Source organism: Cavia porcellus, unplaced genomic scaffold, assembly GCF_034190915.1.
Source record: "Cavia porcellus strain 051 isolate PalLab524CR breed Dunkin Hartley unplaced genomic scaffold, mCavPor4.1 scaffold_30, whole genome shotgun sequence".
Taxonomy (NCBI): domain Eukaryota; kingdom Metazoa; phylum Chordata; class Mammalia; order Rodentia; family Caviidae; genus Cavia; species Cavia porcellus.
The window spans coordinates 47,896,866-48,185,223 of record NW_026947513.1 but is presented as its reverse complement, the minus strand read 5'-3'; the positions used below and the strand labels follow the sequence as shown (position 1 = coordinate 48,185,223).

The following is a 288,358-nucleotide window of genomic DNA, read 5'->3' as shown; positions in this document are numbered from 1 at the left end:
TCTGATAGGTTTTCCTTTATAAGTGATCTGTCTTTTTCTCTCTGGCAGCTTTTAATAATCTATTCTTGTGTTGGATTTCTGGGATGGTGATTATTATATGTCTGGGTGTAGTTTTATTTTGGTTATGACTATTTGGAGTTCTATATGCTTCACTGATCCTGATGTCGGTTTCTGATCTCATGCTTGGGAAATTTTCAGCTATTACTTCTCTAAATATCCTCTTGACATCCTTTATGTTGTCTCCTTCTTTTTCATTAATCCCTATCATTCTTATGTTATTCTTCTTTGCATCATCTTGCAGTTGTTGAATTGTTGTTTCCTGATTCCTTGTTATTTTTAAAAGATCTTTCCTTTCCTGTTAACTAGCTGCAAACCTGTCTTCAAGGTCTGAAATTCTATCTTCACTTTCATTAAGGCAGTTTTTACAACTTTCAGTGGAGGTTTTTATTTCCTGTATATCTCTGTGCATCTGCATTATGTATTCTGTTTGTTTCTTATATTGCTCATCTAGGGATTCTATCTTTTTGTTTAGTTCCTCCAATTTTTTATCTGTGTTTTCTTTAGATATATTCAGAATCTCTTTCATTTCTTTTATCATTTCTTCTTTTACCTGGGAGATTATTTCGAGTTTGAATTTCTTTAAAGCTTCCTGGAGTTGCTTGTCAATTTCAGTAGCTATTGTGTCTGATATATGAGGTGGATGGGATATATTTTCTTCTAAATACATTCCTCCTAGTGTTTCTTGAGATGGGCTGGAGGTTTGAAGTTGTAATTTGGCCTTTCTTTTTGTCATTTTCCTATATTTCTGTGTTTCAAGTGTTATTTGAAAGCTTCCTCAGGATCTGTTGGGAATCCCCTTCTATGTTTGCAGCTACTGAGACTCTGGCACCATGCTACCCCAAGCCACTGGGCCTGCAGAACCAATGGCCCTCCTCTGCCTGCTCAGAACTCCGCAGTTCCAGACAAGCTGGGCCTCAGGGACACTGTGCGCCCACCTGCCCGTTTGAAGCTCCACAGCTTTCCAATCACAGCCGGGATGTGGCGGAAGATGTAGAGGCCTCAAACCCGCCTCTCCACTTCCCTGCACCTGGAAGCCTGGAGGGACCCAAACAGTCTGGGCTCTGGGCAGAGTGCGCTGAGCACTCACCACAGGCTGCAGAACCCGCAATGCTCCACTGCCCACGGAGACATCCACAGTCCTCCAGACACACAGGGAGGCCGATGCAGGCACCCCAGATCCACCCAGCCCCTCCTCTGCACACTGATGGCTAGGTGTGGGAGGCCCAAACAGGCTGGGCTCCAGGAGATAGCGTGGGGCCGCCCAACCATTGGAAGCTCAGAAGTTCTCCAAGTGCAGCAGGGATGGGGAGGCAGATGTAGAGGCCTCAAACCCACTTCTCCACTTCACTGCACCTGGAAGCCTGGAGGGTCCCCAACAGTCTGGGATTTGGTCAGAGTATGCTGAGCACTCACCATAGGCCGTGGTGCCTCCGGAACCTGCGATCCCTCCTTGCTTGCTGAGATATCCACAGTCCTCCAGACACATGGGGAGGCTGATGCAGGCACCCCAGATCCACCCAGCCCCTCCTCTGCACACCGATGGCTAGGCGCAGCAGTCCCAAACAGGTTGAGCTCTGGGGATAGCGTGGGCCTGCCTACCCATTGGAAGCTCAGCAGTTCTCCAAGTGCAGCTGGAATGAGGAAAAATATGGAACGCTTCGCGAATTTGTGTGTCATTCTTGTGCAGGGGCCATGCTAATCTTCTCTGTATCATTCCAATTTTAGTATATGTGCTGCCAAAGCGAGCACTCTCTAACAACTCTTAATATTCTGTTGTTTTGTTGGTTTTCTGGGATGGTGATTATTATATGTCTGGGTGTAACTTTATTTTGGCTATGGCTATTTGAAGTTATATATATATATGTTTCACTAATCCTAATTTCAGTTTCCTTTTTCATGTTTGAGAAAAATTCTGTTCTTCTGTAAATAGCCTCTTGATACCATTTGTGTTGTCACACTTTTTCATTTATCCCTATCAATATTATGTTGTTTTTCTTTGCATCATCTTGCAGCTGTTGAATTGTTATTTCTTGATTCCTTGTTATTTTTAAAGGATCATTCCTTTCCTGTTCACTAGCTGCAATCTTGTCTTTAAGGTCTGAAATTCTATCTTCACTTTCACTGAGGCAGTTTTGACAACTTTCAATGGGATTTCTGATTTCCTGTATATCTCTTTGAATCTGCTTCATGTATTCTGTTTGTTTCTCATATTGTTCATCCAGCAATTCTATCTTTTTGCATTGTTCCTCTAATTTTTTAACTGTGTCTTCTTTAGATGTGTTCAGCATTTCTTTCATTACTTTTATCATTTCTTCTTTTACCTGGTAGATTATTTCTAATTTGAATTCCTTTATAGCTTCCCATAGTTGCTTCTTTATTTCAGTTGCTATTATTTAAGGCATTTCAAGTGTATGACTTTTATTTTCTTCTATATACATGGCTCCTAGGCTTTCTTGGGATAAGCTGGAGGTTTAAGATTCCATTTTGCTCTTTTATCTTGTCATTTTCCTATATTTCCATGTTTCAAGTGATGTTCCAAAGCTTTTCCTTCACCTCCTATACCCTCAGACCCTGAGACTGAGTGGAGGTTGCTAAGCATGGTCCAGTCAGGCTTGCAGGACCTCCTGTGCCACCTCTGGTGTTCCAGGAAGCTGGGCAGTCTCCTAACCACTGTGGGTGGTAGACCCAAGTTCTCCCCAGGCTAGCACCGAGGATGCACTGGAACTCACCTCGCATGCCCTCAGTTCCCCTAATTGAATTAAGGTAGCTGCACATGGTCTAGTCAAGCCAGTGAAACATCTGGAGCCTAGTTCAGTGTGGCTGGAAGCAGGGCGGCTGCTTAACCACTGGGAGCAATGATCTTACACTCTCCTGGGCCCACACCAGGGCACTGGAACTCTGAGGTCTTGTTTTTTAGTTCTTCATGTAGTCTAAATCCTCTGTCCAAGGAATAATTGGAAAATTTTTTCCAATTCTGTAAGTTGTCTCTATACTCTGTCAGTTGTTTTTTTGCTGTGCAGAGGCTTTTTATTTGATATGATCCAATCTGTTCATTTTTAGTGGTCTGTCTTGGGGTTCTGTTCAGAACATCCTTGCTTCTGCCTATGTCTTCAAGAATTATACTTATTTTAAGCCAGGTCCAGTGCCTCATACTTATAATCCCAGCATTCAGAAGACTGAGGTAGGAGGATCATTGCAAATTTCAAAACAGCCTGAGCTATACAGTGAGGCCCTATCTCAAAAAGACAAAAAAATTAAAAACATTTTTCAAAAAGATGGGCCACCAGCAGAAGAAACAAGAAGCCAGCTCTTTCCTGTGAGCCAGCTAGCATGCAGACAAGAAAAGTTGAACACCACTCTTCCTACCCTAGCTTCTCTCCCAGTAAGCAACTAGCTGATCCAGAGAAACACAGGCTGAGATGATAGTTACTGAAGTTAAAAAAAAAATCTAGGGGACAATTTGGCTCTCCTTGAACACAGAACACTTGCTTCAACTAAACTAAACCCTGTCTCTATGTACTGATAAGTACAGAGCTGGCTATAGTATTTCCTTCTCCCTTCAATTGGCTCTAAGCAATACAAATAAGGCTAGCTAAGGTACTGATATATAATCTTTAAAGCCAGCTGAGAGTTTGCTATTTCTGTGCATTATATTCCCCATAAATAGCTGAGCACAGCTATCTGGATCTGCCAGATAGCTCCAAAAATGTCAACTGGCTTCAAACCACAAGATAAGAGGTGTGACTTCCCAGGGCACAAAAATTTACATATCAAAAACTGAAGCAACAGCCTCCTAAATCATCCAAATCCTCCTCAATCAAGTAATGCAGATTGGTCTTTCTGTACAACCTTCTCCCTGCAAATTGCAGAAATGGTTGCACTCTACCTGGCTAGTTCAACTCATGTAATTCCCACCATCCTCACTGTCACTCCTCCTTGGGTAACTCCCCTCATCATGATATAACAAATGCCGGGCGATGCCTGAGATCAATGGCCTTTTTCTGTGAATCCTCACCTGGACCAGCCTCAGGCCTCTTGACTGCTCATAACTATTTATACATATTTATACCTCTTAGTGTCTTTATTCTCACCATGAGTTGCACTGGAGCTATAAATTAAAATTAACTCACTGGTATTTTGATAACATTATCGTGAAATTACAAATACAACTTTCCAGACTGCAAGGAGCACAAAAAAAGAGATTACAATATTGTAAGGAATTATAGCATTCAATATTAATATTACACCAAAAATAGCTTAATACTTGGAGTATTTAGGGTTTGACCAAAGTCAGTAGTCTGAGCATCTATTTAGAAGATAACAATATGCAATATAGCAACTATAGGAGATCTCCATTGGAAGGTGACAGCCATTGTTAATTGCCTATTATTTTGTTTTAAAGTCCTGTATCATTTCATCATTTTGTCTTGCTTGGCAGTTAATTAGTCACAGAGGAAATTAAAGAAGAAATTAAAAAATATCTACAAGCAAATGGAAACACAAATACAACTTACCAGAACATGTGGGAAGCAATGAAAGCAGTCCTCAGAGGGCAGTGAATTCCCACATCAGGAAAACAGAATGAACACAAATCAATAACCTGATGTTACACCTCAAGCATCTAGAAAAAAAAGAGAAAATCAGGTCCACAGCCAGAAGAGGGGAGGAAATTATAAAGATCAGAGCAGAAATTAATGCAACACAGACTAAGAAAGCAATACAAAGAATTAACAAATCAAAGAGTTGGTTCTTTGAAAGAATTAATAAAACTGACAAACACTAACCAATTTTGTTTTTAAAAAGGAAAGCAAAAACTCAAATTCAAGCAATAAGGGGTGAAAAATAGAAAATCAATACAGACCCTGTGGAAATACAGAAGATCATCAGTTCCTGCTTCAAAAAGCTTTGCTCTCATAGGTTTGATAACACAGAAGAAATGGACAGATCTTTAGAAACAATGAATTACTAAAGCTGGATCAAGAAGATTTGAAATGGCTGAATAACTCAATTTCAATCAATAAAATTTTAAATGTAATTAAAACCTTACCAACAAAGAAAAGCCCAGGTCCTGATGGATTCACAGCTGAATTCTATAAGAAATTCAAGGAATAGTTAATTCCAATACTCCTCAAAATCTTAAAAAGCAACTAAAAGGGAAGCAATTATTCCAAAATCATTCCTGGAGCAAGTATTAGCCTAATATCAAAACCAGAGAAAGACTCAACCAAAAAGGGAACTACAGGTCAATCGCCCTAATGAGCATAGATGAAAAAATTCTCAATAAAACACTGGCAAACAGAATGCAGCAAATCATCAAGAAGATCATACAATACAACCAAGTGGGATTCATAATCAGGAATGCAAGGATGGTTCAACCTATGCAAATCAATAAATGTAATACACCATACCAATAGAGACAAAGATAAGAATCACCTGATCATTTCTATAATTGCAGAAAAAGCTTTTGATAAGGTCTAACACTCATACATTATAAGAACCTACAGAAAATAGGAATATATAATCATTAACCTCAATCTAATAAAAGCAGTCTCACTCCAGAAAGAATGTCCAGGATCAAGAAAACCACCAATAATAAATTCTTGAGAGGCTGTGGGGGAAAAGGAATTCTTCTACCCTGGTGGTAGAGTGTAGAGTGGTGACCACAGTGGAGGTCAGTCTGGAGGTTCCTCAGAAAGGTGGGATTGGAAGTCCCATTTGACCCAAATATTCCACCTCTGAACATATTCCCAGAAGAAATGAAAACATCACACCACAGTGTATATTCACCCATATTTATAGCAGCACAGTTTACAATACCCAGATGTTGGAAATAACCTAAATATTCATCAACTGAGGAACGGATAAAAAAGATGCGGTATTTTTATACAACAGAGTATTATTCATCTATAAAGAAGGATCACATTGAGGCTTTTATAAATAAAAGGATACAACTTGAGACCATACTCTTAAGTGAAATAAATCAAACTCACATGTGGAAATACTGTATTGACTCTCTAGTGTAACAAACTGAAAAGTAAATAAGATAGAAAATCTTCAATAAATATTGCAAAAAAGTGAGAAACTGCTCAAAGGGGAAAAGGTAACTCAGGGAATAGGAGAAAAGAAAGAAGGGGAAAAGGAAATAAATTTGGATATACACTTAAGATAGCTAAGATGATTGTGCTACTAATTCTACTAGTTCTTGAATCAAAACAGTTAACAGTTAACATTCATAAAATTAGATAAATTTTGCATGTTTATATCTGGCAATCTGAATAACTCTTTTGAAGATAACTATGCAAAATAACAACCTTAGGTATGTTCCTACCATCTTGTTTTGAAAGCCTAAATTGTCATTGTTTTGGGCTCTTTGTTATCATTATTTATTTGTCTCTTTTGTTTCTTGTTTTTCTCATAATTCATTTTGTTTTGTTTTATTTTTCTGTCTAACACAGAAAGGATAGATGTACATGTATAGGCTTATACATGCCTAGAACTTGTCATAAAGAGTTGATAAGAATCAATTTTATTACATGTGATGGTATGAACAGTTACTTTGAAGAAAACAAGACATTATAGTAGTCATTGCTGATTTCCTATCATCTTGCTGTGAAGTCCAGTAATGCTTTTATTCTTTGTTTTGATTGGTTTTAGTGTGTTTTGTATTATTTAATTTTAATATATATGAAGGTATGGACAGCTATTTTGAAGAGAACAAGAGACATTATGATAGCCATTGTTGATTTTCCTATTGTCTGGTTTTGAAGGCCTGTAATGCTTTCATTCTTTTGCCTTGAATGGGTTTATACTATTTTTGTCTTGCTTTGAAATCCTGTGTTGATTGCATTGTTCTGTTCTGTTTTGTTTCTATTAATCTCTTTAACATAAAATAAAATAATCATAGACATGGGAGAGTAGATAAGCTCTTAAAATTAAGAAAGTATCAAATATTAGAAGAAACAAAATTAAAGAACTAGAACATACATTTCTATAATAACTCTGAATGTAATAGTCTTAATTTTCCAATTAAAGGACAGACAGGCAGACTAGATTTTTAAAAACCCATCTCTTTGCCACATGCAAGAAATCCACCTCATTAGCAAACACAAACTGAAAGTCAAAGGATGGAAAAAAGTATTCTATGAAAAGAAAATCCAATAGTAAGGAGTAACTATACTCATCTTTGACAAAGCAGACTTCAAGACAAAATGTGACAGATGAGACACGGGAATAATCTGTGAAGAAGACATAACACCAGTTTGTTTTATTTATTTCATAAAGTAAATGCTATTCAACATAAAGGAACACATAGCTCCCAATAAAATAATTGTGGGTGACTTCAATACTTCACTGATACGTTGGTCATTCAGATTCCCCCCAAAAAATCAACAAAGAAATATCAAAATCCACATCATAGATCAAAGAAGCTTAAAAAGTATCTATAAAATATTCCATTAAACAACTGGCAAATACATTCTTCTCAGCAGTTCAAAAAAATCACGTTGTAGCCAACAAAACAAATTTAACAAATTTAAAAATGTGCTATAATTTCTTGCATTTTGTCCATAATGAAGTGAAACTAGAAATCACAATAAGAGAAACTATTGAAGCTAGAATGTAAATTGAAACATTTAATTCTGAACAGTCAGTGGATCATTAAAAAATCAGGAGAGAAATTTAAACATTCTTAAATCAAATTAAATTGGACACACAACGTAACAGCCTTTCAGGGGTACAAAAAGGGCAATTTCGAAGAAGTTTGTTGCTATGAGTGTATACCTCAAACATCAGAGAGACCTCAAATAAATAACATCATGATACATATCAAAGTACAAGAAAAACAAGGAACAGCCTTAAAAAAAACTCAACAGAAGAAAATAAGTTCTGATGATGATGATGTCTGAAATTAATGAAAGGCTAAAAGAATAATACAAAGGATCAATGAAACAAAATTGGTTTTCACAAAATATGAACAAGAATGGCATATCTCTAGCCAAACAAACCAAAGCAAGAAGACTCAAATCAATACAACTAGAGGTGAAGGGGAGACATTACAACAGGCACTGCTGAAATCCAGCGGCTCTCTAGAAACTGTATTGAAAACCTGTATTCTAATAAATTGGAGAACCTAGAAAGACATAAATTTCTAGAGACATATTAGTACCAAAATGCAAATGAATATATAAAATGCTTAAGCAAATCATTAACAAGCAATGACATTGAAGTAGGAATAAGAAGAGCTCCCAATAAACAAAAGCCTAGGAATTAGTAGTTTCACTGATAAATTTTACCAAACCTTTAACAAAGTAACACCAATATTCCTAAGACTATCCTTGAAACAGTAAAGAAAGAAATATTTCTGACTTCATCCTAGGAGAGGGACATCATCTTAACACTGACAGCAAAAAAAAGCACGCACAAAGAGAAAGGATATACAATATCCTTGATGAATGTAAATGCAAAAAAAAACCTTTAATACAAACCAAATTCAACAACACATTAAAAAGATAATACACTGTGGTCAAGTTTGTTTTATTTTTAAGGATGTTTCACAATATGTAAATCAATAAACATAATATACCAATAAAACAGAATCAAGGAGAAAATTACATTGTTAAAGATGTCCTCCACAAGCTTTATGATAGGTGGGGCTTTTCAGAGTAACTGGATCTAGAATGTGTGATGCTGGGATCAAGGGTGTGATTTCCACATTAGACCACTGATTGGTTTGCATGGTTCTCAGTGTGGATAATGCGAAGGTCCATTTTGGGTGCAATTTGCTACGTACTCTAAGGACATGTAGCCTGGATGGAATATAAAGGACAAAGAGGAGACTGCTTTCTGCTTCTTACTTTGCTGATTTTCTGCCTTTCTGCCTTCTGCTTACCAAGAACAGTTTCTCTTCTGTGAGGCCCCTCTGCCATGTCACCCTGCCTTGAGGCCAGCTGACTATGGACTGAAACCTCTACAAGCTGCAAACCAAATAAACCTTTAGCCTTTTAACTTTGGACGCCGGGTACCTTATCTCAAGAATGAGAAAGATGGGGACTTCCGGGAGAACATGGCGGACAGATAACAGCAACTACCGGAGGCTCTCTGAAAGACTCGGCTCAGAAGCCAGGAATGGTGCGGACTAAGGAGGCATAAGCAGGTGGAGATATGCTCTGCTGACTCAGGAATGAACTGGGCTGAGAGAAACCAACTTGGAATGCAGTCCTGGTGCTAAAACAGGAACAGAAAAGCCTCGGTGTGGAGGCTGGACCCCGAGCCATTGTAAGCCGCGATTTGAGTTTCCCGCCGTGTGGCGGCTGGCTGCTTCTACAGTGGCTCGCTGCCTCTACAGTGGCTCGGCAAGGAGAGAGACGCGCACTCTGAGAACGGCAATCTGCGAATGGCAGGGAGGCGTACACTAACTGGTGGTGAGGTGAGTGAGAGAAACTGACACTCTACCACAGTTTGACTCCAGCAGAGGACTTTCTAGGCCCGAGCAGTCCTGCAGGAGCAGGGCGTGGTGGCGATTCCAGCCACACATCCCCCTCTCGGGGGGATTGGTGAAAAGTGCCTGGCCTGCGTGACGCTGCTGGCGGACCTGGTAGGCTGTCCCAACCCAGATCCCAGAGCCTGACGGTGGCCGGGAGGGGAGATGCATAGGCTGCCTGGTCCGTAACTCCCTGGTGCGCAGCGGTGAGCGGGAACACCTAACTGGTGCAATTTGATCAGGCTGTGGCTGACTGGGAGAGAAGCTGGGCCTCTTATATAAGCTTGCCTATATAAGGAACAGAGAAGAAGAGGCAGCATGGGAAGAGGCAGCAACAAGAAAGGCTCCTCGGCCCCCAATTCTGAGAAACAGGCAATAGCAGACACCACACCAATACACATAAGGCGCCATATAGAGAGCCTCATAGACCAATTCAGGAATGAAGTTATCAACGACCTGAAGCTAGAAGTATGCAGAATAGTTAGAGAAATGCTAAGTACCACCCAAGAAAAAACAGGTGGTGGAATGGAAGAACAGAAAAAAAGGGGAGAATTGTTTGATGGAGAAAACAGAGAAAGCATAGAATACGTGAAGCAGGTTCAAAGGGACTACCAAGATACTAAGAAGTCTATCGAAGACTGGCATAACAGCTTGAAAGAAACTAAGGACAGACTATCTGAACTGGAGGGCAGACTTGTAATATGGGAGAATGAAATGAAAAACTTCTTAAAAATAACAAAGAAACAAACAGCAATAATACAAAGACAAGAAGATGATAAGAGGAGCCATAACTTAAGGATTAAGAACATAAAAGAAGAAGTAGGGACACAAACAAGTGAACTACAAAAGCTACTCACAGAAATAATCCAGGAGAATTTTCCTAATTTAGCAAAAGGTAAAGATACTCAGATGTACGAGGCATACAGGACCCCAGCTACCTACAACCCTAACAGAGAAACACCCAGGCATATAATAATAAAAATTCCAGAAATTCAATACAAGAACAGAATATTAAAAGCTGTAAGAGACAAGAAACAGACCACTTACAAGGGAAGACCCATCAGAATTACAGCAGATTTCTCTGCACAAACCATCAAATCACGAAGAGCACGGGGGGAAATAATTCAAGCTTTGAAAGATAATAATCTCCAGCCAAGATTGAGATATCCTGCACAACTGTCCCTGGAAATTGATGGAAAAACAAGGTGCTTCCAGGATAAAGAGGAACTGCGGGAATTTGCAACCACCAATTCAACTCTACAGAGAGTATTGCAGGATATTCTAAAAAAAGAAAAATACAAAGAATCCAGAAATAATGGCAGAGAGGCCACAACGAATGGAGCAGAGAACAAAATGAAGAAGACAAACTGACAGCTACTGACAGAAAAAGAGCTCAACAGAAATGAGGCAGAGAAGATTGGATGATAGGAACAGCTATTTTGGAGAAAACAACGTCATAATATATAATGCTGATTTAATATCATCTTGCTTAGAAGTCCCATCAAGCTTTTGTCCTTCTGTCTCCATAGGTCTTAACATGTTGTATCTTATTGGATTTTATTATGTACGATAGTATAAGCAAAAACCTTTTAAAGACAAGGAGATTATACAGAAACCATTGTTCATTTTCTGTTAGTCGATTCTAAATACTCTGTAATGCTGTCATTCTCTTGAATGGTTTTACATTGTTTTGATATACTTAATGCTACAGTATACGAAGTTGTACTCAAGGATTTCAAAGAAAGAGACAATATGGTAACTACTTTTAGGTTAGGATTATCTGGTGGTGAAACATTATTCTGCTTAAATGGTTATGTTTTGATCTGCGCTGTTTCGTTGTTATGCCCTCTTTTATCTCAATCTCCACTCCATTATTTACTTTTGTATCTTTATCCTTTTAATTAAAGGAAAAAAATAGCAGGATATATTATAGTAACCCACTTTGACTTTTCATTACCTTGATTTAAAGCCCTGTATTACTCTCACCATCTTGTTTTTAACTGATGTTCCCCTATTCTGTTTTGCTGGATAGTATCAGGTTCGAAAGTTTAGGCATCAGCTGTGAAGACAATGAGATTCATTATGACACCCATTCTTGTTGACTTTTATCTACTTTTGAAGACCTACAATGTCTCCAATGTTTTGGTTTTGTCGGTTTTATTCTTTACTGTTTTGTTCAATTGTATTATAACTAACGATATAGGCAATTCTATTAGAGATAGCGGGAGGCATTATGGTAACCATTGTTGATCACCTTGTATTATGTTTTTACATTATCTATTATGTCCACCCTTTTGACTTGACCGATTCTGTTCTGTTATGTCACATTTGGTTTTACTCTCTTCCAAAAAAGTAATAAGAACCGTGGGAGCAATGAAACCCAAAATGTGTAATAGTCATGGTACAAAAGAGAGGAAAAGAAAGTGCTCCAAACTATATAACTGCATGTATATTTAAGTGTATAAGATAGAAAATGATATCACAGAGTTTTATTGGATCAATGAACAGAACTGTTTGCAGTATCATTGATGGAATGTCCACTTTACAAGCTTTAATTTTGTGACTTGAACAATTATTTCTAAGATGACAATATGTAATCCATTAACTAGTGATTTCCTACTGTTCATTTTTTTCTGTAAATCTGTATAACTTGTACCCTTTCCCTGCTTTTTTTTATTCTTTTCTCCTTAAATAAAATTTAAAAAAATAACTTAAAAAAAAAAAAGAATGAGAAAGATGACTAAGACACACATGATCATCTCAATTGATGAAGAAAAATCTCTCAACAAAATTCAGCATCTCTTCATGATAAGAAACCCTACAGAAATCAGATATCCAAGGATCACACCTCAATGTAATAAATACTATGTGTGACAAACTCATAACTAACATCATTCTCAATGGAGAAAATCTAAAAACATTTTTTTAAGTCAGAAATGGTATAAGAATATCCTTTTATCATTTCTGTTCAATATAGTACTAATTGCTAGAGCAATTGGGCAAGAGAAAGAAATAAAAAGAATTGAAACAGGAATAGAGGAAGTCAAATTAACCTTATTTGCAAAGAATATGATCCTATGCTTAGCAAACCTTAAAAGCTCTACCCCCAAAATCGGAGTGGACAAATTCAGCAGACTTGCAGCATACAAAATCAGTAGCTTTTCTACACAGCAATAATGAACTTGCCAAGAAAGAAATTAGATAAACAACTCCAACCACAATAGCTTTTAAAAATAAAATGCATACAAACTACCTAACCAAGGAGGTGAAAATTCCTTACGATGAAAATTAAACAGCTCTGAAGAGATTTAAGAAGACACTGGAGGACAGAAAGACCACCTCATGTTCATGGATTGGCTGAATTAATAATGTCAAAATATTCGTATTGCCAAAAGTGATCTACAGATGCACTACAATTCCCATCAAAATTTCAATGACATTCCTCACAGAACTAGAAAAACTAATGCTAAAATTAATATGGAAACACAATTGTGCCAAAAATAAAACTAAAGCAATTCTAAGCAAAAGGAAAAGGCTGGAGGAATCACAATGCCCAATTTCAAATTATACTACAAAACCATAGCAATAAGATGAATGTGGTGGCACCCATCTGAATCCCAGCACTTGGGAGGCTGAGTCAGGAGGATTGTTGTGAGTTCAAGGGCATTCTGGGTTACATAGTGAGTTCAAAGCCATCTTGAACTACAAACTGAGACCCTGTCTCAAGAAACAAGAGGTAATAACAAAAGAAACAAGCAAAAAGTCATAATGACAACCAGAATTGTACTGGCACAAAATTAGCAAATAGTTCATTCAACAAATCCACACAAACCCAGCCATCGCATTCTTTTCAAAGGAGCCAAAAATAAGAGTAAGACAGCCTCATGAACAAATGGTGCTAGAAAAACTGAGTATCAACCTACAGAAGACGGAAACTAGATTCCTAGTTCTCACCCTTAACACAAATCACTTAAAAATAGATCAAAAACCTACACATACAATCTGAAACTTTTGAAAGAAAAATATGGCTCACTTAAAGTCATAGGTGCAAAGAGTTCCTGAATAGGGCTCCAGTGGCACAGGAGATAGATCAAGAATCAGTGAACAGGACTGCATCACATTAGAGTTTTTTGCACAGCAAAGGAAACAATCAACACAGAGAAAAGCCAGCCTACTGTGTGGGGGGAGTCCTCATCAACTAACCTTCCAATAGAAGGTTAACATCTAGAATATATAAAGAATTTTTTAAAAACTTAACACTCAAAAATCAGATAGCTCAATCAATAAATTAGCATATGAATTGAACAGACATTTTTCAAAGGTAGAAATTGTCAATAAACATGAAAAAAGTTTAATACTTTTAACCATTAGGAAAATGCATATCAAAACTACATTGAAGTTCAGCGTCACAGCAATCAGAATGGCCATCATCAAGAATATATAAAAATAAATGTTTTCAAGGATGTAAGCAGTTGAGGGGCTTTCTGCACTGCTGGTGTGAGTGTAAACCATTATAGCCACTGGAAATGAGTCCACATGGAAGCTCCTCAAAATGCTAAGAATAGATCCCAGAGACACAAAAATAACAACGTGGGGAAGAGAAGACAGGAGATGGACCCCTGGAACTTAGGGAGGATCTGAGGGAAGACTGGAGCCCGCAGAAACGTTGAAAGCCGAGCTCCACGCAGAACGAGGAGGGCAGCCTGCAGTTTCTGCCTGGCTCCTCCAGGCTGCAGGCTCCTGCACAAGGAAGATGGAATCCACACGGGCACTTTAGTGAAAGCAGGTGATCCCGGTGCAGTTAGCCCGGCAACCGGGTTCTCTGGGAAAGCGTTCTAGTGTTGCTGGTACCACAAAGGCAACCTGAGTGTTGTCTTCCAGAGAAACAGTGACGCTAACGTGCTCTAGCTGCCTTTGTGCGCAGCGCCCACGGCCCTGTTCCACCAGCGGGCATCTCCCTGAAAGCTCTAGAGTCGCCTGCCTAAAATAACCAGGAGGCACAAGCTGAAATGCCACGTGGTCTCTCCCATATAAAATATATTTCATATAAACAATATGAGACAAAAGATGGATAAAGGAAAAAAAGAGGTAGAAAACAAGTATTGTAACTCAGTGAGACAGTGTTTAAACAGGCATGCTCTCACTTAGTGCAATTGTTTTATATGTTCTTTGGCCTTTCTTGCAGTTTTTAATCGGTACATATGATAATTAACTTTATAAAGCCTTCAAAGATAAATAAATTTCATGTTTGAAAACTAAAAAGTGTTGGAAGGGGGGGTGAAGAAGGGAATTAAAATGTGTTATGTACATGTACCAGTTCCCAACAGTGAATGTTATAGTTCTGTACAGCAAAATGTCCTAATAAAAGTAAAAAAAAAATTCCTACTTCCCACTCTTTGATAGATACCCAAGGAAATTAAAGTCAATCTACTATAGGGTTACCTGCACACTCATGTTTTAGGTACCCATCAGCAGATGAGTGTCTGAAGAAGATGTGGTATGTATCACAATGGAGCCTTATTCAACCATAAAGAAAATGAAATTATGTCATTTTCAGGCACCTGGATGGAACCGGAGACCATCTTGTTCAGTAAAATAAACCAGACCCAGAAGGACCAGTACTGAAGGCTTTCTCTAATGTGAGGAATCTAAAAAGCTGATGTGAATGTAGCCAGAAAGCTATTATGAGTCAGTAATAGTCCAAGGGGGACTGGGTGTAAGGAAGGGTGACAGGGGGCTAGACATGGCAAAAACTATGCGTGTATGAAAATGCCATACTGAAACCCAATATTTTCTAAAATTAAGCACTAATAAAATGTATTTAAAATAAAAAGACTAAAGTTAATAAGGGTGACTACGAAGTATACTGCAGCACACTACTCAGTCACCAGCACTGTCTTTTCTCCAGCTGTTGCTGTGCTGTTTTTGTCTCCCTGCTGCGTGGTACTGGTGTGCTTTCTAGGGCCAGGCGGTTGGGTCCCGCGGAGCAGAGCCCCAGAGCCTTCATGGTGAGCGCGATCTGAAGTTGTGCGAGGTCTGCTTCGGGCCTCCGCGCCGCTCTGTAGCACCCTCCCGGGCAAGGGCGCCCTCTCCTGGCTTTGCAGCGCTCCACGGCTTCCTCCCTTGAACCACTTCCAGAGGGGACACCAAGGGAATTTTTTCCCCTCTATGAAACAAGAAGGGAGCCCAGCACCTTTTTGTTCATTGTTACCAAAACCGCAATACTTGCTACTATTGTTTTTAATAGATTTGTGGATTTTTTTTAGTTATGTGGAAAATACAACTAAAATTATACTGTAGGAGATAAACTAAGTTAAATAGAAACCTATCATTTTCTTTCTCATAGTGGTCTACATTTAACTGTAGATTCCTAGCAAGAATTTCAGGAGCTTATCTGAAAGCACATTCTTTGATGTGTGCAGAAGAGGTGGCAATCCTGTGCAAGCAGACCAGCCAGGTAAACTAGATTTTAAAGTACAGTTGTAGAAAGATATCTCCTTGTGTTCCTCGAGAAGGACTCGGCGAATTCTGCTGCTGCCTCCTCCCTGGTGCTCGTGGCCATCTTCCTGTGCTGTCTTCCACTTCACGTCACGTTTTCTCCCACGAGCATCAGGAAATGAGCTCCAGATACACAGCTGACCTGTAGTCAAAACACAGGCCCGTCTTCCATCACTGCACATCTGCAAGAGTCACTGAATACTCGCCATGACTGTGCCTGAAAATTGCTACGCCATTCCCTAAATAAGCCGATCTTTATTGAGCTCTTTCAAATTTGAAATAAAGATGATACTTTTCTAGATTTGGAAAAAGATAATCATTTTAAAATTACTGCAAAGTCACAATCATCAAGACTCTGCAGTACCGGAATAAGAATACACATATAATACTTATGAGTATAATAGAATTGAGAGTCCAGAAATAAATCCATATATATGTGGCTAACTGGTTTTCAGCAAGGGTGGCAAAATCATTCTTCACAGATACCCTCATAAATAAATAATGTTAGGAAAACTATGCATCCTCATGCGGAACACTGGTTCTAGACCCATATCTCTTACTATGTACTAGACTAAAATCAAAATGAGTCAAAGAACTAAATGTTAGAACATAAACACCCTGAACAGAACACTAGTTGCATAGGAAAGAGTAACAAGAGTCACCAAATGGGACTATATCTAATTTAAAAAGCTTCTCTACAGCAAAATAATCAACCAACAGAGTAAAAATGCAACATGCAGAATGGGAAAAATTTGCCAGTTTCAGCTGTACATGGTGGTGCACACCTATAATCCTAGTACACTGCAAGACAGGAGGATCACTGCTAACTCAAGGCCAGCCTGGACCACATAATGGGAACTTCATAGTGAAAAATTGTCTCAAAAAGACAAAAGCAAAAATGAAAACAAAATATTTGCCGGCTTTCCCTCAGAGGACTAATATCTAAAAACATAAAAAATCTAAAAATCAAACACCAAAAATAAAAAAGCAAACCAAAAATGAACAAGTGCAATGAATAGACCCTTCACAGAAGACGTACAGATGGTCAATAAAACATGAGGAAATGGTCAACATCACTGGCAATTAAAGAGAAATTCAAATTACAGCAGTGAGATTCCATCTTTCACCAGAAAGAATGACCACTACCAGAAAATCAAATAAGAACAAATGTCAGCAGTGTGTTGGGGCAGAGGCCAGGCAAGGGAAGGAGCTCCTCTACACTGTGGATGGAGTATTTACCAGTGTAGCCCCTATGGAAATCAGTATGGAGATTCCTCAAAAAAATTCAATTAGAAATTCCAGTTGACAATGCTATTCTTCTTGTAGGTACTGTTTCAAAAGAGTTAAAGACGCTATATTACAGTGATACATGAATAGCAATGCTTATGGCATCACAACTCATAGTAGTTAAATCTTGGAAGTGGCCTACTACACATCCATTAATAAAGGAATGGAGTACACTCTCTCATAAAGAAAAATAAACTTGAGTCATTTATGGGAAAATGGATGCACCTTGAGACCATAATGTTAAGTGAAATAAACTGAAAACACAAGCTTAAATGTCACATTACTCATTTTACTTGAGAAATGCCCATTATAAATAAAGTGCAAAAGAAAAGAGAGATAATAGGAAATAGGGAGACAGATGTTTCTTAAAGTGAGAGGGGATCAAGAAGGGGGAGAATGGTTTGGGAGTAAAGGGAAGGGAACAAAAGAAGACTTAAGATGTGTTACATACATGTACCAACTCCCACAAGGAGTATAATTACTATATACTGCAACCATGTTCTAATAAAAGATAAAATTGTGTGTGCTGAACGTACCCTGTGATTCACAAACTCTGTCTCTAGAATTTGTAAAGAAATTGTCGTGCGTGCACAAGGCAGAAGCAATGGTGTTTTTAGCAAAGCACAAGATAATAAACATATGAAAAGAACTCAAATGGTAAAATGTCTTTATTTGAGCAGCTGTGGCTGCCTCAATGTGCTGAATTAGTTCAAAGCTTTGGCCTTTCACGATCATTTTGACTTTGGAAAAGAGCCAGAAGTCACACAGTGCCAGGTCTGGTGAAAAGGTAGATGAGGCCAGGCATGGAAGCACAGGCCTGGACACTCGGCACTCACACTGCTTTGGAGGTGCTCCTGTTGGAATAAGAAGGTGGACACAAATGTGAATCATCAGGATACATGCAACGTAGCAGTGACTCAACTGGCTCACATATATGATGCAGAAATGGTTGTTAAAAGAATCTAAATTCCTGTGTTAATGAGAGAGACAGAGACATCACACGGGAAAAAAGATACAAGTATAGGTTAGAACTTGGAAGACACACAAGAACACGTGATGTAAAAGGGAGGACGAGCACTCCAGGAAGTACACATTTTTTTGGAAAAGGTCACCAAAATTTGTGATAACATATTGTTCTGAAAAGTGCTATTAAAGTGTTTTCCATGATTAATATTAAACAAACAAATAAAAACCCCCAGTACTTTGTGGCAGAACTGTTGCATGACAAAAACCTCCAGGAATCAATTTGAAGTTTCATTGAAACTTATCTTCAGCCTCAAACTAAAGTAAAACAAAACAGAAACATCGCTTAACAATCCAGTATTTGTACCGTCACAATTATATCACATCACTGAAAATGTTGCTCACAAATAAAATAATTATACTTTGGGTAATTGAAGATTAATAAATCACTCATAGAAAACCAATCAACAATACAGTTGTTAGTTTTCCACCTTAAACAATAAAGGACTTGAAAATGTTGCCATCTAGTGGCTGTACATTTGAAACTAATTACTGTGGTGAATCCTTCAAATATGTTTCCTAGGGAACATTCCCTGCCAGTTCTCAGTGTATACATTTTACATTCGTGCCTCCACTTGCATCCTACATGTGGGCTACGGGGCTCTGAAGTTTTGCTTTGTCATTTATTCTCAGAATGACCACAGAACAGGTGTTGAATCTCTCTGTAAAATACACATAATAAAAGTACTCTACTTCTCAGAGTCATTAGCAAGATTTATATAAAGTTCTTTAGCACAACACATAACTCACAGTATTAACCAAATAGTTATATTTCTTAATTAAGAAGGAATTATAAAATATTTGCTCAGTGCAACTGGAGTTTGAGAGACATCAGTCCTAAAGGGATGGCACATTTACTGGCAGCTTGGTTGAGCACATATTTCTTGAATTAGAGACTTGTGTTAGCTATTAAGACAGAAACCATTAATGACTGGTATTCTCTAATTTTGGTTTTTTTAATTTTATTTAAAGAAAGACTAAACAAAACAGAAAATGAGTAGAAATAGTACATACTTTCAAAGAAAAAATAAACAGAAATCATTAGTTGATGATTACAGATTGTCCTCTTACAAATAATTATCTAAGACGCTAAAGTGGAGCATATAAAGTGGGGATTCAAGCAGTGAGACAGCAACCAGATCATCTATCAACTATGGATAGATAGTTGATAGTTGATAGATCAACTATCCATCAAAACTTAGAAATATGGTTATCAGTCCTTTACACTTAAACGTACATGCAGTTATCCATACCTTCAATTGCTGAGATTGAACAAACACAAGCAGCTAATATCACTCTAAAGAAAGAATAATACTATCACTGGGTTTCACCTTATGACACTCCAGGATCAGCACTGGGTACTTTAGTGTCTCTTTTTCTTCAAAGTATTTGTTCATTTCATCCTGTGCCATAAGATCAGTTCTCATAAACTGTTCATAGGTTCTACACATGCATGAGTCTTAACATGTATTTCTATCCTTACTATATTAGAGGGAAAAACAAACCAAGACAAAACAAAACATATTCCTATAAACACAGGAAATGAAAAAGACATATAAGACCCTTGTACAAGAAGTTCTACCATAATTCCTGTGTTGTCTGTTGTTATCTTCAATAGAATTACTTACATCATCAGGTCTATACTCTCAGACTTGATACTATCAATCATATCAGTTTTGAATAAAATCTGTCGATACCAAACAGCAACCAAACAAACCAGATTTAACTAAGATCAGTCATGATAAAATAGTATAAGCACACAGGTCTCCAGATTAAGTTAATAGGAAATTAAAGATGATTACTGTGCTGTATCCTGATGTTTTGGGGATAGCTGTCTGTGCCCTCAAATCTAATGCAAGTAGACAAACTGGAACAGAATAAAATCTATCTAAGCAGAGTGGTGCAACTAATGTGGGTTTTAAATCCTAATACACTATTAACAATATCTTCTGCCATCTTTTTAAGACTCTCCCTCCCCTTTCACTTCCCCAGGGTACACTGTACATTTTTGGGTCTCACCAAGACCCTTGGTTTTAAACTGGGGGGGGGGGACAACCTGCTATTTACCTAAGTGGTTCTGAACCTTCTCTCTCCTGAGCTTGATCTCTAATTGTATTCCTTTACCTATTAAGGCCTGTCTTTCCAACCTATCCACAAATACTGGTCTAGTTGCCCCTATTACTCTCTAGTTCTCTGTCATATAGAGCATTGATTTCTCATATTTGATTTTCAGTCCATGTACTCTTTTTCATGTTAATTATATTTCCTATAAATATCACCTCAGTGGACCTTGCCTCCTGATCTACTCCACATGTGGTTCTTTTTTTAATTTAGTGTATCAAAGCCATCTATTATAAACAACCTTCTCTGCCTCATTTCTGTTATGCTCTTTTTTTGCCATCAGTTGTCTGCTTATCTTCTTCTTTTTGTTTTCTGCTCCATTTATTGATACCTCTCTGCCACTGTTCTTGGAATCCTAGTACTTTCCTCTCTCTCTAGAATGCCATGCAGTATTCTCTGTACAGTTGGCTGTGAATTTCCCAAGTTCCTCTTTGTCTTGGAAGCATCTTTTTTCTCCATTAATTTATAGATATAGTTTTGCAGGGTAGATCAATCTGGGCTGGAGGTTATTTTCTTTCAGGGCTTGGAATATTGTGCTCCAGGCTCTTCCTGACTTGATGGTTTGTGTCCAGAAGTCTGCTGTTACTCTGATGGGCCTTCCTTTATATGTGATCAGTTTCTTATCTCTAACAGCTTTTAATATTCTGTTCTTGTATTGAATTTCTGGGATCTTGATTTTTTTTTATATTTTATTTTGAAAGTAGTAAAATACAACTGTCCCCAGAGCCCAGCCTATTTGAGACCCTCGCATCGTATGGGTGCAGTGGAACAGCTGGGTGGGTCTGGGGCACCTGCATCCACCTCCCCGTGTGTCTGGAGGACTTTGGATTTCTAAGCAAGCATGTGAACATCACCAGTTCCAGAGACCCCGCAGCCTGGGATAAGTGCCCCGCGCACTCTCCCCCAAGCCCAGCCTGTTCAGGACCCTCAAGCCTTCTGGGAGCAGTGAAGTAAATAGGCAGATCAGAGGTGCCTACATCGACATCCCCATTGCGGCTGCGCTCTGAGAACTGTGGAGTTCCCAGCAAGCAGGCAGGTGTACACTGTCCCCGGAGCCCAGCCTATCTGGGACTGCCGAGTTCTATGCAGGCAGGCGAGCACCACGGGTTCCAGAGGCCCAGTGGCCTAAGATAACTGGGTGCCAGGGTCCCAGGAGCTGCAAACATAGAAGTAGATTTCCAACAGACCCTGACGAAGCTTTCAAATAACACTTGAAACACGGAAATATAGGAAAATGACAAAACGAAAGACCAAATTACAATCTCAAACCGCCAACCCATCTCGAAACCCTAGTAACGATGTACATAGAAGAAAATATATGCCATTCACCTCAAATATCGGACATAATAGCTCCCGAAAATAAACAAGCAGCTCCAGGAAGCTTTAAAGGAATTCAAACTCGAAATAACCTCCCAGGTAAATGAAGAAATGATAAAAGAAATGAAAGAGATGCTGAACATATCTAAAGAAGACACAGTTACAAAATTGGAGGAACTAGGCTCCTGTCACAGAGAGGTCTGGAAGAGAACAGCTGGGATTTGGGCAGAACCCTGTGCCACGGTGACATTAGTCAGCTGCTTCTGGCACAGAGAGAACTGGCAGGATCTGCTGGGGCTGAACCAAGCCTCTGATTGGGGCCCAATAAGCAGATACAAAATAGTCACAACTCTGTGACATCCAGAAAGTACAGCCTAATTTATGGATTGACTGGCACAGAGGATAGAGGCTAGTCTATACTGCCCCTGCTTCCCAGCCTACCCCAGATAACAGAAAATTGGGGAGGACAGCAACAACTCAAGTCAGCACGCTCCTGAAAGGCCCTATGCAATACGGAGAGGGCCAGAGACACCCAGGACACTCCAGTCTGAAAGAATCCAGAAACATGACAAGAGATAAAAAAAAAAAATCTGCAGCTGCCCAACATGAGAAAATAAGCCCAGGAGAAGTAAACACTGAAGAGAACAAGCACAGTAACCATCCAATACTGGACACAGCATCAGCCGAAATTAAAAAATACCTCCATGACCTCATAGATGAATTTAAAGCTGCACTCCTGATCCAAGTGAGGCAAAATATAAAGAGATTAATTAAAGAAATGACAAGCCCCACCCAAAAGAACACAGATGGAAGAACTGAGGGAATCAGAAAAGAAAGAGAAACTTCTGAAGAAGAATTTAAACATAACTTAGAATACATGAAACAGCTCTAAAGAGATTACCAGGAAACTAAAAACTCCATTGAACACTGGCAAAATATCCTGACAGAAACTAAAGACAGCCTTCTGAAACTTGAAGAGAGATTTATGGAATATGATTGTGAAAGAAAAAGCCTCTTAAAAATAACAAGGAACCAGATAAAAACAATTTGAAGGCTAGAAGATGACAAAAAGATACATAACTTAAGAATAAAGAATGTGAGTGAGAAAGCAGGAGCAACCAAAAATGAATACAAAGAATATTCACAGATATATTAAAATTTCCCGTATATAGCAAAAAGAAATGATATCCAGATAAAAGAGGCGTACAGAACACCAGCTACCTACAACCAAAACAGATCTACGCCTAGACATATAATAATCAAGATTCCAGAAATCCACCAAAAGAACAGAATATTAAAAGCAGCCAGAGAAAAGAAGCAGATTATCTACAACAGGAAAATTATCAAAATAACAACAGACTTATCAACACAAACTCTTAAGTCAAGAAGGGAATGGGGAGAATTATTCCAAGTCCTGAAAGAAAATAATATGTAACCAAGGCTTTTTTTTTGAATGTCATTCTAAATACTTTAATTTTGTAACCAGAAGAACAATTTCTAAGATGACAATATGTAACTTATCAACAAGAGATTTCTTGCCATTTGTTTTTCTGTAATTTTGTATTATTTCTACCCTTTTTTATCTCCATGTATTTTTTGTTTCCTTTTCTTTAAGTAAAAAAAAAATTGGAGGAACTAAACAAAATGATAGAATCCCTAGATGAGCAATATAAGAAACAAACAGAATACATAAAGCAGATGCAAAGAGATATACAGGAAATCAAAACCTCCACTGAAAGCTGTAAAAGCCACCTCAAAGAAAGTGAAGATAGAATTTCAGACCTTGAAGACAGGATTGCAGCTAGTGAACAGGAAAGGAAAGATCTTTTAAAAATAACAAGGAATCAGGAAATAACAATTCAACAACTGAAAGATGACACAAAAAAACAACATAACATTGATAAGGATTAATAAAAAAGAAGAGAAAAACATAAAGGATGTCAAGAGGATATTTAGAGAAGTAATAGCTGAAAGTTTCCCAAACATGAGATCAGAAACCAACATCAGGATCAATGAAGCATATAGAACTCCAAATAGTCATAACCAAAATAAAACTACACCCAGACATATAATAATCACCATCCCAGAAATCCAACACAAGAATAGATTATTAAAAGCTGTCAGAGAGAAAACACAGATCACATATAAAGGAAAACCTATCAAAATGACAGCAGAATTCTCAGCACAAACAATAAAGTCAAGAAGAGCATGGAGTGAAGTATTCCAGATCCTAAAGCAAAATGATTTCCAACATAGACTGATGTACCCTGCAAAACCATCATTCAAACTCGATGGTGAAATACGATACTTCCAGGACAAAGAACAACTGAAGAACTTCATGATCACCAAGCCAACCCTGCAAAGAATACTAAAAGACAGATTAGATACACTTAGGAATAAACCACTAAGCAAAGCAGACAAACAGAATGGAAAGATAAAGATGTAACAGCAACAAGATAACACGTCAACAATAAACCAACATGTAACAGTTATAACCATTAATGTAAATGGTCTCAATGCACCACATAAAAGAAACAGACTGGCAGAATGGATAAAGAAACAAAATCCAACCATATGCTTTTTACAGGAAACCCATCTAACCCAGACAGTACTCACAGACTGAAAGTCAAAGGATGGAAAACAATACTTCATGCAGCAGGAATTAAAAAAAAAAATAGGAGTAGCCATTCTGTTTGCAGACAATGTGAATTTTAAACCAACAATAATGAGAAGAGACAAAAAATGTCACTACATACTCATTAGGGGAAAACTCCAACAGGAAGAGATAACTATCTTAAATATATATGCACCAAATTCCAGAGCATCCACTTATATAAAACAAGTATTAACAGAAATGAAAAATCAAATTATCAGTAACACAATTATAACAGGAGACATTAACACACCATTGACAACAAGGGACAGATCAACCAGAGAGAAAATGAGCAAAGAAATAACACAACTGAATCACACCTGTGAACAAATGGACTTGATAGACATATACAGAATATTCCACCCAACAACATCAGAATACACCTTCTTCTCAGCAGTACATGGGTCATTCTCTAAAACAGACCATATATTAGCTCACAAAGCATATTTAAATAAATGCAAAAGAGTTGAAATCATCCCTTGCATGTTATTGGATCATAGAGCTTTGAAATTAGAAATTAATGATAAAAGATACTGCAAAAATCCCACAAACACATGGAAACTGAATAACACACTCTTGAGTAGTCAGTGGGTCACAGAGGATATTAAAGAAGAAATTAAACAATACCTACAAAAAAATGAAAATACAGATACAACTTACCAGAATCTGTGGGATGCAATGAATGCCGTCCTCAAAGGAAAATTTATTGCACTGAGTTCCTACATCAGGGAAACAGAACAAATACAAATCAATAACCTGATGTTTCACCTCAAACAGCTAGAAAAAGAAGAGCAAGTCAAGCCCAAGAAAGGAAATTAAAAAATCAGAGCAGAAATCAATGCAATAGAGACTAAGAAAACAATCCAAAGAATCAACGAATCAAAGAGTTGGTTCTTTGAAAGAATAAATAAAATTGATAAGCCTCTAGGCAACCTTATTTTTTAAAAAGGGGAAGAAAAAGCTCAAGTTCATGCAATAAGAAATGAAAAAGGTGAAATCATTACAGACTCTATAGAAAATCATCAACACCTATTTCGAAAACCTCTACTCTCAAAGATTTGATAACACAGAAGAAATAGACAGATTCTTAGAAACATATGAAGTACCAAAGCTAGATCAAGAGGATATAAAACTGCTGAATAATCCAATCTCTATTAATGAAATTGACAATATAATTATGTCCTTATCTACAAAGAAGAGCCCAGGCACAGATGGATTCACTGAAGAATTCTACAAGAAATACAAAGAAGACCTAATGCTGACACTCCTCAAACTATTCAATGAAATTGAAAGGGAAGCAATTCTTCCCAAGTCATTCCTGGAAGGAAATATTACTCTAGTACCAAAACCTGAGACAGACCCAACTAAAAAAGAGAACTATAAACCAATCTCCCTAATGAACACAGATGCAAAAATCCTTAATAAAATATTGGCAAATAGGATGCAGCAAATCATCAAGAAGATTATACACCATGACTAAGTGAGATTCATCCCAGGCATGCAGGGATGGTTCAACACACTTAAATCAATAAATGTAATCCACCATATCAATAAAGCCAAAAGTAGAGACTTCCGGGAGAACATGGCAGACAGATAGCAGCAGCTACGGAGGCTCTCTGAAACACCCAGCTTAGAATTCAGGAATGGAGCTGAGTAAGGAATCATAAGCAAGCGAAGATATGCCCCGGTGACACAAGAATGAACTGGGCTGAGAGAAACCAACTGGGAATGCAATCCTGGTGCGATAACAGGAACAGATAAAGCCTCAGCGTGGAAGCTGGAGCCCGCGCCATTGGAAGCCGCGATTAGGGTTTCCTGCCACCGCCGCTGCGTCTGCATCTGCTCGGCAGGGAGAGAGACGCATGGAAGCTCTGAGAATGGGAATCGGTGAACGGAGTTGAAAGCAGGACTGGTGGGGAGCCGTGCGTCCACCTCTGGTGAGTGAGGGAAAACTGGGACTCTTCCACAGTCCAGGAGACTCCAACAGAGGACATTCTGGGACCAGGCAGACTTGCGAGAACAGGGCACTGCAGTGACTTCAGGCATGTATCCCCCTCTCAAGCGGGATTGGTGAGCAGTGCCTAGCCCACGTGATGCTGCTGGCTGAGACCCAGTAGGCTAGCACAGCCCAGGTCCCAGCTCCTGAAGGTAGATTGACCTGGAGTGGCGGGCCCCGCATAGGCTGCCTGGTCTGCAACTTCCTGGTGTGCTGCAGTGGGTGGGAACACCTATCTGGCGCAATTCAATCAGACTGTGGCTGACAGGGAAGGAAGCTGGGCCGCCTATATATGCTTGCATATATAAGGAACAAAGAATATGAGAAGAGGCAAAAACAAGAAAGGGTCCTCGGCCCCCAATCCTGAGAAAGAGACAACAGCAGACACAGCACCAATAGACATAAAGCGCTATCTCGAGAGCCTCATAGACAAGTTCAGGAATGAAGTTATTAATGACCTGAAGCTAGACATAGGCAGAATAGTTAGAGAAATGCTAAGCACCACCCAAGAAAAAACAGATGGTGGAATGAAAGAACAGAAAATGAGGGGAGAATTGTTTAATGGAGAAAATAGAGAAAGCATAGAATACATGAAGCAGGTTCAAAGAAACTACCAGGAAACTAAAAAGTCTATCAAAAACTGGCATAACAGCTTGAAAGAAACTAAGGACAGATTATCTGAACTGGAGGGCAGACTTGTAATATGGGAGAATGAAATGAAAAACTTCATAAAAATAACAAAGAAACAAACAGCAATAATACAAAGACTAGAAGATGATAAGAGGGTCTATAACTTAAGATTAAGAACATAAAAGAAGAAGTAGAGACACAAACAAATGAACTATAAAGCTACTCACAGAAATAATCCAGGAGAATTTTCCTAATTTAGCAAAAGGTAAAGATACTCAGTTGTATGAAGCATACAGGACCCCAGCTACCTACAATCCAAACAGAGCAACACCCAGGCATATAATTGTTGGGAGCCGCAGCCCCGAGCCCGGTCGCCTCACTTGGCGGACGTGAGGCCTGTAGTAAAGAGTAAAGCCTGAGGTAGATTACCCCTCCCATCGAGCACGTTAGTTTCCTGCTTACCGCGTAAGCAACCCGCTCAACAATATAGTCTGCCTGGCAACTGATGATGTTAGCCAATCAGCTTGCCTTGCTCACTTTAACATGATTGGACACTGTATCCGTATATATACTGGTGCCACCCCTGGGGGGGAAGAAGAAGCCCGGAAGTAGAAGCCCAAAAGGAGCCGCGGGGAGCGGACCAAAGGAGGCTTCGGCTGGGAGCGATCCCAGGGCAGGCTGTACGGAGAAGAAAAATAAAAGAAAAGGTTGTCCACTGCCAGACTTTGTCGTGTGTCCTTCCTGCCGGCCGGGAGCGACATCGACATATAATAATCAAACTTCCAGAAATCCAATACAAGAACAGAATACTAAAAGCCATCAGAGACAAGAAACAGATCACTTACAAGGGAAAACCCATCAGAATTACAGCAGAATTCTCGGCACAAACCATCAAATCATGAAGAGCATGAGGGGAAATAATTCAAGCTTTGAAAGATAATAATCTCCAGCCAAGATTGATATATCCTGCACAAGGTGCTTCCAGGTAAAGAGGAACTAGGGGAATATGCAACCACCAATTCAACTCTACAGAGAATACTGCAAGATAATCTAAAAAAGAAAAATACGAAAAATCCAGAAGTAGCGGCAGAGAAGCCACAATGAATGGAGCAGAAAACAAAATGAAGGTTCCAGGAGAACATGGTGCACAGATAACAGCAAATACTGGAGGCTCTCTGAAAGGCTTGGCTCAGAAGTCAGGAATGATGCAGACTAAGGAGACATGAGCCGGTAGAGATATGCTCTGCTGACTCAGGAACGAACTGGGCTGAGAGAAGCCAACTTGGAATGCAGTCCTGGCACTAAAATAGGAACAGAAAAGACTCGGTGTGGAGGCTGGACCCCGCGCCACTGGAAACCGCGATTTGGGTTTCCCGCCGCTCTGCGACTGGCTGCCTCCACAGCGGCTCGGCAAGGACAGAGGTGCAGAAGCTCTGGGAACGGGAGTCTGCGAACAGAGTCGAAAACAGGACGGACAAGGAGGCGTACAGTGACTTGTAGCGAGGTGAGTGAGAGAAACTGACACTCTACCACAGTTTGACTCCAGCGGAGGACTTTCTGGGCTCGCGCAGTCCTGTAAGAACAGGGCGCAGTGGCGACTCCAGCCACACATTCCCCTCTCGGACGGGATTGGTGAAAAGTGCCTGGCCTGCGTGACACTGCGGGCTGGCCTAACCCAGATCCCAGAGCCTGACCTTGGCCCAGAGGGGCGACTGACTCCTGCGTAGGCTGCCTAGTCCGTAACTCCCTGGTGCTCAGTGGCGGGCAGGAACACCTAGCCAGCACAATTTGATCAGGCTGTGGCTGACAGGCAGGGAAGCTCGGCCTCCTATGTAAGCTTGCATATATATAAGGAACAGAAAATATGGGGAAGGGAAGCAACAAGAAAGGCTCCTCGGCCCCCAACTCTGAGAAACAGGCAATAGTGGACACCGCAGCAATGGACATTAAGCGCCATATAGAGAGCCTCATAGACCAATTCAGGAATGAAGTTATCAACGACCTGAAGCTAGAAGTATGCAGAATAGTTAGAGAAATGCTAAGCACCACCCAGGAAAAAACAGATGGTGGAATGGAAGAACAGAAAAAGAGGGGAGAATTGTTTGATGGAGAAAACGGAGAAAGCATAGAGTACGTGAAGCAGGTTCAAAGGGACTATCAAGAAATTAAGAAGTCTATCCAAGACTGGCATAACAGCTTGAAAGAAACTAAGGACAGACTATCTGAACTGGAGGGCAGACTTGTAATATGGGAGAATGAAATGAAAAACTTCTTAAAAATAACAAAGAAACAAACAGCAATAATACAAAGACAAGAAGATGATAAGAGGAGCCATAACTTAAGGATTAAGAACATAAAAGAAGAAGTAGGGACACAAACAAGTGAACTACAAAAGCTACTCACAGAAATAATCCAGGAGAATTTTCCTAATTTAGCAAAAGGTAAAGATACTCAGATGTACGAGGCATACAGGACCCCAGCTACCTACAACTCTAACAGAGAAACACCCAGGCATATAATAATAAAAATTCCAGAAATTCAATACAAGAACAGAATATTAAAAGCTGTAAGAGACAAGAAACAGACCACTTACAAGGGAAGACCCATCAGAATTACAGCAGATTTCTCTGCACAAACCATCAAATCACGAAGAGCGTGGGGGGAAATAATTCAAGCTTTGAAAGATAATAATCTCCAGCCAAGATTGAGATATCCTGCACAACTGTCCCTGGAAATTGATGGAAAAACAAGGTGCTTTCAGGATAAAGAGGAACTGGGGAAATTTGCAACCACCAATTCAACCCTACAGAAAGTATTGCAGGATATTCTAAAAAAAGAAAAATACAAAGAACCCAGAAATTGTGGTGGGGAGGCCACAACGAATGGAGCAGAGAACAAAATGAAGAAGACAAACTGACAGCTACTGACAGAAAAAGAGCTCAACAGAAATGAGACAGAGAAGATTGGATGATAAGAACAGCTACTTTAGAGAAAATAACATCTTAATAGGTAATACTGATTTAGTATCATCTTGTTTTGAAGTCTCATCTAGCTTTTGTTCTTCTGTCTCCAATGGTCTAAACAGGTTGTATCTTATTGGATTTTATTATGTACGATAGTATAAGCAAAAACTTTTAAAGGCAAGGAGATTATACAGAAACCATTGTTCATTTTCTGTTTGTCGATTCTAAATACTCTGTAATGCTGTCATTCTCTTAAATGGTTTTACATTGTTTTGATATACTTAATGCTACAGTATACGAAGTTGTACTCAAGGACTTCAAGGAAAGAGTCAATATGGTAACTACTTTTGGGTCGGAATTATCTGGTGGTGAAACACTATTCTGCTTAAATGGTTATGTTTTGATCTGCACTGTTTTGCTGTTATGCCCTCTTTTTTCTCAATCTCCACTCCATTATTTACTTTTTTATTTTTATCCATTTAATTAAAGGGAAAAAATGGCAGGATATAATATAGTAACCCACTTTGACTTTCTATTATCTCGATTTGAAGCCCTGTATTACTCTCACCATCTTGTTTTTGACTGATGTTCCCCTTTTCTGTTTTGCTGGATAGTATCAGGTTTGAAAGTTTAGGCATCAGCTGTGAAGATAATGAGATTCATTATAACGCCCATTCTCGTTGTCTTTTATCTACTTTTGAAGACCTACAATGTCTCCAATGTTTTGGTTTTGTCGGTTTTGTTCTTTACTGTTTTGTTCAATTGTATTATAACTAATGATATAGGCAATTCTATTAGAGATAGCGGGAGGCATTATGGTAACCATTGTTGATCACCTTGTATTATGTTTTTATATTATCGATTATGTCCACCCTTTTGACTTGACCGATTCTGTCCTGTTATGTCTCATTTGGTTTTACTCTCTTCCAAAAAAGCAATAAGAACCGTGGGAGCAATGAAACCCAAAATGTGTAATAGTCATTGTACAAAAGAGAGGAAAAGAAAGTGCTCTAAATTATATAACTGCATGTATATTTAAGTGTATAAGATAGAAAATGATATCACAGAGTTTTATTGGATCATTGAACAGAACTGTTTGCAGTATCATTGTTGGAATGTCCACTCTACAAGCTTTAATTTTGTGACTTGAACAATTATTTTTAAGATGGCAATATGTAATCCATTAACTAGTGATTTCCTACTGTTCATTTTTTCTTCTGTAAATCTGTATAACTTGTACCCTTTCACTGTTTTTTTTTCTTTTCCACTTAAATAAAAAAAAATAAATAAAACAAACAACAACAACAAAAAAAAACAAAATGAAGAAGACAAACTGACAACTAATGACAGAAAATGATCTCAACAGAAATGAGGCAGAGAAGATTGGATGATAGGAACAGCTATTTTGGACAAAATGATGTCTTAAGAGGTAATACTAATTTAATATCATCTTGTTTTGAAGTCTCACCAAGCTTTTGTTCTTCTGTCTCCATTGGTCTAAACAGGTGGTATCTTATTGGATTTTATTATATATGATAGTACAAGAAAACCTTTTATAGACAAGGAGATTATACAGAAACCGTTGTTCATTTTCTGTTAGTTGATTCTAAATACCCTGAAATACTGTCATTTTCTTAAATTGTTTTACATTGTTTTGATATATTTGATGCTACAGTGTACGAAGTTATACTCGAAGATTTCAAGGAAAGAGACAATATGGTAACTACTGTTATGTCAGGATAATCTTGTGGTGAAACACTATTTTGCTTAAATGGTTATGTTTTGATCTGTGCTGATTTGCTGTTATGCCCTCTTTTATCTCAATCTCCGCTTTTTTATTTACTTTTTTATCCTTTTAATTAAGGGAAAAGTAAATTAAAAATAGCAGGATACATTATAGTAACCCACTTTGACTTTCCATTCTCTTGATTTAAAGCCCTGTATCACTCTCACCATCTTGTTTTGACTGATGTTCCTCTATTCTGTTTTGCTTGATAGTATCAGGTTCGAAAGTTTAGGAACAGCTGTGAAGATAGTGGGATTCATTATGACACCCATTCTGGTTGACTATTATCTACTTTTGAAGACCTATAATGTCTCCAATGTTTTCGTTTTGTTGTTTACTATTTTGTTCAAATTTTATTATAACTAATGATATAGGCAATTCTATTAGAGATAGCGGGAGGCATTATGGTAACCATTGTTGATCACCTTGTATTATGCTTTCACATTATTAATTACATCCACCCTTTTGATTTGACTGACTGTTCTGTTATGTCACTTTTGGTTCTACTCTCTTCCAAAAAAGTAGTAAGAACTGTGGGAGCAACAAAACCCAAAATGTGTAATTGTCATTGTACAAAAGAGAGAAAAAGAAAGTGTTCTAAATGATATAACTGCATGTATATTTAAGTGTATAAGATAGATAATGATATTACTGAGTTTCGTTGGATCATTGAACAGAACTGTTTGTAGTCTCACTGTTGGAATGTCCACTTTATAAGCTTTAATTTTGTAACTTGAACAATTATTTCTAAGATGACAAAATGTAATCCATTAACTAGTGATTTCCTACTGTTTATTTTTTTCTGTAAATCTGTATAACTTGTACCCTTTCTCTGCTTTTTTTCTTTTTCTCCTTAAATAAAATTTTAAAAAAATAAAGCCAAAGGTAAGAATCACATGATCATTTATATATATGCAGAAAAAGCTTTCAATAAGGTCCAACATTCATTCATGATAAGAAAATCCAAAAAATTGGAATAGATGGTCTTTACCTCAATATATTAAAGGCCATCTATGACAAACCAACAGCCAATATCACACTAAATGGCCAAAAATTGAAAGCCTTTACTTTAAAATCAGGCACAAGACAAGGATGTCCTTTATTAACACTCCTATTTAGTACAGTACTGGAAGTACTAGCCAGAACAATTAGATAAGAGAGAAATATAAGGGGTGAAGATAGGAAAAGAAGAAGTTAAATTATCATTGCTTGCAGATGACATGTTACTCTACATAGAAGACCACTGAACTCCATTGAAAGACTCTCAGATATAATTAATAAATTCAGTAATGTAGCTGGATACAAAATCAATACTCAGAAATCAATAGCATTCCTATACACTAGCAACAAAATCACAGAGAGAGAAATAAGAGAAGCCACACTCTTCACACTAGCAAGCAAAAAAATGAAATATTTAGGAATTACTCTTACAAAAGAAGTGCAAGACCTATACAGGGAAAATTATAATATGCTGAAAAAAGAAATTGAAGATGATCTCAGAAAATGGAAAGATATCCCTTGCTCATGGATAGGAAGAACAAACACTGTGAAAATGGCCATTCTCCCAAAACTGTTATACAGATTCAATGCAATCCTAATACAAATACCATCAACATACCTTATAGATCTAGAGAAATAACTCCTAAATTTCATCTGGAACCAGAAGAGACCTAGAATAGCAAAGGCAATTCTAAGCAGCAAAGGCAAGGCAGGAGGCATCACAGTCCCTGACTTGAAGTTATACTACAAAGCAACAGTAGTAAAATCAACATGGTATTGGAATCAAAACAGAGCCAAAGATCAATGGAATAGATTAGAAGATGCAACCACAACTACAAACACACTCAACTACCTTATCTTTGATAAAGGAGCCAAGCAGGTTTACTGGAAGAATGACAGTCTCTTTAATAAGTGTTATTGGAAAAACTGGCTCTCCATTTGCCGAAAACTAAAACTAGACTCATGCCTATCACCACGTACTAAATTAAAATCTAAATGGATCAAAGACCTGAATATTAAAACAGAAACACTAAATCTATTGGAAGACAAATTGGATAGAAACCTTGAAGACATAGGGATAGGTAGAGAATTCATGAACAGGACTCAAACCGCACGGGAAATACTTCCCAGAATCAATAACTGGGACCACCTCTTATTAAAAAGTTTCTGCATGTCAAAAAAAATCTCTAGCATAGTGAAAAGAAAAACCACAACCTGGGAAAAGATCTTAGTGAACTCCCCCTCAGACAAGTGAATTTTGTCTAAAACATATAAAGAACTAAAAAAAACTCAGACCCCCAAAATTCAAAGATCCATTCCAAAAATGGGCATCTGAGATGAATACAAAATTCTCAGATAAAGTAATACAAATGGCAAATAAATACATGAAAAAATGTTCATCATCATTAGTCATTAGAGAAATGCAAATTAAAACCACACTGAGATTCCACCTCACTCCTGAAAGAATGGCCAGCATCAAGAAAACCACCAACAACAAATGCTGGAGAGGCTGTGGGGGAAAAGGCTGCACTGTTGGTGGGAGTGTAGACTACAACCTTTGTGGAGGTCAGTCTGGAGATTTTTCAACAAGCTGGGATTGAAAGTCCCATTTGTTCTAGCTATTTCACTTCTAGGCATATTCCCAGAAGAACTGAAAGCATCATACCACAGTGATATATGCGCACCTATGTTTATAGCAGCACAATTTGTAATCGCCAGATCTTGGAAACAACCCAAGTGTCCATCAACTGAGGAATGGATAAAAAAGTTGTGGTATTTTTATACAATGGAGTACTACTCAGCTGTAAAGAAGGATCACATCGAGGTATTTATAAATAAATGGGCGCAGCTTGAGACCATACTGATAAGTGAAATAAATCAAACTCACATGTGTGAATACCGAATAGTTTCCCTAGTGTAAGAAATGATTCAAATATATAAAAGTATGTGGTCATCATGATTCCCCATTATGTGGCCTTGAAGCCTTATAAAGTTTTCACTTATTAATTGGAATGACTTTATTCTGGGCTGATTGATATTATTGCCTGTGATGAAATGAACAGCTATTTTGAAGAAAACAAGACATCATAATAGCTAGTGCTGATTTAACATCTTCTTGTTTTGAAGCCCCACCAAACTATGGCTCTTTTGTCTCCATTGGTTTTATCATGTTGTATCTTACTGGATTTTAGTATATGTGATGTATAAACAAAAATTTTTATAGGCAAAGAGATAATATAGAATCCATTGTTCGCTTTCTGTTAGCTGGTTCTAAATACCCTACAATACTTTCATCCACTTGAATGATTTTACACTGTCTTGATATGTTTGATGCTATAGTATACGAAGTTATATTCAAATATTTCAAGCAAAAAGACACTATGGTAACTACTATTAAGTCGGGTTATTTGGTGGTGAAGCACTAGGTTGCTGAAATTGTCATTCTTTGACCTGTATTGTTATGTTGTTATATTCTCTTTTATCTCAATCTCTCCCTTTTTAAAAAAAAATATTTAGTTATTTTTTATTATTTTTTAATTAAGGGGAAAAATTAAAAAAAAACAGGATATATTATAGTAACTTTTTTGATTTCCTATTAACTTGATTTGAAGTCCTGTAATACTCCCACTACCTTGTTTTGACTGATTAGACTCTCTTCCGTTCTGTTTGATAATATCAAGTTTGAGGGTATAGGCAACTTCTTTGAAGGCAATAAGATTCACTATGATGCCCATTCTGGTTTGATTATTATCTTCTTTTGAAGTCCTGTAATGTTTACAATGTTTAGGTTTTATTGGTCTTGTTCTGTACTGTTTTGTTCAACTTTATAATACTTAATGATATAGACAATTTTTTAAGGAAACAAGAGGCATTATGGTAACCATTGTTGATAACCTTGTCCTCTGTTTTTACATCATGTGCTATGTCTATCCTTGGTTTTGACTTGTTTTGTCATATTTGGTTTTATTCTCTTCCAAAAAAAGTAATAAAAACTATGGGAGTAATAAAACCCAAAATGTGTAAATTATGTTGTAAAAAAGAGAGGAAATAAGTGCTCTAAAGGATACAACTGCAAGTGTGTTTAGGTGTGTTAAGATAGATGACCATATTAATGTTTTTGGTTGGATCATTGAACACAACTGTTTGCAGTCTCACCGTTTGAATGTCCACTTTGTATGCTTTGATCCTGTGACTTGAGCAACTATCTCTAAGATGACAATATGTAATCTATTAACTGGTGATTTCTTACTGTTTTTTTTTTGTAATTCTGTATTACTTGTACCCTTATACTGTTTTTGTTTTGTTTTGTTTTGTTTTTTCTCTTTTTCCTTTTAAATAAAATTTTAAAAAGGAAAGTAGTAAAATATAACAGAACAAGACAGAATAAAGCCAACTGAGACCGTGTAGAGAAACTGGTACAAAACTTCACAGTAGGTTACCAGGATAACAGTGATAGGTATCACAGTATATTTCATTATCTTTACAATAGGTGTTCTTTCAATCATGTATATCAAAATGAAATTAAATACAGAACATTATAGAACTTATCAAAACAGAATATTGAATAGAGCAGTATCATTAATCAGAATAAAGCAAAACAGTAATAAAAACATTTGCCTTCAAAGAGATCCCCCTTATTTGCTATGGTCAACCTCCCAAGAGATGCTCAGATTTCTGGTTCCCATTTGCAAACAGGGGGACAGGGGAAGAGGGTAAGGGGAAGTGGGATGTTTGATGACTCTAGGCTGTGCACTAGTAGGTTCACAATTGCTTAGGAGAGAGGCAAGCTGGTTGCTTGGTCTCCCAGCGTCCTAAGTTCCAATGTGGTGCAGATCTCAGGAGACACTGTGGCTCTCCCCCTGGAAGGACCGCAGTGCAGGATCTTGATTATTATATGCCTGGGTGTGGCTCTGTTTTGGTTGTAGGTGGCTGGAGTTCTGTATGCCTCATACATCTGAATATCACTTCCTTTTCCTGTGTTTGGGAAGTTTTCCTTAATTATTTCTGTGAATAGCCTTTGTAGTTCCTTTGTTTGTGCCCCTGCTTCTTCATTCACATTCTTTATTCTCAAGTTATAGATCCTCTTGTCATCTTCTAGCCTTTGTATTGCTTTGTACTGCTTGTTTCCTTGTTAGTTTTAAAAAGTTTTTCCTTTCATAATCCCACATTGCAAAACTGTCCTTCAGTTTGGGCAATCTATCCTTAGTTTCTTTCAAGCAGTTTTGCCATCTTTCCATAGAGTTTTCAATTTCCTTGTAATCTCTTTGAATCTGCTTCCTGCGTTCTATATTTTCTTTATATTCTTCATCAAATGGTTCTCTCCTTTGTTTGAGTTTCTCCATTCTTCCATCTGTGTCTTCTTGATGGGTGCTTAGCATCTCTTTTATTAATAAATCCTCTTATATCTTGCTGTAATTGGCTAAATATTTCCCTTTTGAACTTTTCTATGAGGTCCTGAAGCTATCTCTTTATGTCCATTGGTTCTGTGTCTGATATTGCATATTTGCTGTCCTCATTCTCCTTTGTATTTACCTGTCCTGGGTCAGTGTTCTCAGGGTTGGGATGTGGGGACTTTTTGTTGTTGCTTCCTCTTCCCATCTTTCTTGTTTCTTCCAGGAGGCCCCAGTTTCTTTCTTTGTTGGTTACAATTTTTCTGAAGCATGCAGCCTAGGTGACCTTCCCACTGCAGTGTGATAGTAAGTTGCAAACAGGGGCAGCATTTGCTGGCCTCTCCCCTCGAGACCAGTCAATCTGCTGAGGCATTCACTGTATTAGTGTGCACCGCCACCCCTAGGGAATTGATTTCGGATAACCTATTGGGTCTCAGCCAGGTCATGGGCCCCAGGTCAAGCTCACTCCACCAATCTCATTCAGGAAGGAAACAACTGATTGAAGTCACTGCTGCCCCTTGCTCTTGCCAGTCCTGTGCAGTCCCAGAATGCCATCTGTTGGAGCCCCTTTTTCTGTGGAATGGTTTTATTCCTATCACTCACCACAGGTCGAGGCAGGTTTCCCACTATCTCAGCTCTCCATGCGGCTCACTGACCCCCAACCTCAGTGTGACTGTGTTTCCAGTGAGTCGAAGCGGTGGGATTTCAGACTGCTAAGTAAGTTGCTGCTGCACAAGTGTGGACACTGCAGCGGAAGCACCGAACCTTTAGCTGTTCCAGCAGTAGCACCGGGACTGTATGTTTGATTGGTTCTTCTCACCTTAGTTTCATCTTGGGATGAGAGAATACATCTCCCTCTGTTTGGGGTTCCCCACGCTGTATTATGTTGAATTCTAAGTTGACTATCTCAGGGAGTCTCTGTAGCCTGCTGTTATCTATCCTCCATCTTTGCTCAAATCTCTATTCTGTAATTTTGGAAGATTCTAAACCTCCTGTGATTTGGTGCCATGCACAGACTGACTGGGGGAGAGTCAGATGCCAGTGTTGCTCCACCACTAGCAGCCCCCTCTAAGTGACCAGATGATCCAGAGAAACGATGGGCTATGGTGACAACTAGAGATAAAATAAAACTTTATGCTTGTAGTGTGTAGTGTTTCACTGACTTTGCAGGCCTAATGCTGGTAGTGTGATCATGTATTCAGAGGATAGCAATACTCAATGCATCTGTGGGGCTCTCTTTCTGAAGGCAGTGACCATTGTTAATTCCCTATTATCTTGTTTTAAAATTGTATATCATTCTCATTGCTTTGTTTGACTGGGTTTTATTCTGTTTTATCTTGTTTGTTTTGTTTTATCTGATGTCAAGGGCAGCTATTTTGAAGAGAACAGAATATATTATGGTAGCCATTTTGGATTTACTATTATCTTGTTTTGAAATCCTGTATTGCATTCATTATTTTGTTTCTATTGGTTCTATTCTGTTTCTGTTTTGTTTGATTTTACTATGTCTGAAATATGAGGAGCTATTTTGAGGACAAAAAAAGGCATTATGGTAACCATTGTTGATTTCCTATTATCTTGTTTTGAAATTCTGTGTCACACTGTTTTGTTTTGATTGGTTTTATTCTGTTTTATTTTGTTGGGTTTTATTCTCTCTAGAACAAAATTTTTAAATATTCAATCTGCTCTAAATTGTCATGATGACAAGACAGATGAAACTTGTCTTCAAAATTTATGACATTCTTTGAACTATATTATTGCTGTGACTTACTTTATTACTCACAAGTGGTCCTGAGGCTTAGCTTAACTTGGTTTCAATGAAATCAACTTTCCAATGAAACACAAATAGCATGATTTTTAAAGTGTTTGACAAACTGTTTCCTAAAACATATAATGATAAAATGTTAGATAGTATCATGACTGAAGATTTATATTTAGGCAAGCAGCAATATTTGGATTGTTAGTGGAACAAAAATCAATCCTGGAGGAGGCATGCCACAAGGCTGTCATAAATACCTTTCTTAAAGATTTTTTATCAAAAACTTGAATGAGTGAAATATGCTTCTCCTAAACTGCAGAAAATTGTGGGTGGATAAATGTTTCAGGTAGCCTTTAAAATGGCTCTGGTTATTTCTGTCTCCTGGTATTCATACCTTAATATAATTCCTTGGTCTTGTGTGAGAACTGGACCTGGGAATTTGCTTCTAATCAATATCATACAACAAAAGTGATGTGACTTTCATTTTTCACACTCTTTTTTTCTTCTTTCTTCTTGCATTGCAATATGCAGTCCAGCTGTCTTGTGACTTCACGGTGAGGAGGTGAGAGAGTTGTTGTCAGCAGCCAGTGAGGAACACATGTCTTTTGTCCCAGGCCTTGAGGAGTCGGATCCTGCCAATAACCACACAGGAAGTTCCGTAGCAGGTGCTCTCTTAGTTAAGGCTTTAGAGTGGATCCCAGCACTAGCCAATTCCTCTGCTGCAGTATGGTGAGGACCTCCAGGCAGCCAGAAAACCCAGACCCTAGACTCCTGAGCCACAGAAACTGTGAGATAATAATGTTAGCCATGTTAAGCCACCAAGTGGTTGGGTAACTTGTTAAATACACAGCAGTGGATAATTCATATTGGTTGGATAGATGTTGGCCAGGTATCAGTTATCTAGCTGTGAGCCATATTGGGTTTGAGGCTTGTCACTGTGTGCTTTGGAGAATGCTTTTTACACTTAAAAGGTGTTTTTTAATGAAATAAAAGACTACATTATAAGGACTTCTGGCATACAAAACCTAAAATATTCACTCTTGAAGCTTTTCACAGAAGTTTGCTAACCACTGTAGCAATGACAGAATCTCAAAGATAAAATCAAAATTGAAACAACTCCTTTAACTAGAATAAAAGCATAATGTTAATGAGATAAAATTTGGTGGTTATTCATTAAAGTTCAAAGTCTAAAAATTCAGCCTCAGAAATATAAGATAACAATTGTGCAAAAAGGATTGGCAAATTTTAATGGATATCAGGCTCACAAAGAACTAAAGTGTAATGTGAATATCTATAATAAAAGTTAATATTGTCCAAGTTTGTACTAATACAAACATCCAGTTCATTCAAGATTCTCACCTGAAGACTACTGTGCATTATTCAGACCATGGGCTAGAGGGAGTACTTTAACAGGAATCATTTTAAAAAGTTTAAAAACAGTTCAAAACTCTTACATATGGCTTCTTGAATCTACTTCCTTAAATAATTACAAATACTTTTAAAATACCAGTACATTTTTCATTTGTAGTAATCTCTATAATCTTAATACAACTTTTCATTTGATTTCTATTTATAATTTCTAAAATGTCTAGATTTTTCTATTTCTGTTTTCCTTACATGTATTCATGAGAGTAGGAGAAAAGGAAAGGCGATGAAGAATGTGTGTGGTGTTTGAGTATGAAATTGGGAGAAAGTTGATATACTTAATGCTTATGTTCTGAATATCTTCTCTAATTCCCTAAAATTTATAACTATCTATGACTATCTATGTTGGCCTATTCTATGCACATCTGTGCCCAAAAATATGTTCTAAAGCTTTAGGTAAAAGTCACTGAAGAATAAAATGCATCTCGAAACAAACAAAAAGCAGATAATTTTTACTAACTTGGAACCCACAAGGGAACATGTTATGAATGAGGAGCACAGAGAATAATCAAATGTATTACAATATGGCTGAGTTCAAGGTGTTTTAAAACTGACAAGAGATGCCATGTAGCAACAGGCCTAATTATTTCCATGAGTTCCTTAATTAGAGTAAAATCTGCTCTCTTCTCACTCTAAGGAGATACTTCAGCCTGTCTGAATTTTATGGGTCACAATTCCCCACCAGTTTCCACACTCTCTGAGAAATTTCTCTGCACAGTAGGAGTAACTGATAGATACAGGGACTTCTCCTGCTTCTAAACCATCCAGAGTGACACCAGAGAGAAGGAGGCTGGCATAAAACACTCTGATGCTAAAATTTGAAAGGAAGAATTATAGAAGAACTAACAAATTTCTGCTTCAAAATGACTAAAGAGTGATTATTTTCATACTCTAGAGGGAGATGCAGACTTTCACTGAGCTGACTCAGTATGGCAAAAAGACAAAAGACACTGAAGTCAGAACTGGCATGGCAACACTTCTGCTTATATTAGATCATCACTGAATACAATCAGACACTTAAGGTCAAAATTTAAATCTCAAACTTATACAGACATCTCTTGGTATCTCAGGTGGATTGGCTCTAGGATATCCCGTAGGATAACATGGGGAATCACGTCTCATTTGTAAAATGATGTAGTATTTGCATATAGTCTAAGCATACCTTCCTGTATACTTTAAATCATCTCTTGGTTACTTTTAATATGAAATACAATATGAATGTTACATAAAATAGCTGTTAGACTGCATCGTTCAGGGAATTACAACAAAGAAAATGTCTGTACATGTTCAGAACAGATGCAATGTTTTCAAACATTTTGGATCTAAGGTTGATAGAACCTGAAGGTGCAAAACCCAAATTATGGAGAACTGGCTATATTTGGGTAATGCATTTAAATTTATTTCATTTTACAAATCCAACACTGGTAGCCCTCAATAGTAAAACTGCATTTTATATTTCAGTCACCGAACATGATAAAAATTTAATTATAAGGCATATAGGTAGAAATCACCTGAGAGCTAGGCATGGTGCCACATGCCTATAATCCAAGCACTCGGGAGGCTGACGCAGGAGGACTGATGTGAGTTCAAGGCCGGTGTGGACTACATCGTGAGATCCTGTATAAAAAATAAAAACATAAAAGGAATCACCAGCATCTTAGTTAAGGATGTCATAATTATGAAAATCTCTGTAAGATATTTATCTCTAATAAATTTGAATTTGGACACCAGAAGATGCAGAAAAAAGATCAAAACCAGTAAACTAGTGCATTGCTCTATTATTAGAAAGGAAATTTAAAACATACATGGCTACCTTGTCTACTTACATATTTATTACTGAGTAATTTTTCAAAGATTAAAGTCTTCACTGTATCTAGAAGATGGTTTTTAATTCTCAGTATGTTACCACCTGTCCAAAAATTGGAAAGACATATGTCCAGAAAAATACTTTTTGGTGTAAGGTATAGAATATGCTGCTCTTCCATCATTTTGAACATGATTTTTCTCATTTGTCATGTATTAGTCATACATAGGTTCCTGAGTCAATTATAGATTAAAATCCTAACAAAATTAATATTGCTTCATATGTATTTTAAAATTTAGGTGATATTATTATTTAATATGCCCTAAAATTAATTTATATTATTACTTATTATAAACATACCAGCAGAATTGCCTTTGTTCCTCACTTAATTTTGACTAAGTAATCAAAATGGCAGTAAAGAAGAATATGATTGCACATCCATCCCTCTAACATAGGCCCTGTCTCTTTCCCTTTGTTGCCTAACTATTGTGCCCATATTCATGCATGTTTTGAAATGTTAGTTCCATAATAAAAAAAACATTAAAGTTCAACATTCTTACTTAAAATTACATGAAAGTGTTTTTATGCTTGTTGTGTGGAACTCAATATGATCATAGAAAATGTAGAAATTCAAAGATTATGTACGTGAGAGAAATTTTCCCCTGTGGGAAACATCATGACCAGGTTGTTATATCTACACGCTGCCATTAACCTCAGTAAATATTTTGCTGCTCTTCCTCACAGATTGACACACAATTTGCTTCCTGTCTCAGAATTTATTGACTTCAGGGATGTCAGTTCATTTTTGCTAGCAACCTTCAAAGAGACTGGTACATGGAGAAACTAAAACAACCATTAATTAATTAGCACTGAAAAGAAGTCTGACTGTCGAGTTTACCTCCTTGTGTGCTTTCATCTATCACATCCTCTCCTTTGAGGAAGCTACAGGAGACCCTAAAGACAAGGATCCCCTAATATAACTGTCCCTTCAAGAATTTCTAAGCAAAATATGGCCCAAATTAACACTGAATGTGCATACCTGTTTTGTCTTCAAGATTCATTTTGCAACAGAGAAGTTAATCTGTACCAACTTTTTAATATACCCCTTTGAGAAAAATATAGATTTCATTTCCACTATTCGCCATCATGCCTACAACACTGAAACCTTTGCTCACAAGTCAGTTCCTGAAAGAGATTCTGCTGTAATCAGGGTTTTCAAGGAAAACAATTTAATACAGGACACATAATTTCTAGTACTATTTTATAATAGTTACCCAAAGAGTCAAACACAAAAAGTGCAGGAAATCTGTCCATACACTAAAGACCCCAAAGAATCCAATTGAGGGCTTGGATCCCATGGCAGTGTCTTGCATGATTCCAGCTAAAGACCTTGAGCCCATGACAGTGACTCATGCAAGTCTGTTTTATGGATCTGCACTGGGAAGGACCCAAGCTCAGTGGTAAAGCTAGAAAGTCGGGGCTGGGGATTTAGCTCAGTGGCATAAGCACCTGCCTTGCAAGCAGGCGGTCATGAGTTTGATCCCCGGTACCGATAAAAAAAAAAGAAAAGAAAGCTAGAAAGTCTGTGTCAGTGGGATAAAGATCAGTGCCGTAGGCTGTGCCATTCTGCACTGGAGCTAGGAAATGATGCTTCAAATAAGAACCAGAGCTCCTCAAAAAGTACCACAGCCATCCTCAGTGACAACAAAGTCCCAAGCTCCTCTGATGATGAGAACAAACAAGTTCAGATCAGGAAATCAGCATGGCAAGCTTCTCCAGGAGATTGAACAGTCCACATTTTCCCCTCTAGAGCCAGGAAGTGGTGCAAAGGACTAGAGCTCCCCCAAAGTGAACTGCAGCCATTCTCAGTGACAAGGTCCTGAGTTCCTCCCATGATGAGCTGAGTTCATATCAGGAAAGAAGCTCAGCAAGCTCTTGCAGGAGAACTGACAACAGGAGAACCAACAACATACTCCTTCCTCTCCAGTTCCTCTGTTTTGTGTTGGCAACAACCCTTAGGTGGACCTTCCACCACCACCAGCATGCTGATTCCATTCAGCTAGTATTATAAGCTGACCACCAATTGTCAACCCACCACAGACTCAAAACACCCTGAAGGAGCTAAGGGCATTGTCTGAAACAAAGCTTTTGTGGCTGTTATATCCACTGTGACATAGATCCTGCAGCACACAGTTTCTCTATCCAGCATCGTTCACACCTTCCCACATGCGAGGTACCAAGCTTCGTGTCTAAGCACCCTGTCTGATCTTATTAACACCCACTGTCTGCCTCCTGAGAGAAGCTCACGGCCCTCCATCTCTGCTTCCGTGGTATGACAAACTGTGACCATTCGTCTACCTCTCTGTCATCATTGCTGCACTTTGATTTCTTTCCTTCAGGGTAGCACCCCCTTCCCTCCTGTCTTTCAAACATTAGTCAAGAGCTTAATACAGTAGCCAAGATTGACCCCAAAATCATTCCTTTATCTTTAGAAACTTTTTTGAGCTCTCTTTACTCTCTTGCTTTACCTGAAAGCTGGCTGGCTGTCTCTTGAGCCCTTCTTAACTGTGAGTTTACTGGGAGGTAAATGAGGAAGTTCCCCACCTGCTGTGTGCGTGTGTGTGTGTGTGTGTGTCTGTGTGTGTTTGTGACAAGATTTCAGACAGTTCAGGCTGGCCTTGAACTCACTTTGTAGCGTGGCTAGCCTCAAATTTCTAGCAATCCTCTTGCAACAGCCTCTGAGTGCTGGAATTACAGGTACCATACCTTGTAAGGAAGTTCTCTTCTGATGGATTCTGTTTTCTTAATACAATAAAGAGCAAAGGAGATAATCATCTAAAAGTGATCATGGTTTTCAAAAATTTGAGTAAAATGTTATCCTGTGTTTCTAATTTATCAGCAAGCCCTACTGACTCACATTTCAAAATTTATCTTGAATTCAACTACTTTCAGCCACTTTCCCTACTAACACAGTAATCTAAGCCAGAAATGTATCTTTCTTGGATCTACCAAGGCAGCTTCCAACTGAGCTGCTTGTATCATTGGGCCTCTTTTACATAAGCAACTAAATGATTTTTTCAAAACACAAAGCATGAACTCACTGGCTTAATACATTTCATGACATTCTGTTATCCTTGGATAAATAGAAATCCTTGCAGTGATCCTTTATGATTTGCCTTTTATTTGCTTTTAGATTCAGCTGAAAACACACTTGGTTCTGTGTCTCACTGGTGACAATTATTTTTTTAATTCCATGAAGCTATCATAATTCCTTTAAGCACAGGGACTTTGAAAAACTGTACCCTTTCTTTACCTAATTATCCTTTACATTCTAAAGAGCTCTGCCTAACCACAATTTCTCACTAATGCAATTACATTCTTTTATAGTATCAACATTATATTGTTTTGGACTTCTTTGAGACAGGGTTTCACTATGCAGTTCAGGCTGGCCTTGAACTCATTTTGTAGTCCAGGCTGGCATTGAACTCACAGCAATCCTCTGACCTCAGTGCTGGGATTGTAATTGTGTACCACCACATCTGGCTACGTTGTCTTATACTGTCATGTACTTCTTCCTTATGGCACTCAACATAGTTAAAATTTTCCGTTATATTTATAACATTACATTTATACTTGGTTAATAAGGTTATATTATTAAATTATATGTAGAAATAAGGTCCATGATGTTGTAGTCCAATATCTAATAATACATGACAGGCATTCATTAAGTATCTGCTAAATGCTTGAAAATGTAAACTAAAATACCAAAGCACACAATATAAAGTGTGAACTTTGTCAAATGCTTTTTTTTTTGCATCCATTGAGATTATCATGTGTTTTTTTTCCTTGCTTCTGTTAATACAGTATGTTATTTATTTACTTGTGTATGTTGAGCCATAGGAACTGTAGAGCCCTACAGATTTGGTCCCCTGACCCGGGGTAAATGAGGATGAAAGACAGGCACAGAATCAGTTTGGCATGCAGCAGCTAGGGGACTCTTGCCTCTAGTGGACAGAGGAACACTGAACATCTGGCTCATCCTGCTTTTCTTCACTCAAACATGAACACAAGGAATTACAGTAACACAAGCCTTATCTACCTGGTAATTTATATGTATCTGCCTTCTACTATCCAATAGTACATGCCCAGGTGAACAACCTGATCATATGTGTGTCCACTTTACTTTGTGCTCACAGAGGAGGGCAATTAGGCCTCACTTGTCCTCTAGTCTCCCATACTGAACCATCCCTGAATTCCTGAAATGAATCCTATTTGGTCAAGTGTATAATCTTCTTGATGATTTGTTGCATTCTGTTTCCCAGTATCATATTGAAGATTTTCACATCTTTGTTTGTTAAACAGATTGGCCTGTAGCTCTCTTGTTTAGTTCAGTCCTCTTTGTAAGGGTAATGCATGTTTCCAGAAATAACTTTGAAAGTACTGTTTCTATTTTTCATTAAAGAGTTTCAAGAGTATTGGCATCTGATCTTCTCTAAAGGTCTTGTAGAATTTGGCCATGACACCCAGGAAAAAACAGATGGTGGAATGGAAGAACAGAAAAAGAGGGGAGAATTGTTTGATGGAGAAAACAGAGAAAGCATAGAGTACGTGAGGCAGGTTCAAAGGGACTATCAAGAAATTAAGAAGTCTATCCAAGACTGGCATAACAGCTTGAAAGAAACTAAGGACAGACTATCTGAGCTGGAGGGCAGACTTGTAATATGGGAGAATGAAATGAAAAACTTCTTAAAAATAACAAAGAAACAAACAGCAATAATATAAAGACAAGAAGATGATAAGAGGAGCCATAACTTAAGGATTAAGAACATAAAAGAAGAAGTAGGGACACAAACAAGTGAACTACAAAAGCTACTCACAGAAATAATCCAGGAGAATTTTCCTAATTTAGCAAAAGGTAAAGATACTCAGATGTACGAGGCATACAGGACCCCAGCTACCTACAACCCTAACAGAGAAACACCCAGGCATATAATAATAAAAATTCCAGAAATTCAATACAAGAACAGAATATTAAAAGCTGTAAGAGACAAGAAACAGACCACTTACAAGGGAAGACCCATCAGAATTACAGCAGATTTCTCTGCACAAACCATCAAATCACGAAGAGCACGGGGGGAAATAATTCAAGCTTTGAAAGATAATAATCTCCAGCCAAGATTGAGATATACTGCACAACTGTCCCTGGAAATTGATGGAAAAACAAGGTGCTTTCAGGATAAAGAGGAACTGAGGGAATTTGCAACCACCAATTCAACCCTACAGAAAGTATTGCAGGATATTCTAAAAAAAGAAAAATACAAAGAACCCAGAAATAGGGGCGGGGAGGCCACAACGAATGGAGCAGAGAACAAAATGAAGAAGACAAACTGATAGCTACTGACAGAAAAAGAGCTCAACAGAAATGAGACAGAAGATTGGATGATAGGAACAGCTTTTTTTGGAGAAAATGACATCTTAATAGGTAATGCTGATTTAGTACCATCTTGTTTTGAAGTCTCATCTAGCTTTTGTTCTTCTGTCTCCAATGGTCTAAACAGGTTGTATCTTATTGGATTTTGTTATGTATGATAGTATAAGAAAAAACCTTTTAAAGACAAGGAGATTATACAGAGACCATTGTTCATTTTCTGTTAGTCGATTCTAAATACTCTATAATGCTGTCATTCTCTTAAATGGATTTACATTGTTTTGATATACTTAATGCTACAGTATATGAAGTTGTACTCAAGGACTTCAGGGAGGGAGTCAATATGGTAACTATTTTTGGGTCAGGATTAGCTGGTGGTGAAACACTATTCTGCTTAAATGGTTATGTTTTGATCTGCCCTGTTTCGCTGTTATGCCCTCCTTTTTCTCAATCTTCACTCCATTATTTACTTTTTTATTTTTATCCATTTAATTAAAGGGAAAAATATAGCAGGATATAATATAGTAACCCACTTTGACTTTCTATTATCTCGATTTGAAGCCCTGTATTACTCTCACCATCTTGTTTTTGACTGAGGTTCCCCTATTCTGTTTTGATGGATAGTATCAGGTTCGAAAGTTTAGGCATCAGCTGAGAAGATAATGAGATTCATTATAACGCCCATTCTCGTTGACTTTTATCTACTTTTGAAGACCTACAATATCTCCAATGTTTTGGTTTTGTCGGTTTTATTCTTTACTGTTTTGTTCAATTGTATTACAACTAATGATATAGGCAATTCTATTAGAAATAGCGGGAGGCATTATGGTAACCATTGTTGATCACCTTGTATTATGTTTTTATATTATCTATTATGTCCACCCTTTTGACTTGACCGATTCTGTTCTGTTATGTCACATTTGGTTTTACTCTCTTCCAAAAAAGCAACAAGAACCGTGGGAGCAATGAAACCCAAAATGTGTAATAGTCACTGTACAAAAGAGAGGAAAAGAAAGTGCTCTAAACTATATAACGGCATGTATATTTAAATGTATAAGATAGAAAATGATATCACAGAGTTTTATTGGATCATTGAACAGAACTGTTTGCAGTATCATTGTTGGAATGTCCACTCTACAAGCTTTAATTTTGTGACTTGAACAATTATTTCTAAGATGGCAATATGTAATCCATTAACTAGTGATTTCCTACTGCGCATTTTTTTATTCTGTAAATCTGTATAACTTGTACCCCTTCACTGTTTTTTTTTCTTTCTTTTCTTTTCTCCTTAAATAAAAATTAAAAAAAAATATTCTGTTGAAAATTGCTTCTGGTAAAAATCACAGATAAATAAGAGCAGATTACAGAGGCTCCCCAAGACACTCAACTTAGATGCCAAAATAGCACAGGGTGGGTAGTCATGCACAGAGGGAGATGGAGCCTCTCAACCCAGGAAGAAACTAAAGAGAAAAGAACCAGTCAAACATGCAGTCCTGGGGCTACTATCAGAACAGCTAAGATTCGGTGCTCCTGCTGAAGCGCCTGAACTCGCAAAGCAGTGACTCATCAAGCCGCCTGAATTCCCACCACTTCGACTCACTGGAACAGCAGTAACACTGAAGTGCAGTCGCACTGCAGTTGGAGGTTGGCGAGCCCAATGGAGAATGGAGCTGGCAAGGGAGCTGCATCAACTTGTGGTGAATGCCAGGAATAAAACCTTTCCATGGAAAAGGGGCACCAATGGGATGACATTTTGGAATCAGGCAGGACTGGAAACAGCAAGGAACAGCAGTGACTTCACTCAGTTGTTCCCTTCCCAGATGAGATTGGTGGGGTATGCTTAGCCTGGGTCACACCCCTGGATGGGACCCCATAAGTTGTCCCATACCAATTCCCTATGCATGGCTCACATGAAGGCAGTGAAGGCCTCAGCAGGTTGACTGACTCGGAAGGGAGGGGCCAGCATAACCCCTGTTTGCACCACCATAGCATGTTGGGGTGGGCAGGATCACCTAGCCAGCAACTTCAGAAGAATGGTAACCAACAAAAAAAGGGACTGGGACCTCCTCTATATGTGTGTGTGGAAGAAACCAAAAAAAAAAAAAAAAATGAGAGAATAGTAGAGAAGAGAAGAGAAAAGAAGAGGAGAGAAGAGAAGAAAAAGTCCCCGGCCCCCAACCCTGAGAACATTGATCCAGGAAAGGCAAATACAAAAGAGACTGCGGACAGCAAACATGCAATATTAGACATGGCATCAGTGGACATAAAGAGGTATCTTCAGGACCTCATAAATGAGTTCAAAAGTGAAATATTTAGCCAAGTAAAGCAAGATATAAGAAATAAAATAATAAAAGAAATGCTATACACATCTCAAGAAGACACAGACAAAAGAATGGAGGAGCACAAAAAAGGAAAGAAATGTTTGATGAAGAATATAAAGAAAACATACAACACATGAAGCAGGTTCACCAGGAAATTTAAAAACTCCACTGAAAGCTGACAAAACTGCTTGAAAGAAACTAAGGATAGATTATCCAAACTGGAGGAAAGGTTTGCAATGTGGGATCATGAAAGGAAAAATTTCTTCAAAATAACAAGGAAACAGGCAGTAACAATACAAAGGCTAGAAGACAACAAGAGGATCTACAAGAATAAAGAATGTGAATGAAGAAGCAGGGGTACAAAGGACCTACAAAAGCTATTCACAGAAATAATTAAGGAAAACTTCCCAAACATAGGAAAAGGAAATGATATTCAGATGTATGAGGCATACAGAACTCTAGCCACCTGCAACGAAAACAGAGCTACACCCAGGCATATAATAATCAAGATCCCAGAAATTCAATATAAGAACAGAATATTAAAAGCTGTTAGAGACAAGAAACAGATAACCTATAAAGAAAGGCCCATCAGAGTAACAGCAGATTTATCAACACAAACCATCAATTAAAGAAAAGCCTGGAGCAAAATATTCCAAGCTCTGAAAGAAAATAACCTCCAGCCCAGATTGATTTACCCTGCTAAACTGTCTCTAGAAATTAATGGAGAAACAAGATGCTTCCAAGACAAAGAGGAACTGGGGGAATTAGTGACCACCAATCCAACTCTACAGAGAATACTGCAGGGCATTCTAGAGAGATAGAAAAGCACCAGGATTCCAGGAACAGCAGCAGAGAGGCCTCAATGAATGAAGCAGAAAGTGGAATGAAGAAGAAAAGCAGACAACTGATGGCAGAAAAAGAGCACAACAGAAATGAGGCAGAGAAGGTTGGCTATAATCTCTAATATAGATGGCCTTGATACACTAAAAAAAGAAAAAGAGAGAGAGAAACTCAGGCAGAGTAGATCAGGAGGTAGGGTCCACTGAGATGCTCTTTATAGGAAATATAATTCACCTGAAAAAGGGTATATGGACCGAAAATCAAATATGAGAAAACAATGCTCTATGTGACAGGGAACAAGAGAAATAGGGGCAACTAGACCAGTATTTGTGGATAAACTGGAAAGACAGGCTTCAATAGGTAAAGGAATACAACTAGAGATCAAGTCCAGGAGGGAGAAAGTTTGGAACCATTTAGGTAAATAGCAGGCTGCTCCCCCCCAATCTAAAAACCAAGGGTATTGGTGAGACCCAAAACTGCACAGTGCACCCTGGGGGAGTGAAAAGGGAGGGAGAGTCTTAAAAAAGATGGCAGAAGATATTGTTAATAGTGTATCAGGATTTGAAACCCACATTACTCGCACTGCTCTGCTTAGATAGATTTTATTCTGTCCCAATTTGTCTACTTGCACTAGATCTGAGAGCACAGACAGCTATCCCAAAAATATCAGGATATAGTACAGTGCTCATCTTTAATTTCTTATTAACTTAATCTGAGCCCTGTATAACTTATACTGTTTTATCATGACTGATCTTAGTTAAATCTGGTTTATTTGATTGCTGTTTGATATCAACATATTTTATTCCAAACTGTTATAATTGATAGTATCAATTCTGAGAGTATAGGCAACTATACTGAAGATGACAAGATTCACTACAATACCAATTCTGGTTTGATTACTACTTGTTTTTGAAGTTTTACACTACTTACAAAGTTGTGTTTTTATTAGTATTTTTATGTACTGCTATATTTAATTATACTATGTCTGATGGACATAGACAGTTGTACTGAAGATAACAAGAGACAACACAATAACCATGGTAGAACTCCTTGTACAGCAGTTTTATGTCTTTTCCATTTCCTGTGTTTATAGGAATATGTTTTGTTTTGTCTTACTTTGTTTTGTTTCTCCCTCTAATATAGAAAGGATAGAAATACATGTTAAGACTCATGCATGCATAGAACCTATAAACAGTTTACAAGAACTGATCTTATAATGCATGATGAAATGAACAAATATGGATAACTACATGTATGTTTAAGTGTATAGGATCAATAACCATATTATTAAGTTTTTGATGGATAGTTGAACAGAACTGTTTGCAGTCTCGTTGTTTGACTCCCACTTTATATGTTTCATTTTTGTATCTTGAACATTTATTTGTAAGAGGACAATATGTAATCATCAACTAGTGATTTCTTACTATTTATTTTTTCTTTGAAAGTATGTATTATTTCTACCCATTTTCTGTTTTGTGTAGTCATTCTTTAAAAAAGAAAGTCTACCCAGCAGGATGAACCAATGCAAGAATAGAATCTCAGATACAGAAAAGAGGATTGCAGTTAGTGAACAGGAAAAGAACAATTTCTTAAAAATAGCAAGGGCCATAAGAAATCAATCCAGCAGCTAGCTGCTAGATGACACAAAGAAGAACAACATAATATTTACTGGAGTCAATGAAAAAGCAAGAGATGGCACCAGTCACATGAAAACCTGTTCATAGATGTCGTGACAGAGAAAAAGAATTTTACTACAAATAAGTAAGGCAAATAGAACTCCAGTTATCCGTGATTTAAAAAATATCTACAGCAAGACATATAATAGTCAAATCAATGAACGGAAAATCAGTGAAAAAACACAAGAGTAATAACTGTTAGGGAGAGGAAAAAAATCATCTATAAAAGAAAACCCATCAGAACCATCACAGATTTCTCAACACAAATCCTCAAGTCAAAGATAGCTTGGAATAAAGTATTTCAAGCCCTAAAAGAAAAAACCACTCCAACCCGGAAACTACCTTTCGAAATGTATGGAGAAATAAGATTCTTCCATGACAAAGAACAAATACTTAGCAAATCGTACTTACCAAATCATAACTCAAAAAAATTCTGAAGGACATTTTAGAAAGAGATAACAAGGATTACAATTCCATGAACCCAAACAGAATAAATCCACCAAGGAAAGCCGACAGGGGAAAGGAGCCATGTTCAGGAAAATAACATAATAAGGATAAATCAATACATATCAGCACATCAATATTAATGGTCTCACATCTCCAGTTGAAAGAAATATACTGGAGAATGGATCAGGAAGCAAGATCCAACAATATGCAACATACAAGAAGCACATTTAATTTAAAAAGAAATTCATAGATGGAAAGTCAGAGGATGGAAAACAATACTCCATGCAACAAGAAACTGGCAAAAAGTAAGAATAGCTATTCTATTTGCAAAGTGGATTTCAAGAAAAGACTGGTTAAGGTAGAAAGAGAATATCACTATATCCTTGCCAAAGGCAAATACAAAAGAAAGAGATAATAATCATAAATATATATGCACCAAATACCACTGCATCCAACTATATAAACCAAATATTAACAGACATGAAAAATCAAATAAGCACTAATACAATTGTAATGGGAGACCTCAATACCATACTGCCACAAATAAACAGACCAATTAGACAAAAAAATCAACAATGAAATATTAGAACTGAATCAAACTTTTGAACAAATAGGCTTAGTAAATGTCTACAGAGTGTTCCACACCACAACATGAGAATACACATTCTTTTCAGCTGAGCACAGGACATTCTCTAAAATAGACCACATACTACCTCATAGAATATGCTTAAGTAAATGCAAAGGAAATGAAATCAGGCCATACATGTTATCAGTCTACAGTCAATGAAATTGGAAATCAATGACAAAAGGAACCAAAAGGATTTCAGGAACATATGAAAACTAAATAACTCCCTCCTGAACAACAATGGGTCACAGATGAAAATAAACAAGAAATTAGACAATTTCTACAATTAAATCACAACACCAACACAACACACTGGAACTTAAGGGATGCAATGAAAGCAGTCCTATGAGAGAAATTTCTAGCAGTTAGTACCATATCAGGAAAACAGAGCAAGCTCAAACACATAACTTAATGTTGAACCAGAAGCTTATAGGAAAAAAAAAAAAAAGCAGAATCAAACATTCTGTGCCCTGCCCCTTTGGCAACTGGATGGCTTCGAGGTCAGCTGGAGTTAATAGCAACTAAGGTACATACAGAACTAAATGCTTGCATTATTTGGTTGAATCTGCTGACCTGGGGCCAGAGGTCTGAGCTTCTCTTGGGAGGATGACAGTATGCAATATTGCAAATATGGAGTGTTTTCTTCTGTCTTGTCTTTAAAGGCCAATGTTGTTTTCACTGTTTTTGCTTTGTTCTGATTAATTGTTTTGCTATATTCAATATCATTTTGACTGGTTTTATAGTGTTCTATTCTTGGTTTGATTTTGCTATACCTGATTGAATGGACAACTATTGTGAAGATAACAAGACATACTATGGTACCTATTACTGTTATCCTGGTATACTGCTCTGCAGTTCTATACCAATTTCACTGCATTGTCTTGACTGACTTTGTTCTGTCTTGTTTTGTTGTATTTTACTATGTTTAAAATTTAAAAAATTTAAAAACAGAGCTACTGTGATTTAAAAAAAGAGAATGATACTGGCATAAATAAATAAATAAATAGACCTGCACATCAGTGGAACAGATTAGAAGCTGCAGACACATCTACAAACACATTCAGCCACCTTATCTTTAGTGAAGGTGCCAATCACCCTCACTGGAAAAAAGATAGACCTCTTTAATAAATGATGCAGCAAAAAGTAGCTTTCCACATGCTGAAGATTAAAAGTAGACCCATATTTTCATTATGCGCTAAGCTAAAGTCAATATGATCTAAATATTAAACAGAAACACTAAATCTGCTGGGGTGTAGAATAGGCAGAACTTTTGAAGACATCAATGTAGGCAAAGGCTTTATGAATAAAATGCAGACTGCAAGGGAAATATTATAAAGAATAGACAGCTAGGATCTCATCTTATTAAAAAGGCTTTGCAAAAAAATTTAGAAATTAAAAAAAAAATTTTAAAAAGATTTTGCTCAGCAAGAGAAACCACCAACAGAAGAGACAATCCACAGTATGGGAAAAAGATTTGGCAGCCATTTCTCAAACAAAGGACTACTATCTAGAATATTTTAAGAACTAAAAAAACACTCCCCAAGTTTGAAGACTCAATCCAAACACGGGCATCCAAAATGAATAAACAAGGGTCTCTGTGGGAGTTGAAATGGCAAGTAAGTATGTGAAAAAACGTTCAACATCTGGTCATCCGTGAGATGCAAATGAAAACAACACTGTGATTCCATCTCACCCGAGAAAGATCGGCTAGTTTCAAAACATCAACCAGTAACAAGTGCTGGAGGGGCTGCGGTGGAAAAGGAGCTCTTCTCTACTGCTGGTGGAAGTGTATATTGGTGCAATCACTGTGAAAATCAGTGTGGAGGTTCCTCAAAAACCTAAGACTGGAAGTTCCATTCAACCTAGCTATTCCTCTTCTTGGTATCATTACCAAAAAATTAAAGGCATCATACTGCCGTGGTATATACACACTCATGTGTGTAGAGGCACAGTTTATAATAGCTAAATCTTGTAAATAGCCAAAATGCCCATCCTCTGACGAATGAATACAGAAGATGTGTTTATTATACAATGGAGTACTACCCTTCCCTAAAAAAGGATAAGATTGAGACATTTCTAGTCAAACGACTCCTTGAGGTGGCACCTTGAGGCCATATTCTTAAGTGAAATAAATTTGACACACATGTGTAAATACCACATTGTTTCTCTGGTGTAAGAAACTGAAAGTGTAAAAAAAGGACCAAAATATATAGTAGATATTTTGAAATAGGAAGAAAATTTACAAATGAGAAGGGAACTAGGGAAGGGGGAAGGGAGGAAGCAAGAAAAAGAACAAATGATGAGAAAAGAAGGAAAAAATGGAAACAAAGCTTTTGTACACAGGAAAGGGAAGAGGGGTTGAAGAGAGGGTATGGGAATGGGAAAAAGAAGAACCAAGTTATATCATGTACAAATGCAAATTTCCCGTGATGAAGATGATCACTATGTGTGCCTAAAATGTAGTAACAAACTTAATTTTAAAATGTGGTTAATAACAAACTGCAATAATTAACACTGAACTGCTTTTAAACATAGGAATGAGATCCATAGTTATCATACAAACTAAGACAAACTACATTTTGATATACAGTAAATATTTACTCCATAGGGATTTTACCTCATTCACAATAGAATGGTATTCAATAATGATAAGTAACTGTCTACACATTCATAAGACTAAATGGTTATGCTAGTGAAAACAAGGTGTGTACATGGGAGCATAAAGAAAAATTGATTTTGCAAAATTAAGTAATGTAAGACGAGAAGAAGATAAGACTGAAATAAGAGGTTCTACTAATTAGTGAAAAAATAGTCATATTAGATAACAGGAAAACAAAAAAACAAGTAGCAAAAGGATAAGGAATAGAGAATAGAGGAAAACATGTTGAAAAAGAGAGAAGGGAGAAAAGGGGGAACAAGAAAGTGGGTAATAAAACTCCAGACTCCACCAAAAGAAGAGAAATATAATAAAAACCAGAAAATGCCAACAAAAAAGGATAAATTGGGCCAAAGAAGGGATGGAGGAAGGAACCAAGGGGAAAGGAAAAGATACATGTAAACATGTCGGGGTCGCTCCCGGCCGGCAGGAAAGACACACGACAAAGTCTGGCGGTGTGCAACCTTGCCTTTATTTGTCTCCGCGTGGGCCCCCGCGAGGCCTCCTCTCTGCCACCAGCCCTTTCTCGCCGGTGGACTTTCTCTATCTCTCTCTGTGCTTCCTCCTCGTGGCGGGAGAGGCATTTACTTTTATAGGGCAACAGTAGCCAATCAGTTCAAAGCGCGCGATGCGGGCTGACTGGCTAACATCAGCTGTTGCTAGGCAGACTATCTTACAGAGCGGGTTGTTTAAGTCGCCAGCGCAATCAGGGGGCAGGAAGCAGGCGCCAACTTGGCTCACTCGATGGGAGGGGCAATCTAGCTCAGGCTCCGCTCCCACCCACAGGCCCTACGTCCGCCAAGTAAGGCGACCGGTGTCGGCCGCGGCTCCCAACATAAACACAAGACAGTTAAGACAGCGACTCAGCTGGCTTCTCTTGGTTCTTTGAGGGGACAGGTTTTTGCTAGTAATGTTCTGGACAATGTTTCATGCCTATATCTTGCACTCTGAACACCTACTTTGAATATAACAATGTAACTGATTATTGTTACTCTCCTATTAACTTGTTTTGGAAGTTTTTCTCTATTATTTATTTTTTTCTGCTTAAAAGTTTTTTTTTTTAAAGTGTAAGAAGAAAAATCAGTTTTAAAAAATTTTAAAGGGTTAGGGGAAAGATATTCTGTGCATTTCCAGAAGAGTGTTATTTCCAGAGCCTGCAAAGAGTGTTTAATTCAACAAGCCACATCCTTCTTTGCCCCTCTTAATAGCCTGTGGGTTCCTTAGGGGCTTTTGTGTTTGAGGGGTCATGGGTTGCAAACCTTTGCTTTGTGGTAACTGCCCAATCTGAGACACAGGCCCAGGAGAGGTGTGGGACACTGAATTCTGAGGCACCTGGAGTGGATTCCGGCTGGTTGACGATCAGCACTGGGTGTTCACTTCCTTCCTGATCTTCCTCGCAAGGCTATATTCCAGCATCTGTATGGTGACTCTCACTCACAGAGGCTGTTTTCTTGGCTGCTTACTACTCTGTTGTCTTCCCAGAAATCCTTGAAAAATGTCAATTTCAGCCTAAAAGTAACAATTTATAAGGTGGGTGCCAATAGAGGTGAGGTTTTGAAGAGATTAGCACCATTCAAAAGTGCTTTGTACCAGGACAAGAAGGAATGCGCCTCAAGCTCACCTCAGAAATCAGCAAGGCCCTAGCCATCAGGCGTGCTTGAGAGAGAGTGTGTGTGTGTGTGTGTGTGTGTGTGCGCGTGTGTGTGTGTGTGTGTGTGTGTGTGTGTGTGTGTGTGTCTGTGTCTGTGTCTGTGTCTGTGTCTGTGTAGAGCTGGAAGCAGGCATCTCAGCAATCCCAGAAATCTAGTCTTGCTTATTCTTACTGTTTGCCTTACTGGACTTTCATTCAGCAGGCACTTCATTGTAGGCCATCATGGTGATTACTTAGATAATGTATGTTTCTCACATATTACACCCTGATGCTGGAAGGAATTTTGCTTCTATAAAGCCACTCAGTCTAATAACCAACTAAGGGTTTTATTTTCTCGAGAGAAAACATCTCTAGCCATTTTGGGAAGGGGAGGTCATATTCTCTTTGAGAAGAAAGATACATATCACAAGACTTTGGATGCTTTACAAAACTATTTTGGTAGACAGATGAAATAGATTTTAGGTGAGCTTCCATAAATAATACTCTCAGCCATCCCTCAGGACAGGATCAGCAAGGGCGCGCTAAATGCAGACCGTAGGTAAAGCATCTGGCTTCAAAGCCACTTTACCAGGGGCTGGAGGTTTTCAGTGAAAATTCGTACTGTTTCAACCACCGTCGGAAAACTTTGTCAAGTCTCATTCTCAGTGAAACACTATACCTCTTAATATGCCTGGTAGCCTTACATTGAAAGGTGGACAGGAAGCACTGAGTAGCAGGAACGGCAGTAACGCAGGGTTTGGGTTGGGAAGGGCAGGATTCTCCAGGCCTGTGATCAGTCAGGGATGCCTTCTTTGACAGACCCGCAACCCTGCCAAGATTTGCTGTGACCCTTCCCTAGTTCCTTAGCTGTTCAGTGGCTTCTCCTGCCCTGGGACCGGATGAGTCGGGTATTTCCTTAACCACCTGGAAGGCTAGAGCCCGTGAAGTTCCCCCAAGACAAAACCTCGCATGTTAGACCGAGGTCAGACGTACAGAGGGCAGGCCTTGTTCCCCACAGAATGCTCTGCGTGTTTTTCAAGGCTCCAGCTCCCGGGGAGAAGAGAGAATTTATTTCTGATTCTCATTCTGAGAACCTGGTAGTGCCTGGGGAGATAAAACTCACAGGAAGTGTAGGGGCCAATGACAAAGTCCAGGGAGATTTTTAACTTGCTGTCTGTCTTCTCCACACAGAACCTCAGGGAATTCACCACAGGTTTCTGCTTACAGGTATTCCTGCTTCAGGTAAATTGTGGTTCTTTGTGCCTGTCTGTCTCTTCAATTTTGAGGGCAACACTTTTGCTACAAACTTACTCCTCTGGCCAACCAAAGCACAGTTGTTTGTTTGACCTTTTACTTGTAATTAGAATGGAGTGACAATTTCCAAATTCTTATGTTGCCAAGCTAGAAACTCTGCCTGCTTTTTAAAACTTATCATTGCAGGGCATGGAGGCACACACCAGTATCCCAGACCTCGGGAGAATTGCCATGAGTTCGAGGCCAGCTTGCACTACACAGTGAGTTCAAGGCCAGCCTGAATTACATATTGAGACCCTGCCTCAAATAATAAAATAAAGTAAAATAATTGCTATGTGTGAAAATATCGAAGTTTATTTGTACTTTATTTTCTAAATTGTATGATATAAAATGTTTATATAGTTGAGGTTCCAGGAGGAGATTCTGGGTAAATTTACCTCTGAGTAAATTCCCGTATGTATTTCAATGGTCTGATATACTGTTATGTGTGCATAAGGCATTCATAACCTCCACTTTTTTTACAAGCTGTTCCCTAATAGTGTAGGGTATAAACTGGTATAGGTGTTTGTGGAACACACAATAAACGGATGAATGGAATCTTCCCTTGTGACTCCCTGAATTCTTTCTGCTATCACCAGATCACTCCTCATCTTTCTAACGACCTCAATTCGTTTTGAAGAATTGTTCTAACTTTAATATTACAATCAGTTTTGGTAACTTGCTTTGAATTTGACCCGTGAAAGCTGTTCTCTTGATGGTCAATTTAGAAGTTACAAAATTCAGTAACAAATCTCATAGGAGTTTTTTTGCAATAAACCCGTTAAAGCTTTCAAACAAACAAAGACAAAACCCTTGAACTAACAAACATAAAAATGGAACACAAAACTTAACTGTGGATTGCTTATTTATTTAGTAGCCAGGACTTAATGCACATTATGTTGTAGATTATCCCGGGCAAGATTTTTATTCTGACAGCTTTCTCTGCCCATCAGAAATCTCTTAAGTTTTATCATTCCTTTATTCCCTTCTCTAATCAGCCTAGGAGTACATGCAGACAATACTGATTTTAATTTTAACCTATATAAAACATTAAGCAAAAGATAACATGAAAGTTATATTTATTATCCAAACAATACAAAATTGATTTCAAATTATTTACATACCAACTCAGTTCTGCTAAAGTGCCCAGTAATTAATTACTGCTTGTGCTAGAAGTCATCTCTGGTGCTCTCAGCCTAACTATATTTGCGTGCCTTTAACTCCAGAATAATGAAATAAGAAATAATTAATTTTACAAAACAATGAGCAAAAGTGAAGAGATTACAAAATCATGTTGTATGCGTGTCAATCATGAGTGACTCAAAAGAGAAGGGTGCTTATTTAAGGCAAACAAGTCTGGGTCACCGGAGAGGTAAAATTTAGAGGGAGACAGATGTCCTATCAACATCTATATTCAAAACCTTAGCTTAAGCCTTGAATGATCTGTTTTCTGCTTAATTTTTCCAGGCTTGTCTTGCAAACATTTTTCCCCTCACTGTCTGTCTCAGCTCTCATAGAGTAGTTTTATATCTCTTTTTAAAGAGCTTTTGTACTTGTATTCATTTTGCTAGGAATATTCCCCACTTTTTTCCCCTAACTGCTTCCTACTGTAACTCTTTGTTCAGAGAAATTGAGGTGTGATTGTTTTCCTCTGACTTTAACTCAGGAAAGGCCCACTCCCCAAAACAAAATTTCCTAGTTCAGATTTCATGGGGAGCAACCACTTCACGTACTATTCTCAAGGTAAAAGGTGCAAAGAAATACATCTTGCTAACCAATTCCTCATCTAACAGTGCCTGGTATATAGCCTGTATGCAATAAATACTAAGTAAATTAAAGAAAATTCAACCTTAGCTTGTATAAATTGATGCTATTCAACTCAGATGCCCAAATTAATACACACACACGAATAATAATTTAAAAAACAGATAAGTGAGATATAATACAGTAAGTGAATAAGGCTGGCTACAAGATAAAATTGGAATTGGCAGAAACTCATTACAAATCATACTATAGATGACACTTATGTCATGAGAAAATGCTCCAACACATTGTTTTTTAAAAAGTATTATTAACTACAGTAGTGGCATTATCATTTTAGGAAACCTGTATTTGTACTAAAATATGAACAGTGACTACATTTAGCTGATAGAATTATATGTTCTTGTGTGTGTGCTTTTCATGTTTTCTTAATGTTCTGCAATGAATATGTATCGGTTTTATATTCAGAAATAAGAATTTTTAAGAGCGAAATAATTTAGTTAGCAATGTGGAAGATAAAAATACAGGAAGGAAGTAGAACAGTAATATGGTAGAAAGAGGGCAAAAGTCAAACTAAGACAGATGATGGATATGAAAAAAGAAATTATAGAAGAAACAAGATTAGGTAAATCTACCTGTCTATCTACCTGTCTGTCTGTCAACGGTATTGGAGACTAAATCCGGGTCTTCATAATAAGCTGCATCCCCAGCCTTCTTTTTTTTTTTTTTTTTTTAGCCCTCTTTATTTTCTTTATTTTGTGAGAGAGAGTCATGCAAAACTGCCAAGCTGCCCAGGATTTGAACTTCAAGTCTCCAAGAGTTCTGGAATTATAGGTGTACACCATCATTTTTTCAGAAATTTGATAATGGTGAGTCTGTTTAGGTCAGAGATAAAGGTTAAGCTTCATCTGGTAAGTTCCGTTGACAGTTTTGAACCCTATGGACTGGAAATAAATATTATGGAATCAGCATTAAATATGGTTTATTGAAACTGACCCTAAACCAAGATTTGTTAGGGAGAATGTGCAAGATAAAAATGGGGCAAAAACCTGAATTATGATGAACTCTGAAGTTTAAGTGCCAGCTAGAAGAATGGAATGATTAGAAAGAGAAAACAATAACTGGAAATTTATCATGTAAACTAAAAGAAGTGGGTTTCAATAGGAATTGAGGACTGATGCTGGACGGAAAAGCATGTTGATTGCTTCTGATGCCTCAGTGAGTTACAGTATTTCTCTGCACTTGTGCAGGCTATATGACTTATGTGGTCAGTAAATTTGTGAAGTATGTCTGATTTAGCTTTGTTCTTCAGCCTTTTAAGGTTGTCCACAGACACCAAATTGTCATTTGATTCTCCATACTGTCTTTTTGTAGCATTTCTAGGCACTGGAGGTATAAATCTGCTTGATTTTGGAAACAGCAGACCTGCGTGGCTTGCTGCAAGTAGGTGAGGGGCAGCTACTGCAGTTTCCAGAACTTAGTTTCCCCTGTATTATACCTGTTTGAATCTCTCTTGTCACTTGCTTTCACCAGTGAAACTTTAACTGATATGGGTAAGCAACATCAGCCAGCTTGCTCTTATCACTAATAAATGAGGAATTTATTTTGGCCTCCATATCCTTTATCTTCTAAATTGTTAGGTAACACGGAAGGCAATTATGTTAGGAGAATTTCTAGTTAACTGGAAATTTCAATAACTGATGTCAAGTAACAGAAGAATAAGTAAAGGCTGAAAAATTAACATAGCAGTCAAGAACATAAACTATTATCTTCTTTAATAAGGTCTGTGTTTCTCCAAGGAAAATGTCTAAGTAGCTCCATGATGGGATGCTATAGTTTGGACATAGTTTGATTATGTCCTCCTGAAGTTTTATGTGTTAGAGACTTAACCCTTAATGTGATGGTGGGACCCTAGAGGTAGGCTAGTGGGAGGCCCTCAGATCCTTGAGAGTATTGTCCTTGGAAAAGGTTAAGCATGTATTCACAAGGTCAAGTTGTTAAAAGCACAAACCAAATGGACACCCCCGTCGTTCTTTGGCTCCCTTTAGAGAAGTTAGTCTACTTTCACATGCCCTCCTACCTTGAGCCTGTTAAACTCTCACAAGAGGCTGAAACCATCTTAGACTTTCAGTCTCCAAACCTGTGAGCTGAATAACCCTCATGTGAGACTGTTTTTATTTTTTTGTTTTTCGTAGCACGGGGTTTCAATAGGGCTTTCATATTGTGCCACATACTTAGTCCATTTTTTAGTTTTTATTTTGAGACAGGGTTTCATTAAGCTGCTCAAACTGGTGCTTGTGCTGGAATGACAGGTCTGTACCACCACACCTGGCTAAGTCTTTTGTTATAGTAATAAAAAATTTATGAATGGGGAAGAGGCAACAATACTACTGCTTCCAGCCTTATACTGTGAGATTCCCTAAGAATAGGCCTATGTCATCTCAAGCACTTTATTATCCAAGGGTCTTTTAGTTCCAAGGGAAAGAATTTTATTTTAAAATAGCTTAGATGAGGATTTGGGGAGAGACAAAGAATTAATAATCACTTAATAAATGACAGTGAATGAATCTATGATCCTGGATTTCATATATCATTTATTATGACTCTATTACTCATATCTGTCTTCTAATGTTTTTGTTAAAAGGTAAGATGGGCTTTCTCTGTGTTGTGTCAAAGATAGTTAACAGAGGCTCTAACTCCAGCAAAATTTTCATAACTAGAAAGATTGACTTGGCACATGTGTCTTTGTGGCAGGGAGAAAAAATTGCATTATTGATAGCCTTAGCAGGTAGAGGGAAGCCATTTGCTGCACAGAAAAGATGAACAAAAAGTGTCATTCACCACATTCCACTTCTTGGCCATCTAGTAACCGTAACTATTCTTTTTTCTGTATACAGGCCAAATGGGATCTTTACCCAGAGAAGGGCCTCATGGGCCTTTCTGGCTAATCCTGACTAGAAAAAGTTAGTATCACTGGTGAAAGCAAGTGACAAGAGTCAGTCAGACAGGTACAATACAGGGGAAACTAAGTTCACCTACTTGCGATAAAATGCAAAGGAGACAGGGGGTGCTTATATAAAAGAAAGCTCTTATTCTGTTCAGTGAGTCCCTGACTTATGAATGAGCTGTTCTGGTAGAACAAAGGTCAGATTTACTCATAATGTGTCAAAGTGAATCTTGTACAGTACATCTGTGAAAGTAGCAACTCAAATGTTTGTAAGTCAGGAACTTAATTATATAAAAACACACACATATCTACAAACATACACATATACACACACATATGTATTCCCATTCTAGGGGCACTATGTGAGTATACTAGTCCTCTTACTTAACAAACCCATAATTCTAAAGAAAAGATTGTGACAGACTCACATAAAAACGTGAGCACAGACAGTGGTACAGGACAATAGGGGTCCTAGGGGCTGGGATCCAGCTGTGAAGCCCAGGGCACCAGTAAGATTATGACAAATTCCGGGGGAAAGGGGAGGGCCTTTGTTCTCCTGTAAAAGCAGCTGGAGAAAAAAAAAGAAGAGAAAGGAAAAGCACCTGGGAATGAAGGGCGCATGGGTCCTCCACCTATTCTGATTTACCAGGTAGCTATCTCCTCTTCTGTCTCCCTTTCCTAACCAATAAAATGTCTTTCTTTCCTTAAACTTTCTATATTTAATGTTTTTCTGATACGGAGTTTACCAATCCCACTGAGCTGCCTACTTGCAGCGAAACAAGTGCTGGGATGTGACATGTACATAAAATTTTAATGAAAGCCCAAAACAATATGATTATCCCATGCAAAACTGAAATATTCTCTTCCCCAAGGAAATATGTGCCAAAGTATCATCTGATCTTGCACCATTTGTAAACCTAAAGTTCTGATTGGTGAGCATTTCTTTTAGCTAGGACTGAACATAGCTTTTCACAGTACAATATGATAAAGGTAATTTTATTAAAAAGTGCTATGTACTTAACAAGGAGAGTTAAGGGCACCCTAACTCACTAGTATGCAGAATCCTTGATCATTGAGTTTAATGCTCTTGAGGTTGCTCATTGGGAGCACCCCTTAAACTCGTCCTCGTGAGAAGCTTTTAAGCCATCATAAGCTTCTGTAAGATGTGGTGTTTCTGTCAAAACAATGCTCTTGAAATCACAGCTGGCTGCTAGTCACTTTTCTGTTTAATAAATGCAGTTTCTAAACCAAAAGCAGAGACATTGTGTAAATCTTGTTTTCTATCTTTTTGCAATAAGTTGGAATTCAATTTCTATCCCCAGCAAGCTAAATTTATCAACTAAGATATAAATTTAGGAACAACATAGCCATGTTATCTTTGTCTTCTTGCCTCAAGTTGCATCTTAGTGGATGGATCCTCTCAATAGGGCTAACTGGTCAAACTTTGTCATGTGGAAGAAAAGATACATGAGGTGATCAAGGAACGGGCTTTTCCCAGGATTCTAAAGGTATTTGTTCCTGTGTTTGCAACTTTCGGCATCTGTTTGTGCTAACCTTGCTCAGATAAAAAAAAATACGGGTTTCAAAGCTTATGACACACAAATTTAACTCAGCAGCGAGAACTATTGGCTGCATGCAGAAAGGGGATGCCTTAGAAATACAAATCTTTGTTTGCATTCAGATAAACCTTGAACTGAAGCTCATCCCTTTCTTGTAGGACTTCACTAATGGATACAATAAAAAATTCTAACATTTTTCTATGAAATATTTTTCTATCAATTCATCTTAAAGGTTCAATCTTAATACTGACATTGCTTAAAATCCAAAATTCAATAGTTGTTTTTGTTTGCAAGCACATAATGTTATATATGCTGAGAGTCCTAGTTAAGGCTAAAGAATCTTTATCACTGTGCATATCATCAAGATTCATCAGTTTTACATTTCAGGGTGTGAATTTGTACTGTTTTATATAGTACCAATCAGGAATAAAACCTCAAACTATCAAATTTTGAAGTTTCATGTTCTTTTAATGTGAGCCTTTTTAAGGTTTGTATTATTTTAAATTCAAGATTAGGAAATTCAAAATTTGAAGAATTACTAGACTGTTCTCTAAGAGCAGCTTTCTGATTGTAGGAGTTAAGTTTTTCAGCTTCATGGCTTTGCTGGAAGGGAATCTCATCTACCTGTCATCTAAACTTGTTGCTTACATCCTGTAAAGTATTCTTTCAAAGTGATTATTTTTCCCTCTAGTCATACCTCTGAAATTGGGATACTGATGCCCTCTCAATAGCATTTTTCATTTTGGTGGATTCATATCACTGCTTTTGTTGTGGTTTGGGGCACCCTCTACTGTGGCATGCCTCTGGAAAGCAACTGGGTTCTGTAAACCAAATTTACATGATCTCTTTAGGAGTTTTGCATCTTCTTTTAATTCCACTATAACCCAAGAAGATGCAGAGGTGCAAACAGTTATCAACACTACCTGGTCTTCTCTGCCTATAAAGATTATCTTTTCACTTCTACCTGACTGCCGTTTTTCATTTTTTTGTAAACTTGTAGGACAAAAGTAGGGTACAGGGCACAAACTACGAGTTCCTTGTTTTTGAACCTCCAAGTCTTCCTGGCAGTGCATATCCTCAACCACCTGGGTTTCCAGCTCCCAGGAAAGAGCTAGATGTTTTAATTCATGGATTTTTCTACTTTGTATTATCACTGAGACTGCTTGTTTTCATGTGATGATTAAATGCTTAAGTATATTCTACATCATGACCAAAAGCTAAAGGTAGCCTGAGTGCCTAATTTCAAAGTCAGGTGCTTCTTTCTCAATATGGTTAGCTAAAATGGTGAGACCTTTTATTAGCTTTGTTTTGTTAACCTTCCCATTCTTCAGCTAATTACTATGGTGTAATGATAAGGCATTTCCCAATTATTTTCCATTATAAACATGGATATCCCTTTCCTGCCTCCAAATTAGGCACTCTGCCACCCACTGAATCATCTCTAAGTTGACATAACACATTGTTATTGTTTTAGTAGTACTCAACTTCTGGTACCAATTTTTGTACTAGTTACGTTATTCTAGTTCCTGTATATATAACTTCTCAAATCTTAAACTTGTTTCATGAAGTGTCAAAGAATCTTTCTAATTAGAGTGGCTCTTTTCCAAGTAGTATTTGAACCACCCGTTCTTATTTCCTTTCTTGACTCTAGCATCCCTAATATTTTGAAGATAGAGGATTTCATTAAGCCTGAAGATAACATGTCACTTCTATTCATATTTTATTGGCTAGAACTCAAACACATGGAAAGTTTGGCTGTGCTCAGGATGAAGAAAGAAGTTTTACAATTGACTTGTCTCTGCTACAAGATTCTAAAAGGGGAGGGAGCTAGATAAAATATAACAGTTACTCACCAAACTATTAATAGAATTGGCATGTGCAGGCCACTGGGGGAACGGGATGCCTGACTTTTCCCATGAGTTGGCACCATTTGCAGACTATGGGGGAGAACAAGAAGCCAAGCCCTCCCTGTGAGCTGGTGCCATGTGCAGCACACTGGGAAGAGAACCAGATGCCAGCCTCTTCTGGCCTACAAGCTGGGAGTCAAGAGCCAAAGGCCTCCCCCCGTACCTCATAAGTAACCTGCTGATCCGGAAAAACACAGGTTGTGATGATAGCTAATGCTTGTAGTGTTTAGTGTTTCACTGACTTTGCAGGCCTAAAGCAGATAGTCTGACCACCTATTCAGAGGATAACAATACTCAATGTAGCATCCATGGGGATCTCCTTCTGAAGGTGCTGGCCACTGGTAATTACCTGTTATCTTGTTTTGAAGTCCTGTGTCCTTTTCACTGCTTTGCTGGGTTGGGTTTTATTCTGTATTGTCGTGTTTGATTTTGTTGTATCTAATGCATGAGCAGCTATTTCAAAGATAACAAGACATATGATGGTAGCCATTTTGGATTTACTATTATATCTTGTTTTGGAGTCCTTTATTGCATTGTTTTTTTTATTAGTTCTGTTCTGTTCTATTTTGTTTGTTTTTTACTATGTCTGAAGTTATGGGCAGCTATTTTGAAGACAAGAGGCATTATGGTAACCACTGTTGATTTTCTATTATCTTGTTTTGAAGCCCTGTATCACTTACACTCTTTTGTTTTGATTGGCTTTATTGTTTTATTTTGCTTGGTTTTATTCTCTTTAAAATAAAAACTACCAAAAAAAAAGATAAAAGAATTGGAACTCTCTCCATTTTAATACTAGTTTTGAGCTTATTCTGCCAGTCTCAACAGGATCATTATCTCACTATTTAGTGAAAGAATAAAAACTCATTTTCTTCTAAATAATAGAATTATTTTAAGGGAGCATTTTTATAATGGGATTGATACAAAACCCAGATTGCAGAGAACTGATGAATCAATGCCATTTAAACAAAAAAGATAATGAAGAATATGACTACTTTATAAAGGAGGCTTGTCTGTGAAGCAAACAGAGTAAAAGATACAGAAGGATAAGCTAAGAAACCAGGATTTGTGGAAGACTAAAGACTGAACAAATAAAGAGAAAGGAGGGACTGGAACTAGAATGTGGTTGGAGAGTTAATCTTGTACAGAACCTGGAGTTTCTCATTTTCCTGATACTGTCAAAAAGGAAAGATCAGAGGTTTCTATCATTTGGAAAATAGAAGGAATCTGTGCTATTTAGTCTGATTTCTTGAGAAGTTTGAAGTCAAATCATAATGAAATGACTCTGGAATTTAAAGATTGCAAAAATGTTTAAGTGACAATAAAGAAAAGATGCTAAAAGACATAAAAAATGGGAAGGAGTGTTAAGTTAAAATTACAGAGCCTGTATCTGTAGTGGTTAAGATTCATAATGCAGAGTTCGGTTTCACACTGAAGTCAGGAAATATTGCAGGACAGAAACAGGCAGATTGTTAGCACTCTATATGAATATTTGCCATAGCACTTATTACACCCCAAGGTCCCTGGAAACAGACCGATTTCAATGTTACGCACATGGCAGATACATGATGAATTTTGGCTCGAATGAAGTTAATGATTTAGTCATCGACAATTTTGCTGAGGTACTCCATAAAGTCCTGGCAACTGCCCACATTTCACATGGTTTGCCAATGCTATAAGAAAAATATCCGGGGACACCCAGCTAAAATTAGCAGTCTTAAAATGGCAAGTATGTCAGTTGAGACATACTTTTTATCTTGTGCTAGTATATACATCTGTCTTGAATGTTTGCTTTATACCACTACCTTCATACTAGTCTAGAAATGGATACTTCGGAGTTCAATAAGCTACACCACAGTTTCAAAACCTCTGCAAGTTCTTCAGGGATTTAAAAACGAGCTCAGCATCCCATCATGGAATTCACTCCAAGAGCATCGTGCAGAGACGAAGGTGAGCACTTACGACGCTCAATTCACAGATACTGCAGTGCTCTAAGCGTGGGACAGCTCCACAAGGGCCAACTGACTTCGAAGTGAGGCATGGATGCCGTTTTCTCTTCTGGGACTGAAGGGATCTGTTATCACCTGGATTCACCTACTTCTTCCATATGCACACGTGTAAGTCACGCTCAGCAAGTCTATGATCCAAGATTCGACCCGGGGGAAGTCTCTTTTTCTTTACACGAAGCCAGCTCTCCAGTTCCAGAGCCCAAGCTCTCGGCGTACACGGAGCGTGGGCGGAACTCGCCATGGCCGCGGACACCGCGCGGCTCACTGGCACGCCCGGTCTCCGCCCGCCGGCCCGCTCCCCTCGCGCCGCCGCTCCGGCGCCTGCTGATGGCGTCACCGCGCTTCCGCCTGCGGCTGCGTTCTAGTCACAAGCCAGGAAGGAAGCAGGGCGGACTGCGGAGCCGTGTGGGGAAGCAGCGAGGACGGAGAAGCCATCGGACGCCCCCGGCGCCCGGACTGTAGCCGCAAGTCCGTGCTCTGCCGCTGCCTGTGTCAGAAGTTGCCCGCTTGGCGCGCTGCCGCGGAGTCTCCAGCGCCCCGCCGTGCCGGCGCTCTCGCCCTCCCGCGCCGGGCTCCCCGCCCGCAGTATCGCGAGACGCCGTGAGAGCTGGCGGAGCGGCGGCCGCGGCTGTAGAGGTGACCGAGGCGGTGGCGGCGCGGGCGGTTCGGAGCGCCGAGTCGGCCCCCGAGCGGCCGGAGTCGCGGTAGAGAGCCCCGCACGCCCCCGCCCGCCCGCGCGCGCTGGATGGAGCAGGCCCCGGCTCTCGCGCCCGCGCCCGCGCCCGTGCCCGCGCCCGCGCCCGCGGCGGAAGAGAGCCCCCCGGCGGCGGTGAACGCGGGCCCCTCCGCGGGGACGGTGGAGGTCGGCGGCGGGGCTCGCGCGGCCTCGTCCCCGCGTGGGATGGTGCGCGTCTGCGATCTACTCCTCAAGAAGAAGCCGCCGCGGCAGCCGCACCACAAGGCCAAGCGCCACCGGACCTGCCGCCCCCCCAGCAGCAGCGAGAGCAGCAGCGACAGCGACCACAGCGGCGGCGGCGGCGGCGGCGGCACTAGCAGCAACAACAGCGAGGAGGAGGACGAGGAGGACGAGGAGGAGGAAGAGGAGGAGGAGGTGTCCGAGGCAAGAGCCGGCTTCCCAGGGTTGCCGAGGGTGGGCTTGCACGGGGGGACGCGGCGGGAGGACAGCAGCGCCCGGGCCCGGCCCGGCGTCCCGCACCTCTTTCTCCCCGCGCCTCGGAACGCGGGCGCGAAGTGGGAGCGACACGTGGGGCGCGGGCATCCGCGAACCCCTGTCATCCGCGGGGAGCCTCGCGCGTTAAGTCGCGGCCGGGGGCGGCGTAGCGGGCGCCTGGGGACTCTCCCGGGGTGAGTGCGGGGCCGAGCGGGAGAATTCAGTAAGTTAATTGTGTATGGGAGAGACCTGTGAGAGGCTGTACTTTTCCATACGGTTTTGTTGCAGGTTTTTTCCGTAACTATGTGGCCGCTGAGTAATCTTCACTTCCTCGATCTTTCAAGGATTTTGGATGAGCTGATCTTTACCCATGTACCTTTGTAACTAACTCTGGATGAAAAATGTATTTGACCCTTATGGGTACATGTACACATATACAGCTCCCAGTACTTCCTTAGTGAGGAGCAGTTATGCTGGGGCCTGTCGTTTTCTCAGTAAATGTGGGGCAGCAGCAGCGTCTGCTTTGGAGCAAGCCTTGGTTGTGGTGAGTTGGAATAGGAAGGCCTCTTGATTTGTCCTAGTGATCTGGTTTCATAATAATTTTATGGTTTTTCCTGGGTCTGCAGACAGGCGGCGTTGCAGTACCATATTCCTCAAAGAAGGCCTTAGAACCCCGAAGCTCTTAGAATATCCCCTACTGATTACTAGCTGAGAGTCACCTTACTCTAGGTTATCAGCTCTTTTATAACTCTCCTGTCTCCTTCCTGAAATGGAAGCATCTTAATCTGGAGGGAGAATTGTAATTTAAGACAGCAGAGGAAAACAGCTTTAAAAGTTGATTAAAACTGAGTTCTACGGAGCACAACTAAATTACGATATGTAGAAGTACTACTAACTTATTACAGCTTTCCACAAACGTAGAACTTGGTGAAAGACTAGTTTTCTGAAAATTGCATTTATTGCATCTGGGTTCTCTCCAAATAGAAATGTATCTTAAAACATTTGAAATTTTTCTATAAGAGCAGATTAATGTTTAAGATCAGTTGTAAATAGAGATGTAAGAGTTGGATGAAGTATGTGCACCAAAAAGATGCATACTGCTGCTGTTGTTTCTATTTGGTCCTTTAGAGTGTAAAGATAGTTTTATATTGGTTAATTGTTGCATTATTCTAACTGGATGTTTTAAGATAGTGTATTGCACAAGTTGCATTTTAAGCGATGAAGAGAACAATGTGATGAAATCCTTACCTGCAATTTGTGGTAGTATTTAGAATCATTCAGTTTTGTGATTTTTTTTTTCACAGAAATGAACATTTTAGAAATAATATAGCCAAACCTCATTATTTTAAAAGTGAGGACACAGCTTAGAGGAAACTGTGGCAGATAATAAGAGAAGTAGAAATCAAAATTTTCTGAAAACTAAGGTCAGTACACGTTGTTTTATTTAAAGGTGGAATCTTGTTATGTATTCCATGCTGACCTTGAACCCACTGTGGAGCCCAGACTGGTCTCAAACTGGCAGCGGTCCTCCTGCCTCAGCCTCTCAGGTGTTGAAATTTTACGTGTGTGCAACCATGCCTGATCAGATTAGTTTTTTTTTCTCCACTTTTTAGTGATAATTTGTTTTTTCATATCTTTCTTTTGATTTTTTTCAAAAACATTGGCACATAATTCCACATTAAGCCAGTCATGCAGCTGTGATGAAAAACATCAGTATTTCATTAAGATTTTATATTTTCAAACAAAATATCAAGCTGTGGTTTGAAACAAGGTCAAAATACTTGAATGCAATACTTGCTGAAGTATTTTGTGTTCGAAAGTATTTGCAAAACTAGGATAATCTATTTACAAATGAAAGATTAAGAATGAGAGTAAAGAAAAAATTATTTTAGAATTAGGTTGTTTCTTTTATTCATTTCATTTATTTTCAGCTTCTTTTTTGTTTTATAATGAATGCAAAAATGTTATGATTGTAAATGCAGATTAGTTCACAGGAGTGTACTTGTTCCCTAGATCCATCATTTTAATTGATATAGAAGTATTGGTAAACTAGATATTAAAATCTTTGAAGCAGTAGTTCTGTCCTGATTACTTTGTCTTCTGTTATAACTTGAACACAATACTTGATAAAAAAAAATCATCTCGAGTGAATAATAGGACCTAGGTAGGACCTAGAATTCATTTAGAGAACCTAAAGGACTAGGATTTCTTCTTCCTTTCCTTGACTCTCTGAATATCTGATGATTAGTTTTAAGCATCTTTAAATTTCATGCTTACAGTGTTTTTCCCTTAGTATTAGTGGGAAAGAGGGTTGAAGTTATTGGTGTTAGCTGGTAAATTCTTGTTAAGTGTTCTAAGTCTCCTCCTAGAAAAAACCAGTACTCAGTGTACTCAGTACCTATTGTGTGTGAAGCCTAAGTGATAGGAGTGTGGCTCTGGAGCATAGGTTCAGATCTTTGATCACCTTTGTAACTATTGTAAGTTAGCCTCTTTCCACTGCAGTTTCCTTATGTGTAAATGGTAATAGTAATATATCTTACTTTTTTAGCGTTGCTCTGAGTTAAGTTAAAACAGTTTTTGTGTATTTTCATTTTCATCATCATACTATGATGTAGGTGCCACCATAGTTATTTATTTTTCAGTAAATATGTGGAATTTCTAGTATGTGCTCCATATTGTGCTTATTGGGTAAGCAATGGTGAAGAAAACTTTCAAGACAGAAGTCAGGCATGTCTGTAATCTCAGCACTCAGAAGGCTGAGGTAAGAAGATTGTTGCAAGTTAGAGACCAACCTGGGCTACAAGGTGAGCTCAAGATCAGCCTAAACTGCATAGGGAGACCCAGTCTCAAAAAGGACTCCCCCCCCACAAAAAAAAAAGGCACCAGTGAGTAAACACAGGTTGGGAAAGCATGAAAGTGAGGTTAGGTGGTTAATTGTATAATCCTGTTTAAGGCTAGTCCTGCTTCAAGGGTATAGAAGTGTTGGAAGAGGGCATTCATTTTACAAGGGAGAGTTTTAAGTAACTTTTCAGGGTCAAATAGCTAATAAGTGTCAGAGTAGGATTTAACCTGTATCTATCTGTTTGATTCATAAACAGTGCTACTCACTCACTCTTGATTCATGTGCTCCATTATGCTGGGTAATACTGGGTACAGCACTACTGGTGACCTTTCAGATCTTACTCAAACAACTTCATGTAGTGTAAGAGAAGGAACTCTGAGACCAGGAAAAACCAACAAACATAAACTGGCTAGCCAAAGTTTTTCTTTCCTTTGTTTAGAAAATTTATTTAAAAAATGAAAGTCCAGTTAACTGTGTCTTTATTACCACCATCATAGTGAATAATTAACAAACTGAAAACTTTATAGTGAAATATTCCATCTGTAGGAACAATGTATTGATTGTGCTTTGCCCTTCAAGATTTTTGCTTTTCAAAATAATCCTTTATTAACCTAAGGCAGAAATTTTTTTCCTTTAACATAGGGTTTGTTAACTTGGGTTATGGATAGAATGCATTCCCTGAAATTAATACATAAGATTTTGGTGAAGGTATTTTTTTCTTCATCCAACCCTCGCGACACATGGTATATGTGCAGAAGCTTACTAAATACCCAGAGAGATCTATGAGCTCAGTTTCCTCTACCAACTTGTTATTTTGAAACATTCTTAAAAGAAAAATGGGAAATCTGGTAGCCATGTTTTTAGATCTTTGAAAGTTTGTAAACTGCTTCTAAAAAGGTAATGTAACAGAGATGATGTGTCTAAAATAGTAGGTCTAAGATTAATCAGTTCTTCCTGGTAAACCACTCCTGTGCCTGCTCTCTGTCTCCTGTGGTGTAATGCTCTTATATTATTTGTCTTAGGACTTATCTCTTCTAGTTACTTGTGAAATCGGATCTCTGAAATAACGATATTTTGTAAGTATTCCTTTGTTAGCCACTTGAAGGAAATTTTTGGAGCTTCAACCCCCACCTTACCCTTTCAGGGGATTGAATCCAGGACCTTCATATTGAGCTACATACTCAGTCTCTTTTTAGTTCAGGACCAAGTCAATAAGTTGCCCAGGCTAGACTTGAATTTGAAATCCTCCTCCCTCTGCCTCTCAGATCACAGGCATTTACTACCATACCTGGTTTAGTATCATTTTAAACCTTGGGAACCTAATTGGAGTTATGATTGTAACAGTTTTCTGTATTCCATAGCCATCAAATAGTAATCTTACTTTTTAGAATGCCTCTACCTACCTTCTGATTAGAAAAATGATTTTTAGTTATTGCGACCTTGTGTTTAATTTATAAGGTAGTTTATTTTTTTATAAATAGATTAGAAAATGTGGATATAAGAAGGATCCTTATAATTTTTCCATACTTGATCAAAGATGAGAAAGAATTTTAACTTTAAAATGTGAGATGTAGTCCCTGTGATACTGTTATGTTTTTATTAGGACCAATATCCATAATAACCTGTACTTAATTTTGTTCTTTTTTTGCGGGGAAAAATCCTCAGTGAATTGAAGATGATAGGTAGATATAAATACCCTTCTAATTCCTTAAACTTTGCCTATGAAATAGATATATGAATATACAGTTGCTATCTGGAGGGAAATAGCCTTCCTGATTTACGGTGCTTAACTTTTGTTTTCAGAAAGTATTCTTAGTCATGAAGGGAAACGTAATTGTGGAGCAGTGTAAGTATTTGATCATGATTTATAATTTGGGATTTTAATTATTGGAAAAGGAATTGTTTATTTTCTGTAAGAGTGCTCAAAATTCTGAATTAACGTGGACATAATTATTGAAAACATAACTTACGTTGCCTCTTTCGGTTGGCCACAAAACTTACAAATATTGTGTGATTCTTGTGGGCTTTGTTTTTTGTTTTTGTTTTTTGGAGACAGAGCCCCACTAGATAGTCCAGGCTGGCCTTGAACTCCCCATGTAGCGGAGGCTGGGCTTGAACTTGCAGGATTCTCCAACCTCAGCTCCTTGAAAGCAGGGATTACAGGCGTGTACTACCATCCCTGGAGATGATCTTTATCAGGGTTGATTTTAAGTTTACTTCTGAAGGAACTTGAAGATGAATTAAAGTTGGGAAGGAAAAAATGGGAAAATAAGAGTACATTAGCAATTCCTATTGTAGCCAGTATTGTTTAGTGTCTCTATAAACAATTGTGCTACATAGTAACAATTCTCTTGAGCCTTGTAAGTAGATCATAGTGAATTGTGCTGATGGAGTGGACAACATGATTAAAAATATTAGATAGATTTTTCTGAGTCAGAGGTTAAAAAAAAACGCTTTTTTCAGTAAATGCGGAAAAAAGCATGCTTTTGGGTAAAAGTTTAGTGTTGGGCAAGTTTCAGTAGGTATTAGAGATAACCAGGATCACTCTTAAGTCATGATATCCTCACAAAGCAGATCATGTGTATTTCTGATTGCTATATCACAAATATGATGACTAAAACAAGGGAAGATAAAGAGAAGAATAGTTTTAAAAATGATTTTAGAGTTAAGGATGAAATCTATCATTAAGAAGAACTGAAGATTGTAGCAGTTATATTCCTATTGCTTATTAGTGTTCAAATTGGCCAGCTTCTCAACCTGAGTTATGCCATAGAGAAAATCTGGAATAGTATTAGTGTTACTTCAGTTTGAAGATAAGTAAACTCATTTTATATTTCTTGAGATTTTGTGACTGTACAGACTAGCTATGGCATATTTATTGTCTAATCTATAGCTGTGCATCTCTAGCAGGGAACTTTGCCTTTTCCCTGAAAGAATGTTAACTTTTACCTCTGCCCTCTTGAGACTGAAATAGAAATGAAAAAAAAGAAAAAAGAATTCTCTCTTAAATTTTTATTGTGCTAAGAATTGAACTCAAGAGTTTGTACATGCTAAATCAAGAAGAAAAAGTCTTTGTGTTGTACCAATCTGTTTCCAGTTGAGTCTCTTGACGTGTCATTGTCTGTTTCTGTATTTTTTATTTGGGATTAATACTGAAAATAGCCAGATTGGAAATTGCTGTAGCTCTTAATTGAGGTAAAGTAAAGGAGTTAATTTCTTTATTTGACATTTAGTGTCTCCTATGTGTGGCTATTCTCAGTATTTCATAATCTCAACTCTCCCCCGTGAATGTGATAAAATTAGCCATAATTAAAGATCATTGTACGTGTTAAACATGTTCATATTAAGCAAATTTATACATGTCATAAATAGGAAAACATCGATGAGAACTTCACACAGTTATGGGTTTTAGTTCTGTGTGATGTTTAGAAAGTAATTATCAATATTAGTGTGTTCTTCTAACTAAGCATTTATGAAAGATTTTTGAGACCTAACAAAATCACCTAGTTGGGGTTTGAAGAAAAAGGTATTTTTTTCCTACATTCATAAAAATTACTTTTTTTTTTTTTTTTTTTTTTTGGTCTTTTTCGTTTTTGTCGGTACCAGGGATCGAACTCATGACTGCCTGCTTGCAAGGCAGGCGCTTATGCCGCTGAGCTAAATCCCCAGCATTTTGTTGAAATGCAACTAATAAAACTGACAATGATTTTAAGCATGTAAAAATGTTTTATTTGGAAATCTGTGTTTTCTGTGTAACTCAGCAATCTGTTTTCTAGAGTGTCCTTGACAACTGAATTTTACTTAGATCTCGTCCATTCTGCTTTTACCCTAAAAGATTTTGTAGTAACCAAGGAGTATCTATATAATTATACTTGGTGATGGTTGTATGTAAAGCTCTGTTGAATAGGAGAAGTAGAATTACAGATTGGTGTAGGGTGGGAAACACCTTTTATTTTTATTTTTATTTTTTGAGATACAGTCTCACTATGCAGTTTGGGCTGGCCTTGAGCTCATTTGCAGCCCAGATTGGTCTTTGAGTTCTCAGTAATCCTCCTGCCTCAGCCTCCCAAGTTCTGGGAAAACAGGTGCACACCACCATGCCCAGATCATTTTCTTTTAAGTTACAATGCAAATATATTTCATACTGTTAAACATTATTATTAGTTAGCATTATGACCATTTGTAGAAATCTATTTACTTGTGGGAAATTTGACAAAAACAAAGGAATATAAGAAATATAAAAATCACCAGTAATCTTGCTTTTCAGGATTATTATTATATTGTCTTCATTTCTTTCTTGTACGTCAAATTGTCAGGAAGAGCTCTATCACTCAGAAATTTTCCCTACTGAAAGGTTCATTGAGCATTTTTTAAATATATCAATTTAAAGTCTTTGTGTGGTAATTATTTTGCTATGAAAATGAGTAAATGCATTTATACTTATAAAAAAGAGTCTTACAATATGTACTGGGTTTGATCCAACTCCTCAGAGTTAATCCTATTAACAGCTGGATGAGTATCAGATCTTCTGTTTCTTTCCTGAGAGAAAATGAATGTGTCTGTGTGTGAGAGTACGTTAGGATTTGTCATGGTCTACTCATTATGAGTAGGACTTTTCATAGTTTCTGTCTGGTGTTAGTGGACATTTAGATTGTTTTCACTATATTGCATTACAAATATAATGGTGAATTAAACATCCTTTTACAGTTACTTTTTAGTAGAAAATATTTGTTTGGATTAAATCTTTGGAAATTAAATTTTGGGGTAAACCAGAGAGCATATATACATTAAATGCTTTTTAAGTTTTACCACGATATCAAAAGTATATAAGAATTTCGGAGGCTGGGGCGAGAGGATTGCAAGTTAAAGGTCAGCTTGGCTAATTTAATGAGACTTTGTCTCAGAGTGGAAAAAAAAAATTAAAAAGATCTGGGGATGTAACTGGCCCTGAGTTCAATCTCTGGTATTGAAGAAAAAAAAATATACAAGATATTCCTAGATAAGCTAAATTTCCTTGGTTTTAAAGTCTGTTAATAATAGTACCATGATATCATTTTTGTTTTCCTGATTATATCATACCAACATTGAGTAAATTTTTATGATTATTTTTCACTTGTGTTTTTGAGAATTTCCTTTGTTGTCTTTAACCTATCATTCTTTAGGATTCCCCCCTCCTCTTTTTTTTTTTTTTAGTTATTTGTTGGGAGTGCTTGTATTTATGGGAATTAATCCTTAATGTTTTTATTTATGGAAATTCTTTTTGAATATAAAAATATTTCTTTGGTGTTACTGCATATGCAGTCTGCCAAACAAGTAATATCAGAAAAACTTGTATGCATTTTTAATACTAAATTTATTGAGACATCATGAGGTTAATACAAGTTACCTTTGGCCTTTACAATTATGAGAGGTGCCCACAGTGGTAGCTTGTAGCTTCCAGACATTTATTAGTACCGCGAATTGCTGTTGATGGACTTTCTAGCCTCTGCTTACATTGTCTTCACAACGTGGAAAAATTACTTTAGTTGATTGTATTGTTCTTTTATGACTTGTAGAGACCTTCCTCACTCCTTTATTGAAAACATCTTAAAACACTTCCTCGGACACTTCTATACTTTGTTTTCCAAAGATGCGTGGATCTCTTTTTGTAGGTAACATTTAAGTACTATGTTCATTTCCTGCCTACTCCTTTTAATTGCAATTGACCAATCCTTGTTTCTTAAAAAATGCTCTTCTTTTATGTAATGCTATCCTGTGCTTTGTCTACCTTAGTCGCTGCCTTTTGTTGAACTTCCCACTTCTTTCTACTAGTGTTAATGTTTATCCTTCATTTAAAACATAAGTGCTTTTTTTTTTTTTTGGTTTTGTATCACATCTCATTTCTTTGGTGATTGTGTTTCGTCTTCTGTTGTTACATTATTTACATGCCAGTGACTTGAATTTGCATCTCCATTTATGATTTTGTCCTGGCAGTTATATAACTTCCTTGGTTAATTACGAGTGTGGGGGGTACTTTTGACTGTTGTCTTATATCTGTAACTTTGTTCTCTAGGTGATTCTTCCTTTTTTGTTATCATCTTCGGTTGTACCCTAAAGTACAGTAGGTTGTTGGAGTGTATGATATCCCTAAACTGTACCACTTTTGTATGGTTTACAACCTACCAGTTGGTTCAGAGGCAGGCTCCAGGCTTTCTTAAACTTTAAAATGTAAGTTTTTGTAGGTCTTTAGTTTGGTAGTAAAAGTTTTCAGAAACTGTGATTTCTATTTTATTTTTAATCAGGACTATCTGACACTTAAGTATATAGCAAACGATCTCTTTTAGTTATAAATTTCTGAAGCCTGCTGATTCTGTATTCATTTTTGTGCTAGGTGTGTTCTTTCCCTGATTTCCTGATTGTTTAAGACTTTTTGAAATACAGAGATAGTTCTGGGATATTCTATCTGTCAGGGTTTCACCAGAGAAGCAGAGCAAGTAGGTTTATACATGATGAGGAGAGAGAGATTATGAGGGCTGGCTAAACAAGTCCAAAATCTGTGAGGCAGGAGTTAGGAAGGGAAAATTGTGGGCAGAGGCCAAAGCGCTCTTAAGCTGTTGGAGCCCAGTTTTGCTAGGAAGAGCTAGATCTCTCAAGCGACCAGGTCTCTCTAGGTTAGGCTCACTGAAGATTGCCTTAGCTTGCGGTAACTGTAGGGAGGGGCTTTAATTCCATCTACAAACCCCCCTTTCAGTTATTTTGATAGCTTAACTGTGGAAGGTATTTGTATGCTACAAAATGAGTGTTTCCCTCCCTTTTTTTTTTTTTTCTTAGTTTAGCCTAACAAAGTTGACACATTAGACATCATCATGGGTGAGAAAGCAACACTCTTTAATCTGCTCTGCTATGATCTAGCAGAGAATACTTGACATCACAGAGTTATCTATGTCCTTGTGTTTAGAGCACAGACACAAATGCCTTTTCTAGCCAGAGAGGGCCGAGTCACTGTACTCTTCCAAGTTGGAATTTGCTGTTGAGAGAGCTTCTGTTAAGAGTGCTTTTGTGTCTGTCTCAGCTTGCAAACTGCCTAATTTGTAGCTTGTTTTATTTTCCTGGTTGATTTTTATAAATTGCCAGTAGAGGTGACAGAAGTGTAACTTACTGACAGAGCACTTTCCTGACACATAAAAGCTCCTGTGTTCAATTTCCGGCCATGCAAAAAGTAAATAATACATCACCAGTATTCTGAGTTTCTTCAGTTACTTTTCTCAGATTTGTAAACTTGGTGCACATGTGATGTGCTATCCTTATTTTTGTAGGAATGAACTTTATTATAAAATTCTAGAGAAGTGGTCTTTTAGAAGAGGAAAGAGTAGATATTAGGGCATAATTAATGTCTTACATTATTCTGGGACATTACACTGTCCTTATGGCTAGCAAAGAAAAGTCCACTTTCTGTTTTGAAATAATCTTATTGGCCTCACTTGGGTCATATGTCTACTGAACTTCATCCCTGGTCTTTTTTATTTTTTGAGACATTACCTCACTAAATTGCCCAGGCTGGGTTTGAATTTGCCTTTTGGCTTGCTGGAATTATAGGACTGTGCCACAACCTGAAACTATGTATTGATTCTTAAATCAGCCACTGCTAAGGAGAAGAGTGTTTTGTTCAGGACTGTATCTTTGTCTTCTACCCTGTGTAGAAGACATTTCTACCTGAGCTTTGTGGGATGGTTTCCCTTAAGAAGCATTCCTGTTGCTAAAAGGTATGTTGGAAGTGTGAGGAAGGAAAGAATATTTGACATCAGACCTCCAAAGTATACCTTGAGTTTCCCACTTCTGTGTCTCAAGCACTGACTGTTACTTTACCTTGGCTTTCATAGTGAGTATCCTTTTCCTCTCACATACCTCATTTCTTCATGTAATTAAGCTTATCTTTCTGAAATGTGGGTAATTACTTAACTTCCTACTTACCTTAGAGCAAAATCCAAGTTTCTAATTTGGTCTGAAAATATGGCTACTTGTGTCACTGTAGTTGATTCTGTATCCTTCTCAGCTTTCTCTTACATTGTCTTCTTTCTTGTCTGACTGGCCTTTCTGTTCTTAGAACATGCAGACGTTTTGGCATGGGGTCTTTTTACTTCCCTAGGACGTTTTTCCCTTGGCTCATGGCTTGTTAGATTTCAGTTAGATATCCTTTCCCCTTAAGGGTTGTTGAAGGAAACTTGGCTCTTTGCTTGTCTTCTTTCTCTCTTAAGTTTTTTTGCCTGTAGGCTTAGTAAATGGAGCTGAAGAGAGAAATTGAATCCGTGTTGATCAAGCTTTATTGTCACATACATTAATATAATCCAGTGTCTGTTCCTTAGCACTAAGAAGATGGTTTCTGTGTGTCAGATAGGGAATTTGAGTATTTAACACTGCAGATTCCTGATGGTCATTTGCTTATTCCTGTGGCCACACCTATTTTAATTATTACTAGTTGTGTTTAGTAAGTCAAGTTATCAAATACATGATTCAGCATAATGTGTTAATATGCTTTATGTCTTAGAAGGCAACTCATTAATTTTTGTTTGTCAGGAATTTTGGGTATTACGCATCTAACTTGTTAGATACACTTCATAATCTTTTTTAAATTTATGTAAAGGGGCTGGGGATTTAGCTCAGCGGCATAAGCACCTGCTTTGCAAGCAGGCAGTCGTGAGTTCGATCCCCGGTACCGATAAAAAGGAAAAAGACAAAAAAAAAAAAAAAAAAAATTTATGTAGAATAGTCTCATGTATGTTTTGATAGCTACAACTTGAAATTTGGATTAATTAGGGTAGGTAGATGTGTAATAGTGTGTATCCTCTTCCTGAAACAGGCTCTTCTGTCTAGGTTTTGTATATTTATTGTGGGGTTTATTAGAGATTATTTCATAGTTTTTATTGCTTTCATGATTATATATTTTCTACATGTTCTAATTAACTGTTGGAATATGAGACTTTGATATTGTGATCAAATTTATGGCCATTAAACTGAATTCTTGTAAGTCATTTATTCTGTTGAATTTTATGACTATACTATCATATTTACTCCACTAAGTTATTATGTAGTTTTTAATAGTTATGCTGTTTACTTTCTCTTTATTGTACAAGTTTTGAATGCTACCAAAATACTCAGTAGTAAAAGATCCCACCCTTTGCTTTTCTTATTTTTAATGGTAATGTTGTGTCACTTTTGAGCATAATATAGTTATTCTTTGCCAATTTATTATATTAGCTCACAAAGTTTTGTCAGAAATAATGTACTAAATTTTACCAAGCATATTTTTGGTGTCTGTTGAAATGATCATTTTTTTCCCTACCCCATCTGTTTATTTTACAGTCACACATTACCTAATAGCAAGCTTTGTTTGGAATATTGATATTATATAGTATGGTATAATTTAACTAGTGTTGGATTTTATTTCATTAATATTTTAATGTATATTTTTGAAGGTTATCCATTTCGTGTTTGAGATTTTCAAATTTGCTGAAACTAAACATTTCCTTCCTTGTATCAGTCTTGTAAAGATTTGTTTTATACATATCCCTTTTCCTTTTAATCTTACATGTTAGAGTTTTAACTACAAATGCCGCTGAAGTGCTAGGAAGCAGTTTGATCAAGTACTTTATTTGATATTTTAATTTAATAATTTTTAGAACTCAATAATATAATGTATACTTTTTTATAATAGCTAACATTAAAAAAAATTGGTAAGCAACAAAACAAAGTTTCCCATCTTAACCAGTTCTAGGTGAACAGTTCAGGAGTGTGAGGTGTACTCACATTGTTGTGCAGCACTGCAGAGCTTTTTCCTCTTGTGAATCAAAGCTACTATGTATCTAGTGAGCACACTCCCCATTTCCCCTTCCTCCTAACCTTTGACACTCACTGTTGTATTTTCCGTTTGTATGAATTTTCTACCTTGAATAACTCATATAAGTAGAATCATAGTGTTTATATTTTTGAGATTGTCTTATTTCAGTTTTTAAAAATGTCCTCAGGATTTATCTGTGTAGTGAGTTGACAGGATTTCCCTCTTTGTAAGGCTGATACACCATTGTAGGAATTTCTCACATTTTGTTTATGTGCTCATCAGTTAACGGTCATTTGGGTTGCTTTCCCCTCTTGACTAGTCTGTGCCTTATTTTTAACGTTTAATTGATTTATTTCAAATTAATGTGGGATTACGGTGATGGAACCTTAATTTGTATTTTCTTATTGAGTGACAGCAATTTCACAGTCTGTTTGAAGTACAATTTATTATCTCAAGACTTACTTGATGACTTGACTTTTACCAGTTTTCTGTTATAATAGAACTTTACTCCTTTTTAAAAATTTTTATTTTATTTTTTTGATTGATACCAGGAATCAAGCTCAGGACCTTGCACTTGCCAGGCAGGTACTATGCCACTGAGCTATATCCCCAGCTCCTTTACCCCCTTTTTAAAAAAACATATTTTAAAAGTAGTTAGGAAGCATTACCTTTATTTCATGTGTTTGTACTAAAGAATAATAAGTTAGATTTTATCTGTTCCATGTATTCATCTTTATATATATGGTGTGCTGCATTTGTATGACCCTAATGCCTGTATGCTAAAAGTAGCTGAACTGAGCAGTTCCTCTGTTGTGTGATAAGCAGGTAACATCTGTGTGGGATTTCGTGATTTAGAAACTAACTTTATATGTTTTTCATTTAATTGAAGTGGTGATCTGTTGAAACAATTTTTTCTTCTTGTTTCTAGGACTGAAAATAGGTATGATTTCTTTACTTTCCTCTTTTTCTCTATAAATTTTTAGTATAGAAATAAAAGTACTTTAATGAAGAGAAAAAGAGCAGCACTGACATCTGTATAGTGTTCTTACTGGTTTGTTACTGGTCTTGCCTAGGCTGTCTTTGAACATCTTCATACAGGATGATAAACCCACACAACTGGAATATTTGTAGTTCTCTTGCACTGTTATTCCAGTGCTCTTTTAGTTTGTTTTTGTGTGTTTTTTACTGTTTATATATTTCAGGTAAACTGAGAATGATTTAAAACTTACATAGTTTCTTCAGGAAATGCCAAAGTAGAAGAATTTACATTGGGGAAATAGGATAATATCCCCTAAACCAAGCCTGTCGTAAAGTTTGCACCAGTTATATTAAACTGTGAGTAGTATTTTGTATTTTTATTATGCTGGAAGAATCTCAAAGGCATGGTCCATTATCTTTTTCTGTTTTATTAGATCATGTAGTAAACATAAAGACTAAGAAATATAAACTGTAGTGGAAGATACGGAATAAGAGCTTAAAAAGTCTTCCTTTTATATTGCAAATGTAAAGTTTAAATGTATGTACTACAATTCTATTCCTTTTTTGTACACTTTCACACACTTGTACCTATAGTATACATTAGTGCAAACACATTTTTGTCTTTCTGAAGTTAGAGCATTATGAAAGTACAGAAGTGTCTGAAACTTTGTTTTTAATTAATAGGTTGTCGTACATTCTTTACATGTGAATACATAAAATTATCTGACTGCCTTCAGTAGCTATGGAATGTTTGGAATACTCCTTTATCAGGTATCATGACCTGTTTTCTGATTTACGGAAATTTTGGTTGTGCCTGATAGTTCTTCCATTATAGTGTTGCAGTTGACATTGTTTGATTTTGTGTATATTCATATATACATTGTTGTGTGTATATACATATGTATGAATATGAGGTATGATGGAAAAATGGTATTTTAATTTTAAAATGTGTTATAGTAAAAGACACATTATCATTAATCCTTTCCAGAACACTCTCTTCCCTTGAATACTGTGGTCCCATCGTTCTTGCCACTTTCTGAAGCAGCTCTGGAAGTGCCCTCTCTGTATTTGACCTGGCATGGCTTCCTTGATATCCTCAATCAATTCAAAACACTTAGTTTTCACTGTCATTTTGACTTCGAGGATTAGCCAGAAGTTACACGGTGCCAAATTCAGTGAATAAGGTATAGAAAGACGTGTTGTACTGTTTTTACAAACCTCCTCCTTTGGATGTCACTTGATAGCACCGATTACTCCAGTTTTGATCACACCTTATGAAGACCCTAATCAAAAAGGGCTTCCGGAACAACTTCAGAAAGAGACAGCAATGATAGGATAAGTGAGTTCAAAAGCAGGGAAATATTTTGAGTGGGATTAATGGCAGGCAGTGTGACTTTCACTATGATAAATGTTTAACATTTAGGGCCTGGGGATTTAGCTCAGCGGCATAAGCGCCTGCCTTGCAAGCAGGCAGTTGTAAGTTCGATCCCTGGTACCGATAAAAAGGAAAAAGACAAAAAAAAAAAAGTTTAACATTTAAATATTCATATTGTGATCATACGTATTTCTGAATTATGGGTAATACCTATTTCTAGTGGTAGAAAGTACTGAACTAAAGGTACATGGTTCTGTTCTTATAATTGCTATTTTATGATATATTTGTCAACATCAAATTTTTAAAACTGTACTGGTTTTGTAGTAATAAAGATCTTGTGGGTCAGGTTTCAGCTTTCAAGCCCTATGTCTATTCTTTCTGGATAGCCCTTGATTGTTTCATCTGTAAAAGCCAGATCAAATGACATTTTTCCAGATGTTTATAATACTTAACGTACTAAGTAATTACAGATAACCTTAGTTATAGTTTGGTGAGTGGTTATTTGTGTTCTGGGGACAGCTCTAATTGCTTTGTGTGTATTACCTCATTTAACTTCACAACCCTAGCAAGTAGATAATATCCATATATTTGGTAGTTGAAAAATATTAAAGCAAACAATAAGTCACTTGTTTATGGTCAGAGTAAATGATGGAAGTCGAATATGGGTAAATTCACCTTAAAATTTGTTCTCTTAGTGTTCATGCTCCATTGTTCCCTCATACCCTTTTCTGACCTCTGGGATAACAAGTGTGCACCTTGTGTACCCAAGCCCTGTGATCATGTTAATTTCCTAATCCCAGAACCAAAAAAGATTCCTGACTTGCTTTGTGGAATATAGTTTCACTTGTATCCTTAGTCTGCCTTAAAACCAGTTCACAGTCAAATGTCTCCCTTACCGGCTTATTGGCTGAAACAAAAAATATAGTACGTGAATTCTGTTGGCCAGATTCAGCTACTCAAATTGCTTTAAATTGCATATCTGCCTTAGCATGTGTGAGGTCTTTTCATATGAGGAGAAGGTTCTTACTCTAGTCTTACCACCAGATTGTCCTGCGTTTATGCTAGTGCCTGAAGAGCAAGTCTTAGTATTGCAGCTTTTTGTCTTCCATGTGTGAGCAGCTTTTCTTGTATTACATAGAGCCTAGAAAACAGCTTGTTTAACAAGAGAAACCCTTCATTTGCTTAGAGAGCCTGGATTGTTAAGATTCATACCCTTTTAAAATACTAAAGATCTACTGACCTCACTAACATAACAGGTTTTTTTTTTTCTGAAAATCTTAACCATGTAATTAAGGAAAATCAAAAGAATGGAAGTAGATTAAGGTGAATAAAAGAATACATTGCAGTGAATAATCATAATTCCACTAAAAGGGAGGGGATCAGAAAAGGTTTTGAAAATAGCAAAAAAAATTTTTAAATACTAAATAGCTACTTAGCATAAATCAAAACTGATTTGATTTGGAATTAAGAGGAGAAATTATCTACATATATGAAGCAAAAAAAAACTGAAGCAGATTTCCTGAACTGGATAAAAATTAATCAATTTCAGATAGAAAGTACCTATCCATGATGAATAGGAAAAGATCCACATCTGGTAAAATTTCAGAGCTCAAAGAATGAAAAAGAAAAAAAAATTCTGGCAAGCAGAAGGAACAAAAGATGAAAAATTAAATAATGAGTTCTTAGCAGTCACACTGAATGCTTAACAATAGCAAAGCAGTGACTTTACCTTTCCAAAAAAAAAAAGCCCCCAAGAATTAGACCCAAATTTTCTTTATTTAACCCCACTGCTTTGTGAGGACAATGTTTTTTACACTTGTGCAGACCATTCACCCTGTGAAAAGGTATTTGAGATAATGTATAGTTCCTTGTAAAAGATAATTTAAGATCTTTTTTGTATGGGGGGATGTGCGAGGAAACAGTGAAAACTGCACAGGCCAACTTGGATCTTCAAGAACAACGAAGAGTTAAAAGAACTTTAGTTTTATTAGTGTGCAATACATGAATCACTCTTCTACTAGTAATGAGTAAATGGTAGAAATTATATCTGACTACAGAGACTAGCTTTTTCTCAATTACATTATAAGCGCACTTAATTGGTTTTAAGTTTTTAGAATCATCATAGCTTGTCTGAGCCTATAAGATGGGCTCAGTTGTATTGTGGAGTAGAATGTGTTATAAACCTTTAAAATGTAAAATAATTATAGTATGGATATAGAGGAAACAAAGGAGCAGGGCTCATGTCTTCGTGGATAGTCTGTACATACTGGTGTAAGAGCCATTTCGATGCAGGAACATACAAAAAGACCTGTTGTTCATCTTGTCCTTTTGTAACCTTTAAATTTTTAAAAAGCTCCAAGTATATTCATCACATAATAGGAAAAAGATGTGTTTTGAGATCTATTTGTCTTAACTACTGCTACCACTGTTGGGGAAATTAGCACATGCCAATACCACAGAGTGTTTAGAGACTGAGGTGAAAGAACTATGGGGATTGATTCCTCGAAATTAGAAGGTTGCATGGATTTTCACATACAACTTTTTGTGTCAGATGCATTATTATTTCTTGATTGGCCCACACTCTGGATTTTGTGTGTTAGTTCTAGACTCCATAAAAGCTGACTTGTGCTCAGAGGCACAAGTGCCTGCCTGGCAAGCACAAAAAAAAAAAAAAAAAAGCTGACAGGAAACTTTAAAAAAATCATTGTGAGAAACTTGGAAATATGCCGTAACTTTTGAGTTCTTCCCTCCAGGTCTCAATAAGTTGGCCTTTTTTTTTTTTTTTTTTTTGATATACTAAGAGTACCTGTTCTTAAGGTAGGTGTCATGTGATCAAGTAGAGGCATATCTACTGGAGGCAGGGAGTGCCTTCTGGACGATTGCAAGAAACAGGAAAGGAAATAGAAATTACCATCATCCCTTCTTTTTTCCTATAATAACAGCTCTTCCCTTTTCACAGAGGACCCATTGGGTCTCCTTCAGACAGTACTTGTTGAGGGAAGGAATATTATTTTGATGCTGTGTTAATATCAGATTGGTATTGTTTTATGTTCTTTGAAAGCTTACATTTAGCTTAAAAAATCTTTTGAGAAACATCTCTAAAAGTGTATTTTTCTAATCTAAATTTTAAATCTAAATAGTATCAGAAAATCTGATAGTATTATGAGTATGCAAGGATTGACAACAGACTGCAAAAGACCCCAAGACTGGGTACTGTAAGTGGTTCTAATTGAATTGTACATAGCTTTCTAAGCATGCTGAAATGTTGAAAAAATAAACTGCAAGTATCTTAACTTCACTATGACCATTTTACTGAAAATTATAAAATTTGTATGTAGTGGTAGTGGGAGTACCTCAAGTACATAAAAGCACAATTATGTTTGGCACTGAAGTTACACTTTGAAAGTTTGCAAACTAGTAGGTACTGTATCTAGCCTTCCAGTAATAGGATTGATTTAGGAAAAATTGGCATATGTATTCTTGAAAAGGAAGGTGGTAGATAGGTTTTTCAAAATACCTTAATAGGAAATTAATATGAGTATGGGTCAAATTTGATTCCATAATGTGTACAGTGAGATACCTATTATGCACATAAAGTCTGTGTAAGTAGTCCCTTCGTTTTCTTATAACATATTACTCTTGTTGGGGATTTGGTAGTAACTATGTATCTGAAATGTTTGTGAAAGTTCTAAATGACCGTAACATTTCTAGTGTCGAGATAGCCTTTTGATGACCTCTTCCACCCCTTCAAACACTGGAGATTAGGTCCAGGCAGGGAATACTGAGTACATCCTCAACTCTGTTTAAACTTTTTGGAGTTTTTGTTATTGTTTTTGTTTTTTGAAACAGAGTCTCACACTGGCCTTGAACTCACTCTGTAGCCCACACTGGTCTAAACTGCAGTGCCTTCACTGTGTGTGCCACTATGTTCAGCATTAAAACATTTCTTACTTTGAGGCAAAGTCTTGCTAAGTTGCTCCTGTTGGCTTTGAACTTAACACAGTACTCCTGTAGCTGGAATTACAGGTGTGCACCACCATGCCCGGTTTGAGATCAGTGTTTCTTTGTTTTGAGATGGCATTTCACTGTAATGGGCATAATGGTTGTTGAGCTGTTGGACTGAGGTACTCTTGTTGCCTCTACATCCAAAGTAGGTGGGACTGCAGTCATAGGCCACCACATCTACCTGAGATTATTGTATGTGAGGGTAGTGAAGAAATCCTGTCTATATCCACTTTGAGAGTTTTGGAATGCCACAGACATACTCTTTGAAATGCTCTGTATTTGACAACCCCTGTCTTGACTGTGGTATGGACAAGGTCAGGGCAGTAGGAAGGCCTGCTCCACTTGGCATTTTCTAACCTAACCCTTGGTGATTAAGACAGTTGAAGGCAATAAATTTCTTAATTATGAGTCTGAAAGAGTACTTTTTTGGTAATTGAAATAATTGCCTTTAGGCAAGTCATTCAAGGTTAGTTAGGAGTACATTAAGCTGGAAATAGCAGATTAATAACTGGTATTCTGATACTGTACTAATTGGGGCTTGATATCAGGGACCCCATCAAGGAACCAGAGAAGTAGAGCCAGTGAGTATGATGGCTCCCATGGATACTTGAGTAGTTTTTACTTCCTCACTATTCTCCGTGCTTTTAGATTTAAGATTTTATTCAAAATTTCAACCTTTATTCCTGGTTCTTTTCTCTTGTCTGTATGTGCAGTGTATTGCTAACCAGATTGAAAACATTGTGTTACCATCAGCAGTAGTAGAGTTAGCTTGTTTTAAAACAAAAGCATTAATTTGTATTATGTATGTATTTGTTTTTATTTTTACTTGAAAATTCTAACACAGACAAATTTGGTAGATAAACATTTTATCTGTCTTATGTGTGCAGAGCCTATTGTGAAATAGTGGAAAAACAATAAACTTAAGACCTGTCATGGAGAGAGATAACAAATGCAAGAGTCCAGCAGACACTGGAGATGTAAAAAGAGGAGCTAGCTGCTTTGTTTCTTTCTTTGCTTAGTGTATTATTTATACATTGACAAGACTGGGCTGTATTTTATTCTGTACTTATGACACATCTGGGTGAGGTATTTTGTATTTAAATACTGTATATGGTGAATCTCTTCTGTACTGTCCTAAGTTGAATTTTAAGTTTTGTTTATTAGATTAGGAAAGAAGAGAAAAGGGGGGATGGTAATTAAACAGAGAAGAGGAAAAAAGGATTGAAGATTTTATTTTACTTTATTTTATTTTAATTTTTACTTTATATTTTTGATACTGGAGATCAAATTCACGACCTTGTACTTAACCAGACAAGCACTTAAGCCACTGAGCTAAATCCCCGGCCCAACATTAAAGATTTTAATATTAACCTTGGTCAGAAGTCATGATTGAGTTCATCTGGATTATAGACTTTTGGAGGTATTTGTTTATTTTTGTTTTAGTTATACATAATGATCATATTCATCATAGGAAATTTGTTACTGTACATGATGTATCTTAGTTCCTCTTTCTTTCCCCCACTCCCCTTCCTTCCCTTCAACCCCCTTCTCCTTTTTATTTGTAAAGTTTGTTCCCATTTTATCCTTTTATCTTAGATTTTTCTTTTCCCTTCTTTCATCCCCTTCTTCCCCTTTCCTTTTGAACAGTTTCTTCCTATTTCACAATATCTATTACATATTTCCATTATTTGTACTTTCAGTTTCTCACATCAGAGAGACAATACAATATTTACATGTGTGTCCTATTTATTTCACTTAAAGGAGTATGGTGTTATGGTCCATGCATTTTGCTATAAATGGCTTGAGTGTATCCCTTTTTATGCCTGAGTAATACTCCATTGTTAAAAATAACACCAACCATTTTTTGTCCATTTTTGGCAGCAGGGTATTTAGGTTGTTTCCAAGATTTAGCTATTACAAAGTGTGCCACTATAAACATGGATACACATACATCGCTGAGGTATATGCAGCAAATCATCAAGAAGATAATTATGTACCGTGACCAAATAGAATTCATCACAGGGATGCAGGGATGGTTCACTGTATGCAAATCAATAAATATACCGTATTAACAGAGCCAAGGACAAAAACCATAGTATCATTTCATTAAATGCAGAAAAAGCATTTGACAAAGTCCAACAATCATTCATGATGAAAACCCTATGGGAAATTACAACAGTCTTTATCTCAATCTGATAAAAGCTACCTATAATGATCCAAAACCAACAGCATACTGAATGAAAGTAGACTAATTTTATTTGCTGTTTGATAATCTAGTTTGTAAAGTTTGCTGTCTGATAAGTATTCACTAAATATTTGTATAAATGCTCAATGTTAATGGAAAAAAGAGTTAATGGCAATTTTAAAGAAAAGCTTATAAGGGCTTTTTAAATTCCTAACCTTGGAAAAAATTTATTTAAGCAATAAAATAAACATTTTAGAATATTTAAAAACAGTACATACCCTCCCTCATATTTGGAGGTAGAGGATGGCCTTTGTGTTTTTTTAATTTATGAAGTTACAGTTTTATATATCTTAAACTTTGTTACATAAGTCATTCAAGTATTCCTCTGCTTTATTTAGAGGCGTGTCTGTCTTTATTCTGAAGATCCTAGTCAAAATCAATTCATAGTTTTGAGTGTTACCCTCTGCACACTATCCCAGATGTGTGTCAAGAATTGAAGTTTGGGTTTGGTGGTCTATGCCTGAAATCTCAGCTGTTAAGGAGGCCAAGGCAGGAGAATCACAAGTTCCAGTCTATCCTGGTCGTGTGGTGAGACCCTGTCTCAAAAAAAAAAGAAAAGAAAAATCAAAAACTGAGATTGTACTGTAAATGCTGGTGTGGCACTGTTTTCCTTTTTGTGTGCATTAAAAGTTTTTATATGATGGAACAATTACTTTTAAATTTTACGCTTTAAAAATTAGTTAATTTGAAAGTAAGAAAGTGGGATAACAGAAAAATGTATCTAGCAAGACTTTATTTATGAGAACACACTTACCCAGAAATTTACTGAAGAAATCTGGATATTTAGAATACAAAGTTTTGGCAGAAATAGTTTTTTGCAATTTAAAGTTAACCCATTACAGCTGGGTATGGTCTTGTATGCCTAGAATGCTAGAACCTTGGAAGGCTGAAGCAGGAGTCTAGCCAAGTTAAGGAGCTCCTGTATTAAAATTTAAAAAAAAAAAAAAAAAAAAAGGACCAGGAAGGTGGCCCAGTCGAAAGACCTTGGGCTCAGTCTCCAGTGTTAAAAACAGTTAAACAAAGCCTGCTAGACATTCTTTTCTCCAGCTACCTATGTATTAATAGACTCTGCACTGTAGCTTGCTTTTCTTTCTCTCCCTTCTCTATTTTCTTCCTTGCTTTCTTCCTGTCATTTGAAATTCTTAATCTAGGAGAAATAAATTTATGCAATTTTTGATAAGGGGCAGAAGTTAGATGAGAAGAGGCATAACTTTTGATTTTGGCTTTCCTTGAAAAGTAAAGACATGGTAGAACTAAGTAAAGTGTAGATATATATTTTATAGCAAATGCAGATTTCAAGTCTGGGTTTTAAAAATACTGTAGACTTGTATTGGTGGCACTTAGGATTAGGGTTAGAGAGTAGGGAAGCAGGCAGATTCATTTGCTATTTGTATAAATTAGTTGGATAATCTGGTAACATTAAAATTTGCAGTACATGTACACTTCCAAGAAATTTATTGTATGGCTGTATATATTCACGCATACACAGAGCATGTCTATCCAATGTTCATTGTAGCATTATGAAATGTTAGAAACACTAAATGCCTGTCAATAATGGAATGAATAAATGCATCATAGTGTTTGATTCTTTAGTGAAATTTTGAGGAGCTGTCAAAATAAAAAAAGATCTGTGTATGCTGCTCTGAAACAATCATGGAGTACTGCCTTTAAAATATGGGGCTGCATTAAGGTATCCTTATCCTTCAGTCATACCCTGTGTCTTTGGAGGATTGAGTGCAAGACCTCAAAATCGATGAATGTGTAAGTCCCTTATTTGAATGTTCACGTAACCTTTAAGTCATTATGCTCTATTTAATACAATGTAAGTATTTGTACTATATTGTTTAAGGAGTAAATGTTCAGTACCGGTGAATTTTTTTCCTTGAATATTTTTGATCTATGATGGAGGACACAGAACCATGTAAATGGAGAGCCAGATGTATAATATTCTTCCTTTTATATAAAACAAACTTACACCAAGATAGGATTGAAGTATGTTAACACTGATTGATGGTGTGCCTCTTAGGGACTGTGAGAGATTTACTTTCCCAGTATATGTATTCTTGATATTTTCCATTTCCATGTACATGTATTCCTTATAGATAAGAATCATAGTTAATGAAAAAGAAAATAAACTATATTGGTAATGAAAAGAATGTTACTAGGCTACATTAGATCCACCTCTGACATTTCATTGGAGGACTGGTTTCTAAGAGATAAAATACAGAATCATGGGAATGTACATATTGTTGTTTTAATAATGTGTGGATTTTCAGGAATTTTACCAAGTTGTATTAGTCTTTTAATTTGGAGTTTTTAATATCTACCTTCATTTTTTCTTGGTCTAGACTGTTGCATATAGTTTCAAGTTCTGTTAATCTGTATCTTGACTTACACCAGAGAAAAAGAAATTTTCAGGGCTCCAGGTTTAGCTCATTAGCTCAAGCACTTAACTCGTAAGTGTGAGGTTGTAAGTTCATAACAAAATTTTTTTCCCCCATACATTTTGAGAAGTGAAATTGTTTCCATTTTTTTCTACTCAACTGTTTTTTTGTGGGTGTGTGAAATATTTATATTTGTCCTACTACCAATTATCTGTATTTGTTTTGTTTGAAAATCTGTTTAAAGGCCTAACCATTTATTAAGTAGAAAAAAAATGTATTGAGAAAAAACTTTACACAGAATTGTAAAGATTAAAGATTTAAAAAGTTTCATTGGAAGGACAAATGGCAGCAAGTCATACAAAACAGAGTTCCTTGTTTTCCAGAACATTTCTGCATGTTTTTCCTTTCAGTTTCTTTTTCCTTGTTGAAGGAAAGTAGCACTGGATCAGGATATGAAGCTACTTCTATCCTTTTCCCACTTTTTAATGTGAAGCTTCACTCTGCATGTTTTAATCTTGTTTTAGCCAGTGTTTTTATTCATGTTTTTGAACTTTTTTGTGTATTGGTTTACATTTGTTTGCATAGATTAGTATGTTAACTATTATTTATGCTTTAATATCTTTGTCACTAGCAAAAATAGATGAAATCCATTTTAGACAAATGGAAAGACAGTTTGTTTACGTATAGAGTGAGGCAAAGGCGGTTTTAGGGTGGTAGGTCTGATATGTGTATGAATCTCTTTTTGTTTGTACATTTTTGCCTTTTTTTTTGCTGTAACATAGTTCATCAGATTAACAAAACCTCAAGAAAGCAAGATTAATGGGAAAAATAATTATTTTGCTATACTGTGTAAACAAAGATTATAGAAATTTTGAAATTTGCACTTTGTTCATATTGAATGCCTTCAGTATCTTATTTCAGTGACTAAAATTCCAGTCAAAAACCAAGTATCTTCATCAAAAATTGTTATGTACGAGTGGGGCTAAGGTTGTAAATCAGTGGTAGAGCATATGCATGTGAAAGGTCCTGTGCTTGATTCCCCAGTGCTGGCCCCTACTCCCAGAAAGTTACTACTAGTGTTAAAATTGATATAAGAGGAGTCAGAATGTGTTACTGGATGACAAATGATTCTTTTATTCATGCATTTGTTTAATAAAAAAATACTTTGTGGCCTGTTCATATGTGCATTGGCAAGAAATATTTCTGCTTTCATCAAGGTTTGGTCTTTAAGGTGCAGATAATAATACATATAACATTCACGATACTGTAGGAAAGCCATAGTCACATACTTGTTATTAAAAACTGTGACTGGAATTGTAACCCAGTGGAAGAGTGAATTCCAGGACTTTGGGTCTGCTCCACCATAAAAATGAAAACTTTACAGTAAATGTCAAAAAATGTAGAAGAACCTCATATTCTATAATCATAGAACAAAATGGAAGGAGAACGTGAATGGTGATTTACTTAAGGTTTAGGGTAGCCTAATTTTTTAATCAAATAGGATTTGGAAAGCTTATTCTTAGGAGAAAAATGAATGCTCTAATGTATAGGTTCCTTTAACTCAAACTTGTCTTTGCTTACTTACACTAGAAATTTTGAGGATGAGAAAGTGTTGATGATTTAATTCTAAAGATGAAAAATGTATGTAATTGACCTGGAAAGTAGGAAATACTTGAGAGCCAGTTTGCTGGTTCTGATTTAGGACCTCCATGTAATACAGGGAAATAGGTCCCAACCTGCTAGATGTCTGTATGCTGAACTAGTATTCCCTAAAATTGAAGAGAGAATTCTTAGGTACAGGGGAAGTTAAGAGTAGGAAGTTTTCTTGAGAAAGAGACAGGAGGGGACCTGGAAAGTAGGTTGCTAATTAGCCTACTTCTCAAAGGGAATTTTGTAGAGCAATATCATGAGGTGGGTACAACATGGAATAAAACTATGATCAACCAGTAAGATTACATGAATAGCTGCTTCAGTAATGTAGATCCAGTGGGAAGCAAGTCATATAGAAAGAAGTGTACAAGGAAAAAAACAAGGCTTGTTTTGAAGAGATGGGTCAGGAGGTCTTGATCATTCACTTGGGTGACTGATTGCTATTTAGAATATTGATTATAGTATATTATTTGTCTTTCAAGGAGATAGGTAGGTGTTGTCATTCCATCTTTATCTTGAAGGCTGACCCTTCAGCAAATGTGCTGCTAGCTACAGTTGTAATGTGTTCTCATCTTCTGCACTGACTTCCTTTAGGGTCTAACCCTGTCTGACTGCCTATAATATTTTTATCTAACTTAACTGTCTATGATAGTTCCGCCTTAAAACAGATCTTAAGGATGGGTATTACTTTAAGAAGTCACCAAATGCCAAGTGTAATGTTTCCATAGATAAATTAATGTCCATACCTAATGTTCTCATAGATAATAAGAACATTAGGTATGCACTGAGGAAAAACAGTTTAGTATCATTTCTTTGCCATTCATTCTACCTAGCTTTTTGAGTCACATATTGCTGGGTTTGAATTTAGATTTGATGACGCCTGTATAACTGCTGTCTGAAGGTTGGTATCCTTATCTACCAAATGAGAGTATTATCACTTGGAGAAAGTGTTCTGCTTGATTCTGAGGATGGAACATGCAGCCAGCTGCCTAGATTGAAATCTTAGCTCCTCAGCTGAATTAGTTTCGCTGCGAATAATTGGGCAAGTTGGTTAGCCTCTCTATATCCTCCTTGCCTCCTGTGTAAAATGGGGATGATAATACCACTTTTCAGGATTATTGTGAGAATTGAGTGAATATACACAAAGCATTTTAAGTGGCATATTGTTATTCTCTGGTACAATAATAATGCCTCCTAAATACCAGAAATTATGTGGTAGGACTTACCTCATTTCATTTCATTTGGCCTGTTAAGCATTGTCTTGTTGATTGTACCTGGAACACTTTCTGGTATACAATACATGTGCCAAGTTTCTTGTAGTTGCATAGTTTATGATCAGAAATAAGACCATTTTTTGGTTAGTAAAAGAAGTTAAACGTGCTACCAGAAAATGACTACATAATGAAATATAATGATTTCAGAAATCATAATCAGTTGAATATTAATATTATTTTCATAGGTATTTATAGGTTAACTTATAGAAAACTAGTTTACCATTAAAAACTACATTAAGATGATTATTTCTAATATTCTCAAAGCAATAGCTATACTATGTCTGTTAAGCAGCCCAATTGCCTGATATTGCAGATTCCTACCTTGGTGTAGCTTGCCTTCTTTGCATCTTTACTTATAGCCATGAAGCTCACTACAGTGCTTTACTAAGAATAGTTTGCTGCATAACCTACTTCAGCCTCTTTTGTTCAACCAAGAAGCCAGACATACTAAATAGCTTTTAAAATTATATACGTCTTGATTTTTTTCATTTTTGAAAATTTAGGATTTTAAAATTTGAAATGATAAGAAAGTTTTTATCTATTTTGTCTTTGAAATTACTTGACAGAAGTTTGCTTTGGAATAAAGCTTCTGTATCTTTAAAAAACACACTGAGTCACCCCCTGCTCCTTTGGTAGATGCCTGGCTAGTCAACAGCTAAGCTGCTTTAGGCATGTAATAGAACATTCCATTTCCTGTTCCCTTGCTGACACAGAGGAGTGTTCCTGCTGGCAATGATCTAATCACAGTGCAGTAAGAAACATGGCAGTTTGATGAAACATGATGGAGACAGCGGCTGAAATGGAAGCATATGTTCTAGAAGACATTCTAGAGGTAGGGCTAGATTTGTAAACGAAATGAAAGTTGAAATCTGAACAAAGAAATCTTATCTGCTGGAATTATTTTACAGATGAATAGATTAGAGGAGAGAGCAAAAAGAGGCAGAGCATAAAAGCAGAACACGGTCAGACCTTATTCCTTGTGAGAATGTGTCAGATTTACATGATTACTAAAGAAGTCTAGGTTTATTTTGTTTAAACTTCATGTTTCATAAATTGTGGGTAGATATTGATGGAAAGAAGGGAGAGGGGGTTTGGACTTTAATAAAAAGCCTTATGCTGGTGTTGACCTTTAGATTAACTCATTAGAAGGTGGGGTCTGCAAAGCAGCTTTGAGTCGGTTTAGTATCTTATGCCTTAGAATTCATTTACATATCTAAGCCTAATGCTGTGCTAACAATTAACTATTAAATACAGCTGTTCATTTCAGTTTAAAACTAAGCATCTGAGCCTAGTTGCTTGGTTTAGATGGTACACTCTGGTCCTGAATTTTTCATGTGACTTTGCTCATTATCAAATAAATTATGAAATTTAAAAAAGCCTTACAATTTAGAGTACAAATGCTAGAGTGTTGTCAGTCACATTTGCCTATAATTTAAGACACATGAATATCAAAATTTTTTTTGTTTGTATCAGTTTTAAAAGAAACTGAGTATAAATCAGTTCAAATAATTCATGTCAAAGTGAAACTAATTGATTGTGATCTTTGTCGTAGTATACTACCAAAAATTTGTGTTTATAGGCATAGATATAAAGATTCTGTTTTTTATCTACAGCATTATAGGTGTGTGTGTGTGTGTGTGTGTGTGTGTGTATGTTTGTTTGTTTGTTTTCCTTCATTAAGAAAAAAATAAATTCAGAGACGAAGCTTCCTGGTAGTGAATGGTATTCCTAATACTTAAGACTGTAATATTTTTATTAACTATTTCATTGTCTTCTGGAAGAGATTTTGATTGTGGGGAGAGGCTGCAAAGGGAAGACAGGCTGGGTTAGCAGAAGAAAAAAGCCTATGCGCATTATAAAGTGCTGCATGATCAATGAGCATTTTCTGGAGTCCCTCAGTGTGTGCCTGAGCTGACATTGCAGCAAGTCCCGTGGTGGTTCTGCAGAGTGAAAACTGAGTCTATTTTATTATCTCCCTCCTGGGAAACACCTCCAGCACACTTTCCCCCTCTCCTAAAAGCTATTGTGTGAGGTGAATTGTGTTGTTTAATTTCTATTACTTTCCTCTTTAAAAAAATGTTTTGATATAATTAGTGAGTTTCCTTTCAAATGGTTTACTTAAAAATAATAGTATAAACTTTGATTAACAAATTAGTAATTACAAGTGTTCACATGGCACTTAGTGGTTCACTTTTTGAAAGATTATAAAGTTACAGAAGAACACTTTAATTTGCATTTAAAAATTTTTGCTTTGTGTTTTGTAGAAGTATACTTTACAGATTATGAAAAATTCTGTCAGCTTTTCTTATTTAAAATTTCAGCGTATAACATGTATTAGAAGTCTTTCATTTTCTAGTGAAAACCCCACTTTAACATGGTTTTGTGCCTTTACTGTTTCTTAAAATGCTATTTTAACAGTTGCTTTTCATTACTTCTGTTAAAACTGTCAAGTTAAAATTTTGCATTTTCTGATTTATTCATTGTTAGTGTTTACTAAGATACCTGCACTTTTGATTATTCTCATTTTGAAGCTGTCTTAATTTGGCTTTTTAATACCTGTTGCATTAAACCATATTAAGTGAGTAGTTTTCTCTATTTAAAATACTATGGTTTAATTTAGTATTTGTCAATAATTGACAGACCAGTTGTGAAAGTATTCAAATAATAGTAAAAGAATTATTTTTCAAAATTATGAATACTTACAGTCACCTAGTGCCAAAGTAAAAGTACAGAGAATACATTTGCTAACTCTGTGAAGTGACATGTATCATTTTCTGAAGCAACTCACATAGCAGATAGATACATTATATAATGAGCTTTCCAGAAATAAATCCTTTTTTAAAGGGGAAATTTCATACATGAATGTCCAATAAAAGCAGTTCATCTACATATCACGATGCCAATTGTGTTACTGTATCTACTTTTAAGCTAATTGAAATTTGTTACCATAGTTTTCATCTTTGTAATTTTATTTATTGAAGCTAGAGAATTTTATATAGATTTTTCTGAAATTAACATTGAACTCCTGTTTTCTCCTGTCTTTCTAACTGGGTCCTTTGAATCATAAATTTTTAAAGAGATGTTCATATTAAATCTGGGTAAAAGAGGGGGCTCAGTTAGTGTCATAAGTGAATTTACAGATAAATTCTTATAGTCTAAAAGCAACTAAACAGTTTAGCTAACTAAATTGAGTTGGTAAAAAGAATACTTCTCATTCAGGAAGCAATTTTGGAATTAAGATAAGACACATAGGGCAGTTGTATCTCCTAATGCCATTCTTAACTGTTTGTTGAATACCTTAGAGTTGGTAGGCACTTGAAATTCAGCACACTTAGTGTAGCTCATTTGTTTTGGGAAGGTGAAGAAACAGAAGAAATGCATCTACACCATTGGTATTTTAAACAGTCTTGAATTTAAGATGCATACAAATGCATATTTGTATTCCAGTATGTTACTTCATTGGTTCCACCTGAATGCTTTAAAACTTAACTTTTAGCAGTGTCCTTAGAGAACTGATGTTCTTCAGCATATATCCCTTGACTTAGGCGCCTTAAGTTGTCTTTCTTTATATGTGTCTGTTATATTTCTTTATCAATAGAGCGCTCAGGAACATCCATTTTCATATTTATCATTTAGGATTTTTTATCCTTACTATTTAAAACAGGTATATATACATATATACAACTTACACTCTTAACAAAAACCCTTACAGATACTATATATTCTCATATCTCTGACTAGTATACAGTGTGGAAGCTCTAATCTGAAAGTCTAGTTTATCCTGGATAGATGATGTGGAAATTGCACCATTGAGTTCATACACCAATTTTGAAAAATGCATTGGAGATTAGGTGTGTAAAGACACACTTACATTTTTTATGTTAGTTGATCCCTGTAAAGACCAAATATTTTAGTGGGTTGTGGAGGCTACAAGAAGCTTCCAAAAAGTCAGAGTAACTAGAAGTATGTGAATTGATCTGTTGTGTGTGAGTGTAAAGGCAAACTGACCAGTAGTCCACTAGTCCGATGTTCATCCGTTGTAAGTCTAATTCAGTGTCTGCTGTGGAGCATTGATTAGAAAACGTCTGTGTCTTGTGCCATCTACATATATATGCAACAACATTAACACTTGTTCTGAATTTTTTAGAACATTTGTTTTTTGACACTTGACTGTAGAGCTCATTCAGGTGAGAGATAACTTAATCACTACAAAGTTGATCAGCATCAGTTTTACATAGCTATTTGTTTGGGATTTAGTATGTGACTTCCAAATTTACCAACCCAAAGAACTTTTGTAAGGCGCTTTATGTTAACATGTGTGAGGTGGTGATAACTTTTGGTTGTATGAGTTGGACTAATACTTGCTGTTAATACTTTGGCTTGGATGGAGTCAGACTTCCAACTGTCTGGATATGTTTATAGTATGTATTGAATGTGGGTATAAACTGCTTGGTGGCTAGTACACTAGCTATTCCTAGGACCCAATTACAAAGATAGAAAAAAACAGGAATATTATATAAGTTATACAGATGAGAGTCTGTGCTAGGTGTTTTACACTTTATTTCAGCCTCAAAAGTAATAAATAGGGTAATCTATGGAAACACGTAGCACAGTTAGTGTAAACTTTTACAAATTTTTGAGGATCCAGAAGACTAAGCAAGTTATGTCTGTCAACATTTGTCATGTTAGAAGTTAAAAATCAGAAAACATAAAATCGTTTACATATTCATATAAAAATGATTGATACTAAACCTATTGTGAAAAGACTTTTATTAAAAAATTATTTTCCAAGAGAAACTAGGCGGAAGAGTGACAGATTTACTTTTTCACAAATACTTTTGAAGTCTACCTTAATAAGAGTCATTTGCTCTTATATTCACTGTTGTAATGACATTATTTTTGTTGAAGTTCCTGAAAAAAGAAATCTAATGTCACATTGAGATGAGGATAAAAAAAGGAAAATGTAGAAATAATCCTTTCAAATAATCCTAGTTATCCTTTAACCATTCTTCACATGTACAAGTGGTAGTTTCTTAAAAGTTACTTACGGTGTAGAACCTGATGAAGTACCAGTGTACTGTGATGGATTAAAATCCACTGCTATTCTATATTTTTAAAGATGCATATTTCCTTCCAGAATTTTTCCAAAAGTTCTAGTTTTACTTGAAAGCTTGAATTTTGTCATTAACAACAAAGAACATAAAGTTTTTCTTGAAATGACAGGTTCATTTTATTCATTTTGAGAAAATGCTTATCAGATTAAGTTTGAATAACTATAGTCATCGTGGTAAAAATGTTCCACAAGAAAAGGGATAATTTCAACCACATTTTGTATTTTTCTTGTTTCCCAGTTTGTCACATAGAATGTTAAAGTCATATGCTTAAGGTTGAAAATTGTAAAGACTGATATTTGTAAATTGCTTCATAAGGAAAACTGGCTTTATGAAAGGCTTTTTAAAAGGTTGTGAGTGGCTGCGTATGGTGGTGCACACCTGTAATTTCCACCATTTGGGAGGCTAAGGCACGAAAATTCCTGGAAGTTTGAGGCCGCCTGGGCTACATGAACCTAAGGTCAGCCTGAATTAAGAGGAGAACGTGTCTCAAAAAGGAAAAAAAGAAAAAGATTGTGAGAGTGTGGCAGAGAATATACCGCTTACTAACTAGTATACTTTGGTCTTGATTTGTATTAAAAACCCAGCAGATTTACCCACCAATTTGTATCAGTGAGAGTGTCAGTGTAGTGAAATAGATATCTGTCTTAGTATTGTAAAAATGATTTTGACCTCATAGTTGCTCTAAACGTTTAGAGAACCTTAATGCATCCCATAGATCACACTTGAGTGTCAGTTACCAGTATATTGCCCAGTTAGTAGTAACAGGTCAAATACTTAGATATAAGTCTGCTGATGCAAATGTATTCTTTCACCATTGTATTGAATTTATTAATTCATTGCATATCCCCAGCTTATCTAATCACCTTGACACTTTCTGTGCCATCACTGTACCTCCAATGATAGTACGGCAAATTAAAGACATGGGGGGAAACGGTGTGGCAATTTGCATGATACTTTGTATATATTACTTTAAAATTGTAAGTCATACCTGAAAATTTCTGAAAGTAAAGGGTTTGTAGGCTCCAGAATGAAGAAGCAAGCAGAAAATTGTGTTGCTTGAAGGATAACATTAAGTAGTAATAGTATTTTGATATTGATAAAAATCACATATTTACAACATGAATTTGTAAATTCTGGAAAATAATATGTATTACATTTTTTTTTTTTATCATCGGTACCAGGGATCGAACTCACGACCGCCTGCTTGCAAGGCAGGTGCTTATGCCTCTGAGCTAAATCCCCGGCCCCTGTATTGCAATTTTTCTGAGTAATTATCAGGAGTTCACAAATTATAGTTGGTCACTCATTTTGGCAAGTGAAACAGATAACGAAATATTTTTAAAGTTTTGAGTATTTTTTGCTTCAAAGGTTGTAAGTTTTGCCTTTATCTTTCTTGTTTTCTTATCACAGGGACCACTCTGGTTTTCCAGATTAGTTCAGTTTTATATATATATGTCTATAAAAATGAAAAACAAGATTTAGATAATATGTATATTCATTTACCTAAAAAGAAAGATATTGATCTGCAGTTTCCTCATATTTGCTGTGACCTAAGCATACGGTATATGTTTACATTTTTAAAAAATCCACTGCAGTAAATGACACATTGGCATTAATTCTTCCCAAAATATTGCTTCATTTATCCATCCTTGTTGCCCTTTGTGAAGCCCTTCTGCAAGTCTTTTCTTGTGAGTCTCTTTACTTTCCCTGTTGTGGCTACCTTAATGTCCTAAATCCTTTCATGTTTGTCTTTCGTGGTCATTTTGATTTCCGAATGAAGCTATAAGTTGCATAGTGCCAAATCTGGTGAATGTAGCGAATAAAGACACAGTATATTTTTATAAACCTGCCTTTCCATTGGATGACCCTTGGCAATAGCATTTAGCACAATTTTTGATCACAGCTTGTAAACACATTGATGAAACTGGACTTCACACAACTGCTTTAGAAGGTGGCAAGAATGATGGATTTAGAGTACTTGTAGTAAGAACGAATATTGGGGGGGCAGATCAATGGTAATGTGTCTTTTAATGTGAATACATTCTAAACAATTCAATTATTCACCATATTTTTGATGAGTCCCTGTATAGTAGCAAAAATGAGTCATGTAAAATTTACTTGGTAATTTCTTGTTACGTTTGTATTTATGCAAGTATATATGTTCATGTTAGCCTAATTTTTTATAGTTTTCTTTAGACATTGGCATTGGAATCAGCAAAGTGTTTCTTATAGGAAAAAAGAAATGACAGTTACATACACGGTCTTTGTACTTCATCTTGAATATTGCCTAACTCAGTTTCACACGGACTTTTTCATTTCATTTTTGTCAAAACTTTTTTTTTTAGCTGTTACTAACCTTGAATTTGTAGTTTAGCAGTTCCTTTGTTCCTGTCATATGTTGTGTTTGTAATTTACTTCCTGCCATCCTCTTAAGCTAGTTTGAAAAATAAAGCTTCTTTTTTTGAGACAGGGTTTTACTATGCAGTCCAGACTGTTCTTGAATGTACAAGCATTCTCTTGTCTCAGCCTTCTAAATGCTGAGATTACAGCCATGCACCACCTCAACTAGCCTCTAAATTCTTATATTTTATTTAAAAATGCAGTTAAGGGGTGGAACTGCAGCTCAGTGCTAAGCCACCTGTATAGCATATAAAAGACCTTAGGTTTGCACTCTTGTGCTGCAGATAAAAAACAAAAAAGGGAGGAAAGGAGAGAGAAAATTAGGGATTTTCCAAATGTGTATTTATATGTTCACGCACTGAAAAGTACTTCCTCTTAAAATTTTGTGTTACAGTTGTTTAATATTTTTATTATTTTTTTTAAGTTATCTTCCTCAGTTTCTCAATTTTTTGTTTTGTCTTTGTCATGAAATAAAGTGAAATAAAAAATAACATAAGAGTAGTAGAAAGGTCATTTCTTCTGTGAAAATTCACTCCACTAAATGTCCAAAGGATTAGATTAGATGCTAAAACTTAGCAGCTCAGTCATCATTCTGTAGTTTATGAATTACCAAAGAAAATGTATCTTATAAAGTTAGATAAATGAGAATGCTGAATTTGACAGTGATGTTAAGTTTTCTACACTACTTGAACTTTCTTTTCATTATATTGTTTATAATGTTATAATCTGATTTTCTTTGAATAGTTCTATCCTTGGTCTTTAATGAATTACTGTTGAAATATTTTTCATTTTAAATTACTGTACAGTGAAGAATTCAACCTATTTTGTTTCAGTAAATATATGAAATGAGGAAGTAGAATTTAAAGTCTTTAAATCACCCAGGTAATCAGTTAGTTGGGTTTTTAAAGATTATAGGCTTTGTATAACTTTTCAGGTAAATTTTTTTAATTGCTGTTTTTTCAATCTCTAAAACTAGACTGTTTCATACAGTATCTCAGCCCAGTGTAGTGACACACGCCTGTGAGCCTGGCACTTGGAAGGCTGAGGTGGGGCATACACCATGAGTTCAAGGCCACCTGAACTATGGAGTGATAAGATATACTGTCTCAAAACAAAAGTCACTTTAATAACTTCTGAGTAGAAAGTTGGAGTTGATGGCTGGCATGTGTCACCTACATTTCCTTTTGCTTTCTTTCTTCTGAAGAATTAACTTTGAGCTCCATTTGTCAAGTTTAGCTTTATTAAAATCTAGCCTCAACTGCTTGCTTTTACCTTGTCTCATACTAGTCTCTTTCCCCTCCAGTTGTCTGCTTGCTGCTCCCCACTGTCTTTGTTGTTTCAAGTCCTACTTGCATCCCACCCATTTCTTAGTGGTTTTTTTCTTTCCCACTGTTTCATGCTCTGAAAAAGTACTGTGGGCACATTTAAAAATCTTTATAGTCTGTATTATATCTTTGCTTGAATGGTCAACTTTTTAATACAGGGATTTTGGACTCTAAATTTATATACATACTTTATCCTCTAAAATAATTTAAAGCAATTTATATTTAAAGCAATTTAGAGCAGTTTACTCTATAAAAAAACTACATGGGCAAATGTAGTTAATACCAAAGGTAACAATATAGTATAGAAAAGTGTATGTGGTATGTATAGATCGAGTTAAATGGCAGTAAGATCCAAATTTGGAAACTTTGTGAATTTTGAGATTTTTGTAGTCTGTAGTTTCTATCATTGGCATGCTAGATGATCTGGGGTACTCTTTATTTCCTGAAACTTAGGCCTGACAAAAACATTTCTCCTAATCCCTTATCATGGATATTTTTGTGAAGTACATTTATTTTTAAAAAGTATATATATGTATATATATATATATATATATATAATGTATTTTAAAAAAGTGTATGTGTATGTATATGTGTATGTACCAAGCAACATCTTAAAGGCAGGCTTTGTAACATTATGGTGTGTCCTCATCTACCTTATTGACTGAATCTGGCACCTCGTGTCTTCTGGCTCTTTCCCAGAGTCAATATGATCATAAAAGGTAAATGTTCTGAATCAGTTCAGGACATTAAGGGAGCCATGCCAGCATAATTAAAGACACTCATGAAAGTGGACTTCTAGAACTCTTTCAGAAAATGTCAAGAATGATGGGTATTGGAAGTAAGAAGGAGTATTTTGAGAGAAATAAACAACAAAGTGGCTTTTACTGTAAGACATTTTAAAAATTTAAGCACTGTTTTTCAGTTACATTGCATACAGTAAAGTCAATTTTTACCTCTTTTTATACCATCTGATTCTTTATGACTTACTGCCCTAGGTAAAATACTGAACTGGATTATTGGTTGTACATATCCTTACCTTCTTAAGTGTAAGAAAGAAGTATTGTGTTTTACCATAAGTATGATGTTATCCGTACCTTTTTTTTCTTCCTTAATTCCTCTTCCTTGGTGAGAATGCTCCTTTTTTTTCTATTTTGTTAAGAATTTTTATCCTTCAAAGATGTTAAATTTTGTCAGGTTCTTTTGAGATGATCCTGAACTTTTCTTTCTTTGTTTCATTATTGTATGGAATATATATATTAATTGATGTTTAGTTGTAAGCAACATTTTGTATTCTTGAAATAAACTCCACTTGTTTGAGGTATGTGACTCTTTGTATATGGATAGACCTGATAAATTAATACCATGTAAAGGATTATTGTTCTTTACAGGTCTATAGATCTTTGTTTTCTTACCTCATAGAACATTTTTGTATCAGGGAAATGCTAACCTGATAAATTGATGGGGAACACCTTTTCTTTCTGCTTTCTGGAAGTTTATGTAAAATTGAGTCTTTGAATTGCCTAGTACAGCCATTTGTTCTCAGAGTTTTTTATTGGATATAGGGCTACTTGATGCTTTTCTCTTTAGATTACATTTGTTACTGTTTTTCTGGCTTTTTAAAAATGTACTTTTGTTTTTTATTTTTTTGAGACGGGCTCTTTACAGTTCAAGTGGCTTTGAACTTACTGTATAGACCAGAGAAGCCTCAAACTCACAGTGGGTCACAGGCATATACCACCATGCTTGGCAGACTGCTTTACCTTAGATTACCATTTTTAATAATTCCTTTCACTAATAACATTATAAGCTGTAAACCATTTCCGTGGTTTATATGTAAACCACAATATGCTCTATTTTTATTAGTATTCACTTCCAAATGTTTTCAAATTTTCCTTTTATAATTTTTCTCCTCAATTTATTCTGCAGTTTTTTAACTGCAGCTTCAGTGGAAAAGCTCTCATACCTAAGACTTTTGGGCATGCTTTCCTTTGCTTTTATGATGGTAATATTTTTATACCATCTTGGAGAGAATTAAGAAATTCAGATCATTTGTTATCCATGACTCTGTCATTTTTGGAGAGGGAAGTATTATGGTTTACATGTAAAATGTCTCTCAAATTCTCTTGTTCGTGGAAAGTGGGATTTCCATTGGTGATACTAATTATAGTTGAAAGAGCTTTTAGTGATACAAATATAGCTGAATGAGCCTGAGGGCCAGGTTGAAGGTGAACGTTTGAGGGCCTGAGCTGGGAGGGTTATATTCTTGTCCCTGGGTCTTTTCTCTCTGCTTCTTGGCTACCATAGTTCAAGTGTCTCTTCCTCCACCATCCCCGTTTTTCATTCTGTTCCTGCCTTAGAGCAGCTGACCATGGAGTATAAGTGAGCCCAAGTAACCCTTTTTTACTTTTAAGTTGTAGGCATCAGTTGTATCCAGGAATGAGGAAATAAGACAGAATTTGGTATAAAGAGTTGGGTCATTGACTGTGGCTACCTGTTACTGCACTTAGCGGTGTTAAAATTTGCTTCCAGTGGTCGTTTCCAGTTTTTTTCTGTCCTGAGCAAAGAACTGGTCAAGAGAAGCACAAATGGTAGTGAGATTTTGCATTTATTAAGAAAAGAAACATGCTCTGCAGTGTGAGTTTGGGTAAAGCAAAAATAGGGAAAAGTGTGCTCTACTGTAGGAGAGAGAACACAGTGGTGGAGAACATAGTGGAAACTGGCCTTTTCGTATCTGCCACACAGGCTAATGTCAGGTCTGGGCTGTTACATCCAAAATTGCTCAAGTTCTTGCAAGAAGTTCATATGCAGGCCTTGGGAACTGTTTGTGGGTGTGTGTGTGTGTGTGTGTGTGTGTGTGTGTTATACTACTTCCCCAGACAGTCTCCTGATTCTGAGCTATTTGGTTTAGAAACCTTAGGAAGATGGTTTTGGAAGGAATTTGGAGAAATGGGCTAAAGAAATCCTAGATTGCTATAAGCAGAGTTTGATAAAAGTGTGGAGAGGGCTTAGAAAACCAAAGTACTAGTAAATATATAGTAAAGGCCAGGCTCAGGAAGTTACAGTTGGAGGAAAAAAAAGACTCCCGTTAGCAGTGGATGAGAGACCATGTGTGTTACAGTGTGGCAGAAAATTTGTCTTCATTTTGCCCATGTCCTGAGACTTTGCAGGACATTGAGATTAAAGGCAGTGGACTAATAATATGTTGGAGAAGATTTTTCAGGGCAGCGCAGCAACATTTAAGCTATGGCATGATTACTGCTAGTTCTCTTTATCCTGGGCTGCAGTGAAAATAAAAAGCAATATTTAGGCAAATGATGTAAGATGTTTGCAGTTTTAACAGAAAAGAAGTACCTGCAAAGTTGGGGCAGTGGGGAAGCATGATTGCTGAAAAACGTAACATTAAAAAGAAGCTGGGTACTTTGTATCAGGACAGTGAAAAAGATAGCTTAAACCTTCAGGAATTTTGTAGCCCTCCTTTCTCAGGCTCAGTGGTACAAAAGTGTAAAGCAGTCATTTGAGCCCCAGTACAGCCTGCTTATTCAGGGCCACAGAAGGGAATGTTTCCCCTGTTTCAGTCATTTAGGCATTCAAAGGCTACACCCATAGCCGTGACACAAGGTGGCCTACTGCTGCTCAAACTAGTAGCAGACCTTGGCATCATCTCGGTTGTGCTGATTTTATAGACATACAAAAAAAATGCAAGTCAATGCTGTCATAGAGGCTTCCACCCAGATTTCAGAAGGAGACCTGGAAGATCAAGCAGTGTGCCAGTATAATGGCTGTACATGAAGCTAAAAGTTCAGTGGAAGCTCCAGAAAGTTGAAGATGCAAGGAATGTGGAATGTCTGCTGAGGAAAGTCCATTACTGAACAGAGCCACCCTTGGAGATAGAAAGATCATAAGGGCTACAACTTGTAAGACTGGGGCAGCTGGGCTGCGGAGACTTTTTGGAGAGTTCACATCTTGCCACAAGTTGCCTCAGATGCTAGACATGGAGCTGTGGGATTTAATGTTTGCCTTGCTAAGTTTCAACCTTCCTTTTCCTCATTTCTTCTTTATGTCTCCTTTTTAGAATGGAGAACCCTTGTTCCATTGTATTTTGAAAAGCTTAACTTTCTTTTTAATTTTTACATCAGTTCACACCTAAGAATTTGCTTTATGAGTCTCAGAAGAGACTTTGGTCTTGGACTTTTTAGTGGTGCTAAAATGCTTAAGATTTTATTTTACTTTATTTATTGATTGATTTTTTTTATTGGCATAATGTGATAAATTTGATTCAGAGGGAGGGTGTCAAATGAAATGTTAGGTTTTAGATCTAAAATGTACCCAAAAGTCCTGTTAAGAGTTGAGAATTGGTGGGAAAGGACTGGGTCCTGAACTATAACTTGGAATGGTATCCTCTTGTTCCTGGCTTCTTTCCCCTCTTTCTGTTTCCTGGCTGCCATGGGTTGAGCCGTGTTTTCTCCACTATACCCCTCGCCCACCTTCTTCTGGCCTTGGAACCAAAATGGTGAACCAAATTGTCCCCAGGATGAGAAAGTAACTAAGCTCATATAGGTTATTTAAATGTTTCATTTCTAAGTATAGTATATCAGTATACTATGGGCTTCCAATTTACTAAGCTATGGTCACACAAATATACTATATTCTGATTTCATGTAACTGTGTGGAAACTTGCTTTTTCCTCTAGCTATGGAACATATTGATGAGTGAATGTTCCACAGGCACTTGAAAAAGAGTATGTTCTCTATAACAGCTAAATGTTCCATAAACATCAGTTAGATTAGGTTAGTTAATGATGTTCAAGTCATTTATATTTTTCCTGGTTTTTTTTTCCTACTTATTCTCTCAATACTTACTGAGAGACAAGTTTTGAAATGTCCAAGGATAACTGTAGAACGGCCCATTGTTTTTGATTTGTCATTTTTTTCCTTCATGTATTTTGGCACTCTTACCAGGTGTGTACACATTTACAATTATTGTATCTTCTTGTAGACAAGATCCTTTTATTATTAGAAACCTAGGTTCACAAACTTAATTTGTTCTCTGATTTTGGAAAAGGTGCTCCAAGTTTGTGTTCATGCAGGAAAGATGGCCATGGTCTTGTTTGTTACTTGATGGAGTGTTTGCAAACAAAAACAAAATTTTGCCATATATTTTTGTGAATCAAATTGTTTGCAAATAAAGTGGTTCATGAACCAAGATACCATTGTATTCCTGTGTTTTTCTTCATTTCTATTACCCCACCACCACTAACTAGAGATTGAAACCAGGGCCTTTATACTGGGCTGCATTCCAGCTTTTGTTTTGTTTTGTTTACAATTTTAAGATAGAATCTTACTAGGTTGTCAAGCTAGACTTGAACTTGTGGTTCTCCTGCCTCAGCCTCCTGGAATGCTGGGATCACAGGTGTGTGTGCCATGATGTCCATCATATTCCTTGATTTGACTTAGATGTGCTTACTAAATAAATAGTAATAACAATTAAATAATACTTTGAGAATATAATTGTTTTACCACCATTCATAAGGCTGTTTTTATGTCTTTTTCAATTCTATTAATGTCTTTGTCTTTAAAGTGTGTTTCATGTAGGTAGCTATTTTTTCTTAATGTCTTTTAGTTACTGAAGTTTTCATTGATGTAACTATTGATATTTTTGTGTTTCACTACCAATTTGCTAACTGTCTTCTATTTGACCCATCTGTTAGTGCCCTGAGTTACTTGTATTAGTCTTGAAAATTTTATGTACTGATTCTTCCAGTTTTCCTATTGGAATTTTTTTTTAAAAAAAACTTTGACCATTCTGTTAATGGAGGTGTAACATTTTTTGAGGTGATCTTTGTGATTTAGGTGAATCTTTGCAAATGCAATAAAACATATTTCTGAGTTGGCTTCCTTTTTTTTTTTTTAACAAAGTTAAGAAACTTTTTCTTTGTGATTTACTCCTCTTGGAGCTCAGATAAAATTCTTCTATGTGGCTTTTAATTTTATCTTCCTAGAATTCATTTTATATTGTGATACATGTAATATGATGAGAATCTCAACCCTATTTAAATAGATGAATGAGTAATTTGGATATTTATCTTTTGGGATTATCTAGAATAATTCTTGAGTAGTTTAAAACAGAACTTGACACCTTATAGTTAAGCAATTTTTTTTTTTTTTAGGTTTCATGTCTCTTTTTTTGTCTTGTTCTCTTTTAGTTTGAATAATTTCTATTCCTGTCTTACAATTCAGTAGTCTTTTCTCCTGCAACATATATAATCACCTGTTATAGGCTATCCTGTGACTTATTTTATTTAGTGAAAGTTTTATTTTTCAGTAATTAGCACAGTGCTGAGAACAGTGTTTTGAAAACAAGTATTGATCTATTAACTGAAAGCATGAGACAAAGATTCTGATTTGATTATCTTTTGTGTGGCATACAAAAAATGCTATTTTTGAATGCGAACAAGGTGCTAGGCAGAGGAAACTGATTTTTAAAGTTCTTAGGATGTGCTTCTGTTGGTGATGGTTTAAATGAGATTGAAAGAAGACAGAATTAGCTGCTTAATAGTTTACATGTCACTTGGGCAGTGCGTTTGTACTGAAATACCCCAAATGTCACTCAAGGAGGAGTCATTTCAGCCAGTGGATTCTTGTACTGAATAAATTCAATAAAATTTTTAAATATGTGTTATCTTAAAAACCTAACAAAAAATAGTAATTTTGGTCATCCTGCATTTAAATAGTTGGACTAGTAAGACATTAATAGGGGTGCTTTATAGAAAGCTGGGGAGCTGAGACAGTGTTTTCTTCAACTAAATGGAAGATTTGCTGAGAGGTTGATGAGGAGAAAAATGCCTTGTAGTTTGACTTTGTTTTTGTCTTTCTAGTCAGTCTTTTATTTTCTTCAGTTTATTTTCTTCAGTTTATTTGGGAGACTACATTTTAGCAGCTTGTAGGGTCCTTTGGTCTCCCTATCCCAGAAGAGTGCCCAGAGCAAGCTTGGAGATGACTTCTGTGGCTGAGACATGATTGCTGAGATCTTGTCTTAATCTTAAGGCATACAATTTGAGATGGTGACTGTATGAACTGTGTTAGAAAGTGAATAGGAAAGTTTTAAATTTTCAACTACTACAGCTACCTTTCCTCTCATATTTGCTTTCAAAGAAGTGATTCTATTGAGGTGTTTTTGTTGTTGTTTTGGAAGGTTTTTGATGCTAAACTTTTCAAATGCTTGAGGCTTTTTCTTCCTTTGTTTGTAGGGTTCGAGTATCAGGATCTGTGCAGCGTCCCATTCCTTTTTATTTTTGAAAGAAGATTGTACTAATTGTCCATATGGACTAGAACTCGGTATCTTCTTGCCTAAGTCTCCCAGAGTGCTAGGGTTATAAGTTTGTGCCACAGTCTAGGTGGCTATCCTTTTTTGGCGGCTGAGGTCTTCTTGAGACAGTTCCTGCTGCTCTTGAATTCACTCTGTAGCCCAGGCTGGTCTTGAATTTGCAACAATCCTCCTGCATCAGCCTCTTGAGTGCTGGGATTACAGGCATGCGCCACCATGCCAAGCTTGAGTGTCTTTTTAAATGTTTTAAATTTTAGATCATATGTCTTACCTAGAATGTTCACATTTCTTTATCTGTATAATTTGTTTTATTTATACTCATCTAATTTATTGTATAATTCATGGAGAATGTATTAGCATATTGTTGGGAGAAAGGATGGCTTTGATTTTGTTGGATGCTGAGTCATATAGGCTAGCTGTCCAATGAAAGAAAAGTGCATTTGTCTTTTACTTTTTAAATTTTCTCTCTGATACTAGTTTATTTATAGTAAGATTTATTTCTTAGCTTGGCATGGTGATGCATGCCTGTAATTCCAGCATATGTGAGACTGAGGCGGGAAGATTACTGGGAATTCAAGGCCAGCTTGTACTACATAGTGAGGTCAAAGTTAGCCTGAACTACATAGTGAGACCTGTTTCAAACAAAAAAAGTTTACTTCTTAAAGTACTAATATGGGGCCATTTGACTGTCAATATTGTTGTGTTTTTTCTGGATTTTGGCCAGGAATTTAGCTCAGCAGCATAAGTGCCTACCTGGCAAGCATGAGGTTGTGAGTTCGTTCCCCAGTATAAAAAAAAATTTTTAAAAAATGGATTTTGGTTGAAATTCTTTGTATACATCTCAAAGACATTTTGCCTGCATACTATTAGACCACAGAGGCAAATTTCTTAGAAATTTGTAAGATTTTTGTCAAGTAAAAAAGCCTTAAATAATCTTACTGTGTGTCTATGGCTGTTCATTGAATTTCTTTGGTATACATTTGCAAAGCACCAGATATAATTTTCATTTTAGAAAGTAAATAACTTGAGTTAAGGGTTTGGTATATAGATTTCAGTATTTTTATTGCTATTTTTTTTTTTTTAACCAGTATCAGGGATCGAACTCAGGACCACGTGCTTGCAAGGCAGGTCCTTATGCCCCTGAGCTAACTCCCCAGCCCCAGTATTTTTATTGCTAACTAAATGGTAATTCATAAGTTTTCATTATTCTAGGTAATGGGTCAAAATCAGTGTTACTTTAATAAAACTGTTCTCCTACACTAAATGTTTCTGTAATGTTAGTAAAACTGATCCCTTGCACTGAGTGTTTCTATAAGGTGTCATATACAACTAGGTAGGTGGGTGACCACACATTTCAGTCTTGGTTCATTTATCATATATACCTATTTCCTTGGCACAGTTTTGATTTAGTATATATATATATAAAATTTTTTTTTTAGCTACCAATATTTTTAGCTACCATATATTGGTATAATATAGTTACATACACGAAGCCATTGACTACTTAATACATTTATTTATGTGAACTTTTTGCCTTTGTGCATTTTGGCAATTGAACATGCTTTTACAAAGTTCATTTATGGGACAAGTGGTGGAGATTTTAGTTATAATTGTTGTTTGTTTTTCTTAATGTTTTGATTACAGTTATATTAGTTTTGAGTGGAATCTCCTCATATTTCTCTCAAATCATAGTTTTTAGCTATTCAGCAGAATTTGTAACTTAAATCACTATGTGTTTATTGTGTTACTTCACAGTGGTCTGTATTAGTATGTAAAAATCGTATAAACCTTGATTTCCGTAATGCAAACATTATTCATTACATGACTATAGGAATAAATGACCGTCAGTGGTGTTTACATAATAACTTGCTATTCATCTTCTGCTGTAGAATGCTTCTGGAGACTGAGCAGTATGCTAGCCTACAAGATTTAACAGTTGTAAGGTTTTCACATTTAGAGTGGTTGATAGGGAGTTGGTACTTATAAGAGTCCTATTCGAATACATCCTTATTTCTGAAAATCCAGCAGACAAACAGAATCTTAGAATTCCTTAGTGTGAAAATTGAATATGTTAATTTTTCATATATCTTAAGTGATAGAAATAAAATGTGACATTTAGTACTAATCAACATTTTAGGTATTATATTTAGTATGTGAAGTGCTGTGGTGAAAATATGAATTAAAGCCACAGACAGATCTTATCACCCAGAAGTTAGTTACCTCATTTTTTATATATATGGTCAAATTAATTAGCTAAAAATGATATATTGGATCATTCAGATTCTTTTAATAATGTAATTGATAATTTTTAATCACTGCAATTTAAGATATTTCAGTGTTACATTTGCTTAGGCTATTTTATATGTTCTTTTGAGTCAGAGTCTCACTTTGTAACTCAGCTCACAGCAATCTTCGTGCCTCAGCCTTTAGGATTCCAGATATGTGTCACCACCCCTGGCTTTTTAGACTATTTATAAAATAGTTTTATTGTGAAGATGAGGGCAAAATTTTGTATAAATACTCCTGTGAATCAAATTTGGTATGTTTGTTGCTATGAACATACAGCAAAATTAGTTTTTAGTAACATTTTAGTGGAGAAACTGAAATGGCGATTAAGTTTTTTCACGAGAATGGATTTTCATAATTGTCATTTCATATATGTCTAGTAAAATTACTGCAAAATAACAGTTATTTAACGATATCTTTCAAAGTGCAGTACAATCTTCTCACTCCTTATAAGGTTTGGGCTGTTAAAAGCACTTTTGCAGTCTGTATGATTCGTGTGTACTAATCCATAAATACTTAGCTTTTATAACTTCAAGATTCTTTGGGTTTCCAGTTTGTTTTCATGCAAGTATCCTTGATCTCCATAATGAAGTAATTTACTAGGTAATGTTTAAAGTAACCTTTAGAAAGCTTACTGTCAGTGACAGCCAGCACTTAAAATTTATGACTATAACTCCAGGAATAAGTTTTTAACCTTAATTACATTTCTTTAAAAATTTTTGATGATGAGTAACTTTGCATCTATATATAAACTAACTTTTTATGAACCAATTTTTATTCCTCATTGTTTAATATGCCAACAATCTTGTTCTCTTGTTGGATTTCAACCACCCATTGGAAGTCATTCTTTCAACAACCATTTTACTGTATAGCTGACATGAGCTTGTGTTGCACAAGTGATCAAAACATAATGATCCATCTACAGCCATACCACCCTAAACGCGCCGATCTCATCTGATCTCGGAAGCTAAGCAGGGTCAGGCCTGGTTAATACTTGGATGGGAGACCGCCTGGGAATACCGGGTGCTGTAGGCTTTAAAAAAATAATAAATAAATAAAATAATGATCCTTGCCTTTCTTGGGCGTTGTAAAGGCTTTGCTTTGACTTTTTATTGTGAAATGAGAGCCATCAGACAGTGATTAAGATCCGATTTACATGGCAGGGAATTGGAATGTCCAACATATATGACTTATTTGAGTTAGAGTTTTAAGCATATATATGAATATACTGTGTCTGTTAGCCTGTGTGTGCACACAACCAGTTGATTAATAGCAGTCTGTTGGAAATCCTGTACTCTTGCTGCTCTTCTTACAGTGTTCCCTGTATATTGTGGTCAGTGGGGAAAATGAAGATAGCAAAGACAAAACTATTGTACTGTGAGAAAAATAAGGAAGGAGCATTTTGCTTTGTTGGAGATGGGAGAAGGACTGGAGAATAATACCAGTTTATGTTAATAGGGGTGCTTATTCACAAGCAGGAGGAGGTTCCAGCAGTTTAGATAATATAGGACTGAAATTCAGCTGAGAAGTTATTGGTGAAGTGGGTGATGGTTAAAACTTGTGTTTATGGGCAAGACTACCTGGGTATGTAACTTAACAACTAAGCAGAAAGACTTGAGATGATACAAAGGGCATGCATATGTATATTTAAGCATGCTGACTGTGAAATAGAGAGGTTCGTGCGTGTGTATACAAGGGCTGGCCAGAGAGAACTCTTGAGTAATGGATTCAGTGAACTCTGATCAGGGTGGGAAAGAACGGATCCAGAAGAGGGTACAGGTGAATGAAAAAGTTAAGGTTCTTGGAAAGAAGTTCAAAGTTCAAATTTAATACAGAATAACAAAAGTGATAGAATTAAAGAGACAAGGTCATTGAGACGTAAAACTACATAGCAAAGATAGAAAAATCTTCACAGGAAATTCTGAGAATGAGCGTATTTAACTGTGTGATGTTTAAGATCCTTTCCATCTTTAAAACTTTAGGATTCTTAGAATGGACATTTATGTTTTTCTCTTTGTTGAGTTTAAAAGAATTAATGGTGGGGGCTGGGGATTTAGCCCAGCGGCATAAACGCCTGCCTTGGAAGCAGGCAGTCGCTGGTACCAATAAAAACGAAAAAGACAAAAAAAAAAAAAAAAAAAAAAAAAAAAGAATTAATGGTAACTAATACTTTTTAATTCTTCAATGTTAAAACCTCTTCAAATTTGAATTATTATATAATGCAAATAGTGATAATTATTTCCCCTTTTGTTTTTTATTGTGATAAGATACATAGAATATAAAACTTAATATTTTATCATTTTTAATGGTATAATGTACGTACAGTTCCTTCCTCTTCTCTCTTCCTGTCTCTCCCTTTGCTGCTCCCTTCCTCTCCTCCTTTTCTCCCCCTCCCCTCCTCACTTCTTTTCCATCTCTCTTTCTCCCTTTTTCCCCTCCCTTTTCCTCCCTCCCTCTCTCCTTACACCCTTCTCTCCTAATCTGTAAAAAGTAGTGTAAAAAGGAGATAAAAACCTCAGAGTTGTATTTGGTACATTGCTCAAGGTCCATCCATTTTCCTAAAAATGACTTGTCTTTATGTCAGAGTAGTACTTCATTGTGTATAAATACCACATTTTCTTTATTCTTTCATCTGCTAAAAACATTCAAACCATTTCCAAGATTTAGGTATTATGCGTTTTCCTGCTATAAACATGGATGTGCATGTGTCACTGCCTTGTTTAGGTTAATTACTAAGTATATAATTTCTTTGATACCATTGTGACTGGTATTGTTTTCCTGATTTCTTTCTTGGGGTTCAGTATTGTTGTACAGGAAGGTTATTAATTTTTGTGTGTTGACTTTCTAAATTGCTGCATTACTGCATTTGGTTATTCATTCTAGGCATCTTTTGGTAGAATTTTTTGAGTCTTCTGTGTAGAGGATTGTGTCATCTGCAAATCATGGTAATTTGACTTCCCTTACTGTTAAATATTCCTTTTATTTCTTTGCATTATTGCTCTGGCTGGTGTTTTGAGTACTATATTTTATTTTATCTTTGAGTGCTATATTTTAAAAAAGTTATTTTAGTGACGTCTTTGTCTTGTTCCTGATTTTAGAAGAAAAGTTTTCAGCTCCATTTAATGTGTTGTTGGCATTAGGATTATCATAAATGGCTTTTACAGGTTGAGGCAAGGTTCTTCTGTATTAGTTTCTTTAGGGTATTATGAATGGATATGGATTTTGGGGAGGGGGTCCTGGGGATCAAACTTGTGACCTTGGGCTTGCAAGGCAGGCGATTAGGCTGCTGAGCTAAATCCCCAGCCCTAGATACTGAATTTTGTCAAAGACTTTGGTTTTTTGTTGTTGTTTGTTTGTTTGTTTGCATCTTTTGAGATGATCATGACTTTTGTCATTGTTTCTGTTAATGTGATACATCATTAATTAATATTTGTTGAAGTATTCTTGCATCCCTGGGACAAAGCCTGCTAGGTCATGATGTATAGTCTTTTTGATGACTTGTTGCATTCTGTTTTTGAGTTCTTGTTGAGGATTTTTACATCTGTGCTCCTTACAGAGACTGGTCTGTGCTTCTCTTTTTATGTTATTAGCCTCCATGTTTGTTTCTAGGATAGTTTTGAAAATTTTGGGTGATGTTGGTTTTGTGATCATGAATTTCTTAAGTTAAACTGTGTCAACATTAGAGTTTTATTTATTCATTGAGTTTGAAGGATACTTATGCAAGATACATCAATCAAGGTGGAAGTTCTTTTAAGGCTTAAAATACTTCAGATTTGCCTGGTCTTTAAGGTTTATGTTGAGAGTCTGTTGTAACTTTTAAGTTTTCCTTTATAAGTGCTTCATTGCTTTCTCTTATAGCTTTTGTTACACTTCTAGGATTTTGATATATTATGAGAGGTTCTTTTTCTGATATTGGCTATTTAGGGTTCTATATTGCTCACTTATGTCTGTTAAATTTATTACTGAGATTTGGAAAGTTTTCTGTTATTTCTGCAAACAAGTCTTTTTTTAAATGCCAAATGTGCTGTATTTTGATTTTTCACTAATTCTGATTAATGTTAAATTTGTCTATTTTGTGTCATTGAGCAGCTGTTGGATCACTTTTATTTAATGTCATTTTTGCTGTCCATATTCTCAACAGAATTGTGAATCTCCTGGATTTCTATTGGGTACTCCCTTCATTGACTTATTATTGCTTAAATTGGTCATTCATGTACCAGTGGTACCTCATTTCACAAACAATTCTTTCCACATTTCTTATTACAAAGCAAATTGATCAAGAATCAAATCAGATCTCCCCAGAAGGTTAACACTGAACCTGACTATTGAATTTGATTTGATTCTCTAATGGTTTGCAACCAGAATCATGGAAGGAATTACATTCATAAACCAACATACCAAATATACTATAGTGTATTTTGTAGTTTTAGCTCAGCTAGCTTTTCCTAGTGTAATCCTGTAAACTTGCTGGTTATTTTAAGTTTGTTATCTCTTATATCTTGTTTGAGCTCATCAAGCACCTTAGTAATTTTTTTTTATCTTATATTGTATTATTTTGAATAATTCGGCTCTGTTGTGTGTCTTGATTTCTTCCTTGTCAATCCGTCATGGGTCAAATTTGGAGGAAGTGAGAGTTTTTGGATGCATTTGGTTGCTTTATCTTCTCTGTGTGTGTGTATTGAACTAATAGGTTAATCAGGTTAATAGATTGAAAGGTTAATGTATTGTTTTCAGTGGTACACTCTGGACATAGCTAAGTGGTTCTCTTCTGTTCCAAAATCCAGCCACTTTTGTTAATTTGGGAGGGGAGACTAGTATAATTGGCTCTGTACTGGTTTTATGGGAGTTGACTCTAGTATTGTTGATGACACAAAGCCAATTCAGATACTGGCCTCCAGAGAGATTCAGTCTAGTTTACTTGCTTGTTTGCTCACTCTCTTTGTCTTTCTCCCTCTCTCCTTCCCTGCACTGTGATTTGTTTTTCTGTTCTTTTTGTTTTGTTTTTGTTTTTGTTTTTTTTGAAACAGGTTCTCATGTATACAATTTAGACTGGCTTTGAAATCACTATGTAACTTAGGCTGGTGTTGAACTTATAGTGAGCCTCTTCCCTCAGCCTCCCAAGGGAAGGATTACATAGTGTGCCACTATGCCCAGCTCTAGAGAGAATTAATTAATAGCAATAGCTATGCCACACTGCCAGTCGGAACAATACTGGGCAACAGTTACAGCATTAAAGCTAAATTGGTATTGATACACCATAAGAACCAATAATGTGACCCCCTTAACCATAGAAAAGAAATCTATAATTATAGTATAAATAATAAGACAAACCCAATGTTGACATATTGCAAATGTCTGCTAAATGTAACAGTGACACCTCTACTAATAATAGAAAATAATTCAAAAGTAATAGCATAGAGTTACCTGTCAGAAGATTAATAATCTTTTGATTATTGATTGCACTAGTAAAGATAAGGGAGTAGGGATTGGGAGAATGAAAACAATGTAATTTGAAAAATTAATGGAAGATGAGGAGAAAAAAGCGAGATAAAGAATCTTACACAGTTAGATGAAGTAACAGAAAAGAAACAAAAGAAAGATAAAACTGAAAGCGAATTGAAAAGGGAAAAAAGTTAAAAGAAAAAAAGGAAGAAGAAAAACCCCAAGTTGCAAAATAACAAAATAAATGAGTCTAGAAAAGTTTCTCTTTGTATTTTTGAATGAGTAGTTTCTTTTTAGGGATCTGCGTGCAGTCTTAGAAACCACTAAGTCCTGATTTTCTCTCCCCAGCTTTGAGGGCTGTAGGTTTGTGAGATACACTCCTTCCAGAGGCCTCTGTCTTTTGTTACCCAGGCTTTAGTGGTCTTCCAGGTGGAGGTCTGTCTTTGATTGATTCATAGATGAGGAAAGTAATCACACCCCTGGTCTCTGTGCTGGGTGTAGACAGCACAGTGAAGATTCAAGCAGATGACTCTTTTTAATGCTTATACTTCTAGGTTAGGTCTGGCTTTTTATTGCAGAAAGCAGGACCTGTATCCTTCCAGGGCTGAGGTTAAAACTCTCAGGGTGTCTATACCTACTCTGCACCCTCTCCGGCTGTATCTCACACACACAGTCACTGCAAGGGTAACAGTGGAAACCCTGAAGTGCAGCTGTTCTGTAGTTCTGCGACTGGATTTAAAAAAAATTAATGCCTTCCCCAGGTGGCTTCTGATTACACCCTCTCAAATGTGGCAGGTATTGCACTGGATTCTAGCTTCCATTTGTAGGGAGTAACTTTCAGAGTAAAACTATACTGTTTTTGCAGTTTGCAATATCTTTAGTCTTTTCTTGGGATTGTCAACCCTTCTCTCTGGGTACTGGCCTTGTCCACAAGCAGGTAAGTTAATGTCTGTGCTGCTCTGATTTGAGGGGAAACAAAACACAGGGGAGGCTCAGAGTTGCTGGAAGACGTGGCCAGGATGTGGAATTCATGGGTGCTGAGTTGGCCAGGGCAGATGCAATGCTAATGAGGTATGGAGTTCTGGATTTTATTTTTATACCCTCAAAATCCATCAGTATTTTCTTTACAATTTTCTAGGCTTTATGACTTTCCAGAAAAGCTTTCTTAACTACAGTATAGGAGCGTCATCTCTTCTATTTTCTCCTACTTTGTTTTTTGTGTGTGTTGAAATTTTAATTTGTCTGGATTTTTTAATACTTTGCAGTAAGGCCCTAATACCTAATTAATTTTTTCTGCCTTCATAGCCATTATCACAGAATAACTCGTTGAGTGCACATCTTCACTCCCATTATTTTGAAATAACACCTTTGCTGTACTTTTAAAATCCCAAATATGTTCTGGATTCAGTATGCTGTTTTGATTGTTGTCATTTTTTTATCTGACATCTGATAGACAACCTTCCCCCTTATCTGTTTAAAAATTTGGCATTTCTAGTGTTTTTTTTCTTCAAGACGAACTTTCAAGTCAACATGTCAACTTTCACTCAAAGTGCTTTTGGAAGTTTGATTGGAAATACATTGAATTTAAGATTAATTTTAGTCTTTGAATCCAAAATGCTTTTGGAAGTTTGATTGGAAATTTTAATTTTAGTGTTTGAATCCAAAATGCTTTTGGAAGTTTTATTGGAAATACATGGAATTTAAGATTAATTTTAGAATTTGAATCCAGGAACACAATATGCCTGCCTCTCAAGTGTTCAGATCTTCAGGTGTTCTTTTATGACCTTGAGTATTTGTTTTGTTTTTCAGGCTTTATTATGTTAGTTTGTTTTTCTTACTTTGAATATTTTTATGGTTGTAGATATTTTATTTAATCCTGTACTTTTGTTGAGACAACCTGTGTTCTTTTTCACCTGTAACATTTTAATGGGATGAATTAATACTTACCAATCATAGTCATGATTTACTTTATCTTAAAATTTACATAGTGGGATTTAGATAATACCTTCTGCCAGGAACTGTGCCTCTCAGTAGCAGTAGCATAGTTACTCTGTGGTGGCAGTTTGTAACAATAGGTTTGTGTGTGTGCGTGCATGTGTGTGTTTTACAACTACCCCATAGAAATCATATCCTGTGGTTTTTATAATAATTGATAAACAATGATAATACCAGAAACAGGCTAATAATTAAATTGCAGTCTACTGCTGAATATTTTTTTAATGGTAGCAGAATTTTATTAAAGATAGGAAAAGAAACAGGGTCTGTAGAGTAACTCTGGACCAGGTAGACAAAGTACTCCCTACAGTGCGAGGGTGGTGTCCTGTGCAAGAAAGAACCCGGTGACAGAATTCTACTTTTGAAACTTTTTGGAGAATTTTTGAAGTATTTTAATTCTGTTACCAAAAAAATCTACTTGTAAAAACTCTGTGGAACAGATATGTTAATTGTATTGTTGATTCTTAGTACATCTTAGACCAGAGTAGGCATTTAACTAACATTTATTAGATGGATAGACAGGTATAAATGAAAAAGACAAAAATGAATCATTACTTTTGTGGGGGTAAGTATAGGTTTTGGTTTTTTATTTTTGAGATGCGATTTTGTTATGTAGTTGCCTAGAACTTGCAGGGATTCTCTCACCATAGCCTCCTGAGTCCTGGGATTGTATATGTGTACTACCACTCCTAGCTTTGTAAATATACTTTTGAAAGCCATATTTTATTTAACACTGTATACAGGAACATTTCATTTCTTTATCTTACTCTTAACGTAGAGCAATTTTTGGTGACTACTGCACATTTTGTTTTTATTGAATAAAAAATTCCAATTATATTAATTTTACGATAACTATTAACAGTAACAACATCTTACTGACATTTAACTCCCTTTTTTTTTTTTTTTGTTTTTTTGTTTTTTTTTGTTGTTGTTTTTTTTATTTAAGAGGAAAAAGAGAAAAACACAAAACAAACCAAAGCGGCGTAAGGGTACACGCAATACAGAACTACAAAACAAAACAAAACAAAAAACCATAACAGTAAGAAATTACCTGCTAGTAGATTACACACTATTTTCTTGAAAATAGTTCCTCAAATCACAGTATCAAAGAACACAAGGTGGACATTCAAACAGGGAGACTGCAAACAGCTGTGTTCAATGTTCCAAAAACATTGATAAAGTCAGCTATTTAACACCCCCAAACACACTTGCTGTTATATCCGTTAGAGCTCTTTTTCTTTTTTTTTTTTCCCTCTCTTTTTTACAACAAAATTTACACATCTTGGATTTTATTACTCCTTAGTGCTTATTACTTTCTTTGGGGGGGGGGAGAATACAGTCAAATATGGCAAAACAAAGCTGTCAGTCAATACCAAGGATAGACATAGCACATGGTGTAGAACAGAGTACAAGTTTATCAACAATGGTTATCAACGTTGTCCCTTGTTTGCTTAAAAAGAATTGTCTATCTTATTAGATATTATAAAGTTGGACAAAACAGTAGAGAACAAGACCAATAAAACTTAGGCATTGTAAACATTACAGGACTTCCAAAGAAGACAATAGTCAAACCAGAATGGGTATCTTAGTGAATCTTATTGTCTTCAAAGTAGTTGCCTATGTCTTCAAACTTGATACTATCATATAGAATGGAACAGAGTCTAATCAGTCAAAACAAGATCGTGGGAGTACTACAGGACTTCAAAACAAGTTAATAGGAAATCGAAAAGAGTTACTATTTATATATCCTAATTTTTTTGAATTTTTTCTTTAATTAAGACAAACATAAGAAATGACTAAATAATTTTTTTTGAAACAATAAGGGGGAGATTGAGATAAAACAGGACATAACAGTATAACAATAGAGGTCACAGCATGACTGTTTCAATAACCTAGTACTTCACCACCTTATAACCTGACTTAATAGTAGTTACCATAGTGTCTTTTTCCTTGAAATATTTGGGTAAAACTTCATATACTCTAGCTTCAAATATTTTCATATCAAGAAGCCCAGAATAAAGCCTTTCTAATTAATGAGTGAAAACTTTATAAGGCTTCAAGGCCACCTAATGGGGAATCATGATTACCACATATTTTTATATATTTGAATCATTACTTACATTAGGGAAACTATTCGGTATTCACACATGCGAGATTGATTTATTTCACTTATGAGTATGGTCTCAAGCTGCGCCCATTTATTGATAAATATCTCAATGTGATCCTTCTTTATAGCTGAATAATACTCCATTGTATAGAAATACCACAACTTTTTTATCCATTCCTCAGTTGATGGGCACTTGGGTTGTTTCCAAGATCTGGCGATTACAAATTGTGCTGCTATAAACATAGGTGCACATATATCACTGTGGTATGATGCTTTCAGTTCTTCTGGGAATATGCCTAGAAGTGGAATAGCTGGAATAAATGGGATTTCCAGTCCCAACTTTTTGAGAAATCTCCAGGCAGATCTCCACAAAGGCTGTACCAGTCTACACTCCCACCAGCAGTGCAGGAGAGTTCCTTTTTCCCCACAGCCTCTCCAGCATTTGTTGTCGGTTTTCTTGATCCTGGCCATTCTTTCAGGAGTGAGATGGTATCTCAGTGTGGTTTTAATTTGCATTTCTCTAATGACCAATGATGATGAGCATTTTTTCATGTATTTATTTGCCATTTGCATTTCATCTGAGAATTGCGTATTCATCTCAGATGCCCATTTTTGGATTGGATCTTTGAATTTCGGAGGTCTGAGTTTCTTTAATTCTTTGTATGTTTTAGACAAGAGGCCCTTGTCTGAGAGAGAGTTCACTAAAATCTTTTCCCAGTTTGTGGGTTTTCTTTTCACTATGCTGGAGATTTCTTTTGACATACAGAAACTTTTTAATAAGAAGTGGTCCCAGTTATTGATTCTGGGAAGTATTTCCCGTGCGGTTTGAGTCCTGTTCATGAATTCTTTACCTACTCCTATGTCTCCAAGGTTTCTACCTATTTTGTCTTCCAATAGATTTAGTGTTTCTGTTTTAATATTCAGATCTTTGACCCATTTAGATTTTAATTTAGTACATGGTGATAGACATGGGTCTAGCTTTAGTTTTTGGCAAATGGAGAGCCAGTTTTTCCAGCACCATTTATTAAAGAGACTGTCGTTCTTCCAGTGAACCTGCTTGGCTCCTTTATCAAAAATAAGGTGGTTGAGTGTGTTCGTAGTTGTGGTTGTATCTTCTAATCTATTCCACTGATCTTCAGCTCTGTTTTGATTCCAATACCATGTTGATTTTACTACTGTTGCTTTGTAGTATAACTTCAAGTCAGGGATTGTGATGCCTCCTGTTTTGTCTTTGCTGCTTAGAATTGCCTTTGCGATTCTAGGTCTCTTCTGGTTCCAGATGAAATTTAAGAGTGATTTCTCTAGATCTATAAGGTATGTTGATGGTATTTCTATTGGGATTGCATTGAATCTGTATAACAGTTTTGGGAGAATGGCCATTTTCACAATGTTTGTTCTTCCTATCCATGAGCAAGGGATGTCTTTCCATTTTCTGAGATCATCTTCAATTTCCTTTTTCAGTGTATTATAATTTTCACTGTATAAGTCTTTCACTTCTTTCGTAAGAGTAATTCCTAAATATTTCATTTTTTTGCTTGCTAATGTGAATAGTCCAGTTTCTCTTATTTCCCTCTCTGTAATTTTGTTGTTCGTGTATAGGAATGCTATTGATTTCTGAGTATTGATTTTGTATCCAGCCACATTACTGAATTTATTTATTGTATCTAAGAGTATTTCAATGGAGTTTAGGGGGTCTTCTATGTAGAGTATCATGTCATCTGCAAACAATGATAATTTAACTTCTTCTTTTCCTATCTTTACCCCTTTTATTTCTCTTTCTTGCCTAATTGCTCTGGCTAGTACTTCCAGTACTATATTAAATAGGAGTGGTGATAAAGGACATCCTTGTCTTGTACCCGATTTTAAAGTAAAGGCTTTCAATTTTTGGCCATTTAGTATGATGCTGGCTGTTGGTTTGTCATAAATGGCCTTTATTATATTGAGGTAAAGACCATTTATTCCAATTTTCTGTAAAGTTCTTATCATGAATAAGTGTTGGACCTTATCGAAGGCTTTTTCTGCATCTATAGAGATGATCATGTGATTCTTATTTTTGGCTTTATTGATATGGTGGATTACATTTATTGATTTGCGTATGTTGAACCATCCTTGCATTCCTGGGATGAATCACACCTGGTCATGGTGTATAATCTTCTTGATGATTTGCTGGATCCTATTTGCCAATATTTTATTGAGGATTTTTGCATCTGTGTTCATTAGGGAGATCGGTCTATAGTTCTCTTTTATAGTTGGGTCTTTCTCAGGTTTTGGTACTAGAGTAATATTTGCTTCCAGGAATGACTTAGGAAGGATTGCTTCCCTTTCAATTTCATTGAATAGTTTGAGGAGTGTCGGCATTAGGTCTTCTTTATATTTCTTATAGAATTCTGCAGTGAATCCATCTGGGCCTGGGCTCTTCTTGGTGGGCAAGGACCCAATTACATTCTCAATTTCATTAGCAGAGATTGGGTTATTCAACAGTTTTATATCCTCTTGATCTAGCTTTGGTACTTCATATGCTTCTAAGAATCTGTCTATTTCTTCTGTGTTATCAAACTTTTGAGAGTAGAGGTTTTCGAAATAGGTGTTGATGATCCTCTGTATTTCTATTGGGTCTGTAGTGATTTCTCCTTTTTCATTTCTTATTGCATGAATTTGAGCTTTTTCTTTCCTTTTTTTAATAAGGTTGGCTAGGGGCTTATCGATTTTATTTATTCTTTCAAAGAACCAACTCTTTGATTCGTTGATTCTTTGGATTGTTTTCTTAGTCTCTATTGCATTGATTTCTGCTCTGATTTTTATAATTTCCTCTCTTCTTTTGGCTTTGGGCTTGACTTGCTCTTCTTTTTCTAGCTGTTTGAGGTGTAGCATCAAGTTATTTATTTGTATTCGTTCTGTTTTCCTGATGTGGGAACTCAGTGCAATAAATTTTCCTCTCAGAACGGCTTTCATTGCATCCCACAGATTCCGGTAAGTTGTATCTGCATTTTCATTTTCTTTTAGGTATTGTTTAATTTCTTCTTTAATTTCTTCTGTGACCCACTGATTACTCAAGAGTGTGTTATTTAGTTTCCATGTGTTTGCGGAATTTTTGCAGTATCCTTTGTCATTAATTTCTAATTTCAGAGCGCTATGATCCGATAATATGCAAGGGATGATTTCAACTCTTTTGCATTTGCTTAAATATGTTCTGTGAGCTAATATATGGTCTATTTTAGAAAATGATCCATGTACTGCTGAGAAGAATGTGTATTCTGATGTTGTTGGGTGGAACATTCTGTATATGTCTTATCAAACCCATTTGTTCACAGGTGTGATTCAGTTCTGTTATTTCTTTGCTCATTTTCTGTCTGGTTGATCTGTCCCTTGGTGTCAGTGGTGTATTAAGGTCTCCTGTTACAATTGTGTTACTGGTAATTTGAGTTTTCATTTCTGTTAATAATTGTTTTATATAACTGGGTGCTCTGGAGTTTGGTGCGTATATATTTAAGATAGTTATCTCTTCCTCTTGGAGTTTTCTCCTTACGAGTATGTAGTGACCTTCTTTGTCCTTTATGGTCATTGTTGGTTTAAAGTTCACGTTGTCTGCAAACAGAATGGCTACTCCTGCCTTTTTTTGGATTCCTGCTGCATGAAGAATTGTTTTCCATCCTTTGATTTTCAGTCTGTGAGTATCTTTCTGGGTTAGATGGGTTTCCTGTAAACAGCATATGGTTGGATTTTGTTTCTTGATCCATTCTGCTAGTCTGTTTCTTTTGATTGGTGCATTGAGACATTTACATTAATGGTTATTACTGTTAAATGCTGGTTAATTGTAGGAATGTTATCTCTCTGCTGTTGCATCTTTATCTTTCGGTTCTGTTTAATTATTTGCTTTGCTTAGTGGTTTTTTCCTTTGTGTATCTAAAATGTCTTTCAATATTTTTTGCAGGGTTGGTTTGGTGTTCATGAAGTTCTTCAGCTGTTTTTTGTCATGGAAGTATCGTATTGCACCATCTATTTTGAATGATAGTTTTGCAGGATATATCAGTCTTGGTTGGAAATCATTTTGCCTTAGGATCTGGAATACTTCACTCTATGCTCTTCTTGACTTTATCATTTGTGCTGAGAAGTCTGCTGTGATTCTGATAGGTTTTCCTTTATAAGTGATTTGTCTTTTCTCTCTGACAGCTTTTAATAATCTATTCTTGTGTTGGATTTCTGGGATGGTGACTATTATATGTCTGGGTGTAGTTTTATTTTGGTTATGACTGTTTGGAGTTCTATATGCTTCACTGATCCTGATGTCAGTTTCTGATCTCGTGCTTGGGAAATTTTCAGCTATTACTTCTCTAAATATCCTCCTGACATCCTTCATGTTGTCTCCCTCTCTTTCATTAATCCCTATCATTCTTATGTTATTCTTCTTTGCATCGTCTTGCAGTTGTTGAATTGTTGTTTCCTGGTTCCTTGTTATTTTCAAAAGATCTTTGCTTTCCTGTTCACTAGCTGCAATCCTGTCTTCAAGGTCTGAAATTCTATCTTCACTTTCATTAAGGCGGTTTTTACAACTTTCAGTGGAGTTTTTTATTTCCTGTATATCTCTGTGCATCTGCATTATGTATTCTGTTTGTTTCTTATATTGCTCGTCTAGGGATTCTATCTTTTTGTTTAGTTCCTCCAATTTTTTATCTGTGTTTTCTTTAGATATATTTAGAATCTCTTTCATTTCTTTTATCATTTCTTCTTTTATCTGGGAGATTATTTTGAGTTTGAATTTCTTTAAAGCTTCCTGGAGTTGCTTGTCAATTTCAGTGGCTATTGTGTCCGATATATGAGGTGGATGGGATATATTTTCTTCTATATACATCGCTCCTAGGGTTTCTTGAGATGGGCTGGAGGTTTGAGGTTGTAATTTGGTCTTTCGTTTTGTCATTTTCCTATATTTCTGTGTTTCAAGTGTTATTTGAAAGCTTCCTCGGGATCTGTTGAAAATCCCCTTCTATGTTTGGAGCTACTGGGACTCTGGCGCCGCGCTACTCCAAGCCATTAGGCCTACAGAACCAGTGGCCCTCCTCTGCCTGTTCAGAACTCCGCAGTTCCAGACAAGCTGGGCCTCAGGGACACTGTGCGCCCACCTGCCCCTTGGAAGCTCCACAGTTCTTTAATCGCAGCCGGGTTAGGGTACTCACCACAGGCCGCAGTGCTTCAGGAACCTGTGGACCTTCCCTGGTTGCAGAGATATCCACAGTCCTCCAGACACGCAGAGAGGCCAGTGAGGGCACCCCAGATCTGCCCAGCTCCTCCTCTGCAGACCTATGGCCAGGCGCGGCAGCTAAACAGGCTGGGCTAGGCTGGTAGTGTGGGCCAGCCCACCTATCGGGAGCTCAGCAGGTCTCCAAATGAAGCCGGGAATGGGGAGGCTGATGTGGAAGCCTCAAACCCACCTCTCTCCTTCACTGCACCTGGAAGCCTGAGGGAACTCCAGCAGTCTGGGCGCAGAAATCCAGAGTCCTCCAGACACGCAGAGAGGCCAGTGAGGGCACCCCAGATCTGCCCAGCTCCTCCTCTGCAGACCTATGGCCAGGCGCGCTTACTCCCTTTTTTGTGTTTCATTTTATTTTGTAAACACGGTTTCATTGTGTAGTGTAGAGTGACCTGGAACTCTTGCTGATCCTCCTGCCTTAGCCTCCTATTACTGGAATTAAAGGAGGGCACCACTATCCCCTGACCAGTAAAATGTAGCCCAAAGGAATATTTCTTAGGTTTGAGAGCAGACACAAAAAAGAATAACTTATAATGACTATAATATTGTTTTAATTTTATGTACAATAATTATGCATTCAAAGAACTTAGAAGAGCAAAGAGTCAGTTTTCTGAGCTTTAGAGCATGTCAGTGATTAGGAATTTATTCAGAGGGACAAGGGTGGTGGTAGAGTGGGTGTTAGCATAAGTTTGATTTCCTCCTTCCTAGCCCTGCAAAAGCAGAAAAACAAAAAACCCAACAATTTATGACTGTCATAAAATTGTTAGTTTCTCAACTGTTTCACCTACCTTTTTATATGGAGGTTTGTAGTATCTTTTTATATGATTTTCATAATAATAAATTATAGTTAGATTCAGAAGCCCTTATTGCTTTCAGTTATTTCGCCTGTGATTGAACTGTCACTGAATAAGTGTTATCCGAGTTAGATAATAGTTCAGGGTGGCATTCTCAGGAAACAAATTGATTCTAATGAATATTTACTTTGTAGGTAAAATGGTATGAGAGTGTTGTCTGTGGCTTAAATAAACTGAGACCTCTGTATGCTCTTTTTTTTTTAACCTTGCTTCATCAAACTTATCTACGTGGCTTGGTTTTGTGGCATACACCTATGATCCTAGCAGTTGGGGAAACTGAGGGAGGAGGATCTCCTAAGTATTGGAAGCCAGCCTGAATGACATAGCAAAACCCTGTCTCAGAAAGCAAACAATAACACACACACACACACGCACACCTGCACCCACGCGCGCACACACGGAGGAACAAAGGGAGGTAAGGAGAGATACAGAAAAGTTATTTCTGTACTTCATTAAAGAAAATAGTAAAGGGCTCAGAATTTGAGAGCTTGTGTACCATGGACAAAGCTCTTGGTTGTGTCTCTTGCACTGCTAAAAAGAAAGAAAAACACTATTTATATTTTTATTTAGATCATTTTCAACATTAATGATTTAGAATTTTTGATTCAAATTGAGTTTTTTTAAAAAACATAAAAATTGTATAATACAAATGGATTAAGTATCAGTGGGAAAATGTGTTTTAGTTTTAGTTTGAACCCCAACCAGAAGGTGACAGGATAGAGGTTCTGTTCTCATAATTTGGTTTGGAATTGATAGGAGATTATTTTTTTTTTTTAGTAAGTTTATATCTTGTTAGTCTCTCGACTTACTCCAGTTTATTTTAAGTTGGAATAAAAGTATTGAATGAGGTTTGTCTTTTTGGTGCTGGGTATTAAACCTGGGCCTTGTACATGCTAGATGTGCACCTTGCCATTGTGTTACATCCCTGCCGCTCTAGTTGGAAGAGAAATTGCTGCTAAGATAGAAAATTGTCTTCTGCTTCCTCTCTTGAGGCCATAAAACTTTTTATCCTCTCATTGTCTTTGTTACTTTTTACCCTATGCTATTGCTCACTTGTACACTCTCTCATTAAAGAAACAAGTTCTAGATAGTAGGGTTGATTTTCATAAGATTGTATCTCCTGTAGTGTACTACTATGAATCTTTCGGTCATGAATGTTTGCAATAAATGTGTCTAATAAAGATAGCATTTTTTTCCACCTGCTAATGTAAGACTTTTCTGTATTCTCATTAGCTCTTTAAAAGTATGCTATTAGTTTTATTTATTACAATTATTCCTGTTTCCAGATACACTAGTCTTTTAGAATCTTAAAAGGGAAGAATCATAGAATCATCTGGTAAATTTGAACTCCTTTACAGATTTTATTAAGTGGTTACTTTAGTCATGAAAATTATATATCAGTAAACCATACCGAGTCTCTCCTTTCATGGAACACAGAAGAATATTTATGGTAAATCTATGAGGGGGAAAACGCAGAATAAGTGTCTAGAGATGGGTAGGACTTGCTTAGGTCACACAGGAAGCAGCTGCAGCATTGATATCGCCTAGGCCTTTGGATCCTAACTATGTCTTTAAAATTAGCTCATTCTTCATTAATGTTAAACCAGCAGTAAGGAAGAAATAACATTTATTCCTCTTTGCTTTTATTCTGATTCTCCTACCCTCTCCATTTAAATCTTTTTATTGTCATATAAATTTTAGTTTTCTTAAGTTACCAAGTTTTACATGTAAAGATAATGAACTTAAGACAGTTTTTCAGTTTTTAATTGAAAATGTACTCATATATGAGGTACAGTATGATATTTTAGTACATGAACAATGTATAGTGATCTAACCAGAAAAAATGGTACATTCACCTCCAACATCTATCATTTTGTTGTGTTAGAGTATTTGAACTTCTCTAGGTATTTAGAAGTATGCAGTTAAGTGTCAGTCATGTTGTCCTACTATTCTGTAGAACATTTAGATATTACTCATCCTAACCAGCCACACTGCTGTGCCTATCAAACATCCTTTTTGGAGAGAAATTTAGTTTAAGAAAGCAAATATTTCTGCACTCTGTATCCCTTCTAGTATATGTGCTGCCTTGAAATGTAGTTTTCTTGGTAAATTTTCACAATGTAACATAGGGAGCTTTATGTTAGAAAATTGCTTTTAATTTTAATGGAGGTTAATATCATCTTATGATGTGGCTTGTAACTTTCAGTCGCTTTCTGCAGTAAATCCTCTGTTTTATCACAAAGAAATTTGATCTTGTGCCAGTACCATATTCTGTGTTCTTCTGCTCATATAAATCAGTTATTTTGGTCAGCATTATTCTTTCCGCTTACATGGTCTCCTTTAGTCAGATTTAGTCCTTTAATTTGGCAACTAACCTTACACAGTGCTTTGAGGCTTTTTGCCAACAAGTTTGAGGCCAGCTTAGGCTAAATGAATGCAGGGACACCTGTATAGCAAGACTAGCTTTCAAAAAAGCAGCAAAACAAAACAAAAGGTAGTATGCGCCTGTGTTCATATTTCCTTTGTTTGTCTTCTCTCACTAGATTGAAATGATTATAGGTATTTTAACAAATGAAATTTCATTTGACACAACTTGTGTTTTTTTAATATTTTTTTATTTTTGTTTTTTGATACTGGGGATTGAACTCATTTCCTTGTGCTTGGCAGGCAGACACTTTTGCCACTAAGCTAAAATCCCCAGCCCTGAAACAACTTTTTGTTCAAAAAGACTCATACTTTGGACTTTATTTCAGAATGGGAAGATTTTTTAACAGATGTTTTTGACTTACCCTAATTTAAAATTCTCTGAAGTTTTTCAGTATATTTATAGACACAATTTTTTAAATGTTTTATGTCTGTTTGCATTTTGAAATACTAGAAATCTCATTTAGTATTAAATACGTGTTTTTGACAGCATGGTTGCCAGGCATGGTAGTGCACACCTGTGATCCCAGCACTCGAGAGGCAAAGGCAGGAGGATTGCTGGGAGTTCCAGGCGTGCCTGGACTATATAGTGCATTCAAACTGCACAGAGACATTGTCTCCAGAAAAAACAAAACAAAATCAAACAAAACAAAACCAAAAAACAGCATGTTTACTAGATACAACTTTCAGAGATGAAATAATACAGGGTTCTGATGTTCTGATAGTGAAAAACATTTCTTAAAGTGCTTTTCTTATTACTAAAGTTCTGGATACTAGACAGGTGCATGATTTTTTGTTTTATCTGTTTTATTTATTATGATGTTAGAAGTACTTTAGATTTGTAAAATATATTTCAGATCATGTTAATGGTGTTTTATGTAATAACTTTCAACTTTTTATCAGAAAATAGGAAAGAATATTTCTATCTCTTTGTATGTAGCACTGTGATAGGGAATGTCAGCTTTCTGTCACGTTTCAGGAGTATATATTGCCTCTTCAAATGTCTTGATTTGAATTTGCTGTTGTGTATGGTCAGTGTTTCTCAACATAAGCTCTTAGTCCCCAAGAGTATCTCAGGTATCTGGGAGGCAAAAACTTACTTCCAAGTGTGTATCCTTTCAGCGTTGCTGAGAATGATCAAAGAACTATACATAAGTACTTATGCTGTGTCTAGAAATACATAATATCTGGAGAATTACTAATACTTTTTTTGAGATACAAGATAAATTAGCCCTGTTTTTCTCCCCAGGGGAAATGCCATTTTTTTACTGCAAAGTACAGCTAGCAAACTATAGTTATCAAACTGAAGTATTTGGCAAACATTCACAAAATGATTTATGTGAGCCTGTCTACTTATTTAAGCTTTTTGAGTCAGTCACTATGTAGCTCAGGCCGGCTCTGAACTTGCAAGGCTCTTCCTGCCTCGCTGACTCCACACTTTAATTGGAAGTATTTGTTGCTGGTGATAAAGTTAAACTTAAAGTTGGACATGGTAGTGATTACCTGCAATCCCACCACTTGGGAGGCTGAGACAGGTGGAGTTTAAGGCTAGCCTCAAATACATAGTGAAACCCTGTCTACAAAACCACAAATTTCAGGTTTTAGTTAATCAAAAATTAGAGCCAGATGGGGTCGGATTACATGCCTGTAATCTCAGCTACTCAACGCTGATGAGGGAGGAAAACAGGTTTGAAACTAGCCTGATAATGTAGTGAGACCCTCTCTCACAGTATCCCAGCACTCTGGAAGGCTGAGGTAGAAGGGTCAAAAGTTTGCTCAGTCCGTCCAACTTGGTCATTTAGCAAGATCCTGTCTGAAATTTTTAAACAAAGGTCTGGGAATATACTCAGTTCAAAAACTCTGGATCCAATTCCCAGTATCTTAAAAATATAAAAAGGCCAAGGATTTAGTCCATGCATTACTTGTACAAGGCTTGGGTTCAGTCCTTAGTACCACAATTTTTGTTGGTTTTGGTTTTGGCCTTGAACACACTGTGTAGTTCAGGCTGGCCTCAAACTCCTGGTGATCTTGCTGCTTCAGCCTCCCAATTCAGCCTTGCTGGAATTGGGGCCCCATGCCTGGCACACACAAAAATTTCTAAAAAGCACAAATTAGAAGTGTGAAACTCTTACTTTCCTAACATGATAGCTTTGCAGTAAAGACATTTTCTGGGCTGAAATTGTATCTTGGTAGTACTATACTTGCATAGTATATGCAAGGCCCTAGATTCAGTCTCTGGCACCACAAAAAAAAAAAAAAAAAAAAAAAAAAAAAATCAACAAAGCAGTTTCTGATGAAATCAGTGATGATGATCAGTGATGATATTAGTGACAGTGGCTTTTAAATATTATTTCTAATAGCATAAGTTAGATATTATTTCCTATGGCCCTATATGGAGTCCTTAGTGCTATATTTCCTAAGTATATCAAAGTATCCTGACAGTACGTGGTTTAAGATATTGATGTAAAGACTGAAGAAGGGAGAGGCTGCTTATGCCAGGGCCAGGTTTCATAGTCTAACCATTATCTTCATAAACTCCTAGAAGGTTCATAGCTACAATAAAATGAAAAGAATATATATGGTTTTAATATAAAAATTAGACTGCAGTTAATTAATAAATTCTTAAGTTCTTCACAGATTCAATCTTCTTTTAGTTAAGAGATAATTAGACATCCCATAGAATATATTTAGTATTACTATTGTATTTATTCATGGATAATTATGTTTTGTTTTATTTTGTTTTGTTTGGTACTGGGGATTGAACTCAAAATTACACTTATCAGGCAGGTGCTTTGCTGCTGAATTATATCCCCAGCCCCTATTCACAGATAATTATGTTAAAACATTTTTCTCTCCCTGTTCTCTCTTTTCCTTCTGTCTCTCTCTTTTTTTTTTTTTTTTTTTCTTTTTTTTTTTCTATTCGTGTTCTAGGTGGAATCTTTCATTTTGGATCAAGATGATTTGGAAAATCCAATGCTAGAGACAGCTTCCAAGTTGCTCTTGTCAGGTACTGCTGATGGTGCAGACCTCAGGACGGTAGATCCAGAGACACAGGCCAGACTAGAGGCTTTGCTGGAAGCGGCAGGTATGTTTAACCTCTGTCTTAATACTCACTACTGATGTAGATCTTAAGAGGGTAGATCCAGAGATACAGGCCCGACTAAAAACCTTGCTAGAAGTGGCAGGTATGTCTAAGCTCTACAGAGTAAGAATCTGTCTTATTCATAAAAACCATAAGCTTCAAGATCACACAATTGGCTGGGCATGGTAGCACGTGCCTATTAATCTGAGCACTCTGGAGGCTGAGGTAGGAGGATTGCTGTGAGTGTGAGGTCAACCTGGGCTACAGAGTGAGCTCAAAGCCACCCTGAACTGCATAATGAAACCCTGTCTCAAAAAGACCAAATTATATGAGGAATCAGAGTCTCTGATGAACCCAGAATGTAAAGAGAAGAATAAAAGATAGTAATAGGAAGTAGGTAGGTAAGTCTTTTTCAAATAGAAAAGGGGCAAGAGATAGAGGAATGGGGGAGAGAGAGGGTATTAAAAAAGAATGAATAAAGAATGGAAGATGTGTCATGTAATTGTGCCAGCTCCTCCAAGGAGTATAGTCACTATGTATTGCAAACATTTACTAATAAAAACAAAAACTAAAAAAAAAAAAGGAAAAACACTTGTTATAAATGTATGATCTTATGCAGTGTAATACAGTTCATAAAGTTTAATCAGTTTATCAAGAATTACTGGATGCATTTTGTTAAAACATTTTAATTTTTGAGAGTAAAATCTAAATGCTGAAATTTACTTTATTTAAAAAGACAATAGAGCCGGGGATATAGCTCGGTGGCACAGCACCTGCTTGGCAAGTGTGAGGTCATAAGTTTGATCCCCGGTACTAAAAAAAAGAGAGAGAGAGAGAGAGAGATGATTTTTATTGTTATGTGCTACAATGCACTTGTAAGATGGGTGTAGTGGCACTTCCTTGTAATCCCAGCACTTGGGAAGCTGAGGCAGGAGGGTTGCTGGGAGTTCCAGCCCACCCTGAGCTACAAGGTGAGTTTAAGGCCAGCGTGAACTGCATAGAGAAACCGTGTTTCAAAAAAAAAATAAGGTACTCGTAACTTCCAAATCAGTACTTATAGTCTGTCATGAACTAACAGAAGGCAGCAAAAATTTTTGAGTGCCCTGTGTGTAAGGTTTGCTGTTTTCTTGTTTTAATTCTCATAAACACATGTCCTTTAAAAGTTTGTTCAGTGCCACATTTTGTTTTTTATTTATGATTTTATTCTTAAAAATGGCACGAACATAATGCTGTTGTGCTGTCCAATTCTTTAGTAAGAGAACACTATGATTTTCTTGCATAGAAAATGAGTGTTAGGTAAGACTTGATCATAATGCTATTGGCTCATGAGTTCCATGTTATTGAGTCAGTTTATAATTATTTATTAAGATAAGTTGCAGTGCAGCCACTTTGACCAGAAGCTTGCAGTGGCCTAAACCTATTCTTCTCTTAGGAACAGTGATTGAGTGTTTTCTAAGTCAGAGTTTGCAGCAGCTTCACAGAACATAACCTATTATGAGTAACAGTAATTTCCTAGGTACATTTCCTCCCAGTTTTTGGTGTAGCTTCTGTCTTGAAACTTTGTGGAGTACATTGTCCATCCTGTTTTGTAAAGTTGATTGTATTGTCCCCATAGCAACAGTATTTTAATTAAGGATTCTGTATGCAATCAGAGAGTTAGTGCCTTACATGTAATGTGCTTTAAACATGAGATGATGATAACTCTGAATCTCTACAATTGTTTTTAAAAGGCCACAGATTTTCTGAAATAAAAAAATAAACATAAGTGTACCGTGAACATTAATTGCTCATGGTTTAAGAACCATTATGTAAAAAAAAAATCAAAACCTTGATGTGCTATGTTGTACATGGAGTGCATGTAAATAAATGTATTTTATTGTACCATAAAAAGTACCCACTGGTGTACTTGTAACACAGCATAAAAATATTTTAGGTATTTGTGGATGAACTTGGTTTCTGTTCTGAGTTAAATTCTGGAATATATCATTAAAAGAATCTTGACCAAATACAAAGAAAACTATAAGAAGAGCAAAGGAAGTCTTCTTGACTTACAGCAAACTGTTTATATTGAGTACTAGAGAAATTTGATATTGCAAGGGAAGTTTGTGAGAGAAATGGAAATTATGAAATTACTTGAAAATATATTAAAAGAGTAATAGGAAATAGCACTTCTGAAAAGGAAAAACTCAGGTTGAATATACTGTTCTGTAAATGCTTTAAAAAGACCATTGAGGAGTATTTAACTTTTGAAGAGGGGGGTATTTTCTATGACCAGAAGAAGTAGAATTGTGTTCGGAAATGCTATATGAAAATAACTTTCAGTTAAACACTTCTGCAGGTAGAGTACCTTTTTATATATAGGATGCTAATAGTTGCTTCATATTTCTTGTTTCTCTTATCTAGTCCCCTTTTGTTTTTCTCTCCCTCTTTTATTTCCTCCTACTTTCTATTGAACATTTTATACAGAAATACAAAGAGCATAATATAACGAACTCACTGTATGTCTGTTACCTAGCATGACCTTCTGTCAGGTTTGGGCAGACCTGCTTCATCTTTATTCATTACTTCCCTGCTGACATCTCCACAGGTGTGAATTTCAGTCTGATTAGGTATCATGTCATTACCTATATAAGTACTTCTTTGTCCCCCAGGAATTGTAAGCCATATGTACTATTGCAGAGCCAAACTAAAAAACGAAATTCTCCAACATTGCCAGAACCTGTTAGTATTCAGATGTTACTAATTGTTTCATGTTTCTTTTCAGTGGATTTGTTTGAATCAACATTCAAACAAGGTTCTTGTGTTTAAAAATGTTACTCTTTAACCATAATAGTTTCTCCTTTATAAAAATGTATTTATAGATTTTGCCATTGTATCTCTGTTGTATTTTCTTTTGCCATTTTTATTAGTATATATTTACAATACATAATAAATTCGTTGTGAGAAATTGTACTTTTTGATCTCATCTTTAATACATTTGGTTGTTTTTTCACACTTAAGATTTCTGTCAGAGGCTAGTGATCATTAGGTTCTGTTGGTAGTTAAGAACAGTAACATAAAGTGTAAAATTCGGAAGTTCACATAAGTGTTCTGTTGAGTTTGCATTTCATTATAAAGCATGTCTTGGTTTCCATTACAGCAGAACACTTTATTTAAAGCATAGCTATGTGACATGATACTCATTTATTATCTCTTAGTTTTTGCATATTAGACATCAGGGCATGGTATGGATACTTGTATTTTTTTGCTCAAACTTTCGCAGGGCTAAAACTCCCTGTCTGCTCATCTTTCTAAGTTCATGCTGTGGCCAGATTCACTTAGCAGTTGAGATCTCAGGCTCTTACTTCTTTGCAGTTGCCCACATTCCTTAATACATGACTCATTTCATCTCTAAAAGGCAATAGTTGTACATACAATCCTTGTTCTTTGAATCTCTGACTTTCTTATCTCCAAGCAACTTGAGAAGTCTCCTCTGCCTTTCATGAGTTCATGTTTTGGGCCCATAAGGATAATCTTGTCTTTAGGTCAACCATGCCTTAATCATGGGAACAAAATCTATGAAATTCATAGTCCTAAGAGTTGCATAAGGCATTTAATGCTGGCAACATTTTGGATTTCTAGCATTGAATGGATAAGAGACTCTTCCATTTTTTTTTTTTTTTTTTTGGCTATACTCAACATGTCAATATGTTTATTTCTTTTCTCTGTTTGTGTTCAGTTTCTTGAAAGACACATCTAGTATTTTTTGTCTCATGAATAATAAACCTAGTTGCCATACTTGTGGAGCTGGAAGAAGAGGATTTTATTGCTTATTATGTAGATGTTTATGTTCACTTAGCCCTGTTTTCTATTTAATCCTTTTTCTCTTCTCTATATCTGGTTTGGTGTGTTTAGAGAATAATCACCAGATAGTCAGTCCATTTCCCTGTTAACACAAGCAAAGCCTCATCCTTGAATCAGTTACTTCTAATTCTTTAGTCCTTTTAGGCCTACTACCTGGTTTCTCTTTGATAATGTAGTCATGTTTCAGTTTATTGAGTTAAGTCCATTGCATCACCCATTTATTCTGTCTTCATAAATACTTAAGATTTTTAATGCATTTTTAGTTCTATCAAAGATGGCAATTCTGTTACATTATAGTCATTTTTTATTCTAAGAAAAAAAGGAAAATAATTATTTACTCCTTTGTTTTAAAATGAGAAATCTAGATATTTAATGTGCTTTTTCTCTTCTGTAGTTCTATTGTTTAATTCCTTGAATGTCAGAAGTGGTAAAGAATAATCTAGTCTTGTCTGCTTTGTGATCTATGCTGATTACTAACTGGATAAGACCAGAAGGTTCACAGTAATCCAGGGTGGCTAACATAATTAATTTTTGATCACTGCTTATAAATTTGAAACCTTGCAATCCATATCATTGATTACTTCCTGGTTTTCTTTAATCTGAATATGTGAGAAATTCAGAAAAATTTAGCATGGAGTATTTGTTTTTGAACTTTCTTTTTAAGCCTTGAATGCTTTCAGTTGGTTTTTCTTCCTCTTCTCCTGGTTCCTTTTACTATCACTGACAAGTATTTGTTATATAGCTGATTTAGATTGCCTGAAGAATTGGAAATAATTCTCTCAAATGGCAATCTGTGACCTTGATCCCAGTAGTGCCATAATAGCCTTTAGTAAAGGTGATCCATGAAATTTATATTACTGTAGCGATTTAGAATGTACTGTGACTTTCAGTATTTGTGACACCAATTATCCAGAAGTTACTGACCTTACCAGACCAACAATGTTTTTATCCTTTGCCCAACTTGATAAGCAGATAGGAAATTTAACTGGTCTGAATATTTTGTTATAGTAAAATCAGAAACACTTCTTGTCAGATTTACTTTTGCCTTTATAAAATACGTTTATATCAAATTTTTTTGAAAAACAAGTATATGCTCTTATAAAGTTTATAAAACTTTAAATACAAACTTACATGGTAGTGTGCTCCTTCTACTGTTACAAAATACATTTATTTGTGTATGTTTATTATTACCAAGTGAGTGATCTTTTCTGTTTCTAACTTAAATAATTTGTTTAAAAAGCTAGTGTCCTTTAAGGAATGTGCATTGAAATCACTTGGGTATCACTTGAAAAATGGAGGCTTTAGATTATCATATCTTGGGACCTAAGATTCTGTGGCAGGCAGTTTCTGGTTTTGGGACTGAACCCAGGGCCTTCTCATTCTGTTACACCACCACATACACACACATCACCACCACCCGCTTTTTTTGTTTTTTTTTTTTTTAGAGACAGAGTGTCCCTAAGGTGCTGAAATTGGAGCCTTAAGCTCCCAGAGAACTGGGATGACAGGAATGTGCCATCAAGATTTTGCATTTAAATAAGCTCCTAAGTGATTGCAGTGCTTCTACCTAGGGTATCATATATTGAGTAGCGAGATAGTAGTGTCCATCATGGCGTTAGATGTAAAGCTTCTTAAATTCTGGCTGTACATCAGAGTCATTTTTAAAATATGTGACTGCCTTGACCCTACTTTCTGAATTAGATCTACAGATGTGGGAGAGCTTAACATTTGTGTTCTTGAAAAGCACCTCTAGTAAAACCGTTGGACAGCGTGGATTAAGTACCACCAGGTTACACAATGCAGGTTAGAGATGAGCTTGTTTAAATAGGGTTCAAAAGTAATAGGGATCTGAAAAGTAACAAGTTGCTTCATTCAAATGGTTTCTCATGATTTATTTATACTTTTAATTTTTTCCCCTTTTGCTGTTGATTGATTTTTAGATACGATTTTGAGTATACAGAGATACATCTATATAGTTTTTGGTTTTGTTTTGGTCACATGTTGGTAGCCCAGCTAAACATTCTTTTTTTTTTTTTTTTTGTCTTTTTCGTTTTTATCGGTACCAGGGATCAAACTCACGACTGCCTGCTTGCAAAGCAGGCGCTTATGCTGCTGAGCTAAATCCCCAGCCCCCAGCTAAACATTCTTAAGTAAATGTGGACATTTACCAGAGGTACAGGAGCAGCACTGACACTATTGGCGTCAATGAGTCAAAAATAACTTTTAGGACTCTTTGTTTTTCTGCTTTCGTCTGTGTTGTCCTTAATTTGAGCACCCTTTTTCTGAATGTGGTGATAAAAGGAGCTAAACAGCTGATGACTCATATCTTACCAGTTTAGCAGCCTTAGAACATAAATTCTTTCAAAGGCATGACAGATATCTAAGTAAGGCTCCAGGTTGGCCCAAGCAGAAGACCCATTTCTGGCACTGGGGGTATTAAGATCATATACTTAAGAAACTGCATAAAAGGATTAGGAATTTTAGAAAATTGAAGAGTCTTGTTTCCCAGAAAGATGACAGAAAATGCGTGTGATGACTGTACCATTTGGAGGTTATTTGTTAACATACTTAAGTAACTTGAGTTTTGCTTTGCTTCTTCTTTTGGGCATGTCTGTATTGTTGTGGAAATTATGGTATAGGGATAGGCAAGTTATCCACGGCTGACGGGAAAGCCTTTGCGGACCCTGAGGTGCTTCGGAGGTTAACATCGTCTGTTAGCTGTGCGTTGGATGAAGCTGCTGCTGCGCTTACTCGAATGAGAGCTGAGAGCACAGCAAATGCAGGGCAGTCGGACAAGTAAGTATTGTTTTGCCATGGTCAGTGTGAAAACTGTTTCCTTAAAAAAGAAAAATAGCTGATTATTACTCGGCATTTATTTTGTGCCTAACAGCATGTAACTACTTAGCTTGTGATATCTTACTTACATTCATAATGACACAAGTCATAGGTTTTATTTCTTTTCCCATTTTATAGTTGAAAGCTAAGAGCTAGATAACTTAAGATCAACTAGCTGCCAATGGCAGGCAGAGCACCAGTAGATGTCTTACTGCACAGCTGACTTCCTAGCCAGTATGTGTTGTAAAGGAGATCTTTTGCTTAAAGTTTATTTTTATGTATTGGTGATAAAGAAGTAAATACTTTTCAGTCATAACTGTTTTCTAATTCTTGTGCATAGTTCTGTGACCGTTTTAGATGGTAAGGTTTTTATTTATCTTTTTAAAATGGTAGCTATAGTTCCTAAGGAACTTTACTTTTATATCTTCTGTAATTCCTTGGTACATTAGAGTTAGTAAGGGCTAATGAAATATTTCGTGACTCCTTTAAGGTTCTCTGATGGTATAACAATAAAATCACACCATCTTGTATATAGAAATAGTTACACACACGTACACACATAAACACAAAACTAGATATGAACGCCAGAGAAGAAACTGGAAAGGAATCACTATGTTACTTTTTCTTCTATACGGCTTTTTTCTTCTAACTAAAGTGAAGCTATTTTACTTATTTTAGCATTAGAAAATTGGACTATTCTGTTATGGTCCTGCCTTGTTTAACAATGAGATAATTTTTTCCCCTTCTGTTTGTGGTGCTAGAAATCAAGATTCCATCTATATTTTCAGCCCTTTTTTATTTTGAGACAGGGTCTCAATGAATTGCCCAGGCTGGCCTGGGGTAGTTGAGTTTATGGGCATGTTGAGGCACCTGCTTTGACTATTTTGTGTGAACCTCAGAGTGTGCTTGCCAAACTAAGCTACAGAGCCATTGAGTAATAGATGATCTTATAGGTCCAACTGTCATTAATGCAGAGAATCGTTGGCTGAAATGTCATTGTGGGGGGAGGGTGGAGAAAGAAATGTCGGGAGGAGTAGAGAGAAAATTATAACATTTAAGAACTGACTAAAAATAAAAGGATTTTCTTTATGAAAATATCCAGGTATGTTTTAATGCTGATTGTTGCCTGAGAAAGTAAGTTAAAAACACTTTGAAGAATATATTAAAGCTAGTTCAAGCAGGAAATAGAATACGTAAATAAAAATCATCTTTTATTTTATTTTATTTTAGTACCCGGGATCGAACTCAGGAGCTTGTGCTTTCCAGGCAGGCACTTATGCTGCTGAGCTAAATTCCTGACCCACATCTGTTATTTTACATTGAAACAATAAAGCATGTTTGTGACAATCACTTGTTCAACAAAGCTTGAGCAGTATGGTGTAGTGAAGTGCAGTGAGTGCTGTGTACCAGCTTGTATACTAGCTAATACAGCACCATGTGGCCAGTTTGAGTAAAAAGCCCTTTGCTCAAAGTTGTTAAGTTCAGCTGCTGTTAGTATAGAGAGAGAATGCTGTAAGCTACCATACAGCTTTGGTAATTGAGTGAGAAGTCCAAATACCAGAAGAGAGTATATGCATGAAGAAGTGAGAAGTGATGAAAGGTATATTCTTATGTAAGAGCTGTATTATAGAAGGATTTGTCCTAAAGTTGCTTAAAATGTGAAGCATAGGAGGTAGAGTCTGTCCGTGTTGTGTGAGGTGGAAATTCAGAGGCCTGCTAACTGGCAAGCTTATTAAGTATAATTTGAGACTCACTTTGTTAAAGGTTGGTAAGGGGACACAATACAGTTAACACATTAATGAAATATATAGTGTTGCACATTGATGAAGATTATGAGTTGCAAAGAATGTAGGAACTGCTAGTACAGGATTTGGATTGGAGGTCATGTTGCATTTTTGGCAGATGAGTCAGGGAAGTCTTTACTTAAAGATAGAGGTAAGTGGGAGAGGACCTGTGCACAAAGACAGCAAAGTCAGCTAACTTGGTTTGGAACTAGCTCACAAGGGGAGAACAAAAGATATGGTGAGTGTTTAAATTTTAAAATCTTAATACAGGGGCTGGCGATTTAGCTCCGGCATAAGCGCCTGCCTTGCAAGCAGGCAGTCATGAGTTCGATCCCTGGTACCGATAAAAATGAAAAAGACCAAAAAAAAAAAAAAATTCTTAATACAATATAAAACAATGCCATGAATTGTGGGATGAGGATTGGAGCCTGGGGAGTACTTCAGGGGATTAATGACAGTGTGTCTTTCATTGTAACAAATTTATAAACTTAAATGCTCACTGGATGTTATGATAAAACCCTACCTGATCAAATTTTGTAACAGTTGCTGTTAGAAAGACACAGAGCCCATTGGATAAATGTGTTTGAAGTGAAGGAGAATATTCTTGGGATGTTAATGGCAAGATGTTTTTTGCTGTAATAATTTTTAAAATTTAAACATTCTGTGTGGAATGTATTTCTTGGTTTCACCAACTGTCATAGTGAAAGGAAAAAAGGCTCTACAACCAAAGTGGAAAGAAGAAGGGAAAGAGGAGATGTGGCCAAAAGGGTAAAGGAATGAGAGATGTAGTACCCTGCCCCTGGGCAGATCTCATGAGACTTTCACTGCAATTAGAGGATTCTTAGCTAGAGTAGTGAATTTCGACAGGGCATCGCATCTCAGTATCACAGCATTCCGGAGTCGATGAAGGAGGATCAGTCAGAGTTCAAGGTCAGCTTTAATTACCTAGGGAGTTCAAGACCAGCCTGAATACATAGCAAGACAGTGTCTCAAAAGAACAAAGAGGTTAGAACTTGCTTTGTAAAGGCATCAGAAGGAGAGCAAAAGTGAAATTAGAAGAGGCTGGTTAGGAAGTACTGCAATGATCTAGGCTAAAAAATATCTTGAATCTGATAATGATAGCAGAGGTAGAGAAAAAGATGATTCATAAGTGTCTCTTTAAAGTGACAAGGCCATGTTTTCAGTTAATGAAAGAGTAAGAATTGAATTATATTTGAAATAAAGAGATCAGTAATAGCTCTGTATTTAATTTTTGTGTGAATTTTCCTTCAAAATTGAAAAGGATGTATATAGTAATTGTTTTGGGAGGTTTAAAGGACAAAAGTTTCCTCTCAGTCTAGTTTTCTGTTATTTTCCTTTCTTTTTCCAGTCTGCTTTTACTTGAATCCCACCTTTTCCTAGCTTGGATTTCCTTTCAGCCATCATGGTGTCAGGGCTACTGCTCAGTGGTACAGCACTTGCCGTGCCTGCAAAAGTCTTGGGGATCAATCCCTGGTACCATGTACTGCAAAAAAAGTATAAGTACATACTTGGTTCAGATAAGATATCAGTTACTTAGTATTCCATGCCCTCATCTTACTTGACGGAAGGACTCAAAAGGCCTTTGACTTAAATAGTACATGCTATATTTCATTTACTCTATATTTTTTTTAAAATGTCACATAAAATTTTGTAATTTCTCCACTTAAATTATATTTCATCTTTCAGTTGCATAGCTAAGAACCTTTGTAGAATATTGATCATTTAATCAGTAACTTTAATAGTAGATATCAGATCATGTGAACTCATTTTTGGTTTTTTGTTAAGAAATGTTATAATTATTCAAATAATCATTTGTATTTACCAGTGCTTACACAGTGCAGTTTTTTATGTTTTTCTGTCTTGCATTACAATATTCTTCCCTAAACAGCCGCAGTTTGGCAGAAGCCTGTTCAGAAGGAGATGTAAATGCTGTGCGCAAGTTACTCATTGAAGGGCGCAGTGTTAACGAGCACACCGAGGAGGGGGAGAGCCTACTTTGTTTAGCTTGTTCTGCTGGATACTATGAACTTGCACAGGTTTGTGTTACCAAAGTAAACCTTTACCTTTTCTTTAGATTTGGCCTTGAGGAAAATATAAATCCTTTGAACTATTAAGTTTAACAGATTAAGCTTTGGTAGATAATTTTTGTGTGCTTATATTGAATCTGTAACTATAAATACATATACAAGATATTTTTTACTCAAAAGTTGTAGGTTCAGTCCCTAGCACTGCCGTGTCCCCCTACCCCATGATGAAATTATCTTCTGATACCCTCTTACTCTTTCACCAGGTCTTGTTGGCAATGCATGCAAATGTGGAGGATAGGGGAATTAAAGGTGACATTACACCTTTAATGGCTGCTGCTAATGGAGGACACGTTAAAATTGTGAAGTTGCTGCTAGCTCATAAAGCCGATGTCAATGCACAGTCTTCAACAGGTCAATTGTGTTTCTTTTTCATTTCTGCTAAGTAATAGTATCCTTTGGTAATAATTGTTCCATGTGGAAGTGATCGTTAGTGATACATTTACAATTACCTTATGTGTTAGAAGCACTACATATTTGCATTTAAAGGCTATAGAATATATTTCAAATAAGCTTTCTCTTACTTTGTATGGGCAATTATTGCTCTTTGAAGAGCAATGTAGAGTACAGTAGATGAAGAGCTGACAGTAGGCCCACTGTCTGGAAATAGAACAGGAAGGGTTACACCTCTGACACCCAGGTTCTCTATTCTTCTAGGAAGAGTGAGAAGGGAGATAAAGGACATCAAAGGGTATGATACAAAAGACTGAGCTCATGACTTTATTAATTTCAAACTTGAGCCTAGAAAGATTTGTTATATGTTTATTTCATGTAAGAATACCAAATTTATTAGATGTTTTGAATAATATTTAAAGTCTACAAGAACACTTTTACTCAAAGAGTTCATTTTCATGCTATCAAAACACAAGAAAATTATAATCTGGTTTTTAAATTAAAGTGATACTAGCCAGGCATGGTGGTACATGCCTGTAATCCTAGCACTTGAGAGGATGAGGCAGGAGAATTTCTGTGAGTTTGAGACCAGCCTGTGCTACATAGTGCGTTCCAGGCCAGCCTGAACTACATAGCAAGACCCTGTTTCAAATAAAACAAAAAACAAAAGCTAAAGCATGATAACCATATGTATTATATCTTTTAAGTATTTAAAGTATTTTAAAGTTTGTGTTTAATATGTAAGCTTGAAATCATTTTCATTAGTTAATTTGTATTGAAACTTACACTGAAAATACATAATTAGAAGGAAAGGTGTTGAGGTGATTAATTTTTGCTATATAGTATCTAATGCTTATTAAACTTTTGATTAAATATCTTTTTCTCATTTGAAAGAGAAAAGTTTGTTTCAGCTCTACAAGTACAGTCTTGATAAGTATATCAGATTTTCCATGTATTTGAGTCTGGTTTAAAATGCAGAGAAAATAAGATGATTTGAGAAAGATAAAGTATAATAAGGAAAATTATGTATTTGTTTATTATTTAATATTATTGTTGTAGTCTTCCAGTGTTTTTCTCCTTGCTATAAATTAGGTGCCAAGTTCTGTTGTAGAGTCTTTTGTTAATGTCTTTGTGTTTCCTCATAATAATAGGCAACACGGCACTTACCTATGCTTGTGCTGGAGGCTATGTAGATGTGGTAAAGGTGCTCTTGGAATCCGGTGCTAGTATTGAGGACCATAATGAAAATGGTCACACACCTCTCATGGAAGCTGGAAGTGCTGGACATGTGGAAGTAGCCAGATTGCTGCTAGAGAACGGGGCTGGCATTAATACGCATTCCAATGAATTTAAAGAGAGTGCCCTGACATTAGCTTGTTACAAAGGTATGGTATATGCTTTATTTGAAACAAAGTTTTTAGGTAGGTTTTTTTGTTTTTGTTTTGTTTAGGTAGGTTTTTTTCCCCTTCTTGGTCCTGGAAATCAAACTCAGGGCCTCAAACTTGCTAGGCAGGTGCTGTGCCACTGAGCTATATCTCTAGCCTGAAAAAAAGTTTTTAAACCAATAAGATTATAATTATTTTATATATTCTGTTGTTACATTAGAATGATACTAAAGCATGATAATCATGTATTATGTAATTAGATGCAAGTGTTTTAAAGTTTGTTTCATATGTATACTTAACGTATATATAAATATTATCAATACAAAGTAACTATTAATTGACCTAGTTTTATTTGAAACCATTTAATTTTAATATTCATTGTGCTTTATTTTTTTTATTTCAAAGAGAATAAAACCAAACACAACAAAACAAAGCAAAGCAGAATGAAACAGTGCAAATAACACGGGTTTCAGAAAAAGCAAGAAATCAACAATAGCTGCTGTAATGTCTCTTGTTTTCTTCAAGTTAGTTGTCTGTACCTTCACACACAATACATTAATATAAATCAAAATACTATAAAAGCAATCAAAACACAAGAATGAGAGCCTTAAGGGCTTTCAAGACCAGATACTAGGAAGTCAATAAAGGCTACCATAATGTCTCTTGTTTTCTTCAAAATGGCTGTCCATATCTTCATACATATTGAAATCAAATAATTGAAAACAGACTAAAACCAAGAATAAAAGCATTACTGGATTTCAAATCAAAATGATAGGAAATCATCAATGACTACCATGTTGTCTCATTTTCTTCAGTGTTGGCAATGTGCTTTGTGATACTTTTGTAGGTTGGGAACATTTTGCCTAGTGCAAAATGAGGTATATTTTGAATATCAGCCAACCTGCATACTGATACTACCGAAAATATCCTACTTTGTGCAGACGAGACTCTTGCCTGGGCTGCAAATAAATAATGATATAGGGTTAGGGAGCATTTGCATCCAGTGGTGCTCTACCATTGAATTACATCGCAGCCCTGTTTATCTTGAGACCTGGTCTCACTCAGTTACCCAGGCTGGTCACAAAGTTGTGATCTTACTGCCAACTTCTTGAGTATTACTGATTACCCAGCTAATATTATATGTAGATTATTAAAGACAGTCACACAAACATTTCTATCTCCACATGCATGACAAATAAATGTTAACAAAATAAAGAATAAAAAATAACCCAGATGCCATGCATCTTTGTCTGTATAGAAAAATCATTCAGGTGTTTCTTATATTTATTGGCCCATTCTTGACCCAGTTATCAAAAAAAAAACTGTTACAAGTAGGAAATCTAAGACGCACTCACACTCAGGTGCTAGCACATTGTTCTTAATATTCTGCACCTTGGCCTTTTCTTTCCCCACTAGTCTTGACCTTGTTTGTGTGATGTCTTTTCAAATAATTTCCATTAAAAACATGATAAGGTAAAAAAAGGGAAGAAGTTCATATATATACACGAATAACACTGAAGTTAATTTTGAAAAACTGTACTTTATTTAAAGTGCTTTTAAACTGGGTGTATTGATGCATACTTATAATCCAGGAATGTGAGTCCAGCCTGGGCTACATAGTGATCTCAATGCTAGGCTGAACTGCATGGTGAGACCCTGTCTTAAAAAACAAAAAACAACAAAATATGCTTTTGACTGATAGTAGCAGATTGTCAGGTGGGGAGTGCAGCTGACATCTCTTCTCTGGCCATGTTTGTAATTAAGCAGAGGTTGATTTTAATTAGGGAAGCAAAGAAAGGAGTTAGGCCTTGAAGCAGACTGATTGAGTGGCTCTTCTCTTTTCTTAAGTGCTTTTGAACCCAGAGCTGGCTGGTTTTTTTTACTGTGTTCCAGTTGGTCAGAGATAGTTGAGACGAAGCCACATGTGACTACTCCTGCCTCTCCTCTTGATTTGTAGCCCCTTCCTACTTTCCCAAAGCAGCTTCAGACTTGGGCTTCCAGGCTGTAATTAGAAACTCCATAGAGAACTGAGCTGGTGGAGAACCTCTCTGCTACTTTCTGGGATCTGTGAACCTTTGTCTCTCCTGTTTCTGGATGAATATGGAAACAGGGAAGGCTTAAAACTCAGGCTGAAATTCAACATTGATATGGCTATTCCAAAGGGAAGAGAGGAAAGGTAGCAAAAGCAAGATGAGACAAAAGCTCCCTTGTCTGCTTTACCTGGCTCCACTATCTCCTGTAATTCTGGTTGGTCACAAAAGTGAATATAGCTCATTCCAGATAAAGTGGGAGTGTCCTTTTGGTTTTCTGTTTTTTAACCACTCATAAGGTGTCTGTTTCTGAACTGAAACTGGTACATTTGAAATTGTATATATGTATGTGTTTCATTTAAGTAAATGTTGTTTTCAAGAATAATTGTAAGTTTATACATGAAGTTCTCATTAAGTAGATTGTTCCTAAAAAAATTGCTACTGAAATTTAAAACATTTTCTCATCAGAGTAGCTTGAATGATTATCATATAGCCTACTAGTTCATGAAAGCTTATTTATTTCATAGGATAAATAGAAGTACAGCATGGCTAGGCTGATAAAAGTGTTTCAGAAGGGAGATTCTGAACATTAGGCATAATGGTATCTTTGCTTGCAGCAGGGATTCTTGTAGCAGCATTTTGAGTGCACTAGGAGAAAGAATTATCTAATTACTATTTGAAAGTTAAGGGTGAATTTTAGTTGTCTTTACTAGTATTCCTATAAATTTAATGTTGTAAGTTAAATTACCATTATAATTTTAAAGTATTTTTTGATATCAAGTTCATCTAAGTAATCTTACACGCTTTTGATTTAGGACACCTAGAAATGGTGCGGTTTCTTTTGGAAGCAGGGGCGGATCAAGAGCATAAAACAGATGAAATGCACACTGCTCTAATGGAAGCTTGCATGGTAAGACTGGTGAAGTGAATATGTGACGTTGTGTGTGTGTGGGGGGGGCAATAGCTAGTGTCTTTGGGTTCATAGATTGTATTTATCATTACTGTATTGGGCAGCTGCACCATGGATATCTGAATTATCAGTAGTTTCAAAGCTGTTAATTTCTGTTTCTTGCTTTCTGAAATTTTGTAGTATTATTTGCATTTTCTTAGTCTCACATTAATTCTGTACTGGCTTTATACTTGGCGCAAAAGTGGTTTTTTAAACATTAGTCGGTGGTACTAAAAAGGAAGACAATCCAGAGTATGTATACAGTACTACCTCAAACCAAAATTAAAGGAAAATTTGAAAGCAAGGTATTATGTGTATTACTTTGCCTTCCTCTGTTATGGTTTTCTCTGACCAGTGGATTCCTTTTTTAGGAATTTGTTTGAAATTGTTCATAATAGTAATCTTAAACCTTTGTGCTTTAGCTTATTATGTGTGACAGAGGGATGGATTAGACTAAAACTAGACAGATTTCTAGTATAACTTGCCAAAGACATAAAAAGATGTCACATAAATTTAGTTTCTTGTGCCAGCTTTCCATTCAAGAATAAGTGTTGATATTAGGTTTTATTTATTAATTTTAAAGTACTGGGTAGCCATGATTTAAGACTTAATTTATCCATTATTTTTCTAAATTACTCTTTTGGACCAGGATAAATTTTTTAGGAAGGTTTTGAGTTTTGTGTCTGTATAATATCTTTTTGGAGTTATTAGGATTAAATGATGTATATAAAACACATCAATAATATTAACAACTTTAACAGTCCCTTGTGATAAAGAAATTTAATCATTACTTATTCTTTATCAGGGGAAAATCTGTGTATGGATTGAGAAATTAAAATAGAATATTGTAGCAGGCATGGGGCATAAGCCTGTAATGCTGTCACTTGGGAGGCAGAAGAATGAGGATTGTTGCAAGTTTGAGGCCTGTCTGGGCTTCATGAGTTCAAGGCTAGCTTGAACTGCATAGCAGAACCTTGTCTCCAAAAAGGAAAAAAAAGGAAATAATGTATAGTCCTAATCAGTATGCACTACAAGTAAATAAGTAAAGGAAAGATATATTAATAGGAGATAGATTTAGAAGGCTTTTGAAAAAATTGAGTTTTGTTTTTTGAAATAGAGTCTTGCTTTGTAGTGCAGGCTGGTAAATTCACTGTGCAGTCCAGGCCAGTCTCAACTTGTAACATCAGCTTCTCAAGTTCTGGGGAAAATTGAGATTTTAAAAATCATGAAAATGAAAGAGTTGATTTTTGCAGGGAGTAGACTCGGAACTAAAGAATTAGTAAAGAAACCATAATAATACACTGGAGCTATATAATGTCACAGATACAGAGGCAAAAATAGGCATGATAATCTTCAAAAGAAAATGAGCTACCTATAGAAGGGGGAAAAATTCATTCAAGGAAAAAAAGGAAAGGAAAAGAAACTTTTGATGTTGCCAGTGAGATGTAAGAAAGAGATTCATAAGGCAGACAAAACAGAGTAACAGTCTTTGTTAACCTTTTACTTTACTTTTCACTGGCTTTTAAATGATGGGAACAAATAAAATAAAATACCTTGTACACATTGTCTTCATTTCACGTATGGTAAGTCCTTCCCCCACTCCAAAAAAGTGTCCTCCAATCATAAGTTTTCTTACTCTTAAGATTTTTATCAGCCAGAAGATTACGGCAAATTTGAGGCCAGCCTACACTAAATAGTGAGTGCAGGGCCGGTCTGAACTACTTGGTAAGACCCTGTCTCAAGAAAAAAGAAACTTTTTATCAAATTCCTATTTTCCCTTTCTATACATTATATTTTAACATTTAAAAGTGTACCATCTAATGTTGATTTTTATGTGTGGTCTCACAGCAGTCTCATGTTTTAGTATTTACTGATTTCTTTCTTCACAGTTAATAGACTTCTTGCTTAAAGGTTTTTTTTATGCTTGTTTTATACCCTCAACATCTATTTTATATTTCTATTATGAAGGAATATAAGGAGTAGTATGGCTTACTGTTAAATGTAGATTTATTTGAGTGGAGATTGGTAAATTTCATTGTATGATTAAGAAGTCTTCAAAATTTTAAGATGTTTTTATGGTGCTGATTTAATTTTTTAATTGCATTGTGATTAGGATGGCCATGTTGAAGTAGCTAGGTTACTTCTTGACAGTGGTGCCCAAGTGAACATGCCTGCAGATTCATTTGAGTCACCGCTGACTTTGGCTGCATGTGGTGGACATGTGGAACTTGCAGCTTTGCTTATTGAAAGAGGAGCTAGCCTGGAAGAGGTCAATGATGAAGGTTATACACCTTTGATGGAAGCAGCTCGTGAAGGACATGAAGAAATGGTCGCATTGCTTCTAGGGCAAGGTAACTCATCAGCTGAGACACTCACCTATGAATGTGTAAAATAACAGTATAGTTATCACTATGTCACCCCTCTATCAGACCTCCAGTAAGATGATGTTACCCAAATTTACAAAAAAGCATTTGCTGTAAAAATAGTTTCTGTATGGTGTTAAATAAAATCAGGTAGACTGCTTTTATGTAGAACTTTCTGAGTCATGTGCTATGTGAATTCAAACAGAATTTGAGTTGAGTTAGACTTGTGGTTTCGGGAATGGCAACGGTTTTCAAGTTAATGTAGTGAGAGAATTCTCTGAGGGAAGAACACTTACTAACCCATGGTAGAACTTAACATTTAAGAGCATTGCCAACTTTTAAAAAACTTGTTTTTATTTAGGTGTAATATTGACTAGAATTTGGAAGTATAGGTTTTTTGAAACAGACATCACAGATTTGAATGACAACTCTATTACTTGCCAATTATTTAAGTTAGACAAATTTCTAATTTTCTGTGTCTCAGTTTTCTCCCATGTAAAATTGTGTATAGTATGAGAAGACCGCAGAGACAGATCTGTAGATACCATAGGTGTTTGCCATACAGTGACTGTTCAAGTGTTAGCTATGGTGATGGTGATGGCAGTAGCAACGGTGTTGTGACCATGGGCAAATTAATTAACCTCCATATCTTTAGCTACAAAATGGAACTGGTAATAATAACTTAAATGGTTTGTAAAGTTTATTGAATATTGCCTGGTAAGAGCTTTTGAAATGTTAGTTACTGTTATCATCAATGTCTATCGTTTGCATCTTTATTATAAAGAAAGGGATATAGCTTAATGTATAATATGACACTTAGCTTCTGGATAAATAAATTCTTTTTCAGCTGTGTGCATCAAATATGAGCTCCTGGATATAGTCTTAGTAGTTTTTTTTTTTTTTTTTTAAACTGCTTTAGCAGTAGGGGAGATATATTTCCTTATTTAGTATGAGAATAAATGTGTGCAGTTAGGGGATACAAATTCTTAGGAAACATTCATGTTTTTGCTTGTCGTGGAAGAAGTTAATGAAAATTTAAAATTTGAATCTTTATTTTAGGAGCAAATATTAATGCACAGACAGAAGAAACTCAAGAAACTGCCTTGACTCTAGCTTGCTGTGGAGGCTTCTTAGAAGTGGCAGACTTTCTCATCAAGGCAGGAGCTGATATAGAACTAGGATGCTCAACCCCTTTAATGGAGGCTGCTCAAGAGGGTCATTTGGAATTAGTTAAATACCTATTAGCTGCAGGTAGGTGTTTCTCACATTTGGGAAGTTTTTATAATTTATTTAAGTAAAAATGCTATGTATATGTACTGAATGTGTTAAAGGAAATGAATAAAATACTTTTGTGTATATTCTGTATAACTTAACTCACTGTGCTCTTAACTACAACTAGTTGTATATGTTACTTTTTCTTTTTTGCTTTTAAAGATATTGGCAAGATTTTCTGGTTGTAGAAATGGATACAGTTGTTTTGTCTGACTTGAGTTCATGTGGCTTATGTAAATAGAATAAGTTTCTATATCCATGTATGTCCTGTGCGTCTTATATTAAATACCTGTTTTCACTGCTTCAGGAGCTAATGTTCATGCAACAACAGCAACAGGAGATACAGCATTAACATATGCCTGTGAAAATGGTCATACTGATGTAGCAGATGTCTTACTTCAGGCAGGAGCAGATCTGGTGAGCTTGTTACTTTTAAAATCTTATATTTAACAGAAAGGGAATTAATTAAAAATGGTTTACTTCTAATTTAATGTGTTAGAGAGGGGATTGCATAGCTCCTGTAGTCATTTTGTTTCCTATACTGTTCAGTCTTTTGTATTACTGTTTCTAACACTCTGTACTTCATCCTCCACAGGAAATTTTATGTTGGAGATGTTAATAAAGTTAATATTCAATTAGGTATTTAATTAGCTATTTTTAAAGCTTTTCTCATTTGGTAAAAAAAGTGAATATGGCCTAAAGATTTTTCTACATAGTTTAGAAAATTGTGCCTTTTAACCTAAGCAGCAGGGATAAAATGGATACTAAGATCTGTAATCAGTACTGGGAATTCCAACAAGGTGTCAGGGAGAAAGGACAGATAGGAAAGAGACTCAGATAGGTAAAGGAGGTGTCTAAGATCCAGCAGTGTCTTTTGGGCTAAGTTTAAAATGGCAGTGTTGTGGCAAAACAGATATTCCACTTGGAAAATGTATGAGTACAGCTGAGAGATAGGAAAGCATAATGCACGTGTATATGTGGAAAATAGCTAGTCTTTCTGTTTCACCTATTGTGGAGTAGGAATGAGACAGCAAATAAAGCGTGTAGTTAAAATGTAAGCCTTGGGGCCAAGTTTCCGAGTCTAATATTACAAATGTGCCTTCCCAAAGAAATTGGAAGTTTACAATAGAAATGCACATGCAGGCCAGAAGTAACTTTCTCCAATTTCAAATCTATAAGATCTCTTTTCAAAGGATTGAATTAGATTATCATTATACCTCTTGTAAAACTCACGTGTGTTAGTACAGTTCTTAAAGCACTATTAGATCTGTACGTGAGTCTCCCTTATTAGACTTTGGCCTTTTGTGTAGGAAGTATATTTTTACTGTTTACTGCAAGGAGTATGAAATACACAGGAATATAATAGTACTTGCTTAGTTAATAGCAGTAAGAACAACCCAAGAGAATGCTTTCACAGAGAAATTAATTTTTCATTAGACATGAATGCTGTAAAAAATGTATTTTTCTCAAATACTTTTAAAGATCTGAAAATTTTTGCAATAGAGTTCTCAGTTACCAATAATCACAGAAATACCAGAATAGGACTGAAAATCCAGAAAGCTTTAGTAACTTCTAAAAACCAGTGATTTTAGAAATACCTAATCATTAGCTTTGTTATTATATTTAAGCTAAAATAAAAGAAAACAGAAAGTGTGTAGAGAAGAAAATGACATATTTATAGAGATAGGCTACAAACTTATGAAAGGAATATCACATCGCATGGATAAGGATTTTTTGAGAGAGTTCTCTATTAGAGTGATGTACACTGTTCAAGTTCCAGAATCGTTTTTACAGAGACAAGAAGAAAAATTACCAGGTGGATTTTTATGATGTCACTATCATATGATTATATTTGTAGTTCTTTTTAATTTTTTTGGAAATGGGATCTGGCAGTCTTGAACACTGCCTCAAAAAGTTGTCTCAAAAAGTGTCTCAAAAAGTTGACTTACGCACATGTGCCACCACGCCTAGCTACTCTAGTTATTGACACAAAATAGATTTTGTTGAGTCTCACTATGTTTTGGCTTGTTGAGAATGTCTCATTCTGTATCCCAAACTGCCCTGAAATTTAAAGTGCTCCTGCGTCAGCCTCACAAATTCTGGGATTACAGGTGTGTGCCACCATACCCAGCTCTCCATAAAACATGTTGCTGATTTTTTAAAATTTAAGAGTGTTTTGCTAGGCACAGTGGTGCATGCCTATAATCCTAGAACTGAAGTGGCTGAAACAGGAGGATTGCCCTCTGGGCTACATAGCAAGACCCTGTCTCCAAAAAGAAGAGAGAATATTTTAAAATTTAATTCAAAGCATATTTAATTGTTTATATTTAGAATTCTTTTGTCATTGATTTTCATGAGAAAGAATAATTGCTTCCTGGAAATTAAGTGTCAAATCTGTATTTTTTGTAACAGGAGCATGAATCCGAAGGTGGAAGAACTCCTTTAATGAAAGCTGCAAGAGCTGGTCATGTTTGTACTGTTCAGTTCTTAATTAGTAAAGGTAAGTTCATTAAGCTCATGTTTGTTCCCAAAAATGTCCACCTGTACCCTAAGACATTTGGAGACTGAATGGTAAAGAACATTTGGAGTTACTACATGATATGGAGGAGTAATGGAATTAGCATTCTGTTAGTGGTGTTGATCAAAACATTAGAATGCACAGAACAGTTAACTCGACAAATCATTGTCATACAAAGTAATGCCCATATTCAGAGATCCTTCAGTGAACAAAAGAGTATCTCTGTGAACTATTTGAAGGCTTCAGATTTTAAGCTGAATCCCAACACTCTGAAAGGCTAAGGCAGGAAGATCAAAACTTTGAGGTCTCTAGGTCTACACAGCAGTGTGTCACAAATCTGTGTCAAAGAATGGAACATGGGGCTGGGGTTTTAGCTCAGCGGCATAAGTGCCTGCCTTGCAAGCAGGCAGTCGTGAGTTCGATCCCCGGTACTGATAAAAAGGAAAAAGACAAAAAAAAAAAAAAAAAAAAAAAAGAATGGAAGAGAGCCAGGGATGGTACATAGCTCAATGCTAAAGTCTTGAGTTCAACCTCCAGTTAACCACAGGTACATGCACAGTTGAAATACAGATTTTTATGTTTCTGCCAATAAGAAAAATTGTGCAAATCATTTTCTTCAAATTTCCTTGGTGCAGCGTTTTATTCTTTACAGAATGTAAGGAGATGGTTATATGTACAGCACAAAAAATGTTCAGAATTGGCAGATATGGTAAAAAGCATGCATGTTTTTATTGATATTCAGTGATTCCAGTTTGAATACCAGGTATATTAAAGGTGAAATTCCACATTACACCCCTTAAATTATGTCTTAGTGTTCTTTGTTTTTGTTTTCTGAGGCAGGGTCTTGCTTTGTAGCACAGACTATCCATGAAATTCATGGCACTCCTCTTGCCTCAGCCTTCCAATTGCTGGGGTTACAGGCATGAACTACCGTGCCCAGCTGTCATCATGCTCTTAATATAGGAAATTAAAGATTTTGCTTACATTGTAAAAGAGAGACTATATGGCAATGTATAGTTTTAAGAGGCAGCATATTTGCTTACCAAAAATACTACAGAAATCATGTTTTTGTATTTGTAGATTAAAAAGGATAAATCAGAAAAATTACTACCCAAATTATTTAAGGGATATATCCTGAGCATACATTTTTGCTATATAACTGTAACAGTATTTTTAAGAATAGAATTGTGAGATGATCTGGGTGGAATGGCACATACAATAATCCCTGTAGTCTTGGGTGATTATGGCAGGAAGCTTGCAAGTTTGAACATAGCCTAAGCAATATAGTGAAACCTTGTATCAAAATTTTAAAAGGGCTAAAATGTAGCTTTGTCTAAGCTCCTGTATTCACTCCCCATAAGTGTAAAAAAAAAGAGGGGTGTGTGTGGTAGGAGCACTTATTATCCTATCACTCAGGGGGCTAAGGCAGGAGTGTTCAGAATTTAAGACCAGGATGGGATGGGACAAAAAGCAAAAAAATGCCTGGTGTGGTGGCACACACCTGTAATCCCAGCACTTGGAAGGCTAAAGCAGAAAGATTGCCATTAGTTTGAGGCCAGCATGAGCTACATAGTGAATTCAAAGCCAGCCTGAACTACGTAAGGCAACCCTGTCTCAAAAAAATAGTTGTCGAATCATAGTGCCCTGTCTGGTGGTGTTTAATTAATTTGATTCTACTTTTTCTATTTTATCTCCATTTTACCATATTACCGCTCACAATAATCCAAATGTGTTACAGCTTTGTATTTGAGGGCAAAGTGTATCTATTTTCATTCACAAATAGTTTCTATTGAAATGGTAAAGGTAATGTTTCTCTATGGGTTGTTGTTTTTTTTTTTTTTTTTTTTTTTTTTGGTTCATTTTTTGTACTGTACATGTTTTCAGTACATGCATTTTGCAGGCATCTTGAGAAACAGGCACATGTACATAATACAATTTATTAAATCTTTACAAATTTAGCCCATAGAGGGCAGTGTGATTTATTTATCTGCTTCCTTGCCCTCACTCCCTCTCCATCTATTGATCTCCTTCCCATTTGCAGATGATCTACTTTCCTGTTTCCTAGAATGTTTTGTTTTGTGTGTGTGTGTGTGTGTGTGTGTGTGTGTGTGTGTGTGTAAATATTTTGAGTTTCTCATACATGAGAAATCATCTATTAAGCATGTGTGTCTGATTTATTTCATTAACATTATGGTCTCAAGATGCATCTATTTTCCTGCAAATGACTTAAGTTTATTCTTTTTAGCATAGTAATAATACTTCATTGTATATAAATATACTTTTTAAATTTACTTAGCTAATCATGGACAAGATTTAGGTATTGTTATTATGAAATATTTATAGATGAACTCAGATCATGTTTGTCTGGAGTTCCTTTAGATTAATTAACTTAGGATGAGAGAGAATTGATGTGGGTTTATGTGAAGCGTGTTTAGCTACGTGTTAATAATCATGAAACTGGGTACTGGGTACTGGGTAGGTGAGGCTTTATTATACTCTTGTCCCTGCTCTGTATGGTTTTTAAATTGACCACAGTATTAAGTAAAAATACACTTTACAAATGTGATTTTTTCATCTTTGATCTGTTCTAGGAGCAAATGTGAATAGAACCACAGCTAATAATGACCATACTGTGTTGTCCCTGGCTTGTGCAGGGGGCCATCTGGCAGTGGTGGAACTACTTTTGGCCCATGGGGCAGACCCTACCCACCGTTTAAAAGTATGTAACTCATGTTTTGGGAATCAGTATAAATTAGATACTCTTAAATATCGCAGAATAAAGTGTGTGTGTGTGTGTGTGTGTGTGTGTGTGTGTGTGTGTGTGTGTATGTGTTTTATTGGTGGCATTCTAGGTACTAGTTTTCTTCTGTTTCAATACAGGAAAGAGGTCTGTGCTAATAAGCCCATGACTTGAATGTGTTTTTGGGATCTGTTAACTTTCTAACTGATTCTCTAAACTATACCAGACGTGGTGGCACATGCCTATAATCCCAATGCCTGGGAGACAGAAGTAGAATGATCAAGTTTGAGGCGAGCCTGAGCTACATAGTGAGTTTGAAGCCAACCTGAGCTTCATGGCAAGACCCTGTCTCAAAAAGCAAAACAAGATTCTATAAAGTAACGCACTCCTCTGCTCCCACATAATTTTTTTCTTTTAGGATGGCTCAACTATGTTGATAGAAGCTGCAAAAGGTGGCCATACAAGTGTTGTTTGCTATCTTTTGGACTATCCTAATAACTTGCTTTCAGCCCCTCCACCAGATGTCACTCAGCTGACACCCCCCTCCCATGATTTAAATAGGGTAAGTTCAAACTAAACCAGTTTATATATCTCTTTCTCTCCTTTTGCTTATTGTTTTGATTTAACTTAGCATGTTTTGTGTGATATGTAATTCTTTTTATAGCTGTATACTTGATACAGTAATAATACAGTATTCAGATTCTAAACCAATATGATTTTGCTTTAAGTGAGAAAATAACTTGAATACAAAGATCACTTTTAAAAAGTATACTAAGGGGAATGTAGCTCAGTTGTAAAGTACATTATTAGCATGCATGAAGCTCTAGGTTCAATCCACTGCACATGCAACCCCTGCCCCCAGAATGTCATGGGAAATAATTGGATTCCAGCACATTGTAAGTAAATATATCATTGTTTGAGATGGCATGCTTAAAATACTTAAGTCTCTGCACCTTATTCTGATTAGCGTATTGTTTAATGGATTATGTAGGAAAAAAAGAAACAGTCTGTCCTTTGTCTTAGGCTCCTCGTGTACCGGTTCAAGCACTGCCCATGGTTGTCCCACCTCAGGAGCCTGACAAACCACCTGCCAACATTGCTACTACTCTTCCCATCAGGAATAAAGGTCAGTTACACTGCTGAAGACTGTTTCTTACATGTTGTCCAGAGAAAACAAGTTTACCAAAAATCTAGCCATTTAAAAGTTTTTCTAAAAAAGTGAATTTTATTGTAAGTTGACACAGTTAAAGACTTTTTTACCAATTAATAAAGCATGTAATTGGGAGAGAAGATAGTTAACAGCACTGATCTGTGCTAGAATTAAAAGTATTAGCAGGAGAAATTTAGACATCTTGGGTAGCATTCTGGTTTTCCATTATTTCCTCTAACTTTTATTAATGTAAAATATAAAGCTGAGTATAATTGGATGATTTTTTTGGTAAATTCTTTACTTAAATCTGTAGTGAAATAAGATACACAGATTAATAAGTTGAATCAAATATTAAAAATTAAAGTAACTGATTTAATATAGATTTTATATCTAGGATACTTTTTTCAACTAATAATTCAAGGTTACTTCAGATATACTTGTTTATTTCTTTAGAAGTCTGAGGTCCATATTTGACTTGTGGATGTTACATCATGCATGTTCTTAAGTTATGTCCCTAACATTACCCCTACTAGTTTGAGTCATTTTTTCCTTATAAAAGTTTTACCTGAAGAAGCAATGTAGTTGCAGGTTTTGGTTTTGGCTACTTGTATGATTTTATCAACAAGAATGATATTTCCATCAGCTCTTTTCAATTATTACCACCAACCTAGAGCCTTGGCACCTTTTTCAATTGGTTGCTAAACCTGTAGCCAGAACAGTGTGTTCACCTGGCTGTCAGAGGATAACAGTGGATGGTGTAGTCTAGCATCTTTTCTTCCAGGGAAACTAAATCCCAATTCTTTCCTGGCCAGGTAGTTGTGTGAATATGTGAATTTATATATTTTAGTTGGATTTTAATTTCTTGGTACTTCTCAGTGGTTTGGGCGCTGTGTGTGTGTGTGTGTGTGTGTGTGTGTGTGTGTGTGTATGTGTGTGTGTGTATTTAAAAAGCACAGGCTATTAAATGTCAAAAATCCTTGACTTAGAGGTCTTTTTCTGCACCTTAATAATTTAGCATTATTTTTTTGTGCTTGTGAGTTTTGGCATCTTTATGACCATGTGAAATATATACACTTAGCCTAGATTTTACTTGGATTGTAATCCTTATATATCACAAACCAGCATCCCTCTAATTTTCTGATTCTTAGCCATGTGATTATTTTAAAATTCTGAGATTAATTTTCAAGATTATTATGCACATAAATCCCTACATTTATATGTATGATGAGAAGGTGGATATGTGTTTAACTTCTTAAAAAGGTGCATTTTCACCTTCTATGGATGTGATAACGTGGTGCATAACTGTTGGCATTAACCCTCCCAACAGTAACTCTGTAATGAGGATGCCATTCATGTGCACTTCTGAGGGGGTTTCTTTTTCACACAGCTGCTTCTAAACAAAAGTCCAGCAGCCATTTGCCTGCAAACAGCCAGGATGTACAGGGTTACATCACCAATCAGTCTCCAGAGAGCATTGTAGAAGAGGCTCAGGGAAAGTTAACAGAACTGGAACAGAGGATAAAAGAAGCCATAGAGAAGAATGCACAGCTGCAGTCCTTGGAACTGGCTCACGCTGACCAACTTACCAAGGAGAAGATTGAGGAGCTGAACAAAACAAGGGAGGAACAAATTCAGAAGAAACAAAAGATTCTGGAGGAACTACAGAAAGTAGAACGAGAGCTACAACTGAAAACTCAGCAGCAGCTTAAAAAGCAGTATCTAGAGGTTAAAGCTCAAAGAATTCAACTGCAGCAGCAGCAGCAGCAGCAATCTTGCCAACACCTGGGACTGCTAACTCCTGTTGGGGTTGAAGAGCATCTTTCCGAGGGAGACTATGCACGGTTACAGCAAGTGGATCCTGTTTTGCTCAAAGATGAACCCCAGCAGACTGCTGCTCAGATTGGTTTTGCACCAATCCAGCCTCTGGCCATGCCTCAAGCTTTGCCTCTGGCGGCAGGTCCCTTGCCTCCAGGGTCCATCGCAAATCTTACAGAACTGCAAGGAGTGATAGTTGGACAGCCAGTACTGGGCCAAGCACAGTTGGCAGGGCTGGGGCAAGGAATTCTGACAGAAACACAACAAGGGTTAATGGTAGCCAGCCCTGCTCAGACCCTCAATGACACGCTGGATGACATCATGGCAGGTGGGTTTATATTGTTATGAGCAGGTATCAAATATAATTTGCTTAAGGCTAGTAAGAGTGTGCCAGAAGTTTTGCCATTACCCAACTTGAGAACTATTTTTGGACTCTTGACCCATGTGTATCTTTAGAAATACTAGTTCCATCTCAGAAATTCTCAGGCGGATACAGGTCAAATTAAAAATTCATTCATTCAATACAAATGGTGGAAGCTTTCTGGCTTAGTTAAATAGGCTGCAAATCTAGAGGAGCTGATGTTTGATTTTTTACTTTTATTGTCCCTCCTTCCCCCAATAAGTTCAAAATACTGAGATTGAGTTTTGGCCTTTTGCTTCTGTATTCACACCAGTAAACTGGCAAATTAGTAAAAGTAAAGGTACAAAACTTAATAGGAACTTAATCAGGAAGCTTATTTGTATACAAAAGCACTTTATATCCTTATGTACTATACTTCAAACCTGATGAATATTTAAACAAACCTTAAATGCCATTAATAAAGTACCAAACCAATTAGGCTTTGCTTATAGTATATGTCAGTGATTTTATACCCTGCGAATGTTAATGTTTAGTCTCTCTTTATAACTGAAGCTGTCATTCCCTGGCAGTATCATGAGATATTTTAAATGTATAGCCAAAGAAACTTTATTTCATTATAATTAGATTCATTGGCAAGAAGTACTTTAGAAGATTGTTTTAATGCTTTTCATTTTTGCTTTTTGTGAGTTCTGTAACAAAATAATGGGATGAAATTTGAGAGCTTTAATCCATAAGAATGCATACTGAGAAAGATGAAAATTTCCATAGGACATTGAAAAAAAAAGGAAATTCAGAAAGGAGGGAAAAAGAAGAATAAAGGGCATAAAAAGTTGAAATTTGCTTTCTTCTCTTCTCCTTTTTCACTCATTGGCTATACTAGAAAGGTCAACTCTAATTTTGTAACTGTTTTAGTAGTACGTATTATGGTGAGATTACATAGTGCTTCATTTTATAGAAGTGTTTTATTTAGTTAAGATTCAGAAACAAAGCTAAAGAAACAGGTTTTTATTTTAAAATTGGAATTTTCCAGTCCTTTTATAAATATTAACAGCAGTAATATACCAGATGAAAACCTTTTATAATCTTGAGTAAAATAACTACGTTCAGGAAAAATTGCTAGTGATAATTAATAGTAAGGACTATAAAAGGTCTTAATGTTGATGAGTATAATTTTTCTACAGATTTGAAAAATTGACTACTAATGATCCCTAGCAGGTTATAATAATAGGCAATAAAAACAGATTATTTTAAAATACTTTAACAATTGGAGTCCAATTGCTATAAATCTAAGTTTAATACTATATCCGTAGCCTATACTTTTGATCATAATAGTATTTTGTTTTATGTCAACCAAACTACCAAAGAATGTGTAGGGTTAAATGTTGCCCATTCAAATGAAGAATGAATAGTCTTTACCAGTGGATGTTTAAAAATTGTTTTGATGTGCTGTCAGAGTTTATGTGATGTACTTGGGCATAGTAGCCAACATTGATTTGCTGGTGGTGCAACTTTTTATGTTCATGAGAACTAACAGAAGTTTGCAGAATACATTTTTTCTTGATTTGCTACATCCCTAGAACATAATGTCTGTGTTCTAAGTGTGTCCACGTAAACATTTTTAAATGAACATGACGTTTTACAGAATGGCAAGTAATTGTCATACTATAAAACTATTTATTTCTTTATTATGCTCATTTATGTGACGAGAGGAAAAATTGCCAGAAATATTCAGCTATCTTGCTGCACACCATCCATAGACATCTCATATTCACACATACTCACACATAGACTATCATGTACTCCTTTTTGCAGCCTGCTTTTTAAAGCTTCTTTGAGACATAGATTCCAAGCATCTCAATAAGGATCATTTCCACTCCTTTGGGTTTCTACTGTATTACAACTTGTTAAATCATAGTCTTCTTTCCCTTCCTCCAACACAGCCTCTGCTCTTTCCTTAGTCCTCATTTGTAGACTGCTGTCATTACGTTTGGTCTCCTTTTCTCTATTGCTTAACTGGCCAAAATCTTGACTCTTCTGTTCTCCTTGCTTGCCAAAGCATAATAGTTTCATATTGCCTGTCTTAACACTTTGTCTTTGCTTATGGTATTAAGTTCCCTACTTCTCCTACTGTTAAAACTTTTCTGAGCATATTGTTTTCCCTCGAAAAACAATTCTAAAATGAAGTCCCACGTGTAAAAGTCTGTACCAGAGTTTCTTTAGGTGCTTACATGTTTACATGTGTTACTTTTATCTATAGAAGTGAAAGGTAGTTACTTAGTTTTAATAAACGGTTGCATAGATACCGTATCCAAGGAAAGTAGTGAAAGGAGAGAATTGAATTTTTCTATCTCCTTTTTGATGAGGTGATTAAAAGCAACCAATTTGACTTAAAAAATAAAGGAAGTTAATTTTAGTAGAAATTATTATAGTTTAAGTAAATTATCATTTAATCAATTAACAATACATCCTATATTTTTAAATCCATTTAATACGAAATAAAAAATAGTAATTTGTGCATACTGGCGTTTATCCTCTTTAAGGTACTTTTCATGTTTATCATTTCCATTTGTGAAAATCCACCCACAGGAAATATGGAGTAACAATATCAAGGTCACTTGATACTTAATACATTAGTACATTCCCTTTTCTCTTGATCTAAGGATCAAAATTCCTAAGGATTCAAATGATATTTTGTTTGGATTGACTTCTTTTTTTGTTTGGCTTTTAAAGTGATTGAAAAATGTATAATTATAGAATGTGTATTGCTATAATGTATAGTATATATTGGTGCCTGAACTAAGGATTTCATGTAAAGTAGATTTCTTAATTGATAATTCTGTTTATAATTGTTGTAAGATCAATTTCAGTTTTACTCTTGGCAGGATAATAACTTCTTTTGCCCAATTTCAAATCCAATTGTGAATCATGATTGTTTTTTGTCTGATGTAGTAAATAACTACTTTGGTAACACACATCCACACTCCTGTTGATTATTCAGTGATAAATGCCCATGCTTTAATAATATCATAGCATCTTTAATAAGGGGATGAAAAAGAATTGATGTTCATGTATTAATTAACTCTAGAAGTGATTCAACTAGGGAATAATGTACCCTCAAGGAATCTTCATTATGTCCTTTGCCACCATCTTAGTAGCATTCTCCTACTTCAAGTATTGACCTAACTAAGCCATTACTTCAGTTACATATTTGGGTATGAAAATAATATCACAGCAAAATCCTACTTAGAAGAATGGACAGTGTTCCATATTTGAATGGATGATTGTTTGCATGCATCTAATTCTAATCTTTTAAATTTTTTCTTTATAAATTGTGATTTGCCATCTTGGTTGTTGGTATTTTACCACCCTCAGAGTAATTCTTTATCAGAGAAAATACATTCCTATGTGAGGATTGGATTTTTCTATTTGAAAAACTGTCATGCTGAGGACTACAATTCAGAATATCCTGTGTTTAGTTAGTAAAACAATAGAGTGGTGTTTTAAATAATTAGATAGGAAGGTTCTTACTTTCCAACCATTGATAATTACTGTCATTGGTTCTAGAATATAAGGTGTGAAATCAGCAAGTTCAAAAACAATTTTCCCCTATTTGATCATTTAGTGCATTAAAATATTTTTATTTTCAGGATTGTTTTGTATTTAGGTTTTATGATTACTTTCATAAGAGGGAACTTGTCTTTCAGATGGGTTATTTAGAAAATAGGTGACTTTCAATGCACACTATAAATTCGGAATATCATCTAATCAAAAATAACCAGGAAATAAGTTATTACTGCTATAGTAGTCTCTCTGTAGACATTTTGTTTTCAAAATCTTAAATATTTTCTGATAAATATTTTTTACTGTTACTGTGACCTAACTGTGTTTCGTCCTCATTAAGTACAGTTATTTTGTTCGACAGCAGTCAGTGGAAGAGCATCTGCAATGTCCAACACTCCTCCCCACAGTGCTGCCGCCTCCATGTCCCAACCTCAGACTCCAGCTCCGAGTCCTGTCATCTCTCCTTCAGCCATGCTTCCCATCTACCCTGCCATTGATATCGATGCCCAGGTAAGCTCTGGATTTAGGAGCCGTGGCCATTCATGGGAGTTAATACCATCATGGAAAACATTAACACTGAGCTTTGTGAAAGACATTTATAAACGAAACTACATGTTTAAAAAATATGTGATAGATTGTTACGGCTAATCATGTGGTGGTATAGTTTCCCAAGTTATCAAATAATTTTTTTCTTTTTAACCTTTTCTTCTACTTTAGAAAAGTAATGCCAGGGGTATAGCTCAGCAGCACAGCACCTGCCTAGCAAGTGCAAGGTCCTGAGTTTGATTCCTGGTACCAAAAATATAATTTCATGCAAAGAAAAATATTCTAACATCTATAGGCTTATTTTTATATATCATCTATACTTTGTTTTTAAATTATTTTTGAAAATTCTGATTAAGTAGCTATTAAAAGATTGCAAGGATAAATTAGAAATTTTTCCCCTGCCTATTCAGATTAGTGGAAAGAATATGAGGCAAAAAAGATACTGTTTAAGCTTTAAAATGTTTGAGAGCTATTAAGCAAAAATTCTTTTAAAAAAACACAATCTCCAGGCAAGGTGAGTTGGAGAGAACAGTGCATGTTCCATTCTGAAAACAGGCCCAGAAGTCTGGCTGTCAGCACTGAAGAGTGTGTGGACGTAGTTCTCGTATTTTGACTGATAAAGTTTTATATTGATTTATAGTTGGGATAAAGGAGTATGTCTTAAAACTTAATTTTGTGTATAATCGTATAAGCCTGACTTTAGGAAGTATATTTATTGATATGTATAGGCTGTGTGTGTTTATGGACTACTAGGGCCATGTACCCCTAACCTGTTAAAAGTAAGTCTCCTTTTTACTAAAATGTTTCTTGATAGTACTATGAAAAGGAATTTCTTTTGTGTTTTGTTTGCCAAATATCTACTATTTTATATGTGTTGTCTCCTTTTTCCATCCATTGTTTTTGTTTTGTTTCTTTTTCTTTTTCGCTTAAAACTGCTAAGAACACATTCTAAGGAATTAATTCATTTAATTATTATTTCATGTAATTTGTATAAGACAGCTACTCTTATTATCCTGGAAAAAAAATTAAACATTTTCCTTATAATCACATCATTTAGCTAAGAAATGGGGATGGGAACCACATCCAGTTCATTTGACTCTGAAGACACCAATTTTAACTACCATGCTGTGTAGCTTTTTAAAGAACATTTCAGCGTTGAATTTCACTTGCTTACTTCACTTCATATTGACAGCCTTATGGAGTTGGCTCAAATGTGCTAGTGAATCTGTATTTTACATATGCATAGTCTTTTTCTTTGAAGCTATTAAAGTTAGCTAGAAATAGTTTTCCATTTTTTCTAGGACCAAGAATTAATGCAGAAGCAGCAAAATGAATACTTCTTTCTATGTTTTCAAATGAAATCGACACAGGAAAAGTATATTTAAGTGTGATCATGATTTTACCAAATTTGAAATTGTACTGGTAGTGAAATAATTTTACATAACCATACCATTCAACCAGGTTTTTCAGTTCAGATTTTTCACAAGATGAAGAAAAGTTACATTTTAAACATAGTAGGCATGCTGAAGATTTGACTCTGGCTTTTTAAAAATATCTGTCTATCTAGTCTTAACCATATAAAAGATTTTTTTAATCTGTTGGATTAGCCTAAAAAGAAACTATTTTCTATGAAGTTTACTGTATTGACTTGCTTAGTTATTAGAAGGTCCCTGCATTGGGAAAAATGTACAAAATGATAAAGTAATTTTTCATTCTTTTTCTCCTTTAATTTTTGATGTTTTAAAGATGTTACTGGTTTTTACATCAATCAGGTACTTCAAATGATTAAAGATTCTTTTGTATGCAGTCCATCTGTTTCAGTGTATTGTGTGTGTGTGTGTGTGTGTGTGTGTGTGTGTGTGTGTGGTTTTTGTTTTGTTTTGTTTCGTTTTCTTTGCACTACTAGAATTGAACCCAGGATCTTCATACTGATCCACATCCCCAGCCCTTTTTTTATTTTTTATTTTGAGACAGGGTCTCACTAAAGTACCCAGACTTGCCTCGAACTTGAGATCCTCCTGCCTCAGCATCCCAGAGTACTGGGAGTACAGGTGTGTGCCCCCGTGCCCAGCTGAATGTTTTTTGATCTAAAACAAAATTTATGTGAGCTTATAAAATGAATATATTTTGATTTACCCATGATAATGCTGTGTTGTAGCAAACAGATGATATGAGAAACTGAGTCTTATTGTTCTTAAAAGTTTAAACGTTTTGTAATTTTTTAAAAATTTAGCAATCCTTAAAATGTACAAACAGTGTTTTGCAGATGCAATTTGAGTATCCTTTATCCAAAATGCTTGTTGCTTGTAGTGTTTCACCTTTCAGCATTTTGGCATATTTGAGCATATTTGCAAAGGCCTTATGTATTCAGCATCTCTAACCCACAATCCAAAATGTTGCAAAATCTGTAACTTTTTGAAGATCATCATGATAGCATGCAAAAGTTCCACTTTTCGTGTTAGGGTTGCTCAACCTGTGTGAACTTACCTAATTTAGTCTTTGTGAAATCCCCTGAAGTGTAGGTCTTACTGTTCCCATCACAGATAAGAGGAATGGGGTGTACAGAAAGAATATCACAGTCACTTCTGACATGCCCAGACTATAGAGGAAAGGGTTTATTTTGGCTCACAGTTTGTAGAGGTTCAATTCATACTCAGTTGTCTCCTTGACAGGCCAATATGGCAGGGGAGAAACAGCTTATTGGATGGCAGCAGAAATCAGAGACAGATGGGAACAAACCCTCATGACCACCTTCTCTGACCAGGCTTCACTTGCCATGTTATGTTTAGCTATAAACACATCAGCAAACTAATCCACTGATGAGTTTCAGACCCCTATGATCCCTCAATCTAGATGTAAACCATAACCTAGAGATAATTACCTTACCTACAGACTAATTAACAGTAAATCCAGCTTTCAAGTTCAGGCACTGTGGTTTTAGAATCTGTGCTCTTACTGCTCCATTATGCTATATGTTTTTCACTTTCAAACTTATGTGGAAACATTAAATTTTTAATTATGTTGACTTGCTAAGTGGACTGCAGAAGTATAGCTACTACCTATGTATTGTATGACTCCTTTTATAAAATATTAATGGTCCCACAGTATGTCATAACTTCTTTAATTGAACATTTTATACAGGCACTAATAGTCTTTATGAGGATTAACAGGAACCTTGAGTTTAATTCTGGAGTTTGAAGAATGCAAAAGCGTTTGTTTCCTTTCTGAAGTTCTACAAACCTGTATTTTTCAACTAGAAACCACCTTTTGTGTGCATGGCTGTACACAGGCTCATTGATTCTCCTAATGGTTTTATTAAAGCAAGTCTCTGAATATTTTCAAAACTGTTAATTTTTTGGTGGTTTTGGGGTCCATCCCCCCTTTACAGGGTCGTGCCACGTAGTTCAGGTTGCCTTGAACTCATTGTGTATTCCAGGCTGGCCTTGTACTCATGGTGATCCTCCTATGTTAGCCTCCTGAATGCTGGCATTATAGGCTTATACCACCATACCCAGCCAGAATTTATAAGATTAATACCACATAATATGCTGTAACCAAAATATATTTTAAGAAAAATTTGTAAATAAGAAATTATTTGGGATACCCTTTTTACCATAACTTTAGATAGGATAGCTCTGATTTTATTTTATTTGAATAGTAAAACTAATCTTATCTCCGAACACTTTACACTTTGTTTATGGGAGGCAAAAAGCTTACTTATCATCTTTGTTGTTCTGTCCTTTGTATATTTCTGAACTACCTGTTGTCTTTTTGCGGTGAGGATTAAGCCCAGGACTTCACTGAGGCCAGGCAAATGCTCTACCACTGAACTGTAGTTCATTTTTTATTTTGAGAGTTGCACAAGCTAACCTCAGCCTTCTGAGTAGCAAGGATTATAAGCAAGTGCTCCTGCATCCAATTTCTTGAATTTGAATAAATACAAGAAATATAAATATAAGAAAAACAGTTGGTCCCTTGCACAATGTTGCGTTTCCTCAGTTTTTAATAATTAAAATAATGTCTTTTCTTTTCTTTCCATTATTATCTTTTAAAGGGGATGGATGATTATAACTTCATCTATGGAGACTTCCAGAATTAGTCATGTGGATAACTTACAGAATATTTTTATATGGAATATAATTTAATCAATTTCATAAGCCAGAATTCATTTTAACAGTATCTGTCACAGTGCGGTTTGGTATAATTTATGGTATTGGAGGCTAAATAGAACCTTTTTAGGATGCATACTCGATAAACTTAGTAAAGCTGTGAATATGTCTCCTTTTACAGCTGTGAGACTTTCTCTGAGATGTGTGATAATGAACATACAGTGACATCTTGACCAGTATACTATAACTTTGTGCCATAATGGTTTATAGGACTGGTGTAGCTCAACTGTTTCATTTTTGCATATTTATATCAGCATTATGTAAAACACCTAATTTTTTGTTTGCCTTATAATTATGTATGTCAACTCAAATTTTTATTTCAATTAGTGTGATGCTGATGTATTACAAAGCAGGGAAGTAATCATTTTGGGGTTGTGTAGGTGCATATTTGGGGAGTGGAACTCTTCAGAAGTTAATTGCCAAGCATTTTGGTGCATGCTTTTATAATCCCAGACTTGGGAGACTGAGGCAGGAGGATCATTGAGTTTAAGGCCAGCCTGCATTATATGGCAAGACCCTGTCTCAACAACAACAAAAAGAACAAAGAGAGAAATGAATTAGTTAATTAGAGACTAGGTCTTGTATAACTCAATCTGTCAAGTGCTGGGACTGCAGGTATATACCCTCATATTTGACTCACTTCAGAATTTTAAATTCTTTGTTATTACCTTAAAAGATTACCTTAAAACATTATCATAAAATATTAATTGCTTTAATTTTTCATTACTCTAGAAATACAGTGGAGCTACTCATTCTTAATTTAAATTCCTCAGTGAATTTGTTCATCTTAACTTTCTCAGCTTTAAGTAATTTTTCTTAAACTCATAATTTACTGTTTATTTTCTCATAGGATGAATCTAAATCATTATTTTTTTTTTTTTTTTTGAGTACTGGGGATCGAACTCATGACTGCATGCTTGCAAGGCGTTTATGCCACTGAGCTGAATCCCCAGCCCTAAATCTAAATTCTTTTATGTACAGTAATTCCTACATTAGCAAGCAAGGCCTGTGATAACTTTGTTGACCTTAGAGTATATATCAGAGTACTTACAAATCACTTACAAAGTACTTAATTAATGGCAATTGAATTTATGTTTCATAATGTGGGCAAAATATATTTGACTGATAAAATGTTCATGCTTGTCTTTTGTATGTGTATTTTCTTTCACTAAGATTGACACAGGTTTCGTAAACCATCTTTTCACCCTGGAGAAACAATTTTAAATCTCATAAGCTTCATTAGAAAGTTGGCTTGTGTGTGGACTGTACATTCACTGACCAAGAGGACAGGAGACACACTTAGCACCACGCTCATGCACCACCACTGTGCTTCAGGTCCTTTTCATGATGCAGCAGGGGCGCCAGAGCAAAAAAATCTCCCTGGTTTTAAACGCCATATGTGCCTGTTACTAGCTGGTGTAGCCATCTGAAGGTTATTTCTCTGAGATTTGTCCCTGTTTTGTGAAGTCAGACGTAATAATTTCTCATTGTGCAGTTCGGGCTGGCCTTGAGCTTACTTTGTAGCTCAGGCTGGTCCTGAACTCAGGACAATCTTCCTGCCTCGGACTCCTGAGTGCTGGGATTACAGGCGTGAGCCACCACGTCTGACTAATAATGTCTCTTTTTGACTCTGAAGTGAAAGATAGTATCGGGTTCTATAGAGCACCAGAGCTGTCCCTCGTGTCATCTCGGTGGCCCTCCATTGTTGTGGTAGCAGTCCCTCCTTTGCGTGCTGCCAGGCTGTGTCCAACAGCTCTCTGCTCTCTACCAGCCCCTTGACAGAGCAGCTCTTCTTCATCACTGACCAGAGGCTTTTTCTTACTTGTTGGCTACCATTTTGCTTTGTCTCATTTTTTTTTCTTTCTTTCTTTTTTTTTTTTTTAAATGATGGTTTGGTTTTTTAACCTAATTTAGGTTGTGGGATGGTGTGACTTTTCTTTTTATGGTTATTATATATAATATACAGTGTATTTATATAATAAACATTATATAAATATAATAAAAATACTTCATATATATGACCTCTTGCTTGTTAGTAACAGTCTGAGTGTGTGACCTTCCAGAGATATTGTCATTGATTCTACATGACTGTCATTTACTGTTTTCTGGGGAAAAATGCAATCACCAATAAGACATATTCATTATATTCCAAGAAGTTTTATTCCTCTAAGAGTGACAGATAACAAAACAGTTTGATAAAGAAAGTGATGGAAGATATTTGAGTTACCCTGTCTGATAGCAAACTAAAGTGACACACATGTTTAGCTCAAAATTTTTTAGTACCCACATTTAAAAGAAATGAAGCAGCACAGCAGTTAGAATGATGGCAGCACACCTATAATCATAGCATTCTGGGAGGCTGAGGCAAGATGATCCTAAGTTCCAGCCTAGTGTGGGAAACTTAGTGACTTAATGAAACTTTCTCTCAAAACAAAAAGGAGGCCGTGAGTTGAATCCCCAGTATTGTCCAAAAAGTAGGTACAGAATTAAGTATCAGTTTATATATGCATATTTTGCAAGGTGCATTGTGGTATGTGCATATGGTCTCAGTACTTTGGAAGCTGAGGCTGGAAGATGACTTAGATGCAAGAGTTCAGGATCAGCCTGGGCAGCCGAAGCTTCTCTCAAAAAAAAAGTGTCCTTAACCTAATGTATCTGTAATACTGTTTGAGTATTTGACGAATATCAAAAAATTGAGCTGCTGTACATTTTTATTTCATACTAAAAGCCTTCATAATTTGGTGTGCATATTGCCATTGTAGTTAGGAAGATCAGATCACCCTGGTGCCAAAAGTGATCTCCTATTCCACAGACTCCCTCCATCTCAGGTTTGTCACGTTCTTAATGTCTATCTCAATTTGGGTTTACACTAGAATTACTAGATTTGGATTTGAGAAGTGGAATCGTTTACTTTAGTTCTTCCAGACACCCCCAGATTTTCCCAATGTTCAGATTGACTATCAGTTATTTAGGTAGAACTAAACTGAAAAAACAGTGTCGGAGGCCAGGGATGTAGCTTGGTGGCACAGTGCCTGCCTGGCAAGCACAAGGCCCTGAGTTTGATTCCTAGAACCAAAAATAAATAAAATGTCTTTAAGTAATAGCAGCCATAGTTTAAATCCTGTTAGTCATATATTGCTAGAAGTTACTGTTTTGGATACCACAGGTGGACAGTATTAAAAATATAGAGAATTAGATATTTAACTACATTAGCATTTAAACAAATAAATCCAGTATTGGTCACTGTTATTATCATAAGTGAAATTGCATATAGACATTGCTTTACTAAGTGGAATAGTCTTTGTCTTTCAAAATGTCAAGTGTGTTTTATACTTTTGGGTCTTTTGGGGGCTTTGTTTCAGATATAGCTAAGTTTCTTGGAAAGAGTTTTTCAAGTCTTGTCTTTAGATTTTGTTAGGTAGATTCAGGACTAATTTGGCCTCACTACTGGAGATTCTGTTTGATAACCTATGTATTTTAAGGTGTTTCTAATTTGGCTGTTTGTAGCTGTATATTCTAGCTCTTGGTGTTAAAGTCTTTCCCTGGCCACCAATAATACCTTTGTGCACACATGCAGATCAAAGTTCAACTCAAGCCTTGAGGGGCCTTCCCAGGGTCTCCAGTGTACAATGCGGTTAGTGTTTTGTTAGTAATCTGCAACATTAACTCTAGTACCTTAATTCTCTGCACTCTATCTTCCCAACTGGGGGAGGGGGGGCTGCCAGGCTCTGGGTACCTGTTCAGGCATTGCAGCCTGGAAGCTCTCCAGGCAGGAAGCTGGGTTAATCATTTGTGCTCAGGGATCTCAATCTGCATTGCCTATATAAACACCATCACTTCAAACAGTATGTTTTTTTGTTGTTGTTGTTTGTTTATTTACTTATTTGAGATAGAAAAATAAATCTAGTGTATATTTCAGAAACTAAAATGAGCCCATGGTTTCTTTGAATCATATAGTCTAGTTGACTATATATGCTGGTATGAAGGAAAATTACACTTTTTCTTGGTGTTCAAGAATTGCCCATATCATGCAACTATTATTTATTGCCTTTAAAAAACAAATCAATGGTTGGCCACTGGTGGAGAAAAAAGCCAGACAAGCCTTTCTATTCATATGTCTGATATTGTATAAATGTGTATGTGTATATTTACTACTAAATTTTAAAACTGTCTAATAAGCTAATCAGAAGATGACTTTCCTACAGACTGAGAGCAATCATGATACAGCATTAACACTTGCCTGTGCTGGGGGCCATGAGGAGCTGGTGCAAACACTGCTGGAGAGAGGAGCTAGCATCGAGCACCGAGATAAGAAAGGTAAGGCTTATCCATGTGTCTTATTTTCTGTATTATGTGGGAAAACTTTTAGAAAATTTAATATTACTTCTGAGCCCCAATTTGATACTTAGTTGTATTCGAAAAAGGTGTTGGTCTTTTGCTTAGCACTTAGTGAAAAGATCATTATTTTTTTTCCAGGTTTTACTCCACTCATCTTGGCTGCTACAGCTGGTCATGTTGGAGTTGTAGAAATACTGCTGGACAATGGTGCAGACATTGAAGCTCAGTCAGAAAGAACCAAGGACACACCACTCTCCTTGGCTTGTTCTGGGGGCAGACAAGAGGTAACAGTTCCTCTTAACGTAATTTTTCCCCCTCTTTGTGTATAGCAGATACATACTATGTGATTCCCCCCCCCACAGTAATACTGATTTGATGTTTCAGTTTGTCAAAGTAATTCAGGCTATAATTTACTAGCAGAAAGACAGTATTAGCATAAACTATATTGCCAGGAAAATATGCATTATTTATAACAGTGTTCTTCTGAAATTACCACCTACATACATGTCCCTGTGTATTAAAATTTAAGCTAAGAGAAACACTAAGATGCTCCAAATCAAGGCCTGTCCTCCTTTATTGCTCTCTGTTTTGGAACTCAGATTAATTGACCTTGATTAAGTAGGCTAAAGAAACTGTAGCATTACATTCCCTTTCATGTTTTCTGGCAAGTAGTAATTGGCTAAATAACTTTTTTATTTTTTCCCAAATCCATTATGACATACAGGGCATATAAAACTTGCTGAACCAAGTGTGCTATCTAGTGTCACAACTTCTCAATCAGGGATTTATTGACTCTTAGAGGTAGGGTGAAGTCATCCAGATTAGGGTTTTTTTGTTGTTGTTGTTAAAACACAGTATTTCAGGCCAGCCTTGAACTCACTGTGTAGCCTGGATAACCTTGAACTTGGAGTGCGCCTCTGGCCTCAGTCTTCCTAGCCCTGGGATTACTGTTAGGGACCACCACACCCATCTTCAGATTACTTTCTTCCTCACTTTAAAAGTCCCTTCTCTTCTTTCCAACCCTCCCTCCCTGCCCTTTTCCTTTCAGGGCTTCCCTATTTAGAAGTTGGTAAATTTTCTATTTCTGGTCCTATTCTTTGAACAAATAGTTTATTTATAACCATCTTTTTCTCTTTAGGTGTTCTACTATGTTGCTTAAAGTCATCCATTGTCTGTTTGAAAGAAGACCTGTGTTTTTAGTTGCTAGCCAGAGAATACTATTTCAAATCTTTCACTCTTCTGGGCTGTTTCGCCCTTTAATGTGAATGAATTCTGACTGGCTAACTGTTGACCATTGCCTCCTCCTAGGTGAGCACAATTATAGCTCACCAGGTTACATTTAATTCTGATCAGTTAAACGCAGTAGAATTTAGCAGCTGGTCATGGTGATTCATGTCTCTGATCCCAGCACTTGGGAAAGAAGCAGAGCTAGAATAATCCCTATACAAAAGACTGGAAACTCTAGTAAAATGGTAAAAGTATGAGAAGATAGAGGTTAGTGATTCTGTGTTTTGTAGAATAGAAGGAAATGAAATCTAATAACAACATGAACATAGATAAATGTTTTATTAGATTTCTTTTGATTATTTTCATAGCTTTTTGCCCTTACCTAGTGCATACATGTGTGAATTGTTAGATGTACTTTTTACTAGAGATGTTCAATACAAGAATTAAAAAAGGACCTGTGTTTTACTATGCTGTTTCTTCTTGCTGTGTCTTTGTTTCTCCCATAATATCCACAGTGAAGCTGAGTGTGGTAGGACATGCCTATAATGCCAGCACTGGGGAGGCTGAGGCAGGTAAATTGCCATGAACTTGAAGCCAGCTTGGGAAACAGAGTTGAGTTCAAGGCCAACCTATACTACATAGCGAGAAATACGCCCCTCCCCCCCAATCCTGATGAATCAGTGAGAAGATCTTACACCAAAAATTAAGTAAAACAGTCAAAAGTAAATTTAGCTAGGAGTGGTAGTGAATGGAAGTTATCCCAGCATTCTGGAGGTTGAAGCAGGAAGATTACCCTTGTGTTCAAAGCCACCCCTAGCTACATAGTAAAACCCTATGTCAAAATGAATGAGTAAATAAATAAATAAATAGTAAACTTAGTTTGAGATACAGTATTTTCTTTCTACTTTGTCAGAAAAATTCCTGATTTGGAGTATCTTAAAAATTTGGGAGTAGCTTAAAAATTTCTGTCAGTTTCATACAAATTTTATGACATATTTTTGTGATTAAATAACATTGAACTGAGAAGCTCATAATAAAATATTGTTCAGAAATGTAATTTTTCTCTTTCAATATGTAATGAAAATAAAATTTTGCCTTAACTTACATTTTTAGTCATTATGTAGCTTGAAATAATACTTGCTTTCTGTAGTACTAATTTTTTAATGTTTAATCAAAGAAATAAGTTGATTTATTTCATTTAAAAATAATAAAGCCGATAGAATGCTGTAATTTTTATGAATTATATGTTCTTACTCAAATGCAGCAGATAAGATTATAACCATTGTAGGAGTTTCAGTTGAAGCAGTTAAACTAAATTTGAAATGCTAGTTTATTACAAAATCGCAGACATTTTTATATTGAATGTTTGTTCTTCTTTGAGAAGAGACCAATCTCTCTGAGGATAACGTACATAATGAAATTGAGAATATTTCAGAAATGTGGAAATTCATTCTTACTTTATTACTTTAAGGGACTTTTCTAAAATGAAATTGACTAATGCCACTTTTTATCTTGTTTTTATCAAAGAAGCCACCTTGGCTCTGAAAATTGGACCTAGCTTTATTCAAAGAAGTAAACAGGTTTTGTTTGATAGATAAGAGATGTCACTGTTCATTCAAAATGCTACCTAGAAAATACTATAGTTATTAATAAGAGTAAGGTTAAGTGCTGTGATTTTGAGATGATCATAACTTTCTTGTGCTTCATTTCTAAAATGGAGATCAAAGATATGGTACCTGTGTCAGAGGATAGTACTTTGCATTTAAATGGTATAGTGAGTAAAAAGCTATGAATGTTTAATAAGCCCATAAGTGCTAAACATTTATAATTGTGAGAGAAAGAGAATTCAGGCTCAGTAGGATACACAACACATTAGTCTGCGGTGAGGATTAAAGATTGGTAACAATAAATGTTGCCAAGATATAGAGCAACTGAAACTCATGCATCTGATGGTAGTACAAGTAGTCCTAACATTTTAGAGAATGATCTGGGAATATTTTCTAAAACTACATACCCAGAAAACTCAACTGCTAGTTGGAAATTATGCATCTATAGCATAATATAGTATTAATGGTAAAATGTAAGTAACTAATACATGGATAGTCTTTTCAACTTTTTTTGAAGAAAGATAGGTATTAGCTATTTTTAAATACATATAAAGGTTGCTGATTGAGTAGTCTAAAATTATTTTAAATGTATTTGCATGTATAAATTTAAAGATTGCCAAACATGATGGTATGTGATCTGTCATCCCAACACTTGGGAAACTGAGGCAGAAAGCTCACCATAACTTTTTGAGACCCACATTGGATTATAGTAAGTTCAAGGCCAGCCTAAACTACATAGTAGGATGCTGTGTCCAAAACAAAAAAATCTGTCTAGGCATAGTGGCATACACCTTAATCCTAGCACTCTGGAAGGGTAAGGCAGGAGGACTGCAGGTTGTGTCTCAGTTTGGACAACTTTGTAATTCAGAGAGACCCTGTCTTAAAACAAAGTTTAAACTTTAAATGTTTGGGAATTCAGCTTAGTGGAAATGTCTTGGGTGTAATCCCCACTACTATAGAAATAAAATTAAAATTCTGTCCCATATTACTTGTATTTTACCACTGTGTAATAGAACAAAAATACTGATTTCCAAAATAGCATGTCATATTTTACAGCCAGATCTTCCATGAATATATTACACTTTGTCAAAAGATTTCTAGATGGGTCTTATTTGAGAAGTTTTTCTCTTTCTTGTCCTCTGAGATCCTTTGCCAGTTTTGTGTAAAGGGTGAAAGAACTTTTTTGATTTACCATAGATCAGAAAAAAGAGAAATCAAAAATGCGTTGCCTGAAAATTGTGTCACCATAAAACACATTTCTTTCCCTTTTCCTTTCCAGGTAGTGGAACTGTTGTTAGCACGAGGGGCAAATAAAGAGCACAGGAATGTTTCTGATTATACCCCTCTGAGTCTGGCTGCTTCGGGTGGCTATGTGAACATCATCAAAATACTACTAAATGCAGGAGCTGAGATTAATTCTAGGCAAGTTTATTCTTGTGCACAGACCTTGTGTTTATAAAGAGTATTATGTTAAAGATATTTGTAGATCACCTGTTTTTGAATACTATATTTTGGCCCTTCCTATAAATTGGACAATCCAATTTGTTAGAGGTTTTTAAAAAACTAGTTTTTTACTTAAGTAATGAAATCTGGTGAGATAGAAATTGAAAAAACTATCGATTGCATTAAAATTCTCCAATATAAATCACTTTTCTGGTGTAAAATGTGTTTTTTTGTTTTGTTTTGTTTTTTTATTTTTTGTTCTTCCCGTGTCTTAATCCCCAGAACTGGTAGCAAATTGGGCATTTCTCCCCTCATGTTAGCCGCAATGAATGGGCACACGGCTGCTGTCAAGCTCCTGCTGGACATGGGCTCCGACATAAACGCTCAAATAGAAACCAATCGGAACACTGCCCTTACCTTAGCCTGCTTCCAAGGAAGAACTGAAGTGGTTAGTCTTCTGCTTGATAGAAAAGCAAATGTTGAACACAGAGCTAAGGTAAGAAAAGGTCTGAATTTACTCATGAATTTAATGCTTTGATGTTTTTAGTATACAGTAGTATTTTATTACTTTTTTAAAGATAGTCTTATTATGTAATGCAGCCTGGCCTTGAACTCAAAATCCTAACCTGTCTTATTTAATATTTATTTCCATGGATATATTAAATTAGAAATCATTCTAAGTCACTCAAGTATTAACTTTTGAAAACACCTCAAGTATACATTTTTTATAGGTGTTAATATTAGGATTTTCATATGAAAAAGATACGCTATTTTGAAAGAAGTGAGAGAAAGTTTATTGCCAGTTACATGCTAAATGCTTGCATCTTATTCAAATTTCTTTTCTTAACACTTGATTTTAGGTAGTTACCTTCTTATGACAGATTATTAGGTTATAATTCTGAGAATAAGTATCAGTGCTGAGACTGTTATACCTCTTTCTAAAAACTATACCACATTGTTCCCTCACTCTTTTTACATTTTGGCTATTTCCAGTCTCCAATATGGTTTTTCTGTTCATTTGTTTGTTTATTTCCCACTAAACTTAGACTGGCCTCACACCGCTAATGGAAGCTGCCTCTGGTGGATATGCAGAGGTGGGCCGCGTTCTTTTGGATAAAGGTGCTGATGTTAATGCCCCTCCAGTTCCCTCCTCAAGAGATACAGCTTTAACCATAGCAGCAGATAAAGGGCATTATAAATTCTGTGAGCTTCTCATTGGCAGGTAAGATAATTTCATATTCTTCATGTGTGAACATAGTGTTACTGGTCATTCATATTCTCCTTGAGCAGTCATATCATTGAAGAAATTAAGTGTACTTCTATAAACTGCAAGTGGGAGTTTTTTCCTCTCAAACTTAACCTGTCTATTTTTCATCCATTCAGACTTAGGTGTTACATTGTCTGCTTTGTTTCAGTGTGTATGTACTTTTTCAGTGCTGTAATAAGGTATCTGATGGTGCAGCCATTGTCATCCATACTCATGTCTCCCACACAATTGAGTTTTACCAAGTATTACCACACTTCAAGTCTTCAAAGTCTGGCAGTGATTTAGGGTTCCTGGTTGATTTTCCTATTCTTTAGCAGTTAGGGATTTTTGGTGAGTTTTGGAAATAGTCAGTATGATTAGAATTAAGATTAGTCATTTAGAATTTCTGCCAGTTTCCAGTGGTGTTTGTCTCCTGGTCTGTATTTTTCACTTGACAGTCTTAAGACATTTGTGTGGTATTGTACTAAGAGTATTCAGTATTCTTTATTACTGCTAACTACTGTTCCTACCATGAGTTATCTCATCTACTTAACGTACCCATCTAACATGTACTAGACCATGTTACTCTGAAACTAATACTATAAGTACATGAATATAAATAATATTAAGATATATATTTGTGTCGGGGATTTAGCTCAGTGTTACAAATGCCTGCCTGGCAAGAGTGAAGTTGTGAGTTCGATCCCTGGTACAAAAAAAAAATCAGGGAAAATATACATTTGTGTCGTAGATACTTTTTGTATCTCTAGATTATATTTAAATATATTATGATATTATGGGTTTTACATTTACTTTTTACTTAAAAATTTCCATTTTCTCAGGATTTGAAACAAAGAATTATGGTCATTTAAATTAGGATATCAGATATTGAATATATGACTTCCATTTGGTGGCTGAAAATGCTTTGTAATATAATTCTAAGAGAAAATATATTTTAGTGCTTGAATATTAAAAATAATTTCATCTTTATAGAGTATTTCATATGTTACTAGTTGTGGGGTTTTTGTTACCTATATCATTCCATTTCATTTAAGACAGTGCTATCTATGTCATTCATTTTTAGGGGAGCTCATATTGATGTACGTAACAAGAAGGGGAACACTCCATTGTGGCTAGCAGCAAATGGTGGACACCTTGATGTGGTTCAGTTACTGGTACAAGCAGGTGCTGATGTAGACGCAGCAGATAACCGCAAAATAACTCCTCTTATGGCAGCATTTAGAAAGGTAGTGGTCTTTGATCCTCATTTACATGATGTTTTCCACTTTAGTAAAGGAAGTGCATGTCTCATTATCACTGAAGACTCATTTTATGATTCAGTAACTTTGGTGAGAGCCAGTTATACACAAATTATTATTCTGTTAACACTGAAGGATAGATGACAGGTATGGCAGAAAAGCTATACTGTTATACTGGACTTCGACCTAATGAAGTTTTGAAAAAGCCTTTTCAGTAGTATTATCAAATCCAGTTGTAATCTTAATAAGTATTTCACAAAATGTAACTCCAGTGAAGCGTAATATAGACAGATGTTTCCTTCTGTTACCACTGCAGAGAGAAGTATAACTTAGATTTATTTTATTATCATGATCATTAAATACTGGGAAGAAAAACTATAGTCTCATTACCAGTATTTTAAATTTCTGAAAATCCTTTGGAATCCCCACTTAGCAGTTAAAAAAAAAATTCTGAAAATCCTGTGTACTATAAAGAAAATATGCACTTCAGAAATACTTGCTTTCTGAATTTTTCATTTGAAAAATCTCAGTAAAATCTCATAGATTCCAAAATGTGGAAAAATTGTAATATATACACGATGTCTTCTATTCTTTTTTCTCTTATTGTTCTCTCATCCCCCATGTCTGTCTGTCCTTCTCTTGGAGGCTTTCCCCCAACCCCAACCCCTTGTAACGCAGGGCTTTCATACTGAGATACATTTCTGGTTCTATTTATTTAACTTTGAGAGACAGGACCTCCCAATGTGTTTCCCAGGCTGGGCTCCAAGTTGCAATTTTTCAACCCTTCCTCAGTATTGGAGAGCACAGGCGCATACCACCACAGCTAGCTTGATTTTTTAAAAATTAAATTTATTTGAGACAAGGTCTCGCTATTGCAGTTGAGGCTGGCCTTGAACTCAACTGTGTAACCCAGGCTGGCCTCAAACTTGTGGCACACTTCTACCTCAGGTTCCCAAATGCTGGCATTATAAGCACGTGCTACCACAACTGGCTTGACTTGTTTTTTATCTTTCATTCATCAAACTTACTTTCTTAGAGGCAACCTACCTCTAATTGAAGCAAGCGTATCATTATCAAGTTTATCTTTCTAACCATTCCATCATTTCCCGTTTTGAGTAGTTTTGTGCCTCTAGTGTCTAACCTCCTTTGAAATCCAACCTGATTTGGTGTTCAAAGCCATCACAGTTCAGTGCCTGTAGGTGTTCTCTTACTATTATTCTCGTTTGGAGTTCTTTTCCTTAGTTGATCTTTTTCTTGTGTCTCATATCATCTCTGTTCTCATTTAGAATGACCTTTTTCTGTCACCCGTCCTTTTTTCCAGTTAGTTATTCTTTAGGTAATTTAAAACTTTCTTTCTGCACAAACTGTTTCTATCCTATTTGAGCTTACATTGAGTTCTCCAGTTTCCTGCGTTATTGAAGTTCTGCAGGACTTTATTATCTTTTTATCATTCATCTTGCCAAATATCTTAGTGTTTTTTATCATTCATCTTGCCAAATATCTTAGTGTTATCACTGTTGACTATTTTTAGGTGTTTCTCTAGTATCTGGCATGCATGTATCTTTCAAATAGTTTTATTATGTGAACAGTGTTTATCTTTTATACTGTTCATTCTGTTTATCTTTTGAATATTCTTCAAGTGCATTTTAATGACTTGGCTATTTAATATTACAGTTATAATTTTTTAATGTAGCCTAATGAGGGAAGTAAGGCCCATGTTGAAGTTCTAACAAACTGTGTAAGTTGTCCTGTATAAATAGTGTAAGGACTAAAGAAGTGTTGGAAAGATCATTGGGGAATGATGCAAGTGGCATTTTAGCTCTTCATTTAAAGCAAAATTATTATAACATCAGGACAAAAAAGGAAGAGAGAATTACTTTTAGCTGCTACTTTTTATGCAAACTGGCTAAATTATGGATGTTGTATCTAGATGGGTAAAAAGTTCAGTGAATCTAAAGAGTTTGAAATTTATGTAGATACTAAGCTGTGTTATAGTGAATGATTTATCCACAGCTGATGCTGGTGCAAAGGATATTTTCTTTGACACAGCTTAGAATAGTGCTATTTGGTTTTTATCTGGAACAATAAAATAATAAAATTGTTATTTTTACTTGTTTTATTGAGACAGGATCAGACCAACCTTGAACTCACTATATAGTACCTTTATTCTTTTAGTGCTTAGTAGAACTGAAACTGGATGCTCATTTGTAGTTAGTTGCCAAAGTAAGATGAATATTTATCTTTTTTCTTTTTTTCATTAGACATACCTCCAACTTATTTTTTTATGTTTTTGGATTTTTTTTTCTTTTACTCCAAGTTGGATAGAATTTTATGTTACATAATTCTGTACTTATCGGGAAGATTGGGTGAAAATGAGCAGTATAGATTTAACCCATTACAATCAAAGTCTTTTATTTACAGTGCAAATAGACAACTCAGTGTTTGTTCTTACATTCATATGGTCAGAGTTTATTTCCTGAATCCAAATAAGAGTCTGTTTTCCATCTGACATTACTGTTACTTTTTTAGGGTCATGTGAAGGTGGTACGCTACTTGGTAAAAGAAGTTAATCAGTTTCCCTCAGATTCTGAGTGTATGCGATACATAGCGACCATCACTGATAAGGTAATGTGTCCTCATAGTTATCTCACTGAATGAACTAGAGATTTCATTTGTTAGACTGTCTCTTGTGCTAAGAAAAGTCTTAGTTTGACCAATAATGTGTAAAACATAATAATGTTTTAATCAGTTGTTTGTGAATGAAGTATGCAATTTAAAAGATTTGCAGATTTGCTTACCTTATGAATTAGTAAAAGTTTCTGTAATCCCAGCCTGTAATCCCAGCCCTCAGGAAGGTGAGGCAGGAAGAACATTGCAAGTTTGACACCAGCTGGGCTAAAAAGTGAGCCCAAGCCAGCCCTCAGGAAGGTGAGGCAGGAGGAACATTGCAAGTTTGACACCAGCTGGGCTAAAAAGTGAGCCCAAGCCAGCCTGGACTGCATAATGAGACTCTGTCTCAAAAGAGACACACACACACACAAAAACTGTTTCTGTGATAGAAGTAATGTTTTAATACTATTTTTAAAACATTTGCTGTTCTAAAATGTGTTTTGAAAATACAGTTGAAGAGCAAGTGTGTCTCCGTGCTCAGTGTTTTATGATGCCTTCTGTGAGTGACTAATACTTAAAGACAGTTCTTCTCAGTTACTTAAGGAATTTTTTGTTCACTTTGGTCATTTCCTTTGAGCCCATTAACCAGCTCACATACATTATCACAATTCTGTTTGGAGGAAATAATTTTAGTTTCCAGAGTACCACTTGGTCAATAGCACAGGATTTTGTTTTCGAATATTTATTTTTACATATGCCACTTAAATTTTGTATTTATTTGTACCTTTTTATCTTTCTTTTTTTCTGCCACTGATTTTTATCCTGTGTTTAAATGCTTTAATGAAAATCTTCATGTTTTTAGGAACCTCACTAAATGGGAATTGTTCTTTGAGGCTAGAAATATCTTTAATTTTTTTTAATTATAGGAGATGCTGAAGAAGTGTCACCTTTGTATGGAGTCAATAGTACAAGCCAAAGACAGACAGGCTGCTGAAGCCAACAAGAATGCCAGCATTTTGTTAGAGGAGTTAGACCTGGAAAAGGTAATATGACAGCCTTTACGTACGAAAATTGTATACTTTTTCCCCATTCTGCGCTTTCCCCCACTAATCTGTTTTGTGGTTTTGTTTTTATCTAAATTATGTACATGATCTTCTAAGCTTGGCTCAAATATGTAGTGAAAATTATGAGTGCTTTATATATCATTAAAAGCACTTTTTGTAATCAAATTAATAATTTGATTGTTAGCGAAATCACATTGATATGAGAGTCAGGAAGGCCAGCTTGTGGTGGTGTAGGCCTGTAATCCTAGCACTTGGAAGGCTAAGGTAGAAGGATCACCTCATTTTGGGAGCTACCCTGGGCTACATAGTTCAGTGTCAGCCTGAGCTGCATAAGGAGATCCTATCTCAGAACTAACCCACCCCCAAAAAAAGACAGATTAGATTCAGATTTTGAATTTGGTCTTACTTCAACTACACATCTCTTAAATCTTCAAATTACACCTACATTGTTTGATTCCCGACCTTCTTTAATTTATTGCCAACATATTTATCTGAAGTATCACGTGTACTAATAAAGGCATAACCAACTAGTGGAATATACCATTTAGAATGTTTAATGAATACTTTATTATTTGGTGTTTTGTCTGTCTGCCTGCCTTTCTTCCATCCATCCACCCTTCCTTCTTTTAAAGACAACTGGCCTCAAATTCACTATGTAACTCAGACTGGTCTTAGTTTAATTCATGGCAGTCTTCCTATCTCAGCCTCTCAAGTGCTGGGATTACAGACATGGGCCACCATGGCCAGAAATAACTTTTTGTTTAAATGCATGACTTCTCATTTGGGCCCATGGGGGTATAGTCTTGTAACTAGCACTTTGAGAGGCTGAGGTAGGATTGCAAGTGTGAACCCAATCGGTCAATTTAGTGAAACCATGTAATTCAGTGTAATTAGACCCTAGATTCTCCCCAGTACCTTGCACAAAAATAAATAGGTAACTTTTTTTTTTTAATCGGTACCGGGAATCAAACTCATGACCGCCTGCTTGCAAGGCAGGTGCTTATGTGGGTGAGCTAAATCCCCAACCCCAATAAATAGGTAACTTCTACTTGTACTGTTATTTCTAGGGCAGAGTACATCATCCCTTTCTGTTCTCATGGAAAGTAAAATACTTCAAAACTGCATACAGTTTGAACACTCTCATAGTTCTTCATTAACTCCTGCCCTACAAACATTTTCCACTAATTTGCTATGAAATTTAACAAGTACTATTTAAATAAGGATATGCAGCCATAATTATACGTGTACTTCCTTGTTTGTTCCTTTGTTTTTTCCCTGCTCTTGCAAATGGAGAACAAACTTGGGGTTGATCTCACGCTGAGCTATGTCCCAGGCTTTTATTTAATTTCAAATAGGATCTCACTAATTTCCCAGATTGGCTTCTAACCTGAGGTCTTTTTTGCCTTAGCCTCTAGGAGTATAGGCATGAAGCTCACTATATATTAGTTCATATACCCTTTATGATTTGGGTTGGATCCATTCTTTTCTGCTATACCTGCTTGCTTGGTTAAATTGTTTTATTTTACATAAGTGAGTTATTCTAAACATTTCATTCTAATTGAAATTTGAAAATACATTTTGCCAGATACTATGGCCCACACCTATCATTTGAGTACTCTGGGAAGTGATCCAGGAAGTTTGCAAATCTACCCCTGGGCAGCCTGGGCAGTTTGGCAATACTCTCAATTTTGCCTCCAGTACAGGAAAAAAAGAAAATATGTTAGAGGTTCTTCATTTTTTAAAAAAAAAATTCTGGTTTAGAGTCTGATCAAAGCAAAATTTGCTTTTTGGGTCATTTTAAAGTGTCATGTAGGTGTGTATTAAGGATGGACCCGGATTACAGTCAGTCATGTCCCATTACATACATAACGTTTTTGAAGAGAATTGAATGTATTATGAAATTTTGTGATGAACCTTATAACTATTGCTTTATCTACTTTTTGTTTGTTTTATACTTTTATGATGCAGAAGATCAAACCCAGGCTCTTAAGAATGTTAGGCAAGTGATCTGCTGCTGAACTATGTCCACACGTATCTGTACCTCTTTGACTTATTTTTGTATTTGCTTTCTTTGAATGTTTTATTTTTGCCTCTCTATTCTGTTTTTTTGAGAAGAGATCTCACTGTATGGTTCAAGGTGGCCTTGAACTCACTCTATAGCCTAGGCTGACCTCAATCTCATGGTAATCCTCCTGGCTCAGCCTTCTGGGAGTATAGGCTTTTACCACCACACTTGACTTCATATACATTTTAATGTATACCAAATATGTAAGTGCTGGGATAACTACATGCTGGCCCAAGTGAGGTAAAATAATTTTTGTTATTTTACTTTTATTCATCTTGGTAAAAAAGTATTATCCTCTTAATGTACTTGGGAAAAGTGAATTTGTGAGAAGTAACTTGCCTGAAGTAGACAAAACTTACCAAAATCGTTTTAAGTTCTGTGGTTGTCTGTTCTCAGCCAGGCCTGGTTATGCATGCATGTAATCCAAGCAGTTAGGTGGCTGACACATAGTCTACCTATACTACATAAGAGACTGTCTCAAGAAACAAAAACAAGAGTATGTATTCCTGTTCCTCTGGTCACATTGTTCAGCCATAGCAACTGTTGTCCTTTGTCCTCTTACTGTATTTTTGGCATTGAGTGTTCCTCACATGTCTTCATGTTTTAGTTTCTTCTTCATCTCCATCAAAGGAAACTTTGTGTGTATGAGAGAGACAGACAGATATTGGGGATCCATCCCATGCCTGTGCACTAAGCTATCACTCCCAGAAATTTTAAAATTTTTCCAGAGGATCATGCTGTCACTGAGTTGTCCAGGCTGAGCTAGCATTTCTGTGGAATATGCCACCATGCCTGCCTTTTTCCTATTTTTTCTTGTTCGTTTATTTTCTAACATTCTAAACACTATATTTTGCTTGTCACTTCACAAATTGTATGTACCAAAAAATGACAAATGGCATAGTAGGCACTCAATAAATACTTGATGAATGAATAAATATTCACGTACATTGTGTTGGTGTGGTTTTTTGAAAACTGTAATCATACAAACACATTATCATCACCTGCATTTCCCTTTTTGATAATTGGATATTGTCAGTTGATAGTGATTTTAAATAACTGCAGAATATTGCATAGGAGCATTGTATTCAGGATTTTTTTTGAGGTTTTTAAATACTTTGGTGCTAGTTTTTATAGTGTAAATTAACAAAGAATTCTTACATACAAATTAATTAGCTCTAATTTGACTGTTCTACCTAAATTGTATACTTTTAATGACAATTTTTGAGTGGACAGAGCTTTATTTCTAAACTCCAGCCTGTATTTCTCTTTGAAGTATTAGTAGGTTGGGACATAAAGATTTGGCTATTTTTAAATTACCATTTATATCAATCAGTATGTACTTAGGGGACACTTTATGGGTCCAGAATTTATCATTTAGGAACTTTGGGGTTAATTGTGGTTGGTTTGAATTGAGGTGCTTGGTTAACTTACTCCATGTACCAAAATATTTCTGCTGAGTATCCTGGAGTGCATCTGTAATCCCAGCACTTGGGAGACTGGGGCAGGAGGATTGCTGTGAGTTTGAAGCCACTGTGAACTCTAAGTAGTGAAAAAGGAAAAATTTTGTGAGCATTTGGCATGTGGTAGGATTCCCTACTCTAGGGTAATTGTATTCATGTAAAGTATAGAGTCTTCTTACAATTATTTGCTTTCCTTTAGAACATTAACTGGGTTATATTATTGCCTATTAATCTTCCTCTTTTCAGTGTATTACCAAATGTCTTTCTCCTTAGTTTTCACAACCTTTTAGGGAGCTGTCTCTGACATTTTTAACACACCGTGGTAAAACCTCAGGTTCACACACTCCATTCTCTGCTCATCCCCTCGTCTTTCCTGCTTTCCTCCCTCTACAGTCCACCTCCATTAGTACTGCTGACACATCCAGCCTGTAGTGGGATCCCTTTGTATCATGTCCTTTCACTTCTGTGTCCATCCTTAGCTCCTATTGTCCTTCCCTCCCTTATTGATTGGGGACTTAACTCCTCAGCCCTGTCTATTTTTTATTTTCTCACTGAGTTGTCAGAGCTGCGCCTGAACTTGTGATCCTCCTGCCTCGGCCTCCAAGAATGCTAGAGTTACAAGCATATCACCCTGCCTGGCTTCCTTTTCTTTATTGTTAGCCTCTATCCTAATAACAGTCGGCATTGACAACTTGCATTGACTGTGACCATGAATCTTGTGGATGGAATGGTGGTCTTACAATTAGTTGGTGTTCTGTGTCTCTGCATTCTACATACAAGGAGTTACCTAGCCATGGATTGTTAATTCTTTTTTTTTTTTTTTTTTTTTTTTTTTTTGTCTTTTTCGTTTTTATCGGTACCAGGGATTGAACTCACGACTGCCTGCTTGCAAAGCAGGCGCTTATGCCGCTGAGCTAAATCCCCAGCCCCGGATTGTTAATTCTTGAGGGGTTGGAGGAAAGCACATGAATAAACTTGTACAGACTCCTTACTCTTTATTATTAGTTCCTAAGTGATGCTATAATACTTACAACTCTTTATGTAGCACATACCATGCTATTTTATAGGATACGAATATGCAAGAATTGCAGTATTCAACGATGTCCTGGATCCAGGATCCCACAGATACCCAAGAGATAACTATTACATTTTCTTAGCCCTGCATTGCTGACCAGTAGTTGCAACACTGGATCCTCCTAGTAAGCTTTCAGAGTGTTTTTCTACTCCATGTATCAACTCATTAATACCTACACCTATATATTTCCTGCCAGCAACTAGGTAACTGTTTGGTAACTAGTCCTTCCACTTGTCTTCTTTGGCTGCTCTGACTCACCAACACTGCTCATCACCTCTAGTCAATTCTCTTTTTCTCTCTATGACATTGCCCATCTCCTGGATCATACTCATCAACATAGTCTGCAATCTTAAGAAGCCATTCATTCATTCATTAAACATTCTTTTGGCCCCTCCAAACTTCTTGTCTCAAACTTTTAAGCTACTGACCCATTTCTGTACTCCCCTTTTTAGCAACATTCTTTGGGAGACTTACCTATTTTTACCACTTTCAACACTTAATCTCTCATCCTAGGTTCTCTGCTTCACAACTACACCCAAATTATTCCTATATTGATGATGTACAATGACTTTCAAGTAGGCAAATTTTAATGGTTACTTCTCCAACCCGACCTTACACCTTACTACTGTTAACATTTGATACACTCTTCATTTGGCTTCCCTGCCCCTTCCATGTTTTGGCTTTTCACCTAACTGCCTGGATGTTCCTTCTCTGACCCTGGATCCTCTCTTTTCCCCTATCTCTTAGTTGAAGAGACTTTTGTCCTATTTGAGAATTACCTTTTGGGGCTGGGGATTTAGCTCAGCAGCAGAAGCGCCTTCCTTGCAAGCAGGCAGTCGTGAGTTTGATCCCTGGTACCGATAAAAACGAAAAAGACCAAAAAAAAAAAGAGAGAGAGAGAATTACCTTTTTTATCCACTGGGCTCATTCAGACTTAACTTTATACGTCAGCTCATGTTATATTTATGTCTAGATATCTTGTCTAAACTCTACCCTTATATGTCCAGCTAGCTATTCAGTATATGCATTCACTCACCTTAAGTGACATAATTTATATAAGAAATATGGACTCTTGTCTTTGTCCGTCTAAGCTTATAACTGTTTGCCTTCTAATTGTTCAGGCTGAAAACCTTGGAATCACCCGTGGCTCTTATCTATCCACTATTATGTTAGAATATCTTATATGTGCCTAAAATTGTATATAAGATCTTGACTAATTTTTTTTTTACTTCTCACCTTGGTTCAAACCATTAATATGATATGATCTCTTACTGAATGACTGCATGGGTCATTCAAAGACTCCCTTAGTCTCACTATTCACAATCTGTCTACTTTGTAAATGGATAATCAGTTTCCTCCCAGTAGAAGGTAGGCCTTAGGAAGGGCCCTTCCACACCTTAAAAGGTGATTGAGTCTCCTGTTACTTTCCCTGAAATTGATTTTCTAAGCTTTTCAACTACACTAGTTTGTACCACAGTACTCTCTCACAGCCTTTGTCCTGTTGTCTTTTCCTGAAATACTTAGAACCTTTATGTTTTCTTAGCTGCATCTTACACTGACCACCCTATTTAAAATCAAGATCACCCAGCTGTCCACATATACACACTTATCCTATTATTGTCTTCCTTTTCTAATTTGTATGTCTTAACAAATGACTTAGTGTATAAAATCCTGCATCTGTGAATTCAACCAGCTGCAGATCAAAAAATGTCTATAGTCCTATTATGTTTGTCCCCTGAACATCCCCCTTTCCCTAAGTACAAACTTCCTCATGGCAGTGGTATTTTATCCATGCCTGTCATGTAGCAAGTTACAAATAAATTTTTATTGGAACCTCCTCCCATCCTTTGATCACAATTCTTTATTCATTGTCTCTTTACCTTTTGATTTTGTCTTTGGCTTCCCTTCCCTACGTCCCTTAATCGGTTAGTATAGTCAAGTAACTTAGAACAAAGTACCTCTGTTCTCACCATGTTATGCTTTGTACTATCTAACAGGAAAAAGATGGTGCCCTAGCTCAGAAAAGGTCAGAGATGTAGCCATTTTTGATTTATGGTCTGGAACTCTAGGGCTGGGAATATAGCTCAGTGGCGCAAGCCGCCGGCCTTGCAAATGCGAAGTAATGAGTTCAGTTACTGTTACCTAAACAAATAAATAAAAGCAACTCTTGGGAATGAAAAGAGTTCATTGATGGATCACATGATAGAGCACTTGAACTTGGGTTCAATCCCCAGCACTACAAAATATAAAACTCCCATTAATTTGGGGCTGGGGATTTAGCTGAGCGGCATAACCACCTGCCTTGTAAGCAGGCGGTCGTGAGTTCGATCCCTGGTACTGGTAAAAATGAAAAAGACAAAAAAAAAAAAAAAACCTCCCATTAATTTTAAAAAGTAATTAACTTTGAAAAGTGTGTGGAATATTAAATCCTTTACATATTTAGGTCCCATTTGCCCCTGATTCTTCTTGGCTCTCATTCACAACCTGAGTTTACTTTTGTATATCAAATATACTAGTTATTTCTTTAGACTGCTTCTTCCTAAATCCTTAAATTTTTTTCTTAAAAATTTAAAGGTGAGGCTGGGGATTTAGCTCAGCGGCATAAGCGCCTGCCTTGCAAGTGCATGGTCGTAAATTCAGTCCCTAGTACTGATAAAAAAAAAAAATTAAAGGTGAAGTCCCAAATGTCACCATATTTCCTGAACCCTCACCTGGGAATGACTGGTTAGGGGGGTGCCTTTCCTTGCTCCACAGTGGTCATTCTCCAGGTGATCTTCTCAGAGCCTCCCGTCCCAGCAGTGCTCCATGTGGTGCTTTCAGGGCGTGAGATGTGGTTATGCCTGAGACCTAGGAAAAGGTACAGATGTGAGACCGCACGTGCAGAGCTTAAAGGGATTCTGCTCCCCTCTGCTTGCTTTAGGATCTTCCCTCAGTGGTCGCGAGCTCTTTTCCTTGGTTATTGGGGTCTCCTTTACTGCTGGGTCTGCTGCTGCTGCTTCCTCCTCCTCTTAGTGCTCCAGATGAAAGCCAGGGTTCAGTGGTACCTCTAAGCTGCTCCGGCTCCTCCCACAGTCCATATACACACACCCCAAACCACCTTTTTGAGGAGACAAGGTCTTCCATGTTGTACAGATTGGCCTGGAACTCCTAGGGCTAGAGATTCTCTAGCCTCAGCCTCCAGCATAGTTGGTACAGGTGTGGCCCAGCTTTTATCTTAATCCTTTATCAAGCTAGCAGGAGGGAGGGGACTAGATGCTGAAGGTGCCCCAAGGTCAAACCTCCTGGCACCACCCGGACACACTCACAAGTGTACTTTAGTAATTTCACCCCTTTAGAAAAGGGGTGCTACTGGGTTTTACCCATTTTTGTTTTGTTTTTTGTTTTTGAGACTGGGTCTCACCATGTAGCACAGGCTGGCTTAGAACTCACAGCCACCCTCCCAAGAGCTGGGATTACAGGCACGTGCCATCATGTGCTGCTGTTTTACTTTTTTAATGTTTGCTTGTTTATGTATTTATTATCCTAGTGGGGAGTGGGAACCCAGAGTCTTCACACTGAGTTCCATTCCCAGCTCACTGTAAATTCTCTCAGTTTGAAACTAACTTGCTAAATTGCCCAGGCAGAGCTCAAATTTGTGATCCTCCTGCCTCAGCCTGTCATAGTGCTGGATTATGGATATGTACCACCATGTCAGGCTTCTGGTTAGTTTTAGAGAGCTCCATGCCTTATAAACTTGGATTCTTTTGTAGTCATAACCTGAGATCTCCCCCAAGAAAGTTTTTCTTAAACCTCTTAATTTCTGCCACACTTGTTACCAATTCCAAAGATTAGTAAAATAAACCAGACTGTCAAACCATCAGTCTTAAATTTTAAAACTCTCTTTATTTTGTTTTTTTCAAAACAGGATCTCACTATGTAATTCAGGCTGGTCTTGAACTCACTGGGTCAAACTAAGTGGTCCTTCCGCCTCAACCTCTGGAGTACTGGGATTTCGAGGATGCACTGCATGATGGTGCACACCCGTAATCTCAGCACATTGGGAGACCAGAGACAAGAGGAAAATAAATTCCCAAAGTGGGCAGTTTAGGCGTTTAGTGGGACACTGTCTCAAAGGGAAAAGAGAGGAGCTAGTATGGAGGCCCTGGGTTCAATCCACTGTTTAAATACAGAACTGGGGTTATTCCTCATGGAGGAAGAGACTGGTAAAAACCAGATTATCAAAATGTCAGCTTTAGAGCTGGGCGTGGTGGCTCAAGCCTGTAATCCCAGCACTTGGGAGGCTGAGGTGGGAGGGTCTTTGCAAGTTTGAGACCAGCCTGGGCTACACAGTGAGCTCAAGGCCAGCCTGAACTGCATAGTGAAACGCCGTCTCAAAAGACAAAAAAAAAAGCTTTAAAATTTTTAATCTTAAACATTAAATTAAAAGTTTAAACTTTAAGATGGGTAGGGTAGCACACAGCTCCAATCCCAGCTCTGTGCAAGCTGAGGCATTGGCAGTTAAAAATGAGGCCAGGCTAGCATGGGAAGTTTAAAATGGCCGGGCATGGTGACACATGCCTGTTGTCCCTGGGCTATGTAGCAAGACCTAGTCTCACCAAAAAACAGACAAAAAACAAAACCTGAGTTGTAACTCACTGATAAGAGAATAACAGAGCGCTTGCCTAGTGTGTGCATCACCCACTTAAGATCCTAGTGTCATACACATGCACTAAAGTTCAAGACACTGATATATATCTTTCTCAGAGTCCCTGGTTTCCCTTCATTTCTAAACCAGTTGAGTTTAGATGAAATGCTACTTTGTGATTTAAATTCCTGCCATTGTGATGCTTCTCCTAGTCCCAGCTGCTGGGGAGACTGAGGCAAAAGGATCTTTTTAGTCCAGAAACCAAAATTGAGGTTGGGCAACAAAGTGAGACTTCATCTCAAAACAAAGAAAGAAGATAAATGTATTTTTTTTCTTTCACACTTTTCTGGTGGTGGGACTTAAATAGGTCCTCAGGCATTCTCTATCAATGAGCTACACCATCCCCAGTGAATTCTTCTATTATTTAAAAAGCTCTTTCACCTTGAGGCACTACACAGAATTAGCTCCTGCCATTGGCCAAATAGGGGAGATCCTCAAAGGATCCATTCTGGAAGTACCAAAAGTCTCACACTTCAACTGCAATATTCGATTTCCCCTAATCATTTCTAGTTCCTTTATCAAGACATCTATTTCCATACAGATAATGCCAGTTGAATTCTGCATTGGGAAGCTTACTGTGTACTACAGTCATAGCGACTTGGCCTTAAATGGTGGTTGTTTGAGCACAGCCTTTATACTCCACCCCTCCGTCACACTTACCGATTCCATACGGTGGGACGTACGCTGGGAAAGAACAGGGCATCTTGCTGGAGCTGAGGCCAAGGAAAACATTTTCGGAGGACAGGCACTTTGATTCTAGAGGGAGAGTGAGCTGAGCACACTTGGCGCAGTTCCTTCTTTCAGATTCACCAATGGGCAAGTACGGCTCCACTCCTTCTGGGAGGTACTAGGTAAAGGTCACCTCCTTGCCCCACCCTTCCTCCCAAATGTTTCTACCAGAACTTGTATTGTTCTGGAGGACTGGCAGAGATTTCTAAGGGATGCTGTGAAAGCACATTCTGTATCCTTAGCATCAAATATATTTCCTGATAGTCTGCATGCTCTAGACAGTGCCAGCCTTCCATGGTCTCCTCACCAGGCTGTCCTTTCCAGGAACCTTGCTCCAGGGTTCAGAAACCTCCAATGGGAGCCAGACCTTTCAGAGTTCTAATAACAAAAGGATAATTTTAAAAGACCAGAGAGAGTGTCTAGGGAATGGCTTAAAAAAGGAAGTCAGACTTTTTTCTTATGTCTGAGTGGTGGTGTGTGCCTGTAATCCCAGCACATAGAAAGTGAGGCTCTAGTTCAAGGCCAGCCTGAACTACACCCTCAGTGAGACCCTTTCTCACAAACATACATGCATGCATAGCTTCTTTTGAGAAAATTTTTTTTATTCTGAAACTAATTGTTCGCTTCCACAAATAGAAACAATATGTAGTTAATGAATGAAGTAAAATTGAAGGTCACCATCTACCTGCCATCTTGCCATCCTCTCTACCCCACTGAGAGGCAATAATTAAAAGTCTGTCATTTGTAGCGGGGTTTGGTAATCTCAGCCTCTCAAGATTTCAGGTTTTAGGCCAGCATGACCAATTTAATGTGACTGTCTCAAAATACAATTTTAAAAGGTATGGGAGTATTGTTCAGTGGTAAAACGCTTGCCTAGCGTGCATGAGTTAATCCTCACTACAAAAAAAAAAAAAAAAAATGTCTTTCTAAGCTTTTCCCTTCTACAGATTGACACCTGTTAAAAATTCCCTTCCTCTGTAAATTAAGCTACTGGTATACTGCATGCTTTATCAACCACCAAACAAATGTTAAATTGTGAACATTTTCTTATGCACATGTTTATAATCCTTTAAAATATTTTCCAAGTAGTCTGTAAACATACATTTATCCATTCCTTCCCTTTAATGACTACTTTTGTTTCCCTTTACCACTACTGTGATCAGTTTTACAACTCCCCACCATTTTATAGAATAACTTCTTTCTCTATCTCTCTCTCTTTTTTTTTGTTTTTTTTTTTTGTTTGTTTGTTTTGTTTGTTTGTTTGTTTGGAGACAGGTTCTTGCTATGCAGTTTATCTGGCCTTGGGCTTACTTTGAAGTCCCGGCTGGGCTTGATCTTGCAATGATCCTCCTGCCTCAGCTCCTGAATACTAGGTTTATAGGAGTGCGCCACCAAGCTGAGCCTAGAATAACTTCTTAGCATAAGTAGTTTATTGTTTTAATTGGAGGCTTTAAATTTTCCTAAAATACCAGTGTAGAACTGATTTTTTACAACTTTTGCTAATATGTGATGTCTGTTCTTTCTGTGATATTTTTTAATTTTGCCAAATTACTGAACAAAACTGGTACCACATTACTCAATTATAGAGCTACAATACAATAGAATGTAATGATTATAGAGTTGCAGTATGTTTGTTTGTTTTTTTTTTTTTTTTTTTTGTCGTTTGCCCATATTAAAATGCCTTTTGTCTTTAGAGTCTGGCGTGATGGTGCATGCCTGTAATCCCAGCACTTGGGAGGCTGAAGCAGGAGGATTACCATGAGTTCAAGGCCAGTTTGGACTGTATAGCAAAACCATGTTCAAAAAAAAGTCTTATATCTTTGATCTAATCTTCCTATTTAAAAAATATTATTGTCTCTTTAGGAAGATTTGAATAACCTAAAACAATGAATTGAGTTAGATAACAGTGTTTTATGATGTTCTGGTCCAAATAATAAAAAAAAAAATTATGTGACAACTTTTTCTCTACAGTAAATTCCATTATTACATTTGTGTTCTTGTTTTTTTTTCCCCACTACTAGGAGTTAAGGTCAGGGCTCTCCCACTGAGCTACAACCTAAGTCCTCTTTTATTTTGGGACAGAGGTCCTTGCTGAATTTCCCATGCTTTGGTGGAACTTGGGATGCTCCTGCTTCAGCCTCAGCTTACATGTTTGTTTTCTATTACATTTGTTTTAACAGTTAAGGGAAGAAAGCCGGAGACTGGCATTGGCTGCCAAAAGAGAAAAGAGAAAAGAGAAGAGAAGAAAGAAAAAGGAAGAACAAAGAAGAAAATTGGAAGAAATTGAAGCTAAAAATAAAGAGAACTTTGAACTCCAGGCTGCTCAAGAAAAAGAAAAGCTTAAAGCTGAAGGTATTTTCTGTAAACAGGCATCTAATTTGTTCCATACAATACTTTCTAGTAGAAACTATATTTAGTTCAGTATCAGTCACTAACAGTTTTAAATTACTGAACCCTTAAAATAGTATGTGCTGACCAGGTGAGGTGGTGTACACCTGTAATCCCAACACTCAGGACAGTGAGGCAGGAGGATCCTTGAGCATTCCAGAACAGCCTGGGCTACACAGTGAGCTCATGATCAGCCGGAACTGCGTAAGTCGACCCTGTCTCAAAAGACAAAGAAAAAGATAATGTGTGCTTTTTTTTCCCTTCCTCCAACTTTTTGTTTGGCTTATTTGCTCACTTCCTTATTTACATATAGAGATGTCCTATCTTCATGCTGCACAGACTCATCCTTAATTGTGTTCAAGTGACCATCCTCATTCTTCATGGAGAGGTATACCACCATGTCCTGTTTCTTTTTTTTTTAAAAGACAGGATTTCGCAATATAGTTCAGGCTGGACTTGAACTTGCTGTGGTGTTCAGGATGGCCTCAAACTTGTGGTGAATGGGGGCTGGGGATTTAGCTCAGCTGCATAAGCGCTTGCCTTGTAAGCAGGCAGTCATGAGTTCAGTCCCCGGTACCGATAAAAAGGAAAAAGGCAAAAAAAAAAAAAAACTTGTCTTGATTCTCCTACTTCACCTTCCCAAGTGCTGGGATTACCACACCTGGCTGTCAAATTGATTCTTAAAACATTTTGTTCTTTGTGTTTTATCTATCTTCCCTTTTATTGAGCAGTGTGCATATAAACTGTATACATTATTTGAATTTACCTATACATAGTTGAAAAATATGGTCTCAGAAAAAAGACCATATTGTTTTACATATGAAATTTAATAATACATAATATTTGGTACATGTTGATATTTCCCAAATTGTTCTCATATTAGTCTTTATATATTATATATACTTGTTATACTTTGAATAGTTCCTGGTGATACAGATCAGTCATATCTACCTCATTGTCCATGAATTCTGGAAGGACTGATAACTTCAGCTGTTGTAGTAAAATAACTCCTGGGTTGTCTTTTTGTTTGTTTCTCGTCAAGTGCTTAAAGCTAAATAGACTTGCTAATTGAGGTTGCTACTTTTACAGAAGAGCCCGAAGTCTTGACAGAGCCTCCAAGTGCTACAACCACTACAACCATAGGTATATCTGCAACCTGGACGACTCTGGCAGGCGCCCATGGTAAAAGAAATAATACCATAACTACTACCACTTCAAAGAGGAAAAACAGGAAAAATAAGATTACAACAGAAAACGTTCAAATTATATTTGATGATCCACTACCGATTTCATATAGTCAGCCAGAGAAGGTGAATGGAGAGTCCAAGAGCAGCAGCACTAGTGAGAGCGGAGACAGTGACAACATGAGGATCTCCAGCTGCAGCGACGAGAGCAGCAACAGCAATAGCAGTCTGAAGAGCGACAATCACTCAGCAGCCGTGGCTGCCACCACGGTCACCAGCAAGAAGCAGCCTTCTGTCCTGGTCACATTTCCTAAGGAGGAGAGGAAGTCTATTTCTGGGAAGGCTTCAGTAAAGTTAGTTTCACTTTTTGTCTTGACTCTTTCAAATAGTGTCGTCATAAACAATGTCTACTTAACTTTCGGTAAAACAAGTGAAATAACTTGCAAAACAGTGTGGATTTTTGGGGTTTATTTTGGGTACAGGGATTGAATTTACCTGCCAGGCAAATGCTTATGCTGCTGAGTTAAATCCCTGGCCCAACAGTGTGGTTTTTATGCTAAAGAAGGTTCACTTTCAAGTGAAAATTAAGGTTTTTTTTTAAGATGTTATACTTATGAGAAATCAAATTAATTTTACTATACAATTAATTTCTTTTTCATTGTTAAGCTTAGTTTACTAAAAGTATTGATTGTAATTTCACAAGTTTTTTGAGATATGCTCTCATGCAGTTTAGGCTGGCCTTGCAATTGGAGCAGTCCTTATGTCTCAGCCTCCCCAGTACTGAGATTCTAGGCTTGTGCCACCACACATGGCCACAAGGGTCATTATTTGTGATTCATCTGAACTAAATTTGTCCTCAGTGGAATATCTTCTTAAAATTGGCTATTTATATCATATGCTACTGAGGAAAAGGCAGCCATGGGGGTACATACCCATGATCCCAGCACTGTTGGGAACACTAAGGTACAAGGATCACCAGAAGTTTAAGGCTAGCCCAAAGATATAATGAGACCCTGTCTCTCAGAGAGGAAAAGTGAAAGACAAGGTGCTCATTTGTTCACATTATTAAAGATGAAATTTAGGATTTAACACTTGCTATATAGACACTTAACGACTGTCAAGAAATGTTTTCCTCTAGTGTATTAGATCATATTTCCATTTCAGCTTATATTCTTCCACTGTTATGATTAAATAAATATAGTTAACCAAAGGAAAAAATAAAGTTATGTAATACATTACCATTTAAAAATTCTACATCTGTTTTGCATTTAATGTAAATATACTTCTTTTCCTTCTGTTAGGTTGTCAGAGACTTTCAATGAAGGGACCAGCAGTTCTCTGTCTACTTGCACAAAATCTGGCCCATCTCCCCTTTCCTCTCCAAATGGGAAGTTAACAGTAGCAAGTCCCAAGCGTGGGCAAAAGAGAGAAGAAGGGTGGAAAGAAGTTGTAAGAAGGTGAGTGGTGCCCTTTCTTCCTTTTCTCCCCTCTCTGTTAACTTGTGCCCAGGCTGTCCTCAGTCGTGTGCTCTTCCTGCTTCAGTTTCCCAAATTCTGGGATTGTAGGTGTGCATCACCACGCCCAACATGTTTTTCTCATTCTTATGTGTTCTGTGTCCCAGTGAACTCTTTTTACCTCACAGTTAAATTCTTCCTTCTGTTTACAAGATTGCTAACACATGATGCAAGGTGCGAACTTTTTAGAAAACAATTTTTTTTGGTATTGGAGTTTGAACTCACAACCTTGTGCTTGCTAAGCAGGTGCCTACACCACTGAGCTAAATCCCTAGCCCTAAAAAAATCTCTTTAAAAACTTATTTGAGGCTGGGCATGATGGCATATGCTTGTAATCCCTGCACCTGGGAGGCTGAGGGATGAGGTCCTTGTGAGTTTGAGACCAGCCTGGGCTACAAAGTGAGCTCAAGGCCAGCCTGAACTGCACAAAGAGACCCTGTCTCTAAATAAATAATAAATGGTTAATTGAAAAAAGAGTGCCATCAAATCAAACTTGTTTCTGTAACCCCCCAGTGCACTATACAGTTTTCTTTTGGGTGTTGGGCTATACTTCCCTTACCATCTTTATCTGCCACTTTCCTACTTGTACATACGTGCACACATTCCCATATACCTTCTTCTAAACTACTTGGAGGTTATCATAAGCATTGTTTATATAGAAGTAAGGTGATTCTCTTCTATATCCTTTGTATATTTAATATCTGTGAATAATGATCACTAGCTGATATTATGCCCTTTGAGGGGAAGAGAATTGTCAATTTTATATATAAAGAAATATACCTTTATTAAAATATGACCATTTACTTATACATTTATTTATTTATTTTGTCTTTTTGAGACAGAGTCTCACTATTCAGTTCAAACTGTCCTTGAGTTCACTTTATAGCCCAGGCTGGTCTTGAGTTTGCAATGATCCTCCTGCTTCAGCCTCCCAAGTACTGGGATTATAGATGTATGCCACCACACCCGGTTCAACAGGCCATTTTAAATACATAAATACAAAGTGGGTGTGGTGGTACCACCCTTTAATTCCAGCACTAGGGAAGCTGAGGCAGGAGGATTGGCATGAGTTCAAGGCCAGCCTAGGCTACATAAACAAGTTCAAGGCCAGCCCAAACTATATAGCAAGACCCTGAGTCAAAAAAGAAAAATAAACTGTGTACTAGATACCTACATACATACATAATTTCCTTGATCCATATAGTGTAATTGACAGCTTATCTTTACTGAGAACCTTCCTTTTTTTTTTTTAAAGCTGTACTGGGATTGACTCCAGGGCCTGTGCATGTTAGAGGAGGCACTGACCCTGAATCATGCCCCAGCCATCATGTTGTATGTCTTGTTAGAGTATTAACTGACAGGTCAGGAATTTATATCTACCTTTGCAAAACTTCTGTATTAAAACTTCTGTATTTAAAATTAAAATGTAGCTTTGTAAATGTTAGGTGGATTTTATCATACTGAGCCTCATGCTCAGTATGTGTGGGCAGACCCTATCTGACCTGTCTGCCCTCACCATCCACGTGTCCACGTGCTGTGTGCTTTACAGGGAGAGGTGAAGGGTGGTTATCAGGAATGGGATCTTAGATAGCTTGTTTGTGTGTCTGTCTGTCCATCTGTAGTGAGAGTAGACAGAAGAAACTTACTTAACAGTAATTTATTCTGTTCATAGAAATTTTAATAGTGCCCTTTACCCTCATTTTAACATCTGATATTCATGATTTGTCTTATTTTACTAATTTATGTTTGAAACTTTTAAACAGATCAAAGAAAGTATCTGTTCCATCAACTGTGATATCCAGAGTGATTGGAAGAGGAGGCTGTAATATCAATGCTATTCGGGAGTTCACTGGTGCACACATAGATATCGATAAGCAGAAAGACAAGACGGGAGACCGGATAATAACAATAAGGCAAAACTTTATTTCTTATGTTTTCTTTAAATGTAGCTTAGTGAAATACAGCTGTTTGAGCTTTTAGTGAAACTTGGTAGTAATGATGTACTTGTTTTAATTAGAAACGTTATGCATGTTCAAGAAGATACCATCAACCGTGTGTGGTACCACATGCATGTAATCCCAGCACTTGGGAGGCTGAGGCAGGAGGATTGCTGAGTTTGAGGCCAGCTTGGACTATAAAGTTAGCTCAAGGCCAGATAAGCTGCATAGCAAGACCCTGTCTCAGAAAAACAAAACAAAACAAAAAAGATGCTGTCATAGTTTTGTCTTAGCTGATAGTCCTATGGAGTGTTTAAAAGAGAGAGACATAAGTTGTTCATAATGACTGTATGTGTACTCTTTTGGAGAGGGGGTACCGGGCTTCATGGCAGGCAATTAGGCCACTGAGCTATTTCCCTGGCCCTATATGTGTGTACTCTTTATGTATGTGTGGCTCAGTATTCAGCCATACATGATAGGCAAGCACTACATTATTGAGCTACATATCAAGTCATTTTATTTTTTTGTGACAGGATCTTACTAAGGTACCCACACTAGGATTGAATGTACTATCCTCGATTGAGGTCATGCATGGGGTTGTGCTACTTAAACTGGCTTATATGACATCCTTAAAATTGTGAGACTTCAGGAGTATGTTTTCAACATATTTGAAGCAGTGAGTTCCTTTATTTTTTGAGATGGAATCTTGCATTGTAACCCAGGCTATCCTCAACCTTGAAGTGATCCTCTTACCTCAGCCTCTCAATGCTGGGATTATAGGCATGTGCCATCTTACCAGGCTTCATTTTTGGTTTTGGGGTGTGTGTGTGGAGAGAGAGAGAGAGAGAGAGAGAAAGAGAGAGAGTGTGTGTGTGTGTGTGTGTGTGTGTGTGTGTGTGTGTTTTAAGTTTTTATTTTTTTGGAATCTCACTTTTTGTTTCAGGCTGGCCTTGAACTTTGTAATCTATGCTGGTCTCTTTCTTGCAGAGATCCTCCTGTTTCAGCCTCCCAAGTGCTGGGATTATAGGCACGTGTCACCACATTGTTTTGTTTTTTAAAGATGGGATCTCACCATGTAGCCCAGGATGACCTTGAATTTGAGGCAATCTGACAGCCTCCGCTTTGAGTGCTGAGTAGTTCAGGCTGGCCTTGAACTCATTATGTATTCCCCAGCTGGCCTCAAACTGGCAGTGATTCTCTTGTCTCAGCCTCCTGTGTGCCGGATTACAGACATGCTACCTTGATTGCCACTAACTTTTCTTAAAATTAAATATTTTCCTGATAATCCAACATTAGGGTTTAGTATTATGCCTGTTTGTTGGCATTATCAGTATTCTTTACCTATTTTGAGATATCTTCCTAGGAAAATTGTAATAATCATCCTAACAGAGTACGGCTAGTGAATGTGGTCACCTCAGATACCAAGATTTAAGACAAAATAATATTTTCTTAATCATCTTTAAGGTCTTCTTTGTTTACTTGTATTACTTAAATTTCTTATTTTTTGCTGTGCTAGGTATTAAACCCACCCAAGGCTCTGCACATGCAAATTGGAACTACTCTGTCACTGACCTAGCTACACCTCCATTCTCTCTTGTATTGTTGTTAGTATTGATTAACAATTTTAAGTTAATTATTGATTACATAGGCTGTATTTTCTTATTTTATTTTTTGGAGTACCAGAGATTGAACTCAGGGTCTTTACACTAAACTGCATCGCCATTACCCCCTCCCTTTTTTGTTTAAGACAGGGTCTTACTAAATTTTGAAGTCACCAGGCTGGGCTTGAACTCATAGTCTTCCTGACTCAACCTCCCAGGGTGCTAGGATCACAGGTGTGCAGTGCCATATTCAGCTACTACATGATTTTATATGTAGTGGATTTTCTGACAATAGGATTTCTTAGTCTAAGAAAACAACAGTAAAATGAATTTTATAAAATGGATCACTTCCGGGGCTGGGGATTTAGCTCAGCGGTATAAGCGCCTGCCTTGCAAGCAGGCAGTCGTGAGTTCGATCCCCGGTACCGATAAAAACGAAAAAGACCAAAAAAAAAAAAACGGATCACTTCCTTCCCTTGTGCATACATTGTTAATCCAGAACAGTTTATAGCTTTGCGGGGTATCTAAAATATGGTTAGGAGATTGCTGCTTAAGTTTTGTCTGTTTCCTATATATATCTATACACATATGCATGAATGAAGGTTGACTTTATATTACTAGAAAGTAACAGATATTAGGCCTAATTTTTTTTTTTTTTTGTCAACATATAGGGGTGGTACTGAATCAACAAGACAAGCAACTCAGTTGATCAATGCCCTGATCAAGGATCCAGACAAAGAAATTGATGAACTTATTCCAAAGAGTCGTTTGAAAAGCTCCTCAGCAAATTCCAAAATAGGGTCATCAGCACCTGTCACCACTGCTGCTAACAGTTCCTTAATGGGAATTAAAATGACAACGGTAGCTCTGTCATCTACATCTCAAACTGCCACAGCACTCACTGTGCCTGCAATTTCTTCTGCATCCACTCACAAAACCATTAAGAACCCAGTGAATAATGTGAGGCCTGGTTTTCCAGTTTCTCTCCCCTTAGCATATCCTCCTCCCCAGTTTGCACACGCTTTGCTTGCTGCTCAGACTTTCCAGCAGATCCGTCCACCAAGGTTGCCCATGACCCACTTTGGAGGTACTTTTCCACCAGCTCAATCCACTTGGGGTCCTTTTCCTGTCAGGCCTTTGAGCCCGGCCAGAGCTACAAACTCGCCTAAGCCTCACATGGTGCCTCGCCATAGCAATCAGAACAGCAGTGGTTCTCAGGTGAATTCAGCAGGTTCTTTAACTTCAAGTCCAACAACTACAACCAGTTCATCAGCTTCAACGGTGCCTGGTACATCTACAAATGGCAGTCCAAGTTCACCTTCTGTCAGAAGGCAGCTTTTTGTCACAGTTGTGAAGACATCTAATGCCACCACGACAACAGTCACAACCACAGCAAGCAACAATAGCACCGCACCCACAAATGCCACATACCCTATGCCTACTGCCAAAGAACACTACCCAGTATCATCCCCATCTTCCCCATCACCACCAGCCCAGCCAGGAGGGATTTCTAGAAACAGCCCTTTGGAGTGTGGATCGGTGTCTCCCAACAAAGGGGCATCTTCCTCTGAACAGGAAGCAGGTAGTCCACCAGTAGTGGAAACAGCAAACAGTCGACCTCCAAACAGTAGCAGTTCTGGGAGTTCCTCAGTTCATTCTGCTCAGCAGCAGCCTCCAGGATCTGTTTCTCAGGAGCCAAGACCACCTCTTCCACAGTCTCAGGTTCCTCCCCTGGAAGTTAGAATGACTGTACCGCCTTTAGCAACAACAAGTTCTGCTCCAGTGGTGGTGCCTTCTACTGCCCCAGTGACTTACCCTGTGCCTCAGACACAGATGGGATGCCCCCAGCCTCCTAAAGTGGAAACCCCTGCTGCTAGACCACCCTCTCATGGCACAGCCGCCCCTCTCAAGAACCCAGCTCCAGTGCAGAATTCATCTGTTGCAGTCCTCAATGTCAATCACATTAAAAGACCTCACAGTGTCCCCTCTTCTGTCCAGCTACCTTCGACCTTAAGTACACAAAGTGCTTGTCAGAATTCAGTACATCCAGCAAATAAGCCTCTTGCTCCCAATTTCAGTGCCCCTTTACCTTTCGGGCCCTTTACCACATTGTTTGAAAACAACCCTACTTCTGCTCATGCCTTTTGGGGAGGATCTGTTGTTTCATCTCAGTCAACTCCAGAATCTATGCTATCAGGAAAATCCTCATATTTGCCAAATGCAGATCCTTTACATCAGTCTGATACTTCCAAAGCTCCAGGTTTTAGACCACCATTACAAAGACCCATTCCAAGTCCCTCAGGTGAGTTTCTGTTTTCTGGCTAGTACTCCTTTATACAGGTAAGATGAAAGCTATTGGTCACTTTGTCATATTTTGCTCTGCAATTGAGCAGTAAGGACAGGTGTCCTTGTGTGTGTCATTATCTATCCCTTACCTCTGTGCTAAGGATCGTACTCAGTGTCTCATGCATGTTAGGCAAACACTCTTCCACTAAGTTACATCCCCAACCCAAGTACTGGAGTTAAATCATGAACATTGTATTAAGTGTGTAGTATAGTAATTTTTTGTTTTGTTTCTTTGAGACAGGGTCTTGCTTTATAGTTTAGGTTGGCCTTCAACTATGCTGGCCTGTCACTTCCAGCAATCCTACCTCAGGGGTGTGATTATAGGCATGAGCCACTGTGCCTGGCAAGTATGGTGATTTTATTTTTTTTAAACATTTATGTTCACTGGACGTGGTGTCACATGCCTATAATCCCAGCTTTGGGCAGGCTGAAGCAAGAGGATTGCTGTGAGTTCAGGACTAGTCTAAACTGGATAGTGAGACCCTGTCTCAGAAACAAACAAGAACAACAAAAAAAATCAGGCATTTTTGTTAAACATTTAAAAGTTACAATAAACTGGGCATGGTGGTTTATGACTTCAGTCCCAATACTCAGGATACTGAGGCAGGAGGATTGCTGCAAATTCAAGTCCAGTTTGGGCTAGATAGTGAATGCAAAGCTAACCCAAACTACAAAACAAGACCTTGTCTCAGGGATACCGTAAATAAATTTTAAAAAGACATCTCAGTGGCCAGGCTCTGGTTGCAATCCTTAGTATCACTAGATAGATTCTAGTACTACTAAATAAATAAATGTTAATGAACTAGCTACATTTCAAATATCCAAAAAGTACTTGTGACTGCTGCTACCCTATCATAGAAAGTTCTGTTGGACAAGACTTAATATGTAAGATCCTAAAGTCTTTTTTTTTTTTTTTTTTTAGTACTAGGAATCGAACTCAGGACCTTGCGCTTGCCAGGCAGAGGTTGTGCCACTGAGCTATATCCCCAGCAGATACTAAAGTCTTTTATCGTACTTTTTCTTAAAACATTTTGCTTTGAATTATTTTTAGATCTGGAGATTAGGTCTGTAATTTCTCCATCTTTGCTGTAAATAAACATCTTAAATAACCATGATGCAAAAGCTAAGAAATTCATATTGATACAGTTTTGGTAATTAGACTACAGATGTTGCTTGTTTTTTCAATAACATCGCAAAAGTCAATCTAGAGTGCTGAGTTGCATGTAGAGCTTATGTATGAGCATTTCAGTGAGTTAAAAGCCAGTCCATGTGAGAGACTTGACACACAGTGGCCTATGAGTCATATAATACCCACTGGGTGTTTTTACCGTATAAAATATTACTTGTTTAGGATTAGATCTTGCTATGTAGGCCAAATGGGTCTCAAACTCTTGGCTCAAGTGATCCTAGACACACAGCATGCCTGACTAAAAATAATATTTATAAAGCAATAATAACATAGCTGGGCATGGTGGCACACACTGTAATCCTAGCACTCTAAGAGGCCGAGCCTGAAGAAATGCAAGTTCAAGCCCAGCATGGAAAATTTATAGAGATTTACTGAGAACTGGTCTCAGTAAAACATAAAAAAGGGCTGTGAATATAGCTCGGTGCAAAGACCCCGAGTTCAATCCCCTTTGTGGCCCACCCCCCCAAAAATTATTAATACTGTATCATAGTGTGTCCCAACACTCAGGAAGCTGAGGCAGGAGGATCATCAGGAGTTTGAGACCAACCTGAACTACACAACAAAACACTATCTCCAAAAACAAAGTAATAGTAGTAATAATCATAATAATACAGTGTGACACAGAAAAATGTGAAATTCAAATTTCAGTGTTTATAAGTAAAGTTCTGTTGAACTCTCGTCTGTGTTAATGGAGATGAAACATTCTGGAACAGAAATTTCCAAGTTCAGCCGGGTGTGGTGGCTCATGTCTGTAATCCCAGCACTCAGGAGGCTGAGGCAGGAGGATCTTGCGAGTTCGAGACCAGCCTGGGCTACAAAGTGAGCCCAAGACCAGCCTGAACTGCACCCTGTCTCAAAAAAACAAACAAACAAAAAAAAGAAATTTCCAAGTTTAATAGGAAATCACTATTATTTTTACCTTATGTAATGTGTAAATGTAATAAACACAAATATTGAATATTTATTTACTGGGTATTTGTCAAATATTTCTGTACTGTGAAAAATTTCTCATGCTAAAACAATACAGTGGTATAATTTTTTGGTTTTTAAAGGTGGTCATATCCCAGTGCATGGGAAGTGCTTTTAAATTTCGTTTTTGTGATAGTGAGAATTCAGTAAAGATACTGCTTCCAAAAATGCGGTATTTTAGTTGATGATTTTAGAAACATTAAAATGAAGATTCAGAGAAAATAAAGGGAAGTTTTTATTTTGTGAAAAAGATATAAAATCCGGAGGTCAGCTTTTTAAGAGTCAGGGGTATGGTAGAAGGAATTGGCTGGATAGAGTTAGAATCAGCATTTAAGTTTAACATTTAGTTTATTGAAAGAAAATATTGTGAAATGCAAGTCGTTTAGAATTCATCTCCTTCCTTCCATTGCTCAAGAAGTGTCTTTTTCCTAAACCTCTTTCAGACTCTTAATTTTGATTCTACTTTTTTCTTGATCCATTTTGTGTTCCATACGTATGTTTTATTTCTCTGTTATTTGTTTATTAACTTCTGTTAAGTAGATTACTATTTATGTTTTAGACTCAAGTATTTTTAGAGTTTTTTTTTAAAAAAATGGTTGTGTTGCGTAAAAATTTAAGTAACAAAATAAACAGAATAGTGTATTTCTTTCCTTTATGTTATCTCTCATCTTTTCAAGCCATGTAAAGAGTGAGGTGTACCACAGTACAAAGGCCTGGGTTTAATCCTCAGTACTGGGGGTAAAAAAACAAAAACAAACTTCTCCAGCCCCTCCTTCTCTCTTCTGCTGCTTTCTTTCCGTGTTGCCGTCTCATCTTGCCGTTCATATCCACCTTGCAGCCCCTAACCTCTGTTTTCTTTTATTCTCTATCTTTGTCAAATTATGACAAGGTGAGTTTTAAACATTGATAATTTTACTCCTGAATACTTTGTCATGAATATTCCCAAAATAGAAATATTTGTCTTCACAATTATACCACTGCTACTATACTCAAGAAAAACAGATTTAATCTTCTTGGTGCATTCCATTTCTGCAAAGAGCATAATATAGGTGATATTTGACATTTCATACTGCATTATATTAATACATACTCAGTGACAGATTGCTTCTTTGGTAGCTATAGAAAGGCTGCTTAGTTAAGTTGGGAATACAAGTTTTGTTTTGTTTTTTTTTTTTTTTTAACCACAGAAGCTTTTATAGAGACTGTTTCTTCTTTCCTAGAGAAACGGGGAAGTTTTTTTTTCAGTACTGAGAGTTGGACCCAGGGTTTTTTCACTTTGCTATAATGTCAATCCTTTATTCATTCATTCATTAATTTAATTTATCTATTTTTTGTCTTTTTCATTTTTATCGGTACCAGGGATCGAACTCACGACTGCCTGCTTGCAAGGCAGGAGCTTATGCCGCTGAGCTAAATCCCCAGCCCCTAATTCATTTATTTTTTTAAAAGAGAGTCTCTTGCTAAATTGCACGATCTGTGCTCAAACTTGTTATCCTCTGCCTCATCTTGAATTGTAGGCATATGTCACCATGCCTGGCTCCTATAAATTTTTAAGGATAGAATTTTTATACAACTTGTTGGCCTTAGACCTATATGAATTCTAAATATAGTTATTATAGCTATATGTAGTTTATAATAGCTAATGAGAGACTTAATGGAATCTTAAAATTATATAAAAATACTTTCCTTAAGTTTTCCTTTTTACAGTTGTCCTTACTTTACTTTTTGCTCATCCCCAGGTAGTTTTTTTTATTTGGTACGTTTTAGATACACATAACAATCACGTTCATCATTGGGAATTTGTGCCTGTACATGATGCATTGTACTGCTGCTTTTTTTCCCATTTCCATCCCAATCAATCTCTCTTCTTCTTGTTTACAAAAGCTTTTTTTCTATTTTTCCCCTTGTATTCCTTTTTTTCCTTTTCCCTTCTTTATGGTTGTCTTTATAAAATGAAAAAATGACAAACGAATGGACTGAAAGAAATAACCAAGACTAAATAACCAAGACTTTTTTCAGTTCATTTCTATTTTGAGACAGGATCTCTCTATGTAGTTCAGGCTGGCTTGGACTCATTATGCCGTCATGGTGCTCCTCCTGCTCTGCCTCCTGAGTGCTGAGATAACAAGCATGCATTGTCACACCAAACAAGATTTTTTTAAATACTTAAAACAACTTGGGACCTCTTAGTATATTAGCTTTGTTTCTAATTATGTTTATAGGTAACTCTTACAAGGTATGATGGTCTTCTGCATTGTAGGTATTGTCAATATGGACTCGCCATATGGTTCTGTAACACCCTCTACACATTTGGGAAATTTTGCCTCAAACCTTTCAGGAGGTCAGATGTATGGACCTGTAGCACCCCTTGGAGGAGCACCCACGGCTGCTAACTTTAACAGACAACATTTTTCTCCTCTCAGTTTGTTGACTCCATGTTCGTCAGCATCCAGTGGTAAGTGCTGTATGTGTAATTCCAAAAGAAGACAGAGTGCTTTTTGGTGCTGAAGATCAAATCTAGAGCCTGGTGCCTACTCTTTCACCACTGAGCTATGTCCCAGCCCTGTGTTCCTTTGAGAAGAAAAGGTTTTAGCCTGCTGTGTTGGCAAAATTGGTCTGTAATTCCAAGTACTTGAGAGGCTAAAGGCAGGAGGATCAAGAGTTCAAGGCCACCCTGGAGAGTACAGAGGGGTCGACTCCTTTTTAAAAAAGGTTTTAGGTTTTAAAATTACTGGAATCCGTGGGGGGTTTTGTTGTTAGATTTTTTATTTTGGGGTTGTAATGCTAGGGATTGAACCTAGAGTCTCATGCCCTCTGGACAAGAGCTGTACTGCTGAGCCACACCCCATTCCACACCTGTTAGTTCACTTTGTACATGTTATGTGAAGTACTGGGAATTGAAGTTGGGACCTTTTCCAGAACTTCTTATTTTATTTTGAGACAGGGTCTGGTTAAATTGCCCTAGAGTGCTGGAATCACAGACATGCGCTGCTGTGCCTGACCTTTTAGTTTGGGAATACAACTACAGAAAAGAAAGAATTCCAGCTTTAAAAGGACAAATATTGTTATTGTTATTTTCTTTCTTTCTTTCTTTCTTTCTTTCTTTCTTTCATTTTTTCTTTCTTTCTTTCCTCTTTTTGAGACAGAGTCTCGCTATGCGGTTCAGCCTGGCCTTGGGCTCTTTATAGCCCGAACTGGTCTCAAACTTGCAAAGATCTGCCTGCCTTAGCCCTCTGAGTGGTAGGATTACAGGACTGTGCCCAACTCTTGTTGTCTTTTTTATACAGCTTTAAATTCATCTACTACACAAATAGTACAGTTGATTTCTCATTATCAAATGTGGGTTCCTAAGTCAGACTTCTGAAGCACTGATTAAGGTTTTCAAACTAAGGAATGTCAGTTACCAATACAGGCAGTTCAGCTTCAGTTAGAGAACTCCATAGTAAGGTTAGGTGTGTTTTTTGTTAGTTTGGTTTTTTTTTTTTTTTTGGAAGGGAGAGGCTTAGTAAAGATCTCAATTTCCTTTCTTCTGCATTTTTTAAATTACCAGATTTCTTCTAGTTAATAATGACAAAATAAGTAATAGTGAACTTGATTAACTGAAAGAGCAAAAGCATTTAAATATTTGAAAGACACTCAAAGTACATCATTTTTAGTTACTTTCATATTACTGAGACCCAATTCCCAACACCTAAAAGTTAAAGGAGGAAATGTTTGTTTTGGCTCTCAATTTGTAGAGATTTGAGTTCATAATCAGCTGGCTCCATTCAGCTGGTGCAGCATGGCAGTGAAGAAACAGTTTGTGGCATGGCAGGCAGGAAGCAAAGAGGGATCAGGAGAACAAAGGATTTATGATGATATGCCCACAGTGACCCACCTCTTCTTACAACATTACTGCCAGCTGTGAACGCATCAGCTGACTAATGCAGTGATCACACATCTATGATTCAGTCATCACTCCAAAGCCCCAACTATGGGCATATGAAGCTTTGTGGGGAACATCTAGATAATAAACTGTAACATTCTGACCTAGCCCCTAAAAGATGCACATACTTCCCTTTATGCAAAATTTGTATTTTTGTCCATTCCTGAGAGTTGCCAGAGTTCGTACTATTTTAGCATGCTGAAAAGTCCATGTCTTCACTGAGACTCAAAGCAATCTATTAGCTGTAGGCTTCTGTAAAAATGAAAATAGAGCCAGGTATGGTGGCCTTTGATCTCTGCACTTGGGAGGCTTATACAGGAGGATTGGTGCATTCAGGCTCAGCCTGGGCTATATAATGAAACTGTCTTTAAAAAATACAAAAGGTTAAATGTTTCCAACATAAAATGGTGTAGAATAAAGATTCCCAAAAGAGAGAAATGGAGGATAGAAAGGAATGGGATAAAAGCAAGACCAAAATTGAGCAGGGCAAACAGTAAATCCCCCTTGCAAGTGAGGCAGTCTGGCATCTGTGCTCTCCAAAGGGCTTAGCACTGCCAGTGGCTGGTGTTCTCAAGGATTTGGTGTTCTCACAGCTTTCCTCAGTTAATCTGCATTCCTGGCTTTTCCAACTTCTAGGGTCTCCACTGTACCTCTGGCTTCACTTTTACAGCTTCCTGATTCTCCTTTCAGAGGCATTCTTGCCTGGCCTTCCAGGCCTTCTGAAATCTGGATGGAGACCTTCCTGACCCGACAGTTCTTACATTCTGCATGCACCTAAAGCCACCGCCCATCTGGATGACATTAAGGTCTGCTGTTGGCCAGAGCAGTAGCTGAGCCCTTTTGCATCTTGCTGATCATTGCAGAATTTCTAAAAACCTGGATGACTGAGCACAGTGAATTGGATTCCAGAATCAGTTCCCACGTCTAGGCTGCCACTGTTGTGGAACACATGCCCTGTATGCTCTTCTCAGAGTAGTCTTTCCACCTTTGCAAGTCTGAGACTATAAAGAGTGAGGCCTTGCTTGTGCCTCCATGCCATCTTTGCTGTAGCCTGTCCCAAAATGCTTGACGTTTTAATTCTAGTTTGTGTAGCAAACAGCTTCCCTTCTGTTCCATCTTTGCAGGTCACAGCTTAACTGGAGCTTCCTGTTTGGTCAGACTCAAAAGTTGGCAGGTTATTCTTCTGGGCAGTTTGCTTTTGATTCTCAAGTTAGAGCTGTCTACAAGTCCCAGCTAGGCCACTGCCTCAACATAGACTGCCTTGAATTCCTTCTTCCAGATTAATTAGTGCACTCCCTTTAGCCTCCTCCAATGTGTTGGGACACAAACAAAATGCAGACAGGTTTTCTGCCAGAGCAAAGCACACATGATCTGGAGTCCAATTGCCATCGTCCTTATTCCCAACTTAAACCTCCTGATCCTGGTCTTTATGGCAGCATTTCTGTCAGTGTTCTGGTCTTCTGATCTCTGACCAGACTCTACCATCAAGCTTGGCTTATAGCATTCTAAGTTGGCCTGGCAGAGGAGAAAGAGATCATAGTGTGAGAGGCAGAAAGCCCAGTGAGATTAAGGCAAGAGGAGGGAGATACACATCCAGGCCTTGCCCTCAGCCACCTATCTTTTCCCACTAGGCTTCACTTCCCAATGTGACACCAAGCTATAAAGCCATCAGTGGACCAATCCAGTATCACACACCCATGATCCATCACCACCCGAAAGCCCCACCTATGAGCATATGAGGCTTTGCGGAGACATCTAGCTAATCATGACCATTGTCATACAGCCTAACACAAAGCAAAAATGGTGTCTCATGTTTATAATCTCAGCACTCAGTAGGCTGTGGCTCAGGATCACCCAGATTTTGAGACTAGCCTGAGCTACACAACAAAGAATCAAAAATCAAATAAAGATGAAATTAAAAGATCAAGGCACAAGTCCCTGGTATGGTGGCACATACCTGTAGTCCTAGCACTCTTGAAGGTGAAGGCAAGAAGACTGGACAACTTAGTGAATGAACCACTTGCTGTCTAAAAAAAAAAGTGAAGTAGGGTAGAGGGCGGATATAGCTTAGTGTGAAGACCCTATATTCAATTTGCAGTACCACTAAATGAATAAAGTTCAATCTTCATTAACAAGAAGAGTAAGAAAAAAAAGAAAGCAGGTATGCTAGTTGTGTCCTGCTGTGAATTAGCCTCAGTTATTAAAGCTGTATTCAGTATAATATAAATTTCTATAATAAAGAAATACAGATACTGAATTTTAGGAATGATTAATAGTTGTATATTGAAGAGTGAAAAATAATATTCTCAAGATATTTTATCATCTTCAATAACTTTTTTCTCTTTTTTGGAGTATATTTTGGGTTTTTTTGAGATTGGATCTCACTCTGCTGTTCAGGCTGGCCTTAAATTCATAGAGGTTTCCTGCCTCAGCCTCCTCAGTACTGGGATTACAGGTAGTATGCTACAATACCTGGCACTCCCTCTATTTAGGGACAAAAATTTTAAGAGATTTTATAATAAATCTGGTAATATAAAAATAAGCCCAAGAGAAAAGTAAAAAAAATATATACATTACCAGGATGCCTATAATTCCAGTACTCGAGAGGCAGAGGCAGGAGAATTACTGCAAGTTCCAGGCCAGTCTGAGCGACAGTAGTCAGTTGAGTGGCAGGCTGACCTATATAGCAAGACCCTGTCTTAAAAAAAAGAAAAATTACCAAAGAACTCCTAGTAGAATTAGCTACTAGCCACAAGTTTAAAAATCTTAGTAATTTACTGTCTTCAGCACTGTTGAATTAGATTGCCACCTCTATAGCTCTGTAAGCAGAGCCCCAACACAAGCATGTGTGTGACCCATGTTTCCTTGTTCTCACATGTGATACCCACTGCCGAGGACTCGTGGGAGAAGGGAGCGGGAATAGTGTGTGCATTATTTGCGGCCATTGCTGTGGGTTTAAACCTTCGGGGATGGGAGTGATGATGATGCTGGCAGCAGTGAGTTCAATGTCTGGTAGTTTTAGAAGTGTGACAGTATAGTGAAACCTGAGAAAAGCATGCTGTGAAAGGCATACTCACGGGGCTGGGGATTTAGCTCAGTGGCATAAGCACCTGCCTTGAAAGCAGGCAATCGTGAGTTCGATCCCCGGTACCGATAAAAAGGAAAAAGACAAAAAAAAAAAAAAAAAAAAAAAAGAAAGGCATGCTCACATCCTGGATTCTGTAGTCAAGAACAGAGGAATCAAAGCAGGGGGGCCAACAGTTTTTAAATAGCCAATGGTTAAAAAGTCTGAAATACATTGTCTTTTTCTTTTTTTTTATGTATGTATGTGTGTTTATATTATATTTTATAGAATGATTTTATTCTGTGACTATCTGATTTTCAGTTTTTTCTGATATTCTTCAGAAAATCAGTTTTATCTCTAAACAGAATAAATGTAGAAGAGTGTCTTCCTTGTGAAGCTAAAGCTAAACAGTTGATTAAAGTGTCTGTAGACGGGCAATTCCCGTTCACCTATTTATATATAAAATGGGCTGGATTTTCACATTCATTAAGAAATAGAAGGGAAAAGGTTAAAATTACGATATGTCTACCCTGTGACATGAAATATTTTTGCTAGTTCATCTTAACAATGGGATGTATTCTCAGGGCAGAGTGTTTTTACATGTATTTTTAAAAGTGCCTACTTATTTTTAACTAAAGTACTATTTTTTAAAATAAATTTTAAAACACATCAATCAGGGGGTAACTGTGGTACATATATTGCATGTTGTCATCCCCAAATCATTCGCCCAGAGCACAAGACCTCTGCCTTCAGTTGTCCAAACGTTGCCAGTACAAGTCTTTCTCTTCCATGAACTCAGAGATTTCAATAGTAGAACTATCTTAACTTTTTTTATATACAGATACATACACATATATATGTTTTTTCTTTCAGCTTGTCACACAATGAAACAATGTCATGTTTATATAGGTGTGTCTTATTTATTTCACTAATGAGTATATTTTTAAGGTGTGTCCATTTACCTATGAAAGTGTCCAGTTTATCATTCTTTATGGCTGAGTGGTACTCCATTGTATAAAAACATCACATCTTTTTTATCGATTTCTCAGCAGTGGGCACCTAGGTTGTTTCCAAGATCTGGCTATTATAAACTGTGCTGCTATAAACATGGGTACACATATAATCTCTGTGGTTTGATGTTTTAAACTCTTTTGGAAAGATACCCAGAAGGGGAATAGCTGAATTGAGTGGGACATCCAATTCTAATTTTTTTGAGAAATCTCCAAACTGATTTCCACAGTGGTTGTACCAGGCTACATTCTCACCAACAGTGGAGAAGGGTTCTTCCTTTTTCTCCACAGGCCCTCCAGCATTTGTTATTGATTGATTTCTTGATACTAACCATTCTTTCTGTGGTGAGATGGAATTTCAGTGTTGTTACAACTTGCATCTCTTGATTGAATAGTGATGTTGAACAGTTTTTCACGTATCTATTTGCTGTTTGTATTTCTTCATCTGAGATGTGTGTATGCCTTTCAGATGCTTATTTTTGGATGGCATCTTTAAACCCGGGAGGACTGACTTGTTTGAGTTCTTTATATGTTGTTCATGGTAATTCTTTGTCTGAGATACTTCTGGCAAACATTTTTTCCCATTTGGTGGGTTGTCTCTTCACTCTTTTGGGTTTCCTTGCTGTGCAAAAGCTTTTCATTAGAATGAGATTCTAGTTGTTGATTTATCATGATAGTTCCCATTCGATCAGGATTTTGTTCATAAAGTCTTTGCTTACACCTACCTCTTTAAGAGTTTTACCTATTCTGTCTTCCAGCAGATTTAATGATTCTGTTTTAATATTAAGATCTTTGATCCACTCTGACTTCAGCTTAGTGCATGGGGAAAGAAATAGGTCCAGTTTTAATCGTAGGCATGTGTAGAGCCAATTTTCCCAGCACTACTTATTAAAGAGGCTACCTTTCTTCCAGTGAATGTGTTTGGCACCTTTGTCAAAGATAAGGTAGTTTAGTGTGTCTGTAGTTGTTTTCTTCTAATCTGTTCCATTGATCTTCAAGTCTTTTTTTTTTTTTTTTTTTTTTTTTTTTTGCCAGTACCACACTGTAATTATCATTATAGTAGCATTACAGTATAATTTCAAGTCAGGCCTTGTGATGCCCCATCTTCTTGTCTTTGTTGCTCAGGATGGCGTTTGCTATTCTAGGTTTCTTCTGGTTCCAAATGAATTTTAGGATTGCTTCCTGTAATTCAGTGAGATATGCTATTGGAATTGCATTGAATCTGTATAACAGTTTTGGGTATGGACATTTTCACTATATTGGTTCTTCCTACCCAAGAACATGGGCTAGCATTCCATTTCCTAATATCCTCTTCAGTCTCCTTTTTCATATTACTGTGCTTTTCAATATAGAGATCTTTTACATTTTTTGTTAGATTTGAGTCCTAGGTATTTCATTTTTGGATGCTATTGTAAAAGGTATTGTTTCCCTGATTTCTCTGTCAGTAAGTTTGTTATTCATGTACAAGAAGGCTGTTGATTTTTGAGTGTTGACTTTGTAACCAGCTATATTACTAAATTTGCTTACTAAATGTAGAAATCTTTTGGTAGAGTTTTTGGGGTCTTCTAAGTGGAGTACCATGTCATCTGAAAACAATGGTAGTTTAACTTGTTCTTTTCCTATCTTTATTCTTCTTACTTTTTTTTCTTGTCTAATTGCTTCAGCTAAAGTTTCCAGGACTATGTTGAATAAGAATGGAGACAGTGGATATCCTTGTCTTGTTCCTGTATCTAGAGAGAAAGCTTTCAGTTTTTGTCCATTTAGTATGATGTTGGCTGTTGGTTTGTCATAGATGGCTTTTACCAGATTGAGATAAAGACTATTTATTCCAATTTTCCTTAAGGGGTTTTTTTTTTTAATCATGAATGGGTGTTGAACTTTGTTAAAAGCTTTTTTTGCATCTATTGAGATGATCATATGATTTTTGCCCTTGGCTTTGTTAATATGGTGTACTGCATTTATGGATTTACAAATGCTGAACTATTCCTTCATCTGTGGGATGAATCCCACTTGGTCATGATGTACAATGTTTTGATGATTAGCTGCAGTCTGTTTGCCAGTATCTTATTGAGGATTTTTGCATCTGCGTTCGTTAGGGAGATGGGCCTGTAATTCTCTTTCTCAATTGAGCCCTTCTCTGGTTTTGGAATCAAGTAATACTTGCTTCCAGGAAGGAATTATGTGTATTGCTTCCCATTCAATTTCATTAAAGAGTTTGAGAAGTAGTGGTATTAGGTCTTAATTAAATTTCTTTTTTTTTTTCTTTTTTTGTACCAGGGGTTGAACTCACGACCTCACGCTTGCCAGGCAGGCAGGTGCTTATGCCAATGAGCTAAATAAATCCCTGGCCCTTCACTAAATTTCTTGTAGAATTCAGCAGTGAATCCATCACAGCCTGAGCTTTTCTTTGTTGGTCAATAATAATTATATCTTTGATTTCATTTATTGATATTGGGTTATTTAGGATTTTAGCATCTTCTTGATTCAGCATTGGTAATTGATATGTATCTAGGAATCTATATTTTCGGTTTATTAGAACACAAGTTTTTGAAGAAGGTATAGATGATTTTCTGGTTTCTGCAGGGTCTGTTGTGATTTGGTCCTTTTCATTCCTAATTGTGTGAATTTGAGCCTTTTTTCCTTTTTTTAAATAAAGTTGGCTAAGGTTTTGTCAGTGTTAATATTTCAAAGAATAAACTTTGATTCATTGTTTCTTTGTATTGTATTTTTAGTCTCCAGTGTGTTAATTTCTGCTCTGATTTTTATGATTTCCTCCCTTGTACAAGCTTTTGGCTTAGCCTGCTCTTCTTTTTCTAGTAGTTTGAAGTTCAGTATTAAGTTGTTTATGTGCATTTTCTCTGTTTGCCTAATATGGGTATTTACTGCTATAAATTTCCCTGTGAAGACAGCTTTCATTGTGTTCCATAAGTCCCAGTTCATTGTATTGTCATTTTCACTCAACTGTAAAAACTGTGTAATTTCTTCTTTAATTTCATCTGTAACCAAATGGTTGGGTGCTATTTAATTTCCATGTGTTTATGAAGTTCTTGTGGTTTCTTTTGGCATGGATTTCCAATGTCATTGCATTGTGGTCTGATAGTATGCATGTATGATAGTATTACATTTACTTAAGCATGTTCTATGAGCCAGTATATGCTCTATTTTAGAGAATGTCCCATGTGCAGCTGAGAAGAATGTATCTTCTGATGTTGTGGCGTATAATACAAGTCTATTTGCTCAAAAGTTTGATTTAGTTCTAATATTTCATTATTGATTTTTTCTTTTTTTTTTTTTTTTTTTTTTATTGGTACCGGGGGTCGAACTCACGACCATGCGCTTGCAATGCAGGCACTTACGCCACTGAGCTAAATCCCCAGCCCCATTGATTTTTTTGTCTAGTTGATCTTTTTGTGACAGTGGGATATTGAGGTCTCCCAATATAGTTGTATTAGAGCTTATTTGATTTTTCATGTCCATTAGTAATAGTTGGTTCACTGGTATTTGTTGAGTATATATTTATGATTGTTAACGTTGTGTTCTTGGATTGTTCCCTTTATAAGACCTTCTTTATCTCTCTTAATCACTCTTAACTTCAAATTCACTTTGTCTGCAAATAGAATATGCATCCTTACTTTTTTCTGATTTCCTGTTGCGTGGAGTATTGTTTTCTATCTTTTGACTTTCAGTCTTTGAATTTCTGTTTGAATTAAATGTGTTTCTTGTATGCACCGTACTACTGGATCTTGTTTCTTGATCCATTCTGCCATTCTGTGTCTTTTGATTGATGAATTGAGAACATTAACATTGATGGTTATAACTAATATGTATTGACATCCTTGTCATGTTATTTTTCCTGTTGTTGACTCCCCCTTTTTTTCCTTCCCTCTAGTTGTTTGCCTTTCCTGATAGATTCCTTCAGTTGAGGTTTGTAGATCTGTAGTCCTTATTATCTCTTTCTAGGATGTCCTTCAGAACATTTTGGAGTGCTGGTTTGTCAAAATTTCATTAGATGTTCTTTGTCTTGTGTCTCCATCAATTTTGAAAGATAGTATTTTGGTGTATGTCAATCTATACTCTAAGCTCTTCTTGATTTGAGAGTTTGTGCTGAGAAGTCAGCTGTGATTCTGGTGGGCTTTCCTTTATGGATGATATGTTTCTTTTCCCTAACAGCATTTAAGATTCTGTGCTCGTGTTGAATTTCTGAAATCTTGAGTATTATATGCCTGGCTATAGATTTTTTTTGATCATAACTAATTTGAGTTTTATATGCGTCACTTATTTGTATGTCAAATCCTTTTTCTCTACCAGAAAACTTTTGTGTCACAATGTCTGTGAATGTGTTTTTAATGTTATTTGTGGTATCTCCTGCTTGTTCAGTGACTCCAATTAATCTTAGGTTATTCTTCTTTGTCTCATCTAGCAGCTGCTGGATTGATTTCTCATGGTTCTTTATTAGTTTTGAGAAATCTTTCTTTTCCTGGTCACTAACTGCAGGCCTGTGTTCAATATCTGAGATCCTGTCCTCACTATATTTTCTTGGATATCTACTTGAATCTACTTTATGGATTCCATTTGTTTCCTATGCTTCACTTCAATAATTTGTTTAAGATTGTCTATTGTTTTGTCTATATCTGTTCTAATGTTGCTAAGCATGGTGTGTATTTTGGTAATCACTGTAGTTATTTGAGAGATTATTTCTTTTTTTTTTTTTTTTTTTTTTTTTTTTTTGTACTGGGGATCGAACCCATGACCTCGCACTTGCCAGGCAGATGCTTATGCCAGTGAGCTAAATCCCCAGTGAGAGATTATTTCTGATTTCATTTTTTCCAGAGACTCATTCAACTGCTCTGTGGTAACCACTTGGGAGAGACCTGGTGGGGGCTTTTGGATTGTCCCACCTCATTGTCCCCTGGATTTGCCTTTGGTGAACTGGTTGTTTAGGGTTGCATCTTAAGTGTCTTCTCATTTGTTTTCTTTTTTTAATTTAATTCCTAGTGTAATGCTTATAAGTTACTTATGGTGGGTTGCTTTATTAGTGATATTTAGGACACTTAGGTTATGAATTCTTTTCTGAGGTATCTTCCAGGTGTAGCTGGTTTTGGGGTTTTGAGTCTGTTGGAAGATCTTACCTCTTCAGTTTGTTGGCGATTGGAAGTTGTTGCTTGCGTGGCCTAGTCACTAGTCTTTTGGCACTGTGCCACAATATTTTCTGTGACCCTTGGTTATCTCAGTCATGCATTATCAGAGCCAGCAGCTGTTTAGATCAGTAAAGTCAGTTTTCATGTAGTGGTACCTCTAACATCAAACACAGCCTATAAAACAACAAACTGAATCCTCAATTTGTAACTTTTAACTCTATAAACTAGATTTGTGATTAAATAACAAAATGTAAAACAAATCAGATAATTATATACAGTATGTCAATCTGTAATACATCAATTTTGCCCTCAGGATTAAAATTTAAAATGGAGGCTGGGGATTTAGCTCAGTGGTATAAGTGCCTGCCTGGCAAGCACGAGGTCATGAGTTCAATCCCCGGTACCCCACCCAAAAAATAAATTGAAATGGATTAAGGGGAAAATAGAGACTTGGAAAAAAGAGAAAGAGTTTACAAGTAAGTTTGCAGGACAAAGATGGATCCCACCAATTTGGGGAAACTGGTGCAGAAGACTGAAGGAAAGGATAGGTGGAAGGATAGGTAGAACAGAACAGAACCGAACCACACCCACAGAAAGATTAGGAACCACTCTCACAATGAGAAAGACAGACAGACAGACAGAAAGAAAGAAAAAAAGAAAGAAAGAAAACAAACTGAATAAAACAAAACAAGCAAACAAGAAAAGAAAAATAGTCTGCTTCCAGGATTCTGTCTGGGTTCACTAGTAGACAGCCTGTGGAGACAAGAGTCCCAAATCATACCACTGTATCCCTGCGAGCCAGGCATTGCTTTTATGCTGGAGTACTACATAGCCTTAGCATGCCTACCCCAGGACCAGACTCACTGGGCTTCCCACAGTGCATGCATTTTCCTGGGTCTGCCCCCATCTGAGAGCTGCTGGAGGAAGCCGGCAGCAGTTCTAGTTCTGGCTTATCTGGCTGGACTCCAAAATGGCTTCTGGCCAATTGCTCTTGCCTATGGGAGAACTGAACCTTCTGCATTCACTAGCCACCAGTGCAGTCCTCCAGGTCCAGCGCTGCCCTCCAGTGCCACATCTCTCTGTGAGGGCCCCTGGGGTTGCCAGCTGCCATGGTCACATGACCATGTGTCTCTAGGTTCCAACAACTCCTCTTTAGCAGTGAGTCTGGCTCTAGACGAAGTCCCCACCAGCTACCGCCTTCTGCTTCATGGAAGTTTTTCCTTTTTCTTTTTACTCTCTCTGTGGACTTCAATTCACACTTCACATTCTTCTTGGGTCCAAGGGACCCACTGTCATCTTGTTTGTCTTCCTCAAGATGCTGTATTTCAGTGTCTGGACGATGACTCTCAGACTGTTTTCTCTGTTGCTTACTCTATTTTTTTTTTTTTTTTAATCGATACTAGGGATCGAACTCACAACTGCCTGCTTGCAAGGGAGGCGCTTATGCCGCTGAACTAAATCCCCAGCCCCGTTGCTTACTCTATAAAATGCCTATTTTATATGCTTACTGTTTATTAAGTCAATTTGTATTATTTCAGGAACTCTTAACCAAAATTCACCAAGTGGTATTACAATGTGTGCCACCATGCCCAGCACATTGTTCTTTTTGTAACATAATAGGTTGCAGTCTTTTTGCAAACATAATAGGTTTTTAATACTTGATGATTGATTAATTGATTGGTGGATGGATTGATTGATTCACTCATTCATCCTGGTGGTGGTTTTGAGAGAGTGATGTTTAATTTGGAGTTTTTGAGACATACTTACCCTGTGTAGTTCAGGCTGGCCTTGAACTTGCAATGATCTTCCTGCCTGAGGATACCGTGCCCAGCTGCGTGTGATTTTTCTAGACAGAGTTTTTCCTTATATTTCAGGACAATGTTAAATTTACTGTTTATCCCAGATTGGTCTCGAGCATTGCCAGTACTGGAATTGCAGATGTGTACCACCATGCTCAGTTATAGTTCCACTTGCTTTTTAAAATACATTGTTGTAGGATGTCATTGAGGCCATTAAAATTGCTTGTATTGTTATATTCCAAGAAATTTTTAGTACAAGAAAATTCAACCTACAAAAAGTTCTGAAAGAATAGTTAAGAAATGCCCATATTTCTTTCACTTAAATTTACCAATTATTGAGAAAAATGTGTTAAATTTATTTTCCCACCACACCTGGCACTCCCTCTCCTCAGGGACAAATGGTTTGGAACATCTGAACAGTGTAAGAATCGGGGCATGGCTGGGGATTTAACTCAGCAGTGCAGTGCCTGCCTGTTAAATGTGAGGTCCTGAGCTTGATTCCTGGTACCAAAAAAAAGGAAAAAAAGCTGGGCATGATAGCTCATGCTAGAATAGCTGAGGCAGGAGGATTGCAAGTTCAAGTCTAGCCTGGCCTGGTTAGCAGAGGGCCCTGTTTCAAAATAAATTTTTTAAAAAGATGGAGGAAAAAGACTAAGAAAGACGTATATATGGTACTTGGTCCTTAACATGTATCATCATTTAATAACGTTCTCTTTTACAATGACAATAAATACCCTTACCAAATACAGAGAACATGAATTTAGTAATAATAATATGCTATATGGTCCATATTCAAGCACTGTCAAGTATCAGCACTTTTTTAATAGATCTTTTTTTCTTCTTACAGAAGGAGCTGCTTGTATCAACACTGCATCTGATATGTCTCTCAGATCTAAGCCCTGTCCCCCCTTTTTGAGACAAGATGTTGCTATGTAGTTCAGTATGTTCTTGAATTTACTGTCCAGTCCAGTCTGACCTTGAATACAAAGTGGTCTCCTGTTCAGCCTTCCAAGTGCTGGGATTTTAGTTGTGTGCTACCATGCCTGGCTAACTTACTTTATTTTTTGGTTTTTTGGTATTGGGGATCGAACCTCATGCCTCATGCTTGCCAGGCAGGAGCTTATGCCGCTGAGCTAAATCTCTGGCTCAAAAATAATTTTAAACTTGCAGCAATAGCACAAACAACCCTTGGCATTTTCCCAGACCTGCCAGTTGATAACATGTAATGTTTCTCTCTGTCTGCACTATATGTTCCTTTATACATTCTTTTCTTGAGCCATTAAAAAAATATATTTCTCTGTTTTTTCCTGTCATTTTAGAGTTAGCTGCAGATGGTCAAACTCTCTTACTCTTTCTTACTGTTCTAAGAACATTCTTTTCCATGACTGTTCTGCAGTGTTCAAATTCAGCACATTTTACCTTAATATATTATCTATTAGATATTCCATATTTTTGTATTTTAGTTAGCCCAGTAGTACTTTTATTTGATCCTAATAAACTTCTATGATTTCTCCAAGATTCAAGTTAGAATTGCAAATTATGTTTAATTCCCATGCTTTTTAGTCTCAAATAACCTAGAACTTACTCTCTTTTATCTTAAAGATCATATAAATTGCTTGATGCTTTCTTTTGACATTCTTTCTTTTTTTTTGATATTTCTTTATGATTAAATTTAGAATGTGTTTAATAATTGCTGAGCAAAATCTTCTGACAAGTGCCATGTAGCCAGGAATAGTGGCACACACATGTATTTCTAGCACTATGGCACTGCCTAGGAATTTGCAAGACCCTGCCTCAAAATTTAAGAACAGACTGTGGATATAGCTCAATGGAAAGGCCCTGGGTTCATCCCCAGTATTGCAACAAAAGGAAGGAAGTACAGTGTAACTTTCCCACGGGGCACTTTTTAAAGTTTGTAGTCATGTTTGTATGCTAACTCAGGACCAATTTTCTTTCTCTAAATTCAGATGGATTTCCATGTCAGTGTCAAGGGTGCCACATTTGCATGTGTCCCTTTTAAGGCTGTAAGCATGATTTTGTGTTTGTAATTTTACAATCTTTTCTACAAATAGTTGCCCCAAACTGTATAAACTTAAGGTCCCACAAAACCTAGATCGGCTCTATCCTCTGAAACCTGTTTTTTCCTGTATCAATGTAAAATACTCTGTTTTACAATAACATGACCCTGAATTACAAGTTTTGTTTTTGTTTTCTTTCTCTACTGAGGATTAGACCCAGGACTTCACATGTTCTAGGCAAACACTGTACCACTAAGCTGCATACCCAGCTTTATTTTTCCTTAATTGAAGAAGTTGTATAGAAATGAAATTTTATTTTGATTAGGTTCTTTTTCCTGGCAAGGAATGCAGTACCATCTAAGGACTCATAAGGAAAATATTTGGTAGCTGGAGGCAGAGGCAGGAGGATCATAAGTTCGAGCCCAGCTTAGTTAATGTAGTCATTTGGCAAGACAGCCTCTGAATTTTTTAAATTTTATTTTATTTTTATTTTTTTATTTAGTTTTTGGTACTGAGGATTGAACTCATGACCTCGTGCTCGCCAGACAGGTGCTTATGTTGCTGAGCTAAATCCCCAGCCCCAATCTCTGAATTTTTAAGTGGTGAGAGGGGTATGGCTCGGTTCAAAAGCCCTGGGTTCAGTTCCCAGAACTGCAAGCATGTGCATGCATGTGTGTATAAGAACATTTTTAGAATCATCCAGGACTTTGTGGCAGCTATTGCTCCTCTGTGTCTGTCTGACTCTCGGGATATATGACCTCTCATTCATGATCTGTTTCTTGTGAGTTGGCAGTTTATACCTAAGCTGCTTCATCATCTCATTTTGTGCATTGTCACTAGCTCTTCTGTGTTCATCAGCTGCTCCTTCTTGTATGAGTGTGATTGACCCAGCTCCTGTGTAGCCTGCAGTGGGCCATGCTTGGATCTGATGCTTGTGCTTGTGCTTGTGCTTGTGCTTAGGCCAGCAGGCCTGCAGGAAGGAAGACAAAACTGACTCTGACCGGGAATCTGGAGACTTAGGCTGCTTAGGTGGGAGTCTCAAGAGGGCAATCTCTTCACTTAGGCATCAGGAAGGCTTCATCTGTTTATTTACACTGCATACAAAGCATTATTTTTCTTTGCATTTGACCTTAGAAGAAAACAGGAAAGGACAGGGAAGGCAGCTCACCACTGTACCACCAACCGTAGGAAAGGTGAGGGAAACAGAATCTGGAGCAGAGGTTAGGGCCGACTCCTGGGGCAGAGCTAGGGGCAGGGTGTGTTTCATTCAAATTATTCTAGTTGTTTTTCAGAGACGTAAGTATATAGTTAAAAGAATGTATATATTTACTTTTTCTCTTATATAGTGTATCCATCTATTTTTATTTAGCCCTTTCTGAAATAATCCTTCATACCTAATACAAGTTGTTTCATCGCTTCCTATTTCATTAATTCTAAATTATGCTGTTCTTTGCTGTGTTTCTTATCTTTCAGTTTGTTTGATATTTTAGGTTATAACTTTCTTGAATACTTTTATTGTCTTCAATAGGGATGCTTCTGGTCCATTTCTCTTATACATAATTAAGCTGCAGTTCTGTTTTGTGTTTGGGAAAATGAGTTCTGATTTTTTTTTTAATAAATGTTTTTGTCTGTTTGGGGGTTTTGTTTGTTTTTGAGACAGGGTCTCCCCATGTAGTCTAGGCTGACATTGTACTCACTAAGTAGCCGGGCTGGCCTCAGACTTAACAGTGATCCTCCTGCCTCAACCTCCCAAGTGCTGGGATATTTAGAAGGAATTTTCTGAGTTTTTAGAAGGAATAAGTAGATCCAGATATCTTTCCTAGCCAAAGGCTCTAGAATTCTCCCTTGTTGTTTTTAGAAGTATGCAAAAATGTACCTTTCCATTTATTAAATTTGTTGCTTTGTTATCCTATTTACCTACCTGTCTTCCTTCCTCTCTTTCTCTCCTCCTGGTTCTCTCCTTCTCTCCCCCTCCTCTTTACCTCTCCTATCTCACTCCTTGTCTTTTTGTTGTGTTTTGTGTTTACACCGGGGATTGAACCCTGGATGTTAGCTCTCTGTGCTAGTGTGGTCCCACTTACCCACTTTAAAACATCTGCTTTGACTTCTCTTTCACTTATTTTTTGCTCTTCTCCTCTCTCTTTATCTCTTTGGCAAGACTGGACATTGAACCAGTGGCCACTCTTACCAGTGAGCTATATTTTCAGCCATGTTTTTGTCTATTTTTGGACAGGGTCTCCTTAGGTTGCCCAGGTAGAATTTGAACTTTTAATCCCCCCCACCTCTGTCCTCACTGTACTTGGCATTAGATGTTTCGTTTTTCTTTGCTTCTGTTGTCTTGCCTCCTGTTCTGTTCTCAGATGTGTTTTGTTTTTTTGACACACAGTCTTGTTTGTATAGTTCAGGCTGGCTTCAAAGTCACTCTTCTTTTGCCCAGGCTGGTCTGAAATGCTGAAATGCATGGCACTTCTTCCTCAGGGCTGGGATTATGGATTTATGCCATCGTGCCTAACTCCACAAGTGTTTCTGTGTGTGTGTGTGTGTGTGTGTGTGTGTGTGTGTGTGTGTGTAAGAGAGAGAGAGAGAGACTTTGCCCTGGAAGGAGGCTTCAACAGGTAGCTCCAGTTTCTTCAGACTTTTGCAAACATCAGAGCATAAGCAGGACCTTTCCAGCTTCACCTGCTGTGCTCAGATTTGCAAGCCCTTCTAATCATTGAGTACCTTGAAGTATTTTGAGGTTCTCCTTTTCTTCTGTACCTCGATCTGAGAATTCTGTGTTTTTCCTTCTATATAGAATATAAGACTGAGTTTTTTTGAGACAGGGTCTCAATGTATAGTCTACCTTACCCAACTATTTTCTGTTAGTTTAGTTAATGATTTTATCCATGGATTTTTATTGCCAATTTAGTAGCTTTGTTTTTATGGAGAGGGAGGAATGGGAATATAGGAAGAAAAATGGTGCTGCTGCCACCTGTGTCTTCCCAAAAAGCCTCTCAGCAGTATAGTTTTAAGGTGAAAAGTCGTGAAGTTTTAAAGTATTTATAATGCTTTAACAACGTGGTTAAGAGTAAATATATCAGAGCTGGGGATTTAGCTCAGTGGCCTAAGTGCCTGCCTGGCAAGCACGAGGTCATGAGTTCAAGCCTCAGTACCACAAAAAAAAAGGAGTAAATATATCGAGTAATATTAGTGGTTCTAGAACTATAGGAGTTGGATTTTAATTTTCACTAGAGTTGCATGGTCCCTTGTTTTGTTTTATTTTTATAGCTAACACATCTATATGTTTCATGGGTTTTTAATGTTTGTTTTTGTTTTACAATGGCTAAGGGTTGAACCCCAGACCTCCTGCATAATAAACAGATATTCTACCACTGAGCTACATCCCCAGCCCTTTTTAAAATTTTGTTTTGAGATAGGCTGACCTTGAACTTGTAATCCTAGTACCTCAGCCTCATAGTATTTGAAATTACAGGTCTTATGCCATCAGTGCCGGTTTATGTTCCTTATTTTTGTTCATCAATAATACTAATATCCTAATAAATTATAATTTATAAAATACTTCCATATTCATTCTTTTACGTTCCTAGTCACTACAGCTCATCAAAAGGTGGGGGTCACTGTAATGGAACAGGCCTGCAAGCACTAGTAAATGGAGTTTCTCCTCAGCAGTTAACAGTTGCATGATTTTTTTTTCTTTAATGATTTTAAAATAGTTATAAAAAGTCACATAAAATTCATAGTCTGAAGACTAAAAGTGTATCGCATCAGTAGAGCTCCAACCTCTCTGCTGGAAACCATGGTTCAGTTTCCATTTCTGGTAAAGGAAAGGAAGCATCCAGCGAGTGGGATGGAGTAGGGTGGCACATGTTGTACTTAGCCCATGTGAAGCTGTGGATTTGCCCTCTAGTACCATCCCGAAGCAAAGCAGCATATATGTTGTAGCTAATAGCATAACTAAACATTTCTTATCTTCCAGATGCCCTAAAAAGTACCTTGGGAAAACACTATTATATTTGGGAAAGCATAGAAACACTGTGCTTTCATGTTACAGGTGTGTGTGTGTGTGTGTGTGCGTGTGTGTGTGTGTGTAGAATTGTGGAATCTATATCAGTTTACATACACACACACACAGAGAAAGAGAGAGAGAGAGCCTCAGTGTATGAACAGTTACATAGAAAATCTGGGCATAATGGCACACACCTATGACTCTAGCACTCAGGAGACCAAGGCAGAAAGATGACAGCAAATTCAAGAGCAGCTTGGGCTGCATAGCAAGTTCCAGGACAGCCTGACCTACATAGTGAGGCCCTGTATGAAAAAATAATAAGTAAATGAGAAAATATTAATGCTTGCCTCTGGGCCAGGAGTCAAGTAGTTATGAATGAATCGTGAATGGGAAGGTAACGGTTTGACTTTGACTTTTAGTTCCTCCACCATTAATACCTTATTTAATGTTAAATGTACTTAATAGTTGAGTGTTTCACATGAAACAAAATTTTGATTGGTTCTTTTTTTCTTCTCAATAATGTGTAAAGAGGTTGAAACTGTAGTTAACAATCTCAAAAAAAAAAATTTTTTTTTTAATTTTGGGGCGGGGTCTCACTATGTAACCCAGGCTGGCCTTAGACTCACAGTTATCCTCCTGCCTCGACCTCCAGAGCCAGCAATATTCTGAAATTAATTGTATTAAAATCTGTACTTTGTTTTGATACAGTTTAGATTGTTATCATCACGTTGAGGCATGGCTTTCTATTAGTATTTTTCAGCATATCTAAGTTCTTATACAGCATCATTTTAATAAACTTATTTTTCCCTTAACCTAGACCTTCCAAATCTGGTATCTTAACTCCTTTTTTCATCTAATATATACAAAAATAAATATTGACAAAGAATATAGTTTAGAAGTGGCCATACAATGATTTTCTTTTCCTACCTCAATTTTGTTGTACTTTTTCAGCTTAAATATTGTCTTATCATTACTCTGGTGTTATGTTTTAGTGTCGAGGAATAATTTAAACATTAATTAGTTTAAGAGTTTCTTATATGAATCATTCACAGCTTTGCAACACTGACTTCTTCATATTCTACTATGAAGTCATAGACTACAACCAAATTTTAATATGCAAAGTGTACTGAAACATTATTTTCCTCAGAGAATGTGTATGTAAGATGTCTTCATAATTTAAAATTTGGTTTTATAGAATTACATCTATCGGTAACCTGTATTCTGTGTGCAAATGTCTCTTCTTCAGATTCTGCTGCACAGTCTGTGTCCTCTGGGGTCCGTGCTCCATCTCCTGCCCCTCCATCAGTACCTTTAGGGTCAGAGAAGCCCAGCAGCATCTCTCAGGACAGGAAAGTTCCAGTTCCGATTGGGACTGAGCGTTCTGCACGGATCCGGCAAACAGGAACTTCAGCCCCGTCTGTGATTGGGAGCAATTTGTCCACGTCCGTGGGGCACAGTGGCATCTGGTCTTTTGAAGGGATCGGTGGCAGTCAAGGTATGATTTGCTGCTTGCTCTGCAGGTGTTGTTTGCATTCCCCTGTGTTGCTCTGACACCATTGCCTTCACAGTCACGGCAGAAGGCCTGTGTCCTTGTCCCTTGTGCTATTTAATCACTGTTTGTGGAGTTCTGTTCCCATGTGATCTCTTGTGTTGGCATTTATCATTGCTTGCTGAAAACAGGCTAGGGCAGATATGTTAATTTCCCATTTTATTATATTAACTATTAATATATTTTTGAGTTTCTTAGGTTTTAACTTTGTTTTGTAACACTAAGTGGTTAGGGTATTTTATTAGGCTGTGTTATGTTGCTACTTGCAAACAAGGAAATACTACTGTATAAATATATGCATGGTATTTTAAAAGTATTCACAGCTTAATACAGAAATTCTTAGGTATAAAATTTTTTCTTTATGAAAGTATTACCAATTCTTTGCTTTAAAAATAAGAGTGTTACAGATTTTTGTCTCTGCCTTTTTTTTCCCCTTAGACAAAGTAGACTGGTGTAACCCTGGGATGGGAAATCCTATGATTCACAGGCCAATGTCTGATCCAGGAGTGTTTTCACAGCATCAAGCCATGGAGAGAGATAGTACAGGAATTGTAACTCCTTCTGGTACATTCCATCAGCATGTTCCTGCAGGATATATGGACTTTCCTAAAGTTGGGGTAATGGTGATTTGAATAAGCATCTTCATTATTTCAAAATGTTTTTCTTCCTATGAACTTTCACTTCCCCATGGATGAGCATGTGTAAAATGATGCAGGGGCTAGGGCTGCAAATACAAGTCAAACTCTGGCTTCTGGCTGAAGTATATATAATTTATAAGTCTTGATTTTATCTCAGAGAACTGTTTTTGACATATTTTGAAGCTAGTAGGCTTAATAATCTCATGTTAAAATAAGCCATATAATAAAAAATAATTTTTGAATTTCCTAGATAATTTATACATTCTCAGAAAACATTTTAAGTTTGTCAGATTTGTTATTTCTGGGTTTTGCATGGTTTTTATTTATTTAGCTTTTTGAGACAGAGTCTCACTAGTTAGTCCAGGTTGACCTCCTGTCTCAGAATTCAGAGTGCTAGGAATATAGTCACCTGCCACCTTGCCTGGCTAAATATCAATTTGTTTTGTTTTGTGATTTTGGTTACTTTTTTATTTTTCTTTAAATACTTATTTTAAGGATGTTGATTCTGTTGACAAAAGTGAATAGTAACTCAAATGTTACTTCTCCTCCTATTAGGGTATGCCGTTCTCTGTGTATGGGAATGCAATGATCCCTCCAGTGGCGCCCATCCCTGATGGGCCTGGAGGACCCATATTCAATGGCCCTCATGCTGCAGACCCCTCTTGGAACTCACTGATAAAGATGGTTTCAAGTTCCACAGAAAATAATGGTCCTCAAACGGTAAGACTAATAATCCAGCAAATAAACACTCAGTTTTATGAAATAAGATACAGATGAATAGATAAGAAGAGAGTATAGAGAGTATGGCCAATTGAGGAAAATGAGGAAGATTTAATATAACAGAAATGTAATAGAAGTGTATGGGAAACGGTACAAAAGATAGTGGTTTGAGGCTAAAACTACGGAAGGATATTATATATACCCTTGGGTAGAAGATGGTAGATAAAAGATTTTAACGTGCAAAATGATTTTCAGATAATGTTATTTTGCACTGACAATGGGGTTGAATTGTTTTGTTTTGTTGAGACAGGATCTTGCTGTGTAGTTCAGGCTAGCCTTGTACTCAGAGCAATCCTTTTGCCTCAGCCTCCTGAATGCTGGGATTACAAGTGTGTACCACCATGCCCAGCTGACATCAAAATTTAGTGGTGCTGCAAAAGAGGCTCTTCAAAGGTTACTTGTTAACAGTACTGTAAATGTGAAAACTATATATAATTAACTGAAAATTTAAAGAAATGGTTATGTAGTTTTATATTTCAGCTTATATTGATGCATGTTTAGTATCTGACTCATTCTCCTTCCACAACCATTAATCTGTATATGCACAAGTAATGATTTTTTTAAAAAGATGATGATAAAATAGATCCTGCCCCAAGGAGTCAGAAGAGCCCTACAAAAATGACAAATAAATTGTGAGGGTGTACACCACCTAGTGGAAATCACTTGTCTACCATGTAGAAAGCCCTGGGTTTCAGCACTGCAAAGAAAATTTAAAAAAGGAAAAAGTGGTTTAACATTATTTTATTCGCTAGTATGTTACAAATTGAGTTATTTTGAGCTATTTTACGATTAGTCTAGATACTAACAGCAGTTCATTAGTTGAGTTTTAATCAAATATATATTTAATAAGATAACATGTTCTATATATTCCTAGGTGTGGACTGGACCCTGGGCACCTCACATGAACAGTGTGCATATGAACCAGCTGGGCTGATGAGGATGAGCTTGTTAGCCTCCAGATTCCTTTTCATTCAGAGGAGATCACAAGTGGCCAGAAAAACAATTATGCTCCCAAATCATTCTACTGATGTGCTTGACTGAAGTGTGTAGGCTTTTTGCAGAAGAACTTACTAACTGACCTATTTTCTGTGAACATTTGTGACTGCCCATTCCCCATCATCGGTCATTTTACCTTAGTTAGCATTTTTTCTTATCATTTTTCTTTTTTTCTTTCCTTCTCCCCTTTGGACATAACTTTCTGTTGAAGCTGTTCTTTGGCTGGTTGGTTTTAGTACTGTAAACTGCTTCTGAGCAAACACGGAAATTTAGCGAAATTATGTAAACTTGATCCTGAGGTTTTAGAATGGCAAATAAATGTACAATTGTTTACATAACAGAAAAGGCTAAGCAGAAAGTAAATTTCAATATGTCAGTATAGAGGCTCTACTTTATGTAGACTTAAATTAATGTGAGATATGTACCTTCATATTCAGAAATCTGGATGTTTCCTTCATACATTAAACTATTAATAAGCATCACTTTTCTACTTGTGTAATTTAAGTATCAAGTATGATGGGCTAATTATTATCAGTGCTTGTTCCTTACACTGACTTAGAACACCAGCTCACTCTCACTCTGGTCTAGCAAGCCACACAGAGAAGAAACTTCTTACTTCTCCCTGTCCTTTTATTATCTTTTCACCCTTGGAATACACACTTCTTTCTCTCTTTGCTTTCTTCACTCCTTATTTTGTACTGCAATACCAGTATAAAATTCTTTAGCTGAGAAAACTATAAAGATGTTCACTGTAATGTTTGCTGCAAGGATTTGGAATGTCTTCATCACCAGTAGCTTCTTCAAACCATAAAATATTTAGACTTTTTGAGACTGTAAAAAGACACCACTATTCCCAGTCAGCATATACACGCTCTTAATATATTGTTTATTATTAAACAACTGAGTGTAGTATTTTATATTGGATAATACTGATTCTTAACATTGGCTTTATAGTTAAGAGTCAACATAATATTTCAGTTTTCAGTAATTCAGTGAGAGTACTTTCATTTTCTTTTCTTTTTTTCAATTCAGAAAGCTTCATGCTCTCCATACTTGTATATTATCAGTGGAAGGGATCAACAGCTACCTTAAGCCAAGTAATAAAGTTTGCATTTGTCATTACAGCAATTATGGTAGATACATGAATACACAACTACAATATAAATCTCCATTTTATTCATTGGGATTTATAGAGTCCGTTCACTTGAAATAATAAAACAGTAATGTATCTAAGAATATGTGCCCTGCCCTGGCTCCTGTGGAAAAATAAATTATCTGGTTGAAATGTAAAGAAAGTAAACATAACAGTGAAGTTGTGTATATATCAATTAGTCTTTTTTCTTTTCTTTTTTTAAAGTTAGGCTTAAATTCCACACTGGTAAAAAATAAGCATTAACTAAAACTTAGATAATTCATTTAGAATTGACAATTTTAATATGGTTCCTTAGCTATTCAAGTAGATGAACTGTTTTCTGGCCTCTGGCAGCTTGTGTAAAGCATCCATATATGGTTTCATAAATACCAAAAGTTGGTAAACAATGCACATTCATGACTTTTAATTTAGAAGGTAATCTTAATACATAAATTTATCTTTCCACCTATGATTAATATTTCCAAAAGTAAAATATTTCCTACGACTGAATATAATTACAGCACTTTAGTAAGAAAGGGGTGTAATGTTATTTAACAGAATAATTTATAGAGAACTCATGCCACTATTGGATATTTTTTGCTTATTTGTTTTATGTTAATTAGGTTCATTTCTACTTGATAATCCTTCTGGAAAACAAATATTACTTAACATTTACTGCAGCACGAGTTGTGATGTTTCACTAAACAAGAGTTTCTTAAAGTGAGCTGAGAAAGAAGGGGGAGAGCACCTCTGGGTAGGGAATGTAGGTTGGAATGCTCTGTGTTTACATTTTGGTTTCAGGCTTGGCTTTAGAAGTGTGTCCTAGGGACATTTTTCAAATACACTTTTTATATTTCAGATGTAATTCAGTGCATTTTTTTATTTAAACAATAAAATATATAATTTTTGAGACCATGCAGGTCTTTCCCCCTCTTTTGAAAGAATGTGATACATGTATATGCAGATGATATGATGTATTTATTTACTCTCATTCTTTTAAGTCATTTAATTTTGAGAAATAACACTTGGATTAGTTCATGCGTTAAATCCCAAAATAGTACCCCAGTGATTATCCAATGCCAATGATTATACCAACATTTGAGAGGATTTGTTTACCATTTCCAACAAATCCGCATTTCATGTCTTCCTAACATACATTTAAACATAACTGAGACAGGTATGGTGGCACCAGTTTGGCATCCCAGGCTGAGGCTGGAAGATCTGCACGCTTAAGGCCAGCCTGAACACAGAGTGTGCCCTGTTCTCAAAAAAACAGTGACACAGCTAAGTTTGAAAGTTCTCCTATTTTCCATTACTGTAAAGTAATGTTTTTATTTTATTCGTAAAGGAAATTTTTTTTTATAATACTTATTTTTGTTCTCTGGGGAAACAAAAGATATATAGAATGTTAATGCTGTAAAATAGTATTTTGTCTTTTGACTCAGGATACTTATAAAAATTATTTTCCAACACTATATTTTCTTTTAGAGTTACGTTTCTTTGTGTTTTGTTGTTTTTGAAAGAGGGTCTCACTACATAGTGCAGCCTGGCCTTGAACTTGCTCTTATTTAGCCCAGGCTGGCCTTGAACTCACAGTGATTTTCCTGCCTCTGCCTCCCAAGTGCTGGAATTATAGGCATGTGCCATATATTCTCTAGACAAAACTGAGAAACTCAAGATTGTAACACTAATTGATTCAAAGTCCTCTAATTGATTCAATCTATATTCACTTTGATGTTCCAGATAAACACTCTTTCACACACATCTAGTATTACCATCAAAGTATGCTAGAACTTTTTCTTTCTTTTTTTTTTTTTTTGGTCTTTTTCGTTTTTATCGGTACCAGGGATTACAAGGCAGGCACTTATGCCGCTGAGCTAAATCTCCAGCCCCTAGAACTTTTTCTTATGTAAGAAATTTCAGAATCAGAATTTATGTTTGATGTAGTTAGGTTACACTAGTAAATTCTGTATGCTCCTGAAATACATATCTCAGTGATGAATGCTAACACAAGTTATAGCTGTTGATTAACTCAGGTGTGGAATTAAAGACAAGCACATTATTAGTGATTTAATGCCACTACTTAGATTACACATCTGGATTGCAAAAGTGCTATCACTTGAATTTGGGTGAAGGAATACAAAGTTCCATTGTAGTACTGATGCAATTCCTTTATAACATGATGAGTACAAGACTAATAGCTGTGTTGTCAGAGGTTTCATGTTAGACTTCTACCTTGAAATGAATTCATGCTTTAAAAAAAAAGCAAACTTCGCATGTTCAGTACTTGAAAACCAGTAAGAAAGATGACATAGGAGGATACTTCTCAATATAAAGGGTGAAGAGTTAATTCTGTACTCGTCAGTTTTGAAAAGTAGGCCTTAAAAAAACAGAAAAAGATGGCTGGGTTGGTGGCACATGCCTGTATTCCCAGGACTTGGGAAGTTGATGGAGGATTACCATGAGCTCGAGGCCAGCATGGGGTACATACTGAGTTCAAGCTCACCCTTAGCTGCACGTCAAGATCCTGTCTCCAAAAATCATAAATTTTAAAAATCTGATTCGAGAGGCCCCCTTTAACAATTTAAGGTTTTATTGTTTTGAGATAAGGTCTGTGCAGTCTAGGCTGGCCTTGAAATTATAGTGATTCTCCTGCCTTAGCATTCCAAGTGCTGGGATTACAGGTGTGTGTCACCACACTTGGGTAGTTTTTTTTTTTTTTTAACTTTTACAGATATTCTAGAAGGCATATTTGAGAAATGTGAAATCTAAAGTTACATAGTACATATTGAAATTTTGAGCACCTTAGTTCAGTCTGATGTAACAAAAATATGACTTGACTAGATGATTTCAACAAGTTGATTTCTCATAGTTCTGAAAGCTATCATGTCTAGCATTAGCATTCTTCCCTTTTCAATTCCCAATGAGAGCCACTGTCCTGGTTCCCAGGTGGTTTTCTATTTCTTCACGTAGGGCAGAATCATCTCTTTTGTCTTCTGTTATAAGGACACTAGTCCAATTCTTGGGTCTCCACCCTTATAACCTGAATACCTCCTAAAGATTCATCTAAATACTATCACTCTGGGGATTACGGTTTCAGCATACAATTTTTGTTGTTTTTTGAGACAGGGTCTTGCTATGTAGTTCAGGCTGACCTTGAACTCACTGTGTAACCCAGGCTGGCCTCAAATTCATAGTGATCCTCTTGCCTTAGTATCCTGAGTGCTGGGATTATAGGTGTGCACCACGCTTGGCTTAACATACAAATCTGAGAGCACATTCAGTTCATTGCAAACTTCATTCCTGTGTTCAACGTAGAGTGCAGAGAGGAAATGCAATCCAAATTCTCACTGTATAACACTATATCCAAATATCCTAAATTGAAAAATGCCTCTTAAGAGCCAAGCATGGTGATATATGTCTGTAACACCAGCACTTCTGGATGCCTGCATAATTTTGTCACTTGAGAGACTGTCAAAAAACAAAACAAAATAGAACAACAATTTTAAAAAGACTGAGGCTGTAGTTTAGTGCCAGGGCTGAGAATTCAATCTAAGTACCACACACACACAAGAAAAAAAAACAGCGTTTAATATATCTACCAAATGTCATAGCTAAGCAACAACACTGTACAGCCTTATTGTGAGACAGGATTTGTTTTATGCTGAATTTGGGGCCTAGGACTCAACGTGTGCTTTACTACTGAGCCAGGGTACTTGCAGCCAGCTGGGAGATGTGGTTGTTACTAGCCACAGAATACTTCAGGTGAGAATTTCACACCATTGTTAATGAATCATCGAGAACTGTTTATATGTTTCTGTTTATAAGGAACTCAGTTTGTGATGTAACTAAAAGAAAAATAAGCTAATTACAAATGCTGATCATTTAAAACAAGACATGGTGGCATACATATTACCCCAGCACTGGAGAGGCTGAGGCTGAAGGATCACTGAATTCAAGCCTAGACTGGGCTGCAGCACAATGAGAAACTGTCAAAAAAAAAAAAAGTTTGATGTTGCACTAGTTCATCTGGAAACTATTAGGGTTGAAAGTGATTTCTATTTGCTTGCTCAAATATTTATATGAGCGTTTTATATTGTACTGTACAACTCAAAAAATACAAGATTTCAGTGTTGGATGACCAGTGCATAGACATTCACAGTAGAACTTTTGTACTGGGCTTTAAATTACAAATACTTTAAACATTATCTAACAAGTAAGTAGGTAATAAGTGAGAAATGTATGTGTCACCATAAGTGTGAAACACATTATAGGTCATTGCATCTTAGGTCACACGCGTTGATACCTTTCTGAGTGGCAGGCAGTGTAACATGAATGCAGTCAGTGACAAAGGTGAACAGTGGCTGGACGCACCCTAGTTGGGGAGGCTCAGGCTTGGTTGATGACAGCTCCACAGAATGAAATGTTTGGGATTTCAAGAAGAGCTCGAAAACTTCGTTTTATGAACGAGTGTATAAATGTGGACTTCAAAAATACATAGCAAAAAATTTATTTTGGTTTAACCCTAAGTATGAATTAATATTTTATTTCTGCAGTACCAGGGGTTGAACTCAGGGTCTTGTGTATGCTGAGCAAGCAAGCGCTCTACCAATGACCTACAACCTGAAAATACGAACTGTCTCAAAACTGTACAGATTACAACTGTAAATATGAATACTTACTTTGGGGGCTTATTTTTTGGTTGTAGGTTGGTCTTGAACTAAGTAGTCTTCTCTGGTCTCACATTTACTGTGATCTTTTTGCCTCAGCTTCCTAAGTATTGGAATTAGAGGCAGATGCCACTATTCCGTGTTTCGGTTTTTAAACAACTTTCTCTCTACAGGATCTAAAAGTTTAGAGGCTAGGCTAGTAGTGGCTAATCTATGCACAAATGCTGCGCAAAGCTGTTATTGAAAGTTTTGAAAGGCTAAACATCAGTGGACTAAGCTAAACGTTTCTTTAAAAGGGCCAAATCTATAGAGAATGCAGACGCATAGAATTCATTGTATGACAAGTTCATTTGTTTTCCTTTGGTACCAGGGATTGGAACTCATGCCCTTGCACTTGCCAGGCAGGCGATTGTGCCAAACCCCTGGCCCCTCACTTCCTCTACAGTTGGGCAAAGAAATTTCCATTTAAAATTGAATTCGTTTCCGCTTTAAATCAGTAGACGATAGCAATTGTTTTTTGAGACAGGGTTTCACTGTACAATTCAGACTGGTCTTGAACTCACTTTGTAGCCCAGGCTATCCTCAACTCACGGAAATCTTCCTGTCTCAGCCTCCCGCTGGGATCACAGGTGAGCGCCCACCGCTGCTTTTTTTTTTTTTTTTTAACTCAATACATAGTAGATCGATAGGTTGTTTCAGATAAAATCTTTTCTATAGCATACATATGGTGTTTATATAATTTTAAAAGGAAGGTGCAAATCTGGGTGTTTGCGTTTGACGCCTGGGTACTGAACTGTTACCGGCTGGTTCCTTTAGAAACAGCTCCACAATGGAAAGTGTTCCACATTCTTCGAGCACCAACAAAGAGCTGGATAAGACAAATGCAGCGTTCACCTTTACCAGGGAAGCCCCATGGGGCATGCGCAGGGGCGTCGAAGGGGCAGGGCTCCGCCCCTCCCTGCCACGGGAGCGGGTCTACGCGTCCTCTGTCTGTGTGCCCCAGTCCGCACCGGATCGAGCGGTAGTCGCTGTGCCCGGCCAGCGCTCCGAGCGAAGCCACCACCAGGCCTAGCCTTTCTCGTTTCTTGAGCCAGCTGAACGACTCTCCTGCCTCAGCTTCCCAGGCGTGCTTTACCGCACTGGCCCATCCTGTAGGCCCCTGCTCCATTTACAATGAAGTACACAAATTCAAGGACTCCGAGCTGCGGGACAGGCTGCAGCTGGCCGAACGCACAGCAGGCGGCGGCTCGTACCCGCCAGCCGGGAGGCCTTCTTTGCCCAGCTGCAGGGCACTTCCGGCGAGGCCCCGAGCCGCGTGCGGAAGGCGGGACTTCGCTGCCTCTGTCGTCATCGCCAGCGCGCCGCGGGCGTCTGGGACTCTTCCGGGCACTGGCGCGCGCGCGCTCTACAAAAGAGGCTCCGGGCGCACGGGCGCGCTAGCTGGCGCGGGAGCTTCGTGGACATGCTGCTCGCCTTGCGCGGTCTGTGGTGGCGGCCGCTGCCCGGCCTTCAGCCCCGGGCCCGGGTTCCCGCGCTTCCGTTGTGGGCTGCGGCCGCAGGCCCCGTGGTGGACCCAGGAGGCTGGTACGAGGCGTTAGCCTCATCGGCGCCCGTGCATGCGGCGGAGGAGGCGCTGCTGGGCATGCACGCCGCTGGCCTGCCCTGGTGGGGCAGCATTGCCCTCGCCGCCGCCGGCCTGCGCGGCCTGCTCACGCTGCCCCTGGCCGCCCAGCAGCGCCGCATCCTAGCCAAGGTTAGCGCGGACTCTGGCAGGCGCCATTACGAGGCCAGCACCGTGAGAATTGAGAGAGAACCTGTCTTGCCAAGCAAAATGTAGCAAGCAGTTTGCAAATCAGGTTTTTTTTTTTTTTTTTTTTTTTTTCCTTTTTTGAGATCGAGTCATGTAGCCCATGCTGGCTTCGAACATGGGGCGATCCTCCTGCTTCAGGCTCCCGAGTAGTGAGATGACAGGCGTGCATTACATGCCTATTTAATGGGGTGGGGGCGCTTTTTTCTGTGGATTGAGTGTGACAATACTTTCCTTGTCTACTTTATCATATTCGAGTATACAGTGGATAGCAATGGTTAAAGTGATTTGAAAACAATAAGAACAATAAAGATGTTTTTCAGTTGGGGGATTTCAAAAAGTGGATTTCATGTTTTTAAGGCCGTGTCATTTTAAAAGAATAAAAAAGAGGAAGAAACTATAGCAGCATGAAGGCAGAGAATTATCACAGGAGAGGAAAAAATGAAGTTCATTTTTGGCTTGGTGCCCATCAAAGAATACTAAAGCATATTAATAGTGCTATTTTCTCCATTTACTGTACTGGGAAATTAGAGAGAGCAGTAAACCCTCGAGCGCAGCTTGCATTCGACCCTATGTAACTCCAGGGAATGGGTTGCGTTATATATATGAATCCTGTGTCAGCCTAGTGCTGGAATCACAGGCATGTGTCATCACACCCAGTTTATAGAGTTTCTTGACATGGTAAGCTACATTTTTAAGTGATTGAGAGAATAGAGTGTAAAATTATGTGTGGTTGTGAATAAAGATCCTTTATGTTCTCATAACAACTTCTTTTTCTTTAGCTAGGTGGAAAATTTGCAACCAGAGATAAAAAACATTGCCAAGCGTCTTAATCAAGAAGTTGCAGTTTGTGCTCATCAGTTGGGCTGGTCCAAAAGAATTGCCAGGTAAATAGTTTTATGCATAAATGGAGATATTGGACCAGGGATATAGCTCACTGACACAAATGCCTGCCTGGCAAGCATGAGGTCCTAAGTTCAATCCTTGGTACCTAAAAATAGAAAAATAATAAATAAGTGGAGGTGCTCTGTATATTAGATTTAGCAAGAAATTAGTTTCTTTATCCTTTCATTTCATATGATGCCACTGAAGCATGATAGTTTCACATATTGGACTAAAAGAAAAGAAATAGAGAAGCAAAAGTAAGAACTTGTTCCTGTTTTTGTCATACTGGGCTTTGAATCCAGTGCCTTTTGCATACTAGGCAAGTGTTCTGTTGAAGGATATCCCCAACCCTAGAGAACTTTAATTTTGAGACAGGTCTCACTGTGTTGCTTAGTTTGGCTTCAAATTTGTAATTATCTTGCCTCAGCCTCTCTGGAGTAGCTGAGATTATGGGCATGTGCCCATGCCCTTTTTTGAGATTGCATCTAGCTCAGTTGCCTAGGCTAGTCTCAAACTTTTTTTTTTGAGACAGAGTCTAGCCTTGTAGTACAGGCTGGCCTCAAACTCTTGGCAATTCTCCTGCCTAGGCCTCCCAAGTGCTAGGATTAGTCCAACTCTAGTGAGCATTTAGCCTCAGCTCCCTAACTGCTTGAGAATATCAGACCACTGTTCCTGTACTTGAGGGATTTCAGCCCGCTGAAGGAAAGACTTGTAATCCAGTGATAATGACAGTGAATTAAGTGCCCAGTGAAGCTACAAAGGTGTCTATATCCATCCTTGCCCAGGCAGCAACTCTTGAGGTACATCTGAGGACTTCTTACCTGTTTGGCAGTCATGTTAAAGATCAGTTTGTTAGGGTGGTTACTTCCAGAGGTGTGCTGATGTGGAGAGCTGATCCATTGATCTAAATTCCATCAAGGGACCAGAATATGTAGGTGTCTAGAGATATAACAGATTGTAAACTGGGAAGAAGAGAGAGGCTGTTACTGTGTCTTAATTCATTACACTTGAATTTGATTAAATTCAGCAAAACTATGGGTGATTGCCTGCTTGCTTTGTACAGAATGGTGATATAAGACTGAACATTTGACACTTGAGACTAAAGACAAGAGTAGAAGTAACTGATATGGAATGCAGATTGAAAGGATCTAGGGGCTAGGGATATAGCTCAGTGGAGTAAGTCCCTGCCTGGCAAGCTTGAGGTCATGAGTTCGATCCTTGGTACCAAAAAAAAAAAGGATCATTGTGAGAGAATGGACTGGAAAGGGTAGGCCCTTTTGATGGTCTGGGAGCATCCACACTGGTGTGTGGTCCAGGACAGAAACACATTACCACAAATGATATGTGAAGACATCTGTTGCTGGAGTTTGGCTGATGTGCAGATATCAGAGTGCAGTATGCTTGTAGCTAATGTCTTTGACTGTGGTTGTAGTCATAGTGTGCCTGTGGTGATATTTCCTGGCTGAAACCTAACTGGCCAGTATGGTATGTTTGTGCTGTGGGGATGAAACATTACCAATAGTTAAATGAAATTTTTATTTCCCTTTTTTCCTCTTCCCTCACTTTAGGCTTATTTATCTAAAGAATATGAGGAGATTTGTTTCAGAGCTGTATGTTCGGGATAACTGTCACCCTTTCAAAGCCACTGTGTTAGTCTGGATTCAACTTCCAATGTGGATCTTCATGTCTGTTGCCCTCCGGAATTTGAGTACAGGGGTAGCACATTCAGAAGGTAACTTATAGAAGTCCTCTTCTCCAAAAGGTCTCCAACGCTGTTGCACTTTAGGGAAGAAAAAAAATCAGTTTGTATTTTTTTTTTGAGACAGGTTCTCACTGTGTATCCCAGTCTGGTCTGGAACTCATAACAATCCTCCTGCCTCAGCCTCCCAATTGCTGGGATGACAGATGTGCCACCATGGCTGGCTTCATGGTTTCTATAATTGCTGTCTTCCTTTCAAAGTGTAGGGCTGGGGATATAGCTCAGTGGCACAGTTTCTGCCTGGCAAGTGCGGGGTCGTAAGTTTGATCCTCGGTTACCAGAACAAAAGCAAAGTGTAGAATTTTTTGTTTGTTGGGCAGCATATATACTAAAAAAGGGAATAGAATTTAAAATCTTTAAGTGTAAACAGATTGACTATGTTGGTAAAAGCACCTCACAGTTTTTTTAGGGGTGGTGGGTTAGGTATTTATATGAAAGAAAATAACCTGAATAAACTCAATACATATCATCATTGTGAGGGGTGCCATGCAGGAATTGCTTATGTTTTTTTTATACTTGTGCTGTTTTTAGGAATTCTGTTGTTTTATTAATAAAACTGTTTCACCAGGTTTTTCTGTTCAGGAGCAATTAGCTGTGGGTGGAGTTCTGTGGTTTCCTGATCTCACCACGTCAGACTCTACTTGGATTCTGCCCATCTCTGTGGGTGTCGTCAACTTACTGATAGTGGAGGTCAGTGGTTTGAAATGGAATTTGTTGTGGGGTTATGTTTTGTTTGTGTGTGCTTTGGTGTTCAGGATTGAACCCAAGGTGTCATATTTGCCAGGCAAACACTGTCCCACTGAGCTGTGGCCTCAACCCTGGTGTTTGTTTTTTTGTTTTTGTTACTGTTGTTCTAGCCTCAGATACACATATTTCAGTTGGACATAGCTCTGAGGCACTATTGAGACTCCTTGGATTCTGATCCCAGATCAGCCCTGACCTACGCCAATCCCGTGTTTGGTACTACAATTTTTTTTTTGGTACCAGGGATCAAACTCACAACCTCACGCTTGCCAGGCTGGTGCTTATGCCACTGAGCTAAATCCCTGGCCCCTAGTACTCTTATGTTTGGAATTCTCATAATTAAAAACAAACTCTGACTTTCAAAGAGACTTTCAGAATCTCTTTCAACTCTAAAATTCCATTTTAATATCTTTCTGTTCTTTTTCCTCCTTGGTCCTGGAGATTGAACCGAGTGCCTTTGCACTGAGCTGAATTCCAAGTTCTTTTCTAGCATATTATGTTGAGAAAAGGTCTGACTTCCGAAATTATGAGGACTGGGCTGGAATTTGCATTCCTTCTGCCTCAGCCTCCCGGAGTATGCCACTGCCCCTGGGTAATGCACTTAGTCTTACAGTTTCCTTTGAAGATAGTAATTCAGATGCCTAATCCATCTAGCTTTATTCTCACAATAGCATTGTATTTTATGAATGTGTTTATTAGTCTAAATTTGTGGATAGGGAACAGCCATACCTGATTGCGATTTTGTTGCTAAGTAACCTTACAAAACTTACTGACCTTCTTTCTAAATAAAGTAGACAAGTCTATGGGTAGAGAGTGTCTTCTGGATCACCGCCTGCTTGTTCGTTATCCTTGGTACCTTGAGCAACAGGTCAGAAAGAGCAAACTTTTACTTCCGTAGAGCACTGTTCTCAGACTGCCCGTACCACGTAGTGACCTAGAAGAAATTTTAGAAATTATTTACCTCAGCTGAAATTGCACAGACCTCAAGTCCCTTGATCCTGTTTGGGAACAGTATTATATTCCATAGTTTTGTTCATGTGGACCATATTTTTTCAGATGTGGAAAATGAAAATGATAGAGTTGAAGATCTCTGGTGAAGATGTCCCGGGGAACTGAGCGTGGTCTCAGCACCAGGCACAGCCTGGATGTGGCCGGCCCTCTGGGTGAGGGCAGAGCACAAGTGAGGCTCAGGTCTGGGCGATGGAGTCCACACTCTTGTGTTCTTTTCTGCCGCTCACGGCGATGACTGGCAGAGTGTGCCAGGCATTTCTCAAAGCAAGTCAGATGTGTTAACTCATCTCAATTCTTAGAACAACCCTGTGAGTTACAGGGATATAGGAGCATTTTTACCCTGTTTTAAGGAGAGGAAAGTAGCACAGAAAGGTAAAATTGCTTGAGATCCTGTGGCCACTAACAGTGAAGGACGCCTTCTCCCCCAGCCAGCGAGGCTCTGGAGTCATGACCTAAACAACTGATTCACGAATCACAGCTGCTGTCCTTTACTCTGTGCAGCCAGATTACAAACCTTTTGGGTCTTTTGCTGGGCATGGTGGAATCCCAAGACTCTGGAGGCTGAGGCAGAAGGATCACTGAGTTTGAGATTAGCCTGGGATACATAGTGAGACCATGTATCTAAAAATAAAACAAAAAAATTTTGGGCTGTGAAATTCCATCTACCTTGAGCTCACTGAGCAGCCCAGGCTGGCCTCAAGTTCACAGCAATCTTTCTGCCTCAGCCTCCAAGTGCTGGGATTACAGACACGTGCTATAATGTCTGGTTTAAGTTTTTTTTGAATGATGAATAGTCAGTCAGTCATACAAATTCATTGGTTTTTACTTATTATTTGTCTGTGTTTCTGCCCTGCTGGGGATTGCATTTAGGGCCTTGGGCATGCTATGCTCTACCACTGAATGATAGCTCAGCTGTTTTTGCTTTTTCCTTGTATTAAAATGTAGGGACTGGTCAGAAAATTCACTTGTATTATAAAGTTTGACTGATTTAGTATGCATTTAATAATCATTGTGTGTGTGTATTCTACTGCTTTAGCTTTTTGCTCTACAAAGACTTGGGATGACCCGTTTCCAGGTGTGCGTCACGTACTTTGTGCGCGCCATGTCGGTGCTGATGGTTCCTGTGGCTGCAACTGTACCTTCAGTAAGAGCTTCCTCTGAATATTGGATCCTTTACTCCTTTTCAAAATTCTGAGAGAACTAATCTGTCTCTGACCCCAAGTGATACTTAATCTTTCAAAACACCTTATTACAACTGTAGTACTTGACCCATTTGAATAATTGATGCATTGAGCTTTTTCTTCCTGTGTAGCCTGAACCAAGGAATTTAGCACTAAAAAAAGAAAAGGGGCTGGGGATTTAGCTCAGCGGCAGAAGCACCTGCCTGGCAAGTGTGCGGTCGTGAGTTCGATCCCTGGTACCAATTAAAAAAAAAAGACAAAAAAAAAAAATTTTTAAAAAAACCCTTTGCATTGGCCCATAAGAGTTTATATAATTTAATCTTATAACAGTATTATGAGATGGTATAGTTGTCCTTGTTTATGCCTAAATCAGTTTTGGACAGAAATAGAAAAGGGAATGATGGCATTTGTAGTTTCTGCAGTTTGTCCCATATTTCCTGAAGATTCATTAGAATCTTACCATGAAGGGAGGAGCTGTCTGAGGCATCTCCATTTTTACCCAAAACCAGCAACACATAGACCATTAAGTAGAATTTAGTTGTCTCTGGGTGTTCTGGCCGTTGGGAGGCTGAGGTGGGAGAATTGCCAAGGGTCAGGCCAACTTGGGCTACACAGTGAGTTCAAGGTTACTCTGAACTACTAGAGACACCCTGTTACAACCAAAGTAAAAGTGATTGCTAGTATGTAGGGTTATCCCAGCAAATATGGAAGTACTTAACAGTGCTTATGTTAGGAATCTGAAGCAGTATGTTTTGGGCATCGGGCTGTCATTTGGACATGATACTGTTTGTAATGCTGTTTTAAAATAAGTAACTGTCCTCATCTCTGACATAGATACCATAATGTCTGTGAGAATTAATGAAATAACATCCAGTGTCTGTTAAAGCACTTTCCACATAATGGTAGTATTGTGAAATATCCTGTGTTATGGTTTGTGTCTCTGTCTCCCCAAAGCCTCATGCAGATTTAGGTGGGACTTTTTGGGAGATAGCTGAATCTGGTGGTGTGTGGTTGAGTCACGGTTCATTGCTCAGATTAAGGGTGCTGGAATTAAGACTGGGTGATTGCTGCTCAGTCCACTGACTGGGTTGGTACCACCCTAGTCCCAGCAGTCTGGAGAAGAGAACTGGGCAGAAGGAGGCTCCTCCCCCTTGTTTTGTTCTTGTTGCCTTTCCTGCCTCACACTGCTGTGAACTGCTCTCTGCCTGCCACCTGCCTTGGACCCAGCTGATTTGGACTGAAACCTCCACAAACTGATCACTTTAGATGTGAGGTGTTTTGTCTCAGCAACAAGAAAAGAGTAAGACAGCATGTAAAGGTGCAGCAGTGCAGATTCACTGTATTTTTGGGGAGAAACAAGTCCAATTACAACTGAAGATATGCAGATGAAATAAAATAGGGCTAGTTGTGTTTCAGTGAAGGATTAGATTCAGAATAACTGATCTAAAAAGCGTGTCTTCATAAACCAGGCTTGTCTCAGAATGCCACCCTGGGACTGGCTGTCCCTGGATTTTGATGTCCTTGAAGCAGGAACGGGCACTAACATTCACACCTTTTCTTCTCAGTCAATCGCCTTCTACTGGCTGTGCTCCAGCCTCATGGGCCTTGCACAGAACCTGCTGCTGTGTTCTCCACGGTTTCGCCGACTTTGCCGAATACCACCGACCAGGTCACATTCAGACACTCCTTATAAAGACCTCTTTGCTGCCTTTTGTGCCAAGTTTAAATCAAGAAAATGATGTGTTTTCCAGTAATTTTGAAACAGTTGCTGGTGTCACTATCACCTTGATGTATGTAGATTTATAAATCGTTTAATTTGCTTTTATTTTAAAATGATAAACTGTGAAGACTGTGGGTTAAAATATAAGCCTAGGGCCAGGGATATAGCTCAGCTGCACAAGTGCCTGCCTGGCAAATGCAAGGTCGTGAGTTCGATTCCTGGTACCAAAAAAAAAAAAAAAAAAAAAAAAAATGCAAGCCTGATCTATTTGACAGTAATGAACATCTTTTAAGTGTTAGAAATGCAATATGTCTAATAAAAAAGTATAAAAATGGAACCATGTGTTGTCTGTTTAGAAAATTATAACTTCTTCAAGTTTTCAGAACTCTGAAGAATGAGATCAGAAACTAATGTCAAATTGTACTAAAACGTCTCATTAAAGTTTGATAAAGAAAGAGGATCCATCAAGTGACTTTTAATATTCAGATGGGGTAGGGAAGGACGTTCTTGTGAGAGTATCAGATAAACAGTTGGGTGTGATTTCTCTTCAGAAAACTTGTGGACTTACATGCTCAGGTCCTTTATTGACTTCTCTGAAGGTCCTCTGGTGACAGAGGCAGGGAAACCTTGTGGAACCCACATGAGGTTGACCCACGTGTGGATGGGGAAAAAGCCCAGGCTATGCAGTAGAGTGGTATATGCACAGCTCCCTCATGTAAGCATCATCTCCAGCACAGCTGTGAAGACTAGAAGAACTATCTATTTCTGTTTCTGAGTTTTAACAACTGAGTGCAGAGTGTAGTGATACATACTACTAGAGCCTGAAGTAGATTTTTAAGCATTGTTTATTTAAAGCAAGAAAATGAACATTAGCTACCTGTTGTGGAGGTCACTGTAACATGTTCAGGACAGGGTTGTAATTTGTATAGCATGTCTTGCTGCCTGGCAGCTCTCATTTGAATTAAGTGGTTTCTGCTAGCTTGAACCGTGGGGGTATGTGATGACCTCTCCCCTGGGTAGGTCATACCACATCTCAAGGGCTCTTTGATTATAGAAAGGCATTAATTTAGCAGACCAGATGTCATCTTATTAATTTCTCAAGGAAATCATTACAACAGTGTAAAACACTTATAATTCAGCCAATTCGTGGTATAGCAATTGTAAGTGCATGTTATACACACCAGTGGGGTACTCCATGTTAAAATTGGGTGACTGAGTTATTTACAAACATATGATTACTGATGAACATGTGAATACAAATTTCTTTTAATGAAATGAATTTGTTAATTGTAGTTTTTTTTTTTTTTTTTTTTTTTTTTTTTTTGTTAATTGTAGTTTTTAAGTTGTTATGAATAGTATCTATATGTGGGCAGTAATTACTCAAATTCAAGCTGCTAGCTAGCTAGATTTTGGTCCATTTATGGACTTTACTAATTTTAATAGTAAAAAGACTAAATTTAGCTTTAGTCATTCTTCACTGACTGAGGTGTTAAGACTCATTTGGACCACCAGTGATACAAGCTGCCTGATGAGACTGACATGTGTGTACCAACAGTAGGCCAAGCCCACTGAGAACTGTTAGTTTTTTGGAAGAATTAAGTACTCCAGTAGGTACATGGTAAAGACTTAATATAGGAAAAATTGACAGGTAGTATAAATTGTTACTTGCTTACTTAATTTGAAAATAATAAAATTCTTCCTAAAATATTGAGGAACAAATTTGACAGACATTTGAGGAAATTGCTAATTTTCATTGAATTAGAATATGGACAAGTCTGAGGCATGCTGTCATCCCATCTCAGTGTTACACAATAAAGTAAAAATTGGGGTACACTTTTTCATTTCTTTGGTATCTGTGGACTCTTAGTTGATCTGGATTAACTAATCGTCAACTTGTGACACCCATCTGAACTCAGTGTGGTGCTGGGTGTGAAAGGCCCACCTCAGAATTGTTGCCAACAGCAACAGCTGGATCAGGGGTTTGTATTTTTTTGGAGGGGGTGGTTTCTGTTCCCCCAAAAACAAAAAATGGAAAGGAAGATGCTATGCTATGCTATTGATCATTCTCCAGAATCTTATCATGCTGGGTTTTTCCATATGATCTCAGCTATTATCTTCAAAAGATCTTGGGGGCCTCACTGTCAGTGAGAATGGCTGTGGTTTTCTGGGGGGAGCTCTGGTCCTCACCTTGATCATCACTGGCTCCAGTGTAGAACCTCAGCCTGCTTGCACAGATCCTTCATCCTGCTAGAGCAGACTTGTAGCTTCCACTGCTCACTTTGGGCCCTTCCTAACACAGATCCTTGATACAGACTTGCATGAGTCATTGTCACGGGCTCTGGGCCTTCTGTAGTACTTGTACAGGACATTGCATGTGGAATCCAAGCCTTCAACTGGATTCTTTGGGTCTCTAGTGCATGGACAGATCTCTCGCACTTGTGTATTTGAATTTTGGGGTGAGTATTGTAAAATAATCCCATAAATTATGTGTCCTATATTAAGTCTGTTGTCTAGCAGACCTTGACTACAACAGTCAGCCTAGTTATGATCTGTGTTCTATGATACTAGATATTGAACCCCGGGCGTTACTTTTGGGCATTTATATCTCTAGCCCCCTTGCTTTTTTTTTTTTTTTTTAAAGGCAGTGTCTCCTTAGTCTTGAGGTTGCTCAGATTGTGACCGAGTTTGTAATGCTCCTACCTCAACTTCATGAGAGTACTGAGATTATGGACATGTACCACTGCACTCATCCATGCACAACATTTTTAATAAAAAGAATAAACATTCAATGGTAAGAGTTTGGGTTGCCGTATTTCTGTAGTTTGCTGAGAATTTAGAGGGGAAATGCAGCAGGTGAGACTGGGTTCTTTTGCTGATTTCTCAGTCCTGGTTTGAGTACCTCATTGAGGCATCTGCTTCTAATCATAATGAAGGAACTGAAATTTCGGTTTAGTCAGTCTTCATTATGTATGGTTTCTTATTTGCAAACATGCCTATTTGCTGAAATTTATGTCCCTGATACCAGTAGTTCACAGTGCTTTCAGGGTTGTTCATGGTAAAAAATGTGACTCACATGAATCATGACCTTGGTAGGTTTAAATAATGTTTTTCAAACTGACCATTAAATGTGTGTTCTTTTCACAATTGGTTTAGTACCATGATTTTCTCATTTCTTTGCTTTTTGCCAGTGATTTTGCTATTTAAGGTGATCTCCACAAACTTCCAGAGTATCTTAATGTTTCTGAGCATAAGAAGACAGAAGTGGGTAAAGATGAAGTAAGGATGCTGTTAGAGTTTAGTATTAATGAACCAGTAACACTGATCCATTGAGAAAAATATGACAGTTTGCCTCAGAGCAGTGATACTGTTGATCTTTGCAGGCGTTTGTACCATGTAACTATAGCAAAAGAAGGACCCCTCCTTCCCAGCCACTATACTTCATTTCTTAGTTGCCCAGGTAATAGTTCCAGTTCCAGTTCCTGTTACTTTTGTTTCTTAGAAACGTGGTCACTGTGATGCATAGCTGGTCGTGGTGATGCACACTGTATAAACCAACCCCAGCTGACAAGCCATTCTGCCTCTGTACTTCCTGCTTGCTTATCCCATGTAAACTTATCCCTAGGCCAACAGAGATTAGGGCCTGATATTCTGGGAATGATCCTGATCAGTACCTGCTGACATAAATAAATCTGCCTCCAATCCTGGGTGGTGGTTTGGTGTTTCTGCTTGCTAATGCATCACTGCAGTAAGTTCCAGACGTTTGAGTTGCAAACTTTCACAGATACAACATTCATAGATGGGAACAAATTGCAGAAATAGTTCACACGTGTGCTGCTGTGTACCTGCTGTGCAGTGCAATAGTGTACAATGGTAACAGTGCTCAGTTGGAGCCCAGGGTGTCAAAGCAGGGCAAAAAGTGGTGATGTGGAGGGCACTGATAGGAAGTGCAAAGCAGTAACCACAGAAACAAAAGTGAAGAGAGATTTGACCAAGGTGAAATGATGGCAGGTGTTGCTCATTCTCATGACTCACTTGACCACTGGCAAATGGTCAAATGCCAAATTAAAGAACAAAGACAGGATCGTGGAATATGTGAAATGTGCTGTGCTAATGAAGTCAACAATAATACCCAGAAAGCATTGCTGTGGTGATACAGGACATGGAGAGACTTCTTTATGTGAATCCAGACTCAGCATCAGCTTAATGCTTATCAAGGAAAACCTGTTCAGAGAGTTCAAGAAAACATGGGGTGGATAGGGTACATCTTTCACTGCCAGCTGTAGATGGTTTTAGAGTCAAGTTGAGAATCAACCTGTACAGTGTAAAACTGGGCATCGAGGCTGTGAAAGCTGACACAAGAGCTGCCTGAGAACTTTCAGCTCTGGAAATTACTGATGAAAGTGATTGTTTATCCTAACAGGTTTTGAGTATCAATGAGCAGGGCTGTTCTGGAAAAGGGTGTCAAAACAGTTACGCCAGTGTAAGGGGAAAAACAACTCCAGTCTTCAGAGCAGCAAAGGACACCCTCACTCAGGGCAGTGCTTGGTGATGTGAAACCAAAGCCCTGTTGGTTCACCATTCAGAGAACTAAGCACACTCAAGAACAGCTAGAGGCTTGCTCATTTTGTTGGGGAGTAGCTCCAAGACCTGGGATACACAGACCACTTTCTAGGACTGTTTTTTCATCCCTTTATCCCAGAGAAAACTGCTTGTTTTTTGAGGTAGGATCTTGCTATGTAGTTCAGGCTAACCATGAACTCACAATGTGGCACAGCCTGTCCTGGAACTCGAAGTAATCCTCCTGCTTCATCCTTCTAAGTGCTGGGATCACAGATGTGCACCAGCGCACCAAGCTCGAGAAATCTTATAAAAAAGTTATCACAGTCAACATTCTTTTGCTTTTTAGCAACACACCAGGTCACCCCCAACTGAAGGATGACTATTTTTTCTTTTTCTTTTCTTTTTTTTTTGAGCTAGAGTCTTACTCTGCAGCTCAGGCTGCTTTGAATTCACTATGTAACACAACCCAGCTCAGGCTGCCTTGAACTCACTATGTAACACAACCTGACCTGGAACTCACAATGATCCTCTCTTGCCTCAGCCGTCTGAGTGCTGGGATCATAGATGTGCACAAAGCACATTCAGCTTCATAGTTAACTTTCTCTCCAGCATCACAGCAGTGAGTGTATCTGCCACTGAATACTGTGACACTCATCCCACTTGTGAGCCAGGGAACCATTTCAACTTTCAGGAAATACTTAAATCACACCCTTTTGCAGGCAGTGAAAGCAACCAATGAAATAGAAACGACCTGGTAACAATTTTGCTAGAACTGGACTATAAGATCTACAAGACCATAAAACACATCAGCTTACTTTTCGTGAGTCTTCAGCTGTCAGCATGAATGGGGTTTGGAAGAACCTTTGCAGCAGTTTGCACATGAAGTTCATGAGCTTGAGAAGATAGCTGAGGACTCCAAAGAGGCCTTCAATAGCTTGGCGACCTCTAGCGAAAAGCCAAGAATCCGGAGCCACATCTGCAAGGGAAACAACTTCACAGAATGCCTTGCTTCGGAGCGCAAGGAACTGACTGATAAGGATCTGAGGGAAGTGGAGCCCAGCAAAAAGACAGCTGAGAGAAAGATGAAGCTGAAGAGCCAAAGCCAAAGAGATCCCCAGCACAGGACATTGCAAGGGGGTCTTGTTTACTTGAAGAAGCACTGTTTTTGAGGCACAGGACCCCAGTGTAGAGTGATACACCAGTAGCAGGAACCACTCAGAACACTTGTCAGGTGCTACGAGTCATCTAGGATGAGAAAATAAAGAGCTACTCCTCAGACATCACTGGGTCTTAAGAGGGTAGGCAGAACTGAGTCCATCAGAAAACCCGTGCCATTGGCACCAGGTGTGGCCACTTTATTTATTTATTTATTTAAAGAAAACAAAACAGTGAAAGGGTACAAGTAATACAAAATTTAAAAAAAGAACTTAAGAAATCACTAGTTAATAGATTACATATTGTCATCTTAAAAATAGTTGATCAAGTTACAAAATTAAGCATACAAAGTGGACTTTCAAACAGTGAAACTGCAAACAGTTGTGTTCAATGATCCAACAAAAACTTTGTAATATAGTCATTTGTCTTACACACCTAAACATACTTGCAGTTGTGTCCTTCAGAGCACTTTCTTTTCCTCTCTTTTTTACAATAACATTTACACATTTTGGGTTTTATACTCCCATAGATCTTATTACTTTTTCTTTTTTTGGAAGAGAATAAAACCAAATGTGACAAAGGATAGACATAGTACATGACATAAAAACAGAATTCAAGGTAATCAACAATGGCTACCATAATACCTCTTGCTACCTTAATAAAAAGAATTGCCTATATCATCAGGTATAATGAAATTGAACAAAACAGTACAGAACAAAACCGATAAAGCCTGAACATTTGAGACATTACTGAACTTCAAAAGAAGATAATAGTCAAACCACAATGGGTATCATAGTGAATCTTATTGCCTTCAAAGTAGTTGCCTATACCTTCAAAATTGATCATATCAAACAGAACAGAATAAAGTCAGTCAAAACGAGATGGTGAGAGCAATACAGGGCTTCAAATTGAGTTAATAGGAAATCAAAAAGTTACTATAATATATCCTGCTAATATTTTAAAATTTTTTCCCTGAATTTTAAAAAATAATAAAAAAATAAATTTTAAAAAAAGGGGTGAGATTGAGATAAAAGAGGACATAACATAACAATACAGGTCAGAACAGAACAATTTAAGCAACATAGTGTTTCACCTCAAGATAACCTGACTTAATAGTACATAGTGTCTCTTTCCTTGAAATATTTGAGTATAACTTCATATACTATAGCATCTAACATAACAAGAGAGTATGAAACCATTCAAGAGGATGGAAGTATTACAAGGTATTTAGAACTAGCTAACAGAAAATGAACAATGGTTTCTATATTATCTCTGCCTATAAAAAATTGTTTGTACTATCACATATAATAAAATCCAATACTATACAACATGATAAAAACAATGGAGACAGAAGAACAATAGTTTGATGGGACTTCAAGCTGATATTAAATTAGCACTAGCTATTATGATGTCTTGTTTTCTTCAAAATAGCTGTTCATATCATCACAGGCAATAATATCAAACAGCCCAGAATAAAACCATTCCAATTAGAGAGGGGAAACTTTATAAGGCTTAAAAGCCATATAATGAGGAATCATGATTACCACATACTTTTATGTATTCTTATCATTTCTTACAGTAGGGAAACCGATATTCATACATGTGAGTTTGATTTATTTCACTTATGAGTATGGTCTCAAGCTGCATCCATTTATTTATAAATATCTCAATGTGATCCCTCTTTATAGCTGAGTATTATTCCATTGGATAAAAATACCACAACTTTTTTATCCATTCTTCACTTGATGGATACTTAGGTTGTTTTTAAGACCTGGCTATTACAAATTGTGCTGCTATAAACATAGGTGCACATATATCACTGTGGTATGATGCTTTCAGTTCTTCTGGGATTAGAAGTGGAATAGCTGCGTCAAATGGGACTTCCAATCCCAGCTATATGAGAAATCTCCAGACTGACCTCCAAAATGGTTGCACCAGTCTACACTCCCACCAACAGTGCAGGAGAGTTCCTTTTTCCCCACAGCCTCTCCAGCGTTTGTCGTTGGTGGTTTTCTTGATCCTGGCCATTCTTTCAGGAATGAGATGGATTCTCAGTGTGGTTTTAATTTGCATTTTTCTAAGGACTAATGATGCTGGACATTTCTTCATATATTTATTTGCCATTTGTATTTCTTCATCTGAGAACTGTGTATTCATCTCAGATGCCCATTTTTGGACTGGATATTTTTATTTTGGGGGGCTGATTTTTTAAAATTATTTATATGTTTTAGACAGAAGTCCTTTGTCTGAGGAAGAGTTCACTAAGATTTTTTTCCCAGTTTGTGGGTTTTCTTTTCACTGTGCTGGAGATTTCTTTTGACATGCAGAAACTTTTTAATAACAGATGACTCTAGTTATTGATTCTGGGAAGTATTTCCCATGCGGTTTGAGTCCTGTTCATGAATTCTCTACCTACTCCTATGTCTTCAAGGTTTTTACCCAATTTGTCTTCCAATAGATTTAGTGTTTCTGTTTTAATATTCAGATCTTTCACCCATTTAGATTTTAATTTATTACATGGTGATAAGCATGGGACTAGTTTTAGTTTACGGCATATGGAGAGCCAGTTGTTCCAACACCATTTATTAGTGTCGTTCTTCCAGTGAACATGTTTGGCCCCTTTATCAAAGATAAGGTGGTTGAGTGTGTTTGTAGTTTTGGTTGTATCTTCTAATCTATTCTGTTGATCTTCAGCTCTGTTTTGATTCCAGTATCATGTTGATTTTACTACGGTTGCTTTGTAGTATAACTTCAAGTCAGGGATTGTGATGCCTCCTGCCTTGCCTTTGCTGCTTAGAACTGTCTTTGCTATTCTAGGTCTCTTCTGGCTCCAGATGAATTTTACAGTTGATTTCTCGAGATCTATGAGGTATGTTGATGGTATTTTTATTGGGATTGCATTGAATCTGTATAACAGTTTTGGGAGAATGGCCATTTTCACAATATTTATTCTTCCTATCCATGAGCAAGGGATGTCTTTCCATTTTCTGATATTGTCTTCAGTTTCTTTTTTCAGTGTTTTATAATTTTCACCATATAGGTCTTTCACTTCTTTTGTGAGAATAATTCCTAAATATTTCATTGTTTTGCTTGCCAGTGTGAAGGGTTGGCTTCTCTTATTTGTCAGTGATTTTGTTGTTAGTGTGTAGGAATGCTATCGATTTTTGAGTATTGATTTTGTATTCAGCTACATTACTGAATTTATTTATTATATCTAAGAGTCTTTCAATGGAGTTTTGGGGGTCTTCTATGTAGAGTATCATGTTATCTGCAAACAATGATAATTTAACTTCTTTTTTCCCTATCTTTTCCCCTTTTATTTCTCCCTCTTGACTAATTGCTCTGGCTAGTATTTCCAGTACTATATTAAATAGAAGCGGTGTTAAGGGACATCCTTGTCTTGTGCCTGATTTTAAAGTAAAGGCCTTCAATTTTTGGGCATTTAGTATGATACTGGCTGTTGGTTTGTCATAGATGGCCTTTATTATATTGAGGTAAAGACCATCTATTCCAATTTTCTGTAAAGTTCTTATCATAAATGAATGTTGGACCTTATCTAAGGCTTTTTCTGCACCTATAGAAATCATCATGTAATTCTTACTTTTGGCTTTATTGACATGGTGGATTACATTTATTGATTTAAGTATGTTGAAGCATCCCTGCATGCCTGGGATGAATCCTGCTTGGTCATGGTGTATAATCTTAATGATTATTTGCTACATGCTTTTTGCCAATATTTTATTGAGGATTTTTGCATATGTGTTCATTAGGGTGATTGGTCTGTAATTCTCTTTTTTAGTTGGGTCTTTATCCAGTTTGGTACTAGAGTAATATTTGCTTCCAGGAATGACTTAGGAAGGATTGCTTCCCTTTCAATTTCATTAAAGAGTTTGAGAGGTGTTGGCATTAAGTCTTCTTTGTATTTCTTGTAGAATTCTGCAATAAATCCCTCTGGACCTGGGCTTTTCTTTGTAGGTAAGGACTTAATTACATTTTCAGTTTCATTAATAGAAACTGGGTTATTCAACAGTTTTACATCTTCTTGACTTAGCTTTGGTACTTCATATGTTTCTAGGAATCTGTCTGTTTCTTCTGTGTTATCAAATCTTTTGAGAGGAGAGGTTTTCAAAATAGGTGTTGATGAACTTCTGTATGTCTGTAGAATCTGTAGTGATTTCATCTTTTTCATTTCTTATTGCATGAATTTAAGCTTTTACTTCCCTTTTTAAAATAAGGTTGGCTAGGGGCTTATCAATTTTACTTATTCTTTCAAAGAATCAACTCTTTGATTCATTGATTCTTTGGATTGTTTTCTTAGTCTCTATTGCATTAATTTCTGCTCTGATTTTTATAATTTCCTCTCTTCTTTTGGCTTTGAGCTTGACTTGCTTTTCGTTTTCTAGATGTTTGAGGTGTAACATCAGGTTATTTATTTGTATTCATTCTGTTTTCCTGATGTGGGAACTCAGTGCAATAAATTTTCCTCTGAGGACAGCTTTCATTGCATCCCACTGATTCTGTTAAGTTGTATCTGTATTTTCCTTTGCTCGTAGGTATTGCTTAATTTCCCCTGTGACCCACTGATTACTCAAGAGTGCGTTATTCAGTTTCCATGTGTTTCTGGGATTTTTGCAGTATCTTTTATCATTAGTTTCTAATTTCGGAGCACTATGATCTAATAACATGCAAGGGATAAATTCAACTCTTTTGCATTTATTTAAGTATGTTCTATGAGCTAATATATGGTCTATTTTAGAGAATGACCCATGTACTGATGAGAAGAATGTGTATTCTGACGTTGATGGATGGAACACTCTGAATATGTCTATCAAGTCCATTTGTTCACAGGTGTGATTCAGTTCTGTTATTTTTGCTGATTTTCTGTCTGGTTGATCTGTCCCTTGGTGTCAATGCTGTGCTAAGGTCTCCTGTTGTAATTGTGCTATTGCTAATTTGGTTTTTCATTTTTGTTAATACTTGTTTTATGTAACTGGGTGCTCTGGAATTTGGTGCATATATATTTAAGATAGTTATCTCTTCCTCTTAAAGTTTTCCCCTAACCAGTATGTAGTGACCTTCTTTATCTTTTCTGATCATTATTAGTTTAAAGTTCACACTGTCTGCAAACAGAATGGCTACTCCCACTTCTTGGGGGGTTCCTGTTGCATAAAATATTGTTTTCCATCCTTTGACTTTTAGTCTGTGAGTTTCCTTTTGGGTTAGATGGGTTTCTTGTAGACAGTATATGGTTGGATTTTGTTTCTTGATCCATTCTGCCAGTCTGTTTCTTTTAATTGGTTCATTGAGACCATTCACTTTAATGGTTATAAGTGTTATATGTTGGTTTATTGTTGACATGTCATCTTTCTGCTGTTGCATCTTTATCTTTCCTTTCCGTTTAATTGTCTGCTTTCCTTCATGGTTTTTCCTAAATGTATCTAAACTGTCTTTCAATATTCTTTGCAGGATTCACTTGGGATCATGAAGTTCTTCAGCTGTTCTTTGTCATGAAAGTGTCTTATTTCTCCATCAATTTTGAAGGACAGTTTTTCTGGATACATCAGTCTTGGTTGGAAATCATTTTCCTTTAGGATCTGGAATACTTCACTCCATGCTCTTCTTGACTTTATTGTTTGTCCTGAGAAGTCTGCAGTGATTCTGATAGGTTTTCCTTTGTAAGTCATCTGTCTTTTCTCTCTGATAGCTTTTAATATTCTATTCTTATGATGGATTTCTGGGATGGTGATTGTTATATGTCTGGGTAATAGTTTTCTTTTTGTTATTATTTGGAGTTCTATATGTTTCACTGATCCTGATGTCGGTTTCTGATCTCATGTTTGGGAAATTTTCAGCCATTACTTCTCTAAACATACTCTTGACATCCTTTATGTTGTCCCCTTATTTTTCATTTATCCCTATCAATATATTGTTGTTTTTCTTTGCATCATCTTGCATGTGTTGAATTGTTATTTCCTGATTCCTTGTTATTTTTAAAAGATCTTTCCTTTCCTGTTCACTAGCTTCGAGGTCTAAAATTCTATCTTAACTTTCATTGAGGCGGTTTTTACAGCTTTCAATGGCATTTTTTATTTCCTGTATATCTCTATGCATGTGCTTTATGTATTCTGTTTCTTTTTTTTTCTCCAAATTCTTGATCTTAAAATGACATAGGAGACTTTTTGTTTGTTTGTTCTGTTTGTTTCTTATATTGCTCATCCAAGGATTCTTTTTGTTTAGTTTCTCCAATTTTTTAACTGTGTCTTCTTTAGATATATTCAGCATCTCTTTCATTTTGTTTATCGTTTCTTCTTTTACCTGGGAGATTATTTCTAGTTTGAATTCCTTTAAAGCTTCGCAGATTTGCTTCTTTATTTCAGTTGCTATTATGTCCAATATTTCAGGTGTATGGCATATATTTTCTTCTATGTGCGTTGCTCATATGGTATCTTTGGATGGGCTGGAGGTTTGAGTTTGTAATTTGATCTTTTGTTTTCTTCTTTCGTATCTTCCTGTATTTCAGTGTTTCAAGTTTTTCAGGTGTTATTCCAAGGCTTCCCCAGGTTCTGTTGGAGATCCTCTTCTATGCCCTCAGCTCCTGGGACTCTGGCTATCCAGTTCCCCCAATTGTCAGATGGTCACTGGGGGTGGGGCAAGGCGGCCCCAGCCCAGCCCCTAGAACTGAGGGCGCTGGCTCAGCCAGAACTCCAGAGTCCTCCAAGCACAGCCGAAGTGAGGAGGCTGCTGCTGGCCCACCCAGGACCCGCCACGCTGGTGCAGTGCACCGGGAAGCCACTAAGTTTCCTCTCTGGGCTGAGCCAGGGCCCCAAACCAGCTATACCCAGGGCAAAGTGCACAGGGAACCTACACCAGGCTGCCCAGTCTCGGAACCCATCCACCCACCTGCCCGCTCAGAACTCCAGAGTCTGCCAAGCACCGCTGGGAGCTGGGAGGTCGCTGCCGGCCCGCCCAGGGTGCCCAGAACTTGCCATGCCAGCTTGGTACACCAGGAAGCCTCCATGTTCCCTCTCTGTGAACGAGGGAGGGTCCCAATCTAGCTGACCCAGGGGAAGGCACGCAGGGCACCCATGCCAGGCCACCCAGCCTCAGGAACCGATGGCACCCACTTGCCTGTTCAGAACTCCAGAGTCTGCCAAGCACTGCCGGGAGCAGGGAGGCCACTGCGGGCCTGCTCAAGGTGTGCAGGACGCGCCATACTGGTCTGGCGCACCGGGAAGCCACAAAGTTCCACCGGTTCCATCTCACTCTTTCATCTCTTGTGGCCAAGACCCTTCAGCCCCACCTCTCCAGCTAGGAACTCTTCTTGCCAGGTTATCCCTGCAATGCCTGATGCCAGCCGTTGCTCTGCACCACACCACCATGTTAAGTTACCTGCAAAAGTAAAAACAGTTTATTTACACCATTTATGTGTGCATTGGTGGTTTTTTTTCTTTACACTGTGTACTTATGTCAAAGATATGTAAAACTCACTTTTTCAGACGAATCTTACATTCTCCCGGAGTAGAACTCATTTGGAAGTTGGGACTCACTATACCATGAATAAAGAGAATTAACTATACAGGTGCTTGAATTACAGTGAAGTTAAATCCTGATGACTCCGTTGTAAGTTGAAAATAGCATAAATCAAAAAGGCTTTTAACACCTGGGCAAGGAGGTAATCACCTGGAGTCCCAGCGCTCTGGGGGCTCAGCCTGGCATTTTGACCATTTAGTGAGACCCTGTATCAAAATATGAAGGGCTGGAGAGGAGGCTCAGTGCAGAGGCCCTGAGTTCCATCCCTAGTGCAGCAGAAAAAAAACTCAAAACACACTGCAACTGCATTTAATATACTTACCAAACATAGCTGAGCATGATAAGTATTGCTTGTTTATTTGCTGAACGTCTAGGTGTGACTAGTAGGTGTGATTCCTTGGGCTGAGAAAAGAAATTGAAAGTTCAAATTGCAGTCTCTATTGAGTGATTATCTGCAGGATGGTTCCAGAACCACTGTGGAGGCAGCATAGGGGCTGAGCCATCATGAGTCAGCGTTCATCTGTGCAGCATCTGGAGTTGGAGCAGAAGAAGAAATGTGTGTGGATTTTATTACAGTAGAAAGAAGAAAAGAATTTCAGAAAAAATCTGAACAATTTGGCCCTAGCTGTGTGTTCGCATAATGGGATAAGGGAAGTCCTTCCCCACTCTGCACCATTTGTCACCTCCCAGAAGGTGAAAAACAAAGGATCCTGGAATATTTGGGCTCTCTAGGGTGATGAGTGTCCAGGACTGGCCGCCAGGGCCCTCTAAACAGTGCCACACTAGTGATTGGGCTCTGGAAAGACCAGGCACAATCCCAGTGCTGAAACAACCCAGCCCCCGCCTCTGGGGAGCAAAGCACTGGAGGCTGAGTGAGTCAAGCAGGTCTGCATCCTGCAGCTCCTGTGGGGCATGCATGGCTGAGTATGGGCAGGCTGCAACGGCCACTGAGCCGCAGTGGGTATGGGCACCTGTGCTCGGCCCCATGCTGCTTGATCTTTTCCACCTGGCTCTTCCTCTGGGTCCTTCATTGTATCCGTTACAGTAAACTGTTAGACACAGTGTCTCTGAGCTCTGTAAGCCTCCCTAAAAGGGACTGAGCCCAAGGAACCCTGGTGTGTAACCCCTCAGAAGCTCAGGCCATGGTTAGGTTTCCAAAGGGCAGCTGAGGTGAGCAGGCTGAGCTCTCCACAGGGCTCAAGAGCCTCAGGCTGCATCACCAGGGCTGGACTGCAGGATGGGAAGCTGGACAGTCTGTTTTGGAGCTAACTGCAGAAAAGGAAAATTCCCCAGCACTTCTGTGGCCAAACAGATAAAAAAGAAAAAAGTAAACAAATAAAAAAAAAATAAAGCAATAATACTAAGTCAAGGTATGCTTTTAGATACACAGGTCATAATGGATTAAAGTAACTTTTTCTCTTCTTTTCCCTCTAATATTTGCCTTTTATTTTGCACTTTATTTATATACTGTGTTTCTCCTATAAGAGACCATGCCATACTTAAGCCTGTGTGTCTGATTTATTTCACTTAAAAATATGGTCTCAAGGTGCATCCCTTTTCCTACAGATGGCTCAAGTTTTATGGCAGAGTAGAACTCCATTGTATATAAATATCACATTTTCTTTATCCATTCATCTGTTGACAGGCATATGTAGGCTTCTTCTAAGATTTAGCTTTTATGAATTGTGCTGCTACATGGGTGACATGTAATATGATGTCAATATAATGTGATGTCTTTAACCCTTTTAGGAAGATACCTACAGGGGAATAGCTAAGCCGGGAGGACTTTCCAGTGTTAGTTTTTGAGAAATCTTAAAGCAATTTCCATAGTGCCTGAAACTGTTTACATGCCCAGCAACAATGAAAAAGGGTCTGTCATGCCCGGCAGTCTCTCTGGCATTGGTTTTTGTTTGATCCATTCTTTCTGGAGTGAGATGGAATCTCAATATTTTAATTTACATTTCTTAAGCAATGTTGAACATTTTTTGTGTGTATTTATTGGCCATTTATATTTCCTCATTTGAGAAGTGTCTATTCATTTCATATGCCCATTTTTGGACTGGATCTTTAAATTTGGGAGGTAGAATATTTTTAAGTTCTTTATGTAGCCTAGGTATTAGTCCTTTGTCTGAGGAGTAACTGAAGAAAAAAAATTCCCATTCTGTGGGCTGTCTCTTCACTGTGTTTCCTCTGCTGTGCAGAACCTTTACTTTGGTGTGATCCCATTCACTAATTCTTGGTATTATTTCTTGTGCAACAGGGTTCTGTTTAGAATGTCTTTGCTTATACCTAACAATCATATGACCATCTCAGTAGATGCACAGAAAGCTTTTGACAAAGTCCAATACCCATTCATGAAAAAAAAAAAACCTACAGAAAATTGGAATAGATGGTCTTTATCTCAATCTGATAAAATCCATCTATGACAAACCAACAACAAACATCATACTAAGTGGAAAAAACTGAAAGCTTTCTCTGTAAAATCAGGAACAAGACAAGGATATCCACTGTTTCCACATATTCAACATAGTCCCGGGAACTTTAGCTGAAGCAATTAGACAAAAGAAAGAGGTAAAGTTTCCAGGACTATGTTGAATAAGTGGAGACAGTGGACATCTCTGTCTTGTTCTTTTTTATTTAGATGAGATAGATGATCATATGATTTTTTGTCCTTGGCTCAGTTAATACAGTGTATTGCATCTATGAATTTATATATGTTGAACTCTCCCTGCATTCCTGGGATGAATTCTACTTGATCATGGTGTATAACCTTCTTGATTTTCTGAATTCTGTTTGCCAGTATGTTACTGAGGTTTTTTGCATCAATATTCATTAGGGAAATTGGCCTGTAATTCTCTTCTTAGTTGAATCCTTCTTTAGTTTTGGTATTAGGGTAATACTTCCAGGAAGGAATTTGGGAGTATTGCTTTCTTTTAAAATTTGTTGATGAGCTTGAGAAGTAGTAGTATTAGGATTCTCTACTGAATTGTTTCTTGTAGTATTCAGTAGTGAATCCATCCAGGCCTGGGTTTTTCTTTGTTGGTAGGTTTTTTTTTTTTTTTTTGGTAGGTTTTTAGTTACATCTTTGATTTCATTGTTTGATATTGGTTTATTTAGGATTTTTATACCAACTTGCTTCAGCTTTGGTACTTCATGTGTATCTAGCAATCTGTCCATTTCTTCTGCATGTTCCATCTTACTAGAATACAAGTTTTCAAAGTAGGTATAGATGATTTTCTGGATTTCTGTAGAGTCTGTTATGATTTTACCCTTTTCATTCCTAAATATGAGGATTTGAGTCTTTTCTTACCTTTTTTTGATAAGGTTGTCCAAGTGTTTGTCAATTTTATCTAATCTTTCAATGAACCAACTCTTTAATTCAATGATTCTTGGGGTTTTCTTGTTTTTTGTTTTGTTTTTGTTTTTGTCTCCAGTGTGTTAATTTCTGCTCTGATCTTTATAATTTCCTCCCTCATAAGCTTTTGGTTTAGCCTGGTCTTCTTTTTCTAAAAGTTTGAGGTTCAACATAAGTTGCTTATATGCACTTGCTCTGTTTTCCTGCTATAGATATTTATTGCTATAAATTTCCCTAAGACTGCTTTCATTGTGTCCCACAAGTTCCACTATGTTGTGTTGTCATTGTCGTTGAACTGTAAAAAGTAATTCCTTCTTTAATTTTATCTGTAACCATTGGTTGTTCAGTAGGGTGCTATTCAATTTCCATGTGTTAATGAAGTTCTTGTGGTTTCCTTTGGCATGGATTTCCAGTGCCATTGCACTGTGGCCTGATACTATGGATGGGATAATTTTAGTTCCTTTGAATTTACTTAAGCATGTTCTGTGAGCCAGTATATGGTCTGTTTTGGAGAATGTCCCATGTACAGCTGAGAAGAATATGTATTCTGATATTATGGGGTACAACACTCTGTAGACATCTATCAAGTCTGTTCAAAAGTTTGATTTAGTTAAATATTTCATTACTGATTTTACTCCATCTTTTTGTGACAGTGGGGCATTGAGGTCTCCCAGTACAATTGTATTAGGGTTTATTTGATTTTTCATGTCCATTAGTAATTTTATATAGTTGGGTGCACTGGTATTTGTTGCATATATGTTTATGATTATTATCTTTGATTCTTGAGTTGCTCCTTTTATGTGGATGTGGTGACCTCCATCTCTCAGAATCATTCTTGGCTTTGAATTCACTCTATCTACAAATAGAAGAGCTGCCTCTTCTTTTTTTCTGGATTCCTGTTACATGAACTATTGTTTTCTGTCCTTTGACTTTCGGTTTATGAATTTGTTTTTGAGTTAAATGTGTTTCTTGTGTGTAGCATACTTTTGGATCTTGCTTTTTTTTTATCCATTCTTCCAGTGCTTGTCTTTTGATTGGTGAATTGAGACCATTAACATTGATGGTTAAGGGGCTGGGGATTTAGCTCAGTGGCATAAGCACCTGCCTTGCAAGCAGGCGGTCGTGAGTTCGATCCTTAGTACCGAAAAAATGAAAAAGACAAAAAAAAATTGATGGTTATATTTTATATAAACTACTTACCCTTGTCATGTTATTTTCCTGTTGTTGGCTCCCCCACCCCTTTTCCCTCTTCTTCGAATTGTTTTCATTTCATGGTGGGTTCCTTCTGTTGGGGTTCATGAATCTGTAGTCCTTATTGTCTCTTCCCAGAGTGTCTTTCAGAACATTTTAGAGGGCTGGTTTGGTGATCATAAATTTCCCCAGATGTTCTTTTTCATGGAAGTGTCTTAGCTCTCCATCAATTTTGAAAGATAGTTTTTCAGGATACATCATTCTGGGTTGAAAGTTGTTTTCCTTTAGAACTTGAAGTATTTCACTCCAAGCTTTCCATGACTTGAAAGTTTGTATTCATAAGTCAGCTATGATTCTAATGGGCTTTCCTTTATAAAAGGTGATTTGTTTCTTTTCCCTAATAGCTTTTAAGATTCTATTCTTGCAACTTTTCTCAGGTGGAATCTCTATGCTCAGCACCATGCTGATGTAATCCAGCTGTTGTTAAGCTGACCACCAGTTCTTAATCCATAACAGTGGTCCTAGTAGCATCAAGCACAGCCTAGAAAATGACAAACTGAGCTAACCCTTAATTTGGAACTTTTAACCATATGAACTAGATTTATGATTATATAATAAAATGTAAAACAGAGCAGATAATTATATGAAATATATAAGTGAATAATGTGTCAATTTTGCCTTCAGGGATTAAACTTTAAAATGAATTAAGGATAAAATAGAGAAGTAGAGAAAGAGAAAGAGAAAGAGATTAGAAGTAAGATTGGAGAAGAAAGGGGTTTCCCAGCTTGGGGAAATTGGTGTAAAAGACTGAAGAAAAACTGAGGTGGAAGAGATGAAAGGAAGAACAGAACCATACCCTCAAAGAGGCTAGAAACCAAGTTCATACTCATGAAATAATGAAGTAGAAAGAGAAAAAAGAAAGAAAGAAAGAAAGAAAGAAAGAAAGAAAGAAAGAAAGAAAGAAAGAAAGAGAGAGAGAAAAGAAAAGAAAAGAAAAGAAATCCAAATAGTCCACTTCCAGGATTCTCTCCTGTTTCACTAGCAGACAACCTGTGGATATGTAAGAGTCCTGAATCATGCCAGTGTACCCCAGTAAGCCAGCAATAACGTTTTGGCACGGTAGTGAATAATCTCAGCAGGCCTTCCCCAAGACCAGACACACTGGCCTGGCTACAACCTAAGAAATTTCTGTGGTTCTGAGCCCAGCTGGGAGCTGATAGGTGGGGTCGGCAGCAGTTCTGGGTTCTGAGCTCAAGCAGTCCATCTCCAGGTTGCTCACAGCCAGTCTCTCTCTCCCTGCAGGAGGACTAAGTCCTCTGCTATCACTGCCACCCAGTTCAGTCCCTCACATCTGCTCCCCTCCATGGCTGCATCTGTCTGTAGAGGCCTTTGAGGTCACCAGCCCTCACCGTCACATTGACCATGCATCCACGGTTTTGAAGTGCTCTCTTGCATGGTGAGGCTTGTCTCAGGGAGAAGGTGCCGATGTCTGCCACCATCGTATTCAATGACGTTGTTCTCTTCACTCTCTCTGTGGGCTTCAGTTCACACTTCAGATTCTTCCTGGGTCAGGAGACCTGCTTTCCTGCTTGTGTTCCTCACAATGCCATATTCCAGCATCTGGATGGTGACTCTTGGTTGTTTTCTCTGCTACTTACTACTCTGGCATCTTATTCTCCCCAGTTGATTTTAGTTTTGTAAATGGTGAGCAATATGGATCTTCAGCAGATAGAAAGTCAAGTGTCCCAGCACCATTTTTTAAAGAGTCTATCTTCCAATGAAAATATCTGGCCCCTTTATCAAAGGTAAGTGGCTGAGTATGCCTAGAGTTGTTTCTGTATGCTCTGTTCTGTTCTATTCACCCACAAGTCTGTATTTTTGCCAATACTGTATTGTCTTTATCACTGTAGCTTTGCAGTATAATTTGAAATCTCGATTGTGATGCTTTGTACCTTGCCCTTGTTATCCAGAATTACTTTTGCTATTCTAGGTGTCTTCTGGTTCAGTATGAATTTTAGGATTCCTCTCTCCAGTTGTTTACAGAATTTTGATGGGAATTTCACTATATTTGTGTAACAGTTTTGGTAGTATAACCATTTTTTTGTCTTTTTCATTTTTATCAGTACCAGGGATCGAACTCAGGACTGCCTGCTTGCAAGGCAGGCACTTATGCCGCTGAGCTAAATCCCCAGCCCCCAGTATAATCATTTTGACAATATTGGTTCTTCCTATCCAAGAAAAGGGATATCTCCATTTCCTTACATATTTTTTTCAATGTACTGTAATTTTCATTGTGGACATCTTTCACTTTCTTGGTTAATTTCTAACACTTCATTTTCTTGATGCTAATGTGAAAGATGTTGTTTCCCAATTTTTCTTCTAATGAGTTTTTAGTAGTGTAGAGGACTGCCACTAACTTTTCAGTTTTGATTTTGTATCCTGCTTTGCTACTAAATTTGACTGTTAATTTTAGGAATCTTACAGTGGATTTTTTGGAGTCTTCCATGTAATGGATCATGTCATCTGCAAATAATAATAATAATAATTTAACTTTTTCCTTTCCTATCCATATTTCTTTCTCTGGCTAATTGATCTGGCTAATGGTTTGAGAACTATAGTGAGTAGTAAAGAGGGTAACAAACATCCTTGTTATGTTTCTGAGTTTAGAGGGACAGCTTTCAGCTTCTCTCCATTTTTTATGATGTTGATTTTTGCTTTGTCAAGGTGTTTTTTTCAGATTGAGATAAAAGGCTTTGCATTCCTGTTTTCTTTCAGTTTTTTAAGATGAATGGATGTTGGACTTTGTCAAATGCTTTTCTTGATTTTTGTCTTTGGCTCTTGTTAATAGGGTGTGTTGCATTTATTGGTTTGTATATGTTGAACTACCTCTGCATTTTTGGGATGCAGCTTTGTTGGTCATGTTGTATGATGTTTTTCATGATTAGGTGCATTCTCTTTGCCAGGATCCTATTTAGGATTTTTGCCTCTATGTTCATTAAAGAGATTGACTGGTAGTTTTCTTTTTTGTTTGAGACATTTTCTGGTTTTGGAATCAGCATAATCCTTGGTTCCAGGAGTGGATTTGAGAGTACTACTTTCTTTTTTATAATATTAAAAAGTTTTAGGAAAATTGGCATTAGATCTTCTCTACAGTTCTTGTGAAATTGGACAATGAATCAACTGGGACCAGGACTTTTCTTCTTTGGCAGTTTTAGTGTTTTGTTTTGTTTTTTACTTTTTCAGTTTCCTGTTGGATTTTTCAGGATTTTTCAATCTTCTTGGTTCAACTTCGGTAGTTCATATGTATCCAGGAACCTACCCATTTCTTCTGGATTTTCCATTTTATTAGAGAGTATAAGCTCTAAAGGAGGTACCATGATTTCTTGGATTTCTGCAGAATCCATAGTAACTTCACCTTTTTATTTTTTATTGATGTTTGTTTTGTTTTTGAGACAGGGTCTTGCTATGTAGTTCAAGCTCACTTCAAACTTACTTAAGTCACTGAGGCTGGCCTCAAACTCACTGTAATTGTCCTGGATCTTCCCTGGTGTTAGAATTAAAGATGTGTGCCCTGTGCCTGACTTTCATCTTTTTCATTTTTTAATTGCATGGATTTGGATAATTTCTTTCCTTACTTTTGTAAGATTGGATACAGATTTACCTATTTTGTAAATCACCTCTTTTATTCTTTGTATTTTTTGTCTCTGATTTCTTTTTTAAAATTTTATTTAGAATGTAATAAAAATACAACAGAACAAGTAAAACAAAGCCAATCGAGACAATGCAGTGACATTGGTACAGAACTTCAAAGCAGAATACTGGGACAGTAGTAACAGGTACTATAATATATCTCATTATCTTCACAATAGTAGTCCTTTCAATTAGGTATAGAGAAATCAAGCCAATAACAGACCATTATAAAACCAGTTAAAGGAGAATATTGAATAGAGCATATCATTACAAAACATAATAGTGAGAATAACCTTTGCCTTGAAACACAACATAGAAGGAAATCTCCCTTATTTGCTATATTGCATATGGTCATCCTCCCAAGAGATACTCAGAATCTGTCCCCAATTGCTGACGGGGTGGGGGAGATGTTTGATTTTCAGCCCACGTGCTGGTAGGCTCATGGGAACAGCTGAATGGTTCTCCTCCTAGCCAGAAACAGGGGCACTTACCAAGAGGGCGGGCAAATTGCTTTCTTGTGCAGCCGCCTAAGTCCCAACATGGCTGGGTCTTGGGGAGCCACCGGTTCTCCTCCCGGCTGGCGCCCGGGCACTTACCAAGAGGGTGGGCCTAGTCTCTAATTTCTGCTTTGATCTTTATAATTTCTTTCCATGCACTAACTTTGGATTTGAATTGTTCTTGTTTTTGAAGTGTATCATGAGGTTATTTATTTGAGCTTGCTCTGTTTTTCTAATGTGAAGTTCACTGCTATAAAATTCTTTCTTAGGATTCCTTTATTTCCTATCAGTTTTCTGGTATTGCACTGTCATTTGGTAATAGAAATCAATTGATTTCTTAATTCTACTATTCATTACGCAAGAGAAATGTTTAATCTCATGTGTTTCTTTTGCTACTGATTTTCATGGCACTATGATTCAGTAATATACAGGGTATAGTTGCTATTCTTTTGCATTTATGTAAGCATGCTTTTTAGGGCTAATAGGTGGTCTATTTTAGAGAAAATTTCATATGCTTCTGAGAAGAATGTATATTTTATTGTTTTGGTATGGAACCCTAAAGATATCTATGAAAACCAGTTTTTAAAGGATTGGTTCAGCTCTGATATTTATTTGCTGACTTTTTTGTCCAGTTGGTTTGTCTATTTGTTGTCATAGTCCCCTATTATAATTGTTTTAGTTTTTATTTGATTTTTATGTACATTAGTGTTTGTTTTATAAAGTTAGATTGCTCCTGTTCACAGTTATTACCTCTCCCTGTTGAACTGTTCCATTCATCAGTGTGTAGTCAGCTTCTTTGTCCCTTCTGATCAGCTTTGGCTTGAAGTCCACTTTGTTTGAAAGTAAGACAGCTACTCTTGTTTTTTTTTTTTTTTTCTGGGTTTCTGTCACATTGAATATTATTTTCCATGCTTTTATTTTTAATCTTTAAATTTCTTTTTGAATTAAATGTGTTTCTTGTATATTGCATATTGATAGGTTTTGTTTCTAATCCATTGATTAAGCATACATAGCAGTCTATGTATTTTGATTGGGGAATTGATACTCTTAATATCAAGAGTTAGTAGTGAAGAGTATTGACTTATTCCTGTCATTGAATTATTTCCAGTTGTGGACTAAGACCTCTGAAACTGTGTGCTAAATACAACTTTTATAATTGTTGATTGATTGTGTCAATTTGAAAACTTAAGAAGCTTAACTAAGTTGGCTCAGAAATTCTGTGCCCTAGAGTATAGCGACCCACCCTATCACCACCATTCATCACTTGGAGGGTATAAGGGGTTTTGCACAACAAATCACCAATAGAGAGAAAAGACAACTCACAGAGTGGGAAAAATTATAGCCAGTTGTCTTAGTCACTTTATGCTCGTCGCTGAGACAAAATACCTGAAGCCCAAAGTTGGGAAAGGAAAGGTTTATTTCTTACAGTTTTTGGAGGTTTCAGTCCACACTCAGTTGTCTCCAAGACAGGCAGGCATGGCTGGGCTGCAGTTCATGGTGGCCGCCAGCAGCAAACTCACACCAGCAAAGAGAGAAAGACACACCTTCTTCCTGCCATTACATCACATCCTGGCTCCACCCCTATGTGGGTGGAGCACTGACACAATCAATCCAAGCACTATACAATGAACCATCACAAATGAACAATGCAAACTCATAAGGCCTGGGGGACACAAACATAAACCATGACACCAGTTGTCCTTCTGAAAAGGGACCTCTATCTAGAACATACAAAGAATTGAAAAAAATGAGGCCCCCAAAATTCAAAGACCCTGAGGTAAATATACATGGCAAACAAATAACATGAAAAAATGGTCAGCATTACTGGCTATTTGAGAAATGCAAATGAAAACAACACTGAGATCCCATCTCACTCCAGAAAGGATGACTCTCATCAGGAAATTAACCAATAACAAATGTTGGCCGAGCTGTGGGGGGAAAAGGGGCCCTTCTCCACTGTTGTGGAAATCAGTGTGGAGATTCCTCAAAAAGATAAGAATTAAAGGCCTCATTCAACCCAGTTATTCACCTTCTGGGTATCTTCCCAGAAGAATTGAAAACATCATATCACAGTGATATATGTGCATCTATGTATATAGCAGCACAATTTGTAATAGCTAACTCTTGGAAGCAACCCAAATGCACATCAACCAAGGAATGGACACAAAAGATGTGATTTTTAAAAAATATAATGGAATACTAAGCCATAAAGAATGATAAACTGGAGAGTTTTGTAGGTAAATGGATGCAACTCAAGACCATACTCATAAATGAAATAAATCAGACCCACATGTGTAAACATTGTATTATCTCACTAGTGTGAGAAACTGAACAAGTAAATAAGATCCAAAAATGTACAGTAGATTTTGGGAATAGGAAAGAAACTGTCCAAAAGAAAAGAAAAACTCATGGGAGAGTGGGGAAAGGAGGGGGAAAAAATACACACACACACACACACACACACACACACACAATAGCTGTAATAGTTATACAGCTAGTGTCTCTTAATTCATTGAAAAGGAAGGTTTTGCTGATATTGTTTGAACATGTTTCATGCCTGTATCATATACTCTGAAGAACTGTTATGAATGTAACAATACACAATGTATTAATTATTGTTAGTCTCCTACTAGTCTGTTTTGAAATTGTTTTATTGTTATTTTTAATTTTTTAAATAAAAAATACAAAAATAAAGAGCTTTTAGTAGTCTCAAGACTGTGGGCCTCAGAGTAAGCTAGGGCCCTGACAAAATTTTGGATTTAAAAGTAGATCAGTAGGTTTGTAATCAAATCATGGATTCTACCCTCTAGTGTACCACTCACACCCTGAATCCCAGCACTTGACTGAATCAATCAAAACTCTGGATTCAGCTGCTTCTGAAAAGCCAATCCTCATGACCATATGAGGCTTTGGGGGGATGTCCAGACATAAGCCATGAAACTGGGGCTGCAACTGTGTAAATGGCCTGGGTTTTAATTCTAGTGGGGGCTCCCTCTCTTGCTGTTTTCACTCTGTCTCCACCCTGAAAGGTCAATTGTAGAGGAAGAGAAAGGGAAGGAGAGGTGGAGGGAGGGAGGGGAGAGAGAGAGAGAGAGAGAGAGAGAGAGAGAGAGAGAGAGAGATCTCTCTGTCTTCTTAAAAGCCAACTTAATCTTAATTATCTCCTGAAGACTCTAACCTGTAGATATAGGAATAGTGGGGATTAGGGCTTCAACATATGAATTTGGGGGGAACATGTGCAGTCCATAGCAGGTATCATAGTAAATCAAGGTAAAATGGAGTTTTTCATAAATGACATTGTATAAATGGAAAGTCATTTGGAAAATGACACAGTAGAAACCATATATCACAACATATATCAAAATAAACTACAACCGGGTTAAAAATCACGATGTAAGAATTATAACCATAAAAGTACTAGGAAAATTCTCTTAGAGGCTTGAAATGAGAAAACCTATGTAAGTATGACTTAAAATCCAGTGATTTCCAACCTAGATTGTTAATGTGAAAAAAGAAAGTTGACAAAAAGCCATATATATGGCTTCTTTATGAGAAAGAGAAAGGGGAATGTGCTTATATGTAATACAGGTGTGTAATATGAAATTATATTCACATATACATTTTCATTTTTGTAAAAAAGAAACCTGATTATTGACAGTGAACCTAATGCATATTCTGTAAGGTTTCCCAGCAGACTCCAGCATCCAGGTTTGTCTGAAACAAAAGCTAATCTCAGCAAGACACCTACTCAGGTGTGTCAGGATCCCAGTATGGACTGCTTATACTCAGCAAAATTGGTCCCATGCCCTGAAATATACGTGGTACATTGACTTGAAAGAAACTCTTTGTATGTTCCGGTCAATGGTTAGTCTTTATTTACTAAGTAACCTCCCAGGTCAGTGGAAAGAGTTATAAAAGATACTGTTTCATCTGAACTTTACTGAAATTTGTAGGGAGGAAAACAAAATTTCAAAGAGAAGTGACTTTGACTACAATAACTGCAATGTTTATGTTATAAAGCTACATGTTCTATTTTCACTGAATTCTCTTCTTTGCAACAAGGCTCTTGGTGCTGGGCAACAGCAGAACTATTGGTACCCTTCCACAGCTGCACCTTTGCCTAACTGGAGATTAGGCACAACTCCCACCCACTAATTAAATTAGTCTAAAAAGCTCATGTTAGAGGGTGTCCTAGGGAAGCCGTGAGAGAGTCTTGCCAGAACTAAAATGAATCCCGGCAGTCCTTCCAAAACATCAGCAGATAAATCTCCTCCTCCTCAGCACCTCTTCTAAGTTCTAATCCTCCTTCCTCTACTGTTGGGTGAAGTTTCAGTAGTCCACCAAAGCAGGTTGGAACACTGTGTTAGCTCACTGTCTTTAGCTGGAAATACAGGAACAGGGAAGGGAGGTAAGCTGTCCAAGCCTGACAGAGTGAGTGAGAGTCATGCATGTGTACGTACATGTGGAGCTCCTCAGGGAGTGCCTGATGGGTTGGAAGAGTCACTGAATCATGTTGACAGTCTATTAGCTTCACAAAGCTTGAAATCACAGGTGACAGGAGCACAGTCAGTTGGAGCCACTCGTCGCACCTAGGGTGAGTGCTATTCTGTTGCTTACTGGCCGGTGGCCTGTATACAATGTAAGGGACAGAAGTGTTTCCTTTTTCTCCCTTGCTGCTTTTGCTGTCTTCTGCCCACCACAAATTGCTCTCTTCTCCCATACCTGCCGTGGAGCCACCGATTATGGGCTGAAACCTCTACAGTGAACTAAGTGATAAACTTTTCTTCCTTTAATTGGGTGTCTACTCTTTTGTCTCAGCAACGAGAAATGTAAATAACACATCACCTTATTCCCTTAGGGAGAGAATTTAGTGAATATAAAATGTGTTAACAGGAAAAAAATACATATTTTCACATGTACATAGGAGTCCCCTAGGAAACTGAAGACCCAAAGAAATAACAAAATTCAGGTGCTTACATCCTGCATTGAACAAAGGCAAGCAATTGTGGAAAAATAACTAAATAGAGATACCAAGGAAGACATTAGTGAGTTTTAACCAGGTCTCTTTGTACAGTATTCTCTTGGTCTTAAGTCTCTGTGTCTGGTGATAAGAATGTTTTCTCTCTTTTGGGAGAGGGAGAGCATCTTTCAGTGGGAGTTTATATCCTGCTTTCAGGAAGAAAAGGTAAGTCTAAGTTTCCTTTCCTATACCTGTTGTCTTCCAGGTGCTCTGAGCTCCAAGCAATCCTCTGCATAGGTGTTAAGTCTGGGGTAGCATCATGTCATCCTCACCAGGCAGGAAGGGAACTGCAGGAAGTGCATATGTGGTATCCACAGGTCGCAGTGTGCCACACTCTTATATAGTCACAAGAAAGTGATAGCCACTGTCCAACTTTAGCCAGGAAACTTACCTTTATTCCTATTGTGGCTTAATCCAAACTGTCTCCAAGTGTCTCATGTTGAGAGGTGGCTTTTCGAAAGGTGGCTGAACCAGGGGTCAACATATGCATTGATGAGCTCACAGCCAATTATTCTGTGGAGGGGAACCCCCGCCACTTCCTTGCTGCCATGGGGCCAGCCTTCCCCATTGCAACCCTTCTGCCTGGGAGCCAGCCAGCCAGGGACTGAGTGCTCTGCAACCATGAGCCAAATGAAGAGCTCCTCCTCGTGTGAGTGTCAGGTGTTTTGTCTCAGGGGTCAGCCTGGGTTCACTGACGTAAGAGTTTGTGGGAGTAACGATCTGGGCATAGTTATGATCTGCTTTGCAACCTGGCTGAGACCTTCTTTTTCAGTACTCAAACCTATCTGAGTGTTGCTCACTCAGGAATTTGCTATCACTTACTCTCCATACACGTTGGAAGCAGGAAAATGGGGCTCTATACAGAAAGGGTGCCTGGTCTCTGTCAGAACCACCCTTGAAGGCTGGGCTGGCAGCTGCAGCTCCGCAGTCCCAGGTGTCTCGGGTACAGGAACCCAGTTCCTGGTGGGGAGGAGGTCTGGTGCTCTATTCTCATAGCTAACAATTTTTTTGAAATTTAAATTCAAATTTTTATTAGTACATTTCCAGTACATAATGTTTACATTCTTATTTACTTATTTATTTTTATTTCCAAGAGAAGAAAACAATAAAACCAATCAAAACAAACCATTATGAGATATAGGGACTTTAAAACCTTATGAAACCAACAATAGTTACCATAATGCCTTTTCATGGCTTCAAAATAGCTGTGGATAACTTCAGACATAGTAAAAATCTAACAGAATAGAATAGAATAGAAACAATAAAGACAAGACAATGAATGCAGTAAAGGACTTCAAAAACAAGCCAATAGTAAATTCAAAATTGCTACCATAATATATCTTGTTGTCTTTGAAAATAGTTGCTCCTGCCATTGGGTTTGCCATAATCAAACAAAACAAGAGAGAGTAAAACTCAACCCAACGAAACAGTGAAAATGATATAGGACTTCCAAAACAAGACCATAGAGGATCAACAACAGCTGCAGCCCTCAGAAGGAAATTCCCTCCTAGATGCCACACTGTACACTGTCCTTCGAACCCATGATCAGACCATTGGCCTAGACCTGCAATGTTAGTGAAACACTACCCAGTTACATTTCATCTCCATAACTATTATCACAGCCTGTGTTTCTCCTGATAAGCCAGTCGCTCATGAGGGTCGGTAGGAGGGGCTGTGGGATGGTACTTCTTGTTTGCCAGCCCATGCTCTGGAAGGGGTTGGAGTCTGGCCATTGCAGTCTGGTGGGGCTCCACACATGGCTCTGGTTCCCATACTGGGTTTGCTAGCTGATGTGTCCTTTGTTCTCTCCCCGTCCAGGAATGGTGCTAACTCATGGGGAGAGGCTAGGGTCTGGCCATTCCAGTCTGGCAGGCCATAATGTTTACATTCTTTACATAGAATTGATACATGTATATAACACATCATTTTCAAAAGAATCCATATTAATGTTTATTCCTTGTTTACTTTCTTTGTTTTAGCCATAACATATCTCGTTATCTTTGAAATAACTGTCCATGGCATCAGATATAATAAAATCAAACAAAACGAAACAGAATAAAACCAAACAAAACAATTAAAATGATACAGGACTTTAAAACAAGATAGTAGGGAATTAACATTGGCTACTACCTTCAGAAGTAAATTTCCCACAGTTACTATATTATATTGTTATCTGCTAAATAGATGCTCATACTACCAGCTTTAGGCCTACAAAGTCAATCAAACAATACAGGCATTAGGTTGTGTTTAATTTCAGTGGCTCTGCTCTCATTCTGTGTTTCTCTGGATCAGTGGAGTGCTTACTGAGGGGGTGGGTTCAGCTCTTCCTGTCTCCCATTCCATGCACCAGCTGGCTCATGGCGGAGAGCTGGCTTCTTGTTCCTCCCCCGGCCTGCATGGCTCCTCTGGCTCACAGGCAGAGGTCAGCTTCTCTTCTGTCCTTCTGACCTGCACAGTCACTGTTGACCCACAGCAAAGGGCTGGCCTCCTGTCTTTCCTCTTGGTCCTTGACTGCTACTGGCTCACAGGAAGGGGTCAGCCCCACAGTTTTCCTCCTGGTCTTCATGGCTGCCTCTGGCTCACAGCAAGGGGTGGACTTCCTGTTTCCTGTTCCAAAGTACATGGCTGCTGCTGGATTACAGAAAGGGGTTGGCTTCTTGGTTGTCCTGTGGACCTGCATGGCTACCCTGGCCTAACAATTATTTTTTAATGAAAAAATTTTAAAACAAAAATTGATAGCAGAATAAGAGAATAACAGTATTAATACACTGTATATCACCTTCAAAGTACTCAGATTACACTACATAACCTAAAAAGATTTTTGTAAAATTTTGAAAAAGAGAATAAAACTAAAAAGAATCTTTTAAACTTTTTTATTTTAAAGAAAGTAAAACCAAGCCAAACAAAACAGAATAAAGTCAATCAGAACAGAATAATGAAAGTGATACAGAGCTTCAAAACAAGATAATAGGAAATCAGCCATGTTACCATAATGTCTGTTTTCTTCAAAATAGCTGTCTATTATACATAATAAAGTCAAACAAAACAAAACAAAACAGAATAAAGCCAATTGAAACAGAAGATTGAAAGCACATTTTATTTTAATTTTTGAAAGCATATTTTTAAGAGAATAAAACCAAACAAAATAAAATGGAGTAAAGCCAATCAAAACAAAACAGTGAAATTGATACAGGATTTCAAAACAGGAGAGTAGTAAATCAACAGTGGTCACCATAATGCCTCTTGTTACCTTAAAAATTGCTGCCCATACCATCAGACATAATAAAACAAAACAACAGAAGAAAACCAATCAAGACAGAGCACTAAAGAAAACAAAACAATGAAATGGGACAAAACACAACAGTGAGGACAATATTGGGTTTCAAAAACCAAGACAGAAGGAACCTCCCATATTTGCAATGGTGCATATTGTTTGCCTCCTAATAGATGCTCAGACTGCCAGCATTAGTCCTGCAAAGTCAGTCAAACACTGCAAGCATTAAGTTGTTTTTATACCTCACTTGATATCAGCTCAGCTCATCCTCAGGGTCAGTCAGTTGCCTGGGGTTGGGGAAGCACGCAGTGTTCTTGACGTTCAGCCCAAGTGCGGCTGGCTCACAGGAAGGGCAAATTGGCTTCTTGTCACTCTGCCAAGGCCCAGCATGGCTTCTGGGGGCTCAAGAGAGGGGTCAAAAGATTATTACAAGAAAGAACAGAAAGTAACAGAAAACTTTCTTGTAACATGCTGGATTAAACTAGTGACAGATGAAACAAATCAGTATACATTAAAATGTTTTTAGGGCTGGGGATTTAGCGCAGTGACAGAAGTGCCTGCCTGGCAAGCATGCAGTCATGAGTTCAATCCCTGGTACCAAAAAAAAAAATTTTTTTTTAACCAATGAAATATGTAACTGGGGAATTATTTGAACTTTTCCCTACTTTTTATCTCTTCTATTTTAGTCATTTATTGTATGTTATTTTGTGTTTGTCGTAAGAGAAATCCTGTGATGGTTGAGCTTGTGTGTCTTTTTTTCACCTAACATTATGTCCTAAGCTTGCATCCATTTGCTCCGCAGATGCCTCATGTTCACCTTTCTAAGGGCAGCGAAGTACTCCATTGTGTGTAAACACCACAATTCCCATGTCCTTCCATCCATAGATCTGTAGATTGTTAGCTGTTATTGTGCACAGCTTACAGGCACTAAAAGCCTCAGCTGCTCTTTTCTGCTGGGTTGCCTTTCAGCTAGCTGCAGTCTCCCATCTTAAGGCTACAGCCCACAGAGCATTGAGAAACTTCCATTTGTAGTATTTCGCTCACATGGTACCTTGAAGGCGGAGGCCGTGACGTCCCACAGCCCCCTTCTCTTTATGGTTTATGATTCATTTCTTTCCTGCATCATTTCATTGCCCTCCACAGCAGCTGGTACCTGCAGAGCTTCCATTTCCTCTCCTTCAGTGCCGCCATACTGGGTCTGATGGAGCTGCTGAGTCCATGCCAGTGATGTCCTCCCACATCAGCTGTAGACTGGTCTCCCCTTTATAGAATGGAGCCAGATTTTTTTTTTAAAACAACTGTTTTGTTTGAAAAGTTAGCCTGCATGCCACTGCACATGTCTTGGGATACTGCACTGACAGGATGGACCCCCTGGGTTGTGGAAGGCATGGCTCACCTCCTCCGTGCTCTCACCAGAGTCCCAAGATCACAAAACATCGGGACTGTTTTTCCCTGTGCTGTGGGGTACTTGGGGTCTCCAGATCACTTTCTCCCAGAGCCACTTTTTTGACACCCTGTTGCTGATAGTCTGGCGGCCTCAACACAGTGGCCTGTCCCTGGCTTGTAAAGACCATGTCTCCCCGACACATGACCGCGTTCAGGAGTGGAGCCCCTCTGGCCATCTCTTGGTTCCCTTCCATTCCCTGCTTCCTGTTGCTGTTTGGTTTGCTCTTTGATTTGCTTATTTTTCTTAACATGGTCTCAAGATGTATCCATTTTCCCACAAATGACTCAGATTTTCTTTCTTTATATCAGAGAAGTACTCTTCAGTGCATAAACAATTATTTTTCTTTATCTATACTCCTTTATTAGGATTCCATTTAGTTACAAATGGACCCTGACACCCCAAAAGGAAGGCTGTGAATAAAACTTGGTAGCTCTGCCTCTTATCTTAGAAGTGGAAGTTTTAACAATGATTAAGAAAAGCCAGTAGAAGAAAATTAGGCATTTGCTTCAACTTTTAGGGTTTTTTTTCCACCTAAAGAAATTTAGAGTTTAATATTAATTGTTGGTGGAAACATCTGAACTTTGAAACATCTAGATAGTCTTAAACATCCCTTCAAATGACTAGGGATAAGGGCTAGTTGTTATAATTCAGGTTTCACCTGTTTGAAAAAGCCTGGCTATAGGCAAATCCAAATTAAAAAAATAGAATTTGGGCAGGAATGTGGATTTTTACAATAAAAATTGTCTAGATTTTTAAACCTCAAGTTAAACATTGGTAGCAAAGAATATATGTGCAGAAATTTAGAAGAATATTCATTTCAATGCTGTGAAATTAGAAACAACCTAAAGTTTCCGAACAGCAACTTCCTGGTCTCTTTCCTATGGTTGTAATGTGGTACTATGCAGGTAATGAGGATGGTGCAGAAAATAATTATGACGGGAGTATTCAGGACACAATAAATAAGGAAAACAGATTACAGAGAAATATGTGTAGTGGTTCTTTAAAAGCAAAGCTTACTTTTTCTTTGGTAACCGGGATTGAACTCTCAACCTCATGCTTGCCAGGCAGGTGTTTACACTGCTGAGCTAAATCCCCAGCCCCAAAACTTACTCTTTTACAGAAAGCTTAAACCATCAAATATTAACATTAGAAATTCTTAAAGTTTTGGGAATATCTATATTCTGGTGACCTCTGTATTTAAAAATTTAGTGAAATACGTTGCCTTTGTCATCGTAAGGAATGTTGTAATGCACATCCCTTTGGAAGCTCTTCTGTGCAGGCAGACCAGGTGCCCATGCCATAGCTTCATTCGGGAGGCCTTCGGGTGGGATGCGGTTTGGCTGGCACCCAAGGGCCCTGAGTTTGATCACCTGTCACCTCACTGTCACCTGTCACGATTGAAGTTTTTTTTCAGTAATTGTAATTTTGAAAAATTTTGTTAATTAAATGATTAAAAATTGAACTAAAAATGATATCACCGAGAATGGGCCTAGGGCCCCGTATAGTGAAAACGAAATTTAACGCTGAGCCTTTTACTGCACCCCTTCCAGGTCTCCGCGCTGCCAAAGCGGCCAGGCAGCGGGGGATTTCAGCCTCTTCCCGCGGCGGCTCAGCCTCGCTGTCCTCCGGCAGCCTGCTGGCCGGCAAGCAGCCCAACACTGCCCCCTTGTGGATTGTAGAATATTGTGTCGATGCTAATAAAGCACAGCCATTTCCTCTCCTTTTTTTAAAAATTAGTCTTTTCTACTTGAGCGCATACTCATGAGTAAAATAAATCAAACTCATGTGTGTAAATACCATATTGTCTCCCTAGTGTAAGAAACTGTAAGAGTAAGATACAAAATCCTCAATAAATATCCTGAAAGGATAGGTGTTCTTCTAGTTTACAAGAATTGATTTTATTACATGTGATAGTATCAACAGCTACTTTGCAGACATTGTGGTGGCCAATGCTGATTTCCTATCGTCATGCTTTGAATTCCAGTAATGCTTTTATTATGTTTAGATTGGTTTTAGTGTTTTGTATTATTTAATTTCAATATGTGTGAAGTTATGGACAGCTATTTTGAAGAGAACAAGGGACATTATGGTAGCCATTTTTGATTTTCCTATCGTCTGGTTTTGAAGGCCTGTAATGCTTTCATTCTATTTTAATCAGTTTTATACTATTTTTTGTATGAATTTGTTGTGTGTGAAGATATAGACAACTATTTATAAGGAAACAAGAGACATGGTAGCCACTGTTGATCTGTTGTCTTGCTTTGAAATCCTGTCACTTGCATTGTCTTTTTCTGAATTGTTTTATTCTCTTTTATCCTCTTTAAAATAAATTTAAAAATAGTTTTGCATTGCTTGGGACTCTTAGAGGTTTCCTTGCACCTTGTTCTTTCACTCTGCAGTAAGTTTCCGTGCTACAGTAGAGGGATTTATAATTGGCAACAAGCACCTTCTGAGTTCCGTAGCTGAGAGATCCGGGCGGTACAGGGAGCGGCTCCAGGTGAGCTGTGCGCCCAGGTCCGGTGGGCCGAGCCCGCGCGCAGTCCTGAGGCCGACCCACTTCCGCAGAGGAGCCACGGCCTCGGCTCTCCCTTCCTCCTGCCTCTCCTGGGCTCGCTGGGAGGCTTCCGATTCCGCAGGTGGGCCCGGAACCTGGTTCCGTCACTAAGGCTCTGAGGCTGGAAACACCGCCCGGGCCCGCCGCCGCGGTCGCTGCTGCGCACACGCTGGGCCCCGCGCGAGGTGGCCGCGCCCCGCCCTCGGCACGCTCCGTCCCGAGCCCCGCGGCCGGCTCCCCGGCCTCGGCGGAGCGCTCTGCTCTCTCGCGGCCTGGCGGGAGGACGCTGAGTCCTCAGGCCGCCCCGCCTTCCCGCGCGGTCTCGGGGGAGGGGCCGCAGGGCGGACGTCGGGCGGGGCCAACGACGTTCGGACGCTGCGCGGCTCGCGCCGGCGGCGGGGGGCGGGGGCGGCCACGCGCGTGCACGAGGGCCCCGGGAGGGTGCGGCGCCCCGCAGGCGACCCCGCTTCCCCGCTGCAGGCCCGGGCCGGGGGAGCAGCGGCCTCCGTCCGGCGCTCTGCGAGGTCCCGCGCGGGCACGGGCAGCAGGCCGCGAGGCCGGGGTCGCCTGTACCGGTCACGCTGAGAAGAGCCGAGTCGCTGCCTGCGTCGGACGCCCGCTCCAGGGCGGTTTTGGGGTTGTTGTGATTTATTTTAAAGTAAGACATGGGGGCGCCCTGAAATGCAAACCACCTCCCCTCACCAGCTGCACGCGCCAAGCGTCCTAACACCGCCGGTAGGAGGCGCTGAGTTTTAGGGTGGATGGCCTGTCTGAAGGTACTGATGGAATTTTGCTGCTGAGGAGTGAAATCGCGGTGTCCGAGCTTTGCCAGCGCGGGCCCAGGTCGCCAGCCGAGGTGGGGAGAAGTGAGGGCGCCATGATGAGGTTCCCCTTCGCGTTCCCAGGTCCTCGGATTAGGCAGGAGATTTCTTTGGCCTTTTTTTTTTTTTTTTTTTTTTCACTGCTAGGGATCAGACTGCCTAAGTTACAATCTTAGCCCTTTTTAAACGTTTGTTTGTTGTTTTATTTTAAAGAGAATAAAAAAGACAAAAGAATACAGGACTTCAAAACAAGCTGGTAGGAAATTAATCATTATATTGCACACTGTTATCTTTGAAACAGTTGCTCAGATTTTCAGATAGTCTGTTCTTTTCCATGCCCTAGTAGAAGAAGCACAATTATCTTAGTTATCATATGCATATATCCCTTTTTCTCTTTTTCCTCATTGCAATTGTGCTTTCCCTTTGAGTTTCTTTCCCTTTCACAACATCTATTTTAACCTTAAATTTTTTTTTATTTTAAGGAGAATAAAAACAAAATGAAACAAAACAATAAAGCTATACAGAACTGCAATACAAGAGATAATAGGAATTCAACCATGGCTGCCATAATACCTCTGTTTATCTTCAAAACAGCTGGCCATACCATCAGACACAATAAAATCAAACAAAACAGAGCAGAATAGAATCAAACCAAACAATGAAAACCATACAGCACTTCATTAACGGTGACTGCCACTTTCCCTTTTTATACTTTTCCTTCCCTTTCATTTTCACAATATCTGTTGTACATTTTGGATCCCACTAACGCTGTTTTTTTATGCTAGGGAGACAACTCAATGTGCACTCATGTGAGTCTGAACCATTTTACCCATAGCATGATCTCAAGTTGCATCCAGCTACCCATAAGAGCCTCCTGATTATCCTTTATAGCTGAGTAGCTTTCCATTGTATAAAAATACCATATCTTGTCCATCCTGCAGTTGATGGGAAAGCTATTCCTGCGTTTTTCTGAGTCCTTGCCACATGGAGCTTTGTCTTCTCTTCTCTGACCTGCAGTCAAAGAATTTTCTTTCAAGTCAAATATTTTTCTTGTGTATAGCATATTGATGGATCCGGACCATGTTTCTTTTTTTTGGTGAACTGAGGCTATCTAATTAATGGTTCTAACTGACATGCATTGGCTCATCTCCACCATGCTGTCCTGTCATTGGCCCCTCCACTCTTCCTTCCACTCAGTTGCCTACCTTGCTCTGTGATCCCCCTCTGCTACTGTTCCTGGAACCATCCTCATCTTTATTTTTGTCTAGAATATCCTGTAGCCCTCTTTGTAGAGTTGGTTTGGTGGTCATGAATTCCTTCAGTTGTTCTTTAGCATGGAAGTATCTTGTTTCTCCATTAATTTTAAAAGATAGTTTTTCAGGGTACATCAATCTGGGTTAAAAGTTGTTTTCTTTCAGGACTTGAAATACTTCAAGCTATTCTTGACTTGATGGTTTGTGTTGAGAAGTCTGCCATGATTCTGATGGATTTTCCTTTATAGGTGATCTATTTCTTTTCTCTAACAGCCTTTAATATTCTGTGCTTTTTTTTTTTTTTTTGGTGCCAGGGATCAAACTCATAACTATGCAATTTGCAAGGCAGTCATTTATGCCCCTGAGCTAAATCCCCAACCCTAATATTCTGTTCTTTTGCTGAATTTCTGGGATGTTGCTATGATATGTTTGGGTATAGATTTATTTTTGTTATGGTTAGTTGGAATTCCATATGCTTCACTTATCTGTCAGGTCCTTTTCCAATGCTTGAAAAGTTTTCTGCTATTACTTCTGTAAGTAGTCTTTTTATTTTATTTATGTTGACCCTTGCTTTTTCACTGATACTTATCAAGCTTAAATTATTTTTCTTTGTGTCATCTTGCAGACATTGAATTTCCTGGTTCTTTATTATTTTTAAGAGATCTTTCCTTTTGGGATCACTAGGTACAATCCTATCGTCAAGGTCTGAAAGTCCATCTTTAGTTTTTTTCGAGTGGTTTTACTCTATTGTATCCTTTGGATAGTATTTTTCTCTTTCAGTTTCTTATGCTGGGGGAGTAATATGCAGGTGTGACTAATTTATTTTACTTATGAGTGTGGTCTCTAGATACATCCCATTTACCTTAGAGGCCCCAAGTTTATTTCTCTATAGCTGAGGAATATGCCATTGTACAAAGATACCACACTTTTTTATCCATTCCTCAGTTGATGGGCATTTGGGTTGTTTCTAAGGTTTAGCTGTTAAATTGTACTGCTATAAAGGTAAGTGCATGTAAATCTCTATGGGATGATGTTTTTAATTCTTCTGGGAAAATACCCCTAAGGGAAATAGTTGGGTTGAATGGGATTTCTAATTCTAGTTTTTTGAGGAATTTCCAAACTGCTTTCCACAGTAGTTGTAGCAATCTACATTCCTACCCACAGTGGAGAAGGGTTCCTCTTCTCCACAGTCCTGGCAGCATTTGTTACTGGTTGATTTCTTGATACTAGCCATTCTTTGTGGGGTGAGATGGAATCTTAGTGTTGTTTTAATTTGCATCTCTCAAATGACTAGAGATGTTGAACATTTTTCATGTATATTTATTTTGCATTTGTATTTCTTGATCTGATAAATGTGTATTTATTTCAGATGCCCATTTTTAGATAGGATCTTGAATTTTGGGGACCCTTTATTTTTTAATTCTTTGTATGCTCTAAAAAGAAGTCCTTTGTCTGACTAAAATTTTTTTCCCATTCTGTGGGTTGTCTTTTCACTACATTAGTGATTTCTTATGCTGTGAAAAAGCTTTTTAAAAATTTTTAAAATTTTTTATTAAAATTTTTACTTTAAAGAGGGTGTCATGGTTTATGTGGGTGGCCCGCAGGCCTCCTGCATTTGCATTATGCATTTGTGATTGGTTCATTGTTTAGTGCTTGGATTGATGGTGTCAGTGTTACACCCCCTGGGGTGGAGCCAGCATACGGTGTAATAGCTGGAAGAAGGCATGTCTCTTTCTTGCTGGTTTCCACCTTGCTGTTTGCAGCTTCCATGAACTGCGTCCCTGTCATGCCTCCCTGCCTTGGA

At 37.4% G+C, this 288,358-nt stretch overlaps 2 protein-coding genes, 1 long non-coding RNA gene, 1 other non-coding gene and 1 pseudogene across 10 annotated transcripts; 3 read left to right on the top strand and 2 right to left on the bottom strand.

Annotated features, from left to right (window-relative positions):
- Positions 1–1,702: 1,702 nt before the first annotated feature.
- On the bottom strand, positions 1,703–1,809 carry LOC111756110 (U6 spliceosomal RNA). Its single transcript, XR_002790601.1, has one exon. It is a non-coding gene; the product is annotated as a U6 spliceosomal RNA (small nuclear RNA).
- Positions 1,810–69,676: 67,867 nt separating this feature from the next.
- Positions 69,677–235,777, top strand: Ankrd17 (ankyrin repeat domain 17). Of its 7 annotated transcripts, none has more exons than XM_063240323.1 (34): positions 69,677–70,406; positions 136,471–136,624; positions 143,104–143,260; positions 146,993–147,140; positions 147,395–147,542; positions 148,733–148,966; positions 151,812–151,906; positions 154,059–154,296; positions 155,368–155,559; positions 155,888–155,997; positions 157,993–158,080; positions 160,690–160,817; positions 161,257–161,400; positions 161,862–161,964; positions 163,376–164,131; positions 168,090–168,235; positions 176,646–176,757; positions 176,917–177,062; positions 180,892–181,034; positions 181,338–181,551; positions 182,102–182,277; positions 183,386–183,548; positions 186,090–186,185; positions 187,097–187,213; positions 199,428–199,599; positions 200,725–201,172; positions 202,121–202,276; positions 204,097–204,246; positions 206,543–208,173; positions 212,636–212,830; positions 232,582–232,830; positions 233,323–233,501; positions 234,078–234,242; positions 235,177–235,777. In XM_063240323.1, exons 1-34 carry the CDS (start codon positions 70,032–70,034, stop codon positions 235,234–235,236), a joined length of 7,788 nt encoding a protein of 2,595 aa, XP_063096393.1. In that variant the 5' UTR covers positions 69,677–70,031; the 3' UTR covers positions 235,237–235,777. The 7 variants fall into 7 exon arrangements, with proteins under 7 accessions (XP_063096393.1, XP_063096392.1, XP_063096396.1 ...); XM_063240322.1 differs by having other exon boundaries at positions 168,087–168,235; XM_013150118.3 differs by lacking the exon at positions 69,677–70,406 and adding an exon at positions 97,501–97,856 and having other exon boundaries at positions 168,087–168,235.
- LOC111756107 (5S ribosomal RNA) lies at positions 116,390–116,507 on the top strand (annotated as a pseudogene).
- A 5,176-nt stretch (positions 235,778–240,953) lies between the features above and the next one.
- On the top strand, positions 240,954–253,911 carry LOC100728132 (cytochrome c oxidase assembly protein COX18, mitochondrial). Its single transcript, XM_063240328.1, has 6 exons — positions 240,954–242,853; positions 243,694–243,794; positions 245,361–245,524; positions 246,120–246,241; positions 248,343–248,450; positions 250,053–253,911. Exons 1-6 carry the CDS (start codon positions 242,563–242,565, stop codon positions 250,224–250,226), a joined length of 960 nt encoding a protein of 319 aa, XP_063096398.1. The 5' UTR covers positions 240,954–242,562; the 3' UTR covers positions 250,227–253,911.
- Positions 245,447–256,022, bottom strand: LOC134474038 (uncharacterized). Its single transcript, XR_010044607.1, has 3 exons — positions 255,583–256,022; positions 247,070–247,229; positions 245,447–245,572 (listed from the first exon to the last, which is right to left on the bottom strand). It is a non-coding gene; the product is annotated as an uncharacterized LOC134474038 (long non-coding RNA).
- Positions 256,023–288,358: the final 32,336 nt, after the last annotated feature.

Bases quoted from the DNA above. Each gene is read 5' to 3' on its own strand.
- LOC100728132 (XM_063240328.1), top strand. From the start codon at position 242,563: ATGCTGCTCGCCTTGCGCGGTCTGTGGTGGCGGCCGCTGCCCGGCCTT. The intron at 243,795-245,360 runs GTAAATAGTTTT...CCCTCACTTTAG, and splicing joins TGGTCCAAAAGAATTGCCAG to GCTTATTTATCTAAAGAATA. The intron at 245,525-246,119 runs GTAACTTATAGA...CTGTTTCACCAG, and splicing joins AGGGGTAGCACATTCAGAAG to GTTTTTCTGTTCAGGAGCAA.
- Ankrd17 (XM_063240322.1), top strand. From the start codon at position 70,032: ATGGAGCAGGCCCCGGCTCTCGCGCCCGCGCCCGCGCCCGTGCCCGCG. The intron at 183,549-186,089 runs GTAGTGGTCTTT...TTACTTTTTTAG, and splicing joins TTATGGCAGCATTTAGAAAG to GGTCATGTGAAGGTGGTACG. The intron at 202,277-204,096 runs GTGAGTGGTGCC...ACTTTTAAACAG, and splicing joins TGGAAAGAAGTTGTAAGAAG to ATCAAAGAAAGTATCTGTTC.